We start from the raw sequence: 206,749 nt of genomic DNA on the forward strand, positions 1-206,749 counted from the left end.
GCGGCCAGGAGTGGCCTGAGGAGAGCAGGGGGGCGGCCCGACCGAAGCGGCGCCGAGAGTGCGGGACAGCGCCGAGGTTGGAGAGCGCGGGGGAGCGGCAGCAGCCGGCCGGGCAGCGGCACCGCACGGACGGGCCCGCGGTGCTGCCCCGTCAGCAGCGCGCTGCCAGCTGCCCCCGGGGCAGAGCCACCCGCCGGGGGCACCGCGCGGTGCCCAAGGAGCCGCCCTCGCCCCGGGCGCCGCCCCAGGTCCGCCCAAGTAACTCCGTGGCTGCCCCTCGGCCTCTTGTGCCGAGCCGGGGTCGGCGCTCAGGGCCCGGCCGGGCAATGGATCCCGCGCCCCGCATTCCCGGCGGCGCGCCCGGCTCCCCACGCGGCCCCGGGGGCGGAGCCGGCACCGAGCTCTCCCGGCGGGGCAACCGCGTCCCACGCTCGGTGCCTTCCCCGGCGTGACCCGGCAGCGGGGCCACCTGGGGAACAAAAGCGGCGGCGGCGCCGCGTTCCCTTCCCCCGGCACACGAGGCTCCTGTCGGGAAAGCCCGCACGGCGTGGGGGAGAGCTGCTGGCGGGGGGAAAGGGGGCGTCCAGCCCCGCCGTAGCTAAAATGGGCAACCGAAGTGTGTCCAGACCGCACGCTGTTATTTGCGACTCGAACTGTACATCAGGCTGAGGCAGCACAATGCACGGTCATGGAAAGCAGCTTGTAGGGTGTGTCTGCTATTTTCATTCAAATTAACTTCTGTAGCAAGTTTTTTTTTTTTTTTTTTATTGGCCCGAGCAATTAAAAGTGCCATTTGACTAGCAGCGGTTATCTCGTATCAGCCAAACTGTCCCCAGCCACTCCCCGTCTCCCTCTGCCATTTTAATCCAGGAGAATTTGCACAGGGGGAGGGGGAAAGAGCTGCCGGGGGAGAGCCATCGGCTACCAGCCCTGGCCTTACCCTTCCTTCTCTATCTTGTACCTAAGATTATCAAAATTATTTCACTTCCAGGGAGTAGTTTGGAACGGGTCTTTAATATTCACACACTATTTTTCTCCATTAAAATTAAGAAAAGAAATACCTTCTTGAGGTGTGTGGTAATTTGCTTCAGCACACTGTGGTCTTTACAGTATCTCCTTTCCCATCTTCACTCGGTATGTGTGTTGTGTACATACCGATATGCAGTCAGTTTCCTTTGTTTACACATGCATGTACCTGTGAGTATTTATTCACCCTCGTTATTTACCATTGAAAGAATAAGCTTATTTTCACTACATAAAAATAAGTACATATATAAAAAGAACTTTTTCTAGCTCACAAGACTAAAGTTTATGATGGTGGCTCTTGATCCCACATTCTTTGAAAATACCAGTTCTAAATTAGGGGAGTAATTAGTGATGCTCTTAAACCCCAACACTGACAGCCACAAGTATTTCCCGTTGCAAAATGCATTAGTTCTGTAGCAGAGAATACATTTTCATAATAGACAGGAATGCAAACATGGCTGAGTGTTCATTATCCTTCTCCTCTGTATTCGAGGATTTCTACTCCAGAAATGCAAGGGCAGGAAGGGAGTACCTGATCTTTCATTTTAAAATGAGCTTTGAAGGTCCCAGAACTGAAGAGAAAAAAAAAAAAAAAAAAAAAAGGCTCACCCAAGACTTAGGCTGAAACCAACCTGAACCTGAACTTGAACCTGAGACCACAGATGACATTTGGAAACGTGCGTACAGCTTAGGCTGAGACACACGCGTGTACACAGTTTTGCAAATCTGGGCCTAATTTTGGTCTTCCTTCACTTCCTCTTCCTCCCTCCCTCCTCTTCTCTTCATGGCCATCACCCACTTAGGCCCCAGGATTAAAATCTTAAGTCGATCATCTAAATTATTCATAGCACAATTTCCCTCACTTGAACTGCTGAGACATGTCACCACGGAGTGCCTGTCCCGAGCCCTGCCCCGCAGCCCCTGGCCGGCGCGGGGCTGAGCAGCTCCCTCCTGTCGGAGTGGGCTGGGGAAGCAGCACATTCCCTGCTCCCCGTTCCTGGCAGTGCCACGAGCGCTGCCGCCCTGCCTGAGCCATGCCCCGGCTGAGCCGGGCACGCTCTGCCCCTCCTGCCAGGCTGCTCTTGCCCCCAGCAGACGATGAGCAGGTGCCAGGAGCAGCGGCGGGTCCGTGCCTTCTCCCTTGGCTGCCAAGGGCTGCCTGTGTGTGCCCTGTGCGTGTGTGTGTGTGTCCTCAGAGCAGGAAGTCTCAGCGCTGTCACCGTCACAGCCCGTTTGCTCCTGTCACAGCTGTTGTCCCAAGTCAACAAGACCCTCTTCATCCACAGGCTGCTCTTCATTTTCCAGCCTTTCTGCAGAAATTCGTGAGCCCTGAATATAACATCTCCTATGCTGATGGAGCTTTTTGTTTCTAACCACTGAGAAAATTCTTCCTGTTTGTTTTTGCTTTCTGAACAGTGGTGTTGGGTTTTTTTATGCTTAAACTAAAAGCCTGAATTTTTAGGAGTGTCCCAAAACAGCACAACAGATTTTGGTGTTGTTCTTGAAGGAAACTTTGAAAAATTGTTTTCTGACCATAAAGAAAACTCTTTGCAGAGTGTAGGTGAGTATGTACACAGACACTGTACACAAAATAGAGAACTGTGTTTTATTTTTTAGCAGCAGCAGTGAATACACTTTATGCAGCCTCTAATGCCAAAAGAGCAACAAATTATCCTCTGGCTCACACCACTTGCTCTGGAGGAAACCGGTGATAACACTTCATTATTTTTAAGTTCTGCAAAGTGGGACAGATGGGGAGGAAACCCTTTGAGCACTAAGAGAGCCTCTGGTAGGTACAGGGTCTTATTTACCTGGATCAAAACTTCATTTAGACACATCAGGCCATGATCCCACACGTGACTGCACACACCTGTATGTCCTGCTCAAGCTCCTCAAGAGGAATTTCGTGTATGATCAGCAGCAGTGATGTAAACATAACTCCAAGTAAAGCAGGGATGGTATCTTCCTAGCACCTGAGCTTGTCTGCAACTTCTGGACAATACTGTAATGTAGTGGTTAACCTGCTCACCTGTTCAGATATTAGAGCAAAAAGAGTGGGAAAAAAGTCTCTTCCTTATGAAGACAGTGTCACTGTTGTGCATATACTGTGGCCTAACAGGTTGGACCAGCCAGGACTGTCATTTAAAAAAAATTATTGAAATTTGTTTCTCTTTATTAAGGGAAAAGCACCTCTCCTTGCCAGTTTTTAAATGAAAACTTTTCTTATTGTCATTAACCCTGTGAGTCCCACAAATAAAATACAGATTAAGTACAAATGCAGACAGGATGCCCAACAACTGAGCAACTTTTATTCCCTGGATGAAAAGAAAAGTGTCTTCTGCTTCTTATTTGGCCTCCCTCCTGCCCAGCTGAGTGTTTCAAGCCTTTTCCTAGGACAGCAATGCTTAGAGTGTGTCCTCGGGGCTGCTAGTTCTTGCAACAAAGGGTTACGAGAGTTAAAACCCTTCCCATTAGCTGGAGTTGTAGGAAGCAGCTCTCTCACCTCCTTCATAATGTATCTTCCTTGAAAACAGATGCACTAAAAATGCCTAGCCCAGTGAGAATGTTCCTGTGTGTTTACAACAAGTATATATGTATGTATGTATGTATGTATATAGATATAGCTGGTTACCAGTAGTAAAAGGACAATTAATCATGCTCTAGACTGATTGTTTTTAATACTGAAAGGGTATTAATCAGGCAAATGTTACCCTTTGAACAAGATGTTTATACAGTCAACACTATGGGTTGTTTTCTTTTCCCTGCTGCTAAGCTGCCTGTTAATGCAGAGAGGAAATTGGGTTTATTATCTCTTGCTTTGGAACTTTGTGCTCCAAGTTCGACAACAATTTTGGCTGGAATTTGGAAGGAATGCACATGAGACGATGCCAGGTTCTCTTGGGTTTCAAGGAGACTTGGGTGTTCAACCCCCAAATCTGTGGAAGCATTTATGTGCCTAAAAGACATAAACAGGCATGATGTGCAAGTTTCAAAAGCACCTCCTTTTGCTGAAAAAACAAAACCCAAGGGGAATCTAATTTCATTTTAATGTGACTAAAAGACTTTTAAAATCTGTCCCTAAATCTCTTGCGTGCCTTTGGAAATTTGTCCTTGGAGCCTTTCAACCTAAAAGTTGCTTTTAGAGAAAGAATTCTATAGCAAATTTTAATCCAAACTTTTATTTCCCACTGGAGAGAATGGCTCATATCCTGTAGTGAGTGGGAGGCCAGCGGAAAAAATCGAGGGGGGGAGCTGTGGTGGGAGTGAGAGGGTGCAGAGCTGGGGCTGGATCAGCAGTGGGTGGCAGGAAAAGGGCTGCTGGCAGCTGCAGGGTGAGCATGGCAGGGCCAGGGGAGCCACCGCAGCCAAGGAAACACTGTTTTGGCCTGGAGCAGGGCTCCGGGCTGACCCAGAGGGGAGGCACTAAGAGATGACCTAGGAGGAAGGATGGGATGAGACTGAAATCTTGCACAGGCAGAGGCTGGCGATGCCAGGGAGAGCAGTGGGACGAGAGCACATGACAGTCTTGTGGGCAGAGCTGCAGAGAACACCCTGTCTGTCCCCAGCAAAGCGTGGACACAGCCCCCAGTGGGTTTGTTTCAGCATTTGTGCTAGGAGATATTTCACAGCTTGTGAAGCTGATGGGAACAGGAGTCACCCATCTGTACATGCTACTGTGACCACCCCCTTTGCAGAGTTTTGGCTCCTTTTTGGCAGGGGTATACAGCTTTCCCTGCCACCCCATGTTGCCTTCACAGGACTCCACATCCTCCCTTTCCTCCTGGGAGCTCCTCTCAGAATTAAACTTGAAGCTGTTGAGGAGCCCTGTTGCCCCTCAGCTCCCCTGCTGCCCAGCCAGCAGTGCTCCAGGGCTGGGCACCCTTGGCAGGCAGTGCCCAGAGCGGGCAGCCCCCCTCTGTCCCCCACCCTGCACCTCTGATCAGTCCTGGGGAAGAGCTCAGGAGGAGAAAATAGGAAATGACAGCAGTGAGGGAGGTGAGACAGGCTTTGGTGGTATTAACCCCTCCATAGCTGGTGCCTTCTCCCAAAAAACAGACCTTGAGTGAGGTGGGACAGGCACCTTCCCTTCCCTGAGGATGAGGAAGAGGCATGCAGCAAAATCAGAGTAGAAAGCCTCAGATAGCTGATGGGTTTGCTTCACTCAGTTCTGTGTTGAAGTTAATCTCCATATCTGATGAGAAACACACTGTGTGAAGAGATTCATCACTCCTTAAAAAACATATGGGGGAAAAAAATTCCTTTTAGGGAGCCACTTAATCGTAGGGATGATTGCAGTGAACAGAGCACTTAACCTGGGAATATACCACTCTCTTTTTATAGACTTCCATTTCACTTGTCTCTGGGGCAGCCAGTGAGGAGTGCTAGTCTGTGAAGGGAGATGGAATTGCAGGGGACAGCTGCCATCATTTTTAAGGTGTCTGGGAGTCAAATAACATAATTCTTCTCACAGGAGATTTTGAACAAGAAATGCACACAATCCCGTTGGAGAGCTCTTTGTTACAAGACCTAGTGGGACAAGGATTGAGGTTTAACAGCAGATACCCATTGTAAGAGCTTGCAAAGAATACAATCCCTTGAATTTCAGTGTTTAAATCAACCTTTTTTTTTTTTTTTAATTGAGTGAGGGAAGAAGTTCTCCCGAGGAGCTCATGCAGTACTGTGGCACTGCCTTTGAAGGACTCTGCTATGTCAAGGATAACAAACTATGAGAAACATCGCCTGGAACCAGAAGGAAAACTCCTCTATGCCAGCCCCCCTCCATGGTGGCAGCTTTCCATGTCACTGCACTCCATGGTGGGAGCAGAAAAGACTGCCCAGGGAGAGGTGTCCCACCTTTGACACGTGTCAGGCAGCCCCTCCCTGCACCTCTCCAGGGAGGAGATACGCTGGTGCCTGGGGCTCTGGGCACAGCAAACTCCCTCGGCCAGGTGGTCTCCTGCCTCCCTGGGAGTCCTCCATGTGTCTTGCTGTCTTGCTGCTATCCTGGTAATCCCAGCAATGGGGAAGAGAAGTCCAGCTGAGAGGCAGCTGCTTGCTCCTGAAATCATACCAAAAAAATCCCCGCATTGACTTTCTGCCAACACAGCCCCCTTTACTCCACCACTCGGCCAATCTCTTCCCATGACATAGGGGATCTTAGGGAAATGCAGCCAGGGCTATCCTACAGGGCCTCTGAGCACTGGCATTCCCATGGGAATGGGAACTATTAAAATTATTCTGAAACTCCCATCAAAACTCATAGTCATAGGTCCAAGCAAACTGTTGTAACAGAGTAAAAATATACAGGTTGGTATGTCCATACATCCATGTGAGAGTGAAGAAAATCATCTTATTCACATCCTTCTGTATGTGGGGATCGCTCTGCTGAAATCTCTGGAAATTCCCTTTGTTGTAAAACCAGTAGAAGGCTCAGGTCCAGCCTCTGTGAACACATCCCTAAGGCAGCACAGCTCAACAGGACTCTCGTACCAGCTTTTGACTGTACACTTTCTCTTCATTCAGCCTAAATATAATCTGAAAATCTCAAATGCTAGTGACCTCAGAGGGAGGAGAGAGAAATACAGGTTAGTTCCTTACTGGTATTTGTCTAAAGAAAACCCTCAACACATGAAAACCCAGAAAAGAAAAAATCAATTGAACCACTGTTTGGTGTCAAGTGAGGCACTAATCATGAACCAAAAGAAACTATTTTCTAAAAATCCATGACCTAGTACCTCTTAAAATCACAATTAAAAAAAAAAAAAAAACCAAACAAATAAAAGTGGCATTCCTATCTGCCCCAAGCTTTCCCTTTATTAAACATGGAACACACCAAATACAGATTCATTTTCCCTGCCCAGCAGCACTGTGCACAGGAGATGGATGGTCTTTCATTGGTACCCTCTTACGGCCACTGCCCCTCTGGGATTCCTCTGATGACAACAGAAACCTTGCACCAAACTCAGGTATCAGACCAAATCTTTGTTCTGTGGTGTTCCTTTTCTCAGCTATATTGGTGTAAACCAAAGGTTGAAACTGATCCCAACCTGTTCAGTGGCTCTAAAAGAAGGCTCTGGATTAACATCAAGTAAAGGCATCTGTCTCCTGCTGTTTCTGTGCCTGTGATATCAATAGTGATTTTGAAAATTATTATTTCCATACAGTCTATAATGACTTAGAAGGAACAGTTACAGCCTGTTGTGCAAATGTGAATAATACTTGCTTTTTAAAAATGTGGATTTTTCATATGACAGGAACTAATGGCCCTTTCAGAGCAGTTATGGTCTATCTTGTCAATTTGGTTTCTATTCATGCATGCTAAGTGAATTTTTATAGCTAAACTAGGAGTCCTTAAAAAGGGGCCTTATACTGGAAATGCAGATGTGACTTACTGTGAGTTGTGCTAGGAGATCATCCCTGCCCCTGGGGAGCCAGAGCCAGTAATCAGAATTCCCTTTTCCAGTGCACATAACACGACTTGCAGGCACTCTTTCATCTGCGCTGAGGCAGGAAGGAGAGGCAGAATTAGCCCCTCATTACAATAATGTTTCTCACACTTTCTCCAGCTACTCTCTGCAGGCATTAGTAAAGGGGGCCTGGCTGCCAGAAATGCTGAAAACCTACATCTCCAGTTAAAAGAAACCAGAGAGCAGGGTGCTCAGTGACTCTGAAAAATCAGAGCCACAGAGCTTTAAACAAACACTTTTATGTTCTTAAAAATGTAAATATATAGACTTAACTTTACTCTGTACTGCAAGTGCTTTGTTGAAAGGAAATTGTGTATTTTCCAGACTGATTTCTCTTACAGCTTCACTATAAACTGTACTGCATCCATACATCAATATATTTACCTGCCTGCTTCACAGCTGGAAAGAAAATTAAGCCATCTCAATCACCTTCACATTCAGCAATAGAAACAACTGATTTTTTTCCCTCACTCAATGCCATTTAAAATGCAAAATGTGGATAATCTGATCTCCACTAAATATTCCAATCCCCTCCGTAGCACAGAGTGGATATACCTCCATCCTCAGTGGCAACCTGAACCTTTTCTAAGACTGGAAAAAGCAAAAGAACAGAGGCTGTACGGTCTTATTACTTATTTATTTAAAATGGTGTAGCCGTGCCTCCCTTCATCTCTTGGCTCCTTACCCAAAACCTGTGTAATGAGCAACATCACAGGGCCTGACTACCAGCAGACACGACACCTCCACTAAAACAAATGCATTTATACTGATTTATGGCAGCCAAGGAGCTGCCACAGCACATCCAGGGAATACCCACCTCTCCAGAAAAAGGTACACCTCTGACAATGTCTTCCCAAGGTATTTCTCACTGATCCCATGCCTTAGTGGAGTAGGAGCCATCCCCACCCCAGCTTCTAATCCCGCATCCATTGCTGCAGCCACTGCTGAACCACCTTGTCCTGATGATAGAGGCTCTCCCCTGGACAGGCACGGAGCCAAACCTGGCATGGACCGATCAGATATGTACAAAGGGAAATCTTGACAGCATCTGTGAACAGAGTTTAAGAGAAAGGAACAAAATAATACCACATATGTTAACAGATTGAAATGGTAGCTATGGTGACCACGGACAGACAAAGAACAAACCATTTTGACTGAATTCAGCCAATTCTTTCTAACAACAAACTGCAAGTATAAAACAAACTTTTAAAAATCCCTAATGAAATCATTATACCAAATCCATTCAGCTCTGTTTGGCTTGTTTGCTTTCTAAATTTCCATTGCAGCTATTATATTAAACCTATTAATCATTGATGTAGTCAAACAATTTCCACCGACTAAAAAGGGGGATTTTCTCACTGTAAAAAAATAAATAAATAAAAATAATTGATGGGATTTTCAAGGAAAAAATTAAAAGCAAGGAATAGTTATTGTAAAATGACAGACATTCATCATTCAGGGCATTTTCTTGTGCATGAGAGAGTGTCTGGGTTTTGTAGAATACGGGCTTGTTTATAAAAGTTGGGTTACTTTGCCTATCCTGATATGCACTGTAGCTATGACTGTCCTGTTTATTGTGTATCACGGTGTCAAACGTCTCAGCGTCTCTTTCCTCCAGCGTGCCACGGAGCTGGAGCTCTCCCACTGAGGGCTGGCCAGTTGTCCCTAAGGGAATTGCACTGAGGACAACGTGGGAGAGCAAGAGCTGAGCTATCAAGGAGCAGAAAGGCTGCCTGCAAGAGCCAGTGCCGCAAACAGGCAGGCAGGAGATGGGGGGATTACTCCCGTGCCAGCACGGCATGAGGCTGCTCCAAGCGCTGTGCAGCTGCTCGCTTGCTTGCAAACTCCCCCAGGAGGCTGGCAGGGACCAGAGGAGCCCCCTCAGTGAATGTCACGATGGAGACTCCAGCACATGGCCTGCTGTGGAGCATCCGGGCACACCTCCATGGAGACCCCAGCGCCCGCTCGGTTTTAGTCTGGAGACTGTTTGGGCACACCTGAAACGGGCAATGGCAACGATGCTGCCCCTGTCCCTGCACCCAGCTGCGCTCACTGGGGAAAACTTCAGAGCACAACACAAAATCTTATTTCTAACCTGTGGCAAAGCTGCTGTCATTTCCCTGGGTGAGGGCTTAATATTTAACTTGGTGTGCTTGGACCCTTTGCAGACTGTACAGTTCCTAACAATATGAGTTTGCACTGTAGCTGTGCTTTTGATGCTCCAGGAGCAGTAACTTCAGCTTTCTGCAGAGCACAGACACTCTCAACTCTACTCTCGCATTTCCATCTGCACGAGCTCGTCGTTCTCTAAAGAACAGAACAAACCTAAAACGCAAGCTCGCAAGAAGCGCCCACCACTCAAACGCTGCTCTCTTTTATCCGTGTGCTGACGGAGCTCTGGCTCAGCCTTCTGCCATTTAATAAGCTCCCAGCGATGCCATCGCTGCCTGACTGGGCACCGTCCCCGGCTGGCCGTGCCGCCAGCTCCCGCACGCCGCAGCGGCACCGAGTTTATGGCCTTTGCCTTCTGCCGAGCCCGGCCCTTCCCTGCGCTCTCCACCCACACTCTTGGCTTTCGCTCTTGCCAGCGCACAGGGCAGCTCCTTGGGGACTGTGCTGGCTCCGTGCGGGTCCCCGGAGAGCGGGGCTCAGCCAGGGCGAGCACATGAGCTCCTGTGCTTTGTACAGGGACAGCCGGGGAGCCAGCGTTCGGTCCTGCACAGCCTCACCCGCTCAAGACGTTTGCTTTTGCTGCACCTTATGCGTGGCAAGGAGAACGTGGAGGGGGGGAAAGAGGGGAAGAATAAGCACGTTTTCTTTTGGTATTGCCAGCAAACAGTAAAGAAGCAGTTACTTTAATTTTATGTGCAGTAAACCCTCACTAGATGGCTCCTTACAGCAAGTAAATCCATTCCCCACAGAAGGAACGCTGGTGTGGCAGCGTGTGAGAGAGCAGAGATAGCGTGTCGCTAACTGGGCTGTGTGGCTGCCTGAGTGCTTTGCTTGGAAAAGCAGGATATAACACGGGCGTGTGTGGGTGAGCGAGTGAGCGCTTACACGAATTACGAATGACACCACTGTGTGAGTCGTGAACTGTGAGTCACATGGGCACCCGTGTCTCAGGCACATCAAAAATGCAACTTGCCCTTTTCTGTAGGTATTTATGTTAATTTGTTTCACATTCAACTCTCTAATTCAGAATGCAGAAGTGGGCTGTGGTCAAGGGTACAGTGGAGATCCTGCAGCGGAAACAGCTGATCCCAGCAGCCAAGGTAACAGATGGTATTAAAGCTGAACCCCCTAATGTCATGTAATCACTCTTAAAAAAAAATAAGCAATGCTTGCTTCTGAAATGCCCCCCCATTACCATCATGAGAACATGTTATTTATAATGTGTGTATTGGCAGGATGTTCTGGGCAGAAGAGCAAAAAGAAATGAGCTGTCATCTGCAGTTAACCTCTCATTCATACATCACTGTGTGCATTCAGTGGTTCAAGGTTATGCAAGTTGATTGTGCCCTCATTAACGAGCAGTGTTAATTGGTGTCTATCCTGCTTTGAGATAAACATGTATATTATGTGGTAAAAGTACTGCATGCTGTGAAGGAGCTGTATGGTATACAAATGTATAGGGGCCCTGCACAGGGAGCTGCAGGGAGAGGTTGTGAAATGCTAGGACTGATTTAAATCCACCAGCGATTCCAGTCTGTGCAACCCACGTCCCTGCAAGACAGCCTGGTGCTGGCTCGAGGGCCAAGTGGCTTCTGCTGGCAGAACTCAGGCACTGTGTGTGCCCCCAGCTCCCCACTCTGGCTCTTGTTGCACCCCTGAGCACTCGGCCTACTTTTCACTTTTCAGGGTGAATCCGCAGTGATTTTAGTTTCCCTTAAGCCCGGAGGCTGTAACCTCTGGCCATCAGCAGCTCACAGATGGTTTAACCACCAGTGCAGCAGGGCAAACAGACACAGAGGAAGGTGCTGTCCATCTCCATATAAACTGCCCCTGCTCAGGAGTCAGATGCTGTGGAGCCAGGTCGGCTCCCGGTCTCTGTGTCAGCAGCCCTTAGGGCTTTATCCGGCCTCTTTTTCCTCACATTTCCCTCTGCTCATGTGCTGCCATGGTGCTAACTCAAAATGAGCTCAGGTACTCAGAGCCACGAGTCTCACCTGTCCTGGTGAGGGACAGAAAACAACGTTCAACGTTGTGTCAATCTTGGACATTTTATTTTTTCCCTGAGAGCTGCTGAAAATCGACTCAGATAAATACCCTGAACCAGGTCATAATCAACACACAACATTGATGCAAATATCACCTAAATTAGAGAATTGTGGCAATTACATTAAATAATCTCTATTATATTATAGAATGTTATAAATGCTCAAAAGAATTGAGTTACGTGTCTCATAAGCAAGCACAAGCCATTCCAGGCCAATACAAGAATTTACCAATAAAGTAATATTTGATCATCTAATTAATGGAGCTGTTATCTCCCCAGAACAAGCAGGGCTTAGAGCTTTTAGGCTGTTAAACACTTTGTCTCAATGCTTAAAAGCAAGTAGCACCCAACAGACCTTTCCTTTTCTCAGTAGCGTTGCCTTGAAATGCAGTTGTTTACTTCAGGCCTTGAAAGCTGGATTAAGAGCAGAGATTGTTTGCTTTAAATTATACACACAAATTTTATTGCCATTCCTTCTGCCACTAAGAAGCGATTTAATAAATGTCAAAGTGGCAGAGCTCACCGACTGCAAAAGTGAAAGGGTCAAACCTGTGAATCCAGAAATAATACTGAGATTTCCTCTCCTTTCATGAAATGTACTTGCAGCACACAGCGTTGAAGTGCTTCCAACTTTCATAGCAACAAGGAGAAGCAGCTCATGAGTCAGCCCAAAGAGGAAATATGTCATTAGCCAGGGAGTTTTCAACATATGCAAAACCATCGACATGTCTATGGCATCCAGGGAGGAATTTTTATAATATTCCTTGTAGTCAGCATTTATTGCCAGAGCTGTGGGTGTGGCCAGGTATCTCAGAGGCTGAGGCTGTGATTGCCCCCAAATTCACTGAGCATTTCACTCCATGGTTCTCATGCTCCTCCTTTTCAAGACAGGAAACAGACAAGACATATTTGTTTTTGATAACTGCTGGAAAGACCCAGCTAAGTCCTGGTGGTTGTACCTTGAGTTCCTCTTCATCCTTCATATCGTGCTCACGGCACCAAGGAAGGGGTAGGGCTCTTAATCTCAGCTTTCTGCAGTTCCAGCCCTTCTGTAACTGAATGAAAACAAACACAAAGAAAAAAAAAATCAGCTTCCTACATTTTCTTGGCTGTGTAAATTATGCATCACACTCATTATAGGAAAAAGGAAGACACAGATTTGGAAATCAGTTGTGAGTTTCTCCATATTTCTTAAAATTATGCAAGTGTTACAGCTGCATACACAGGGGACTTTCTTTTTTCATGCAGCTTTACACCAAAATAAAGGCCTTGGTTGTTCTAGTTGGTGATTAGGCTCAATATTATGCCTCTGGGAATGGGAAGCACAGGGACTCAGAGGAACAGAAAACTTAATGAATTCTTTATTTGAAGAAGAAAAAAATTTCTAAATGTTTTCCAGAGCTCACAGGAGAGATTCAGAGGCTCTTCCCTCTTCAGGAAAATGCAGCTCTTCCAGGTGAAAAAATTAACCCTTGCCTGCTCTCAGCTGCCCCTCACCAAAGGCTCCTTGCCCTCAGAGCCCAAGCTGAGCTGCGTTGCACAAATTCTCCCACTGGCTAAAATGAAGTCACTGGCCCCTTTACTAGATCTTTTCACTAATATGCCTAAAACTGGCACATCTCCCTGCAGGACTTGGGACTCACAGCAGGATGACTCAGAAACCAATCTTGAGTTGCACAACAAGCTCCAGGAAGACAAGGAATACAATCAGTGGATTTGCATGTACTCACTTTGGAGGGGGCTTGCAAGTGGTCCATGAGCCAGGCTTAGCAGGCCCCTAATTTGGACAGGCTCCTGCATCCAGGTCTGACCCAAGAACATCAGACCTCTAAATGGAAAGCACTGCACCACGGGACAAAGGGACAGCAACCCTGCCCAGCAGGAGCAAATGGGAAATATCCTGCTCTGGAAACACCTTTGGATATTGGGGGCTTTCCTAATATTGGTGTGGGTTGTTGGTTATTTTTTTGTTTGTTTGTTTTTTCCAAATTTGAAAATTTTATGTAATGGAATAAATAAAAACAAACCCCAATCTCAGGATTGCTTGCAGAGGAACTGGGCAGCTGGCAGAGCATCAGTGAGGCAGGGCAGCAAATTCCCACTGTCAGCCTGAGGCAGAGCCTCCTGGTGCTGCTGTGTCTGTGACACCTGCCTGGGGACAACACCAGAGAGGCCCCAAACCATGACAGAGACACCACGGGAGCCATGGGCCACCACTGGAGCCGTAGGCCAGCCTCAGCTCCCAGCAGTCCAGCTAAGAAATGCCCTGCATCAGGGACTGCCACCACTGCTGCTGGGACACAGCAGTGCAGCACTGAGGTGTCTTGTTTGACAGGGGCACCCACGGGCTCCTGCTGAAGGCATCCCTGCTTCCAGCCCTTTCTACACCAGGAGGTGAAGACACAATGGTAAAAGCTACCCACTGTCTTATTTTATCCCAGATCAGGTGACCCTAAATCAATGAGCTGTGCCTGATGCTTCTGAGTGCACTCAAGCCTGCACATAAAAGAGGACTGGCAAAATAATTATGTTGCAAAATGCTGAGAATAGTAGAAGTGGTCACCCAGTGTATCCAGGCTGCTAAGAAAGCTCTTTTGATTAAATCAACCACAGAGCACAAGAAAAATGCTCATATCATACATGATGGTGTCTCCTGGGATGCCTTACCCTGAGATGAAAAAGAAAAAATTACCCATGCAAAACCCACATCATCCATAATCTGCAATGCATTTGGACAGAGGGAGACCAGCCTTAATTCAAACCATGTGTGTTTGGCTTTAAGACCAGCATCAGCAGGACTCAGCCAGCCTGTGTGCCACCCTGCCTGCCCTGGATTCCCCGCTTCTCTCTCATATTCAGCACTTCTTTCCAGGTTCACAGCTGAATCACTCTTGCATCAGCAGCATCACCATGGGCAGTGTTCCTTCTCCAGGGCAGGCAAGTGGCAAGACCCCCAGTCCTGCTCTGCTCGAGCCCTCAGCAGCACAGGATCTCTTCTAGGATACTGTGTCAGACTCTGCAGGGCCCTGTGCAACATTTTTTTTTAATCCCAAATTAAAACTTAAGCTTCAAAGGCATAGATCTAGGGGGGTCCCTTCATGCAGACACTGTACTTCCTGGAGCAGATCCTTTAATTTTGTGGTGAGCTGGAGTTGAAGACATTTGCATTCAAATCCTTATTTAGGCTCTAATGCTCTTTAGTATTGGATATAGGGATTTTAGACTGGAAATGGCACTTTTGACTTTACTATCACCCCAAACAGACAATCACATTTTAAGCTGCTATTTCTTTTCCAGCCTTCTTACGCTGTTCTCCACACTCTCCCAGAAACTGTAATTATTCTGCCACATCTACTCGACTAATAAAATTTATTCTGTTCTATGTTCTTCCCTCATTTTCTTCACAAGTCTTACACCATCAAATAAAATCAAGATTTTCATTTGTAAAGTGGTTATCAGCAGCTCAGCTTTTACTTACAGTTCTTTGAACAGGCTACAGGGATGGTAGACGGGTAGAAATGTAATGCAGTAGCATATACTGTGGTGTAACCTCCAAGCATCATTTTGTAGGGGGTGTCCCACAATACCTTCTCCTTTCAGGGCGGGTTTAGCCCTAGAGATCATAACAGTATTGGTTCTAATGATTTTGCTGGATGTTAAAAATAGACATGATCTAGTTGATGTTCATGTCACTCATGCTGGCTCACCTCAGCGTTTGCAATCCTGCCTGAACACAACAGGATTTGTAATCTCCATGGGTCCTGCAGAACAGCCCTCAATCAGGGATCTTGCTTTGTATGCTGCCTAAAATCCACAGGGATGGACATCACTGGGCTAGTGCTGAAGCAAGGCAGGCACAAGACCACGTCCCTCTAAAATCACCTTGACTGAAACTCCCTCTGAAGGATTGAACACATTTAAAATCTCACCTCTGCCCAAAAAAACATGGTGACTATACACAAAAGATTTGTTTGAATCTCTTTTGTAGCTGTTCAGCAAAGGATTCATTCTCAAGTGTGCCTTGTATGCAGCTGTGCTTGTGGTGTCCATAGAGTGCCATGCACCTCCTCCACTCTCAAATGGGCAGGTTTTTTCCTCAAATGTTCACACCCAAGCTGGGATGCATGGGTAGAGCTTCCCACTCATTAACACAATTCCCAGGCCTGGGGCCTGGGAGAGTTTTGTCTCATAGGCTGGTATTGCTCCTGCTCTTAAAAAAAAAAGACAACATCCATTTATACAGTCCCACATTCCCTCATATAAAATCAATAACACCCCCAAATAAATAAAAGAGGCATACCCATTCAGTAGATCTGGGGAATACTGCAAAAAAGTAGTTAGGAATATTATTTCACATCCTCAGCATATGGATGCACATTGCTCTGGGAGCAGCTTTCCATGAGCACTCCAGCTAACAAGCTTGCTGCAGAGCAATCTGAGCAGCAAATTTTAAAAGAAGGCCCGGAAAATATTCCCCAGAAGACAACTTGGAATAACTAATCATAAAAAACTTCACACTGGACAGCTAATTTAGGAGCTCTGATCATCCTTTCAGTAGCTGGAAATACAACACTTGATGTGCTTGTCCAGTCAGAACAGATGTGTGTGACTCAGAGCTGCCCGCTCGGGAAGCTGTCGCTCACCCTGCACTCAGAGGCAGAACTGGCTCACAGAAAAGTCCTAAGTGAGAACAAGAGTGAGAGTGTGTGTGTGCTTGTGTGTGTGTGTGTGTCTGTGTGTGTCAGGGGCTTCCCTCCAGCACATTATTTACTGTGAATTACTTAGGCAGCCCTAGATTTTATTTGATAATTTTTCCCTTGATGTGCTCCATATAAAGGCAGTGTTAGCATTAACCAAAGCTAATCCACGGCGCAGTTGGGAAGGGGATTATTTTGCCAATGATTGGTTTCTTTAAACATGGACTTGTGATCAAAGCAATATGGTTCTGGTTTTTTCCTCTATTTTTTAGCTTTGTAGTATGGTTCTTCTAAATAGTAAGTTACCGCTATAAACACGCTGTGAATTTCCAATATAGCAAAGCTTTAATAATTTGCAGCCATAATTGTTCCTGCTTCAGTCTCCAATTCAATTTGGTGTGGAATTCCCATCTCCCAGCACAAAGCTTAACTCAACGGTATCTGTGTGAGACAGACTATGAAACTAGTCTGGTATAATGGACTTCATTAAGGGATAGGCAAATTATTTTCTTCTGTAATCTATTTTAAATGGAAAAAAGTGCTTTGAATAAATATTTTTCGTTCAAAAGTTATTAATTTCTGTGGGGGAAAAGAGGCATTGTTATTGTTGCTTATTTTTTCCTTTGTTTTCATAAAGGGTTTGAAAATTATTTTCTGGTTGAATTATTTATTTGGTTGAAATAACAAATATTTAAGCCAGGGATGGAAACAACATCTTTCTATTTTACTGAAGAGTCAAACTTACAAGGAGCTTTCACTTCTTTGCCTGCCCATCTGTAACCTCTTCTGATGCTAAAATCCCAGCTCATAGACTGACATAACAAGCATCACCCATCTCCAGACCTCAGTAGCCATTTCTCTGCCTGTGTGTAGATTTAGTAGCCTCAAATCATTTTTTAGTCCAGCCTGAAAGTAGAAAACTGTGACATTTTAGCACAGATATCTGTTTTTAAGAGGGAGCCTGTGTTGGCGCAAGACCATTAACCCTAACCTGAACATCACAGACTAATAACAGGTAAGTGGAAAGTCTTATTCAAGCCCTGCACATGGCAGTAAATTACTCCCCTGATGAATAAAAGCCATTACTTAGTATTTAGCATCATAGCAAGAAGCCTCTTCGGCCTCTTCCTAACAGAGATGTTACAGTTAATTTAGTGTAAAATTATCACCTGCTGTACAATAAAACAACAAACTGCAGTCAAATAATCTCTTAATAAATGAAAATGTGTAATAAACTGTGTCAGCACCACAGAGACTTGGCAAGGCTGAATACCCTAAAGGTACCAATCCAAACAAATTCACCATACAATATATGGCCTATGTCATTTCTGGTTCTTATCAGAGATGATTCATCTGGGAATCCCTGGCACTAAGTTTTACTTCTAAAGGCCAGGCAGTTATTACAATGATATAATTTCTGCCACATTAGTTAAATATAATGCCTGTTAGCCCCTTTATAGGGGTCTATAAATTCATTGTAAACATATGCTGTAGATGGGCATATGTAATCTACAAATGTAATAAACATTCAGTCAGCTTCCTCTCCTTGCAGAGCTGGGAGAGGTCAAATTATCACAGTGCCAGAAAAACCACGGATATCCAAAGGTAAACCTAATTTTGCTTCTGTCACACATTATGAATAAAAAAAAAATATATATATATGTTTACATACACATCTTCATATACAGAGACCTGTGTCTCTGCCAGAAAGGGAGGCAGCACGAGCACAGGGAGCATGAGTTGGTGGCAGCAGGCAAGAGGACACACAGCTGCTCTCACTGCCTGCCACATCCAGTGCTGGTGAACACCAACAAAGGCCCACCAAGTCACTGCAGTTAGCACAGTCCTTCTGCTGGCCTCTTCCAGCTGCAGGGGAACCATGGTTATGTTAAATTGCCTAAAGTCTGTATTTGCTGGAGATTCAAACACTCTCTTTACCCAGTAGGAAAAAGAAGTGAGAGTTGAGAACAAAGAGGAAAGCAAAGCCAAGGGAACAAAAGCTGGGTAACACTTTTTGCAGGCAGCCAGACCCAGACTTTGAGCAGCATCAGCAGACTTTCTGAGGCACCATGTAAGAAAACTGAGGGAGATCATCCCCATTCCTATGCTCCCCTGGGAAGAGGAAGGCAGGGTGCTCAGTGGGCTCTGCTTGCCTGGAAGTCCAAGTCCATCTATTTGAAAACTACAAAGAGACCTTAGAGGATTGGCCTTCCTCTGCCCCCCTCCACACTGGATGCTTTAGCAAGTGCCGGGGGCCTGGTGCCCCAACCACACAAGGTTTTTGCAGGTGTGTGGAGCAGGTTGTCCCTCCTGGAGCTGGCACAGGCCTCCAGAGCCTCTGACTCCTGGCTTCTGCTCTTGGAGGGAGCCCAAGGGTGGTCTGCAGCACAGGCCATTCACACTTTCATGCTGTACTTACTCTTGTTTTGTTTCACATAGCTCACAAGGCAAGAGCAAGGGACAGCTGGTGACAGTGAAAGCCATGCAGGGTCAGGGCAGGACACGACAGGATGCAGCTACCTGGAAGAAATTTTTAATAAGCATCACCATCAGAAGCCCATTTATCTTCCCAGAAATATTAGTCAAATTGTGAAAAACTGCAAAATTAGTTTTGTTTGTGTCTCCTACATAGGCATTTCTGATCGCATCCCACTAACACAGCAAACCCCACATCTTACAACACAACTAGAATAATGGCTTCACTTGGGACAACTTGGGAGCTGCCTGGCACCCCATGCCAGCCCTCTGAAGGGCTGCCCCTGGTGCAGGTCAGCTGCACTGGATAATCCTTTATGTTAAGCATCCATCTGCTACCCCTTTTATAATGCAATCTCCACTGGTACAAATAACCCTGGTCCATCAATACTTCCAACCACAGTTCTGTACCATGGGCAGCAGGAATGACCTCTCAAGTCTACTGGCTCACATCTATCTTCCAAGCTGTTGCTGGTGTCTTTACACAGGTAATTGTGCCCCAAAATTCCTTAGGTCCTCACTCCTCCAAGGTGACTTCTGCAGAAGAGCAGTGGAACGATTTCTCTCAGGCTTTCAGGATGGGGAAAGAAGCTGTGCTGATGCATAAATTTGGCTTGTCATCTGGAAGCAAAACAACATCATTCCAGCCTCTGCCTCCAGAAGATGACCAGCATGTCTTCTTCCATTCCAATTCCTGGCTCAAAGGTTGACATGACACTACTGGAGACCCATAAGAGGTTTGGGTGCTGCAACAGGGCTGGGTGCAACCTCTGCGTGGGGGTGAGAGGGGAAGAAGGTTCAGGAGCCCTTGGGGTAACCACACCACCTGTCCTATGGCTCAGGCAGGGCACACATCCGTGGGGCCGGAGGCATCAGTTTATTCTCTTCACACCACCACAAATGGCAAAGCTCTCACCCAACACACCTTCTTAAAAGGCAGGGACTGATCATTTAAAAACAGGAAATTAAAGTGACAGCTAGAGGAGACCTCCTCCACCCAGCTCCTTCCTTGGGAAGCTCCATTCCTCTATAAACATCTTCTGCCATTAACCTCTCTGGGCAGGTTCTCCTCAAGCTGTGAGAGCAGAAACTTTTCTTCAAACTGAACTTAGTTGAGCAGAAGATAAATACAGCATTTTCCCTCAATTACATCAAACAATAATGGATTCTCAGGACATGCCAGCACCCTCTGGTAGCAAGAAGGGGCAGTGCAAGAGTGGAGCTGGTGGTCTCTGACACTTGCCCTGTTAGGGGTCTCAGCTGTGCCAAAAATGGGCAGCCCAGGCACATTTCTGCTGCAGGGGCAGCTGGTATTTAAGTTGGCCTCAGGAACAAAGTGAAATGTAAATGATCTGTGCTTCAAGCCAATGCTAAGGTTTTGTTCACTTTTAAGAATGCTTTTGACCAAAATGGTGAAAGATTCACTGTGTTGAGCAGCGTAATATCTGCACCTCTTGGCACAGCCTCTGTCCTGTCATACTGCCACGTGTGCTTGCAAAGGTAACAATAAAAATAAAAATAAGCAGTACAGTGAAAATATTTTTTTGCTTTATAAGGCCAGGAACAGTTTATTTATCCATTTTTATTGATACAGTGCTTGAGAAAGTTCCAAAGACCATCAGGCAGGCAGGCTGCCAGGCACCATCTCTGACATCCACAGCACAGAACTGGCCCAAGTCACCTCCAGCAAGTTTCATACAGAGTGATGCTGTCTGAAGGAGTGAAGAAAGGGAACTGGATAGTCAAAGGCTGAACATAATCCCTCAGCCTTTAGTAATAAAACAATGGGGAAGCACTCTCCCTGCACCAAAATGGGACCAAAAAGATGACTTGGAAGTAGTGTGGTTTTATCTTCACAAATTCTTTTCATTCTAAAGATGGAGGGGAAGAGTGAAGCAAGTGTGGTTTTATTACAAGGATTCATGACCTGAATACTGGAGAGATCTTTGGAGAACAATGAGGGCCCTGACATCCACGGGTGGCTGTGCTCTTCACCTGGCTGTGCAGATTTGCATCTCTAGCTGCTTCTCCTCTGGCAGAGGAAAACCAACAAGTCTGTTGTCTGTGTCTGATGCAAAGGAGAAGTCACCAATAATGGGATGCCGTAGAAAACTTTGTCACTACCAAGAGGGGCCGAGCCTGGCTCGGTCTCCAGCCAAGGGCAGCTGATGTGACACCTGGATCTGGCCACCAAAGCACCATGCTAACCAAAAGGACATCACAGCAGTGAGACTATTGACCTGACTCACTTTGTGGTCCACAACAGATGCCTGATAAGAACTGCTGCCTGTGAACCTGTCCACCACAGCACAGGAAACAAAACCACCCAGGGTGAAGCCAATGGGCAGAGCCCAGGGCAAGGCAAGCACTGGTCCTGCTCCCTGCTCAGTCCCATGGGGAGAGGAGGTCAGGGCCTCACCTGCTCCCACGCTGCTCAGTCCATAAGGGCAGCAGGAATTTAAGTACATCCCCACATCCTCCCACCCCCCAGCATCTGCCTGCTAAAACAGTTAAACCACCCAAAACTGCTAGGGTTTCAGTTTATCACATATCACATACAGATCTCTCAGTGCTCACTGGCTCTCATGATGTTTGCTTCCCTCAAAATGTCATCCTATAAAAAATACCTAATTCAGCAGGGGGAGGAAGTTTGATATTTTCTTCTGAGGCTTTGGGTATGTTTTTCTTTTCACCAAGCAAAACCACTTTGGCCTTCTGTAACTGGAAGGAGGGAAGTGTGAGCCAGGGCCTTGAAGCGCTGTTAAAGGCTGAAAAGGAGGAGCTGTAGTTTCCTTATTCCATCCCAGAAGGGCCTCTCTCTCTGTAAGGCTTGTGACTGTACAGTTTGACTGTATGATCTTACTCATGTCAATGAAAGGGACAGACCACTGCCTGCACTTGTGTTCGTGCTGCTGTCACCAGGGCTGAGTCTCCCATTCCAAGCAGGATCTCCAGCCTCAGCATGTCCCTTTCTTTGTAGTATGAAAATGGCTGTTTACATGATTACTATTGCTCCTGGCACTTTAGTTTGATGCGAAATTAAATGCTTGATTTGGTACTGAAGCATGATTTTCAGGTTTTTAATTAAAATTTATAAAGATTGAGTAAAAACAGAAGAAAAGTTTGAAGATTGAAAGTCTAAAGTTTTTAGAAAAACAGGGAACTCTTCAGCTTTACTTTGCTTTACCTTTCACCTGTTTCAATCTCATTAAATTTTGCATTTTTTTGTGGAGGAAACCCAGCCACTCCAATTATGAGCTGTAAAACTAAGAAAAATAAACAAGAAGAGTTTCACTTAGCCTTTATCTGTTGCCAAATTTGTGCCATTTGCCTGAAGTGCAGCTCCATTATGGCAGAGATGCCCATTGAAGGAGGATTTCCTCACAACACCCATGGCCACTGCCATCCCTTGTGTCCGCAGACAGGATTCACTCCACTCACCTGGGATCACCTTGCTTTCAGTTTTGCCCAGTCCTGGATTTTCCCTTCCCCCATCAAAGGCAAAGCCATGATTGCACAGTGGTTCCCTTTGCGGCAAGGGCAAGCAGCATGGGCAGCAAAACAGCCCCCCTGTGCTGCAGGACAGCTGCAAAGGTGGGGGGATCCCCCAAAGAGGGGGAACATGGCACCACCCAGGAATGATTCCCCCTTGGCTGTGGAGTCCTGCCCTGGGGGCTGGTATGTGCAGGACCACACCATGCTCACACCCCTGACCTCACAGCACATACTGTGCCTTCCCCATGCAGGACACAAGCAGAAAGGTGATGCTTTGCCTTTTTGGGGTCACTCCTGACTTACACCACCACCACAGCCGGTTTAGAGATTCCTGCAGGAGTGGCACTTGCATTTGGTGCCACGTGATTACTTGGGTGGTGACAAGGAGCAAGATTTGGGCTTGTATTATAGTGTCATTATTTTGATAAAGATTTCTGCTTAACAGACATTTTCCCACTCTGCTGTGTGCAAACCTCACACAGAACCAAAATCTGTCCAGAAGTGCATTAAAATGCGAAACTATTTCTGCTTCCATTAGCCCCTCTGATAGACCACATGGGTAGTTCTCATTCTATTTTACAGACCCTCCCCATTACAGTAAGGGGAAGAGAGGCAGGGGGATGTGTTAAGTGGTGTGGAAGATGTTAAATGTTTTCACCAGGCCTGTCAGAAATTCACATCAAGAACACAAAGTTGCAAAAAAACCACACACACCAAAGAATTCCTACAATGGAGTTTCCAGGCCAACAAGTGCTGTCCTGCATGTGCCCAGCCATCAGGTATGAGCAGAGCCTGTACTGCCAAGGCAGTTTCTTGAATCAGACCCAGGTTCCTCTGCCTATAGTACAGCTGTACAAACTGGGGAAGAAGAGCTGCTGGGGAAGAGGGCTACTGAGCCCTCTAGACATGATTACACCCATGTTACTGGAATTATAGAGGGTCGATATTGCAGAAAGAAACAAACAAACGAGAGAAACCTGCCTGCTCCCTGGTCTTAGCTGTGCCCAGCAGCAGAGCTGGTCCCACCACAGCCATGTCTCCGTGGTCTGGGCTTCCCCTGCTGCGTGTTTCTTTCCTGGCTGTGCGGTCTGGGCATGGCAGATGCACACAGGGGCTCAGCATCCTGAGCAATGCACATCAGCACAGTTCAACAGCAGTGGCTCCAAAGGGAGAATGAGAAAGGTTATTGCTCAGTAATTAAAACTGAGTTCTCACCTGGCACGCAGCTGGGACATGGAGCAAGAGAGGCTGCAGCTAAGGTTTAGCTTCCTTGGGATGCCGCTGTGAAGGGAGAGCACCCCATCACAACGTGGCTTTCTGAACCCTGTGTTGGGGCTGCAGACCCAGGCACAGCCAGTGCCCATAGCCAGCCCTGCAGGAGAGGCCAGAAATGGGAAACAACTCCATGGGCAGCTCTACTCACATATGCACAGCATGGATGTAACCCAGCAGCAGCATAATCAACAGAGAAACAGCAAAACAGCCACCTCAGGGTTACTCAGACAGAGAAGGAGAGCTGAGCCCACTTTTACCCTGCTTCGTGGGGAAAAGAAAATCCAATTGCATTCTCTCTGCAACCAGCTACTCAAGGGCTTCCTTCTATTCCTTTGTTCTTTTTTTGTTCATTATGGACCTTGGTCTTTTTCTTGCTCTGACTATCTGGGTTTTCCTCTCACTGTAACCAAGCACACAGCTATCCTGAAACCATTTTCTCCTCTTCCTGGAGAAGAGAAATATTAAAGCACAGGTTTTCCTCCCTCAGTTCGACTCACCTCTCTACTTTCCACAGATGCCATTTCCCCTAACCTTAAATTTCTTCTGCTGAAAAAGTCCCTCAAAATAACTAACCCTCCTGCCTTCCTTCTCTGCCTCCCACCTCCTGTTTTCCCATCCCTGCTCCTCTCCTGTTTCTGGTTTCTTCCCTTTCATCTGGTTTCTCTCCACCAGCTGGTCTCTACATACACACAGCTCTCCCCTTCCTTCCCAGTCTCTCTTCACCCTATTAGCATTTTTTCACTTGTGCTAATTAGGCCCTCGGTAAACATCTTTTCTGCCTCCCTTCCCATGACTTCCTAGCCCCCCTGTCCTGGCATTTTCCCTTCTAGGGCTGCCTTTAATGCCCTCCTGGGATCAAGAGGCCGCTCAGTGCATCCAGAGGTCTGTGTGGGCTCTGGCAACCCCTATTAAAATACCCCTGCTCAGAAAGCTATCCAATCTGCATCCCCACACCACTGCCCTGCACAGCTCAGCACCAGCGAGGAGCCACTGTGATGATGATCACCCCAACCAAGGCTCACTCCCTTAATTAAGAGGAGGTCAGATCATTACCAGCAGGTCAGGCCAACGCCAGCTCTGAGCACAGCCAGGCTGGATGCCCTCCTCCCCCAGAGTCCCCGGCTCTGCATGAAAACTCCTCCACTGCAGTCCCAAACCACAACCAGCACGGTCCAGGAAGGGCTGTGCTTCTCTCCCTGTCAGGGGGAACAGCCACACAGGAGCATTTCATCTCAGAGCTGATGTTCATGAGACCTGCCCTCGAGGGCATATGTTGCAGCAGCAGCATGACTTATAAACAGAGCCTTGCTCTGCATCCTGGTGGCACATCCCCAAGTCTCCAAATAGCACAGGTCACTGACAAATTGTATGATTCAGATGCCAAACCCTTGGTATCTGGGATGGTTCTAGTTAGGAATTGGAGAAAGGAAGGCTTGTGGCTTCTGAGGAGTCCAGCCCATTGCTGGGAGAGGTCAGAGGGGTTTTGGTCTATGTGTGTGCTTTTGTCAGAGCTGGACTGGAAGAAAGTTTCTTCTCCCAAAATGACTTTGAACTGCTTTTCCCAGGGGTACTTTTCTCAGCACGGGATCCTCAGGCAAAGAGTTCTGCAGCTGTCAGAAAACAAAATTCCTGCAAAGAAAACCAGTCCAGCTCAGTGTATTTTGTTTCAACATCACTGTCATTCTTCCTCCTGATCATCACTATTTGCCAAAGCAACCAAAGCCCTACTACTGGACTAGACCCTGTGCTGAACATGGGAAGATGAACTCTCTGGTACAAGGGGAATCGTCGACAATTAGCTCCTGTTTGGAAATCATTTAGAACAAGAAAAGTAGATTTTTTTAAACATTTAAGACATTGAGCCATTACTTATCTGACAGTAGCAGTGTGGTTCATACACATAAATCCACCTGAGGACACAGGAAGGGAACACAAACACTGGGTTTTGGCCAGCAGTGCTTTTGACACCCAGACATTGCCTCTTTCCAGGCTGCCCTAAAGGCTGTAGGGAAGAGCAGGTATCACTCTTCCAGGAGGTCACTGAGGAACTGAGTGTTGAGACACGTAAACACACGGCCAACTCTACCCAAGCACCACCCAAAGCCCACAGAGAACAGCCCTGGCAGAAAGATTTGCCCCAGCTCATCACAGCCCCTCCTCAAACCACAAGGAGCCCACAGGGAGCCAGTGGGACCAAAACCCAGAGAAGGGCTCTGCTGAACACACAGGGGAGCTGGCACAGGAACACTATTGTCCCTCCCCAGCCCTGCAGGGCCTTTCCAAGGACAACGAGCCGCTGCAGCTGCATCTCTGCACTGCAGCTATTCCCGCTTGGAGGAACACCCGTTTGGGATGTGTTTGACCCCACATGAACCTTCTCCCTCCTTCCCCTGCCAACTGCAAATGCGTCACTGAGGGATATTGCCAGAGCCAGCCCCGGTGAGAAGTCGGGTGCTTTTTATTGCAAAAGGATGAAAATGAGGCAGTCTGCCCACAAAACGGTATCAAAAAGTATTTTGACAGGGAGAAAGTTATTCTCATTTTTTGCATCTAACAGATTTTATTTTCTATTAAACCAAAACTTTCAGTTTATTTTGAATTTTCTTTTTCTCTCTCCCCCCTTGGATTTAGAAGCTGTGTTAGCAAATGCCACAATGCAGCAGCAGTGCCATAAGCTCCCAAACACCCTCTTTGCTGACCTCACAGCACAGGCAGTGAATGAAGGACTCCTTTAAATTGCTCTGTTTTTTCCCTTTGCCTCCCACTCTCTACTCCCCAGGACACAGCTTCCCCTGGGACTGCTGAGCAAACACAATCCATCTCCTCTTCCACAAATACTGCACTTCTGATTCTGACAGGGATAGGTCCTCCAGGCTTGAGCTACACCCCTTCCGCTGCCTCTGGGTTCATGAAGGCTGAGAACCACACCAGCTCCTCCCCAGGTCAGGGTCAGTGATCTGTGCCTCAGCAAAGCTTTGCCTGGGCTGGGTTACCCAGCACATTGGCAGTCCCCTGGGATCTGCATCTCTGCCCACCTAAAATATTGCTCCTTTGCAATATTTGCCAGCTGCAGGGTGGAACAGGCCTTGCTCACTCCAGCCATGGCATCACCCTCTCCAGGTGTGGGCACCAGCAGGTCCCCCCAGTCCAAAACTGGTCCTGGTCACGTACAAGCACAGGGGTCTGGATTCCCCTGAGCACTGCAGCTGGCTGGGAGCTTCGTGCCAGGGCCATGCCAGCTGTGGGAAGATGGGTAAATTCCAATGAACCACGAGGCTGAAGCAGCCCTGACAAACTCTATCTGATCATGCATCAAGCCAGCCCATACAGTTTACTTGTCAGAATGTTTTAAGTCCCTGTGGATGGGCAGCAGGAGCTCCTGCTGTACCACTGCTCTGTAGCAAGGGGGTTGTGACAGCAATGATCCAGGCTCCAGGAGCAGCTATTCACTGCACTGAAAACCAAGCTCGTGGCTCTCCTCTCATCCAGCTCCTGGTGCTGGGGTCAGACAAATCTGCATCACGGCACAAGGCAAAAAGCAGCAGCATATTTTAACTGTGCTTGTTAATAAACAGTAGCAGCAACCCTGTCCAGCCAAAAAGGGAGAATTCTAAGGCAGTAACAGGCTCCAGACAGGATTAACAGCACATATTCTGGAGATGAGGTACGGGTGCAAGAGGATGCAGTAGAGACGAGACCAGCAGTGCTTTCCTGCTAACAGCAGTGATTCATCCAAGAGAGTTAACTAAGTAAAGTTTTCCCAGACAAATAGAGCAAGGTTTGTTCCTGTAAGTCATTCCAAAACAGTTGGCTTTTAGTTTTCCATTGAGCATCAAGCCATTTCCTTGTCCACTCTTTCCAGGAAAACCTTTAGAAAGGTTGAGGGGGAAGAAGGAGGGATGTCAAGAGAAGGCTGTTCAAGAATGCCTGCAAGTTAATAAAAAGACAGTGTGGAATGCTCTTCTGTGACAAAATGGGAACATCTGATTTTCTAAAGATCCCACACTACTTTCTTGCTTTATTGATTTTTTAAGAGGATTGGGTATATTCCCATTTGGCCATATTTCCAGACAGCTGTAGTGTGAGTTTTACACACCCTCTCCCCGAGCCAGGCCTAAACCTCCCCCTACCTCTGGCATGGAAATTGCTCTCAGGGAGATGCAGGCAAGGCACTGCTTCCCTTCCCATCCCTACTCCCATTGTTGGGTGAGGGGCTGGTAGCACTTTTAGAACTCCAAGGGCCAGAGCTGACCTGGGGCAGGTATCACCCAGAAGGGTTTAAAGGCTGGAAGCTCCAAAGCTCAGCTCAGCAATGCAAGATTCAGGCATCATGAGACAACTTATCCCAGTCCTGGTGAAAAAAGGACAAACCCTGGCCACCTCACCCACCAGTCCTACAGTGGAAGGGAACATTTAGAAGTGCTTGTTTGCAGCACCCTAAATATAAATATAAATATAAATATTTATATATAAATATATAAATATATAAATATATAAATATATAAATATATAAATATATAAATATATATTTCTATTTGCCCCCATCATAGGCTTTATTTTGTGAAGGGAGGGAAATGGGTTCTCAGGGGCTTTTTATACCTTTGTGAGCTTCCACTACAAAAACCAAAGGAGGATACAAGAGCCCTGTTCCCACCATCAGCAAAAAAAAAAAAGCTACACAGCTATGAAGGTGAAGCTGAGAAGCTGAGATTATAAAGTAAAACTAAGTTGAAATTTAGTATTTTTGCCTTAGGTCAAAAAGTTGCATTTTCAGTGAAACCTTAATTACTTCTTCCAGCTGTAGGTCTTAAATAAGCCTGTCTGTCAAAAACTCACAGATTGGGTTGAAGTGGAAATTTCTGTGTAACCAAATTTGGAGCAGATGAAATTAAAGAAAAATAAACCACAGAAGAAAAACAAAATGACATAATGTACTGAGCTGGAATTAATTTTGCTTTCTTGACAGCCTTCTGGAAGGGGTCACCAAGTCCCACATGCCCATGCCCAAGGTGTTGGGCAGGAGGAGAGGAGAGCCACAATAGTGTTAGCGCAGTGAAAACACCTACCAAAAGCTGAAGAAAGCCTAGGATAACTAAAGTCAAACTTCATTAGGTCACTCCTCAGTACAGCTGCATTTTATCATCTCCCAAGGTCAGTTTTCATGTGAGGGAGTGTCAAAGCCAGCAATTCACATTTTTTATTGATATGCCACCTTGCAGCAGGTTCCATGTTAAATTTAACGGGTGCAATTTCCAGCAGGGCAGGCGGCTGCTGTGGAGTTGCCTCCCCCACGGGGAGCCCATGGTGCTGGCTGTGGCTATTGCAGGCACCAGATTAGGGCAGAGCCAGGGCCACCCTAGGCTCAAGAGCTTTTTGGTCACCAAGAGCCAGGGTAGGGTCCCACAGCCTGTCCAGCATGGTTCACAGTGCTCCACAGCCTTCTCTGGGGACGACGACCAGGCCAGCATGGGCAGCCTAAAGCAGGGTGGACAGAGCAGCAAGAATGCCAAGAGTCACTGCTGGAGCAGCAGTCTGCTGCCAAAGCACATCCCCCTGAACCTTCTAAGGAGACTTGGCCTTAAACCCCAAATCCACATTTAGAGTAGCTCTAGACTCCCTCAGGTCATCTTCTTGATCTTGTTTTCCCTAAAGAAAAGCAGTGTGTTGTTCAGCCACTGTAACAGCTGGGACAGCACTTGGCCTGGAGCAGAATGACCCTCTGCAGAGGAAGGGCCAGGGGAGCAATCAGCTTGCAGCCCACAGTCCACGTCCAAAGGTGTGGGCACTTCATAGCTACACCACACAGCTGCTGGCCAGCTGCCGCAGCTGCTTGCCAGTCTCACTACTGGCAAAGCCTGGAGCTTTTCTTCAGTGAAGGAACCCAGTCACCCTCCCCACCCAGCTCTCTACCCCGCACTTAGTCTGGAGCTTTCCCCTGCCTCCATTTCAGTCTGGGCCCACTCCCGCTCGTTCTCTTGTGCCTGATCATGTGTAAGGAAGCACACAGAATCAGACAGCCACCACATTCCGTAAACAAAAACCATAAAAGAAACTCAGGACTCCCAGGAGAAGCCACGCTGCATCACACACAGTCTCAGAGTGATGTTATAACAAACCTTACCCAGACCAGGACAGGAAACTGATCCCCTATTATCTTCAATATATTGAGTAAAATACAATCTCCCAGACCCTATGAGAACAAAGGGCTCCCTGCAGCCACCTCCCCGCCACCCCAGGGAGAGCAGACAACTTGTGACAGAGAGCCTCACCTCCCACCACACTGGACTGTGCTCAGGGCACAGAACAATCATCCCTGACACGTCCTGAAGGAGATGTGTCCAGGGCAGGCTCCTCTGCTCGCAGCAGGAACGTGCTTGTACGTGTCATCCGTCCCCCACCCACGCCTTTGCTTTGCCATCTCAGCACTGCTCGGGAGTCCCTGGGGCTTTACCCCCCCCCCTTTTCGGTGGCGTTCACTGCCTGTCAGGTCCCGTCCCGTCTCTGCACTGGGTTGGCAGCGAGCAGGAGATGCTCAGGCCGCAGCACTGGGGTCCCATTCAGGGTCGAGCCGAGCCCCTGCTCGGCCCGGGCCGGGCCGGTGCCGCCGCCGTCCCCTCCCGGCGCGCAGCCGTGCCGCTCCCGCCGGCCGCTGCCGTCCGCACGCCAGATCACATTGCCCTCTAGTGGAGCTGGAGGCACGGAGAGCCTCCGGCAGCGCCCGCAACGCCCGGGGAAATTAACACCAACAAAACACCCCAAACCCAGCAGATCACTCCCAGCCAGGCTCCTCCCTGGCGTGCGGAGCCGCTCAGCGCCCGCGGGGGTCGAAGCCCCCGGCGCAGGGAGCCGCTGGCCGTGCAGCAAGAAATACCAGAGCCACGTGCTCGCTCCCCTGAAAAGCGACGGAGCCGTGGTGCAGCTCCCAGCCACCCCACAGGACAAGGCCAGGACGTGCCACAAAGCGTTTTGTTCCCCTCCACACTCAGGGCTGGAGCCTGGGTTATCAAAGGCTGCTGCATTTGGGATGAAACAGCAACAAGAGATGTCCCTCCGGCCGGGAGAGAGGGAGGATTTTAAGTTGGCATTTACCAAACTCCAAAATGCAGGTGCTTTTCGAGAGGGAAACACTCCAGCTATTTAGCCGGGGTGGTGGGTTCAAAGCGATGGGAACAAAGCAATGGCTCCAAGCTGCTCCAGCCTCCCAGCCAGCCCGCTGCACCGCTGAGGAGAGAGGGATCGATTATCCCCCTTAGAACAGGATTTCAGAGCATCTTGCAGGACCTGTGAACTATCAGGACAGCAGCTCATCCCTTCCAAAGGAGGGCAGCACACCTGGGAGGTGGTGGCCCTGGCAGTGGCAGAGAGGCCACGCTTCAGTCCTGGGACACGGGCATCCACAAAGCTTGGGGGAGGCTGGAGCAGCCCTTTTTCCCAGAGCGATTTCAGCGTGAATCCTTACCAGCTCCTACAGGACAGAGCCACAAAAGAAGCTTCCCAGGAAGACACAAAAAGGCAAGAGGCATCTCTAACTGCTATGAAAGCTGCCCAACTTCCCAAGGGGTTGGTATTCCTTGGCAACCTGACTCCAAATCCAGTAAGGGAGGATCAGTGCAAGACCTGGCCTGCTCCTTACATTAACTCCAAGGAACAAGCCAGACTCTTGACCGGGCTTGATAGAAAACCAACACAAATAAGAGGAGAATTGAACTTTCAAGCCACTCCTCCACCTAAAAAGAGTTAAATGTAAAAGAAACATGGCTATTTTTGGTTTACAGGTCAGCACAGACAGTCCTGTGCCTCTGCTCCATAGAAGCATTCACCCAGCCCAGGATGCCAGCAGTCACACCAGGAGCTTGAGGCCACTCTGGGTCAGGGTATTGTCCCAGTTATCCTTGGAAAGATGGCCCAACCAGACTACTTTGGGCTTCTTGCAGCCCCTCCTCAAGTGCTATCCAGCAACTTCTGTCTAAAGTTTCTGTTGCTCTGTGGTTTGCAGGGTTGGACAACTGCCATTGCATGACTGCACTGCCGAGTCATCCAGCTGGAGCATTTGCTGAGGAAGCTCATCCAGGCTGGGATGCTGCAGGGACTGTGTAACTTTTGGACACTCACAACCCCGCTCCCAATAAAGGCATCCTCCACACTCCTCCTGGGGTGATTCTGGGCGCTACCAGCCACTAGGCAAGGAAAGATTTGTGGGTGGGAGCATGTGGATCCTCATGTCTCCTGGGAGTGTCACCTTGTTGGGATACAGGTCAGATTGCTGCACCCTGGCAGGGCATGAAGGAAGGGACTCATATACAGAGCAAAAGTCTTCTCCCTCTCTTGATCCAGCTCAGCCAGGAAGGTTCATACCCTCCCATTAGCTGACAGCCCTCCATGAATGAGTTTCACCAACATTCAATGAGAGTCAGGCACATAGCTGCTTTTTGGGTTTGATTTCTCTGTCTGTATTCCTTGCACCAATGATCCAGGTATAAAAGCCATGAAGGTGAGGTCCTGGTGCATTTTCTATTTGAGACCAGGCAAGAAAGAAAAGGAAAAGGAGATCAGTGCACAAGAGGTGCTTTCCTCCAAGCCTGGGTCAGTGGGTGACAGCCAGTCCCTGCTGAGAGAAGAATCATGGAGGCAAAGAGCACTGAGGTTTCCCCTAAAAACTGGGAGCAAATGCTGTGCAAGACACTGGACTGAAGTGCACAATGCCCTTTAGCTGGACAGTGGGATGCAGCTGATCACTCACCTTTGGTGAGGATATACTCTTGGACTCTACAAGACATTTCACATGCCTCTCGCATACAGGCCCATTAGTCAGATCTATCTCTTCCCCACTCTTCCAGTTTTATTCCTATCCTTTGCTCACACATCCACCCAGATCCTCCCATCACCCAACAAACACCCACCTAAGCAATAGCTTGTTTCAATCACAAGATGGTCCCCACTGCTGGGCCAACATTGCTCTTGCTGAGTGAAGGGGGAAAGCAAAGAATCTTCTTCCCCCGCAGGCAAGTGCACCCAGGGGAGGAACAGCACCAACCTCTCTCCAGCTGTACCCTTCCTCCTCTGGTCCTTTCTTTCCAACTCCTTCACTCGGGTCAAATATGCTGTGCTCTGCATGTTCCTCCATTACCCAGGGCTAAGCACATTGAAAAAATGACTGTATTTTACAACATATGCAAATAATAAAGAATAAATAATCCCTGATCTCCACAGCCATTCTGCTAGAGCCAAATGGGGACAGAAACTTACCTTCAAAAATCCTGAGACACAGCATCTCAAGCGCAAGATTTTTAAGAAGCCTGAATAGACAGAGATGGAATTCAGCAGATTTATGGTTTTTGGGACATTGAATCTAAATTTGGAATCAGGCAGTTGCCTTCCTGTTAGCCCTTAGCTATCCACTTTCCCAGAAGTAGCTGCCTGTGTTTCCAAGACATTTGGCAACTTTTCTGCCTCTCACGTCATGACAACTTCCATTGGTTTCTGTAAAAGGGCTTTAAATGAAAGGAAAGGTAGAGCATCCCCTTTGATATGGGTTTCAGAGTACATAACCATTTACTCACCTCACAGACTGAGAAGAACAGTGGTTTTAGTTCTAAGTGCACTTTCAGTGAAAAAAATGCACATTCGATGAAAAAATTTCAATTTTTTTCATTATGACTGATGACAAATTCCATATACATTCAACTAGTGCCAAGTTAGATCTTCTAAACCTCTGACAGAGCCTTATTTCATCTGATCATTAGTTACAAAATTAATTCTTTGGGAATACCATCTCCTTGGAGAATCAGACAAGTTGAGAAAATTTCCCTCTGGGGAATCACTGGTTTAATGTTCAGATTCAATTCTCTTCTCAATTTCTGGTGTGCGTCTCTAATATGTTGAGTAGAGAGATGAAGACATTTAGTAGACTATATCATCAATTTGAAATTCATGTTTTGTCTGGGAATGTGAAGGCTGAGCTGCTAGAAGTAGAAGCATATTTGTCCCCAACTTGCTCTGAGCCAGTTCCCCCTTTCTGAAGCACTTTGCACACAGCACCGTTACGTGTAAAGCTAATTTGGCCAGGCACAGGTGCTTTGCAGCACTGCTCCCCATGTGAACACAGCTGCTCAGGTGCCAAGGTCTGTGCCCCCAAGTCCCACTTTAGAAGTGCCCTCAGATACATCCTGTTTCAAAGCCAGGATGAAGTAACTCTGTGATGGCCATCGAGCTTAAAAGGCAGAAACCCACATCAGAGGAGTCCCTGATGCAACCTGCACCAGGAGCGAAGAGTGGTAGGAACAGGAAAAAATGTCAAATGTCTATCTACACCTAAAAGCAGGCTGGATGTTGGGGTCTCAATGCTGGGCTGACCCCAGGATTGTAAAAGTCCTTGTTCCCTAGCCCATGCAGCCGAAGAAGAAATCTGGAATGCACAGGATCGAGTTCTCAAGGTTGTTTATTTTTCCTTATCTATAACATTCTTTCTCTGACCTGCTGAGGTCCATCTAGTAAAGAAGCCATGGCAGTCTGCCTGCCCTGCCGGGTGGTGTCTACATTTTATGTCAGAAATTACATGTGTTATATTTACAATAATGTGCCAATAACTATCACCTATGTCAGACGGTGTGACTCTACCTTAAACCAATAGAAAAGTGTCACCATCACACCAAGACACAAAGGACAAGGAGAAGGAGAAGAAGGCAAGGACATGCCCAAACCTCTCCATCTTGCACCCCTGAATCACATTCTAAAAATCCCAAAATTCTACTTATTCACCCTGTGTCAATTCACCTATTACACTACTCAAACCCTTTTGACTTGTAATTCCTCATATAGAGTTGGCAACCTCTCCTACAGGCTAAAATCGAAGCCACAAGTGTTTCTGACTTCTTGCCAAGGTCTCCGAGTCCCCTGCCAGGGTCTCGAGACAGCCAGGGCAGCCAGAGAGATGTCCTGGACTCCGACAGCTGGACATGACAGTGAAGTGTAGAGCACACAGTTTCTGGAGGAGGGAAAGCCTCACCCACTGGTGCCAGGGCACTCACTGGTGCCTCTGCAGGGGAAGGATTCCAGTCCCTGGGGCTCTTAATCAGGCATTTAACATAATTGATCTTATTACACTAAGCATATTACTGTTAAGCCTTCAGCTGTTAATGTTCAGTTGCTGTTGGAAGGGTCAGACCCAGCCACAAATCAGCCTAAAAGCGACACATCTGAAGCAGCAAGATGATACTTCGAGAGTAATAATTACTTTGTCCAGGGAGTCTCTGAATCAGCACGGCAACAACTCCTAAAAGCAGTGACTAGTCATTGTGAGAGACCTCAGGGACACGTCCCCCAAGGGCATCTGTCTGCAAATGTGCCTTCCTCACACTGCCAGCTGCCCACCCTGGGTTCTCCTGCTCCTTAAGCCCCAGCTCTGAATAACTTGGACAGGTCTGTTCTCCCATATCAGAGAGCATCCCACACTGAACTTGCTAGCATCAGGTTCACAGGGCTTTCCAACCCCTATGCATTGCACAGGCTCTGCAATTCTCCATCCTCCAAAACACACACAAGCCTCATTGGCCTCCAGCCCAGCTCTTGCATCCTCCAGGGAAGCCACAGCCCACCTTCATCTTCTAAGGCAGAGGAAGGTTCCCCACAGGCACTACTCGGCCCCCAGCAGAAAGCTTAACAAAACAAGCTTCCCTCCAGCCCAAAGCCCAGGACTGCTGCTGAACATACCAGCAAAGATTGATACCCAAAAGCAGCATCTCCAGTGCAAACCTCCCAGGTTGTAAGTGCCTTCTATCTCCAGCATGAGTAGCTAACAGCAACGACTTGAAAGGCAGTCCTTAGGAGCTGTAGGTTGTTGGGGGTTCTGATGTCTAAATGAAAGCTTTAACCACCCACCTGGTGAGGAGTTCATCAGCCAAGGGGGCTTTTGTGGGTATTTGGGCAGCCATGGTGAACACGGGATCAGGGGCAAGTGAGCTGCTCTGGGGCCTGAGTCTCTCTACCCAGCATCATGTGGAACCAGGCAGAAACCATGTTGGGTTGCATTCACACCATCTACTTCTCTTTGTGTCACAGGGGTTTTTTTCAAGAGGTTTTAATATTGGTCAGCTCTTTACATACTATTTGCTTAAAAGGGACCTTATTTTGAATACCCTTTTTTGACATTATCAGCTCTGATTCCACAAATTAGAGAGGCTCAGATTATCTAATGTAAAAATCACCAATTATCTCAAAAACTATGTATTTGAGAGTGTCTTCCAATTTCTTCATTTTCCTCAGCCTTTCTAGGGCAAAATTATAACCTTGAAGTTGAGAGGTGGAATAGAATTTAAGATAAAAAGGGTCAAACATTAGCTTTCAAATACCAGGAATGAGGACCCAGGGCTCTAAAAGGATTCTTGAATATTTGGAAACAGAAGAGTATTATGAGATCCATCTGTGCTAAAATTATTCATCTCATTGTTTTTACACATGAGGTGGAAATCTATATTTGAAAAGTATTGCATGTGATTTAAACACTCAAGAGAAACTGAAAGAGAAAAATTCATCCATGAAGATTTGGTCTATTGAAAGTAAACAACTGAAAACTGGGTGTTTGCTGATTCATTCAGTTTATGACCAACTCTGTCATTGTCACTTACTTGATTTCCTTCTCTGTCATACATCTCTGTTTCACAATGGACAGAGATGACTGCATAGAAGAGTCCTTGGAAGTAATCAGTTATCGGCATACTCACATCTGTGACTCAAGGTTGTGGAAAATTCAAAGACTTCAAGGAAGAGTTCAGTGTAAGACACAGCTGGCTTGAGCTGCTGGTAGGCAGGAAAAAAAACAGGTAAATCAAGATCTGTGTCACAGGGGAAAAAAAAAAAAAACAGATTGGATTTCACAACACTGCCCACAGGATGCCTCTGTCAGACCAATCCTAAGGAACATGCTGGGAAGTCCTCGTTGCTACCAAGCCTATCCCAAACCCTGCTGGCGGAAACCAGGGGCAAGGAATGGCAAAGCCCATAGCAAATGATTCCCAAAAAAGTCCTCCCAATGCTCTCATGCCTTTCTCCCACCATGGGAAGAAGGTGCTCCTGGACTGAGGCAGGCAGGGGAGGTTGTGGCCCCTGAGCCTGCTGCCCTCCCCCAGGAACTCCCTCCCACCCCGCTGCAGCGGCAGAGGAGGCTGTGCATGGACTGCCCGCCATGGGAGCTCTCCTGGCCAGCCTTTCCCAGGCCATCTGGGCCAGCAACATTAACAAAAGCAGTTTAAGGCCATGAAGTATGAGTCATGCACCCTGTGACAGCCGTTGCACAAGGGGACTAAACACTAGGATACACCATCTCCCAATGTTTCCATGTACCAGTAGCCTCCAAACCAGTGCCACTCAGTTCAGCACAGTGCACATTGTACCCTGCAACTTGCACTGGTTCTTTAATGGAGGTTCCTGTCCCTTAGAAGCAGAGCCCAGCCATGCAGTAATCTCACTGATAGCTTGTTTCATACAGCCTCGGTAGTGCTGGGGAAAACCGGCGCTGGAACGGGAAGCCTGATGTTGGATAGCCCAGGGGCTGGCAGCCTGGATTTGAGGCACAGCCTCTGGCTTCTGAGATGCTCTCTGAAACATTATCCACAGCTCATTAATATGACCTGTTCTGAGCAGCCTGCAGAGCACAAAGATATTCTATTGGAAAGTCCTTGGCTACTCAAAACAAAAAAGGAAATAAAATGGGATTAAATATAACAGCTCCAATAAAGGCAGCATTCCACTGTATTATCCCATTTGGAAAGGCTAAACTAAATCTAGTGGTGAGAAAAGTCTTGATTTCACTCCTGATTTAGCATTTTCAAGGCTAACATGGGATTACACTACACAAACAGGCTGCTACCAAATTAGTTGACTTCAGGCCCTCCCCAGCTTGATAAACAGTTGGAACACTATGGCCACATTTTGCACTGCATTTTTTGCTCTGCACTGCAGTAGATTTTTGAGTGGCTCCCTGTGAGCAGCAAGAAAGCAAAATATCACCCTCCTGTTTCTGCATTTTTAGGGCCAAAACTGCTGTTCTCTCCCCTTCTGTGCCCAGGCACGGAGATCTAGACAGGGACAGTTCATCACCATTGGTAAAGACCATCTCCACACAGGGAAGACATGACCTTCACTTTCCAGTTTTCTTATCTGCTTTCTTTTTTTCTTTTTTTTTTTTTCTTCTCACTATTCCTTTCTCCAGAAAGTCCCCCCAGCAACAAGACCAAATTAATACTTGTGAGGAGTGTCTCACCAGACTGCAAATGCCTCTGCTCTTTATCCTAAAATAATTCTCATGTGAGTGACTAGAATTGCAAATTGTTTTACCTTAGCCAAATGTGGGACTTAAAATTATTAGGACTTTTAAAAGAGGCCAGAGGGTGCCCAGAAATGCCATTTCCACCTGGAGTGAAGCATGACTGTGCAGGGCATAGCTGTGTCCTCTGTCACTCCTGAGGGTGGCTGTCCTGCCTGGAGCAGGGAGCACAGAGTCAAAGCTCTGGATGAGTCTTTATCAATGCAGGTGGCTTTCTTTGATCCTGGGAAGAGCTGCATTGGTATCAGATAACAGCTCAGTGTAATATTTGAAGCTGGCAGGTCCATTTAGGCAGCAGCTCACCCTGGGTGATTTTCATGTTGCCAGGGGATGGAGAGGCAGTGCTGGGCACAGGGACATAGTCCCACCAGCTGTGGATGGCTCAGGGTAGCTCTTGTCTCAGCAGACTGAATTCGTCATCACCTGGAAATATCTTCTTGATAGACATTTCACTGTACTTGGTCTTAAACACACCTGTGCACGTGTGTTCCTATCAGTGGGGTCACTGATGTCCCTCCTGTGATCCCACTAAGTTGAACACTTCAATTTAGTCACTCAACAGTGAAAAGATGCTACAAAGTGACCTTTTGGGAAGGTGGAAATGCTGATCTCCGATCTGGGGGGAGCCCTACCAACATACCCACATATCCCAAAACCAGCAGCTCAGCTAGTCCAGAGCCCAGAGAGACTTTTGGATTCAGAGAGGGAACCATGTGACAAAGCCCAGAACACAAATCACCCAAGAAACTGTCAGCAGCCAGTTCAAACCCAACATTTGCATTAAGCATCTCAGCAGCACAGTGTGACAAAATCTCCACTCCAAAATTACTGAATCTGGAGGAAGTTTAAATCCAGAAACAAAACACTTATACTTGAATCAGCCAGTATTCAGAGTGTGTGTTCATGGGTGGGAGTTTATGTGTTTGCATCCCATGCACACACATTTATATGCACTCATTAACTACTGCAATTTCTAAAAAAAGTTAAAATCTAAGATCACAAGAAGTAAGGATCGCTCATATTAGTTGCATTTTTTCATAGGCAAAGTCACAGCTGAGGCTGGCACCATGATTTGCTTTTGCTCAGCTCTTTTCCCACGGACCCCATTTTGGGTCAAAAACAAGTGAAGCTGCAGAGAGCCAGCCCATGCCAGGGGCAAATTCCAGGCCTGGCCTAAACGAGTGTAATTCACATTCAAATCAGCTGAAGTTATGCTACCCTGTTCCAGGACTGACCCAGCTCCTGCAGCTTTCCTCCTCAGATTGTTCCCAGCCTGTCACTGTGATGAGCGCACGCTCCCAGGATTTTGGCACAGGAGTGAGGCAAGGACAGCTCCGGACGTGCTGATCAATCACAGAGCCTTACATTGGACAGGTCTGAAATCAGTCTCCAATTTACCAACTTCCAGGCATGTGACAATCAGGAGCATTTGGGGATACATATTTATGTTTCCAGAAGTGAAAACACAGGGAGCTATTAATAGATGAATCTAAAAGCATCCCTGGGACCGTGTGAGGTGTCATCCTCTGGCAGCACTTCACTGTACCCACTGCTGGGAATGTAATCATGTGCGTTGTCATCGTGCACCCACCCGTAGCAGCAGCACAGGCTCAACCCCACTCTGGGGCCAGCTCAGTCTCCACCAAAGGGGCAGCAATGTTTTAACTCCCCTGCGAAGCACTTGGAGAGGGAGTTGGTGCTGGAGCCCAGGCACAGATAGGACAGGGATGCATTTTCTTCTTACCAACTCAGCTGTTTCCACCTTCCCGTAGGAGACAGGATCCCATTTGATCTCTTCCCAGGCAGATTAAGGAAAGCCTGGAGTCATCCTCTGGTTTCATGACAAAGGTGCACTTGGCAGCAGGAGGGCACCTGTGAAGGATGCTCTTCAGCTGGGGGCAATACTGAAGGAGGATGCAGAACTTAACCTTCTCTTATTTTCTTGGAATAGGACCTGGCTAGGGTTGGGAAATGGCTGGGCAAGCCTCAACTTGATGCCCAGACCTTGTCAGCATGTGACTGGGGAGCACTTCTCATCCTGTGCATCTAGGCCCAGGGGATCAGGTAGGATTTGGCTGCACAGGCCAGGTATTCAATGCACTGCACATCAACATCCAGCATGAGGAACAGAAACACAATGTGTGTGTCCATTTGTTTTCATGTCTACTCCTCTGTTTCTCCTGCCATGTGCTCCCCTTGGAACTGCAGGCACATTAGACTGTTTCCAGCTCTGAGGTAGCTCTTATGCAAATAGGCAAGGCAGTACAAGGAGACACTGTCCTTTCCCAGTAACCTCTCTCACGTCTGTGCTGTTGCCCTGTAGAGATGGAGGTGCTGGCAGAAAGCAGGCCAAGTACCCACTGCTAAAAAGTGACAGCAGGAGAGGAAGGTGGCCTGACCAGCTGATTCCTGGTTAAGTCCTCAGTTCCTGGGTATGGCAGGCTGCTGAGTTCCTAGGGGGAAAATATTCTTATTACTTAAAGCCAAAAACATGAAATAAATGAGCAATTTTATCTCTTTTTTAACCTGTAATTTTTCTGAGAAAATTTTTTCAAATATATTAAAACAGAGGTATTTCACACCTAATCTGTTCTTGTCCTTTAGTGCAGTCATCTGGCACCCCCTTCAATTTCCAGAAGGTCATTCTATATAAGGCTGTTTCAAATAGCTCAAAATCAGTTACAGATATATAAACAATTACATATTTATGTAAGATGAGGGATTTTCCTTAATATGCATTTAATGTTACACACAGAATATGAACTAGCTATGGTTTGGGATTTTGTTCATTTTTATGGTGTTTCTACCCATTTATTTTATGGGTTCTGGGGAGTGGAGGCTAAAATTGAGAGCTTGTAAGAGGTTATAAAAGAAAAGAACGGACATATTTTTCATGGCAGTTTGAATAGCCAGGTTGAAGAAAAGGAAAAAAAACAACAGCAATGCCTTTTACTCATATCTTAGGCAATTGCTTTTTCCCAGTGCTGGACTAAGATGTGGGGACCTGTAATTTTTCTCGTGGGGTTTTTTCCCCTGTACCTCACCAATGCAGCCCAGTGCTCACCAAGGTGAGAGCATCTCCTCTATCTGCAGCCCGAGGAGGGAGGGGCTGTCGTTGTCCCCTCCTTAGGGACTGGGCCAGGCAAAGGAGAGGCTGCAAACAGCCAGGGGCCCAAGCAGAAAGCCCCAAGAGCCCAGTCATGGGGATGCACGGCACTCTGCCTCTCTCTGTGTGTTTAAAGCATCACTCCTACCAACACCTGTCAAAGCTGCAGGCACCTGGCACTTCTGTAAATCAGATTTTCAGGTCTTCAGCAGGCATTCAGAGAAAAAGAAAACACATTTATGGGCCACCTGCAGTCAAACATCATGGAGGTTCAGACATAGATTTGTACAAACCAGTTCCTTGTGACGGATGGTCTGAGTACCCAGCAAGCCAAAAGCTCAAACTCCTTCTGTGTTGTTGATTGCATATCTCACATGCACCACGTCCAGCCCCTATTTTTACAGAAAGTGTCTTGAAAGGAGAGGAAACAGCTGGTGAATAATTCATTGTGTACCCTCCCAGTTGTATTGCAGCCTCTCCTCAACAGGCAGGGTTATCTGTACCACCATGAGCCATTCCCCCAACGCTTCTGGAAACAAAGGCTTCCTTTCTGCAGCTGTTTATCCAAAGGACACCGAGAGAACTGCAGGAGGAGTTGGGGAAACAGCAGGAGTATGAGATTCCACCCAGTGTAATCCCTTCTCAGGGAGCAGAGGTATCTCTGGACAAGGAGGGCTTGGAACTCACAGTCACATTCCAGGTTTATCTGCCAGCTCTGTTCCCCTCACCACTAAGTTTTTTCCCAACTTATAATGACCCATCCTTCTGGACCCAAGTCCTTCTGGACTTGGTAACAAACCAGAAGTTGTGAAGATTAAAGAAATATGAAAATTAAAGAAACAAGAAATAGAACAAGAGAAAACAGCTTCAGGTTGTGCCAGAAGGTTTAGATTGGATATGAAGAAAAAATTCTTCACTGAAATGGTGATCAAGCTGCCCAGAACAGGCAGCTGTTCAGGTCCTGCACAGAACAGGCTGCCCAAGGAAGTGGTGGAGTCACTGTCCCTGGAGGTATTTAAAAGATTTGCAGATGTGGCACCTGGGACGTGGTTTAGTGCTGGGTTAACAGACTCTGGAACTAGGTGGCACAGAGCAGCCCTGGGGAATGTGGCAAAAAGTGCACTGGCTCCAAGGAATGCTTTTTGGGGAAAGTGGTCATTCCCTAGGACAGGGCTGCCAACCAGGATAACCACGCTGCTCATCTTGTGCTGAGGACAAGTCATCATCTCACTTCCAGCTCATCCTGAACTGGTGGAAAGTTGCTATTTCACCTCCCAGCCCATAATTCACGCATGTATTAGTCACTGACAACCAATTATATTTTTTGCCATCACATGCAGTGCTATAGATGTTGCCAGAGTCCAGCTTGGGGAATATTTCTGCAATATGTTTTTAGATGTAATTAACAAAAAAGACTCTAATCAGCTAGCTGCCCCAATTGGCCTGCAGCATGGAGGGAGACCAGGGAGAGGTTTGCAAGTCGTTTTTTCAGAGTTGCAATAAACCCATCTCCAGGCCCCTGCCGCCAGCCAACGCTGCCCTCTGTGAACTGCACAGATGCAGTGGGAGAGAGAATGTTGGTTGAAATCCTGACAGGCTTTATGCTAATTCACCAAAGAGCATTTTAGACCATACACGGACACTTAATCGAGTGGGAAAGACAGCAGCGAACACGACATTTAATTATGGGAAAGAAAAACGAAGTCTTTTACCCCGCATTTGGCGTTCTCCCAACACACAGAGTTAATTGTTAGGAGGGTATATTAGAAGGCAATGAAGGAGAAGATTGAAAACCCTGATTATACCGAGGTCCTGAAAATGCTGAATTTATTGAATTTCACATGAGAAAACACAGTCTGTGCTACACTGAGGGCTGTGCCAGCAGACAGCTAAGAGCTCAGGGGGTCTGTATGTGCATGTAAGAGGGAAACAAAGCACCCCAACTGCTTTATGAGCCTCTGCCAACTGCTGGCCAAGCCCCACTGCATCCCTAAAATGGGGCAGGTCAATATATACTTATGTGGATACTCTTGGTGTAGGTGATGCGCAAGGCCAGCATGTTTTTCAGGAGTTCAGTTTTCCTTTAGAAAAGGATCTAACCAGGTAAAGTTGGAAAGTGCATTTCATCTGTTACCTCTGTGTAGTACATTTAGTTGCATTTGTCTAAATTTGGCTAGAGCCTGAAGCAACAGCAAGCCCAAATGCTTTGGCAAGCACTGGCACAGATGCCCATGAGATAACAAGAGTGGTGGGGCTGGATCATGTGAAGGTCCACCAGTCCCGGTGGACTGCACCCAGAAGAGGGGGCATTACCAGAACAGAGAATCAACCAAAATTCTCCCCCAAAAAACCCCACTGCCTCCAACAGTTTGATTCTTAGCCCTGTCCTTGGACTGTGGTGTTGCCTTAGTGTCCCTCAGCACATTTCACTGTGAATTTTTTTCAGTTGTCCCTTGAACCACATGAAGTTTTAGCCCATTTTTTCTTCATTTTTGATCATGGGTGAGGAGCAAAATTTTGACCCGTGGATGTAGTCATTATATCATGACCCACGGCCCAACATATCTCCTTGAGAAACTCCCCAGATTGGGTCCCACAAAGGAAAAGTTGTGCCAATAATTGCCAATTCCGTCATGACATTAAGAATTCCATCTGCTTTTGCTGAAGTCAGTAGAATTTTCTCTGGATTTTAGCAGCACAAGATGCTTTTTTTTTTTCCCTTTTTTTTTTTTTTTTTTTTTAAAACAGGAGAAGTCCCCATGGATAAATGAGCTCCAGCTGATGGGGCACCTGCAGTAGCTGTCACTGTGCTGCAGGGGGGAACCTTTGGCTGCTGATGCACTCGCGGCTGCTGCAGGTTGGAACGGGCACCGCGAGTCAACTTCGGCCGAAATGCCCGTAGGAAGAGCCCTGGTGATTTGTATCGTGGTCCCGATTTTATTACAGCTTCTGGGGCTTTTTCCTAGCTTTAAACAGTTTAGGAAAAAGCGTCCTAAAAAATAAAATAATTTTTAAAAAGACAGAAGGAATCTGATATTTGGGGTAAGATAGCCAAAACTGTTCCTTCAGATCACATGATTTTTGTGCCTGACCAACGTCAGTGGAAACACCCAAACGGAAAACTTGAATCCGCCTCATAGACACAGAGCCAGGCTGTCACTGCAGAGCGGGAAGTCCAGCAGAAAACATAAAATTCTGGCTCCTAATGGAGAGCAGCAAAGCAGAGGAAACCCAAAAGGCTTATGTAACGGCGGCACACCGCTCGCACGGCAGCCAGGTGTGTGTCCAGTCCAGGGAGCACTGGGCGCTCGCTGAGCTGTGGACTGAATCCCAGCAGCTCCGCTGGGAGTTAAGCTCAGTGCTGAGCCAGCCCCAGGCTGCTGCTCCGAGTGGCCGTGGGTGGCCACACGTCCCTCGGGGCCAGCCTGAGGACACACACAGCTCCCGGGATGAGGAGCTGAGGCAGGACAGCGCGACACCGAGCACCGATTTGTTGATGGAGATCTCAGGGGAAACTGCTGAGCCGAGAAAAACAAATTGACAGCAGCTCCATCCTCAGCAGCCAAACGCACTTCGGTTTGGCTTGGATTTCTCAGGTGCCTGGCCGAGCTTGCGCTAAGCTTGAGCACAAGCCAGCCGTGTTTAGCAGGCCGGTGGCAGGCAGGAAGGAGCACTGTGCCTGTGCCAGCCCAAAGCCTGTGGACAGAGCACGAACGGTGGCATCTGGAGCTCTGGCTCAGCCCTGCAGGCTGGCAGCATCCACCCCTTGCGGTACAGCTTTAGCTAAATAATTACGTTTGGATTTTTTCTTTTGTTTTAATGAGACAAGAATAACTGTCTCAACTAAAATGCCCACTATGCTGTTTAAAATTTGATTTAAACACTTCCCACTGCTTTTTGATTATTTATCCTTCTCTCTGAGATTTTTTTGAAAAACAATTTTCCACTTTAGACAAACATTTTCCTATGAGGACCTCTATGAGGAAGGGGCTGGCTGATCGTTTGCAAGAGTGTTGGTCCCTGGGGCCATTTCCAGCACTGCTGAGTAATGCTCTAGGAGACTTGGCAAAAATTCATCTCCAAGCTGTGCATGTCCTCAGTCACACTGGATTTTCAAGAACCACGTCAGTGTGGAACCGCACGCCAGGCGCACGGTGCCCTGCCCGGGTCAGCAGGAGGAAAGTGTGAGCACACACCTATGGGCAGGTCACAACTGGAAATGAAGGTTAGAAAAGTGCAGAAGCCAGGCACCAGTTAAACATGGGTGAGCAGATTCCTCTTTTCTTCAGGGATTGAGGGGAATTATTTGACTTTGGTTTGCAGCAACAACCATGCCTCAGATCTCCATTGCACTGCCAATGCAAGCGTCCTCAGAGGAACCCAGGAAGACCTCTGCATATAAGGAAGAAGGAGATGTCTCAAGACAGATTAAAACAAATCTCAGAACAAAGCCACCTCAAGTACAACACTTTAAATGGAAGTCAACTTGATGAGTAAAAGACTGGCCCGCTCCAGAAGCACATTTTCCTGTTCCCTGTATGTTTCGGTTCAGTGGTGGCTGAGCTGCTATGCAGTAAAACTCACTGGTGAATGAGCTACTTTTAAAGCAACAGAACTTTGTCCTCTTGGTGGCTCAGTTTCTCTGGTGTCTCCAAAATGTTTGTTTGTAAGTGTGAAATGACTAACTGGCCTGTGCAGAAATGAAGGCAGTTGAGGTTCCAGCTTTGGGAAGCTGGCCATGGTGTCAGGCAGATGGAGTTGGGGAAGCCCCATGAGAGCAGGGGCTGAAGGCAGCAGAGGGAATGCAGCTGCATTCTCACCACTGCAGGTGACTCAAAGAGTTCAGCTTCTGACATCTGCTTCAGTCCCCTGGAGCCCTGAGAGAAAACCTGAATGTCACATCCCACTGCTCTGACCTTGCCTCACCTCTCCTCCCACCACCATCCTCACGCTTCTGCTAAAAAAATCCTACCCTCAAACACACTTAAGTCTCTCAGAGCACAAACCAAGCATCAGAGAACCAGTGCCTTCTTCCCCAGACAACAAAATGCTGGAAGTGGCAGCACCAAGGAGGCTCCCCTTGCCTTTGCATCTCCACGTGCTGTCAACTCTGAAACCTAATGATTGTGCTAACACAGCAGCTACCTTTGGCTTGCTTCCAGGGGCCATTGCAGCAGGCTGCCAACTGCAGTGGGCTTGTGCCACCATCCCATACTCCTTCCACAATCCCCAACCTCTCAGAGGGAGTATCCAGCTTGCTGCAAGCCATGGCACAGCCACTGCTGCATGCCACAGACTGAAAGGTCACCTCTGTCACAGGACAAACTACAACCCACACGACACAACATTGTCTCACTCACAAAGAACAGCCCAGACGCTGGGAACAACAGATCAGCACCCTCTGGAAGACCATGGGTCCCAGCAGTAACTTAAGCAAAGCTACTTTTATTCTATACAAGCAAGCAAAGACCTTGAACTTTTATCAAACACTTATCACCAAGACAACCAAGAAAGGTGCTTGAACCCTGGCCAATATGTTTTTCTTTCTGCTTCACAGAATACATGAATTACAAGAGCAGGCTGTCTCCAGGAGCGTTTGTGCCTCAGAGACAGCAGCCAGGTTTCCAGGGTAAACTCAAATGAACTCTTCTTTTCTTGTGGGCTTAACCGAAACACAAGTCTAAGGGATCTCAAATGCTGACATCATTTATAAAACCCAACCCCACAGTATAACCTCTACCAAGCACAGACCATACCCCAAGGCTTACCTCCCTTTATCACACTGGTATATTATCCCAGACCCACTTTCTTCAGTGGTTTAAGCTGAAACACCTGGCTGTAAACCAGGACACAGGCACTTCTTATTCTGCCATCTCCAGTTTGGGGGCAGGAGAGTGGGGCTAGAGGCTGACAGCAACAAAGCAGAGATGTGAAGAGGTGACCCTGAATAATTCTGTCTGTATCCTACAAAGCTCCTCAGCATGACTGAAATTCCCACCTGGCACTGTTGGTGGCTTCAGCAGGTGATGCTGTACCCAGCTCTGAGCGAGCTGCTGAACAGCAGCACTCCCAAGAGCCCAGAACAGCCCCCACTGGTGACAGACTGTGTTGGCAAGCCTGGGGTACACAGATGGGAGGGGTGGGCAGGATGAGCTCTGTCCACAGCGCTGCGAAAAAGTCTGAAGGAGCCCAAGATCTTTGTCTAAGTGTGCTGCACACCCTTCTGCAGTGAAAAACCCTGCATGTGCTCCAAACTCTCTGTTCGCCTCAACAGTGGCTGCTCCACTGTGGGCAGCCCTGCGATGGTGAGCCCAGTCAGCCTGTCCTGGTCCCAGTATCCAAACAGGGCTATAGGAGAGGTCCAGGGAGCAGAGCCAAAGGGGAGGAGACCACTGGGACCCCTGCAGGTGGTGGCAGGGAGCAAGCTGACCTTAGTGTAGTGCTTAGCAGCTGAGTTCAGTTGTTTCTCAGCTTCACTATTTACATGTTTTTTGTCATGTATCTCATCTCCCAATTACTTTACATCATCTTTTTAGATTTTTTTTTTATTTCTGTTTTCTGCAGTGGAGCATCATCAAACTCTTGCAACACTTTGGAAACATCAGTCCTCTCACCTCCCTAAATTGCATGTGGAGGAGTAGAGGAAAATCCTGGCAAGGGAAGCTTGAACCATAATGCCCCAGCCAATTAATAAGCCATGAGCAGACATACTAATGGACAAATCCGATCAGGCAGTTACAACAATTTCTATGCAAAAGCAGTGCTTCCAAATGGAGAGCGCATGAAATTATACTCATGCTGAATCCGTCAGTTAAAAGGCATTGCTACCCTGATTTTAAGCACCTTTATATTCACAAAATTATCTATCACCTCTACATAGGGGATAGCTACTGACTTAGAAAAAGCAAATGGAAAGACCCTACTATGAACTCGCTATGTTTTAACCTCCTGATTGTACTTGGATTTGAAAATTTAATTAGAAAGTAATTACAGAGAAACTGGAAATATTGCAGAGGCCTCATCACCAGGCCCGGGAGGTTTTCTTGGCAGCAGAGCAGCTGCATGCAGCACTAGAAGATTTCTGACCACTTTTTTACAAAGCAAAAGACAGACTCTTTCTGAACACCACTCTGCAGCAAAAAGGCTTTTGACTGATAATCCAATCTTTTTTCAGAAAAACAGGACGAGTTTCCCGTTGGGTTGTTGGCGGCAGAGCTGCGGAGGCTGCACTCGCCGTTGGAGTTAACTGCTGCACCGCAGCCACTTCCCACTGAAGGAAGCTCACGACAGAGCTGCCCTCTTTCTTCATCCCTGTTTGTTATTTCAACAGACCCAGCAGCAGCCAAGAGCAGAGAGAATGAACAAATGGGAATAAAAATAAGTCCTCTAAGGCACGCAAAGCACTGGCCAGTTCTTTTTTTAATCTTTCTGCTTGGCCATGTATCTATTGTGTCTTAGAGCTGAAATAGCAGAGGGGTTTCTTACACCAAAGCCAGATCAAATACAACTTTTGGGTGAGCATTATACTGTGTGTACCAGCCTCTAAACAAAAGTGAGTGGGCTGCTTTGCTTTATCTTAGACAGGAGTTTGTCCTGCAATGAGCTACAAGGTCAGAACAGTTCCATGCTGAACAGCAGGGTCTGAACAGCCACACATGCCACCAAAATTAAATATACACTAATCAGAGGTGAACTCAAATAATTTAGGCCCAATGGTTGGATAGGTAATTTCTGAGTCGCAGAGCCCTACTCACATACCAGCTACAAATGTCTTGGGGGAAAAAAAATGGTTAGGGTAATGCTCCCCATGGCAACCCAAGCATCTACACAGTGAAGCTGCTGCAGAAAGAGGATATCTCTGCTTTGCTCCAAGGAGGCTCCATCCCCCCAAACCTCATCTAGAGAAGGGGATCTACACAGCCCTGACAAGTACAGCCTGCTCCAGAAACAGGAGCTTGTGAACATACTGCTAACACTGTGTACCTACACATCCCTCAGCTTTATGCAAAGCCATTTTGGCATTCCCAGCAGCATTGCTTGGAATTAGGGTGCTGCTGCATCAGCAGTCCTGGGCCCTACAGCCTGAACCACAGGTTTCATTCAGGCCAGTTATAGCACATTATAAACAGAGGATCCTGCTTGTTTTGGAACAGGCAACATAGCGAGCAAGAGGTTTTGCTTCCACAAATAGCCCGGGAGCTGGTGAGGACAGGCTCATATCCACCACCCTGAAAAGTGCAGGGGTTAAAATGACACCAGGAGGGAACAAGGAGGTGTCCCCAGCCTGGCCAGAAACTGGAGTGAATAAGTCTGGGTACCGATCCTCTATGGGGTCAGGCTCTGCTTTAGCAAAACCTTTATCCTATTTATCTACAGGAAAACTGAGCTTTCATCCTGAACCTTCCTTCAATGTTTTAAGTAGCAAAATTTAATAATCACAGGTATACTTTTATAGACCAACAGATGATTTTGTAAGGATTTTAAAGCATGTTCATGATATACAATACAAAAGGCAGGCAATTCATTGGTTCTTAGGGAGCCAGGGCAACAAATTCACATTGAATTCAATCAGGTGTCTGTTCAGAGCAATTCCCACTGGGGAAGCCATCCTAGTCTCTAGTCTCTAATTCTAAAACACTGCATCATTTTTCTAACTTTTGAATATTATTGATTTTTTTTTTTTAGGTGGGGAGAGAAATGCCAAGTGTGATGTCAGCAGGCAGCAGTACTTGACACAATTGCTCTTTCCCAAAGCAGAGCACTGAATGCCAACTGAAGCATGGCTGGATATTGCACAATACGAGACAAACTATGCTGTGCATATTTGGGGCAATGGACACAAGGGCATGACCCCTTGTGCCCTTGGGGGTTGCTCTGCCAAGGCCACGTTGCTATATCATTATGATAAGGGTAATCCTGTTAGGCAAACACATCAAACAAATAGTTACTCCTGATTGCAGACCTTGTCTAGGCAGATTTAAGCCTGGGTTAAAATGGTGCTGAGTGTGCAATCCTCTGGCACAGCACAACAGGGGCTGAGAGAGGGATACGTGGGGGCTTCTGTGCCTCAGGACCCCAGGCAGGCACTCTCTGAGGCTCAGGCTAATTCCTGGAAGTATCTAAAAATTGCAACAGAATAAGTTCCCTCTCTTTCCCCTTCACTTCTTGTGTAGAAGAGGACAGATGACTCTTATGTCAGCCTGTTTTGCTTCTATATTTATGTCCTGCCTCAGGCTCACAATGTTCAGCTCAGATGCAATCCAGTCTGGTTGTATTAATACATCTGGGAAAATATTTTTAACAACCAACATCAAGCTGAAGGCCAAAACCATCCACAGGCACCAGGAGCTCTCTGACCCCTCTTGACCACTTGCTTACAAAACAGAAATGCTCCCCAAAAGGTGCTCTGAAGATTTTTAAGGGCCAAGCATGCTTTTCAGCTTCCCTCTGTAATATGCTGGATGAAATTTAATCTCTGCTGTAGCTCTGGGAATTTCCCTAAATTTCCAGAAGGATGAATGTGGCTCTTTTATTACAGGTGCAAAAATCAAGGCTTAATGAGACATGGGCTGTGAACCCAGCCAAGGTGAAGAGGACACTGATGACAGCCTGTGAGCATCCCTGAGGGCTTGCAAAACACCTCCAGCAGAAGGAGCTCATCACCTTGCTGCCCACCTCACTCTGCCAGACCACTTTATCAAGGAAACAGAATAAAAAATAAGTGTCAAAGCCTTAAAAATTGGGTAATCCCACTCGTGGGCAACATCAACAGATCTGTGATACCAGCTGAGAGATTTATTGAGCCTATCATCAGCTGGGACTGATGTCTGACAGCAGTCAATCCTCACATTATATACTTCCTACAGAGCCACTGGAGAGATTTCCTTTCCAAAACAAAATGTATCAGAGCTTCATTTGGGCTCTCAAGAAGCAAAAATGGGTAAGGTTGGAAGGGACCACTGGAGGTCATCTAGTCCAACCCCCCTGCTCAAGCAGAGTCCCTGGGAGCACATTACTCTGGATTGTGTCCAGCAGCTTTTTAATATCTTCAGGGAAGGAGACTCCTCAAGGTCTCTGGGCAACCTACTCCACCAAGAACCATTTCGGATGCAGATTTTTGGAATTTGCTCAGCAACAGCCAGGAAACAAGAATTACAAGAGAAGTTTTGCTTACTTCGTTGTTTTCAAAGTAGATTTTTCTTTCATGCCATGGATCAGGATGGAGCTGACCCTATAACACATCAGAGAAAGCAGAGCAGCCAAGGTTATGGGTAGCTCTGGCTCAATGTGAAATGGTGATTCACACAAAGTCAAGCAAGCAGAGACTGACTGTAATACAAATGAAGACTGAGGAGGAAGAAGATGTGGATGCAGGGCAGTGCAATGGTGAGTCATGAGAACAGGGCATGGTTCAAGGCCATGACTCCTCACCTGGACAGGGCAATGTTGTCTGATGATTCCAGCAAGGGAGTCCAGAGGATTGCCCCAACCCAGATCACTGCTGACTGTCTAATCAGCTGTCTTGTTTATGAAATGAAAATATTTTTGCACTTTCCAGGAAAACTTCTGTATCTTTTCCAAACTGATTTGATATTCTGAAATGAAAGGACAGCTACTTGCGAAAATGCTCCCCTAAAAAATGGAGATGGGCAAAGAGACACACAAAAGGCATGTACAGACCCAGGCAGATATAGCAGGGAGGTGCTCTCATCTCTATATCTGATGTGCAACAGTCATACAGGGTGAACAGCCCTCACTCACCACCATGCAGGAAGATGTGCACTCCTCCTTATGAGGCAGCCCCAGGCAGCTTCCTTTACTGCCTTCCCATCCCTGGTGCTGCAGGCAGCCAAGGGCCCTGAGATGACAGAAACAAAGGACAAGCTCATCAGGGGAACAAGCAGCAGCAGAAGAAATGAAACTGAAAGGTTTTTGAGAAAATGTTTGTGTGAGGCTTCCACGAGGTGTCAGCAACAGCTATTATTCATCAGAGCTGAACAGAGTGCCTGGGGCTGCCATCCGCCTCCTCACATGGCATGTCCTCACCAAAGGAGAACAAATCCTGTCTAGTGACTGCCAGCAGCTCTGCCGCCGTGTCTCCACACAGGATGACCAGTCTCTGTCCCCTAACAGAGCAGAGCAGAGGGTTCCCCATGCCGAGCCCAGACCCCCAAGGACCAGAACAATATACTTGCATATTATCCCTGACCTAAAGAACTCACCAGCTGAAACAGGATGGTCGAAGCAGCGTTACTGCATCCTGTGTGCAGGTGGGATACTGGTGGCAGAGAGATTAAACTGAAGATCAGTGATGTACCTGTGGTGAGAGGGGAACATACAGTGTGTATATTCCAGCCCAGCGCCCCTACCACAAAACCCCTGACTCTCCTCATTCCTTACTTCACTCTGAAGATGTGCAGTTTTAGCTAAATAGGACATTAGGTATTTCTCTCTGACTTGTTGATGAAGATCCCAGAGGCTAAAAGTGAAGTGGCAGCTGTGCTGCTCCAGCCCACCAGGGATCTGGAGCTGTTGTCTAAACTCTGCTGACCTTTGGTCCTGAGCCTGCCTTTTTCCAGAGGAGACTGGTAAGTGTTCAGAGTTAAACCCATGCACGAATTCTTTGCAAGGGCTGGAGTAAACCCTGTATCCTTCAGCTGTATTCAAGAAAGAGGGGTGTACTCTTTGGCCATCTTCAATCTCATGCTCAAACCCAGCACTAGACTATGTTCAGTGTATTCCCTGATAGTGCCTATTTTTATTTTGCTTTTAATTACACACACAGTCAGGTCCATTATGTCAAAATTATCCTGCCCTCAATTTAATGAAAGCCTTAGGAAGCAAATGACGTCTGCCACAAGAAATGGCAGAGCTTTTCCCTTCGTCCGATTACGTAGTTGGGGTTTCCGTAGTATTAAGAAGGTTTTAGTTGGTCACTGGCTGGAGAAACCAAAGGATCAAGATCCCGAAGGAGGGTGAAGATGAAAATAGCTCTGAAAGGATACGTCACGTTACTTGGATGTGGCTGCACCGATAGAGTAATCTCTGTCATGTGCCAAGGAACCTGTGATAAGCCCTCTCATAGTTGGATTGGTAATAAGATCAGCTGCTTAATTCAAAGTGATTAAAACCAGGCTGGACTGCAAACAAACAAATCATGTTCATGGGTCTGTGCAAAAAAAATATACATATCAGAAATGTAAAACTTTTCTGGGCTGTCCTGTTACATCACTAGAGCTGAGTACCGCACCCTATAAACAATTTTGGGGCCAAATGTAATCCAGTGCAGCCCACAGACAGGCTGCCCTTCCTGCCACAGGCAGGCTCCCACTTCAAATGTATGTGACAAATACAATTTGCAAAGGGTTACCCACCAGCTGCGAGGCTGAAAGCACTTGGCATGCTCTGGCCTATTTTTAAGCCAGTGCTGGGGCCCAAAGCACACTATGGTTGTAACCATTCCCACTGCCTCCGTAGGAGAGCTTGGCCCATGGATAACAATCTCACTTCTACACCAAAGACATTAATTTCCTATGAAAAAGTCAGTTTGGCTTTGCAACTGTGCTAATGCCTTGCCTTTGGGCTCTGGCACCACTTGGCTTGCCCAGGCATATGTGCAGGATGAGTAGAAAGGTCTGAGCAACCTGACATTACCACACCGGACATCCAAATCAATGGCAACGTCCTAGCAACACCTAGAAAAGGATTTGGGATTCTCATCAGGGCATCCCAGGAGCAGGAGCCATACAGAGATGCAGTGGGTACCACTGCCATCAGCAATGGGCACCAAGGCATGGGCAGACACAAAGGAAGGGCTGTAGAAGCAGCTATTTTTAAACCATTTCTTTCGGTCCTGCACTTTGGTACCAATTATCCCATGGCTGCAGTGATAGGACGTGACTGACAGGTCAGTGCCCTGGTGGTAGCAGGGAGTGGTGAAGCGGCTGCCTTTAATGGGTTTTCACCTGGAATCGGAAACAAGCAGCGAAAGAGGATTTTCTGTGCCCTGGCTGACATCCAAGACACCAGGGATCTGCAGGGATCCTCGGATGACGAATTGTGCTGACAAACGCTGGACGTAATTCTCTCCGGCAAAGCAGATCAGTGGATGTTATCCTTCTTCTCTTCCCTCAGATGTGGTCAGCAAGAGTTTTTAAGTGTGACAGTGGTGCACAGTGTCCTGCCCAGCTCCCCCACCTGCCTGCACCCCCTCACACGGATCCCCAGGGTTTGCTGTGAGCGTTGCTTGGCAGGGAAGAAGTTACAAAGCAAAGCAAGCACAGTTTAGGCATTGTTTCCCTGGCTGAATGGTGGTTCAGAAGAGGCACAACAAAGGGGATGGCTGTTCCTCGCCAGCTTCTTACTCATCGCGGTCATCAGCACAGTTGGTAGCGCGATGTGGTCTCCCTTCCTGCCTCCCTGAGCAGCTTCACAGAGAGGGCTGCAGGGAAGCAGAGCATTTCAGCCCCTGCCTGGTGATCCCCCTCAGTGTACACAAGCGTCTCCCATTCCAGCAGCAAACAGCAGCAGAGGGACAACTCCAAGGACAGAGAAATCAGACCTGTGGCCTGTGAACCCATCAGCAACTGGCACTGCTACCTGCAGATGCCAGAGACTCTGATCTTCCTGACTGAGAGGACAATGGCTGCAAGAGGGGGAGACACTGGGGCCAAATACACAGAGGAAGAGGGAAATGGTCTCAGGGGGTCAAGGATGGAGCAGATCCCAGTATTTGCTATCAGTAAGGAGGCCTTAGGAGAGAGCAGATCCCAGCAACGCCAGCACTCGCCTTCCTAGTGTGTGACCGTACATGTGCATTTTAGGGCCAAGGGACTCCAGGTGCCCAAGGGGAGCCCCTGGTGCAGGGCTGCAGACAGTGCTGGGCTCACCCCACGTCATGACCATCTCCTTGCTCTTCTGTAGCCCAAACCTGACAGGTGCCTGTCAGAGGGAATGGCTGCAGGCAAATGTCACTCTCTGAAGACATCCCAGAGACACAAATTTAGCAACAAGCATGTGTGCACACACGTGTGCTGGCCGAAGGGCAGTGCCAGGCCCCAGCCCGAGCCACCCACGGGGGCCAAGAGCTGGCATCGGCCAGGCTGGGCCCTGCCAGGGCGGGCACGGGGGTGTGACACCGCCTGCCCCGGCACACGTGTCCCCGAGCACTGCACGTCTGCAGCCTCCCGCGCCCAGGAGGCCGGGTATCCCACAGCCCCTGGGCACAGCCCGCTGTGGCCCAGACGCCATGTGCCCTTGACCCGTGTGTCCAGGCTCTGGTGTGCCCCGGATCCTCCAGACTCAGGATCCCGTGGCCTCGGGATTCTGCACCCTCTGCTCTCTGCATCCCTTAGTCCCAGGGCCCCACACCCCCAGGACACCATGTACCTGGACTCCATACCTTTGGGACCCCAGACCCCCCACACTGCTGGGACCCCATATCCCTGGGACCTCACACCCCAGGGAACCCCGATCCCTACACCCCCGGGACCCCACACCCCCATGCTCCTGGAACCGCATGTCCCTGTGACCTCCTGCTCCCGGAAGCCCCGATCCCTACGCCCCCGGGCCCCCCATGCCCCCCGCCCCGCGGCATTCCCGCCCCGCCCCCGCGGGACTCCGAGCCCTCAGCCAAGTTTCTTGGAACTTCGCCTCCCGTGACGCACGCGCCGGCGCCGGGCCCCATCCTCCCGGCGCAGCCAATGGGCGGCCGGGGCGCCGGGGCGGCGGCCAATCGGCGCCGGCCGGACAGTTCCCCGGTCCTGACCGACCTTCACCGCCCGGGCGGGGCGGCGATAAAAGGGCCCCGCGGCGGCGCGCGGCGCTCCCGCCTCCCGCCCCTCCACTGCGGCGGACACGGCACGGGCGGCACCGCGGGACCGGCGGGGAGGTGAGCGCCGGCAGCGGGGGAGGGAGACAGGCCGTTCCCGTGCACCGGGCCCCGTGCACCAGGGATATGGGCGTCCTGAGCGCTGCCAGGAGGCCGTTCCCCTGTACCAGGTCTCCGTGCACGGGAATAAGGGTGTCCAGTGCATCGCGGGGAGGCCGTTTCCCCGTACCGGGTTCCCGTGCGCCAGGGACATGGGCGTCCTGTGCGCTGAGGGGAGGCCGTTTCACGGAGAGCCCCGGTGCCGGCTCTCCGTGTACTGGGGACACGGGGGTCCCGTGCAGCGGGAGCAGGGACGGACGGAGGGAGGGAGGGACAGCGATCCCGTGCTCCGGGGTGCGGGTGTCTCCTGCCCCGGGGTGTCGCGCCGGCTCGCTGTCCCCCGCGCCGGCGGGGGAGCGGGCGGGCCAAGCCGGCGAGCCCCGGAAGCAGCCCGGGGAGCCCCGGCCGCCCGGCACTGACCGCCCGTCCGCTCCCGCAGGTCCGGGCCGATGGTGGCAGGCAGCCCCCGGCGGAGCCCGGCCGCACGCCATGCCCTGGAGCGTCCGCTGGGTCGGCGGCTGCGGCGGCCAGTCCCAGAAGCAGTGCAAGAAATCCTCCTTCGCCTTCTACCAGGCGGTGAGGGACCTGCTGCCCGTCTGGTTCCTGGAGGACATGCGGACCATGGAGGCCTTCCACTGGGAGGACGGGGGCAAGGTGAGCGTGTACTCGCCCTCGGAGGCGCTGCTCTACGCGCTGGTGCACGACCACCAGCCCTACGCCCGGCACCTGCTCACTAAGTTCCCCCAGAGCGCCCTGGCTGTGCCCAGCCAGAGCTTCAGCTGCTGCCAGTCGGCCCCGCACCTGGCCATGGCCGTCCGCTACAACCGCGTCCGGGTGCTCTTCCGAATCCTCAAGGCCCTGCAAGCCTTGCCCCCGAGTGACAGAGCCGCCCACCTGGACCGCCAGGGCTGCAGCCGCGTGGAGGGCGGCAAGACAGCCTTGCACATGGCCTGCGAGCTGGTGCGGCCCGAGTGCCTGCTCCTGCTGCTGGGGCACGGCGCGGCGCCCTGCCTGCACGACAGCGCTGGGAACACCCCCCTCGACACCCTCCTGCAGCAGATCTCCCACGTGCCGGCAGCTAACATGCGTGCCAAGCTCCTCTGCCTCGACTGCCTCTTCTTCTTCGTGCCTCAGGACCTCAAGTTTGCAATGAAACAGCAGCTGTTGGACAACAGGCAGCAGTGGCAGGACCTCCTGGGAGAGAACAGGTTCCAGTGCCTGGTGGGCTTAGCTCCCCCATCGCTGTTTGTCGGAGCCATGCGTGTCTTGATCAGGACCATTTCACCTGAGCACTTCCCAGAGGCTCTGGATAATCTGCCTCTGCCTCATTTTCTAAAGCCTTTGGACTTGAAACTGGAGAGCTAGAGGGGTGGCATAAGAGCCTCCCGCTCACCTGACAGAAATAGACTTGTGCTAAAAATGTATCATTATACAAAGCTGCTAATGCAGTGGCCAAGTATCTGTTTTACTGAGAAGAGTATTTTTTAAAAGAACTGTATCCGGCACTTTACAGTATATTTTATTTAAAGATCCTTGTGAGGTGAGGGCCATGCTGCATTTTATAAAGATGTTCTATGGCATGTACGAATGAGGGTATGGGGAAGAACTTATTTGTAAATACATCCGAATAAATCAGTGGCAGATGTGATCAAAATACAAAACAAGCAACTGAAAACCCTGGAGTGGCATGTGCCTTGGAAAAGGGTGTGCAGGGTGGGGGAGTATCTTTTTGTTAGGATTTCCCTGTTACATAAGCCTCACCATCCTGGAACAGGATGACTCCTTTTTTACAGCTCTCCTAATACATCTTGGCAGAGATGCGGGGTTTTTTTAAAGGCACAGATGAAAACTTCCTCATCTTCTACACAAGACCAAAGTGCAGCCAGATACCGTTACAACTTCCCTAAACAAGGCTGCCAAGGATGTGCATCTGAACAAAATGTATTTTAAAATATGCATAAATAACAGTTGGCTTCCTTGTAAAGTTGTCTCTGTTCTCCTTGGAGGGCCAAGGTGTTTGTCAGGCAGAGAGAGATGGAGCACATTTGTTGCTGTGGCCAAAAATGTACCTGCCCTGGCCAGGCTGGACCCTGCAGCCCCTCTGTGTGACTGCTGCAGGGTGAGGATAGCACAGAGCAGGAGAGCCAGCCTGCTATTGCCAGGGGGATGTAAGGAGGTGTGACAATGGCCCAGGATCCTAGATCATGGCTTTTTCAATGGATTCTGGCCACTCCACTGCCACTCCCCATCAGTGCGTGATGGCTCAGGTTCAGCTGAGAGCACCGTGACAGTCTCGGTGTTTACTCTGGGTGCCAGAGGAGTAGCTTAGATATCCAGACTTTCCCCAGCTATCCCTCCTGAGATGCTCCAAGGTAGAAGCAACATCCTCACAGCTGCTCCAGATCAAAAAGCCCTTTTGGGGTAATGTCCTGCTTCTCTTTTGACCAAGCAAAGGGTACAGCTTCAGTTCCTTGCTCTGCAGTCTTAACTCTTCAGCATTTTGGGCAGTCCCTGTGTAACTGGCACTAGTGTGCTCTGCAGGGAGCTGTGCTGGCTCCACCAGCCCTGCAAATGATTGTGATCTCCTAGGACACAGCACTGGAGCCTTGGCTCTGTTCTTGGAAGTTGTCATTGAAACTGTAGGGTTTTGTTTCAGGGCTTAAATTTGTAGCCAGGGAGCATTTTGCCACTTGAACTATTTCAGGACTGCTGTTCACTCTAGGGTCATCAAGGAATTGATGTGTTTAGGAGAGAAGAGCCATGTTCAAGGCACAAATTTTTTTATTCATTAATTACTTTTGGTTGAGGAATGGAAAAAACACAGAATTAGGCACTATAAGCTGTCCATGTTTCAGCAGAAGAGAGTGGTATTTAATCTAAAATAATCTCCATACTGCATGCACAATAAAAGATAAGCCATGCTTCTGAAATTTGAGAAGAAACAGAAAAAAGATTGCTATTCTTAGCCTGATAGCACTGAAAATGTTTCCTAGAAGAGAAAATGTTCCTTTTTCCTAAGAAATGAAGCTCATACATGCTCAAACCTATTACCATGGGAAATTCAAATCCCTTGCTGGAAAACATGGAAAAATTCTAACTGTTCTCTTCAGCTGCCTTGTTGGTTATAAAAATACAGAAATCCAGAAAACTAATCCTAATCTTCCAAACATAGCCACTTAAAAAAAAAAATCTCTGTTGCTACCCTCTTTATTAGAGTAGCTGTTCTGCATTGCTTGTGGAAGAATGCTATGGAAACATCTTTCCAAACAGACTAGTAAAGGAGTCGGGTCTAACTTGCACATGGCAAAGTTTCCTAGGTGAGGTGGGGGAAGAGACAGCGAGGGGTTGGGTGGGACAGAATGTTTATCAGCTCTGCAAAGACATAATGAGGTTCAGCAGTAGGGGGCAGCTGGTTGAACTGCGTGCTGGAAAACGCTCCTGCTCCCAAGCTGTGAGAGCAATTACACACTGCAACAGCCCAACAGGCTGGGCAGGATATCCTACACCTTCAAATGAGCCCTTTAACAAAACACCAAGGCAAAGGCTGCCCTGTGACTCTCTGGAGCCCTCCCACCAGCTCTGGGGTAATTCATTTCAACAAACAGAACTGATCCCCTCAACATGTTGCGATGGCTGCGAAGCCAGCTGACTGCTGTGCCCTTCCTGTTATTCTGGGACAGGAGGCAGACTTGGTGCCAAGCCCACGCTGGGATGGCTCTGCCCAAGGTCACCAGCAGCCCTCGCTGTGTGTGGCTCGTTGATGTCTGCCATGCTTCATGTGGAGGAACTGTGGGCAAAATGCAGGGGTGAGCGTGCAGATCACTCACCCAGCTGGGTCCAGGCTTGTTTTTCAGACAAGAGTCACAGCTTGGAAAAAGGCTGGGGCTTTTTGCATTGGAAACAGAAGTCTTTTGTTTATAGACCAAGCAATAGCAGCATCATCTTTCCTCAGACTGACCTGCCAGCACATCTCTGTCTTCTACCACCCTTAGGGCACAGTGGAGTTCAGGCTCCACAGCCCATTCACTTTTCCATCTCTCGGAGAAGGCTACCAACAAAAGTACCAAGAAGTGCCAGCTGCATCACCACTGACAAGCTTGATAAAGCAAACAGGAACAGTGATTATATCACTGCAGAAGAGAACTGTGGTGCTAGAGCCAGGAAGCTGGCCACAAAGGTGTGGAAAAGAAGATTCCTAAATCCTAACACCACAGGAGCAGAGGGGTAAGGAGATAAAAGCTTCCGTCTTACCTGCACAGCTTAATGTTGTCACACATGCCAAATTACTCATCCATAGGAAATACTTTCCAAAAGCTTGCAAGACAGTAGATAGAACCAGCATTCCTGAAAAGCTTGGTTACAGTCAGTCCCCTAAAAACTACCTTCTGTCAGGAAACAGTGATGAAATCTAATAAATATGTCTCATGGGTTGTTCAAACACTTTCAAACCAAAATATTCATATACTACCCACCTTGTAGTACAAAGTGGCTTTATTTGCTGTGACAGGTAAAAAAGGCCTGAAACATTATCATTCAGAAAGCAAGGGGAGGGAGGAAGTACTGAGTTAGTTTTGACTCTGCAACTGAATCCTCACTGCAGTTCCCAAAGTTTAGCCTGCCTAGAGTCTGCTGAAGGACATGAAGTCTATTGCAATTTTGAGTAACTTGTTTAAAAGATGGGTTTGTGCTCTTTAACAGTCTTCCTTTACCCTGGCACGGAAAGAAGAGGCAAGGAAAGACAGAGCCTAGAAAGGGGCCAGGGTGCCAGGTTTGTGTCCTAATTTCCTATTTGTCCTATGTCTGGTGTTCAAACCATATGGGTTTTTGATTTGCAGGGCAAGAAATCTACTGACATCAGCAGATCCTTGTGCATTGCATCATCCCATCCCGGCAAACAAGGCACTTGTGCCATGTGCTTAATATTTAAAGAGCACGGTAAATCCTTGCAAACCAAGTTTATTAAGAACTAAGTTAATAAGAGTACTTGTATCCCTGCTTGGTGTCAGCACGTGTCTGAGGCTACATAACCATGAATTCCTAGGCTGGCTTCAGTGGTGTCTCCTCCTCCACCTGTAATATGTGAAAAGGAAGTTCTGCTTATGACTTGCTCAGGCCACATCCAATTGTCCTCTATTACCAAGAATCTCATCTATGGTGCTGCAAGGCTGCTGCTGGCACTGATTTACTCCTGCTCTTGCCACCACACAGGTACAGGTGCACGTGTAGTACAAGAGTGGAAGGAGCTGAGCTCCCCCACAAAACCTAACTCAGCAGCAAACACAAATACAGTTTGCAAAAGCATCAGAGATCCCTCCCTGCTGCTACAAGAAATGGAACCAAGTTCAGCTGGGGTACAAAGATTGCCCCCACTTGCCCTGATGACCCCTGAAATTACCAGTATCTGTTTGTCCAGTGGTTTAGTCAATAAATGAAAAAAAAAAATCACATAAATCAACAAAGCTAATTTCAGAAGCCTCAAAGAGAATCTCATCATGTTTGGGAATTACTCTAAAGCCAGGAGAGTCTGGTCATCTAATGACCCAGGCCAACAGTTCTTATGTTGAGCTTATCACATCTGATTGATTTACAGTATCTGTTTTAAATCCAACTTTACTTAATTGATTCTTTAACTGTGGTGCATCCAAGGCTCTCTGAGGAACCTGTAGCTGAGCCAAACAAAGTTCCCATCCAGCTAACCTTGATCTCTCATTTGTCCCTAAACCCCAAAACATACCCTGCCATCAACCCTGCCTCCTTATTCTGTAAGAAAAATATTCTTTTCCTAATACAAATGTGAGAGTTGACCAAAATGGATCTGAATCAGCAAGGAGAGAGGCAGAGGCAATTCAGAGAAGCAAGGAAGGCAGAGAGGGACTTTGATCTGTCCCACACTTCAGCTTTCTGAGCAAGGTTTTAGCAAATCTGAGCCAGTAATTCAAGATCCTGTGTGAGCTCCAGACCCTCCAGCCATTGCAAAGTTACATTCCCTGTACTGCAAATCTAATTGGGAGCAGAACAAATCAACACTTCTCCTTCAGGAAAGCAAATAAGGCCTGAAAAACTCAGTTCCCCAGTTCAGGAGCCATGGCAAGACACCTGCATGCCTGGGATATGAGGGGTGACCATGGACCTGTCTCCCATTCCCTGTGCTCCCCAGCTAAGGCAAACACAAGGGCAGTACATTGCATGGACCTCAACAGGGAGACGAACAATTAATGCTAGACAAGTCCTTCCCCAGGAAAGGGGAAAGCAGTGCAAAGAGGCCAAGGAGGAGAGAGACTTCCAGGCAGAAAGGACTTGGCTCAGCCAGGACTGGGAGCAGCTTCCAGCTCCAAGGAGGGCAGCACCCTCCCTGCATGGTTTGCTGCGAGTGCCACAGCTCCTCTCCCACAGTCTCATGGCTCTGAGGGCAAATGGACTGTCCTCCCAGCAGCGACCAGGCTGTGTACACAGACCTTGACTCTGTTTGGAAGACTGGGCAGACCCATCTTCTCTCTGAGCCAGCAAAGCAGCTTTGCCCAAAATTGTCCCTCTGCTCCTTTGTTCCAGTCCCAGTGGTAATTACTGTTTTGATGTAAGGGGTGTTTTCTGTCATCATGCTCTTAATATTCAGACTTGATTTTATAATCATTAGGGGTTTTTCTTTTTAGTTGTGCAAGTAAATTGCAATAAACAGGTACTACATCTCACTCGTATTTTTAATGTGATGTCATTTTCCTGACAATGTTTGAGGCAGCATTTTAAAGCAAAGCCTAAAAGGATAAGTAATTTCTAACTCACAGTAAGAGAGAGAATGAAATCCCTTGAGGAGCTTAGTTTCTGAGCATGCTTTCCTCTAAAACCATCTGCTAGGGCTCTCCTGCTCTCTCCCACTCCTGCAATAGGGAAAGCTATTGATGGTTAGTGACTCAAAGTGACAAGACAGAGACACTGATTTCAGTCCCTCACTAATGCCAAGCCCAGTCAGAGCTGTGGCCAAAGGCAGGCCGGATAAAATTCCCCAGCTGGTAAAGGAGGTGATCTGAACAATGGCTTGTCCACTTTTTCTGTGAGGAGAGGGGCACATCACTTCTGCTAACACATCTGCAGGCTCTCCCAGCAGGGGCAGGGCTGGGACCTTAAGGACCCCAGAGCTTAGGAAAACTGCTGAAAGCACTGTAGGGCCAGAGAACCATGGCAGAGCTCTCAGTGCTCTGGGAAAAACACTCTCATGCCAGTGGGAAGAATGTGGCACTCCCTTGGGTTTGCCTCCTCCTTCAGATGCCCAAGGTTTGACTCAGCTTTGCTGCTGCCTCATTTTCCCTGCCAGCAGCAACATCAGGGCTGTGGTTAGACCACGAACGCCCTGCCAGAAAAACACCTTTTGAGACAGCCCTGAGGTAAGAGCTGCCGGGAAAGCAGGGCAGGTGAGTCACTCACTGAGTCACTCAGCAGGTAGAATATTTTGAAGGATAAAACAAGGTAATTTCCTTCAAAGTGAAATGCCAGCTACGCATCACCCAGGCTGCCTTCACTGTGGAGAACATCAGGTGAGGTGTTGGAGCTCTGAACAACATCCTGGCCAGAGACAAGCAATTCACATCCAGCATCATCCTCCCAACCTTCATGACAGGTCAGCAAGCTACCGTCCCATCAGCCAGGGCTGTGGGATCAGGCTCTAGGTGAAAGACTCAAGGTGTGTTTCCTCATAATCCTTTGCTCCAGTCAGTCTGGTCTCTATGAGACCGTAATTCTTCCTGAGAGTCGCCACGCCAGACTGGGTGTGCACAGAGAGGCACTCCACCCTCCATTCTTTCTGTCAGGAATAAAGTCCTCCCTCCAGCACAGCCTGTCCCAAGACTCTTGTCTGCCACTGGCCCCTTGCAGCACTTACAGCCCTGCTCTCAGCATGCACGGGAAGCACACTACCAGCACGGCGATGGGCAAAGAGCATCCAAGCTGTCCTTCAGTGTTCAAGAGACTGGGTGAGCCCCAGCTCCTCAGTGACATCAGGCTCCTGTGGAAGCACAGAGTAGAGGCACCTGGGGCTTTGGGAAGACAGCATGGGCAGGCAGACGCTGGGCCAAGCATCACAACACTTGTATCATGAGAGCAGTGAGGACCTGAGTTCCTTTGGTACCACAGGGCACCAGCTGTGCTTGCACACAGGCTGAGACATGACTAGTAACGATACGCCTGTGCTACGGAGCCACTGCCCACGTGATGAACAGCCAACCCACAGCACATCTCCTTTTGCCAGTTTAGAGAGACACAGAGCAGCTTAATTCCAGCTTCTGAGGTCAAGCTTTTCCTGAGTAACATCAGCAAACATTCTTATCACTAATATCTGCAACTATTCTTATCACCAGAGGCCTCTGGCTCAGTATTGCCCTGCCGTAGCCATCACAGCAGCCTTTAACTCCTCAAGTCTCCCAGGCCCCACAACACAAGCCAGATAGCAGCAGACCTTGTCCTGCAGTAGTCCTTGCAGCTGTACCTGCAAACAGCATTTTTGCTGGTAGCAGCCCCGGAGTTGTCTGGCAGGTGTTTCTGCTGCACAGCTGAGCCCCATGGGGCTAAAGACAGAACCACAATGCTCTGCTCTAACAGCACGACTCTCGTGTGTTCCCATCCTCTTTCCACTTTAGCTGAATGATGGGGGAGGAAAAATGGGGAACAAATTACTTTGCTAGCCCTGACAGTGAGGGAGTAATTTTCCAAGCTAGAGCCAAACAGAAGAGGGAAGAACTGACACAGAGCTTGACTCTGCCCACCTCCAGCTCAGAAACAAAAGCTCTGCTGAGAAAATGCTGTGCCTTTCAGAGGGTGCTAAGCAGCACTGAGTACTCACTCTGGGAGGTAATAAGTCCCAGCTGGTAGTCTGGATCTGCATCTATTCACCTTTTCAGCATTTGCAGTTCATGCATGGGAAGTGGCACTGTGCTGTACCAAACCAAGGACATAGAGCTAAGAGGGTATTCGGAAGTCTTTTGTTCCAGAATCAAAAGAAGCCCTTCCTGCCTCCTACTTGGGATTTGATGCTTTAGAAGCTGGTTGCTCAGATACCAAACAAATCTTGTGTAGACTCCCTATTAAAACAAAAGCACAGAAATTTATGTAACCAAATCCCTGCTTTGGACTGTGACCTTACCAGGCCTTACTCATTAATTAGACTACACTGAAGCTTTACTCAGATCCAAGCCTGACACTGGTGCAGCTCACTCTATAGGACACGCCCTTGTTGATGGGACACATACCAAACATGCTGGTTTAATCCCACACTGACCACAGGTGACCTTGACATTAAATACAGTGTGGCAGAAAGACATGTCCTACTTCTCTCTGTTAGCTGCTGTCTGTGAAGAAAAAAGCAAGTTTGGCTACCCAAGCTCAGCTGGCAGAAGGACTGCACCCCCTGTGACAGTAAGTCTTGAGCTCTGACCCTAAAGAAAACCCATGCTCTTGTGGTATCAAAACATGAGACTAGCACAGTGCTCCTGGCATTTCTACCTGTGTTCCTAGCTCCCAAGCCTCTGCAACATAGCTCTTTATGGGTTAATGGGAAAGCAGAACTCTACTGGTTTGTGGCTCACTTTCCTGTTGCTGTAGGATGTATCTGCCCGTCATGCTACTCTCAAGCCCACACCCTCAGTGTAAGCTCAGTGCCTGACATCCTGCTGAACTGGGTACTGAGGGTAACCTCACTCAGCTGACCACTCTGGTTTGCTCCTTTCTCAGCAGCCTTTGGGAACTGCCTGACCACTCACTCTGTCAGCAGCAAACCTTCAATTCCTCTTTCCTGCTTGCCTGCTCTCCTTCTCAATCTGCCTTTAGGTAAAGATAAGTTTACTGCTGATTCACCACAATAAATACATGAGATGTCTGGGTTTGGGGAAAATGACCAGGTAATAAATAAAAGGGACAGCTTAGGCCTGCTGAAGTCAAAGACTGATACTACACATGAGCATCCACTTGTGGGGGGATCACCTCCGTGGAGAAAGACTATTGGAACTAGCACCTAGAGCTTAACAAAAATATATTTACTACACAAGTCTAACCATTTGTCTTTTACAAGTCCCCCATACTGCTGTAATGTCAAATCATCAGTGGTCAAAGGAATATTTCTTATTTACGTTTGTGACATACTGATTCTGAAAATAAAAAGACCAACCCAACCCCCAGATATGTTACATCTATTACAGGTGATGTCACATGTTATGAGCCTGCTGGTGGCATTGCTTTTTTGCCTCTTCTACAATAAAAAGCACTGTTTTCACACAGGCCATCAATAAGCCCTGAATGTTCTCATGGATAAGAGAAGTGCTGGAGGACCAATGTGCAAAACTGCTGTGTGTTCACAGCACCAAATGACTGCACAGGCCATTCATGCATGAGTTGGACTTGATGATCCTTGTGGGTCCCTTCCAACTCATAATGTTCTGTGATTCTGTGAAAATTACATCAAAGGAAGATACACTCGTTCTTCACCTTCAGAATTCCTGACTTTCTGCTAACATCATTCAGATCTACCAAGCAGAACACGAAGGGACATAAAAGTACTTTAGGAAGTGAAAATAAGGTGATACCACCTACATAAAAGAATCAAGCAAAGCAACAGAACATTAAATGGCTCTGACAGATAGATGTTCTTATTCTTTTATATAATTACAGAGTTTGGTTCCTTTGCCCAATGTTAAATGCTTAATGCAATGGAACTGTGACCATTTCCTGACAACAGCACAACCTAATAAGTCTTATAATAAGGAAATGCTTCCTGCCATTAAGCCTGTTTCTTCTTTCCTCATTCATCTTCCACAGGTCAGAATTACTCTCTTCAACAGTCCCTGAAATCATCATTTTACTTCTACTCACCCTAGCAACCACAGATTAAGGTAGGTATTCTTTCAAGGCTCTTTCCCTGCCATCCCTGTCCCCTTCCCAAGGGGGAGCATTATTTCTGCTCATACTGGTTTTCTCAGAATGTTCTTTCTGAAATTTGGGTGCTTCCAGCTGTTTGCAGTAACCTTGATGTGAACACATCAATATCAGAGGGAAACAAAGTTACATTAGCACTATGCAATGCAATGCAAAAGACTTCACCCCAAACCAGGAACAAAACTGCAAATATTACAAAAAAACTACTACAGGCCTCCTTTGACTTGACTATCTTTTGAAAAGATATGCTCCTGTTTCCCAACCAGTGGCAAAAAATGGCTTCCAAAGATACTCCTTACTTGTGTGGACTACAGCAGAGACACTGGGATAAAGAGGGGGGGGGGAAAAAAAGATGGTTCCCTCCCCAAGTGTCATCCATATTAAAATTTTACGAGTCACTGCCAAAGAAGAAAGTCTATCACATTATAGAAAGAAGATCCATTTATTTTGCAAAATCACTTGCTTGGGATGGCTTCCAAAAACATCTTACTTAGCTGAATATAAGGAGAGTTGCCTCCAGAGATGTTATATGGCAAAGTCTACTAATAATATTCCTGAAGCCTATTCAGGGTCTGTTGTAGTGAAAGCGTTGCCATGAATAGGACGAAATGTGAAAGACAAGCATTCCAGTATTCCCTACTTGCCTGGCTGTGTTTCCCCAAAATATTTTTTTCAAAATAGTAAAAAAAATGGTTTTGTTCTTCCCCTAGTCAACATGGTTATAACTGTGGCCAGTATTTCCTGAGCTTTACATGACAACTGAATCCAGACACTCCTAATCTGCTATTGGGAAAACAGCTGAATATAAGTCAAGAGATCAGCAATACCAGTGCTAATAAAAATATACTCAGATTTCTTTTATTTTTTTGGGGCAAAAGCAATGCTCATCTTCCCACTGCAGCAGTGTTTCTGGAGCAGTGATTCTCCAAGATGCTTCAGCAGGCACTGCCAAGTGGACCACATTTGTTTACAGAAGCATACAACTACTGTGGTGCTTTCTATTAAAAACTAGATGGAAAAAGTGCAGGAAAATCTACAAGGAAGTTTTAGGGGTGACCCAGGTCAACCCACTCAAGAATTTGGGAATAGCTATTTTAAATCTACTCACTCTGAACTAACTGTACTTGCAAAACTGAGTAACAAAAAGTGAGAATCTTGAAGCAAAATGCAATCAGGGTTATAATTTGCAAATCATCTGGGTGAGAGGCCTAATTGTTGGGTCCATTAGACACTGGATTTTAAAAGTACCCATCTCAAGGTCAGAGATGGGTACTTGTGGAAAATCACTGTCACTCAATGTCCTAAAATAATTGTAGGTGGTAGATACAATACGGGCTGTGCTGCTCCCCCCTCAACATTTAAAATTAAAAACTTAATGAAATGTGGTGAAATTCACCCTGAGAGAGCATGAACAAAGTTGCATTTGTAATAACAACTAATCAGGGATGCAATTTTGTGTCTCTTGTGCTGATGTGTTCCACCCTGTCTGACTTTGGGAACTCTAGCAGGGTACCCTAGACTTAAAGCAAGAATCCTTAGAGGCAGACATAAGAAACCACCCATTTTTCCAGATCTGCAAAAGACTCCTCTTATGCCCCACAGAGGCTGGCAGAACTCACCAGGCAGGGAATCCTATGAGCCTGTCCATGCTGCCCAGAACAAATGTGCTGAGGGGGACTCTGAAGTCTGGGCTCTTGGCAGTACAGTTCTGCAGAGACATTGTTATTCTTAAGGTCCCTGAAGCTGACAGCAAGATAGATGCCAACTTGCTTCTAAAAGTGGCCCTGAGAAATCACTGGCTGTACGATTGTGACACTCAGGGACTGAATGAAGCATGGCCTTTTAAGTGAAAGCTGAGCTCACCTTGCTTGGTATGCTTGGAAACTCATCTAGAAAAATATGGCATCTCTCACCCATTTAAGAAAAAAACCCAAACATCTGTTACCTTCCATCTCAAAAGTCTTCTATTAAAATCAAGTTTAAGAAGTCACTATATTGCAAGCAGCCAGCAATGGTGAAAAACATGCTGCAGAGGACTAAGGACAAGGCTAAATTTGACACAAAACCCTGCTGGTTTAAGCTCTTTCTTATGAAAACTGAAGTTAAAGTAGAAGGAGCTGCTTCACTACATCCCTGGACATCAACTTCCATCCTACAGCAATCAGAAGTGGCAAGATGGAAAGTGGCAAGGAAAGAAGGTGCCATACAAGACACTCAATTGCCTGTGTTTTCCTCAAAGGATTTGCTCTATATGGGCATCATGTAAACGCATGAAAAGACAACGAACAGTATGAAAAGCCATCAGCAGGCCTTAGAAGCAAGGAGATTCAGCTCCCCAATGCATCCATTCCAAGCAGAGACAATCACGTTTCAGATCTTTTTGTTGTTGTTTTAACCAGGCCCCATGTTGGCAGTATTTAAGTAATCAGCTAATGAGGCCTGAAGCCCAACAGATCTCCTACACAAGTACCTATGGCATGGATGTTAATATTTAACAAGGTCAGCATTATTATTACAGCAATTACAAAGAGAACCAACAGTGCTAAACATGTTATTTCAAAGTGTTACACTGATCGTTTACCACCTTCTCCTTAGCTTAAACGGTCTGACTTTCACCACAGCACCCTGGAACAAAGTGCAGGTCCGTGGCTTCACATGTTTTTATCCCCAATTTGGAGTGCTGGGTGCGGCTCGTAGAGGGAACAGACCTTCAACCATCTGTTGAGGCACAAAACGGATTTAGCAAGACAAGCGTGGGAGCTGAGCAAGTAAAATCTCAGTCATTCTAGCAATTACCCTACTTACTTTGCACTTCCCATGATCAGCTGGCTGGTCTGTTCCCCAGAACAACCAGGGATTGTGGGGTTTCTTGCTGGCAGTTGCAGTTTTTCTCCTGCAGCTCAAGCAAATTCATTCTCTCTGGTACATCCCCCTGCTCTGTAGCGAGGCACATGTGCCAGGAATTCTGCTGGGGGCCTCCCTGGAACTTTCCTCCCAGCCTTGTATTTTTTTTCTGGGAGAGATCTAGTTAGCTTGATCTTTCACCTGACCCAACAGAGCTGAGCTAAATTCATCCAGCCCACATTTAGGGAAAAATACAGCAGCGTGACAGCCTCAGCAAGAAGTCATCTGTTGAGTAGTCTCATTTTATGCTTCAAGAGATGTTAACACCTGTGTCACTTCTCCATTCCATACACAAGATACCTCTGCACACCCTTAACAGCAGAGAGTTCTTGGCAAAGGCTCTCCACACTGATTAGACAGCATGTCCACTGAATACAAATAAAGCACAGTCACTTGTGCAAAGCCAAGATGGTAAGTACAGGACGTTAATAAGATTCTGTACACATCCTTAGGTACATTTTCTCTGGATATGAGATTCAAAACACAAGTGTTGTAAATGGAAATCTCCTTCCTTTATCTGCTCTAAGTGTATCTCAGCTGAGGTTATGAGAAAAGTATATTAAAATGGAAAAACAAGTCACTGGTTTCTTCAGTATCAGAAAAAGTGAATAATGTTTGAGAGATTAATTCCTGCAGCTCCACTCAGTGATATTCAGTTGTGTACTATTCAATCCCTCTATCAGAATCACAAGCTATAAAAATCCCTGTATTTAGAAGTAATTTCTGAGGGCCAAAATGGAAAGGACTTTTTTCAGTTTGGAAGATTTAGTACATTTTTGGTATTTTATTATCACTGTTATCAGCTTTTACAGAACAGAAATCAAAGCTTTTATATATGTGCATATACATATATGAAAAGTTCACCATCCATAAGAACACAAAGATTCTCAAACAGATCTTTATTTTTCTATGCTTTTTTTCTTCCACTAGTATCAAGCAGGATTTTAACCTCATGGCTAATACAAAAATTTGATGGATATATTTAAAAAGATTTCAAGTTGGATAGACTCAAAGACCAAAGGAATCATCATGGTAATTTCACTCAGCTTCTAGTGTGATACCAGCCACAGAACATTCTAAAACATTTCCTGCACTGAACCCAAACCTCACTTCCCATCTCAATTTCAAGCAGTGAGAAATCCATAACTGATAAACCCAGATATTGCTATTCAGCAGACTAGGGAGATAATTTCATTCATCCAGACATTTTAATCTTTATTGGTAGAGCTCTGGTTGCAGTAATTCACAAAAGATAATGACTACAACTCAACTTTCGCTTTCCAGTAATTAAAATCTAGTCTTACATATTACAAGTTCTCTTCTGTCCTGCTGATGTGAGAATTGTTAATTATGATAATTCATTATCAAAAAATCAGAGTGTTCTACTTTGTTTGGCACAGGATCCATCAGTTTTTCCCAGCTACTTGCCACCATCATACTGTTTCCAACATGTAACTTTGGCTTTCAGGAAGGCTGCAAGAGGAATAAAGCTTGCATCTCACATTTTACAGCTGGAAATCCTCAATCCAGTCTTACCTCTCGACTCCTGACAGTAGGGATGGGATGTAGACAGGGCCAGTTAGTGTAAAATCTGGACACCTGAGAATTTACACTAAAGGAACTAGGAGAACTCCATACCTTCATAAACAATTTATACTTCACTAATTGCTAATTAACCAGGATAAGCCATAGGCATACAAGCACTTGAATTTCAAGCCTTTATACTCAGAACAGCATTTACTGAAAAGGTGTATCAAGGTTGTTCCTTGAAATCTATGCAGAACTGGCTGAAGCAACTACCAAAAACTCACTCATTAAAGGGAGTTCCAAGAGAAAAGCAAAAATATAAACCAGAATGTCACACAAGTCTGAAATAACCCACAAGTGCTTTTGAAATGCTTGGCAGAACTCATCTATTGAGAAGTAATGTAGGGGAGTTACGGGGTTCTGATGTTCACAAGTGTGTGGGAAGAAGGGGAGATCCTGGTCTATTCATCAAACACTCTTGGAACAGGTAATGGAGGCTGAAGACTTGTGAAACTTTGTACTGCACAAATAAAGCTATGTTTAGACAATGACCCAAGTTCATAATTAAGTGCATCTCATTGTAATTTTCCTAGTAGTAGCAGCACTGTTTCATATCAACAGCTCTACTATCTTACCTAAGGAATTAGTATATTTTCTTTGACACTCGTTAGTGAAAGACCTTCTCTGTACCATTTAACATGATCCTATTTATTTTTATTGCTGTGAGACAAAGAAAGCCAGGAGTTTCTCATCTATCTAAGATAGCTGGTTTCACAACACCACATCACAGACATCTTCCTTAAGCTGTCACATCAGGATTACTCCTGCATAATAGCAAGGAGCCAGTGCTGTAAGGAGAGTACTATTTCCCTGCAGGAGTCAGAGAAGCAGCTGAACCAGTTTGTCAAGATGAAAGCTATGATAATGAGCAAGAACCCTGCCATCTGAATCTGAACAGGATTCCTGGGGCTGGAAGTGTGTTTAAGAGTCAGAAGCCTCATTAATCACTGTTAGGTTCTCTTGTGTGAAGTTACCCAGGTCCCCACTCAGCCAGGAAACAGCTCTTTCTTTTGGGAAGCAAAGCCAAGGTGCTCTCTTTTAAACCCCAGCTGCACTTCCAGTAAAATGCCAGAAACACAGGAAGTCCTCAGATAATGAATAATTCAAGGAAGGGTGCAGCTACAGCACACGAGGTACAATCACCATTTTCTGCTGGACCATTTTCTAGCTGGAACCACAAATGCGTATTTTTCACTGAGAGCCAAAATATTCAACATGCAATTTTTGTTCAGCATGCGAGGAAAGAAATTTGTTTACTTCTATTACCAGCAAGACTATCTTAATATGGATGCAAAAAGCATAATATTCAAATGAGAGATGTGTTTAATTGTCTTTGCTTGAATGATGAACATTTTGCTGGCTTGACACACCTGTCACAATTAAAAAAATAGATAAAATAAACTTCACAGTATTCAGGTCCTTATATTGTCATTACCATGTTGTCTGGGGTAACATTAGGGCACAGTCTTTCACCACAAGACGACTGTCAGACATAGAGAATTCTCTTGTAAATCACACAAAAGATGAGTCTTACCACAGTAATTTATTTCTTAAAAATCTAATTTATTGCACTTTGTCTTAAAGCACAAACAAAACCAAAAACCTAAATACAGAAATAAAAGTAAAAAAAAAATTCTAATTTTGTTGAAACTACCCTAAAAAGTAGTAAGAGCTCTTGACACCAACTGAATATTAATGACCATAGCAAGGAACAGTATTATACAGTAAATAAACAACTACCAAGCTCAAACCATTACTAAGATGATTTTGAAAAATGTAATACGAAAGTATCACTATTAAATAATGCCATGGTACTTGAGCATCTGGTGCTTGGAGGGCACAGAAAAGTTGTTCTTTCTCATGTCCTTTCTCCAAAGTGATTGACTCGGGAGTTGCCATAAGATACTTTTAAGCTGAATTTCAGCTTCTTTGGGGTCCTCAAGACACCAAGCTATGCTTGCAAAAAACAGACTGGGTTACTTCACAAGCTGATTCCGTTACCATCCACTTCCAGACAGGCTAAAAGAATCCCTCTGGGGTAATCTCTGTATAGAGATGAGATAGCAAAGAAGCAAACAATCTGTAAAAGGGAAATAAATCTGTCCTTCCTTAGGACTGAGACTGAACTGAGAACTGACAGCCAATGGCACAAGTGCTACTAAAAAAAAAAAAAATGACAAAACTTCTCTCTCCACCAATTCACATTCTCACCTTGCACCATGCTTGTTCCAAGTTTAGTGCAGTACATGCATGAACTATTCGGAAAGAAAACAGAGGTTAAAAAGAAAACACATCCTTTTCCATTTGTGTTAAGTTCTGAAAACAGAAACATCCCCACTTTTCAACTCTTGGCCTTTCCTGAAGCTGGCTCTTTTACAGTATTGGTTAGCAGCTGCTTAAAACATTCTGATGATTTATAAGCTTAGAACAAACACAAAATAACTCCTCCGCCTACATACTGAACTCAGGTTCTCTCATCTATAATTCTATTGCTTAAAAAAGATGAGGTATCTTTCAAACAAGATTTAGTATAAAGAAAAATAATCTGCAATGATTAACTTAGGTTACTTCCCAGTTCATCACATACTCCTGTTGCAACATCTGTTAAGTATAAGACACTTCAAAAATTTAGCTAACATAGCTAAAAATCAGAATATTGTTAAGTATTTTCTCACAATATCACGATTTTTAATGGGATATATAGGTAATTCTATCAATTACCATTTTATTCTTAATAGATCTAAGTTTGGTACTCAAAACAATATGAGTCCAAATGTTAAAGCACTGGCTGGAGGCACAAATACAGCACAACAGGAATTATGAAAGCTGCCTTGTACATTCCTGCTTTGTACTACAAACTCAACAAGCGACCTCTTCTTATTCCAAACTGGGACTCCCCCCAAAAACTCTGTCAGCTTCCTGATGGCTACAGAAATAGGCAAAAGTCCCCCTGATATTAGCTGTAATCCAAACCTCTACCTTGTGAATGAAGCCAAATTATGAACAAAATTTCTGGAAATGGAAGGTTAGTATAGCCTTGCAATTATTTATATGGAAATGGATCAAACTAAGTTCATTCTAACAATACTGTGGAATCATGATGTTCTCAGATCTTACTAAGAAATACCTCACCATATTTTCTTCCATGCTGCAAGGAAAAAGAATTCTAATTATACGTACAAAAGTCAGGGAGTGATCCCATCAGTATGGTATGGAGTTCCAAATACAAGAAGAAATTGAGAAATGCTTAATGTTTCCACTGTAGAGAAATATTTAATTCAACAGAATTCCTTCTCAAAATCAGTACATTAGTTGCATGCTGTTGTGAAGTACTCACTTTCATTGCTAGTAAGGTTAACTTTAAAGTTATATTTCCAAAGGAGCTTTTACAGTAGTACAGTATAACAATTGCAGTATGCCACACCTAAAGAGTCTCCCAAAAGATTATGTAACAAATATTAGAACTCACAGCTTGGGGGCTATTTAACAGGTCAGTTTTCCAATACAAAAGTGCTAATATCACAGGTCCAATATGAGTGGCTTTTAGATCCAATATTCTGTACATACATTACAGAAATTCTGTCCTCCTGTTTTTTTCACTGCTTCACAAGCTTGACAGACTTCATATAACTTCCCATTCATCTTCCAAATCATCAGGGTGAAGCAGAACAGAGGTATCATTATTTTTCTGCAAATTATGGGAATGGCTAAAGGTCTTAGTGAGGCGCTGGAGCAGAGATCCTGAAGTACTGATCGCCCACAGCTCATCTAGAGGGGTCACTGCAAAGCATAAATTATCCATCTTTTAATTACAGTAGCAGGTTCCAATTCTAAACACTGAATAAATAATATTTGGATCTGTTTTCCCAATTATACCCAGAGAAGGTTTTTACCAATGTGATAAAAACACCCTTGGTGAAACACAGTGTGTGTGTGTCTCTCCCTGCATATGGTCAGCTTGAGCACCATCAGGTAGAGCTCAGAGCAGACATCACAATGTTTTGGACAGACTGTCATGCAAAACCAACTTGCCTGTTAAACGTGAGACATTCCCAGGAATCTTCTTCCAGTAGTCTCCTGCAGGATTCTTGTCAGTGATGCCGTATCGGCGAGCGACGTCTCCGTTGGGGCAGCGTGCCCACACAGTCCTGGCACTTAGAGCCAGCTGGCAGGCCTGCAAACCTGCAGGGAGTTGGACATGAGGAGGGAATAATCAGGCTGTCCTGGACACTAAATACACCTGCAGAAAATACTTTGAGAGCAGACATCAAGACTATAGTAGTTTTTATATATTCTTACATGAAGCACTGGTGAACAAAAAAAGGGTTTTAACTGCAGACTTGGTACTCCCTCCATCTATTAACCATAAGGGTTATCCCAACATGGATATAATTCGTTATGTGGCCATAGCCACAAGCAACATCTAATTCGAGGACCTTCAAAACATGCTTTTGGAGCCCCCACTGTGTGTGACTACCACATGGGTAATAAGCCAACAATTACAATCTTAATTTGTCTAAAAATGGTTAATATTAACATTGTGGACTCGTGCTCCCTACTCACAAGAGTACTCCGCAACTAAGTGCCATGAATTAATGCAATGGCAAGTCTTTAAAAGGCAGACAGCATCAATGCACAGTTATTTAGAAGGAAACAAATACAATTTAGTTTTATTTAAAGGAAGGCAAAAATGTAATTACCTAATCCACAACATATCCAGCACACAGGATTAGTAGAAAGATGTGAGAAATAGTGGTTTTTGTTACACACATCTAGGTAGAAACCTCATGTGATGTCACAATTAAATACAAAACCCCACAGCACAACAGTCTCCCTACTGCTTAGGAATTCTGCTTTAGTTTTAATTGAAAGGGAACTGTACCACTTACTAATTGAGTGGCAGCAGCCTGAAATCACACATCAGAAATTCATTTAAGAAATTGTACTTCTCCCAGTTAACTACTCAGTGTTTTTAAGTAACACCAAGGTCCTTTTTAAAAAATAACCCTTATCAGACACTTGATTTAAAAAATAATAATTTAAGCATTACTATCTAATTTAAAAAGCAACAAGAAAAAAAAACTAAACAAAATAAACCTACTGAGAAAATGGCAGGAACAACAAGGAACTGATGCATAAAGTTTTACCTGGTACATGTTCCCAGTCAGTGCCTACAGGCATTTCATCTGTAATTCCAACTCGTACGTGGACATTCCATTTGCTATCAATTGCCCACAACATCTGATCATTTGGACTTGAATGAATGCTGACCAAGTTGATTCCTACTGGCTATAAAAATTAAACATAGTATTTAAACTTTGTACTACTGTATCTTTGTACTATTGTAGCATTTGTTTTTCATAGAAGTACACAAGAGCAGTAAAATATTTACCAGATACTAAAGACAGGGAGAAATGTATCTGATATTTTATGTGCTATTGTACACAATTATCCATTTTCCAAGAACTTTAGCCCTTTGTAAGTGCAAAAGGAACATGAATGAATGTATCATTACTGATAGTGATATTCATACTTAATGTTCAGTATTCAAGTCTACTAATGTTAGTATTTGCTTAACCACTGCTTTTCCAATCAGATACAGTTTGAACAAGTTGGAAGAAGGAGCTCTTCCAATGAAATGCACAAAATGCAGTATTTTCCTCTTGCCTGACAGAAAGTTTTCCTAACATTATTAAACCTGCACTTTAATTCTAAGCATATTCTAAAGCAGTACATTGCTACAGTCTGAATGTCTCCTCTTTGCAAGGAAATGATGATCTGCCTTCTCGTCTGTACTCCACTCTACAGGAATACATCCATGGAACTCGCTGCAGAGCACTGCAGTACCGCAGCAGCCACACCTGCAGGACAGGATCCACAACACTGGCGAGCACAAGTGAAACACACTTCCCATTCTGCTCCCAGGCATGTCCTTACTCCACCTGCTTCTACAGAGATCTGCCTTAACTACTGTTCAAAATCGGTAGCACTGACATAACAAAATGACTTTGTAGCAAAACCTATCATCCAATCAGGCTGGATGATTGCAAATATTCTACAAAACATGTACTTTGAACAAAACATGGATATTAAATAAAAGTTTTTCTCCACAGCAACCTAGTAAAGGCACTGCAGAAGACAGTATGATGTCTGAAATACATAATCTCCTCACAAAGCAGCACTGCACTCCCTGCTTTAGCCTCATGGGCATCAGCTGAAATTCCAGAGTACTAAACAGAAGAGCAAGTAGCTGTCTTATGTATAAACCAAGGGATACAGAAGCATGTATGTATAAGCACACAGCCCAGTCCCAGATGGGCCTTCTGTGTACACCATAACAGCTACTTGCTTTGGTTTTGCTTTTAAAATTTTGGTGCTGACTTGGGTCTGACCAAGCTACAACCTAGTCTGACTTGCATCACCAAATCAATCCTGTCTACTCAAGCTTCAAGGCCCTTGACAGACCATCTTCTCATATTTTTCCTCTCATTAGTTATTTGCCCTTCATTGGAAGCTTGGGGCTGGTAGAGGCTTGATCAAGTATTTACCTGTGGTCACAGCAAATTCACAAGTGGCTGCACTTTGAACACTTAAATGTTAAGCCACTAATTGTCTTGAAAAGCACTGACTACATAGAATACCAACTGCTTAGCTACTTTCAGATTGGTATTAAACTACTGTCTTGAAAAAAATCTCAAACAAATAATAAAAAAAAACCCAGCCCCAAAGCAACAAACCACATCAGAAAGCCTCCAAACATATCCAAAACCAACCAAGCAACCCATCAAATGCCCAAAGCACACTAAAAACAAAACATCCCAAAAGCCCACACGATTTTCCCATTTGGATTTCTGCCCCTTTGCTGGAAGTGATCCTTACTCCTGGCCCAGTTTCCATTTCTCCCCTCCATTTTTTATTTGCTTCTTTCTACAGCCACCTTGGCTCTCACTCCCTCCTGACCCTGCTCACGTCCCCACAGCGCTGCCATGGGGCAGTGTCGCACTCCAGTGCAGCTTCCTGCTCCACCACACTCCTGCTCCTGCTCCTGCAGTCCCATGTTTTCACACAAGGCAGCTGGGCAGTTATTACCTTGTGCAGGCTGAAGTACTGCGTGAACAGGAGACCTTTGCCTTTCATCTTTTTTTATATTTCATTTTTTTTAAATCCACTTATCTCCTTCTTAACACATTCTTCTAAATAGCCACCTCTTTCCCAGATTTAGGACTTTCTGTCACCTTTCCCCCATGTCCTTCACAGCACAGACTGGCAGTGTGCCCGTCTATGCTCTGCAATACACTTCATGTTCCAACCAGGGTCCATCCCAAACTCTGCCTGACACCTTGGTGGGACTTTTGTTGCTGAACTGTTGAGAATGGTGCACCTTGCTCCCCACTCTCCAATGTCAGGATCCTATGCCTCTCTTCTACTGTCATTTGTCTAGAAGAAAATTCTCTGAGAAAGAGCTGCAGGAGTATTTCCATCAAAAAAGACTTACTGAGTGCTTCAACCTGCTACCTAAGCATGTGCATTATTACAGATTTACCCTTAGCGGAAGCTAAAAAAAGCAGAAGGAAGAGGAGGAAACACCCAAAAAGAGGAAACACCCAAAAGGAGAGCCACAAAAGGAGTTGCATGAATCTCAGCTAAATTGCTCCTGATACCACTGCAGGCTCAAGTGTAATCAAAGCAATTACTTCTACCCTATTCTGCACCACCAACACATCTAAGAAACAAATTCCAATAATCAAATTCAAAATAATGTGTTTAAAAGCTTGGCCATATATTCCTGTCATTCTTTGCTTTTCTAAGTGAGCTCACTTCATCTTTAAGTTTCCCTACCTCTCTGGGTATTTCACTTCCAGTTTCTCTTCCTTCTTCAGGCTACTCAGCCCTTTCTGATAATCTCACATCAATAAAACAATCCTCTTACTACTACTGCAAAGGATCCAGGCAATTCCTCTACCCTCCAGCTTTCTGCTGTGGAACAGCCAGTGAAGGACACAACTGACAGGACACACAGTGACATCATTATATACAGCAGCTTTTGGCACAAACCAGGGAATTTATTTGGAAACAAATACAGGCAATTCTTAGGGCCTGTTGCAAAGGTTTGACTTCTGGATTATTTTTTACCCAGAAAGCAGCCATCTACAACAAGAAGGTACTCTCATGGCTATGACAGTAAGGTGGATAAAATTAATTTTACATTTTCTTGACATAATGAGGTATTTTCTTAGAACAATCATGCTGATATTATCTCAGATATCTCCCAATTTCACTAAGTTTAATTACCATAAGCACGCTTTAAGTATTTTATAAGTTATATAACAAGAAAATCTCTACAGTTGCAGTTAAAGGTTAAATAGAGTTCTCCCATAACACTAAAGAGAGATATCTCTGCAAATTCATAAATCTGCTGATAACATTTAGAGACTGATAACCATGAAAATTGATAAATTATTTCAGCGTAGCCTTTACGCAGCTGGTTTAACTTCCAATAGCATTCATGGGATTTATATACCTTGACTGTGAAACATGTCCTATTTGTAATTTACTGGAGAATCTGGAATTTTAAAGAACCTTGTAGCAGTCTCTCAGCCTTCCTGCTCTGACGCACCAAACTCTGTTTATACATTTATCCACAATGTAATCACCAGTGTGAGAGATCAGCCTGTTAGGGATCATTCATGGATCCAGTGCTATTTGAAAAAAATTGCAGAACATTGTTTTTCTCTTATTTGGGGTGCCAAACTTTTCTAAACTCTAAAAATCTCACAAGTCTGACTGGTTTAGCCAGTCAGATCTGAATGCAGATTCCCAATCCCTCTGGTTTTGTGCCTTGGACACAAACACCCCAGTCACTCCCTGTCTTTTGATGTGAAGAATTTCCTACCAGGACCATGGACTGCAACACTATCAACTATATCCTTTTCAACATTAAAGTAATATACTAAGAACTGTGGATATATTTTTTGTCTGCTACAAATAAAAACAAAGAAAACCAGCTTGTCACATGTCTGTTGTGAAAACAATGCTGATGAAATGAAATAAACTTGAAGGAATCACATAACTGGCAAATTGTTAAATGATATCAGGAAACTATGCTAAACATATTTAAGTTACCAAGTTGTCCATCAGTTTTATAATTCTGTGCAAGTTACTGCCTCTCTTTCTGCAAACCACAGAGAATTAAGTTTCAGTGTAAGAATTTAACTTAAACAATAGTATCAAACAAAATCCAAAGTAAAAACCAACACATTTCTCCACCCAGTCTCCCCTACATACTACTCAAAAGTTTTGTCTTATTGGTCACAGCTGAACCCAAATGGTTAAAGTTCCCTGTCAAGGAAGAAAGGACAAACACACGCACACAAAAAAGGCACCAGAACATTTTCCACGTCACTTTTCAGGAGCGCAGAGTCCATGTACCAGCAAACCTCCACTATCTCTGTTCTGCAGCAAATATCCAGGATAAGGAAGACTAAACATAACATTATCAGTCTGGCCAAACCCAATCCTTTTTGTAACAGGTTGGTGGCTACATTCAGCACAAATGTTCTCATTGCCTTCAAAAGACAAAGCAGAAACACCTTCAGCTGGTCCAGGCCAAGATGTAAGAAGGTCACATCAGGGATACTTCTCACACTCTTGAGTATTATGAGTGTATCAGACTAATCTGACAATTTTCATGACTAACAACATCCAGACTCTCCTAATGAGGATAACAAAGAATGCAACTTAGAGAGACTCTCCCCCAATAAAAGCCTATTTACATATTATTTTCTGAGGTCCATTTAAGTGAAGGTTATAAAGCCTTTTCAGCATTAGCTGTCTAAATTAAGCCCTGCTTTTTTCTCTACAGAGAAGTTCAAGGCTTTATAAAGGAGCAGTAAAGATCAATCTGTTTGGTCTTCCTTGATGCCACGTGTTCTTCAGTAAAGCTGGCATTAAATTGTCAGAAAAACAAAACTATTTATTGTCTGTAAAACTGGAGCATTATTTTCCTCAAAAGCCTTGGAACAACAACAGGACCCTTTTGCCCACTTTCTGCCTTCAGTGAATAAAAGGGACAAGGTCTTAGTTGGGTATTTCCAACCACGGAGGTATCTACTGTGCTGTCTATGACTAGCACAGTCTGGAAGACAAAGCAAAGCCAAGGAGGAAATCCCTTGACCTCTCCCTTCTGTTAGCTCTAAATTTTTTATTCCAACATTTTTTCTTGAATGGGAAAGACAACAACAAAGAAACAAGAAACATGGGAAAGACAACAACATATGGTATCGAATTATAGAAAAGATCAAACCAAATATATGCAGCTACTAAAAAATACTTAGTACAATTGTTCCTTAGAAGCAATTTAAAAAATAAATAATTTTAATTACATGTAACCACTTTAGAGACCATATAAACTCCAGGCCTACTCAGGTTTGCCCAACTGTCTTCTGGTCACACTGTTTTATAACTAAGATTATAAACTGTAATGTAGGAGATAAGCCCTCTGTAATAACCACTATAGGTATTTTTAATAACATATTGAAAAATCGAACTGTTAGGAAAATAAGAATTTATTATTTACAGAAATGTGCGTTAAGTAAACACTAAGTGCAAATTCCCAGGAAACAGAACATAATTTAACACTAGGTAATAAAAACCTTGTATAAGCAAACCTGAGTAACTAAGGCTTTTTTTTTTTTATAAATACACTTTTAATGAGCATCAGCGAAACACCCTCTGATGCAGCCTATGCCTGTAAAGTGCCTCTCTTTAGTTTTTGAAACTTAAATACCTTACCAAGGAGAGAAAGCATTTTTGGGGGTTATAGGAAAGGGTCTTCAAGCTCCTAATTCAAGGTCAAAGGGTCTGATATGTGCAGCATATATCCCAGGGTGTCTCCTTACTCTGTGCTACCACAGCTCATACCTGCTAAATCATGATGATCATCCTTTACCCATGAATATTTATACCACAGTGCTTTTATTTTTGAATAGAATAACTCTGAAAAACTGTCAAAACGTAATGACGATTGTGGTTACTTTATTTGCCCAACTGAATGTTAAATATATTTCTTCATCTCTCTGAAGAATAATTAAATATCTAATTCTGTCTTAACTAACCAAAATATGGGAATATTGGAAGAGCTGCAGGTATGAGGAAGTTCCAAATAATGACCAAATTGAAGCATGAAAACTGAAGGTTCTCTTTCCCACAACTGTTGTTTTAAATGTAAGCCAGTCTTGTCAAAAAGCAAATACACCACCTTGAGCTCACGTTTTAGAAGGACACGGGAGGATTGCCTACTGAATTTTCTGGCTGCACTGCTCGTTGGGCACTTTCTGTGACCTGAGGTTTCTGGCGCTGATAACAATTGCTATCTCCCACGACAGGCCACACGCCCGCTCTTCTGAGCACGGCGATAGCCGTGCCTTAAAACAACTCGCAGAAGGCTAAAACTCCAAAGCAGCAAACTACAGTGAAATACAGTGACAGCAGTTTTCTTAACCAGCACCAAGGAGGAAGATAATAAGCACTATGCTCAGCAATGAATCAGCATGAGGCAACTTCAGAACAAATGCTGAAATTGCATTTTTTCAGCCTCTAAAAGCACCTTTTATGTAACTTACAATTACTTAAGATAGGCATGCCTGTGAAGAATAGCACAGACTTGAACTTAGACATTATGGCATTCTAAATCAGCTAAACAGAAGACACAGCTGTAGAAGCTTTGATCTGTACTTATTTGCAACCTACCTTGAGACAGCTGCTCTTACTACTGCCAAACAGCTTTTCTCTACATCATCTTGAAAAGTGCAGTCCTCCAGGAAAATCTTCTCCCTATTAAAGTCTTCAGAGGCCTCACATGATTGAAGATATATAGAACAACAGACTAGCTAGTCTGGTCTAGAGAGAACCAGGCCTAATGACTGTATTACTTCTCTAACCTAAGCAGACTTTGATTAATAAAATATATTTTCTCTGAATCTCGTCTTAGCACTCCAAAGCAGAACTCATGGTAACTCACAAGGTATCTGTGCAATGGCTGAGTAACGCAAGCTGGTCTGTGCTAGTGAAAACCATTGGACTTGGAAAGAACAGGCATGTGAATACTGCATTGGAAAGAACAGAGACCTCCATTACAAGGATGTTCAGAAGTAGATGATGATTCTGAAGTAAAAGTTATAAAGCATTTTCAACAGAAAAAATTCCTTCTCCTCTAAATATTAAATTCTTGAGGACCATTTCAAACAAACCTTTCCTGCATTTTAGCTTAACCTTGATCTTGAGGACTGCTCACCACTTCCTCCTCTAAGTACCACTTAATGCAGAACTGGCCTTAATAACAACAGAAATCTCACTGAGAAATGCAAAAGCAAGGCAGATGCAGAAGAAAGTCCCCAGATCCACAATAAGTGTTCTGTAAGTTAAACAGAATTTTATCGAAATAAAGGAAACCAAACAAAGACGATGATAACATTGTCTAACAAGTCTACACTCATCTGTAAGGCACAACCAACTCCTTACCCTTTCCTGACATATGTTCAGTGTGAGATACTGAAAAAAAGTTAAATCTATCCTGTAGTGATTTTTCAGAATTACAGATAAGTTGCCTAAATTTTAAATGGCATTTTTTAGATTACCATTTGCTTTGTAGTTTTAATAATTTTTGAATTACTGTGAAAGCATGAACATCCTTAATGTTATTTGGAAGTCTGTGTGCAAGAAAAAAAATAGCTCCTCCTACATCAATAAGAATTTCTACTACCTGTAAGAATTCCTCTTACCTATGATATCAAGCTTAAAGTACAGAGACACAATCACCAGGCTGTTTATGGGAAGAGCAGTAAATCAAAAGTTCCTCTAACTTGAAGCACACAGAATTCAGGTGACACTTTTACGGCAAACTAAGTCAAGCAGTGCTTGTCTGCTGAGACACTGGCAAGTACAAATAATCAACTAAAGCTTTATGCACTAGCCAAACGATTCCCTAAACAAACCCCTTGTACTTTGTAGTTCAGACAAGCTATGTGAATATTTAAATAAACTTCTGGATTTAATAGCATCACTTTTTCAATTCTATTCCCTATGAAATTTGGTTACAAATTAACAAAGAGCAGCAATTAAAGAAGTGACAATAAAATGTCTCAATCTATTTTTAGAGTAAGGCTGATTATTTACAATGAGTAGATGATTAGTCACTCATTACAAATATTTGTTCTGTTTCCTTTAATTTTGTCAGATAAAGTTGTTTATCTGATAGATGCCTTGATGTAAATCTGAGAAGGTGGCTTTTAAGGCCAGTTTTTAAACTGTGGGAGTTTCTCAAGATCAGATTTTGTCTCAGCATCTTTTTCAGAAGGTACCAGAAATCAAAGCTGAAATGTTCAAAGAATTATTTTCAAACAGTTCAACTTGGGGGGACCTTTGAAAGCAATTTAAAGACTTTTACTTTTTGATCAAGCTGTACCCTTTAATAATCTAAATTAGTCTTACTGTCTATACTAATTTTCTATTTTATTTTTTGTTATTTTTCCTTTAGGCCGGAAATCGGAAAAGCATTAAATCATAACAAAGATACAAACATATAAAAAGATACTCTATCTACATAAATAATATTTGTATTTTCTTTTTTTTTTAAATAAATTTTTTCTATATGTAAAAATATGTATGTATTTTGAGACGTGTTAAAACAGATGATAGTTTTATCCTTCATGTTAACAATAGAATGGAAAAAAACATTTTCTATTTCCTGGTCTAAAATAATTTCATCAAAGCATTTTGATTAGTTTTGTCAGTGTCCTTGAAGCAGCTTTGAAAAAGCTGCTTAACTACATAATTATTTTACTTCTAAAGACTGCAGAACCAAATTGATGAATCACAGAAACCAGCTATATATAAACTACTACTGCTCAAGATACTCTGATGATGTTATCAACCACTTCTGAAGTACTGGATAAAATAAAAAAGAAGGAGGGCAGAGAACAAATAATGTTTTCTTCGTCTCAAGAGATGCTTCAGTAAGGAGGTACAGAGAGAAGAGTTACAAATGAGAATGGGTTTAGTCTTGATTTAAGAAAAAAATACAGCATCACAAAGTCAAAGACTGAACTTAAATTATATTCACTCATTTTAGCATGAGCAAAATCATATCAAAACTGCAGTCTCTAAATACCTTTGTGAAGTTATGCAAAGATGATTGCTGTGCAACTGCAGCACTCCTTTAAGGAGAAGTGACACCATAAAAGCAGAGTCTGCAGCTGCTCACAAGCTGCTCCTGAGTCATGAGATCTGGGATAGGCAAGTCATATTGGCTCTGACATTTACTAGGGAACGAAATATCCATAGCTGGTTTTAAATTACATTATTTGAGAGTGCTCCTGTACTTGAAGCAAGTGAAAAACAATTTTCATTTCCTTCTTCAAACAGTAAAGTGTTCCTAATAAGCAAATATTGTTCTCTTAACAGTTCACTCTTCAGACATCATGCTGTATTTGGAAATACTTTTAAAGTTCACATATTTTCTCAAAAGCCTCTGCAAAAGTATGAATGGCTGCTCATTAATGACTTGTTTTAACATGCTGGAATTGTCTCAAAACAAGCATGTAACCCATGAGTTTTCATCCTCTCTGCAAGCAATGTTTGAATTCTTGCCCCTTCATATTGACCCATTAAATTTGCCATGTCAGGAGTTGGCAAGATAACAGAAAAGGGAATGACACTGCTCTGGGTATCAGTAAGTTATATTTTTTGGAAGGCAATATCATCCAGCTTTGTTGATAAGATAATGGGAAATAATTTGATTTTCAACTTTGTCCACTTTCTACTTAAGGAACTCACTGCCAAATCATGAGCCACAGCAAATCCCAATTCTTGTAAACACCTTTGTATTGAGTAGTTTAATCTACTTCAGTGGAGGAGTGGAGAACCACTTAGTAAAGAGAAAATAGTATTAGCATAGAGAAACAGCTTTTTGAGCTATTCACCTGAATAGACCTTTGGTAACAAGATAGTACATAAGTTTAATTCTCTGTCTCTTGGCAAACTCAGTTTAAATTGAATGTTTCTTCCTCTTTTCAGAATACTGCCTTTATGGGAGACATCATCAGTGACATCTTCAGTCTTGTCTTGCTGCTGCCCTTGCTAGCAGGGACAAGGTGTTAGATCACCAAGACCCACTTGCAGCACACCAAGAACAAGCACTGTAACCAACTCCTTTTTGCAACTGATACTGGCACCTATTTATCAGTCTGCCCTGTTATTCTGCAAAACAAGGTACCATTTCTCCCACATTACAAAATGTACAAAATTAGTCATCTAACCAGTGCTGTGCTAATTAATGGGATGCATACCTGCAGTTTTCATTTCCCTGTTCCCCTGCCCTTTGCTGTTACACCCTGAGATACACAAGAGCTGATGAGACAACATCTGGCTGATGAGAGATAAGCAGAACTAAAAGAAAATTATGTAAACACCAAATAAATGATTGCAACTCCACTGCCACAGATTTACTTCTATTTCTTAATGTGTACTTTTGAAAGTACCACACATTTCAAAATCTTTAAGAGAAATGCTGCAACATCATAGAATATTGCAGCATTCTATGTCAAGTATGCAAACACATCCAGTGCTACTGTGCTAGACCAGCAGACAGTTCAGTTCAGGTGATTTTGTGCCAAGGAGTAAAGAATTAAATCAGTAATCAGAGGTCAGCTCCATTAGAGCAACCCACAACAGAAATTACTCCCATTTCATAGATTAACTTGCAAAGTATTAGAGCAGCAATGAAAGCAAGCGCTGTGGTTAAAAGAGAGATTTAAAAAGAAAACAACCAAAAACCAAACAACAAACAGACACTGGAGAAACAGATCTTGTCAGTTTTCTGTATTGTCCAAATATGCTTCCAGGTTACTTTAGGAGGCTTCTTTCAGTTCTGACCCTCCCAGCTGGCAGGTAGAAAGGATATAAAGTTTGTCCATTCTGGTAACAAGAGAAAAGAGCTGCAGTTGTACTGCATGCTTACAAAGCACTGCATGACAAGGAAAGTCCCTGAATTTAGGCACAGCACCTAGCAAGTATCCCAGACTCACAAGGGTGAGGATAAAGGAAGAGGGAGGCAGGCACTTCAGCACCATGCCACGTAAGCAGAGCCTTCCTACACTCTCTGCTCTGCACTGTTTGCCCATGCAGCCCTTGCTTAGCACACACAGGGTACTCAGCATAGCTCAGTGCTACACTCTACTGTAAAACCTGGCTCTACTGTTTTCCGTGAATTCTAAAATTACTATTTTATTGTTTAGCATAGAGCTAAACCACTGGGTTACAAAGAATTGCAATCAACATTTTACCTGTATAGGTGGCTCGATCATTATCCATGCGGGAAGCATCAAACTTGGGTTAAGAGGTTGAGTTCCTACACGGAAATAAATGCCACCATTGGTGTCACAGGCCCAAACATGCTGATTTCCACAGGTCAAGCTGATCAGCTTTACACCACCTAATAACAAAGAGATCATTAGCAACCTGGCATTTTCATTTCAAATTCAGCTAAAAATCACAACTTGTATTTAGACTTCATTGAATTAAACAAGGTTTAGTCACATAAAAATGATTAGAAGCTAATACAACTTGTGGGAGAATAAAAAAAAATTGCTGGATACAATGAACAAAATCAACAGGTAGTACATATGTGAGAAATTTCTCTTCTAAACCTAAAAATAAATGTTTTAGTCATAGGAGAGTGCAATTTCTAAAGCACATTATAAATACTCTATTACAATAACCAAATTCAAGCAGGGAACCATTCCATGACAAATCTTATCAGTGCCTAGACAAACTTTCACATGACCTAACGTGAACTCTTCTCTGTGGCTGGCCACTCTTGGAGACTTTTAAAGGTGTCAATCTGATAATACAGTCAGCAAAGAACATTCCTAATGCCACCAGCGTTTCAAAAATATGAGAGCATATGGGTTATGCATTTTAGTGTTAACATACCAGTGTCACATCTGTAAATAAAGGAACTGATTTTTAAATGGATTAATATTCACCACTGTACATATTTATTACACCAATCTCAAATGTGCAGCAGTATTTTAACCCTGTCAGCACCATCAAAACAAAGCTGCCAAATAAGTGTGTGTTGGAATTTTGATGTGGTTTGTGTTTGGGTTTAGTCTAGATTCCTGCAAAGAGAGTAGAGATGCAAACCTGGTATTTTAGACTAAAAAGAACTGCTAGTTAACTGTCTACTGAAACTCTTACTCTTTCAAATTCATTTTAAAATAGCCACGTTACATAATGTATCTAACATTTGATTTCCTTTTTTCACCCCATGCTGGACAAAACAAAGCTAAGTAATGGAAAACAAGTTCCAAAGAAAGTGGGACCCAAGCAGTACAGATCCACTGCAGAAAGAATGCTCTGGTCAGACTCCAAACTAAAGACTCTAAAAATAGGCCTTGCTGGTTAACTGAACATGCCAGTGCTGCTTGGGATAGCCCATTCTTGGTAACAGTTCTGTTTTCAGGGATGTGAAATCTGGCAACAAATCCTTGTAAAGAGCATCAGACACAGCATGCCTTAAAGAGGGGCTTGGAATTTTATCCCACAGACTGCAAGTTCAAAGTATTCCTGCAGAATGCAACATTCCCAATTGTTAGGGCTTGCTGGGGAAAAAACAGGAAACAACAGGACAACATAGCTTAATCTTTTAATTATATGTAGTAAACAGATGTCATTAATCAAAATTATTGAATTTTCTGAATCGTAGGCATAGAAATCAACCTATCTCATCCCAAAATTTCCTTTAACCAGACAGCTTCATATAAAAACCAAAATGACAAACAAAAACTTCTACTGCTTGGGATGACAACATCTATAGCAACTTTCTTTTGTAGACAGAGGCTTGACTTTGAGCTGCAAAGCCAAAATCTTTCTTAAAACCTCGGTGTTCCTTCTAATAAAGTATATCTCAAAGTAATGGTTTTGTCACATGATACCTCAGCTGTCCAAGTGTTCTGATCCAGACAAGCATCAGGCACTCAAACATGGAATCACATATCACCTACTCGGCATAGCTGGTATTATTTACGACTACAGTACAATTTGATATTCAAAAACACAACACGTATGTAAATATTTTGCGGTTTCTCCCTCCTCCCAATTACCATTTGTATCTTAGGGCAAGGTCATGTTAACTACATTCACCAACTGTTTTAGAGCAAGTAGCATGAACCAGCAGCATTCTTTATTGTTAAAACCTAAAGGTCATTCTACGGTGTTTAGAAACCTTGATAGTGATAGTGAAATGCTAATCAAAATAATCTACTGGGTGCTACTCCCAGTACATAATGTAAAAGGCAAGATACTACCAACATAGTAAGAATATTTCAACCTTAATGCTGGTAAACCCCATCACTTCCATATGGAATTCTGAACTGCACTTTACAGAAAGTTGCTCCCACCCTGCCTGCCCTCCGCAGTCACAATCCTAATGTTCCTGGAGTAAACTTAAACATACACTTGACACAATACCTCTCCAATGTTTTCAGCCCCATTTGAACAAATAAAAGCTTTTTTATTATAGCCACGGATATGCACTTGTTAAACAGTGATGTACCACATGCAATTAAATGGAGGAAAAATGCCTAAAACATTTTCACATTTCAGTGCTAACCCACAGTGACAGGTACAGTGGAGTGCTTGAGTATTTCCTGACCCCAAATCTCCTCTCTGCCACCACCGTGTGCCAGAGCTGACAGGAACAGCTGAATGTAAAGGTTGAATTTCTGAACTGCTGAAGTTCACAGGCCAGGTATTACAGTCAGCTAACACCAATTACCCTGATTTCCTCTATGAATTCTTTTGAGATTTTCAGACAGTGTCCAGAAGTTACTTATTTTTTCAGTTAAGCAATTACTGTCTAAACTGCTAGAAAGCAGTAGTTTATGAGAAGAGTTTCAAACCACACTAAGGAACATGAGAAGAACAAAGTGGCCAAATCTATCCTGTACGTCAGTAAAAGGCATCAGTGTTTAAAACTATCGTATGATGAGTGATTTGGAACCAATTCATCAGATCTGAAAAATAACTGGTGTAAAATTGAAAAACAAGTTAATTTTCAAAGACACGTTTTAGAATTTTTCCATGAAATATTATAAACTATACACTAAAATTGTACATGAGGCTTAAACTCTGCCAGCTGTGTCTGCCCTTCCTTAAACCTTAAATTAAAATTGCTTGTCTGTTATCAGACCCGTCATGAACAGAACACTGCCATCAAAAATGCCAAGCAATTAAATTATTTTTAAAATGGTGAGAGAATGGTGCATAGTCTCAATTTTCTTTATCTTCACCTGAAACAGCAGTGCAGATTAGCACAAATGTAAGAATGTTCTAACACTCAGACTATTAAAGAAATAAATCTGATGAGAATATTACTCATGAAGTTGGCAAATAACCTGATTACCCCAGAGCCAAACTCCAAACTGTGACTACATTTCAATGATCAAATCATGGTCAAGCACCTAAGCAAATGAAAAGAGCAGTTAATCAGCATCACATTCTAAACATTATGCTGAATGATTACATCACTATAAATCTAAACATGAGTGTTATCAGCTGCATCACTCATGAATGATTCAACACTTGGAGCATAATTCTTCCTTGGTAGGAGCTAAAAATGTGTTTAACCATAAAATTCAGATGTTTGTGCCCTAGATCAGGTGATTATGGCTGCACTGAGGTACAAGAGTCAGCCTAGTTAAAACTGCTGGAGCCCCTGCACAGCATCGTGTCAGGCTGAGCCACTTCAGACTGACCAACTGCAAGATGCACTGAACACACACCAAGTACCTTGCAAACAGGAAACTTCTTGCCTCCAGGAAAAGGCTAAACAGAAAATTCTTTGAAAGCCACATCTGTTCCTGGTATTTTACAATCACCTGCCAATAGGTACTACTTAATCCAGTAGATGTGATATTCTACATCAGTAAACTGAAAGATACTTCTGGAAAACATGGTGTGCTAAGAGACAGTCTGCTCAATCAAAATGTTATACCTAGCTGGGAGAGATCCAGTTTTGTCCAATGCATCCCTGTTGGGCAGCTGGAGGAAAGTGTTCTGATGAATATCTGCCCGAGACTATCCAAGCCCCAAATGGCATCCTGGCAGGCAGAGTAGTGCACCATTTCAGCCTCCGGTGGCAGCTGCACCGTAGAAGGACGAAAATGAGGGTTCTGATCATTGACACAAAACAGATCCTTGTTGCTTTGGCACAGCCATAAAAAGCTTCCTGTGGAAAGGACATTTCTGTTATTAAAATAATTCCTAATCCACTCTGAGAAAGCTTACACATCTCCCTTTTCTGAAAAAAATTATCAGTACATTTGAAGGCAAAACTAAAGCTTCTTGGCTATGCTCATAGGGTAAGGCTTTGAAGTACAAATACCCATCCTAAGCCCTTATTTAGGCACTTAAATACTCCATTTCTCAAATAAGAGAAGTAGTAAGTGATCTCATGTGAAGAAATGTTTCATTTGAAGGAACTAATAGAGAGAAGACACATGTAACAGTGCACTATCACCTCTCTTTAGTATTTTGGTCTTTTATATCCTTGATAATAGCCTTTGAAAAGCAGCATTCCTTTTCAACTTTAAACCACATTTTTTTTCACTAAAGCCAGTGTACTCAGATAATGCAATTGCTAACTACTGTAACCAACAGTTCTATTCCCTGACAGGATCTCACTTTTACCAATAATGGGCAATTTTGCTGCAGTAACTGCACTCACAGGAGAAGCACTTGGTCACTACAGGCATTTCAGCAAAGCATGCTCTGAAACTTCCAATTACAAATCCTGGCAATTCATGCTTTGGCAGTTTAGGAAGTTGCTGCTCCTGAAGACCACCCATTTCTCTGCTGGATGCCACTCCACACCAAAGGTGAGAGTGAATAATATGTTACGTTAATCTCCAGTAGTTTTACAGATATACTTCCACCCTACTTCAACTACTTTAGATCCCTGCAAAAAGAAAAGACAACCAAAACCTGAAGTAATTCAGGATATTTAATTATTTACACCATCAATTCCACTCTGTTTAAAAATCACATATTATACACCTGCACTGTTGATTTACCAACCTTCATTAGATGAAGCTGGGGAAGCCAACACAAAAATCCATTTTGTGGCAGAAGCAGTACCACGAGGCACAATATTATTCCAATACGTGCCTTGAAAGAAAGTACAAGTGGCATTAATAGGAAACACCGTTTTCTGTTAAAATTTGTTATTTCAAATTTAGAAGAAATTCAATTGCAATCAATTATTAAATATATTTTAGACAAGTTTTTCTATTAAAATCTTTCAAAATACTGTTGGGGGGAGGGGGAAGCCTCCTCCCGACACCTGTGTAAAAACACAGAGAGGAAACTGGGAATGCAGAAGAAGATAAAGAAGAATATTAATGGTCTTCAACAGGGGACAAATTTGGTGATGAGGTTAAACAATATCCTAGATGTACACAAAGAATGTACCAAAAATGTATTCTATTTTGAGAACTGTAGCAAGAAAAAGAAGGCAATCCCTCTATTAGCACTATAAAACCATAACATTAGTGTCTTGCACAGTCACAATGATCATGAGCCAGACTCCACTGTACAAGATAAAATAGGTTCAGCAGCTTAAGATTGCCTTATCCCAGAGAGGAGACACATGTAGGTGTTAAAAGCAGTAACTTGTGCACAGTTCACTGGTTGACAATGACTTTTCCATGAAAAATATTTCCCTTTAAATGAGAAAGTATTTAAGACCAAATGCTAATGAATAATTTAATTTAATTTTTAAATAAGTTAAAGCTGCCCTGACTTGCCATGGGTAATTTCTGTGGTGACAGAGTTGTAGTTACTTATTTCCTTCTATTTACTATTCTTAACTTAAACAATAAATATACAAAAGCACACCAACCTATTAAGTTTCCCTTTGCTACATGGAATTCGTTTTTGCCTGAAGAGATCCAGACTCCACTGCCATTGACTCCAAGGAGGCTGGGCTGACACTGAAGCTGCTGTGACCAAAATGCCATTCGAAGCTTGTCAGCCACCTTCTCCACAGGTGCCTGAGCTGCTGTTGCCACTGTGTGAGTTGCCTGGATTATGGTCTGGAACAGGCTGCACTGGTCAAACACTACATAATCAGTGATGCTTACCTAGGGGAAAAAGAAAAAAGTGCTCTTGATAATTAGTTAAGCTGTGAGGTGAACTGCACAATCTTTCACCAGAAGCTTTTTTAGAATTCAAAGTGTAGGAAGGGAAAAATAAAAATGGTACGTTTGGAGTAATTATCTTACTAATAAGCCACAATCAGTATTAAACACCAACATACAACTCCTTTCTATCCAACAATCCATTTAGAAATCTGAATTTTAAGATAGCCCTTTTTTTTTAGGATGTCTCCCTCAAAAAACATGCCAAACTCTGCAAACTAAGAGGTGACTTTTCAATTCCCCAAAGGAAAACAGAAATCTGCACAATGTAGCAATTCAAACTACATGACAAACTGGAATGGAATACTCCTTTGCAACTACCTCATGGACATTTTAATTCACAGTGCAGAAGGAGGTCTAAATAAGTAATTGCCCAAGTTCTGTCATGGACAACTAGGTTGGCAACACACTGGGATACTCCTAGAAAGGAATGAAATTTCTACGAGCACAAAAAGAGCAGCAGTTTGCCAATATCCTCAAAGCCAAGCTACTCATGACGCCCACATGCAAAAAGGGATTATACATGCACACGGACCAAAATTCTTGTGACTAAGGTAGCATCTAGACAAATTTTCTGTAAGATTGTTTTTGTACTCCCTTCTTTCCCACCCCTATCTCTGGAGAAAACAAGAAAAGGTAGAGAAACCAGAGTCAGGAATCCCAAATCAATACCAGACAATAATTGCAGTAACTGAGCTGGTTTCACCCACATGAACTGTGCCTGAAGCAAGCAGCTCCACATGGCTCAAAGAAACCTCAACTGAATGGAAAAATGCGAAACAAATAATAAGTCACCATGCAAAAGAATGTATTTTCTCTAGCTAAGGAAAAGGATGGGCACTAAAAGACAAGAGGCTGCATTCAGCAGTCAGATTTGATGCTCTGCACCAACAGCATGTCCTATGACCTGGCAGAGCATTTCTTGTGTTCTTGAAAGCTTCTGCGATGCTGCTCTGAATGACCACGGGATGGTTGTCCTTCCCTCTTTACAGCAGACACAGAAAGGGGATTTCAGCCACAGCCATACAGAAATTTAAATATACTGAATAAAGTGTAATATTAATTGAATTTTTTCTTAGAATCTTGTGGGAAAACAACACAAATAATCAACCCAAGGTAAAAGACTAAACTGAAAGCAAAATAAAAAAATGCCTACTTGCCACCAATGGTTATCATCTCCTTGTGGTTTCTTTGAAACTATACCAGTCCTGAACCAGAGATTGCCATGGATATCCAAAGCCCATAATGTCTGCTGATCACCAAGGGTTATGCACACTGGTTCCAAAGCTTGCATTTCACTGGAAATGCAAACAAGTAAAAATATTATAAACCTTAATTCAAATTTATGTTAATGGTATTTTAAGGAAGCTATTACAATACTAATGGTTTAACACAGATGAAACTCAGTGGGGCCAAGCTAAAAACCACATTTGACATTAAATTTTCAGTTATTCTGTACTTTATATTTTATTTGTTTAAGTAAAAAACATTCAACAACAACTACAACAAAGACCACAAGTCCTTCAAAGATCACTCAAGATTTGAAACTTGGATACATAACAATAAAACTAAACAAGCCTTATTTTGTTTAGTAAGTAATTAAGACCTGTGTTCTTTAAGGTTTTGATAAAACAGCTTCATCAATCTTTCTCCTCAACTTCCTTGACCTATTCTGAGAACAATACCTGCAGTTCAGGGAACACAAAGAGAAAACTCAACTTAACTATGTGACAGAGATAAATGCTGAATTCAGGACTGTATGTTTCCTGCATAAGTAAACGACTTTCAAGCTCAGAAAACAGGGTCAGGTGATCATATCAGACACTGAAAAGGTAGCAAACAATGCTAGTTCTTTCAGATAACCTTTCTTGACAATTTAAGAACAAATAGTGACTGCCTTCTGCAATTTTAACACAAAGCCCAAGAACATGAAATGTACCTAAGGTGTAGGTCAGCAGGTATTTTCATTAAACAAACTCATGTGAGTACAAGCATATTTCACATTTGAACATAGACACAGTAGTTTCTCAGACTGTTCAAGAATACCAGGCTGGGAGGTAGCACAAGTTAAGGTTTCACAATAGGATATTCAGTAGATAAAATCTCCTGACAAGAAGAAGTTGAATTTCTTCCTAAACTTGCACCATGCTGATGTCACAAGAGACACCAAATTCTACGTTCTCAAAGCCAGCAGTAGAGATTCAGTGCTTTTAACTGTATCACAAAGGAACTACCATGAGCAGAGGATCAACTACAAAGCTAAATACCAACTACACAAAATATTTATAAAAATCTGTGGCTAGGGAGCGCAGAAGTGTTATCCAGCTGTGTGGATGACCAACAAAATGCATACATTTAATGTCACAGGAAAAAAAAAAGTCTCAAAATTGGAGAGCTCCTCGAAAACATTATGCCACAGATTAAAGAAGCAATATTTAATTAAAAAATGCGTTGACAGACATTATAAAGTTACTTAGAATTTTTTTTCTCACTCTTTAAACCTGCTTCTGTTTATGACAATTCCTTTCATTACATGGCAGTCACAGATGGCTGGCTGGCTGGCAGGAAGTATAGACAGACAGCTAAAATCTATATATATACACACACACAGTGGTATATAGACACACGAGCTCAGGTAATACTTTTTCAAACATCAAGGAGCTCCAGCACAATTATTTGTGTCATTCTGGTTATGCCCAGCATGTCCCACCAGAGTTATTACCTGACAATGTCACTCTTCCACTGCTCTCCTTCAGGACAAAAGCTGCGCACTCCCTCCCGGTACAGCAGCGCCCGCTGCTCGCTCAGAGCCCACACCACATTATTTCTGGATGTGACCTGTGACAGTGGATAAGGGCAGTCAACCTTTACTGCTCGGGCACAAGGACGATCCACACTCAGGCCTAGAAATCAGAAAATGAGGATTGCTTTACAAACCTTGGCTTTTTGCAACAAAAAAGGAAGAGATAAAGCAACTCAATAAAAGAAAATGCAGAAGGGAATCTCCTTGACATGCTAACATTTGTCCTTTGATCACAATTTCCTTGAGTGACTGTCCTTTCTATAAACTACTAATAATTTCCTCTAATATAGCTGACATTACATTTTAAAAAATAAGACACTGTACATCCTTCAACATCCTGCACAGTGCATGTCCAGTCCTGTCATTTCTGTTCCTTTTCTCCCTCTAGTGTCAGCACCAAGAATCTCCATTTATAAAACCTCTATTAGAGCTGACAGAGTGTCAAAGAAAAAGCCAGTAATGGAAGAACTTTTGCTCAAAACATGCCAGGGAGAGAAGCAACCTGATCTGAGTAATGACAGCAGCGCAATTACAAAAAAGCATGCCACGGTGTGTAGTACTGAAAAGAGCAGAGAGGTTCTGGTAGGTTTACAGGCAGTTTGCACACATTTCTACATCTAATCTACAGGAACATGTCTTCTTTATGATTACAGTGAAGCTTCATTTACACATATGAAACAGCATGTGAAACATCTCAGGAGATGCAGCTTTTGTTTCATCTCCTCATGCTGCCAAAGCCAGTGTGAACAGACTCACGTGTATGATATATTCTAGACCAACAAGAACACTCATTTCTAAACCTCTGAGCACACACTCTTGTTATAAATGTTACAAAAGACAGTGAAGGGAATGAAAAGATCCTGGAGAAACAATTTTCACTGACTGCCTCTCGTTAGGAAGACTGATATACTGAGAATTTATTTTTTGCATCAAAAGACAAAATTGGAAGCCTAAGAACAGCAGAATGTAAGCTGATGTAATCAAACCAATCTCTCAAAGGGAAGAAAAATATTGATTCAAAACTCCACAATGCCCTGTATGATAAGCATCCAAAATTTACTCTCCATCACCACTATCCATGCCTGTTGGCAGTATGCATGTGACCATGGGCAGGCTTCTTAACTAAAAAAACCCCCAACTTTAATAGAGTGTCTTTGAAACAGTGATGTGTACTTAAAACAGTTTTCTTAATCACAAAGAATTTTTGCATTGGGCTACAGTAACTAAATGTAAAAGAGAAATTACAAGAGTGCCAAAATTAAATGAAAGGTAAGTAAGAATTTTGATAGCCACTCAGACATGGTGTCCTGTTTCTGTACTTCTTAGACAGTTTGCCCTTAACCCAGTCCTCCTCTTCATTCACCAGTAATTCCTTCATCATGTTATTGGTAATTTTTCCTCAGTAACTCAGCTCTCTGTGCAAGCCTCACATGCCCAAGAGACCTTGATACTTTTCTCCCTTAACTCTAAAACTAGTACCACCATCCTTCATCCTAGCTGCTTGCATTTAGCCTGAATATTGTTTGCGTAACACCTTCTAAATGCATCCTCTTCTGAAGAACTTAAAACAGAGGAACTTAAAACTAAGGCCATGACTTCGAAGTTGCCACTACACTAGCCCTTCTTCCAGTTTGTGCCTCATTCACATCCAGGAAGAAGGCAGCAGATTCCTGCTCCACAGGCCATCCTATTCCCCCATGGCTTTGCTTTCCCTATCACATAAAACACATACCACTTGTCTATACTTCCAAAGCACTTCACCATCTTGTGTCTCAGAATACCTTCCTGTCATTATCAAGTGGTAACTCTTACCTTCTAGAGATATGTGCTTTTCAAAACACAAAGCTTCTACTTTTCCCTATTCTGCCCACTTAAGGCTGAGTTGTTTCAGTGCACCATACCACTTTCAAAGCAAGGATATTATTTTGGTATTTTCTATAATCCCTTTCCATTTATCTCCATCCATCTCATATCTTCCTCATGCCATAAACTCTGTACTGTATGTACTCCACTTGGCACACACAAAACAAGTGGCCATGAACTGGCTTTTCCACTCTCTTAATTACACAAAATATCACAACTGTTTCCAAGTGTTTCTCAAGAAAAAAAGGTTTCATTATGTCCTGGCTGTGGATTAACATTTATAGCAAATTGCCATCATCCTATAGACTTGAAATCTAATAATCTCAGCCCACAACAATTCAAGGAGTCTGCAATTAATTCAGGTACCTGTTTGCAGATACAGATCTCCATTTGTTCTGATAATCCAGGCAGTGTCATCACTTAGAGCTACAAATACAGCCTGGGGTAAAGCCTCATACCAGTGCCGTTTTCCTTTTATAGTTACTTTTCCACAGGCAAAAGCTTTGTTAGTCTTCTGTTCAATCTTCCAGAGAAGAGTCCCTGTAAGAGAAGCAAAGAAAGAACCTAACAGCACTCAGCAATTACTGCAACAGTCACAGGTGACATGTCCTAGCTACATCTAAACTAATAGGAGGGGAAAAGCAAATCAGTAACATTAAACACAAATGCAAGTTTAAAAAGCCCTTACAATTTTTTTAAAGCAAGACCAGAACAGTAATTGACTTCTAAGATATAATAATATCTTAAAAAAAGAAAACCAAATGGAACTCCAAACTTAACTGCTGGCTTGTACCAGAACAGTACATTGTCATATTAATTTCCTTTGAATGACTCCACAAAGTTGCATTTAATTCTATTTTGACATGTTGTGGTTAACATGCCCCCACATTAACACATCCATGGCAAACTGTGGATGCTAGAAACTTCCACAGATTCAGAGAAAAGCTGGTTGAATTCCTGGAACTGAAGGATGATAAATGCAGAGGAACAACCTTTTTGCCCAGGCAATTTGAGCCACCAACAACTGTAGCCTGAAACTCCCAAGGGCAAATATGACACACGCCCATGCCTTTCACTTTTTTGCAGGGACCCTGTTGGACCACTTTTAAGGGTAAGATACTGAGCTGGATGAACCCACACTTTCACCTACTCTAAGTACTCTCAAATTGTTTTGGCTGTAGCAAAGCTCAGCGACAGATCAAACAGAATTTCCTTCTTAAAACAGATAGCAAGTCTTCCCCAACAGACAAAAGGGAAGACTGACATGTGCTTTTAGAGATGACAAGGAAGAAAAGCAGTCGCAAGGCAGGAGACAAAGAAATTAAAATGGCTGAGAAACATTGTATTTTCCCTCCAGTCCTGGAACAATCTGGTAGGCCAAAAGTGATGCACATTTATAACTAAAACCTGCTTAATTTTAATCCAACATAATCCTCATTCACAACCATCCAGAACAAATGCATATGCAAATGTACTAAAACTTCAAAGTTTTTTTTCTCCAGTATTAAAAAGAAATCAAATCAACCAATCCATGCATACACAAAGCCAATTCTACACTTACAAGAAAAAGAACTTTAAAATTGTGAATCACAGAATGATTTGGGTGGGAAGGGATCTTAAAGATCATCTAGTTCCAACCCCCCTGCCAGGGCAGGGACACCTCTCGCTTGACCAGATTGCTGAAGGCCTCAACCATCCTGGCCTTGAACACTTCCAGGGATGGGACATCCACAGTTTCTCTGGGCAACCTCTTCCTGTGCCTCACCACCCGCACAGCCAAGAACTTCTATAGCTCTGTAACAAAAATCATGGCTTGTATAGACAAGGAGCTCTTCTCTGCCTACCACTAAACTGTTACTTCTGAAGGTCACTTTAACCTGGCAAATAAATGCATGTTGAAAACCTCCCAAAATACAATGTGAACCTGCTAGTGACAGCAACTTAAACTAGAACATGGGATGCAGAGGTAGTGAAGATGCAGTCATACAACTGCGACTATAAAAAAAAAACAAATGAAAAGGAATCCAAACCAACACACTACTTTTACATGACACAAGCCCTAAACAACCAAGTTTTATATTTACAAGGCAACAGTGCAGCAGAAGCCAACGTACCTGAGGGGGAAACTGCCACTTGCTGGACTCCATCCTCAAACTTCTGCCAGCGCAGCCCGGCCGCAGGAAGGGGACTGCAGTACAGGCTGCCTCGGTAGTCCAGGCACCAAATGTATTTTTCTGAGACAACCAAGCTCAGGATGCCATACCCAGGGCCAGAGTATCCCATCCAGCTCTCTGCAAACTAAAAACTGTAGAGTCAGAACAGCATCAGGTGTCTTCAAACTGCATAAGAAAATGGGTATGTAAGAACAGCAGCTCCTGCATTTTGATTTTAAAAAAGCTAAACTTAAGTACTTTAATCAATGCATAAATTTGCCCTGTGTGAAATAAAACTACATCTGTCACTATTCTCTAAGGCTGTATGTGCACAATGAGACTGCTCAAACAACAGATTTAGCAAAAAACCTAAACCCCTCCACCCCATCATCCAGCTCCAAAGAAGGAATATATAAAAATGTACAGTCTGCCTGTAGTCCAGGAAATTCTTCATTGTCTAGGAAGTGATGAGCAAAGGCAACAAGCTGAAGGGCAGAGAGAGCTGAATATCCAACTCTGGTACTCTCTGTATGGTAGAGGAACCGTGTCTTGCAGTAATCTGGTTTACAGCCTGCTCTCTTAAATTTTGATTGCTTGCATGAGGTGAACTCAAGCACTGCATACATTACCAGGGGAGGTTTCTGAACATGATAGAGTGTAAGAATACCATAATCTGAAACAAAAATCTTCTGCACTTTGGGCTGCAGTTGTCAGTAGGTAGGATACCATCAACTTAAAACTCAACCTTTATGAATGAATATTTGGTTGATCTCAATACAAGATTGTTACAGATCTAAAAGAAACAATATCCCCCACCCTACAAGAACTGCACTTCCTTCTTAAGACTTCTGCTAAAAGTCCCAGTGATTCTGGCAATTTTGCAGATTTTACAACTTTAGTACTTCTTTTCTATAGTATCTATGAGGATTACCCACAAAATAACTATGAAAGAAAGAAGGATAACAGAAGAAGGAAACTGTCAACATTTTTAACAGTACTAACTACTGCTGGCTAGAGGGCAAAGACTAATCCTTATTCTGAGTACTTAGAGGTAAAATAATCCTTAAGCAGAAACCAGCCATGTGAGATAATTAGCATTAATTCTTCATGAAGTCAGCTGAATTTGGGAACAGCATCATACAGAATTAGGACTACTGGAGATCCAAACCAGCAGCAGCCTTTGAGCGTGACTGGGTTTTACTCTTCACTCTTTAGTGGGTGGGTTTCTAACAGCATTTTTGTTGAGCTGGGAATAATACAGCCAGAACAGCTTCTTTGCACTGCAAGCACACATCACCCATTTTGAAGCCAGATACATCACATTTTTTAAGATCTACAACACGTACTGTTGTTTGGCTTTATACTTTACTTGTGTACTAAATCGAGTTTAAAAAAAAATGCTCTCCTAAAGATGTAAAGGACAGTAATTGCAGGAATGTTTCTTTTCAAAAGCTGTTTCTTTTTAAGGTTAAAGATACTTTAATTAAACTGAAAAGAAATACCTGATCAGATTTTAACAGCACCATTTCATCTAGGCTTATCTTGGCTACATCCTGTGCACCAGGCACAGCACCAACTTCAGGCATGCTGGTCTCCGAGGATGAATATGGTAATCCATGTCCATAAATATCCTCTTCATCACTTGAGGCAGATTTTTCAGTCTTACTTTCATGAGTGTCTGCTACCCTTTCAGCAGTGCTAGTACTACATTTAGCTTTGATTGCACTTTCAAAATTCCACCCAGAAATGGAACAGTTATCTGAATGAACATCGTCAGAGATGTCACACGGGAGTGCAGAAGGGTCTGACAGAGCACTGTGGATTAGAGAGAGCTGCTGTTGGTCTTCCTCACCAGTTTCATCACTTTCCTTTGGTGTCAGGGATGTCTGGACACCAAGTATACTGTCACATTCCAAAAACATCTGGTCTGTAGGGTCTGGATCTTCAGAAGATTTTTCAGTATGCTGCAGCTGCATTTTATCCAAGTCTTCATCTATTTTACACAATGTAGGAAAATCCTGCTCCTCCTCCTCCTGGCTCAGCTTTTCAGGACAGCAGTCATTGCTTGCAGAAACCACACCACCATTACATTCACCACCAACACTGCTTGTCAAGTCTTCTGTGAGCATCAGAGGAGATGCAGATGTCAAAATATCTGTAACAGCTGAAGTACCCATGCCACTGTCACTGTTTGGAAGTTTCTGTAAATCAGCCACATCTCCATTTTCTTCATTAATTAGTATATTTGCTGAATCAGGAGACTGCAGGACACTGAAAGTTTCTGAACCATTATCTTCCTGCAAGATTGTATGGGACTCCATACTGAACATACTTTCGTGATCTGGAGACCCAGTACTCAAGTGATCAATGCTGCCACTCATTATGCTGGAAGTCATGGAAAAGGAGTCTGCATTCAAGGAATGTGGACTGTCACCAGAAAGCTGACGCTCATAAATTGGTGTGCCCTCCAGAGAGCTGTGGTTTCTCCTTGTCCCACTTTCTGTTACCACACACACATGAAAAAAAGGGAGAAAAGCAGTATTAATAAAATCTATTAAATCCCAGTGCCAAGTAAGAAATTAAAATGTTTTTAGAACTGGAGGAAGAACAAAGCTAAATCTAAATTTTAACCATACTGAATTTTTTTCAACTTTAACATTAAATGATACATATAAAGCCAAAAAAGTCTTAATACAGTAAACAGTTAAAATAACTGAGTACTCACACTACTTCATCAAACTAAAGAGGATGGCTATGAAAGACACTGCCAAATATTCTGAAGAGGATGAATAGATATTACACAATTCCAACATAAAACTGGACACAGAGTCCACTGTATGGTCCCATTAACGAATACATTAGAACTCAAAGCATGTTTACATAAAGCAAAACAAAAGAAATAAACTCTCCTATCACATCTAAAAAGCCTTGATCACTTTATCACTTTTAAAGATTTTCATCTTAAACAGAAATGGTCATCACAACCCCTCAGCCATTTCAGAAGCACAACACCACAGTATACAGGAAGCCTGCCAAACACAGACTCATGTAACGTGCTCTAACAACATACAGTGCCAGGGAAAGCTCTGCTCCACCTACCCTGTTTCTTCTTTTTTTTCTTTTTCACCTTAATTGGCTTTACAATAAGTTCTTGATCAAAATCTTCAGAGCTGATGGTGCTGAACCGTTGTGAAGAAAGTTGACCATCTCTCTGAGCTTCTGGAAGTTGGTCTGCACACATCATAAAGCTCGAGCCACTGTCCACAGAGTTCACAGAGCTGCTCCTGCTCCGTGACTCACTTACTACAGAGCAGCCCCTTTTCCTGGCTTCATTGCTCAAGTCTCCCGATCTATCAAAACTTTTCTCTGATAGTGTTGGAGTTTCCAGATCATCTTTCACTGAAGAAGTGCCAATTTTATCACCAGTAACTGAAGGGGAAGTAACCATTTTTTTTTCTGTTTCCACTGAAGGGCTGGATGATACAGATGAAACTACTGATGATGGGGTCAGCAATTTAGGACTTGTATCTGTTAAAGGATTTGACAATTTTGAATTCACATCTGAAATTGTCCAAAAGAAAAATAAAATTATAAATACTAGTTCAAGTATTAATACTAGCATCAAGTGAGTAGGGGCATAATTTCAGAGTATTGAATGAAAAAAATATTTATGAAAAAAAAATTCTAAGCTAACAACATTTAAAAATAAATACCTATGCGCACGCACACAGACTATAAACTTCCGGCAAATTAATCTATAAGAAAGCACTTCCCCCAAACCCTGTATCAAACTTCTATTAGCAAAATTCTGAATTTATGTTTATGTAAAAAGAACAGTACAGGTCTGCAGCTTGGAAGATCCAATTCTATCACATACTAAAGTGCCATCCTATATCTTTAACTTCTTCATTCAAACATTCAGTAGCTTGAAAAAAATCAAGGAAAATTATCAGATAAATCACTGTAGTGACTAGCAGAAAATACACTTCTAAAGGTTCCTTTCAAACTATACTTGAAAGCTGAGATTAAAACAATAGACAGTCTCTGGAGGTTTGTGAGTAAAAACCTGCCTATATGACTAAAGCTATTGCCAACATGCAATGACAAGAAAGTTAAGTTCTCCAGCACTGAATGAGACTTCATAGCATATTTATTAGCATTTTGCTAAAACAAAGCTAAGATGGAGTATTTAAATGTATTAGTAGCCCCTTTAGAAGAGTTCTAGTAACATAAATGTTTAACTCAGATGGCAACAAGTATCAAACAGTCAAATTATTTTTGGAATTTTAGTGAGCATTCTTTGGATTTATTTGCCAATTCTTTCTTTTTCATTGCTAGGAAAGCTGACATTTCCCCTGGAACGTGTCTGGTGACAGGTGGCAAAGAATCAAAGTATTCATCTGTTGAGACTTATTCTAAAGGGATAACCAATATCAGGAATCCAGACTGCTTCAGCATCATGGTTCAGAATGAGCTCTTAAATGCACAGATTAGAGATGCCTCGTTAGGTTAATGCTGATCCACTCTCAAAAAAGGCAAGCATATTTAATTTCTTGATGCCTCCATTCTCACTGCAGCCAAAAGAGAAGCTCAGATAAGCAGATAAACCAGATCTCTAAATATAACCTATCAGAACAGATGAGTAACTCTACAGGACCTGGCAGGTTTTTGCAATAATGTGAAGAGATTTGTCTGAGGTCTGATGTGTTTCAGTTTTGTTGGCTTTGGTTTTTTGTTATTAAAAAAGTACAATAGGCACCATGTTCCATGAGGTACACACTAATTTATATGTACTAAACTTACTAATTTCTACATAGTAAGCTTACTAATCCATACAAACCTATTGATGACAGTCCTTCAGGTCTATTTGAAATTCTTATTATGTCTCTATCTCCCTTCAAGAGAAAAATCTCATTGTTGGTACAGGACACAGACACAATATCACCATATCCTTCCAAGCCACCAATCAAAGCCTGTAAAGAGTCAGCAGAGAAAGAAATAATTGGCATTAGATTAACACAGTGTTTGCACAACATGGTACTCTTAACAAAAGCATTCGCTGGATTTTAATCAACATAAACAGTACAGGCTAAAGATTTTATCTTAGCAAAAAACAAAAACAGAAAAAAGAAACAGAAAAGAACTCTTTAATCATGATGCAGCTCCATTTTTATAGTAATTTAAATTCCACAGATCGATTCTTTGTTCAGCTAAAGGCAACTAAATAAACAACTTAAGCAATATACAATTTGGTGGCAGAAGAGTGCCACAGTATGAATATTTAATATCATTTAGACAAAAATATACTGGCTTGTATCTGCATTCATATGCATTTTTAAGACAACAAAATAGCTAACACTTCACTGTATACCAAATAAAAGGTAGTAAGTCTTTTAAAGATACCAACAGTGGTAGAAGAGAAAGAATAAATAGTTTCAGACACATTTTATAGGCCTAAAATATCTTTCTGCACTAATTCCTAGACTGTAGGTTTCTATATGTTTCACTAAGCATCAGAATTAATTATGATGTTAAAACCTTAACTGAAAGCTTTAAATATATGTAATTTTCATAAACAACATACTGAGCTAGTTGGTGAGTATATCATTGCAATGACAATGTGAGACAATAAATATTCTTTTTTTTTTTTGCTCTAAATAGGGATTTAAATCACAGCCATAGAATGTATAACCAAAACAGACTCTCATAGCATAGCATGAACAAAATAGAAGAAACAAAATATGCAGCCACAAGATTTATCTACCTGGTTCACAGTGTCTAGTAAATAGATGCTGTATTCATTCCAGGTCAGCACCCATCCTTCTTGGAAAAAGCATGAGACAAGCCCAAGGTGTTTCTCTGGAGAGCTGTAACATCCTCTGTCAGGTGGTTCTAAACGAGGATACAGTTCAAAAGTTTTTATTCCTCCAGCAAATACATCTTTCAATATGAATGTGGCCTGAACAGTCCCATGAACATCAGACTTCCACAGACGAAGCCCAGGTCTGGCAGCAAATAGTGTCAAGTCACTCTGTTTACACAGGCCAGGTATAAAACATGCTCCAAATTTGCCAGTGCTAAAATGCAAAAGAATTTATTTTAAAAGCTATATACTCAGCTTAGAAACAATATAAAAACTAATGGCACAAATTCACAACCACAAATTATCAAAAGTCTTTAATTAAGTATTCAGTCAAACGTCTGAAGTACAAATTTAATTACAGTAAGACATGAGCAGTAATTCCAAATAACAAGTTTTCCCTCAGCTTTGGATGCCAGACACTACATCAACTAAGCAAGTTAAATGACTCCTCCTAATAAGCTTCATAGCCTTAATGCCACTCTGTCCATCTCAAAAAGATCCTACTATGCACTCATCCTTCTCCCAGAATTAATAAAAAACAAGCAAAATACTACAAACTGATGCTAAGAAACTGGCAGCCTTTACTTGCAAGAAGCACAGAACAGACCTCAGCTGTTAAACCCTTCATTTCACAGAAACACCATTACTATCACCCAAGAAAACCCTTCACATAGAAGATGGGCCTTGATATTCCTCTTAGTATTCATATCCCTGAAAGATACATCATAAACCCTCTTTCAAGTGTAAATTTCCTCTCCTTAGAGAAATAGTCAGTCATGCTGTTCTATGACGGGGTTCCCTTTTCCTTACCCAAGAGAAATTACATAGAGAAGATGTCAAAGCCACACAAGAGGTTCCTAGTCTTCAACTCAAATTTAAGTGCTTACTATACATTCTCCCTATTAACTCACTTCAGTGTATAAGAAAAACAGGGATAATTACTTGCTTTTTACATCAAATATCACATCACTCATTAGACAGACTTGATTACAATGCTTGCTCACTGCAAGTCACAATAAACGAAGAGGGACTGCAGAGGAACTTTGAGAGTGTTTTCAGTTTAAAAAAATGAGAAAACACCTTAAATATTTTTGCCTAACAGTGCCTTGAAAATATGATCGTGACAGACTTGCAACCACATACTTTCTAAATAGGTGTAATTGTCATTTCATGTTCGATCACACACAGCTATTGTAACTAGCTTTTTATGAGCAGACTGCTGTGTTGTATTAATTTTAGTGCCTAGATCACGCTGTCTGTAATTCACTTTGAAATGCAAGAATTAAAAGATGAGCCAGCATCAGGATTTTATGAGGGTTACTTTTTTCTGGGCTGTGTTCCAACTTGGTTGACAGATTTCTCTTCCGTGTAAAAAAGCAGAGTCCGCTGCAAAGTAGAGACAAGCAGCACCTTCTGGTTGTAATCCAACTGGACAATCGAAGATGGCTCTTCCAATACAAGGCTGGAGTTGCAAATACCCTTTCAAAGACACACACAATTCACAAGAGTCAAACCCTCCTAAAAATACCAGGTGGTAACTAACACTTCAAAGAAATTTATAAGCCCAAGAGAAAAAAAAGAAAACAAAAAGCTTTTGAACTCCTGTTGCATGAAATTCACTTAATGAATATGGACTTAATTTACATAGGCAAGAGGAGAGTTAGACTGTGTGTGAGAACACTATGAAATGTAGTTTCTCTTGGAATATTAGCTATTTCTCTTGAAATCAACAGAAACTTTAGAAATTTTAGGACACATTTTCTTCCTTCTTCCCCACTGCCATGTCATACACTGCTGAGACAATCGTTAATTTTGGTGATTTCTGTCAAAGCAAATTGAGGGACAGTCACGGATAAATCAGGACAGATGTTTAAACTTTTCTCCCATTTAAAAATTCAAGTTAGCATTATATTTGTTGACATCTCATCTATATTAACTAACAAGATGTGAGAAAAATTCCATTTACTGGTATGCTAGTACCATGCTAGTCAGCCAGCAGGACCCATATGTTACTTTCATTCTATACTCTAGACTGAGATGCTGAACAATTCTGAGAGAAGTACTTCACCAATAGAGCCACATCAGTCAAAAATACTCCTTCCAAACAAAAGAGAAAGTACTGGCTGAAAGTTGAAGAAAGATTTGATAGTTATTTCATGAAAAATGAAAAGGATCACTACTTCTTTTAAAATGCATTACTTTTTAAAACAGATAAGGCAATTCTGAAGGATATCCAATGGCTGCCTTGCTGGGTGTGCACACACTGGGCCAAGTGTACACATACCAATAAAGCCATCCAACTAAACACGTAACACTGAGCAATTAAGTAACTGTTAAATATTTAAACACATTAGCACCCTTTCAGGAAGTGCAAATGTGAATTAAGGTTCCTATAACAAATTCTCACCTGGTCTAGGTCTAGTGCAGAGTAGACAATTTTTCCTTTGTCATCTCCAGAGAATAATTTCATTCCATTGGGACTCCAAGCTAAAGCTGTAATGCTGCTTTTGTGGATGCCAGCAACATCAAATCTGCGAAGCTGTGAAACAATAACAAAGCAATAGAAGAATGACCTGAAGAGAAAATGCATGCACAAAGCCTATTCAGTGACTCCTAACTTGTTTAACTGGAGATCAAGTACAAAAGTGCAGGTTCTTCTGAAGTTTATTTAGCACAGAAACCCCATAATAATCCAAAACCCCACTCCACCAAAGAGATCAGCCAATAATTACACACAAGAAATCTCTCAGAAACATATCTGATTAAATATATCTTTTGTAATGCAAAGCATGCTTTAATATTATTGTTTCTAAGCTTAACATACAAAACCTAAAACATATTCACAGCTGTTTCATCAGGCAAGACTGGCTGGATTTCACTCTTACAAAGGATCATGGTAACACTCTACTAGAACTGGCCATACTAGACCTCACAGAGATTTAGGCAAATGAAAATATTTACCTGCTTATTCCTTCCAGGTAAGGAAGACACAAGCTGGAAAACTGCAACCCGACCAGAGGCTGTACCAACAGCAACCAGATCATCAAAACAACTCAACAGCTTTACAAAAGTTATAGATTCACACCTCCCCTGTTGAAACAAACCATACAAAAAACTCACAAGTTAATGAGACACCAACAGAGAGCTCAATTCTGAGCATCTCAGCTTCATCAGAAGAGACAACAGTAAAAGTTAGTATTTACCTCAAAATTATATTTTTTCATCTGGTTTACATGTCTGCAGTAGAGATAAAGCATTCCAATGCTGCTCCCCACAGCAATGTAGTCTCCATTGGTATCAAGAGCTGTGAGGTAAACCACAATAGAGCGAAAGCCTTTCTGGATCTTTGTAGGAATGGCATTGAGGAGATAATACAAGGGACAAAATTCCTTAAATGTAACTGGTGAAGCCACAGATGCCATAGCAAGGATTTGCATCAGCAGTTTTAAGGCAGAAATAAACACATCTTCATGACCACAAAAGGAAATCTGAAAGACAAAAGCTAAAGAGATGTCATTAACTTGTGTGGAGACAGTAAAAGGTTAACAGATAGCCACAATCTAGCAAAAAAGAAGGAAAAATTCTCAGATTTTGCTTTGCATAAAGAAAAAGCAAGTAAACTCTCGTAGTGAATATAACCTATTCTTAGAAGAAACTTTTTCTTAACAAAAAGTGTATTCCTTAAGTTGGGCTAACATAATAAAGATGTATGGTAACCACTAAATACGGGATAATCACTTTTTCTTGCATCTGTAAATTTGTCAAAATTGAGTTGAAATGCAGTGTTTCTTTTCATCTGCCTAGTGAAAAAGCCATAAGGACTCTGACACTGAACAATCCATGTGATGTATTTCTTCACCTTTCTGCAGGCTCTATCCTCAATCCAACCAGTGCCCAAGAGCACGGGATATTCCCTGTGCCGGACAGCACTGTAAGATCAAAGCAACAGACTAGCACTTGTGCTCCACTCCTTAATGTCCCAAGCCCAAGAAAAAACACTGAGAAGCAGTTCAGCTAGAGCTACATCTGCTATACATTCAAATAGCAACCAAACAATTAGAATAGTGTGGGAAGAAAGGGGTGAGTAAAAACTTAAAAACTCCTATTTTGACAGACACAGGAAAATATCCATGTAGCAACTGAATTTAGAAAGATAAGGAGTAAACAGGAAAAACATACCATATGTCTAGGCTTCCTTTTATGGATAAGAAAATAATTTCATGCTTGTGAGCAATACTGTAAATGTACTTAGGGGAGAATATCTATGAATAACAGAAACAAAGAGTCTGTTTGCCTTCTCCCAGAAAAACAACGTAGTCAGAGCTCATCACAGTAATAACATACGGGCACCTTCAGAAAAAGCTGACCATGAGGAATGTAAAAATATTCAAAAATTTTAATTAAACCCAGTAATTTTTCTCATCACTACAGCCTGGACAAGAACATTTTGCAGCAGAAGCTGCTGCTTCTCCTCATGGGTGACTTTGAAACATGGAAAAGAAAAGAACCCTTCACTTCTTGAGTTTTATTTTGCTATGAGCAAGGCCAGGTAACAGAATGGTATAGTCTTGCAGTTTTCCAAGACAAGAATTTTGGATATCTGTAGACAGGAAAGTTTTTTATGGCTGTTTAGGATCTTAACACGGAAGATTTTCTTTATCTTCAGCAGAGTTAGAACTTCCTTAGAGAAATAAAATAAAAAAAGAAATCTGCCAATTGAAGTTAGAAATGCTTCTCACAATTATTCTGTGAAGTACTCCTACTGCAATTTGTGCTATGTTCTATTGTGCCTAGTTTTTAAATCTCTAAGGATGGAAATATTTTTTGTTTGGCAGCTTCATACACTGCTTGCAGTGTGTATCAATTAAACAAGGAAAAAAAAAAAAAAAAAAGCTGTTCTAGTTTAATATCTCCATTACTGTGAAAAGCTCTGGTGCCTCAGTTTTCCAACTACTTCAGTTATTGTGCAAAAGCATTCAGCACGCACATTTTGGGCCCTGCAACACTTGCTGTCAATATAAAACTGCACTAAGGCCAAAGGGACTGTTTGCATGACATTGCCCATGCATGTCATAGACAAGACCACAAGAACAAAGACTGGTTATTTGGCTTATATTTTATCTGCTACAAAAACTGCCAGTAACTACACTAGAACTACTACAATTGTTAGAAGTTCCTAATTGCGGTAAATTTTACTGCTTGCTAGAGTTTAGAAATTAATTCCACTCGCCTCCAATGTTTACAACCTGTCATGATATATTTAATGAAGTATCATAAAGACCAGCTGACATAACTGTCCAAACTATTTCTGAATGAAGTTAACAGATAACCATAGCACATCATGACACTTCCACAATATTTTCACAAACCATTGATTTTCTATCTTATATTTTAAGTCTCCTACCCCTTCCTCCAGCATTTACTGCTTTCTATCTACAGTCAACTAAATATAAAAAGAATACACTGTTAAAGTGTCATTTGATGTTCCAAATGTGCTGGTTTGCCACTTCAGTAATTTTACTAGTCAACAGTCTTTTTTTCTTTTCTCTAATAAAATAAAATCCAGTCTTTGTCCTGAGTCTCACATTTTATAATCTTCTTCTGTCTAATCTCAGCTTCTATCACTACCCAGCTACTGCCTCATGAATTCCACATATTTTGGTTTTTAAGTCTCCTTTGTGACTCTTGCAATTTACATCTGTCAGCATTCAAAGCTGCTCTTGTAGCTGGAACCATGGCACACTCCTCAGTTACTAGAGGACCATCCAAGCCCTCAGAATTCATCCTCTTTATTAGTCTCCACCACTTATTCTTCCAGCTCAACTAAACCATTAAAAACAGGGTAACTGATTACCAGCTATGGAAATATGCAAATTTTTATTATCCAGAAAAAGACTTTTCCTCGTTCCTCTACAATAACCCTATCTGCTACCTGATGCATATTTTGGAAGTTTTCATTTAATTTTTAAAAACAGAAAAAAGGAAAGTTTGATAGAGTTTTTTCTTGCCATCCACAAAAAAATATGGGAGGAATTATTTCTTGTCACACACTAATTTAAATTTTAAAACTCTGCTGTTAGGTAAGGGCTCTCACTCTTCGTAAAATTTATATACAATCTCTGATAGCAAAGTAGTCAAAAAAACAAATTAAGATTTTGTTCTCTATAACCTATTCACCTGTACAATCAAAAAAAGGGAAAAATTTATCCATGAACTATAATTTCTTGACTTTGCACACAAATTAGTTTCATCTTGAGCTGTTTACAGACTAACAAAACACTTCTACTTATTGTGTAAAAACATATAAGTGATAACTCAAAATCACACTTTTATTAAAAATACTACTAATATTAGGTAATTTTATCTACACTAACCAAATGTATAAGGGACTAGAACATCTCCCATATGGCCTATACATTCAAAACATCTGCACAAATGCCACAATTCTCTGCTTTTGAGCCTAAAGTCTTTGATATCCCTCTAACGACAGCTGTGTATCACATGTAGTCTGTAACAGCTTTAGGATTAATTGTTATCTGTTTTCCCTACCTCATTAATCAAAGGCAAACAGCAGATATAATCTATTTTCCCAGGCAGATTTTGGAACTGGATGCATGTGTTCAGTCTGTGTCAGCCACAGTTATTCTGCAGTACGTAACAGTAGTATAGGGCAAATCAGCCTGTGCTAAGCAGCTGTCCTGCAGAGATAAAGTGGACAAAAATACCACATCAAAAACAATCACCAGAGTCCTTCCTTCTCAACTCTCAGACTTCGCAAGTTCTTAAATACTGCATTCAAGGCCATGCTTTGAAAAGTAGCTTTTTAAATTTATTTTGTTTTCCTGGTCTTAGAAACTGTAATAAGGTTCAATGCTGCCTAACAGAGGCAACTAAAGTGAGAGCTAATCCTGTGGTTCAGCAGACAGGCAGCACTCAAAGGTTCAGTGCCAGGATATGCCACAGACAGACTGCAGGAAACTAAAGCTGTCACTGCATCTCTCTGAGCCCAAGGGTCCTGTTTGTGCTAGAGGGACAGCAGCTCCATTTTTTTTTTTACATCTTTGACATTAAAACTTACATTTAAGTTCTTCAGAGCACAGACAAACTCCCATATGACTACAGGTAATACAAGAGTCTCTGTTCTCAGGTAGATCCTGCCAACTAAAGAGGAAAGCAGTTTTCTTCTCTAATACTTCTCACACATTCAGCCCCAGAGTAGGCTACCCCACTGTCACAACTCCAGAGCTTTTCACAGCAGAATGCCGCAGAGCGAAGAACACAAACGCAACCCTGCCAAAGGAGCTCTGCTTCATGTGTCCTGCACACAGGTCATGGTTACCTGATTAACACACACTTGGCTTTACACAATTCATGAAATGTTGCGGTTTTGGCTTGTGAGAAACAGAGCTCACTCTGTGAAATTTTAGAAGTTTAATAAGGGATAAAAGGGACAATATCCAGCACTGGAGTGTTTAGCAATATGCCAAAACCACACCTGTTAGCTTAAACAATGTTCTTATATACTGTTACATTACAGGGGATACATACATATTCATAAGAATTTGCACATGTTCAAACATTCCTGTGAGTTTACACGTTCTAGGAACTCTTTTGCTTGGTTTTAACCTTTAACTTGTCTGCATGCCATCTTGTAGATTAAATCAACATATTTTATTTTTTCTTGAGGATCCGTTCTGTTGTTTTGACACTTCCTAATAACCAGAGAGTCAGCAGTAAATTTTTTTCTCTTGGCATCCTGGTTCTTGTCACTGTTATCTTATCATTCAGATAAGATGGTCCACAAATGTGAGAAACAACATAGCTATTTCACACCATTATCTGAGCTAGTTGCACAAATAAAAGCATTTTAACATTATATAGTTTTTATTTTAATATTATGCTAAGGCCTAAGATACATATATATTTATCATACTGTTATTTATATAAGCTATGCAGTACATATAAAAATTGACAGGTTACATTATACCAAAAAAGCAGTTAAAAGGAATTACAAATTGTACTATATCAGAATCTTTGTGATCAATAATAACTTCCAAAAGCTAATACATAAATGCAAAAGCCAATAACTACATTTGTCATTTATAACATGGCTCAAATTATGTTTTCTTCTATGTGACATAATAAAAAATAAATAACAAAACAAACCAAAAAATCTAGATGAAGAACGTGGAAAGGGTAGAAAAGGGGAACCTACAGTCACTGCACATCTTTATAGAGATGGGAAAATTCAGCTGATGGTCTTGTGACACCCTAGGAAAACCTCACAGAATCCTAGAATGGTTTGGGTTAGAAGAGACTCTAAAGACCATCCAGTTCCAACCCTCCTGCCATGGGCAGAGACACCTTCCACCAGACCAGGTTACTCTGAGCTCCATCCAAGCTCACCACGAACACTTCCAAGGATGGAGTATCCACAGCTTCCCTGGGCATCGTGTTTCAGCACCTTGCTACTGTCACAGCGAAGAATTTATTCCTATTATCTAACATAAACCTGCCCTCACTGTGAAGCTACTCCCCCTTGTCTTAAGCCCCCCTGCTCGAATGCATTTCTTAAACATATTCTATTGAAACATACTCAGATGTTTCAAACCGCTCCTTCCCAACAGGTGCCTTCTCGCACCTGTGTGGCTGCAGCCCCGGCCAGAGAAGGGCAGAGCCAGTGGCTCCCGGCCGGACACCCACGGGGCTGCCTCGCCTTCCCGCCGGCTTTACCTCGGCTTATGCCGGATTTACCGCCCAGACACAGAGCTCCGGCAAGGGCAGGGCGACGCCGCCCCTCCAGGTAGCAGCCGCCGAGCCCCGTCACCGAGCGCTGCCCGCGCCCCGGGAGCCGGCCGGGAGCGCCGCCCGCAACAGGCGCCCGCGGCAGGCCCCGCTGGCGGCGCCCGGGGAGGGGAGCGGGACCGGGCCGGCCCTGACGGTCCCCCCCGGCTCCGCGGCTGCACTCACCGCTCCGGGGCGCGGGCTGCGGCTCAGGGAGGGCGGCGGGGAGCGGCGTCGCCGAGCCCCGAGGCGGCGGAGCGGCGGCGGCGGCCCCGGTGCCTGCGCCGCTCGGGGGCCGGGCTGGGCGGGGCCGGACGTGAGCGAACTTCCGCGAGGCGGCGGGGTTGCCATGGCGGGTGAGTGCGGGGGGAGCCGGAGGGAGCGAACGCGGGAGTAGCAGGGAGCAGCCAGAGGCGGGGTCCCGGCGTTTTCTCAGCGAGCTAAGGAGGTTTAAAGTGCCCGTGGTGCTCTGCCAGCCCGCCGGGCTGGTACCGTCACATCCCGGTGTGCAGCGCCTCGCTCATGCCCCGGTGGAACGGGGGGCCCCCATGTGTTTTACCACGTCTCTGCGTAAATATCCAAAGGGTGGGTGTCAAGAGAATTGAGCCAGGCTCTTCTCGGTGGTGCAAACCAACAGGACAATAGGCAGTGGGCAGAAACTGATGCACAGGAAGTTCCACCTGGCCATGAGGAAGAACTTGGTTACTGGGCAGCGACCGAGCCCTGAAACAGATGAGCCAGAGAGGTTGTGGAGTCTCCTTCTCTGGAGATACCCGATATCCCTGGAGAACCGCGTGGACGCAGTCCTGTGCCTTGTGCTCTGGGACGGCCCTGCCTGAGCAGGGAGGTTGGACCAGCTCACCCACTGGGGCCCCTCCCTACCTGACCCAGTCTATGATTTTGTGTGGACTTTATATCTTTTGATGTGATGAACTCCTTCCAGGCATCTCTGTGGATAAAATCTGAAGCTAGCTAACATTCAGGCAGGGTATTTGGCTTGGCTCTGAGCCCTGCTTTGGCTGCCAGGGCAGGGCTTGAGGTGCAAAGGTGGGGCTGCTTTGTGTGATCGGAGGAAGTGCAGCGGGTTCCTACAGCTGTCTGCCCTCCAAGGAGACACCGTGAGACGAGGGCTTTGTGCTCAGCAGTAAAGCACCCGCCACCTTCAGCAGGACCCAGCCTTTCCCCAAACTCTTGCTGCTCACGTGTTGCTGTGAATTAATTCTGACATTCATGGCACGAGCACTGCATGCATGCACAGTAATTGCTGCCGTGATTTCTCTCTGCTGTACGCTGCATTAGCATCTCTCTGTCATTTGATGTCAGAAGGCTGCTAGGTCTGCCAGCAGCACTACAAAGCACTGCTGTCCGTGCTGCAACTGCACATCTTAGAATGTGCTTGCACTTGTTTAATAACATGGTTTTCTTGCAAATAGCAATAGATGAGGAATTAGATTTCATGATCGAAGACAGTTAATGTAAATTCCATTTTACTTTAATCAATATTTACAGTAAAGCAAGGCAATCCTTCATACAAATAGCTGGTGGACACTGATTTGTTTCTGTATGCTTTAAATGGCTTCAATATCTTTATTTTCTCATACAGAAAAAAGTCCTCCTGATAGTACTCCAAGAAGGCCTGTTTTATCTGTCAGTGCAAGAAAAATTAAAGATAATGCGGCAGACTGGCATAATTTAATGATGAAATGGGAGAGACTGAATGATAATGGATTTACTACAGCAAACAAAATAGTCAACATGAGGATCAGTGAGCAGTAAGTATGCTAATACACACGAATAAAGATAGCATAAAGATTGCTTTTATTGAGAGATTAATCTGCTTTCTTCACTTAAAATTTCTTTGGGGAGATGGGAAAAGAACATGTCACAGTGGATAAGCTAGCTCTTATATCAAACTCAGCAGCTGCAATTTTTTGGTTACATAAACTATTTACATTCAAATAATGTCTCATACATAATGATATTTGCAAGAAATGGGAAATGTTTATTTTACATAGTCAAATATAACATATTTTAAATACTTACGTAATGTACCAAGTTAAAATCTAATTCTATAAATCTCAGCCCATGTGAGTTCCCTTATTCTTTTGCATGTTTTACAGTGAGGCATAAAAAACTCAAGTCAAAAGTTCAGAAGATTTTAAGAAAGAATCAGTGATTGATGCAGACAAAAAAGTTTTAACAGTGATCATTTAAAACAAAACCAACAAAGAATCAACAAAAATACCAAACCACAACCACCAAAAAAAAAAAAAACCACAGAAAAACTGAAAAAATACCTCGACTTTGGTAGAGCTTTTATTTTCATGCTATAGTGAAAAAACCTTAACTAACAGGGCTGTGAGCAGCTTCTCCAGATTCCTGACAGCTGAAGAGGGTTTGTCTGACAGGGTTCTGACAGGTACAAGCTGAGGAGTATTTTGCTGTAATGGTGCCAGATGTTGCTTTTGCGTTTTAGCAGCTCTCTCCAGTCTCAGTTCAGAGCTGGTGTGGGAAAGTCTGCCAAGCAGGGCAGGTGTCTGCACGCTGGCTGCTCTGGGGTCACAGATAAATGTCTTGGCTTAAATTTGCACAAAGTGAGTTTGTAGTGAGGCACCAGATTGTCCTGTGGAGCAGCTGAAGCCTGGGCATACCTTGTTCATGATGAGAGAACAGCCTCCAGCACAGGGGCAAAGTAAAGAGAGGAAAAGTTTTAAGATCTTAACACCTGCAAATGTTTTTTCAAGCACATGTTCTAAGGTAGAGTAGTTCTTTTTTTCTCTGAAGATTGTGGTACTAGCCCCATTTGTCCACATGGCCAGCCATGCTTTGTGCTATTTTTATGTCGGAATTCTCATGAACAGCCTGTGAGTAAGAGGTTTTGTAGAATCAGACCACAAGGATTTTAAATCTGCACTGCTCAAGTAAACCTCTATGTAGTTGTTTACTCTGCCTCATGTTTCTATTTTAGATTTCAAGACAACAAACTGGAGATAGCATGTGATAACAGTGCCACAGAACCTGAAAAGCCAACCCCAAAATACAATGAAGAGCTGGACAATTGCTGTGCAGAATTACTTGAGACGTTAAAGCATATGGTAATACTAATTTTTCAGGCTTAGTCTATATGAATCAATTCCAAGTGTGCTCAAGTAACAAGGAAATGTCCTCAAGTATTTATTGTAGGCAGAAAATTGGGATTTTCCATTCATAGTTCTTTGGCTTCAAACCTAAATAACTATAAATCCAGAGTGCAGCATTTATTTGATTGATTGGTAAATTTCAAAGTTGGTTTTACATCTTCTGTCGGTTTATAGTTCCACTCCCCCCTTAATAAAGTGATGTGGAAACAAATCGTACAAAGAATGCATTCCAAAGGTGCACCTGTTTTCTGTTTCTCATCCTGGATATTCCCTCTGTTTAGAACAAAAGAAACAGCAAAGCATAAAGCAGTGATTTATCCTGCCATCATATCCTTGCAGCTGTCTTTGATCATAATGCAGTCATATTTTTAGCCTGCCTACCTTGCCTACCTGTATTTGCTGTGCAGATCTCCTTCTCTGGAGAGTGGAGTAAGATAATTATGTAACCCAACGTTTTTTCTGGATACCTTGCTAGGAATTCATGTCACCTGTCAGTTTGACAGGAAGCAAACAATTTTTTACTGCCAGATACTGTAATTTAAAGTTGTTATTAAAAATAACTTTTAGAGCCTTTTGCCAAAGTGGAGGTCCATTAAAAGGATGGTAGATCTATTTTTATTATAGACAGGATACAGACCTCCAGTATTTAGAAAAAGCAGGAAACTGGCTAGATTTCCCTCAGATTTTTTTCTGTGGGGAAAATGTTTGGGGATTTTTTTTTCCTTGATGGACTCTTGTATTCGGAATACAAATGCATTGATGGAAGTTTTTACTCTTCCTGAGGAACGGGAGTCTAAGCAGTCAGTGTTAGATTGGATACTAAACATAGCTACTATGACCTAATTTATTTTTCATTCCTTAGGAGTTTATACGAACTTACAGGTTCAGAGATGTATCTGTGGTTTAGCTGCTTGATGTAAAGATACTGCCTGCAAGCTCATTTTGGTGTAAATATTCATACCCAAATGCACAGAGTCAGATGAACATGAAGGAAGTGGATGGAATGACCTATTTTTTGAAGCAAGCTGTTAGATCACCCTAGATATATTGCCAGTAGTAGCTTGAGCTGCTTTCCTCACCTGCTGCTGATCTTTTGAAATAAAAGTCATCTTGATATGGTAATGTACGAAAATATTTTGATAGGGCTTGTGCTATATCGGTGTCATGTTTTTCCCCAGTGCTAAATTGCTATAGGAAAAGCTAGGGAAGTGAAAAAATGAGAAGGCTTTAGTATATTTCTACATGTGGGAAACAAAAGAATGTCCAAAACAGAGTCATATCTGCAGTGTTCAAAATTTCCAGGAATCTCATATTAAGTCTTTATATAGATTCCAGTTTGATTCCTGTCTGGAGTTAAAAAAATGTGAGTTAGAAACGTCAGTATTAAATAGCCTTCATAAATAGTGTGTTTTCAAAAAATGCTTAAGATTATAGTAGCCTAATGTTCCTGAGATACTTGTTAACGTTCCATGTTCATCATTTTCAGACAAAAATACAACTGAAAATGGAAAAGCTTACTTCAACTACTAAAGCAATCTGTGACTTGGAAACATTCCACCACAGAGCTGGGAATTGCAAGGCTCCCTTCTTTCATACATGGCCCACACCATACTTCTGTAAGTAAAATATTGATTATCTTAGCTAATTACATTGTGTCATCAGTGTCATCTAATTTATGACTGAAAAATAAGCCCTTTTATCTGGATGTCTTGCCAGAGAGGGAGAGAGTGCTGTCTCCTTTACAATTGACTAATCAATAAACACATGAATGCATCACTTGGTTTAGGGTTACTGCTGATGACTGCCAAGCATCGTCTGACACGCAACAATTACAGCATAGAACTAAATTTGTCAGCAGCTTACAGTATCCAAGCTGCAACAGCCACATCCTCTGCAGGCAGAGATGAATTTGCAACTTGCTGATGGTAAGCTGCAGGCTTAACTACTTGACTTGTTACTTGACATCAGAATTAAATCCTTGAATACGAGGAGCAAGCTATACATCAGTTAATTCTCAAGCAGCCAAAGAAAAATACCTCTGATCTCAGTGTCAATCAAGACAAGTAAAGAAATGTTACACGCTACTGTTAATATTAATTCTTTTAGTGTTCACTTGATGGCAAAAGGTACTGCCTTCCAACTGGTATTACCCCAGTTTTAAAACTGTCTGAATTCAAGAGAAGCCTGATTGCATGCAAACCAAATGTCTTCTTTGTGAAAATCATACCTCTGCCTCTTAATTCACTACTACAGTTTAGCAGAAATCTTAATGTATTAGTTTCTGCCAGCTTAAAAGAATTAAGAATGACAAAGACAACTGCTGTCAAAACACCCATTGTGACTGAATCATTTAGTGATGCTGTCTACTCCATGAAAGACTAAAATCCTTCTTAAGGCAGTGATAGTTCAGGCTAAGTTAGAAGCACAAAATACTTTGTGTGGTGATTTTTTAGGAATTCAAACAGTGAAAGATTACAGATGCATTTTAACCCCCCTACCAGTTTTACTAACATAACTAGTAACAGTTTTAACAATAAATGCTTTGGTTTTGGTCTGTTGGGGTTTTTTTTACTGTTGTTTTTCACTGTTGGTATTACTTATTGGTGATCATGCATTGCTGAAGTGCTTCACAGCATGTGAGGGCATCCTTAAGATTAGCTAAAATCAAGAGCAACTCTAAAATGTGAAGCTTGTATTGCAGGATAGCATTACCAAATTTTAAAATCAAGTTTCAGTTATTTGAGGACTAGCTGTAACTGATAATTTTACAGTGGGTCCTGAGTACCCACTATACCATTACTTATTCTATAATTAAATGCAGACTCATGTCAAAATCAGCAGCGTGTAAAATACATCCCAAAGCTGAGGAAATAGTTTAGCATTTTATATTCTAATGTAAAAATATTAGAATATAATGGCTAAGTTTGAGGAATAGCTTATGTAAGGTAGGGGTTTTATATGATCCATGTATTACAAGTATAATTTCGCTTTTCAAGAATTGCTGAAATGTTCTCGTCAATGTGCTTGGTTTTTCCATCCATTTCAGATGAGGTTTCTCTGAAGCTGTCTGAAATGTACAAGAAGGAGCTACAACTCAAGCAGACAATTGTACAAGACATTGCTCATTGTGCTGACCAGGATCTGATGATGGTGTATTTATCATCGTGGCTGTACCAGCCTTACATTGAGAACAGCAGCATGCTGCTGCTCGAAGCCATGCTGCTGGAAACAGGACACAGGCAGTGCTAGAGTTCCAAAGGTTATGTGGCTGGCTTCTAGTGATGCTTAGATCAAACTGAACTGGCATATTGCAAGGCTTACCAAGTAAGTTGATTTTTTGTAAAACTTATTAAAAGTATTTTTCTCATATTCATATTCCTTACTTTGTCTCAGTTGATGCTCCTTTTTCTGTGTGGGACAATCTAGTTTGGGTTGTTTACATCTATTTTAAGGGCAACACAGAGGCTACACGTAGGAGGCTAAGTCCTCTATAGTCAAAATGAGGTAAGCATTGCTTAGTAGTCTGGGGGATTCAAGGCAAATAGAATCTACAGCAAAAAAATGTTACTTCCTCCCAAGTCTGGACAACCTAAAATACCTACACAGTCCCTTTTGCCACAGAAATTCAGCACTTCTTGATCTTCTATGTTTTTGGGGTTTTTTTTAATGAGTTAACAGGGCAAATGTTTTTGTATTTGATTTATAAGTGGAGGAAAGGAAAGCAGAAAAAGAAGAATCCAAAAGGATCCACATAGTTTGGTATGTGATTTTGAAATGCTGTTGCAGACGATAGTGTAAATTCTGGTTTGGTTTTGATTCTGGTGTTCTTGGGTACATCACCCTCAAAGAGTGATCCAAGCCTGAACCAGCACCCAAGGAAGGTTTAGTACAACTCAGCATCCTAGAGTCATTATATAATAAGGTCTTGTCCCTTTTAATTAATTTTAACTTTTTTTTTTTTGGGGGGTAAGAGATGTTCCATGAAAGCATCTGCGAATAAAACAAAACCTGCTTTAGTAAAGGCTGTACCCCATCTTGTTTGTTCCCTGTCATAAGGCTCAGTGAGTTTTTCCTTGGGTTACTGGTACTGATGTCAGTGTGGTTTTGGTTTGAAGGTGTGTCTGTTCTCTGTACTGATAGGAATAGCAGGGTCACTAACCTAATTAGCCCCAAGCTGAAACCTTTTAAGTTTAGTAAAGGAAATACATCAGTTTCCTGCAGTAGCAAGACAGACAGACATGAATTAAAAAGTTTTCTTGAAAAGTTGTTCTGTTGAACAATGAGGTTGTTTCTGGCACCTAATAAGAGTTCTATTCTTAGCCCACAATTCCAGCATCTAAAAAGAAATTCTGCTGTAGCTCAAGGAGGATAAAGCTAGGAACAGCTTTGTTGGATTTTGTTATTTTTTCAGTGGAAGTGTTCCACTTAATTTAACAGCCACCTTAATTCCTCTGAGTTGGGCCAGACCTATGTCACTATGGAAACATCTCAGTACTTCAAAACTATTTTCCGAGGAGAAAAGATTGATTCACATATAGAACTGTTCTTTTAAGATGAGAGTAGGTGTATTGTATTTCCCAGCATGTGCAAATTGATAGGGAAGGCAAAATTGAAGCAAGTTTTCATTTTCACCACAGGTGGAAATTGTGATTTGTTCTCATTTCTTAAGAGGAAAAAAGCTCTTCAGGAAGGGGTCTTCATATTCACAGACCCTCTTGCTTATTGACTGTTGTTGGGCATTGGAAGATTACTGCAAAATCACTGCAGAGATGTTTTGTCATTCTAGCTCTAAGCAGTTGATTGTTATATTTGTAGCCTTCAAATATAATTATTAGACAGTACAAAATACCATAAAGAATTGCTCACTGCAATGAAAGACTTTGAAAGACCAGCAGAACTTTGCTTTGTATGCTACCTTCACTTACAAGGTAGGTCTGTATCCTCTGGCAATTACCACCTCCTAAAAAAAGAGGGGAAAAAAACCCCAAAACAAATAGTAAGTCATTAATAACTCATTAATGTACAGTACCTTTCACAATTACTCATGAAAGACAACATTTTGGATAATCAAATTTATCTTCTACTTATGCAACAAAGAAAAAAAACACCAAACAAAAAAGCCTAGCCCAACTATGTTTAAAGGTTTTGGTTTAGTAGAGCAGTTTATTTAATCTGTAAATTGTCTTCTGTTTAGATTCAATTTTAGTGTTTTTCTTAGTGGTAATAATAGCTTGGAAAAAAAAAAAAATCAGTGTTCATACTCAATTTAAGAACAATTCTCCTGTCCTTGGTAGATTTGTCTGATTGTCCCAGTAGTTGCATCTGTTCAGCAATGAGGTGACACACACATTTTAAGGATATGTTACCACTTTTCAGTAATGTCTGCTCATTTAATGCTGTTCTTTTTCACCTGCTAAACTTATTGAAAGAAAAGACAGTGCCCTGGACAAGATGCTGGTAGGAGGTTTCCACAAAAATTTAATCTGATCCAAGGATCATATTGAAAGTATGACAAAAATTCAAGTAATTTGCCAAGTTTTCTCCCTGCCTAGAGTCCCTTTGTATTATGATTAAACAGTACAAGGCAGCATGGAGTTTCTGGAAAGGTTGAAGTGTAGAACTCATAAAGGATGCACCATCTGAAAGGGGGGAAAAAAAAAAAGTAAAAATAGGCCATGACAGACTAAAGCAAAAAATGAATTTGATACCTCATTAAGGAAAATTAGATCACTACTTATGCACCTTCCCATTTATGTCTACGTAACAGCAATTTTTAAAGGTGTGGCTGAACATTAGACAAGCCACTTAAATACATTTCCAACTGTTCAGTACAAATCAGATCTTGTTTGAAGCTATTTTTGTCTCAACTCAGTGAATGCTTATTTCAGTAAGGATCAGCTAGGCTGTCACATTGTTCCCAGAATGCACAAGTTTGTGGATTATACTTAAACCTGCTCATTTTTCCAGGCAGATTTATGTGCATCAAGTCTAGATGCTAATGAATATTCAGGACAGCTTTTAAAAAGCACAATAACAGTGTTTTGTCATCTCAGTGGCACAGAAAATGCACATTTTTAATATAGCTTTTATTTTACCCATATACAGCTTGCCAGTACACAGCACATCGCTGCTGAACAGCAGTACAACTTACTGCATTTTTAGATGGCTAGAGAGAAAAGGAATTATGTAACAAAAGGAAACAGTGCAAGTTTTAGGGTTGACAAAATTTCCACTTTCCACCCATCCCCAACATATAAAGCAAATAGAACAATGTTAATTCTAGAATTTTTGGTTGCAATGCTGCTAATTTATATAAACATAAGTTATAAAAAGTACAGGGCATAGAAACAGTTTACAAATAAGTTAAATTTCAATAATCTCAGTATTCACATTAGAAAAATATACATTTTATAATCAGTCTTTTCCAGAAGAAAGCTTATAGGGTTTTCTAATTTATGGCTCCAATTCACTTTGTGAGAGAAAAATATCTTCACTTTGGCCACCTGCTTCCATTGCCAGTAGTGCTTCCACTGTTTCCAGAGGTATCCCTTCGGGTGTGCGAATGTGCATTGTCGTACCGTTGGAATCAGTCACAATAACGATGCCTTCCGCCTGAGACAAAACAGCAGTGTCTGGATGAGACAAGATAAGCCCATCTGAAGTCTGAATAAAAATCTGTTCCTGTCCCTGAGACAAAAAATCATGGCTCTCATCAGAAATCTCAAAAGCTACAGTTTCATCTACAGTAACTGTACTTGCCAGCTCGTGTGCTTCCTCTGTCACACAAGAATATTCACTCTCGTTTTTGAAAGCATTTTCCTGGTTCCCATGAGTGGACAGGGAGGCTCCCTGGACAGCGTTCTGGTGCGACTCAGCCTGAGCACTGTGGGGGTAGTTGATTGGCACAACGTTTGTTGAAAAAGCTTTTTCAAGTTCCTGTATCTCATCAGTCATATCAGCATTATGGAGTTGCTCAGAATGTTCTTTAATTGCAAAATTTGGGTTTTCTTCTTGCAGTTGATGATATTTTGGACTGTGACTGTTTTCTTCTCTCGTTGGTAGGCCAGTGCTCTGCCTGGCCACTGGCTGCTCCATCAGGGATCTGTGGAGTTCAGGAGCTGCTGGTCCCCGCGCCGCGTTCCCGCTCACAAAGCACGCCTGAAGCGGCCCAGCCGAGCCGCCTGCTCCCACAGGCAGCACCACTTCAGTGTGCAGCAGAGATGCTTCACCTGCCACGCCTGCTCCCTGTATCCCTGCAGGCTGGGGATACTCTATGCTCATTCCCACAGTTGGGGAGAAGGTACCTGAATTTTCAGCATCGATTCGAACTCCTGAATCAGCAAGTGAATTATGTTCCTCTGCTGTCTGTAATGTACTTCCAGTTGTACAGCAAGTGATATGCCTGTCTTCTGAAAGCAGGATTTCTCCATTTAATGGATTAAAACCTGAAAAGGGGAAAGAAGTATTATTTGTTAGGCAATCTGATATTGCATGCCAAAAAAACCTATATTTCAGCAATAATTTTCGAGGAAAAGCTAGACTACTTCCCTACTTTGCTTCCCCCAAATTAGCAAACCTGAAGAACCTTACAGGAGTTTCATAGAACTTTTCAAGGAGAAAGTCACTATAAAAATATTTAAGGAATTGTTAAACAGTGATAGTTTATCAAGTATTTCTGTATTAAGAGATCTTACACTTAGAGGCAGCATTTTTCTGTTTATCCTGAAAACAACCTTTTAGCGAGATCGGGGGTCTCCAGGACGGTTTGGATGGATGAGAGATCTCTGAAGTCAGGTCTTAGAAAATGTGGTTTATTAAAAGGGGGGAAAGGCCCTGCTTGGAGTTGCCAGGCGCAACTTGTGGCAGGCCCAGGGAGAGAGGGAGAAGGAGAGAGAGAGGGAGGGTTCCAGGTGAGGGTCCCAGGGGAAGGTCCAAGAGAGTGTCAGGTCCCTCGGGCACGCCTTATCAGGGGGCTTCAAGGTGGGCTGGAACAGGACTTGGGCCAATGGGGTCCCAGATACCTGATGCTTCAGGGGAGGGTCACAGGTGTGGGATGAACCATACATTGGGGGTGAGACAGAGCATTCCATTTAACCTTTGGACCTATCTGCAGGTAAAGGGCATTGTTTAATCAGAAGGTGGGATTGCTTTCAGCCTGGCTATACTATTGTTTTCTAGTTATTCAGTAGTCAAGGTTTGCTATTTCAAATCTAGTTCTCATCTCAATGTCTGTATTTTCCAAATCTTTTGCCAGGCAATCATATTTATAAGGTTTTCCTATTTCATCTTCCCCAATAAACCTGGGCTGAAAGGCAAACTCAATTTTCTTCCATCTGTCATGCAGCCAGTAACATTAAAAGATAAAGACTAGCAGGCACAAACTTGTCAGCTGCTCATCCTCATCACTCTAAGCTGATGGAAGCATTTAAACTTCTGTTTAAATTTCTATTCCTAATCAAGCTCATCCTGGACTCTGTCATGTCATCAGGTTACTACATATTAATTAGCTGTTCTAAGAGTCCCAGCAGCACTTTTGTCCTGTGCCAGAAAATGTAAAAACCTCAAGAAATGCAGTGTTCTAGCAGTTACTTGACCTGGACCTGACCAGGGTCCCAAAACCTGAAAGTAGTTGGACAATAACTACTAAGCTGCAGTAGTATGAGCTGTCAGTCTTTATTATTAAAGGTCAAAAGGAACAAGTAAGTTGGTTTGGTTTTGGATTTTTTTTTGTTATGAAAGATACCACTGCACAAAAAAGGAGACTTAACACTGCAGAGAGGACTATTTTTAACATTTTGCACTGTTGACTAGCAAACACCCTACTAGCAGGTGCAAGCAAAATGTAATTTTAAGAACTTATAGCCTAGAAGAAAATGATAGTGCAGCAAGAAGTAAGCATGGTCATGCAGAGAGCCTTTCAGAGAAAGAAAATCTAATGGAGGGAAACAAAAATAGCCATTGACTAAAAGACATACAAAGGGCAAAAGCAAAGGCACTTACAGCTACACCAAAACAAGGTATTTACAAAGTGGGTGGTACTGATAGATGTATCTTACTAGAGATTTACTTTTCTTTCACTGCTACCCTGCTAATCTGAAGGGCAGCAGGATGAAACATGAAGAATGAATAACAAGAAAGGCAACCACCTGAAGACTGTGGTGCAAAATGGGGCCTCAATTCCAATATAAGATGTATTCCAGTGATTTGTACAGAACAGCCTATACCAGTTCTCCCTTTCCCCAAGTTCCACAAAGCTCTGGTAATTCTGCTGTTGTAGCTGGCTGGGGCCAAGAGGAAGGATGTGCACTCTGCTTCCTCCTCCTCTGCTCTCCCCCAGCTGACACAATGGTCATGCACTCAGAGGGACAGGAAGCACGCTGCAGAGGACAGTACTACGCTCATAAGTAGTATCAATCACTGACTGTCATGCATCCAGGATTGAGCTACTGCTAATCATCTGTCTGCATCATCTGTAACTTATCCCTCCTCATGAGGCCTTTCCAGTTAAACAGCTGCTTTTGAAGGACCTGAAAGCAAGTTAAGAGATGAAACTCTAAGACAAAAACCACAGTAGCTTGAAGAACAAAGATTTGTTCAGCTTCTCCATAAACAGGACAGAACTGGAAAATCTGAAGAGGTTACCATCTTTTTCAAAGAGTGTACACAAATTCCCACTCCTTTCTTTCACTTCATCTTGACTGGCATAAGCATTGTTCACATTTTCTGTTACGTCTTCTAACTTGGTCCTTTTGGCTGGTGGCAACAGTTCTTCCCCTGAGCTCTGTCAATGCAAGAGATGATTAACTGCAGCTCTGTAACACTTGACAGTATTGGAAAAGATAACTGTGGGAACATCATGCGGTGAACTGATGATCCTTGAAAACAGGATTTACACTAAAGGTCTTCCTAAGAGGTAGGGATTTAAACACAGTCTTCACACTTCGCCAAAACTCCAAGGGGACAAATCACAGCTCTCTGCTACAGCTATAAACAGACTGAAGCTCATCAACTGACTTGTCAAAAAGAAAGAAATTGTTTTCATGCCCCTCTATCCAATTAGCACAGCAATCACTTCTCCAGTGTCTGAACCTGCTGTAGGCTAGGCCATTTCCTCTAACACAGGCTGGAATCTGTGGAGCCCCCAGTTACCAGCACCTCAATTAAGTTCTTTTGTCCCGGTATCAAAGGCCTCTAAGTCTTTGATACTCTGTCCTGAATGCTACCAAGTGTCTTCTTCCCAAAGCACATACTTAGTGTGCTAGTTCATATGCCCTGCTATGATACCACAGCAGAGAGTACTTTCAGTATTTCTGAACACCACAAAAGCCTTATTTTAACATGACTCAGATAATACCAGCATGATTTTGTAAGGAATAATTATGTATTTTTAAAAGTTTTCATTTGTCTTAGTTCCATTGTTAATTTTCACAAAGGTGTTCCATACCTCAGCTAACCGTTTTTGTCCCAGTAGGTCCACAGGCACTTGCTCACTAACCATGTTAATTACACATTGTGAATAAGACTCTGCACCTTGCATCTTCTGTTCTCCACGGAGCATTTCTGTGATTCCTAGAGATTCAGCAACCTTCAGAAACAGACAGAAGGAAAAAAGTAAATGTTAGCCTTTCAGATCTGAATACATATATGCTGAAATACAGATTTCTTTTCTTAAAACTGTACTAGAACTACATCATGTCTAGCCTGGCAATCCCCTCAGCTCAGAGCAAGTATTTAGACTCCCATGTTTTCTACTAGCCTTCACACTGACACATGACCTCCATCTGAAGGTGACTGCTGACAGGCAAACTTGAAAGAATTATGGTTATATATAGAATCCAGGGACAGTTACTGAGAGCAGTGTTTAATAATGATTATTGAGGTTCTCCATCATATAAAAACATTTAAGTCTTCTGTTTAGAGTATCTCTCGTAGTAAAGGCTTCTCCCCACTCCCCACATTCCGTTCCTGTGCTTCATCCTTACATAGGTGTGCTACCATCCAGCTTCTCAAGGCTAGGTTGTTTGTGGGGTTTGGTTTGGTCTTGTTCTTCTTTAAAAAACATCTTTCTATATTAAGAATGCACATGAACACAGAAGAGAAGCAAGAAAGAGGTTTCATCTGTCTTTCCAGATACAGCTCCATAAACAGTGAATTTAGAGTCACTGAAATAATATTTGCAGTTTTATTAATGTACTCACTACCTTTCACGTTTGTTAATGTGACTGAACTGCATAGATGCATTCAGTTTGCCCTCATTTTGCAATGAAATTACTTACCTCTTTAAATCAAGGTCACTCATTTTAAATATAGACCCCCCCCTTCCTGATCAAACATCAGGATGTACTTTGATTAGTGGTTAATGCTAAATAAACCTTGTAGTAACATGCAGCTTCATACTACCCTAGATATGTAAGGCAGGTATCAGCACTGCTAGAATTGTTTCTTATCTCTCTAGTTGTATCCACTGACATAAACGAGAATTGTAGTTTTATTATGGATAAATACATTTTTCTGGATAATAATAAAGTATTATGGATAAATAGATTTTTCTTCTTGGTAAGTTCTTGGAATTTTCACAATCGTGTCTATTTTTGCTAATTAAAAGTCTTCTTGTTTTCAAATAAATTTACCTGTACGAGAAAGCTTATCAGAGAAAATTAAAAATGCAAGGCATCTAAAATAAAGCAAGCAAACCAACCAACCAATCATAGTTCCAAACAGAGTGTTTTATTACCTTAGCATCTTTTATTTCAACAGGCTGTTGGCAATTCACAGAATCAGAATTACTGAGGTGATCATAAGCCATTTTCTTTACCATGTTATGCAAATCTTCAAACTCCCTGTACACATCTGGAAAGTAAGCTTTGGCTGGGTGTCCTTTTTCCACCTAGGAATAAGAGGAGAATAAAAAAGGGCTTGTTTCTCCCTCCCTATACTTTAAAAAAGGATGTAATTAAGATCTGTCAATTTTGTTCTGTTCAACATTTTAAAATAGAAACATTCAAGTCAAAAGACTCTGGAATATTCAAAATGCCACTGAACCAGGCAGCAAAAAGCAAGGCTTTGAGTTGAGACCTACCAGAGTTTTGCCTGTGTAAGACTGAAGTGACGTGTGGAACATCAACATGCTGCACGATATTAATTTAGGAAATTCAATTATGTCTCTAAAGCAATCTTTTTATGTCTACCAATGGAAGTATCCCTAAAATAATTTGATATTTTTACATAAAAACTCACCTTCATCAACAGGAATTCATACACCGTAACGAGCTTTGTAAGACGTGGGAGAGCCAGCTCCATTAAGTCTTCATTATCACATTGTTGTATTAGCTGTCAAAAGCCAAAATGAGATTATTAGGAAAAAGCAGCCCACATGTTTTGCACCCCATGTTCAGAACATAAAATATCACTACTTTTTTTTGAGAGATATGCTGTATGTTTAGGCAGCTTTAAGAATAGATGCAAAATGGGGTAACTTAGAAAACCTCAGAATAATTACTACTCGTGTACAGACAAAACTCAGTCCCACAAATGTTGCCAATTCATAGAAAGAACAGCAACCTCGGTAGCTTTAGTAGCCATAAAAGATCTATAACCTACAGAAAACAAAGAACAAGTTGTGTTACTTGGATTTTAATCCCCATTCTATCGTCCCCCAAGACCTTCTTTGTGGGTTTGTTTTGGGTTTTTTTGGTTATTTTCATTATTATTTCTTTTACTGTGTTGGAGGAGATACATAGTAGTAGCTAGTAATTTTCCTTCTCCAGAAAAAGGGTAGCAGGAATATATCTACATGTCAGAAGTCCCTTTCCAAACCCAGTTCCCATTTTCCTTTTTTCCAGTATTCTGTTGGAAGTATTTTTTTCTTAAAAGACAACTTAATGTTTTCATCTTAGAAGCCATCTAAGGCATTCACCTTGTCCATTCACGAAGATGTAAAAAAAAAACCATCTTTTTTGAAAATGATTCATTGAAAACAAGTGACTAAAAAAAAGGTGGGGGTGAAGTTGGGGCTGGGTAAAAACACTTGTGAAGTAATTGCAGAAGAGAACCATACCTCTTTTAACCTAGCTTTTCTTCTGAATACATTGTGTTCTGCTGACACACTACTAAGTGACTTTGAAGGGGACTGACCAGGTCTGCTAAGCCTTCCAGAACACCTGGATCTTCCACCCATCCTGGGTCGACCACGTCTCTTTGGTCGTTTGGGTCTTCCAGGTGCTTTTGGTGTTACAGGTCCCCGGTGTCCTGAACTGGTTTCATTTGGTTGTTCTGCCAGCAAGTGTCTGCTTTCCTCAGACGCTGATGCCTTAATTAAAAGAAAAAGTGTTTATTCACCATTTTAAACAGTTTTGAGGAAGACAATTTCAGAATTAAGTTTGTCATCTATGCAAAAAATAAATAGCAAATTGAAAAAAACTGCAAAGCTGGATACAAGCATAACTTGCAAAGAAAGTTGTGGAATTAAGACTGCTACTTCTGCATCACATATATGCCATTATTTGCAAAGTTAGCATTTTTGAACCACAAGATGTCATACAAAATAAAAAGATTAAATAAACATAATGAAAGAGATGGTTGAAGTGGGTTAAATATATTTAATATTTTTGAAGTAAAATATATCCTCTTTAGATAAAGAGGTTGTAGAAATAAACTTAATTAGCAGTAAAACATACTCCATACTCAGAATAATTTGGGTTTCATTGTAACCACCTCAAAGCATGAAGACTTTAGAAAAAAAGTAAAAACTCTGACACCATGAATAGTGACAAGCCCAGTAATTAAATACCAAAATGTACTGCCCAGTTACCACATTTCAAAATCCTGTCTTCCCTAGGAACACAGCTAGGAAGCAGCTTCTGTTATAAGATCACACAGAAAGTCTAAGTACTTTTTTTATGTTTAAGTTATAATGATAATTTCAGAGTAAAACTTTTTAACTGTTCAAAGCAGTGGTTTCTTATTTAAGCATCTTCCCTTCCACGCTAGAATTTCTAAAAATGTTCCAGTATCTTTCAAGAAATTAGTTTATAATAGTACTGAGTTACATCAGGCTTCTTTGCATAATCTGTACATTTGCATCCCAACATTCAGTAACTCCCTACTATTCTACTGATTAGGAAAGCTCTATAAATGGCAAATTTATGTCAGTTCTATCCAGGGATTAAATTACTAAATTAGTTCTAAATTTGACACAGGATTAGGGGTTGAGCATGGGGATCTTGATTGGCTTCCTGTCTGTATCAAACAACTACAATAATTCAGAGAGCAGACTTCAGTATTCTGCAATTCTCTTTTCCCAGAGATGATAACTGAGTGTAGAGAATGAGGGAGGTTTGTTTGCTGTAAATTTTCACTTTCCTGAGAACAACTTCACAATTACAAAGACAAGTAACAAATGGGACACCCCTGCATCTAAAAGAGTACTTTTTCCTAACCAGCAGCTGCATCAGCTCTTGCTGCAAAATGTTAAGAGTCATTTCAATATTAAAAGAGAAACTTTTCTTTGAAGTGACCAGCTTAGAACATCACAGGAAAAAAATTTCAGCTGAGGCAGCTTCCACTCTGGAGACTCAAATTTCACCACTGTTTGGTGTGCAGGGTTTCAAAGCCTGACTTTGAAAACCTGCTCTAGGAAAAGTTGCAGTTCACTGTTGTGTTCCAAATAAGAGATTCTTCTGTGATGACATTATTTCAGCAACAGAAAATGAGAGAGCAGATGATGTGTTGCTGTCATGCTAAAGGCTGTAACTGAACCGCAGTGTTCTTATCCAAATGCAGAGAAGAATGTCATTTATGCAGACAAGGTGAAAGCTGTATGTCAGAAACACAGTAAGAAATGAACACTCAGCGAACATTTAGTTGCATGTGTCTGTGCAAGAGTACTCTTGCTGCAGCACTGCAAGAGACAATTTGATTTTTAAAGGATTTCAATGGGAAATTTGCCTAATGTAGTCTATCAGTGGATACTTCTGAGCAGTACAAGACTGTGCAGCTATAGAACTGCCATTCTGCTTTCCACACAACTGACAGGTTTTCTAAGTAACACTTTACCTGTTCTCCAGCCTTTGAATCAACAGTTTCTTCCAGACTGGTAGCTAGTGCTTTTTCATGACTTAAAGTGACAGCAGTTGAATCCAAATGTTCTGGACTCATAATTTCCTCTTCCACAAATATACTTCCATTAGGCTTATTTAGAGCTATTTTCTGAGGTGAAGGCTCCAGCTGTCCATGGTCTGGGTTGAGTTTATAATGTCTTGCTAATCCTCCTTTTCCTATGTAAGATTTTTCACAAGTCTGACATTTAAACGTCTTGGGTTTCAGATTATAATTTGAAGAACTGAATAATGCATCCTTTCCCTTCACCTTCCCTTCTTCATCATCTTCTATACTCAGCTCAGAGTAGTCATCAGAATCAGACTGATGACCATCAGCCAAATCCTCCATTTTAATAAATTTATAATCTTTAGCTTTGTATTTGGGGGGGCGTGAAATCCGTCCAGAACGAGTTTTCACCTTCAAGGATTTCTTTAACTTGTCATCCTTTTGCTTTTTTTCAAGGCATGGTGTACTTGCTGAACTGGCTGCAGCCATGGTAGGATTTGGAGACCTTGAAGCCAGTGCTGTGGCACAAGTAGCCCTCTGTCCATTCACCATCTTAGATGGGGGAATCTTGTCCACAGACACTGATTCGTGAGCTGGTAAAGGCTCCTGCATAAGCAACTGAAGCGGAGACTCAGAAGAACTGTGCAGGAGTAGCTGCTGCTGCTCAGTTCCTGAAACAGGCTGTATCCTAATTATCTGGGGATTAATAATGCCAACTCCTGGTATGCTAGATTTCCTACCAACTGGCTGACTCAGCGTTATAGTTTTGGACTGGATTGGTGCCAATGATGTCATTGACCCTTCAGTTTCCTTCATCTGTCCTGGCTGAACTTGGACACAAATGGCTTCCAGCTGCTTTTGTGGAAAAAAAGAAGAGTTGCAATTACACAAATACAGTATTAATAAATAAATACAATAGTTATCGAGATAATACATACATTCCCTTAAACCAAAGCATGAAGAAACCGCTGCACATCATCAGCTTTCCATCTTAATGCATCAAAGCAGATTCCCTTCCTTCAAGCTACGGTTTTCCTGCATATTTTCTGCTGTGACCGCGGTTCAAGTAAAGCATGTAAAGTTTGCTCTGAGGCCATGTTACAGCTTTGTTTCCTGCTAGCAGGCCTGGCTGGAATAGCAGAGTCAATGCCTTCACCAAGGCACATTCATAACCTTCAGCAAACCCCACACACAGGAAAACTACAGTCTGCTACATGACACAGCCCAAATACCCACTCCAGGACACGTTACAATGTGTGTTCAGTTCACAAAAACTTTGTGGTGATGATTCACAGAATCAGATGTTACTGTTCATCTCCCTCACAGTTTCTCTGCCTCATCCAAATTTCTGCTTCAGTTCAAATCAATCACTTCACAACCTACACCCCAAAGGTGGGCTGAAAGCCCAGGGACTATCACCTGCAAGAGGCATGCAGTGACTTCCTGTGTATCACACTTGACCACTACGAAACAGCTCTTCTAAGCTGTTCTTGGCTACACGTGTTGTCAGACCGAAATACTGACCTCAGCAGCTATTAGCTACATTCAAACACGCATTTTCCTAAACCACATTGAAAGCTGTGCCTTTGAGCTATGGGAGTGGAGTCTACACCCGAGAGCAGGTGTGACTGAGAAGAACGGGAAAAAAAATTATTAGAAAGGATTAAACTCGCCGGAGCCGTGGTTTTTTCATCACCAACCTCTCCGCAGCCTCCCTCCCCCCCGCAACGCCCGGGGTTACCTTCTGCGGGAGGAGGCGGGCGGCCGCCGCGGCCCTGCCCTGCTGCAGGGCGACCTGCTGGGCCACGCTCTGAAGCTGCCGGGCGGCGTTCTGCATGATGCCGCCCGCGGGGCAGGGCTGCGGCGGGGGCGCGGCGGCCGCCGCCGGCTTCAGCTGCTCCTGGGCCTTGCTCACTTGCTCGATGACCCGCCGGAGCTCCGCGGGGGCCAGCGGCGCGGCGGCGGGACGGGGCGGCGGGGGCAGCCTTGGACTCTCCAGCAGCCGCTCCAGTAGCCGCCGCTGCTCGCCGGCGCTCAGCCCCGCGCCCTCCGCCGCGCTCCCGTCCGCCCGCAGGTACAGCACGGCGCCGCTCGCCGCCCCCCCGCCGGCTTCCAGGGCGGCCAAGCTCTGCACCAGCTCCTCCGTCACCGCCAGCAGCTCCGCGCCGCTGCCGCCGCCCTCCTGTCGCCCCGCCGCCGCGCCGGGGGGTGCCCCGTGGGTCCCGGGGGGCTCGTCCTCAGCGGGTGGAGGGGGCGGCAGCGCCCCGGCGCCCCCCGCCCCGGGAGCCGCCATCTTGGCAGGCGCGGGCGGGCGGGCGCCGCACCGGCGGCTGCCCCCGGCGGTGCCGGCAGCGCGGGCGATGCGCGGGCACCGGCGGCGGGGCCAATGGCGCCCCCGGCAGCGCCCGCCGCGCCCCCCGGGGCGGGGCCGCCCGGCGCCGACGGCGGCTCGCGCGGGCTAAAACCGGCGGAGGTGCGCCCGGAGCTCCTGGCCCCGGGTGCGGCTGGGCGCGGGACCTGCGGGCGGAGTTACCCTGAGTCGGGTTTCCCCGCTGTTTGAGCTGAGTCCGTACCGAGAGTCACTACACGAGGGACATGGAGCTCCTAGAGCGGGTACAGTGGTGGGCAGTGGGGGATAGTTGAGGAACCGGAGCGTCTGCCTTACGAGGAAAGGACGAGGGAGTCGCGCTTTCCAGCCTCCAGAAGAGACGACTCAGAGGGAACCTCATGTCTGTGTACAAATAAAGGGGCTTGTGCCAAGAGAATGGATCCACGCTCTTCTTGGAGGTGCCAGCCTCTGGGATACGAGACAACTGATGCACGGAAAGTTCCACCTGAACATGCGGAAGAACTTAACAGAGGAGGTTACTCAGCACTGGAACAGGTTGCTCAGAGAGATTGTGGAGTCTCCCTCAACGGGAGATATCCCAGAACGAGCTGGACGCAATCCTGTGCCGTGTGCTGTAGGACAACTGTGCAAATTTAGCAGGGAGGTTGGACGAATTGTGGTCTCCTCCAAAGTCCCCTGTTCTGTGAATGTATGCTCTCACCGGGCGGGGGAGCGGGTGTAGTGCGGGAAGGGCAACCCACACGGTAGAAAAGAGCCCGAAGGCGTCACCCGAGCACGCTGTAGCTGACCCGGCGCTCGGCCGGGCTCCATTAGCCGCAGGAGCGCGACGAAGCTCGGCCCGCCCTGCAGCCGCCCGGGACGCTCGAGCCCCGCGCAGACAGACAGACAGACACACCCAGAGCCACCCCCGCCCCGCGGCCCTGCCCGTGTGCAGAGGTCGCGCCGCGTCTCAGTAGAACTGCGTGAGGTGGGTGGGACTCGCTGGGACAAATCGGAGAGACGAAAAATAAAGACGGAGAGGGAATAAAATATAATTTAATGTGGCCCGTACGGGGATCGAACCCGCGACCTTGGCGTTATTAGCACCACGCTCTAACCAACTGAGCTAACCGGCCACCTGGTTGGCAGCCTTCCTCTGGGATAAATAAAGACAACTCCCTGCCAGTATTCCACCTTTCGGCCGGAGCAGCGAAGGCGATGGACTGGGTAAGGAACCTCCTCGTCCCCGGGAGCGCCGGGGCCGGGCCCGCGCATATGGAAACACACGCTTAACTCCTCGGCAAAACCAAAAGCAAATCTGAAAACTCTTCCCTTCCTATAGAGAGATGCAGCGCCTGGTAGGGAACAACCGTAACGCGGGATTGTGGATAACTTCGCCTCTAAGTCAATAGACTAATACTTCTTCAAATTTACTATGATATGATTCCAGCTTCTTTTAATTAAATTATTTGAACATTCTTAAAAAGCATCTACTATTCTGTTTAACCCACTACTAGGATCTTGGTTTGCACGGACAGAAAATTCACCTTTTCCTGGTGTTTTGATTTTTACTACATATGCTGTATAGAAAAGAACTTTTCTGCTCTCCTTTGAAGCCTACGTTAAAGCACACGATGTCTGTTTAGCAAGAGGCAAACACCGGGGGCGGGGACAGGGAGGGGATGAGACAGGTCTCCAAAATGCAGGTTTTTGGAGACAGCTGGGTGAGAACACAGGAACACAGCCCCGGGTCTCTCTCTCCCCGGGCTCTTCTCTCTGCCGGGCTGGCGGTACGGCTGCTCTCCCCATCCCGCAGTGGCGTGCAGGATCCGCCAGGGATCAGGCCATCACCGGGGATGAATCTGAGCCCGCCGGGGCGCTGCTCCGGCCGCGGGAGGCTTGGTAGCAGAGCCGCTGGATTTATGGAGCACATCTTCTGTCCCAGGGGCTCCCCTCCTTAAGCCCGCCACCCCCGGGGAGTCGGGACGCCCATTGACACCTCGAGGCGAGCTATTTCGGGTTCTATTTTATCTTGCACAAAGCAGGGAGCTGGGTGGTATCCCACAAAAGTCCAGCCCAGTGATCATCAAAACTTTACACTTGCCAAAAGGTATACCTATTAACAAACAAAGGCATCAGCATTCCTCGGTTACGAACTACGTAAGTTTTCTATTAATTAGCATTCAGACTACTATTTGGTAGTAGCATCTCGCTACTTTATGCTGATTAGTCCGCAGGCGCAGTTCTTTTTTTCCCGTTGAGTCTGGGCTCCCATCTGGGTAAGAGGCCAAAGGGTTGAGATCTCGCACTGCCGAAACTTCCCCCAGCTACTGCTCCATCCTCCTGACTTCAGTCCTGGTGGCTCTCGTCCAGACAACCCATTCCCCTTGGGACTGTCTTTCCTTTCCCTTAAAAAAAAGAAAAAAAAAAAAAAAAAAAAAGATTATCCGAGGGTGCGACATCCGCGATCCTCCCGCACCTGGGCGCGCACCTGGCGGGCAGGGGCGGGGCGCTGGCACGCCGTGCGCTCTGCGCATGCGCCCCGCCCGCGCCGTGTGCCGCGGGGCCGGCGCGTGCGCGGTTGCCGGGGCGACTGGAACACAACATGGCGGCCTGAGCGGAGCGCCGGGAGCGGGGCCGGGTCGGGCCCGGCCGCTCGTCCGCCACCTCCAGTACCTGCGGGACGGCGCGGGAGGCGCAGTGAGAGGGTACGGGGGAAGGCCTCGGGCCCTTTCTGAGGGGTGGTGCGGGCCCGGAGCCTCCAGGGAGGCTGTCGGTCACCGGGGGCGCCGGGGTCTTAGGGAGTGCCCGCGCCGAGGGGGCTGCAGGTGCTTCCGTAGCCGCTGGAAACGCCGTCCCTGCAGCCCGTGGGCAGCTCCTGGGTCCCGCATGCCGACGCTGGTCTGCGTCCCACTCCTCCGCAGCAGGGAGCGAATAGGTCTTCTCTCGGCTCCTGCGGGGCATCACCCGCTGCTGGTCCCTCGAGTGCTTTCTCAGGACCTGCTCAGTCCTCCTGCCTCGGCGCGCCGTGCCTCCCATTGCTCAGCGTGCTTCACATCGTGTCGTGTCACACCCTGCACATCTGGCGCGTCTCTGAGTGCAGTAGTTACGTACCATGGCCTTGAAGCTCAACTTCTTGCTGCTTCCTTCATTTCTTTGGTTATTTCTCGCTTCCCACTTGGATCAATGTCATACTTAAACATCATAGCTTTTCTTCCTCAGTATCTTGGCATCTTTGTAACAAAGTGTCTGCTTTAGATTTTTATAATACCCTCTTTTGACTACTGTAGTGCTGTCTTTTGTGTAATTCTGTATTGGATTCTTTAATTCTAAATGATTATTAATTTTCCATGCTCTCTAGTTACAGTGAGGGTGTTGTCTTTGAGTTCCATCACGTGCCCATAATTTATATTTGGATTGTTCTTTATTTCCTGTGTTCTCAAGCCTGTTGCACATTAAACTCTTGTTCTGTTGAACAATTCATGGCCACTTTTTTGGGGTGTTGGATGAGTTCATATTGCTCCAACTTGTTCTTCCCAACTTTTATTTCCCTTTCCACTGACGAGTCTAAGCTTGAACGTCTGTATGTGTTGAAACAGGGGAGGGAGGGGAGAAGTTAGTTCACATCTATTGCTACAGATGCATGAGAGAACTCTACCCAGTGATCAGGTCTCTTTTATTCAGTGTTCTATGCAAATGTAACTGGAACACTTCCTTTAATTTCTCCTTGAAGCTTTCAGTCTTACAATGCTCATAAATTTTTTAACCTTTTCTTTCAGTCTTCCTCTTTGACTACAACAAATTCAGGTAATCTAACTCATCCAAGCTTTGTTTTGTAGCTGTACAAATTTTCATAGCTTAAAGTTGCTCTGACCTGGCTTTTTTTGTTCAGTGTGTGTTTGAAGTCTTTTGTTTTGGAGGGTTCTTTTTGTTGCCTTGTCACTCTCAGGATGTGATCACATCATGATCAGGATGGTTCTGAAGTGGATTTTTAAGAATCTCCAGAAATCTTGGCTTGTGAATGCAAAATTAAAATTTGTTGGTACACCTGAAGTCTAAATTTTATTTCTTCTTCTTCTATATAAACTTCTATGCTGTTGTTCTTACAATATCTGATTTTTTTTCAGTTGCTGATTAAACAATAACTTGTCATATGAGCATTATCATTTTGTCCCTAGGAGAAAACCCCTCTTATTTTAGTGACCTGTTTTGTTCAGAGTTTACACATTGACTTTATTCATCAAAGAGACATTTCAAATAATGCAATTTTCATTCCTGATTGCACCTTTTATTCAGTCAGTTGAAATTGTTCAGGCCTTTGCTTCATTCTTTCCACTGAGCGGATCTCGTAAGTGCCAGGTTAAAGCCTCAGTTGTTGGTTATGTGTGGGGTATTTATTATGTCTACAGAGCTCTCGGTTGGGAAAGAATTACAGTAACAAGTTTTACAGACTTACCTGGAAAAGATCTTCAGTGCTCTAAGAATGTTCTAAAATGTGTAAAGGATTAAGTCTTTGTACAGTATTAGAATTCTGCAATTTAAAATCTAAACAACTCAAGTTGTTTTGAGCTCTCCACTGTCATCTGGACTTCTCTTGTATGTGTAAAATACATTTATAGAAGAAAATATATAAACATATACTATCTGAATTCTTTAAATACCTGAAGATATTTTCAATAAATTTGTACAATAATGCTTTCCCTGCATTACTCTGCCCAAGTACTTTGGTTCATTAACACTGTGGCTGGTATGCCATAGATATTAAGATGTCATTTTCAGATCATATGACTTAGAAATATTTTTTTTAATGCCAGAGAATCAATTACTTGCATTTTAAAAAAAATTACAGGATGGCCATTTATTAGAATAAAAGAGTAAATCAACAAACAGCTAACTTTTTTTGTGTCTGTCTTGTGTATATTTTGGCCCCAGGCCTCGCTCTGACATTATAAGAACATAACACAGTCAGTGTGTTTGTGACTGGTTGGAGAGTATCAGTTGCTACCAAAAAAATCCATTTACACTGAATTTTGTAAGAGTAGTATTTAAGTAGTCTGAATTTACAATCTCTATCTTATGTTTAGCAATTTAGATAGGAAATTAAAACTTAAGTCGGGGATAGAGAACGTTATTTCCTCAGTTTGTGAAGGCTAAGGGTCAGCTCACCTGAAGCACAAACTGCCCCCTTACCAAATTACAGCCAAAGCAATGAAACTGCCCTGTGGTCTCCTCCCCATGTTGGAGTGTGTTAGAGATTGCCTCCTTTACCCACAATGATTTTCAAATTCAGCTTGTGCTTGTAAAATAGCTCTATATGTAAATTGTCTATATTGAGTGTATGTGATGGTGTGGTTTATTTTAAATTACTCTGTTATTTCCAATTTTTCAAATTTAGATGGCCCAATTAGTTAGTTTATGATGCAGCATGATTGATAATGATCAGGAAACAGAAACAGATGATAAAAATAAGAAGAGCACCTGACAATTCTCATATAAGTGCTGCTACTGTATTGAAGAAAGAGAGGTTGCAAGGGGAAGGTTTCTACTAATTAAAATACAAGTATTTGGCTCACAAGGAAAGAAAACACTTTTTTGTTGTTTGGTTGTTTTTTTTTTTTTTTTTTAACACAAGCAAGTATGAAAGCTGGGGAGATGAAAAGAGAATAAGACAACACAAATTGATTGTTATTTGGAAGACAGCATTAGAATGTCCCTGCCTAAGTAACTTTTCCCTCTGCAAAATTTCTTGGCAGGCCTTCTCCACTGTAAGGCTGTGTTTATACTTGCAAATTAAACATATCTGGAAATCTTCTTGGACACAAAGAGCAACTGGCATGAAATAGCCCTCATCTCTGCTAGTAAATTCTCTTATCTTCCAAAACAAGGCAGTAGGACAGAAACTGCTTGAGAACTGACCTTAGAAGGAGTCCTCACACCAGGCAGGGAAGGTGCCTCACAAAGTGCTGATTGTCACAGCCCAGTCCCTGCCAGGTACTGTTGTCACAGTAACTAATAACAGGCAGCTACACTGAATTTACTGCCATCACAAAGCTTGAGACTCCCAGTTATTCTGACTCCCATAAAGGGCTGAAAATGATAAAAGAGGTTTTCTTCCCTCAAAATGACTGGGTTTGCATCTTTCTTGAATAATAAGAACCATGTCAAAAGCAATAGCAGCAAAAAGCTCACCAGAATTGGATTTTGCTCAGGTGAAATTACTGAAAAAAATATCAAGAATAGAATCTGTAGGTGCTAAAAATAAAAGGAAATAGGAGGATGAGGTGGGTGAAGGGAACTAGGCACTGGGATTGGTAAGGAACAGTTAATCACAAAGCTGAAGGAGAATAAAGGAAGAAAGAAAAAAGTAAATTCTGATGGAAATTAGAAGACCTGAAAATTAATATAAATAAAACTTTTTTTGATAGCCTATATCTGCTTAATCCCTTAAAGTTCTGCAGAATTAGAATTGACTGATTTTTCACATCCTTGTATTTGAAGCATTTAATTATCAAAGCCAAACATTACTTTTGGCCCAGTGCAAATCTCATATCCAAATTTAATATGGGAATAAAGCTTTAAAATCAGAAACTGCTTCGCTTAAAATAAAATATGCTAAAAAAAACCCAAACCAAACAATAAGTCCACAAAAAACCCCAACAAATAACCCCCATGTTGGAACAATGACTCCATGATACACTTGCTTTCCAAGATAATTTTTTTTCAGTACACTGTAAATAAAGGGAGGGTTTTTTTTTTTTGTTTTGTTTTGGATTTTTTGTGAAAGAAGCAAAGAATAAATTCAAATATGAGTTGCTAACATGCTGCAGCATAAAAAAAGGTAGAAAGAGCTGTGTGGAGAGGCATCATGTCTCTGAGCAAGTAAGTGATAGTTTATGGTCTAAGAATTACTGTCTTCTACTTTCTGGAATATATATTTCTGTAATCTGGGCAGCAAAACTTCATTTGCTGTTTTTCATTTTATTTTCTCTCAACTTACATGTTAATAAAATATCTCTTTTATTTGAAAGTTTTCCATTAGTCAGCATTTAACAAGTAAAGTAAGGATTGATGCACAGTCTTCATAATAATTTCAAACATACTGAAACAGTGTATTTTTGTTTTTAATATACCAGTTGCTAAGATAAGGAGAGGGAATATTTTCTGATGTTCTGGAGAATGTGAGTTAGAGAAGGAAAGTACTGTGCAAGTAAACACATGAAGTAACATTTTGAAAGGTATGCATAATTAATCATGGAAATTCTACAGAAAACCCAGTTTAAATTCAGTGAGGGAACACAAAATTAAGACTAAGTGAAGCTTTTTAAGTACACATGAGTTTAAAAAGTTTGCATGCGGTACAGAAAGGGAACTCAGCCTTCCTGTCTGGCACTGGGGGGTTATTTCCCTGAGTACTTTAATTGATGTCACCCACTGTATTAAATGGGGCCTGGCCACTGGGTCGAGGGTGAAACGATGAATGAGGAATAAATAGTTGATTTCTGCCTTGCCAAATGCACTGAATATACTTGTGCTGCTTTTCTTTTATCTGTAAATAATAATTGGAGGAAATGGGTCAGTCCTCTTCTTGGGTAATACTTTTTTCAGCCTCTTTAAGTACTGTTGTAATGCAGGTTAAAACCAGTGCATTTATCCTTAGTCAATGTATAGCATTAGTTCTCCTTCATATTTGCATTTATATTTACATCCATCATCCAGATGTTATATGGTCACAAAATAGGTGCTTTTTATCAGTTAGCAAAATAGAGGAGAGGGCTGTGTGTAAGTTGACATAGACTTGACATTGTCCTCCAAGTATATAAGTGCCAACCAGTGCCTCTTGGGGTACTGATTTTATATTCTCAGTTAAATATATCGAGTTCCTAATGAAATCACTGGGAATGACTCATTTGTACATACAAAGTGAAATGGGACATTTTGCTCTTAGGTGAGGTTTCAAAATGTAACTCAGAGCTTAAAGAATATCAATTAAAAAAATACCTTCAAGTAATATGGCTTCTGATTCTCTGTTATATTGTTAGAAGTCTCTTGGTCCATTTATACACTACCTACAACTGACAGAATTGTCCACTTTATGATTAAAACAGTATTTAAACTATCTGCTTAACTGTATCGAGGAGAGATGTATACAACTCAGTGGTAAGGCACTGCAGACCCTCTGTCATCTTTTCATCTAGAACATCTTTTAGGCCTTTAACCCTTTGATAAATTGACTGACAAATTCTTTTGATGGAGTGAACTCTTTTAACAGCAGATAATAGCATTATTTTAAACAGAACCTGCCCATTCAAGGTATTTCTCCTCATTTCAAAGTGGAAAATATTGTTTTGATGTTTAGCTGTACATCTGACTGGGGAAAGACGTATGTCCTGCCCTGATCCATTCAATAGTGTGCAAAGCTCTTTGTTTCCTGCTTCCTCCCCAGAGTTTCTGTAGCATGGGTTTTTTGTTTATTAAAGCCTAGGAGGGCAATGAAGTAATATACACAATAATAGAATAGTGCTGTTTTTCATGTAAGAGGTTTCCATCAAAACTTAATTTTAAACGTTAAATTTGGCAATGCATCCCACTGAGCAATGCTTGGAATGTATGCTACAGCAGCACAGAGTAAACAGTATCACCCATACTCTTATGCAACACAAAATTCCTTCTGGGAGCTCCTTGCCGTGGTAGCTGGTGTCTGGGGCACAACACATTACTACTTTTTTTCTTGGGGTAAGCCCAGCTGCTCCAAGCTGTAAGAAGGAATAAAGCCATTTACTAATTACTGATCTGCTCAATAAAGAAACAGGAAGCAAACAATTTATCGGGCCCTGCATTTGAAAGTTCAGTGACAGACTAAAGTTCTGACAGCCTCATGGCAGGGGAAAAAGTCAACTATAATCTAGTCCCTGGCTGCAAGCCAGTCTTCCTCTTTTCTGTTTTATTCAACTTTATAGAACAAGTGAATAATCTGAGGTAAATACAAGCACTAAGGAGGCTGACTACACATCCTGCTATCTTTATGTTTACATAAAGTTGTTTTGTATGCATGGTGCATTGATTCCTTTCTACTTCTTTCTTCTTCATTCCTGTGTTTGAACAATGTCCAGTAACTTTTGGGTCTAGAGACAACCTGTAGATTCTTAACCAGCTTTCTGAGTTTGAAACATGTTTCTCAAAATCTGAAGTCTACATGTCTGCTTTTGTTAAGAAAGTCTGATGTTGCTCTTGCTTTTTGTGGCTCTTTTCCAACAGACCAAAATATTTTAACATCAGTATTAAAATTAAAAACTAAATATATGTTAAGCATAGTTGAATTTAATTTCATCATATGTAAGATTTGCTGGCGATTTCAACCCACGTCCCATATCCAGTTAGTGCTTTAACTGTACACCATGGCTCAGTACTCTGATTAGGCACACTCAGAGCTGATCTGCTGAAATAGCCTCTGGTACTTAAGGATCTTGGCTTGACTTATCAGTTTGAACAAGGGATCAAAGCAAACTATTTGGCAGTATCATTTCACAGGCAACTTTACAGACACCCCTGTGCAAGTAGTTGAAGTTTAGATCTCAGAATGAGGCAGCAGCTGAGCCATGCTTTTGGAAAGAGGTGTCAGTGATAAAGTTGGGTTCCTTGCCTCATTAAGCACTTGAGTGTCTTCTGGGGACATGCTCTGTCTCCCAGAGTGATCACGTTTTATGACAGCATTTACTCCATTACTGCATGGTACATTTCATCACTGTGCAACAGCAGACATATCCTTCATTATTCAAATACTTGACACAAAACTTGTTGACTGCTCTGAAATATTTTTTCTTGCCCTTCAGGCTGTCTTATTTCTCTGTTCAAGGCTGTACAAGTACTACACTGTTATTGCCATCCCCGTTTTCTACAAATACACAGGAAGGCACTAATCGTGTCAGCAGCTTGGCTTTCTGGATCTCTCAGCCTCAGCTGCTGTGCTGTTAACTAAGTGTAATCCAGCTGGCCAGCCAGCTTGCTGAGCTCCTGCAAGCTGAACTGCAGATTGTACCCTCAACCTTTTACTGGCTGTCTTAATACAACATTGCAGGGGAGATGGATTGTAATGCAATTATCTTACAAGAAAAAGTGAAGACCTAAAGATGTCTGCCTCTGCAGGGCAGTGAAATGGAAAATAAAGTGTCAGATGTATTACATCATGATTGTATTTTAAATTGCTGTTGTCAGCAAAATAGTGATTCCAGCCAGATACTCATTGCCATGCAACAGAACACCACTGGATTTCTAAGTAGAAAGAATTTTCACATATAGTGTAATGGCTTCCCTCTCTTTTATTCTAAGCTTGTATCAGTTAATTTACTGGAAATTTCTTGAACTGAACAGAATGATATGCCCAGAAAGCATGCCTTCAAAAAGCTTCATGGAATAAATGAGTTGACTTCTGCAGTGGGTGCTTTGAATAGCATAAACTAAAACTATGATACCTCAGATGTAGGTTTAAAAACTTCCATGAGACAGTATCAATTAAAAATGAACATGTCCATTTTAATACTGATTAAACTATGTACTTTTTTTCTACGATGTGTACAAATCAGTGTGCAAGTTTTATTTCTAGCTTAAACTCTCCTTATTTGTTTCTGCAGTGATGAAAACCCTGGCTCCCTTTCACTGGTATGTGAATTTGTGGCCATGACTATGAGCTGATTAAAGGTATGTAGTATATGCTTAAGAAACATAAACTCTCCTTGTGTAGATCACAAAGTGGAATTAATTATTTTTCACTTGGTTGTTCACTGTGACAGATTACAGAGCTCATAGGGAGTCTTGTGCTGTACTGCTTTACCCTTTATTTTTTGCCAGTGTAATATACCCAATTGTTTATGGCTACTGTACATGCAGTCCATAGCCATCTATTCTACAGTCAAACAACCTTGACTGCAAAACACAAAATAATTGCTTTATGTTACAAAAAATAAAATTTAAACAAATTCTTTGTTACGTCAAGGCTACTGTGAGGTATTAAGAAAATTATTCCCATTTGTTTCAAAACTATTGAATCAGTTAATAAGGATTTTCAGTTTTTATACGTAGTAAAAAAGCCTTTCAGTAAGTTTTCTCTATAAAACAACATTGTTCCCTCATACCTCCTATATTTAAAAATTCTGGAGCTGTTTGTCAAAGCAGGTCAGAGACCATAAAGCTTAAGGAAGAGTTCCTCCAAAAAAAATTAGAACAAATGCTGATTTAAAACCAGTTCTTATATAAACAATAAAGGAATTGGATACAGCAAATGAAGGGGCTTACAATTCATGAGTAAAAGGATTTTTTAAAATGAATAATTAAGAATTTGTAATGTCTTAACAATTGGGAGTTTAATTTAAATAACTGAACATGCAAGTGTCATTCAGTGTAATACAATAAAGACTTGCTCCTGAACATGACATTGGTGACACTGACTATTCAGATCTCTAACAAAAGGAGTAACTCTGTTTCTGACCTAGATAAGAATGTGAGATTAAAATTGAGTTATTTGCTGATTGCTGAAGTAGATATTAGTGTGTATTAGTTTTAATAAGACATTTTGTGTTTGCTATATTTAGCATGGCATTCAGATGGAAATGAGAGTCATCATTTCAGTATGTTCTGATTTTTTTTTTTACTATTTAAAAATACAAGTTCTTTCAAAGTTTTCCATAAGATGATGATTGTTTTCACACCACTTAGTTGTGTAGTAATCTCCTTTTCTATAGCATGGTGAATCCGTTCAAAATGAAATCTGTGTTCAATAGTAATCTGAAATGCTGCAGTTAGGGATTATCTGAACATTCATCTGGGTTTACCTGAACTTCTATAAATTGCTGATTCTTCTTTATGGTCTGAATTTTGAGTCTGGACTGTGTTTATCATGATACAGTGCCTTATTTTTAATGTTGTATAAGGTGGTGGCACATGGGGTGGAGCTTGTCAAATCATAGAATATAATAGAAAAGTGAACTGAAGTGGACTGAAAATGAATTTTTAATTTGACAAGGAGTATGGAGACACTTCTCTAATTAGGAGGACAGTTCAATGTAATGCTACTGGTGTGGAAAGCTGATACTTTTGTGTTTTTTCCTTAAAAGAACAAGAGATCCATGTTACTTCAATCAAGCTTGTCTTTACACAAAGTCATAATTGTCTTACTGTTAATTTATAGCAGAAGCATTTAATAACTGAAAAACAGTCTTGCCCTTTATTTAATCAACAGCAGTTTGGTAATTTAAAGCAATGAAAAAAGTGGCTGAGAGAGAGGTGTGGAGGATGTCTCAAGAGAAACGATAGAAGCCTCAAGTGCCACTGCCTTAGGATTCACTGCACCATTACTGCCAAATAAGGCTTCTCCAGTGATAAATCTGGAAGCAGAAGAGCATCTGCTCCAGATTTTTCTAGTGACATGTAATGAAAAAGCAATTGAGCATGACTACTTTTTACGAAGGCCCAATTCCTTAAATACAAATAATAATCTAAATTGATTTGAATAGCTGCATTTTATAATATCTTTTCCACTATAAATGACAAAAGTCCTGATGTTGAAAGCACCGTTTATCTCTATGGGGGCACTACTACTACAGCTCCTGATGTAAATGGTACTCTGTTCCAAGTGCTTTGTGATCTAATCCTGCTCAGGGGATTAGGTGGCTGCCTGGAGGAGCACTGTAATCAGTTGGGAACACAAGTCCTGCTGGCTCTGGGCTCTGGCCTCAATGAGTTACTGTCCTGACAGTCTCCCTCCTCCTCCCCAGCCAATTACTCATACTGCTGTCATCACGCAGATCAGTACCTGCTTTGTTTTTCAAAAATGTGATCATTTCTGCCTCGTTGATGGCATTGCAGCATTACATAAAGGCATTACAGCAAGATTAAAAGGCCTTTGGAGCCTATAAAAGAAAAAAGCTGAGCAGTTACTGAATGGCTCTGAAAAATAGATAAATTTTATGACTGTAATTATTGCCTAACAGCAACAGCAAGCTAAACAACATAGGTTAGCCTTGAATTTGCAATTCAGATGTGAATCATAGTCTTTTAACCATTGTGGTAACTTGAGGTGATTGATACAAATCTTCAACCTGATTACTTTGAGTAGAGAGGAAATGAGACATTTAGAAGTGAAATACTGCAGTTCTGCTAGAACTTGGGGAAATAGATACTGCAAGCAATACATGCAGTAAAAACTAAGACATTTTACAGAGTATTAAATTAACACTTGTTAGTTGAGCTATTCTGGTGCAAACTGAAATATAAATTATGTCAGAAGTTGAGTGGAAAATGAATTACAAAGCTAGCTGTAAATGACAGAAGTATTATAATTGAAAAAGGTGACATCAGTGCACCTCTGGAAGCTGAAAACTATGATATTTGTATTCTATTTGTTCTTCACTAAAAAGGACTCACACAACTTGAAATTTTATTCTAGGAAGGAGAAAGCCATTGCCTGAAAAAAAAAATCAGGAACAACATGTACCAGATATGCAAATCTCTAGATTGTGTACATAGGTAAGAGACCTGGTTCAGCAACAGCCTTACAGCAAATGTAGCATACATTTATTTCAGGGTCTTCTCTAGGCAGAAACAGAATTGTCTGGAGCAGCTGCCAACTGCTGCAGGGAGAGAAAAGGCCATGGCCCAGATAAATCTTTGCTTGCAGCAGAGCCCTGGGAGGCAGCAGGCAGCCAGAGCTGCTGCCAGCACCCCAAAGGAGCTCTAGTACCTGCTGCAGGAAGCCCTCCTGGGAGGGGATGGCCCTTGCAATCCTCTGGTAGCCCTGGTGAGAGCAGAAGCAGAAAGCCTGGCCTCTCCTTCCTGAACTGCCCATTCCCCATTCCCATATGTGTAGCTGTTGTCTCACCATGATGGCAAAATTAAATTTTTTACTTTTATGTTGATAAGTTTGAAAAAAGTGCTGGTTTCTTTAAGTTTTTTTTTTTTTTTTTAAACAAATAACTGGAAGCACTGATAATGTTTATCTTTTTACTGAATTCTTCTCTCTGCTGTGTTTGTATTAGTACAGAAATGGGATATTTCAGAGCGACGGGCAACAAGAAAACATAATAATAAAGGTAATTAACTTTATGTGAGGATATTTAACTAGAAGTAAAGTATATAAATATTTTTCTCTTTACCCTGAGAAGGTAATATTTATTCCTTAATAAAAGGACAGTTTTTTAAGAAATATGTAGACAGTTACTCTATTCCTAGTCCAGGGGAATGAACAAACAATTTTGTTACTGGCTAAAAACTGAAATCACTGAGATGCATTACATCCTGTATGTGTTCCCTCCAACCTAAAAACTTGTTCTTGATCCTCTATTAATATGTATTTCCGTTTCTGTGTTAATCTAGACACAGGAAATGGGGTCCAGTTTTGCAGCTCTTTCTTTCTACATTCAATTCCTACATTTAGTGGAAGTTACACAAACAAAAGAGAGCAGAATATAGGGGCTTTCAGAAGATTTAATTGTAATCATCTCTCTTGACACTTTCATAAATTTATTTTGCTAATGTTTGAAAAGTAAGGATTTCTAAATTCAGTTTAGGAAATTTTATTTTCTGAAGATAAATTTTTGAGTCATAGAAGTGTACAGGAGAAGCCAAAGCCACCTGTTGTATCACTGCTAAAGAGAACAACTCTAATAACTTAAGCTAGATGTCCTATTTATCAGCCTTTCCTTCTGTGATAGTCCCTATGCTCTTAGACCTTTCTTTTCATGACGTACAGAACAGTAGTTGCATTACATACTATGGACACAGGTATCTTCAAGCCTGGACACACTTATTTTAATGCAGCTTTACTGCTGTGATACTACCCCTGGATTTCAGAAAATTTCTTCTTAAAGTAATCTGTGATTTCTTCTACAATTACTATTTTACAGTCTTTGCTTGAATATTTTACTGTTTGTAATTTGTGGAAATACTTTATTTTTGCAGCAGAACATCCTGAATTAAGAGATTTTGGATCTTGTAGGAGCATCTATTCTCAGCAGGCACACAGTACCTCCCCACGCTGGTAACTGAGCACCTGAATGTTTGCTGACAAATGGGCTCTATAGTTACAAAATTGGCATGTGGAGTCCTGGCTGTGTTTTCTATGAAATCACAAGCTACTGTGTTCAGTGGAGGGTTTTGCTTATCATTAATCAAGATAATCAAAGGTAAATAACTCAAATTAGGAGCATGTGGTTTGGGTACTATGATCTTCGTTTCCATGGATTTGTAGAAGCTTCTGTGCTTAGTCTGCAGGGTTCATGAGGCAGTAATCCCATCTGGTCTGGCACTCTCTTCACCCTGTGGCAGGTTAGTAATAAAGCACTTCAGGAGAACACGGTACAAACAAAAGTGATTTACAAAGAAACATTTTGGAACATTTTTCCCCAATGGCTTTGTATTTAGTAAAAATGTATTTTCTCTGTTTTATCTCTGTGTAGAGTATGGCTCATTTCCACTCATGAGCATCACAGACTATCCTCAGTCTTGTTAATACACTTAATGGTAAAGTGTTTCCCACTTTTTTTTGACTTACTAATACTTTCTGCAAAAACAGAGGAGATTAGAGAATACACTCCCTCTGATTTATGAATTTGATTTACAGTGTAGTGTATCTAAGAACCCTGTACTCTTAAGATCTTGTGTGCTGATATATTTTGAAATCAGGTTCTGATGAAGGAAGAGTTCAGGAAAAAACAAATTAAAGTCTTTTAAGATTTTTGGTGATGATGAAACTATAACTCAAAAAAATTGTCACTGGTCTTCAAGAAAAAAGGAAAAATACCCACCATGAGTATTTCTCCAATATCTTTGTGCCCTAGCAACAGCAGCAGTTCTTTATTCTCCTCCCACACTGCTGTCTCTGATATGCAACCAGGACTGATAACATTTGCTTTGCTTCTTTCCTCCTCCACATGGCAAGTGCAGCTGCTGCCATCACCATCACATTAAATGACAACCATTATGCTTTGCCTGCTAACTTGTAGAAACATTTCTACTTCTCCAGCCAGAAAACTGTTAAAAGAAAAATCCCAAATGTGGCAGTACTCTTGCAAAGTAAATTGGGACCAAAAGCTTCAAGAATGCCTCGTTTTTTCATTTCAGCTTGAATCAGCTGGGCTTTGTAGCTTTGTAAGGAAATTACATGCTGCAAACTTAAGTTTTCTTAGGGGAAAACTCCCAACCCTTCAAGATATTTCCTTGTAGTTTCAGCTTAATGTAAAAAATTTCACTCTTTGCAACCACTGAACATTTTCAGAGACGTTACAGGTGTGTTCAGAGATAAAGGAGGGATGTTTATTGGAAATTTATTAATTAAAAGAGATACAGTCTTGCCAAACTAAAGGCAATTATGGACAGATTTGTTTCTTTTCCAGTGCCTCCTGCAGTTGTTGCTGTTGAATGGTTGCATAAGCCTTTATGCTTTACAGCACATTGTGTAAGAACTTTTAGTCTTTTATTGAGCCATGCTGATCTTTCAAATCTTGTTTCCTTTTCTGTTCCCTATAAATCATGATTCCTGGATCACACTTTTCAGTGGCTTGCACAGTTGTTCTTGAATTTGTTACAGTTTTACATTTGACAACTGCGCATTTTTTAGTTCACACAGAAGCTAGTCCCAGCTGCATGTCTTGATGCAGCTGCACAATGTGAATCAGATCTTTTTTCTCCTTCCTCTAAGCTTTACGAAGACACCCAGAGCAGTGTGCAGCCAGCTGTTTGACTGAATTTGCAAACAGTTAAAAAGAAGTTTCTCATGTCTACAAAGGAGCTGAGTGTTTTTTTTCAAGACTCGTGGTGCTACTCAAGTGTTACTTAAATTATAAGCCCAAGGAAAAAAGCAACAAGTGCAGGAAATAAATGTTACTGGACCCAACTAAAGCTGATTGCTCTAATATAATAACAATGTTTTCAAGGACTCTGTGCAAGTTTTATATTAACTGAAGATCAAGCTCAAGAATGCAGTTCAAATTACCATCTTTCCAGTGTTGCTGCTTGCAGAGAACCTGAGTGTTAGGAACGGAGTGTTGTAAATACATTTCTATGTGTATACACAGCAAGAGGGACTGCTTGATTCTTCTGTCTTAAAATGAGGAGAATACAGATCTTCTAGGATCTGCCACTTTTCTAGAAGCAAACACATTCCCAGATCCATTGCCCTTCACCACAAGGGATGATCTCTTTACATATTTTTCCCCAAACCAGCAGGAGAGGGCAGCTACAGATTTCTGTTTAATAACCCAAGCTACTCCTTCAATGCAAACCAACAGCTGTGTTGCTCTGCTGCTCACGTTATCCTCCAGTTGTTGATAGGTATTAAACTGTCCACAAATTAATAATTCTAGCATGTTATCTTCCTCACAAAAACAAGTGACACCTCAATTGTGTCTTCTCTCATGCTAATACCATCACTCACCTTGCAGTTTCCAGCCTCTTTTTCTTGGATATAATGAGCTCGACCACATCTCAAAAATCCATGAAGTGATAGGCACTCCTGGTAACTAAACTCCAAAATGTCAAGTAGTAAGTATGCACTCCCATAGTTACTAATCTCACTGTTGCAATATCCACAATAGAGCTGTACAGCTGTGTGCAATTTCTGCTCAGGGAACTACCACAAAAACCTAAATCTGTGCTGACACAAGAGCAGTGTCTTCTATCCCTACCCAGAGACAGTCACTCATTCATGAACTTGACAGGCAGAGCAGAGGAAATCTGAGCCTATCTTGATCTTATTTGGCCTTTTATTTCCATAGTATCTTTAAGGCCAGTGACAAATTTTTAGGAAAGAAAAGTTTTTTTTTTTTCCAAGTACTACTTTTCCCTAATGAATAATTACCTAAATCGGGTGAATTCTTTCTTTTCAGTAAATTGTAGCCCTCTCTGAATATGCATGATCAAATGTTTTTCTTAGCTTGCTTAACACAGGTCAAGAATTTTGAGTTTTGAATCCTCCCTTTAAAGAAAGGAAAAGAAAGTATTCTCTTGTGAACAAATTGCCTTTTAAAGGTTTCTATTTCCTGTGTGCAATGATAAAATATGACCCCAATGAGAGAACTGCTGCCCATCAAACCTTACAGCACTTTTATTTTCAAGAACTCTGGCAAGTGACTTCAAATCACTTCAATTTTGAAGACTAAAGTCAAAAGGTGAGGGGAGCATTGTGTCCATGTTTCAAGTGGCGTGAAATTAGTTTCCAGTGCTAGTCCTTGTCTTGTCAACCATGAACATAATTCAGTCAATGTAGTTCTTTGCATTGAGTCCAAACCTTACCTAAAACACTACTGATGCTTGTCTCTATTCTTTTTGCCCCCACCTTTTTAAGACAGCCAATACATGAGCTTTAACCATGCACAAAAAATTAAGAGTAGTAGGAAATACGCTGGGGCAAATACCTCAGTATTTGTGGCAAATTTCAAAGGCAAGTCCAAGACAAGTAGTATTTAAGTGGAAGAACTGTCAGCCCATTTAGAGAAAGTAATTTGTAGCACTGAGCTTGTTAGCTAGAAACAAATGTTTTACTTAAGCTGATTACTTGGGTTTATTCTGTCTGCCTAAACACAGATCTTTATTTGGTCTGATGCAGTTCCCCCTCCCCCCAAATCCCTGACATACACCAGAATTTAGAAGCTCTGATACCTCATAATCCCCTTGGTAGACTCTTGTTAGAGTTGCTGTTACTTAAAGGGTCAGCTCCACCTTTATTTTCAAATATCATCATCCTGGTTTTGATGTCTGCCTTGAGTTAAAAAGTTTTCCAGATGAAGTGGGGCAGAGACAGGAATTATGCTTTTGCCTTTTCAGGGCTTCAGTGTACATTTTGAGCAAATAAAAATATTTTAAAAAAACTTAATTATCATGTATATAGATGAAATAGGGAAAATTCTAAATGTGTATTTGACATGAAATAATAATTAAAATCTGATTAAAAATCTGGTGAACTAAAACTTTGTTTATATATCAGCTATGTGAAAAATACTCTATGTATTCACTTGCTGTATCAACAAGGTGAGGTGGAAATTAGTACCACATGGAAAACTTTCAAATACAGGTTTTTCTCAGAAAAACCCTCAAAAACCTCCACAAACTAGCAAAAAACAATTATAAATTATTTTCTGCTGTACATTCAGCTTTGAAAGCATGAACTCTCCTTCTACAGGAGAAGCCACTTTTTCAATGAATTTAGTTCTGGGATTCATCAGTGTAGGTTTTCTAATTTCCTTTAGGCAAGATTTCAAGAAACATCAAGTAAGGCAAGTAATTTTTAAAAAGGAATGAGGTGAAGTTGTAATTGGATGAGGGTTTTTTAATTTCTGATTATTTGGGGTTTCTCGTCTAACTGTATTCCTTAAGATGTTCTCAGAAAAAAAAATTTGATCTTTTTTATTTATTTTAAAAGCATTCTCTTGGGAAAGTCTAGGAAAAAAAACCAAATCAACAATATGGGCCTCTACTGGGAGAATTACCAAAATTACATTTTTCTGGAGTAGCCAAACTGATTTTCTTTCCTACTCCTACATTGCATTCAGTTTTCTGGAAACCTAAGGAAGGTGGTGGAACCCCTGTGTTCCAGTCTGTCAGACTTACTGGATCAAATATTGAGGTGTAGACTCTCACTTGCCCACTGAAGCACATTTGAGACTTCTGTTGTTTCTTCAACAGTCTGAGAAACAGAAGGCACTTCAGTCTTCCCTGAAACATTTCCATTTGCCTGCTATAGAAGGAATAGAAGTGAGGAAAAGCCTGGCTATGCAGTGAGAGAGGCCCAGTCATGCTTCTGTTGTTGGATCTAACAAGAACAGTAGTGCCTGATTTTGTCTTGCTCTGACAATTTGCAGGAAAACCCCACAAGGTTTGAGGGCTGGTTTCCTACCATTTTGATATTATGTTCCTGAAGGGGGTCAATATTTCATTAAAGCATTGTTCTGGCAGAGCACAGAGAGTGTTCTGCATTGAACTTCCTAAGTACTTGTTCCTTTTAGAACCTGGTGGAGGAGGAGGTTGGTTAAAAATAACATGAAAGGATTCTTTGAGCTCGAGTATTAGGAATGGAATGTTATCTACAGAATTTAAGTTTTCAAACTGTATTACAAATGACAGCTAACTGCTGTATTTTTTTTATTTAAGGGTTTGGGGTTTTTTTCAGTTAGCTCTGGAAATTATTCGCCTCCTGTATTCAGTAACTTCCACCTCAGGTTTTACTGAGAATGTGCAAATTGTTCAATCATATGAGATACTTGATTTTGATGCAGTTTCCCTAACTGCTGAATATTTTTATGTAACTATAATCTAATTCAGAGCTAAACCAGCTTTTTAGCTGATTGAAAAGTAAGTAAAACTTAGTCATAGTTTGCTTCAAGCTATTGATCTTAACATTAATCAAAAGTCTTAACAGGGCCTGATATTGCAGCCAGTTGCTTAAAAGAGCAGTAAAAGCACATAGCTGGTCATGCTTCAGAAATCTGGCACACAGATCACCAGCAACAATTTAACAGAACATTTCCTATTATTAAATAAAGTAAGAGTTAAAAGGCAACATCCTTATCTTACTAGGAAAGAATATTCCAAACTGATCCCATTGATTTTAAAATTCCTGAGATCTAAAAACTTGCATTAAATAATTTGCAATACTTGAATTTGGTGATGTGTTAGAGAACATTTTATTATTTTGAAAACAAAAGTCTGTGCAAGTCATACTTGGCTGGGGGTTAAAAATCTTCTGCCTACCAAGTGTGTATGCAAGACAGGTTTGGCAAATAACTTTTTTGGAGGTTTTAATAGTTACAGAAGTTAATCTGCTTATACACTTCATGGGAAGTGATCATTTTTTTCCATAACCAAACACTGGGCTCTGGTGCTGCTGTTCAAAAGCCCAGCCATGAGCGGGAGGCAAAGGGCATTTTGTGTGAGTGGTACTGCTGCAGGGATACACCATGGAAAATGGGGCACTGGGGAGGAGCACATCACATCCAAGTCACTTAGCCAACCCTTAGGCATCAAATTGAGATTTCTGCTCTAGATCCAGACTAACTATTGATTCTAACCAGTTAAGATACACAATGTGGTAAAATACAGGTTAACATAAAGATCTTGTAAGAGTAAAAATTAAGCCTGTTATGTTCACAGCTCTCCTTCTGAGACTCCACAGGGCTGTGCATTTGTGAAAATAATTATTCTTCTCACTCATTTGAGCTCTTCCAGTAAGCAGGCTTTTTGCTGTGGTTTGTTGATTGGTTGATTGTTTTTGTAAGAAGAGGCATCTCAACACTTGTAGGGTTCTGTTGTGACTGGACTAGATCCTAATCCTGGTTCAGGTCAACTTTGGACAACTCTGAGCATGCCCAAATTCCACACTGTAGCTTTTCTGTGTGGAGAAGCTCATGAGACTCAAGTTCTTTATGAATCTTTTTGACATCTACTGCTTAAAAGCACTTAAAAGCACCAACTTATGTTTGTCTTCATGTTTAGAAGATGGTATTATTGTCACATACTATACTGAGGATCAATGTGACATTTGTAAGGAGATTCTTGAAAATGTGAAAATAGTCACAGGGTAAATGTGGTGCAGACTGTGGGAGTATTTGATATTGATTCAAATTTGACTATCCAAGTTAAATATCACGCACCTGCATCATGTACCATTGCTCAATTTATGTCATTTCTTCATAGCAAACTTTCAGAATCTCAATAGCAAGAATGGAAACACATCCCAGCCTTGGCAAGAATTTGTATAGAATAAGACTAAAGCACTTGAACAAGGCTCTGCAGGGAAACCTCTACTGCTGCTACTTGCACTCGGTGTGCCAAAGGAAAAGCAGATTTCTCTTACTAGGACTGAACAAATACATGAGCCGAGTTTTAGTGGAGGAAGTGCTTTGCTTTGCACTAGTAGAGTGAGAACACTGTAACAAAGGGAAACAGCAGAACACAATGGTACAGCTAACTGCTCCTTGTCATTTTACTGAAACTCCTACTGCATGGATGCTGCTTTCCTCCAGCTCCAAGCAAAAACTGTTCTCCTGAACACAGTATCTCAAAGAGCAGTGGAGGTATGTAAAACCACAGTGACTGGCTGAGGTTTCCTGCTCTGTTACGTTTCAGGGAATCATCTCCCCACATCTGTATGCTTTCATGTTAGCAGCTCATGCTGATAGAACAGAGAACTTCAACAACAAGGCAATACAGTATTTGTCTGAATACTTACCATGGGGATTCTTTACAGACAGACGGACAGATATGTGAAAGGTATGATACTACACTTAGAAAATGAAATTAAGGACGGCAGGTCTAAAGGCAGGCAACACAGTGCAACAGTAACCTCCAAGTTCTTACCTTTGGAGCACTGAGCAAAAGCTGCCATGAGCTTATCCAGTGTTTTTTCCAGAGAGGAAGATGGTGAGTTGCTCAGTCTGATATATTTGGAGTTGAGCATAATGAGTAGCAGTAAAATTGATGGTGTAAAAATAGATAACTAACTGGATCCAAGGCAGCTTACTCTCCACTGTTGTTAATTTCTCACAAAAAAAGAGGACAAATCCTACTACCCACATTTGATGGATTGTTCTGACTCAGATCTCCCTTACCTAGCACTATACAGGAGGTCAAAGCTCAGTTTATCAAACCATATTCCTGATGGAGATATATTTATTCTGTTTGTTGCTTCTCATAATCAGTTATTGGAAGCCTTAAATCACAGATGCTGAAGTTTAAGTATTTTGACTAAAAAATATAAAATTCCATCAAACTGTTTTTGCACAAGGTACCTTTCTGATTTCAAAAGTGTTATTGGCACTGTTTGCTTCCCTAATTAATGTATCAGGTAGGTGATTATTCATACACCAGGAAAAAGATGAAGTTCGAATTTTTGTAAGTTTTAACCTAGAAAGAAAGGGCTACCAGAATAACATCTTAACATCTTGTGTATTACCACATTCTGTGTATCTCAAGCTGTCAGACTGTTATAATGAGAACAGCAATTTCACGTTTTATTTTTGTAATAAAATTACAAATCTGAAGTGAAGAACCACATTGCAATTTTTCTTCATTTTTTCTACACTTTCAGGTGGATCTTACTCAGTTTGGCACATACAGTACTTCAAGGATATTGATTTCCTAAGAAGTTCTTTGCTGTTAAACCTCTGGAGACAACTTGCACTTCTCTGGCTGTTGGATCAATAGGCAAACTTGAGTTTTCCCACCTGCTTTATAGTTAAAATACACCCAAACTTTAAACTACAAACTGGCAAGTATAGTTCCTACCCTCATTCTTCCAGCTAAAATTCCATACTGAGATTATCTGTGTTCCGCTCACTTTTAATTATTTTTTTAATGTAGTAGGAAAAGTATTTTTATTAAAAGCTGTATCTTCAGTAGAGGTCTTACGTTCCTTCCAGGTAAGTTATTAGTATCCCGTTTCTTACTAAAATAATTTTTTTCCATATGGAATAGAGTGTGGTATGGGCAATTCAAGCTTCTAGATGATTGCCCTAATAGTAAAGAAGAAGCTGAAAAAAGAAAACCCACACACATTCCTTGTGTGCTGCTGGACTATGATTTGTGGCAGGGACATACCCTGCCAACACGGATGTGAGTAGCTGCTGTTGTTCCTCTGATGTTGGATATTGCAATTCTTTCCCTACTGGTTTTGTATTCTTCCAGCTGAAGAAAAAAAGTATTTTAAAGTTACTGCATATTTTTTCACCTATTTCATTTTGATTCAGACCATATGAAGCACTTATATAGAAGAAGTCTATGGGGAGATAACTACACTAGTTTTCAGTGATGAGGTTTATCTGTATTTTAACAGTTAAACCCACTATGTTAATAAAACAAAACTTCTGAAAAATAATCCTGCTCAGTTTCAGTATTTTCCCCATTCCTCCCCCATTCCATATTTTAGAAGAAGACAGATAAGAATTGTAAAGCACAGCTACATCTTGAATAAAGTAGGGAACTAATTCCCGGCTTATGAACAGATCTGGCAGCTCTCTACACACTGGCTGCATTGCAAGGATAAGACTTAGTTACAAGCTACTGCAGTTGCTTCTCCCCAGATGTTCATTCATTTCCTGAAAACAAATCACTTGTCATGCCAGAAAATGTCTTAAGTTCACTTGTAATTAAAAAAATTCTACCCAGCTTTATTGTTGGAGAGCAGGAAGGGCATTAACTTGTGCCCACAGATACAGTATGTGCCCTCAGGCAAGTTCATGGTTCTGGGCAAGCAGCCTGTGTTCTACTCTGCCTGCAGGATTCTACAAATCCCAGTCATGACTGTTGCTGCATAAGAAAAAGGGAAGCATATGGTGGATACCTGTATTTTCGGTCATTCTGGGGCTGGACATAGAGGGATAGTCTTTGCAAGAACTACTGAAAACAAGTTAAGCTGTGTGTTGACTGATTAAAAATGACAGGTGTTTAGACAAGCAACATTAACCTCTGCAAATCCATGGATATCCCCATCACACTTATCAGTTTAATACCATTGAATTATAAATGAGATGCCTGATGTAAGACAAATGAGTCTCAGAAGTGCTACTCCAATATGTTAACCCAGTTTCTGATTGACAAGTCAGAAAGCGTGTACAGCTACTGCTGTGGGATCTTCCACTTCCCAACTCCAAATGCACGGGACTGCACAATAACAAAATCCTTACCCCATGAAGTTGCCTGTCTGTGAAATTGCTGCTATATCATGTATTTAAACTGCAGGACGTGTCTGGAGATAAGCCATTTAGAACAAGAACAGAACAACTGTATTTCACTTTCCTAATTGAAATTCAATTATATTAAATATGAAGTGATGTTCTAAGTAAGATATTTTTGAAAGGAATTTGTTCTACAAAGTTTAGGTAATATTTCTGTACCAAACATTTAATTCAGCAAAGAATTGGTTACATCAAAAATGATTGGATTTGAACAGAAAGTAAACAAAAATGCATATTCAAGATAGTTTAATATGTATTTTCTGAATTAGAAATATCACTTTTTTAAATGAATGAGAATTTCTAGTGTAATGATCCATTACTCCCATCCCCCATCACTGAATTACATTATTTATACATATAATACAGAGCTGATTGCAGTTGGAAACAACAATATTAAAATAAATGTTTAATAGATACAAAGGATCTTTTCTCCACAACATAGTTTTTCTGGTGTCTGGACACCAATTTTAAAGTAATTCTCTATAAGCATTAAACTATTTAAGTGCAAAACAATTTTGTTTTAAAAAAATCTATGATTGCAGCATCCATCTTCCTGAAAAACATTTTGAAGCCAGAAAGTAATGACTTTCATTTTCCATGAGTGCATTCCAGGCTGTCTTCTAGCCATCTCTGGTTAAAAAAATCAGTGCAAAATAAACAATGGTGAAGTACTAGTTTAACCATTGAACTTACTTGAATTTAAGAAACATATCTTATTTTACACTATATATATATATATATATTTATATCTTTTATTTATATATTTATAGAGAGATTAAATTACACTGGACTTGAAAAGTATAAAGAAAACAAAAATGTTACTACTTTTTCCTGCAGTACTAAAGGAAGCTTTTTGCTTTTTCTCCAATGCAATCTCTTCCTTGGGTGAGCAGCCTAGCAGGATCAGCTGTAGTGAGAACTCCTTACATTTGTCCTTTGCAAGTCACATGTTATAATTCCATGTTTACACTCTGCCACATTATAATTTGTGATGCTCTTTGCCTGAAGAACAGCTCCTGGTTCCACTGTCATTACTTCTTGTCCTGCGTTCAGAGATTTGCTAGCAGTAGTGTGATGGCTATACTACAGTTCCACTTGGAGAATTGGCCTGGTTTTGGGATGACAATAAACCCTGCAAACAAAGCAGTTTACATTAATCCAGCAAGAGAACCTGACATGAATTTTAAAAAGTTCTTAACCTGAACCTACAATGAGTACAGTTGATTTTTACCAACACTTGCTTATTACTTCAGACATCAGCACCTTCTCTCCTACAAAGGCTCTAAGCCACCACGATCTCAGCCAAGCAGTGCACAAAGAGCTCTCAGACGGGAAGAAATGTGTGCGTTTATGACACGGAATGGATCTGATCCCAGCATTTGGTTTAATCTACCTTGGACTTGGAGTCATAGTGAATTGTGAAACTTTAAAAATCACACACCAGAAAAGTGATCGGCATTTTACTGGGGTGGTGTCAAAAAAACCTATTTCAGTATCAGGATGTTTGACACCTGACCTGATACAGGGAAACGCTCCATCTCTTATATGTGATTATTACAAGGTTTGAATAGAAAAATAGATCGTCTAACCAAATAATTGTTTTGAAAATTTTAAAACAGAATGAAACACTGACAAGAGTTCAGTAGAGATTTCCTTACAATTTAAGTTCACACTCAGGAAAACTTGGTACCAGTTCTTCTAACCACCCTGCCATTCAAATCAAGAGACTTATTTCACACACAGCCACACGACTGCGTGGTGCCCCTCACTACACAGAGGCTGCTGCTCTGGATTAAAGCAACTACACCTTACGGATGAAACCTACGGGTACCAACGGACAGACTCCATTTCAGATTTATGCATAGTAGCCCCTTTTTAATAATTCACATAAAAATAACTTTATCAGGCTTATTTAGGAAAAGCTTATTGTCAAAATATAATTTAGCCTTCTTATAAGGTCATTAGTTAGTTCTACTGAGTGCCAGCAGGCCAAGGAGCATGCTGGCAGCTGGAAGCACACCAGCAAGTATCCCCATGCAACTCCTCACCTTGTAGGTATGATAAATGCACTTTCAGCAACTCCTCTAAGCAGCTCCCAACTTATGTTCTTACCTCCAAATTAAGATCCTGGGACTCAGATCCATCAAACTAGACAAGATCAGGCAGCAATTAGCTTACAGACAGAAGACAGAATTATGTCACTTCTTCAGAATCTACAGGAGCTCTTTCAAACTTGGATCCAAGAACTGAGAGGTCATGATGATGGAAATAAACCCTGACCTCAGAAGAGGTGGAAAGAGGGGAAAGAGGGCCAGGCTGACTGGATTCAAGTCATCAAATTTCTGTTAAAACCAAAGCCCTTCTTCTTAAAAAACCATCTGATCATTTTGGACATGTCATGAACCTGGATATTTTGCAGGATTTATGGCAGACTGTATTTGCATATGGTCCATATGACATTTATCTATAACAAAGCACATGGTACTTAACTTGGCACCTTCCATAGACCTCACCTGAAGAAACCTGAACACCTTTATTTGTATTTGTTTATGCAAGGAATAGCTGATTCAAGCACTGTTGAGGTAGACTGAATTGGATTGTTCTTTACACCTGACATTCAGGAAGTGCAAAGATCCTGCGTATTTCACGAGAACAAAAAGTTTCCTAGTTATTACTTATGGACTAGATGGTGAAAGAAGGCAGAACTTTAGAGCAAACAAGCCACTGAAGCACTTCTGAAATTTTTACCAGGGAAGTTTTGTTGGAAAGTGACAAGGTTGAATCAGAATTCACTAGTTCATTACTGAAGCATTCTTCACAAGTCTATTAAATCCAGCAGCAACTGGAAGGTCTTTCTTGTCAGAAGATTACATCCACTAAGCAACTCTGAAGTACCCTGAAAAAAGATGTCCAAAGGTATTATTTTCAGTCTTAATTAAATCAGCAATCCAACCTGTTCATATGCAAATATGTGCTTTATAAGCACATAGGAAGCACTAGGGATGGAATAATGTCAAGTCTTTTTCAACAGGCTCATAACCACTCTATACAGGAGAAATAAACCCTATTCTAGCATTGGATTTACATTGTAACACAACCAATTCTTGGGAAACAAAATTAATTTATTTTCCTAGGATTCCTATAGAAACTGGCAGCACATACTGAAATTCAGTGTGGTGCCTTATTCCCTGTGAACTACCAACCACTCTAGAATGCAAGTTCCAAGACTAGGAACAAGGAGTCAGTCCTGGTTCCATCTCATAGGCAGTGAATGCTCCCTGCTTTGAAGAGCAGCAGCTCAGTGCAGATGGCTTTCAGTGAGTACTAGGAATTCCTTGTATTTTAGTCCTTGCTCTGAATTAATTCTGCAACTCTGAGCAGGCAAGCCAGAGGAACACCGAAGTGGAAATAACCTCAAGGCCAATATCCTTGTGCTTCTGCAGATGGAACAAACATATGCAAGTACTGCCTTAAAACTTGGACTAGGCTATGATGCTGTTCAGAAATTCACTCATAGGGGAGAGACCAGAAAGTTTGTGAGTTCTTCCAAGTACTTGATTTCAGAAGATATCTTAACTGTTCATACAAGAAAAGCAAGAGTATGAATTTGGTTTTCAGGCACATAAGTTTCACCAAAGGTGGTGAGTTCTCAGTGGGTCTTGATTAAAACAAAAATTCTACAGCATTTTGCCATTGTATCAGAACCTTCCAAGCAAGGCTATTCGCGAGGTTGTGGTCAGTGCAAGTCAGGAGATAAGAGGAAAACAACCTAAGAAAAGCAAGTGAGGGCTCAAATAAAGTTACTGCTTTGATACAAAAGTTCACAGTAAGTCTCATCTGTGATACAAAGGGTGTGGGATTGGAATAGCTGTAGTTACATTTTCTGGAAGAATACTATGGGTAAGGTAATGAAAAAAATAGAAAAAGCTCCCACCTGTAAAGAAAGAAGAAAGCCATTAGAGTGTCTTGCTTTCTGTGATGGAACCACCCAGTCTATCAGGTGGGAAAAGATGGAACAAAAGCTGCAGCAATTTATTAGCGCAGCAGCCAAGTCAGCCCGTTTAACAGCTGTGACAGGAAACATGGAAGAGCAGAGCCACAACAGATGCAGCTCTGCCGCATGGTGCAGCAGCTTCAGGCTTAAGGACAAACAGATCCCACTGAGCAAGCAGCAGGAACAAATTAAGACACTGCTCAAAGTTTTGTAAATAAATGTAGTGTTTTATTAGCAGAAGTATTTTGTCAGCATGTAAGTCTAGCAGGCGTGGGATATGGAAGAGTTATGAGATCCAAGACAGGAATTTAGCAAAACAATATTCATCCCAACCTCAGAGAGGTAGCTGTTGTCGTCTTAATGGGACACTCCACGGCTGAGCAATGCAGCTTTCAGAGGGTGGGCTCATTTTTCCTAAGTCAGTTAGTGCTGTGAGTACTGAACACAGGCTGCTTCAGCTCTAGCTGCTAGGGCTATCCTGTTTATCCATGCATTCTCTGACTTCCTGAAACACACAGGACTTTGCACATCTGGTAAAAATACGCTGGCATGGGTAGGAATGAAAAGCCGTAACAAATACAGTCAGGAAGGCCATTTGCCCCCGAGGTTCGTGGCACTCATTTGCTGGGGTCTGTTCACTGCAGCAGCACAAACGCAAACCCTCCTCCCCATTTATGGGATTGTGAGGAGAGGGGTGGGTATATTTTTAAAAATTCTACATACAATCCAGACAAAAGTCTGGGGCTTTTTTCCAAAGACATGAAACATAAGGTTTCACAACAGAAGCTATGAACGATCAGCATATAATTGCTGTTGTAAAAAAAACCAAAAAAAAAAAAACCCGAAAAAAACCCCAAAAAAACAGGAAGATAATTGCAATATTAAATAGGAAAAAAGTCAACAGTAGCCACTGAGTTAATATTTTCTTAATTTAAATTAGAAGAGGTTTAATTGGAGCCAAAGGTGCAGTCATACAGTTTCAGTAATCTAGATAATAAACAGCAAGTTTGGATATGCAAGCAGGATACAGAAAGTGCATGTCTCCTTCAGGGAAACAGCTCTGCTGGCACTCAGGACATACTGGACATCAAACTCTGCTCATCTTTCTAATTTCTGGTTTGAAATTGAAAGGTAGAAAAAATAAAGGAAAGGGTCCAACATAACAAACAATCCAATGCAAAAAAAGAAGTCTCATAGTAAACTTCACTAATGCAATTAAACCAATTAAAATATGGAATTAACAAATACCCATACAATAATGGTACTGGTTTGTTAAACCATTTCTACTATTGCTGGTATGTTAAATAATGGGAAGTTATTATTTGAAAAATATTCCAGTAGTTTATTCTTGTCCAGAACTGTGATATTCCTGAAGTAATTAGGGTTACTATGTAACTAGAGTTACAAAGTAATCTGGACCGAAGCTTTGCATCTTCAAGTTCTTTATCCAAAGGATAAGTGTTTACCAGCAAAAGTTTTGAACTGCATATACTCACCAAATCACATATTAATCTCTAATGGACTAATAAAATTAATTTAATGAAAATGCTGAGGAAAGCACATACTGTTCATTCACATAACATGCTACAGAGAAATATTTTGTATGGGATTTAGGGGGATAGAGCCAAGCTGATGCCTGTCTTTACACAGTTTGTGTGTTCACTAAATGGGCTTTTAAAAGTTTGTATTCCATTTGCCTTTTTTCCCCTCTGTTCTGATAACATTACACAAAAGTGTAAATGCATAAACCATTTGACACCAGACCTTATGAAAGACTGTAGCACCTTTAGGGTTTCACTTGCAACTTCTCTTCTGTGTATATAAATGAGTTTTTCTCTTAACAGAAGTCACCATCAACAGAAAAAAAAAAAAAAAAACAAAAAAAAAAAAACAACAAATTCAAGGCTGGTAGAAAACCATCAGTAACTAAACATCTGTCCAGTGGCACTAGGTGAATGAAAGATATGCAGGTCCAAGAGGGAGAAAAAATTAAGATGCAACTGCTTGGGTGCTTGAAAATGCAAAAAGGCTTTTGCCAGCAGAAACCTGACTTGGCTCAAAAAATAGGACCTTAAGCTTCATTCAAGTAGTAAGGGCTCACAGGCTTCTAAACTGCTGTTTCTCTACTTTCCTCAAACTACAAAAGTCAGTAAGGTGTAAAATTTTCAGTTTAGAAAATAATGAAATTGAGATAAAGCAGGGAAAACCTCAGGGAAAAGGATGTGACTTAAGGCAACTCCGTATGAGTTAGCTGTAAAGTGACTGTGGTCTTAGCAGAAGAAAGGAGCCAAATGAGTTTGATAAGGTTGAGCAGCACCTACCTAAAATCCAGCTTCAAAACCCAGTAAATAACATGATCTTAAAAGTTATTTCCTTGAAAAGTTTGTGCAACATTATTAAAGGCAAGTAAAATGACACTTTCATGTTTCAAGACATATTTTGCCAAATACTTCCTCTGACCACAAAACCTGTGGAACCTGGGTTTTGTTTCAGGCTCACACTGACTATGGAGAAACTGGTTTGACCAACCAGTTCTTACATCATTGGATATAACTGGATGTTCCAGAAGCATTCAAGCAGACTTCATTTTTTCTTTCACTAGCCCCTATTCTTAAATATGCATCTATGTTGTATGTATAGATCATCAAAATGGTTAATGAATACTTTTGAAGTACCACAAAGTTCTCAAGTTTACATAAGATGATTGCCTCAGCTTTAGTCTACAGAGTATTTTTGCATAAGAGACAAACAAGAGTCCTCCCTGTCAGACTGGACCCAAAGTAACTCACTTTCACACTGAAATTCCTCAAAAGTGCCTCTGAAACACTTCTGTAAATAGCATTTGTTTGGCTTTTAATTGTTAACAAAGACTCACTGCTGCAAAAGTGAGACAATGCCTAACCCCTCAAAAGGAAGGACAATATCTGAAGTCTTCACCTAAATTTGCCCCAAGAAATTTTGCAGCCAAAGTTTTAGACTAGTTTATTTTAGTTCAGGTGAGTTTGATTCTAGAGTATTTTTTTCTAGACAGAAAATGCTTGAATCATCTGTATGAGCCATATCCTCGGGGCTGTAAATTCAGCAATCATTAGGTAAACACCAAGATCTAAAGCTGGAATAAAGAACATACCCTGCACCAGAGTCCACAGAGGAAAGAGCTCCTGTAGAGTCCTAGAAGGAATGACGACACTCTGCCCCAGCTCCTACCGGACAGGTGTGCAGAGAGAATCTAGATACAGCCATGTCTGTGTTCTGCTGAATCTGAGTTCAAACAAGTTTGAAAAGTGGTTTGGTGAGTATTCTGTTTAATGTTACTCTAGTCCTAAAAAAAATAGCTACCTTGAGTCATGACCTTATCAGCAAGCTTTAAACATCAAAACATCTGCATAGTCTTGAGACAAATTGAAACATTTTCTCAGAACAGGTTACAGATGTGATCAACTTCTTACTTTAAAGCATGGCAAGTTAACAGTTTCATTGTGGCCATTTGTTCAGCACAGTGTGAGAGCGTAAGACCACCTAAGCACTGCAAGATAAATTAAAACTCAAATGTGGAAAGGACTATTGAAAGTTATCTACATTTACAGTTCAATCACACATTTTTATTTAACATCAGTATACAGAGGACAACCCCAGCAAGTTATTTTGTAATGTCAAGTATTTAGTAAAGTTCTTCAGCTGTAACAGTGACAATAGAACAGCTAAAAATAAGCAGTATGAAACAAACATGATCTTCTTAAAATTATAAATATACCAACAATACTTCTTAAAGCTTAATTATTGCAACAGTTAAATTAACAATAGTTCATGTTAGAAAGGCTCTATGAAATTTATTCAAGTTGTCAAGAAATTAGATGGAAGTGTAAAAAGGAAATACATATGAATTTTACTTTTGATTTTCACTAAAGGTAGTCAATACAATTTTGTACAGTATCACCTAACATGTCAATCTTTAACAAACTCCAGTATACAGAATCATAAAATGCAGAAAAAATAGTTTAATCTTTACATGTAAATTGACAGTAAATTAACTGACACAAATTTTATTATTGTAACATAAGCAGGCCAGCATTTTAAATATTAATTTAGTAGTTTTATATTGTTAAAGGGGCAGACATATACAGTCATTCCAAGTACATACTCAAATTTTAAGAGGTGATAATTCAGAACATGGGTTTTCTAGAAAGTGTTTAGTAAAAGTCATGTTATTTCCTAATCCAGACATCCTCATCATAAAGCCTTCACAGGGTTATGATCTCTCCTGGCTTTACTGGAGCCACTTGTCACACCTCCTCACACACGCACACACACATACCTTGCTATAAATATCACACCAGTGTACTCTAGGTTTAATTCACCCTGATAATGTGGGTATGCCATGTGCAACTTTGCTATTGTGCACATTACAGAAAGCTTCAAATTTCAGCATGGTAACCTGAAGTCGTATAGCTGTGTTTCAGTTTAACTATAATCATCCCTGAAGTTTATACAGATACCGTATCACGTTGAAAGAAATCTATTTGATAGTACTTAAATACCAGCAATTGAACTTCAATTGTAATGATGAAATGCTCCTTTCCACTGAGGAAGAATTAGTATGTATAGCTGCTCATCTCACTCAAATATAGTACATGAATGTTTAAGTACTTTCACTAAAACAGAAGTCATACTAAAACATGATACTGTACTACAATTGTAGTTAACTAGAAAATTCAAGGATGTTATAATTTAAGTCTACGTTTTCCTGTACAATAAGTCAAATAAATAAATTCCACGTGCATTTGTTTTACAAAGTGGTAGGATGTTTCTCTTGCTAGGTTATACACTGCCATTTCACCTGGGGGTGCTTCTGGCCAATCTTACCTTGAGCTTTCTGACACAGGGAACTCACTGGCAACTTTCATTCACTTAAAATGCATTCGCTGTACAGACAGTGAATAGTCAGTTCTGAAGTCCAACACAGAAATCACATAAGTAGTTACTCTGACCACTGGGTTCAGAAAAAACTTATTTTGCACATCCAAGGACCACTTGGGGGTTTTGTGGGTTGCTTTTGTTGGGTTTTTTAAACTGCTTCTGCAGATCCTGTAATTCAGTTTGACGTAGCTATAAAGATAGCACAATAAAGTTTACTTTTGTTCCTTCCAAATTCTGTTTCTATATTTTCAGATTAATCCAACAGTTCCGTAATCCCGTTAAGGTTTCCCATCAGGGCCTGGGAAAGACGGGTGAGAGACAACAGCTAATTGTCACCATGTTGAGAAGAAAAGCTCATACTCTTGTTAAGGCAACCTATTTTTCTGACCGCCCTGAACCTTCTTTCACAGAAACCAGCTCACAAAAAAGAGAGAGAGAGAGAGAATAAAAAATTGAAACTAATGAACCCTGAGCCTATTCCAACTTGTTCCTAATTGAATTTTACCATTCACTTCACTTCACTGACTGGGAGTTGGCAAAGCAGTTCTGAAGTGCAATGCAAGAACAGTACATCCCGTGAGGAAGCTCAAGGTATGATTTTGTACACACCGAAGCAGTAATTTAGAAAGTTTACAAACAAACTGTCAAGACAACGTCAGCACTGTACAGACTATCAACTATCAGAGGGATCATGGCTGAAGAGACACTTCTGGATTTATTTTCCAATCAGGGCAGCACAAGCCCAACCAGAAAAATAATCAGAATTTGTCATATACTGTCAAATTATCCAGCACATGTTTTGATGGCTGTTGGAAATGAGAGGGAGAGGTAGCACTGGCTCAATGGAAATTACATTAGACACTGCAAGCCTCCTTTGCTTCTCCATCCAATTCTTTCTTTAGGCTAGCAGTGGCATCAAATTAATGAAGGCCTTCTGAGGCAATGATGGAAGCAGCAGCAAGATTCAGAGGCTTTTACTCTATAGAGCTGGCAAACAAAAAAGTGACAAAGCTTTAAGATCATCTGGGGAGCCATAAGTCAAAGGAAGACTAGAAATAGCAACTTTAAACCCCAGAGTAATGGGACATCCTAGGATAAAACAGCTGGTGAAACAGAAATGATGGTATATAACCCAGTAAGAAAGACATCACCATGAGTGTTTTATACTTTGACAATTCTCATTAAATAAAATTAAGTGCTTTCCTATAAACAAAAAAGATGCTCATAACGTCCTTCTGGCACAAGTATTTTCCTAATAAAGCCCTGTAAACATGCCACCAAAATTTAGTTTTTACCAGCAGAGTGAGCTCACTAGAAATGCAAGTGAAATCAGAAAACAAATTAATTTGTAAATTTCTAAGTAAATATATCCTAAAGAATATGGCATTTACATCAGTGTGCAATATATTAATTTTGAAAGTGATAACTTCAGCATGAAAATTACTTACCTGTAGTTAAAGTTTTCCATATTGGCCAATACATAAATCCTGATTTTTGGTACTGCATACTTTATCTCTGAAATATTTGAAATGTCATATTCCAAATCAAAGTCAATACACAAAAATGTTTAAGTTATACTCAGTCTAACAAAACCCACCTCAGCCACTGAAAAATAAATGTGACAGTGTAGTGTTTAATAGTATTCAAAGGAGTTTTAGAACAAAAAGAAATGTAGCTCACAGTAGCAATCTGAGGCACTGCTGTAATTAATAAGATGTGAAGTGCACTGAGTCACAAAAGCCTAATTGCTTTAATACCTTCATTTTGAGCAAGCATTTTAAATAATTTAGTGTTTTAAGGGAGTGATTTTTTTTTTTTTAATTAATGCTGGATTTGTAGTTCTCAGGCAAAAAAATACTTTTAGGTAACACCCTCCTCCCTTCTCCCATAAAGGGGTTTTCAATTTTACGTTTTAGATTCAACCTTTAAATATGCATTAAGATGCAGAACAGACACAGATTTTAACGCATACGTATGTTGTGACAAATATGATAAGATCTCAAAAAAGCCTACATTATACAAACAATTTCAAGAAAAAAAATGAGTTTTACTTACAAGTTTATAGTAATGAAGATGTGGTATCTAAATATATACAGTACCTCTACTTCAAAAGTCAGATTTATGAACCAAATGGTTAAAATCTAACAAACAACAGATTTTCATTTAGGTTGCTCAACATAGCATTATTCAGGTATTACCAGATCATTTCTCTTACTTCAGGTGATAATCTACATTCAGAAATTTTCACAAAAATAATGGTCTTTTTTCTCAGATCAACTCTGGAAATGTTTTCATAGCTGTATTCCTTTGAACTGTTGCTGGCAAGCAGAGCTATTGTAGCACAAAGTACTTTTTAATGTAAGAATCACCACATTTAGCTTCAGTCAAAATTTAGCTATCTATACATTGGACAGAAGAAAAAAAATATTATGTTCAAGTGCATCAACAACAAGAGTGAAAACTAGTAATAGATTAATGTAGGTTCAGCTGATGGAACAGGTGCCATCAAAAACACGAGCTTGTAGTGGTTGAACTGCCTTAACAAACCTGACAGGAACAGAACACTGAAACTACTGAGAGAAAGCTTGCAGGATTTTTCCTAACTTAAATACATAAATCAAAACCTGACTATAATTAGAGTTCTTTGATAATACTGATTCACAATTTAAGAGCATAAACTACAGTCAGTACAGGGCTCACAAATCTGTGCATAAAATGGCTGATGTTTTAATAAGAAGTGGTTTCACATTAATGGCAGGCCACCACAGAAAAGTATGGAGGAATAAAACACTTTGGTTTTCACTTTTTCAGAGGCTCACGTTTCTCATTAGACTTAGAAGCAGCAGCTTTTCATAAGCTACTCTCATTGGGAGTGCTTATCTTTTAGAAAACATTAGAAAGGATTATGATTATTTTAGTGTTTGACAGGTTTTACTTCAATTTTACATAAATAGCTTTCACCATATTGTGGTTTAAGTATAAGAACACTGATCAATAGTTTAGATGCACAGTATTTATTTCTTCTGCTGGAAGGCAACTATATTTAATAATTGTATCCAAGACACTTCAAATCATTCAGAAATATGGCATGCAGTATCCAAAAGTATGGCTCTGAGGATATTTTTTTACATTAAGCATAAAGAAATTTTATATTCAACATTCATTATATTTCAAGAAAACTATCTATTCAGAGTTCTAGCTCTTTGATGCAGCATTAAGGATTAAAACTTACCACTTTACCAGGCCTTGCCCATGTGCAAATAAATCCCTCCTGACAAGCAGTGACTATACAGTCTTCAAGAAAAATTAACACAGTCAGTCTTTCATGTGCTATCTTTTTACAGATAAGAGGCTCTAACAAGGGAACATCTTCCATTCGGGGACAGAGAGGTGTTCCCAAAGTTTTAGCTGGGTCCGTTTTGGTTTTAGTAACTAGGTTCAGTTTGTCACTGCTCTTGCTAGATATATGTCCCATGCTATGGTTTCTCTTGTGATCTTTCTCATGGTGTCTTTCCTTCCGATCGTGTAGCGATAAGGTTGCAAATTTACTAACGCCAGAAGCAATGGCACCATCCATGACACTGCTTTTACTGCCAGCATTTGAGACTGCAGAGTGTGGAAGGCTGTTTGACCGTGGAAGAGGAGGGGGTACAGAGTTTCCAGGTGTGGTGATACTGTTTCCATTACTTCCTGGGTTAGTTCCACCACTTCCTGCAGGTGGACTTGTGGCATTCATGACATTTGTATGTGTCCTTGCTCTTGAGAGAGGTTGGTGGGGGAAGAGGATATCTTCTGTAAGATCCCACAAACAGAGCTGTGTGTCCTGGCCTACTGAACCAAATCTATATGTAACACTTACTGGACGACTGTCTGTAGAGTTCCTTTTGGATAGTCTAGATTGCGTGCTATTTGCTCGATCTCTGCCAAAATGAAGGTCTTGGAAATCCTCATCACTTCCGCTAAATTCCATCGGGTCACTCTCTTCTACACTAGTGGTATACGGATCAAACGCAACGACACTGACCCACGATTTATGTCCGTGGCCTCTCGCTATAACTCGACAGTCCACGAAGGACCAAACTGTCACCAAGTCATCCTCTCCGCCTGTCACTATGTATTTCCCATCAGGGCTCCAACACACACACAGCAGTCCTCCAAAGTAGCTTTTCATTGTACCATGCAATTCCACCGAATCAAAGTTAAACACGCGAAGAAAACCATCCTGGCTCACACACGCCAAGAACTTCCCGTCGGGGGAAAAGGCAAATTCATTCAGGGCACCCTCACCTACTGTCCATTTAAGCAGAGGGTTTCTTGTGGATTTACTCTTGCAAGTATGCACTGCAAAACTCTCTCCTTGTTTAAGTAGCTGGTAGTGCGGGGCTGTGGTACCACAAGTGTGCTCCACGTTATACAAGTACATATTGCCACTGGAATGAGCTACTAGGAAAAGGCTTTCCGAACCTGGTACCCATTTTACACAGGTTACTCGGGACTTGTCTATTAGTCTCTGTGAAAAACAAAGAAGATACACATCAGAAACTCTGAAAATTAAAGTTTTCATGATTAACTGTAAATCTGAGCTTTCTGGGGGATGAGGAGCAATACTTAAATAAAGTGAACTTAACTTTCTAGACCGGAACTATGTCAGTTACTGTATTTGCAAAAACCTATCAGGCAATAAAGAGGGAATTATTTTCAGACAAAGTGCTTTCAAAGGTTATTATTATGATCCAGTCACATTCCAAAAAGACCATACTTCAGTCGAGCCAATCTGTTATGAATCTAAAGGCAGTGCTCTTTGGTTTAGTTTTTCCTGTGTAGGTTGAAGAGCATGAGAAGGAAACGAGAAAACATTGAAGACACTAAAGGGAAAAAAGGCAGTTACTCATTTGTATTATACAGCAAACAGCTTACAAATCAACAACAGTAAATTTAGGTAGGCTCTGATTTTATCTGAAATCACAAAAAAAATCCAACCTCTGAAAAAAAAAAAACTAGCAGCTTTTACTGATTCAGGGAGCAAAGGCTGCATACACAGTGACCCTACTATCATGTGGCTGGAAAGTCAGTAGATAAATGCACATGGCTGAGTCAATTCACAGAGTACCACAAACTTTTCACCTTGGAATCCCCCTTGGAACCTCCAATTATTTTTCTTTCAATAGCCAAGGACCTGTCAATACCCTGTTACCATTTGATTAAGCACATTCCTTTAAAACAAAATGTTTTAATAGAGTTCATCATTGCAAAAGAATGCACACGTATTAAACAAACATTCCTGGTCATGTCTTCAATGCTCTAAGAACTGAGAGGTAAAGTTTGACTCCTTTGACTACTGTAGTTCTGGTGGACTTTGCAACTTACCATGTTTTCCATGGCACCACTCAGCTGCAACTTGCAGACAAGTAATTCTTTACAAGCACATTCAAGACTTGGATTTAGTATATCGATTGTAAGCAGAAAGAAGAGCTGAGCTACACAAAAGGCAACAGTGCAATACAAAGAGCCTAAGGAATACCAGAACAAATTGCAAAAGCCCGAAAAACAAAGAAGAAAGAAGAATCTCCCCCCAAACCTTGCTATGCTGTTTATCACACACAAAAACATCCAACTAATGGATAACACATCAACTGTTATCTGTTGTGGAACTGTCACTAGAAAGCAGCACCTGGCCTTTAGATTACACTTCCGCTGCTGTCAGCCTCAGTATAAAGCCAGAAAGTCCCTCTCCTGTAATTTCTCACTGGTTAAAATAGCCATGGTATATTTGAGACCTGAGAGATATAACTAAATATGGCAAAATTCCTTCATATGGAATAGCTTGAAAATAATACAGTCTATGATTCTATTGTGATAGTTTAACTAATATGTTGTATATTCACTGATATATATCATGCAGATCTCAATAATGATGGTATCAGAAACGTTGGAGAGAAAGTTACCTGGCACACACTAGGAGAACATGGGCAGGGAACGCCAGCCCAGCTGGTTTCCTGTGGGCACCAGTCTTCTCATTCCAATATGGTGACAAAAGCAAAATTTCTTGCTCTCTACTAAAGCAGCTCAATCTGACATACAACCTCTACTTGTAAGAGCACCCGCTCAACTTTTCTACCAGAAATGGCACTTTATGTCCATAACCATGTTGGCCTACATGATCCTAAATACTGCAGAGAAACTCTGCAAACCCGATCTTTACTTCAAGGAGGCTGTGAAAAACAGAAGATTACAATTTGCAATGAGAACAGAACAGATCAGCTCAGGGAGACAAGATGCAGAGAGACTCTGACATGTACAAGTGACTACAATGCATCCCCTTCTCAAGATAAAAACTCTGAAGTTATGACTTGCAGGAGTTTTAAAAGCTTTCAGCTAGGTTCACAAAGTTCTGCAGCACAACAAAGCCCGACCTGCAGTCAGTAGGAGCAGCAGATTCATTACAAGAATGGTCTGAATGCAGTATCAGCACATCACTGAGGGATGTGAGATAAAGAGCTTATGTTCAGTTTGATGGAAGAATAGTAAGTGAAGAAGTTTCACTCACCAGGCAGAAACACTTGCCAAGATTATCTTGGTCATGTTTTGAAGAACTTGAAGGGACAAAACTACAGGCACAGGCTACACACAAATGACTGAAAAATCTGAGGCAGTCAAAGAATATGTGTTAAGGTCTTACACAGCTTTGGCAAAGATACAGGACAAGTTTATAGGAAAAAAATGCAGCTCAAGGCTTGCGTTTAAATTAAAAAATGATTAAAAAGTAAGATGAAAAAGCACTGGCTAATTTGATAATAACCAATTACCACCTGGAAACAACTGAATCTGTGAGGTATATTTGACTGGTTTGGGCAGTAAGAAAATATCACTGGCTTAATTTTGACTGGAAGGAGCTGGAAGGAGTACCACTGTGGGTACAGATAGATTTATGTAGGCAGCCACAAGCTGCACAGTATCTATCACTCACCTCAGCCTTTCAAGTCCCTATCATCCTCTACATCAACAGAATTTAAGAAAAAAAGAGTAACAAGTGAAGACCCTGCTAGGGCTATTGCATTTTATGCTCAACATAACCGACCATAACAGGTTGATTTATTTCATGTATCATATATATTCTGATTGCTCTCCCACAGCTGATAGTCAAACCAGAGCTTTGGGCTACGTGAAGCACCAAATTACTCACAGGACAGGTGGTGAATTCTATTACCTCCAGCATGAGTACTGATCTGTAGAACATTTAACATTCATTCAGAGCACCTTATGCCTACGGTTATTCCTAAAGACTATCTAAACTCAAAATATATTCAAAATCCAATAGGTACCTTCATTTTGAAGCAAATTAACTGGTTCAAACATCAGTGCTCACTAATGTTTCTCTGAAAGGGGCTTTAAATACAAGCCAGAACTTACAAACACATCTAGGGCAAACTTCAATACTGTAATTGACAGAATAAAAATATATTTCAGTTTTAGCATTGGTTGTAACTGCAGATAAGGTCAGCATAGGAAACAAGAATTTGTCATTTAACTGTAGCCTACCGTGTGCAGTTTTGGTAGGACTGAGCAAATCCTTACATCAGCTTGGTAGAAGAGAGATCACCTCATTTAAATTTCCACCAAACTGTCAAAGGGCATATTTCCATCACACTGAAGTAATCTGACAATAGCACAGACAAAAAGCAATACTGGCTGATGGAAGTGGCTTCAGTGCTTCCAGCATTTGGGGAATACCACAGGAAATATTCAGCCTGCAACACAGCTCTGCACTGCAGTCACCAGATAGTAAACGCCTGGAAACGTGCACTGGGCCTGGATATAAGTATTCCACCAGAAGTTTTTCTCAAAGGAACTATAGCTCAGCTACAGGAGTGGGAACTACTCTGTGATATGAAACCAGCTGTTTAGAGTACGTCTGCTAGCCTTCTTAACACTTACAATATTATCGTACAAGAATAAATACGACAATTTTTGTGGGGGGTGGGAGCGGGTGGTAAGACAGTGCTAAAATTAGCATTTCAACTACTTATACAGAGGTTTTTACCAACAGACAAAAGATTCATTAAAAGATTCTCCAGCACTATTTCCCACTCAACACAAGCAGAGAATGAGCAGTTGGGACAAGGCCAGGTAGGAAAAAAATCGCCCCTCTTCCGATCTACGTGTAGCTACTTTTAGAAAGCTGAGGAGGAATTAGATCTAATTATCCAACATCCCCAGTGAGAACAATACTTCAGTCTTCTTTGTACAAGGAAGGAGGAAGGCAAAACATCTCTCTGAAATGAAAGGTATACTTGGAAAGCTGAGCAAGGTTTAATTTCATCTGTAAAGTTCTAATCCAGATGTGAAATTTCCAAAAAGAAAAGAAGAACAAACAAACTAAACCAACCAAGGGACCTGCAAACCTCTCTACAGAACTGAATTTAAACAAAAAAGGAGCAGAAGAACAATCCCAAGAAGAAAATCACCTCCCCCAAACCACCCAAATTCCCAGAGCTTATCCTCTGCAGAAAATGCTCTCACAAGTTATCCCAATTACTGGATTTCTTTCCTTATTAGCATCTGGACACTTACTGCTCTAAGAATGTCAATGCTACCAGCTACTCAGAGCCAGTGCTCCTGTAACTTGGCATTAGTGCTCCCCATAGTACTCCTTCTATCTTCCCTTATTGCATGGCAGCAGAAAAAGCAGATGGAGAGTTTCCTTCTGAACATCCCATGGCCAAGACATCATAAAACCTCAGCATTTCTGTGCACTCAGCTTTATATCCTGCTCTTATCCAAGGAAGCCTTTAGGAATACTTGATACAGGCAGTTTCTGCTGTAATGTCCCAACCATAAAAATGTGTATTTTTAACTTACTTAATATTTTGACTATAAAATATGAGTTAAATAGCAGCTTAACATTTTCTTCTTCATTGGCAATCAGAAGCCTCAGAAACAACTGAATTCAGAGCACACACAGCAGCATTTAGACTTGTAGACCTTATTTCCATCTGTAAACTGTCCTCAACTCCAGTTACAGTATTACCCAAACTAGAAAATCCTAATTTTTAATCTTAAACCTCACAAGATGCCTTTATCTTTCCACAATGAATAACATTTTTATGTAAGTACTCCAAGCCAATGGAACAGCTGAAAAACAAAGACAGTGACTGAACAATAAGCTACACAGGCAAATGGAGCCACATCTACTGAACTTTGAAAATCTAGGAACTTCAATATCACAGATACATTGCATGCAACAATATTAAGATTTTTACTTACTTCCTCATTAAATAATTTGCTAGTTTCTTTTTTAATAGGGTCTATAAGTTGGACCTGGCCTGCAGAGAAGCCCACTAGAAGAGACACACTTTCTGCTGTGGCTGTTAAGTGATTGAAGTCATGGCATGTAGGCTGTGTTCCTTTGTATATCCTTTTGTCTATTGGTTTACTCAAGTCCGCAGCCTGCAAAGAGAGCAAACAGAATTCAGACAGTTTATCACAGTATGTGCACATAACCACATCTGTTTGAAAACAATATTCATACCACACAATTTATGCAGTCACAAAACCCTGCTTTAAAAAGCAGCTCTGCATTTATGAGACATCTGAGATCTTATCAAAATGTTTCTCTTTATATTAAGCAAGTATACAAACTACACCTGCCCTTGCCTTTGCACTTACAGCACGTGACAAACCAGTGACAACCATTCCGTAGCACAAAGGCTCCTGTGAGTCCTCAAGATACCAGAAGGCTTCTCCTGCCACAAGAGCCATCACAGAGACAAGGTATCATCTACTTTTCTAGTAGCGCTTTCCCAGTATTGAGTACAACCAATTTTGCATTAAAAATACCATATTCTCAATCACATAATTCTTCAACTGTAAGGCTATCCTTCAACAACAGGCAAACAAATTATATTGTTCTCCATAATCACAAAAAATTATCAACCAGCTCCAACGAGAGCATTTTCTAGGAACAGTGATTCAAGATACTGATACTGTGATTGTAAAATACATTTTACACCAGTGAGCTACAAAATCATTTGCTTCTCAAAACAAAACTCAAATATAGCTCAGACAAAATAAGTGATAACAAAACTGAGGAATTTCAATATAAACAAATTAAGATCTAGCACTAAGTGTCAGAAGAATCAAAAGGAACAGAAAAGTAATTTAAAATGCTCCCTCACTTGTGTCAACCGTGCTTATCCCCATATCACTTCTGAACAGACAACTAAATCTTTCATCATCCAGAGATTAAACCCCACACAATTAATATGTAAGATCATACATCAGGTTCAACCTTGTTTTTTAACCTCCCTATTTACTAGGTTCAGAGTCTGTAATTAGAAAGCTGCAGGTACTCAACAATATTACAGGCCTCAGATGTAGCTGTGATTTGGGGCTCAGATTCTAATTTTGATATATACTTTTTCAGTATATTTAGTCAGAAGAAATCAGGCCAGCAATAAAAGAGAAAGTAAACAAGGCTTCACATAAAATAGAATTGCTCCAGAGTATTACACATGGGAGGACAAGGACTGAAGAACAGCAGATCTTTGGTATTCATAAAGCTACACATAGAGAAACTAGACTTGTCAGTAGGGAAAAATCCTAACCAGCTACACAGGTAAGCCATTTCCAAGGCAAATTTAACTACAGGATATGCATGACAAGCATTTATACACAACAATATTAAAGTTGCACTTATGTTTTGCAGCATATATTATAAACCAGTTTATTCAGGTGCACGGTCTCCTAGTTAAAAACTCCAAAATGAGATGATGTATTACAATTTCTAAAGTCAGCAGACTAAAAAGTCCTTCCCCAGAGTCCAGAGATCCATTTTAAGCTGAAAGAGAATATTACGAATACCTCTTCAAGGAGAAATTAAATAGAATACTAGTTCTACTGGGAGATGGCAGGATAATGTGCATGCCTGCCACAGAGCATTCACTAGCTCACAGGCTGATGTAAATCTGTGATTTGAAGTTGAAAGATCAAATCCTAAAGGTCTTGCAGTTACATCTTAGACTGTGTAACATTCCTTTGTCCTGCATCACTATAAACAAGTGCTGGCAAGAGACAACTCTCAGAATTGGGGTAGCATTTCTACCTGGAAGAGCAAGCTACACAACCACATAGCCATGCCACAAATAAAGCAGAATTAAAGCAAACCTATGAGACTCAAAGTTGTCTCCTCTGGGCAGAATTTGCAGCAGGACTCAATGCCTAAGAACAAAGATCCAGTCTAAAGTAAATACGACTTGGCCTGAATCATACTGAATGACCAGAGAACCACAAACTGTCCCAGCCAGCAGAGGATACAGGCATTACCACCTTCTTCTGAATCCTCATTGTCCCTTTAAGCAGCAAAGAATCAATAGGTGGTTATGTTCAAACTATACTTGCTCTTTTGTCTGGGTGAGATTTTACATCACTAGCTTTTGGTTTTGTTGCCCAACAACTTTGGTTGTGAGAAGTTCCCCATTTCATGAAACTGTGTGGTAACAGACCTAGCAACACATGAAATTCTGATAAATTAAATCTAAGTACAGACTTCACTGTGCTTATTCTAGCTGTTCTCTGGGAACCAGATGGCAGTGAGAATCTGTCTGAACTTAAATGAAGTATAAATAAACTAATTCAACCCAGAATTAACCAGGCTTCTACTGACAGGGATGCCTCGCCTTTTATTTACATGCAGCTACTGCTTTCAGTTACAGCACAGTTGTCTCATAGAGATAAGTCAAATCTGCAAGCACTAAAGTACTGCTTTGGTTTAGATCTCTCTTAACTGAAAGAGAGAAGAATCAATGGGCACAGGAACTAGGAGACATTTTCTTTATTTCTGCATGAAGGTTGCTATTGGATTTTGCTAAGAACAAGAAAAGTGCTTACTCATAAAATTCAATCACACATGGGGACTCAGTGTTTCATCAGCTCACCACTTAGTCCATTTGCTATTTTGTGAAAAATGTGATTCTCAGAGAAATGCTTTTACACGAGATCTTGTCCATAAAAACTGTCAAATCCTAGGATCTGCCACTCTTTACTGAACGGGGTGGTATGAACTGCCCCCCACTTAGAAGTGGTGATGTACTTTGAAAAAACCCAGAAAAACCTTGAGATTAAGTGTTGCCAGGCATGGAGATTAAAAGCACAGGAGCAGACACCTTCACCACAGCAGCTGGCAGCAAGCTATTTGCACACTTCCTGTCCCAATGCCTTTAAAATTTTCTTCTGAAAAACACTCAGCACTATTCCAGCCTGTTCACCCCGCGAAACCTCCTCAATTGTGGATGATTCATGATGAGAGCAACACTTTCAGTAATCACAACTGAAAGCAGAACGGGGCAGCTGATGCAAGGCAAGGAATATCAAGAGCATCCTTACCTGTACAAGCCTTGAAGTACATCTCAGGTAATCAAGGCTCTGAGACTGGCACCTTGGCCAACTGATATCTGTGCTAAAAATCTGTTCCTTCCAACATACAGAGGTACTGTACCCCCTGGGCAAAGAGCCAAGGAATAACAGTTTTTGGGCAACAACAGGAACCTCACACACCTGTATAAAGCCAGTGACAGAGCTGAACAGAATTGCTGTAACTTGAGCATCAACAGCTTCCAAGTCCTGTCTCTGAAGAGGTTAAAACTCTACCTTAAGAGAACCTCACACTTGCTCACAGAAGAAATACTGAATGTTTAGGTTTGTGTGATGAAATCATACTCTAGAAATAAAACATGAACCATATAACTGTTTGGAGGACTTCCTATTCTTATTTAGTTAACTCTCACAGCACACTGTTTTAACAAAACTACTCCCACTCTGCTGGGGAGGGAGGAAAAAAAAATCTAGCAGTCTAACAGTAGCCCATTCACCCTGAACTCATGACTTCCAGTAGAAGGGCAGTCAAATGGAACATATTAATCACAGCTTTAACTACATAAACATTAAGAAAAAAATGGCAGGAAAAACCCAACAAAAACAGTTTCCTTAGTCTGAAGCAAATTTTAAGTATTCAGATTCTGATGTCTGAAATATCTGATTAGGATGGGCATCAGTAACCTTGGTTCTGTAGCTATGTGTAATTCTAAGGTCAAAGCCAAAGATTAATATCTATCCAAGATTTATTTTATTGATCCAAGACTTAGAGGTTTCATAATAAGATTGCCTAAACAGTGAATCACATTAGTTTAAGTCAGCATTTAATCACACTCTTTGACAGATGTTATTTCTTCCTGTATCTTTTCCTAACTTACATTTGCAGCTTTCTGCAAATTTTACTTGAATGAAATGTGTCATACATGTTAGAATTCTTTCCAAGCTGAAAAGATTGCCAGGATATTAAATTAATTACTTTATTAATTTATTCCAGGTAATTTCAATTCTATTCATGAAAAGGCTTCCATTACATACTTAACAGTATTTAATATTACATTTGCCAAGAGACTGGCTTTCAATGGGTCACAGCTGTAAGTGAGATTGAGACAGAATAGTGAAGCATTTAATAAAAATTTTACTGCCAAACACTCCTCTTAAGAAAATCTCTCTTGTCCAGAGAATTAATTGATCTTGAACAGATTACAGATTGGCTATGTAGGTACAGCTCTAGTGCACAATGAAAGAGAAGACACACAGAACCAAGACAATGTACTTTTGAAAACAATTTCCTCAGTGTTTCTGGAGCTTGGAATTTGTAACCGACTACCTGTAACTTGCTAGCTCTTCCACACCTTGCTCTCTAGGGATTTAATGGTCCCTGGTCTAGAAACACAATGATTTGAGAAAGCTGTGCTTAATGTGCTTAATGTTTGTGTTATAATGCTGCACAGGTAACAGAAGAAATCAACTCTTAGAATTATTACTAAGTGAATTTCTTTGAACTTAACAGATGCTCTTTAAAACTTGGCTGAAAAAGAGGCAAGGCAACCCTTGCTGGAGCCCTCTGCTTTACACAATCTCCTGTGAATAGCACAGAACCCTCCCTGACTTGCTCACTGCATTAGCAAGGACAGGGAAAACTAAACTTGTTTATTCCTCCTCCATGTCTGTGCTGGTCTCCTCCTTCCTGCAGAGCTAGCCAAGGGACAGGGACCGCTGAGGAACACAAGAAAGCAGAGCTACCCCAGGCACTTCTGTAGAATTTTCTGGCCAACTCCATTCCTTGTTTCTGTACACAAGTTTCTGACAGAAATAATCAATACGTCACATTCTACTTTATTACCACAGGAGTGGACTTCCAGATTTCTTGTTTTATAGCCCAAATACAGATCACTTAATACTAGCAACAGAATAATTTGAAGTTACATCACTGTTGTTTCAAGCTGATCTGATCTCACAGCTGACCCTGCTTGGGCAGGTTAGACTGGAGACTCTCAGAGGTTCCTTCCCACCTGAACAGCCCTGGAATCCTAAGCTTAGGATCAATCAAAACAGCAGCAACAGGGCCACTCCCAGCTTACTTAACAGGTCTGGTTTGCATCTTAAAGGAAATTCAGGAAGCAAAAAAACTCCAGGAATAAGTTGGTTGTCTTTCCCTATAAAGACCACTGATGTAGGGCAAAAGTTCTGCTTAGTTTATATAAAATACACAACAGTAAGTCCAGGCAACACTTCCTGCAAGTACAAAGCCCTAACAAAACACTCTTCAGTGCAGCTGACAGTGCCACAGCCTGTCAGTAGCAAACTGCCTGCTACAAATATAACTACACGTAAGCTGACAGACTGCTGATTTGGCTTTCTCGGCAGAAAGTTTAAAGTCTGCCAAGAACTCACAAAATAAATCCCTTCACATATACAAAGCTTTCAGGTAGTGTACAAGTCAACATATGTTCACTTCAGAAGGCCCCCCCCAAAAACTTAAAATAGTTTAAAAGCTCCTCAGTTTTCATTTAGAAACCAAAAAGAAAGAAAGAAAGAAAGAAAAAAAGGTAAAAATTCTCATTAGGATTCAATAAAAAGCCAGTACACAATCACCATTTGTAAAGTTGCCCTATTTATAGCCACAATATGTTTCTTAAATGTAAAGATAGTTTCTTAAATAAATGAGAGCCGCTTTTTCCATACCTGAGTGATGTGCTTAGTTTCAAGGGTTGTATAATAGGTGCTGTGTGTGTACACAGAGTAGTTTTAAATGCCTCCTGAGCCTTGCAAAGCCATTAATGCCAAGGAAATTTTAAGTCTTTATATTGCATTTAACGTACCTCCTTTATATTGAAATCACATTTCTAAACTTCAATAAAAATATTATTTTTAGTTTTCAATTTCAAATTTGGCTGATCTTCCAACTCCATGAACTGAAGCATCAATAGCTTGCCACTCTACTGTTCTTCATAAATGGGTTCCTGTATCTTTGCAGAAGGTTTTTTATAAGTTACAAAGCACTTGATTAAATGCTGAACAGGAACACTTAAGGCATGTGACAGTTTCTAGGATACTCTGTAAGAACAGCTCTGCTAGTAAAACAGGGACACCAAGTAATTTTATTTAACCTAATTTTTTTTCAAGTGTTCCACACAATTCATCCATAACAAAGTCTTAAAGATCAATTTTGTACAAAGCCACTTGCAAATTTGGGAAGCTACTTGATATTCTTCTCCCTTCTAGATTTAATTCCCACTTGGGGCCATACAAGACATACATGACTTTTGAAAGGAGAAAAACATTACTAAATAAGATTTAAGCATTTATTCATACAGCAGACAAGTGTGACCACCTACATTTAGAGAAAAGCTCTAGACCAGATGACTGGACATAAATCCATATTTAGGCAGAGATCAGTGCAGTTTTCTGAAGGATCCAATAAAATAATCATATTCTGTTTCCAGAAGAATTACTCTAAGCACTCAAATGGAGCAAAGAGCACGCACTGGTTTGAAATAAATCTATGTCATATTAACGGAACCGATGCTTATATAATTGACAAGATCAAGAAAGCAGATGAGAACACCATAAAGAACGCACATAAAGGACTGTTTGATTTACAACTTATCATAACAACGTTAACTCCATTTTAGTAAGGCCATAAACCAAAACATTTCTGTGGTTACAGTATAGATCACAACATTCTGTTGGAAGTTGTCTAAGCTGAAAGCATGAGCCTAGCAATAACCCTAGAAAAAGTAGATATTTTTACTTCTAAGAAGTGTTCGAAACCTCAGAACAGCAGACTCAAAAAAAAATTGTTTGCATGACCCCATTCACTTCACAGGTGTATACAGCATCAACTTACTCTTTCTTTATAAGACTGAGCAAATGCCACTAAAACAGTACAGGAATATTAACACACTTGAACTACTGCAGGCCAAGGAGGCTAAGGGAAGTTGAAACAAGGTTTTGAACCCCTCCACACAAAAATCCCTCTGTCTTCTGAGCACAGAATGCTGCTGGCTGCCTCCACCTGTCATAACCCAAGAGAGGTCTGAAATCCCTGAAACTGTTCCTTTAGAAACTTAAAGCATCTTCAATTCAAGGTGTTACTCACTTGGTTCAACTTCCATCCATGCTGAAAACTTGCTTGTGACAGTGCTGTCCAAAGAGCCAGGTAAGACCCAAATTGCTCTAATGAACCGACCATGACACAGCTCTCCAGAGCACGTCCTGGTCAGTCCTGACAAGGTCTGAGAGCTTAGCAGCTCCAGAAGAAACCCAACAGCCTGCCCACTCCAGAGTTGACCAGAAGCACTTCAAGCAACTCCAGCATCTTCAGCTGCACTATAATCACACCACTAAAGCTTCAGGCAAGCGACAAGACACAGTAACTTTTCAAAAGGTGTTCGTTTCTCCATATTTAACCAAGTCAATTTTTTATTACACCTACAGAAGAAAACCTGCTCCCTTTGCTCACTAAAAGCATTTGAATTGCACACTTTGCACAACACTGCTTTACTACGACAAAGAATATATGAGCTTTAACTTCTCTCACCCCTCTAAACAATCCTCAGAAACCCATGCTAAAGAAGAGCTAACAAAAGGTATTCCACGGTTCCTTTTGCAAAGTTACCCTCATTGTGGATACCAGTTAATGACATGATCAACTCAGATAAAAATTGAGACTATGATTCCAGCGTTATGCATTTGGTCACACTAAATCTGTAAACAGGCTAATTAAACAACTCTGAATAAAGTCACTGTATCACACATTCCCAACAGACATGAACTGAATTAGATGTTCTATTTTGGTTTAAGCAATTACTTGCCTTTTTTTTTTTTATTAGGAAGAAGGGAGAAGAAGCTCTGATATCAGCATTATTGTCTCTTCCCAGTGCCTGGTCTGCAGAACATTGGCTCTACTGTAACTTAGCTTGCTGGATAAAAACCTCTCCAGCAGAACCCAGATTCAGAATCACGTATGTTGTGCATGTGATGCAGACACCTTCCTCCTCTTCTCCCCCTACTCAGCTCTTTTTAAGAATATATGTAAGAAAGAGATCTCACTGTGCAGTTTTAAGTTCAAAATAATGATCTCTCGGGGTATTTATAAACCATGGGTGACAGGTCACATTTTTACACTGGTCTCCCCCTCATTGGCTTAACAATTAAGACACTGATTTAACAAGTCATAGCACAGACATACTTCATAATCATGGACTCCAAAGTGGACTTTTTTTGCCAGGACTTTTTACTCCAGTACCATTTCTTCAACAGTGGGCAGATATACGTTCCAGAAGTTAACTCATGAAGTCAGCTGTATTAATGGATTATTGTCCATCCTAGATTTCTTTCATGAAGCCACTTATATTGCAAATATTGAAGTTTAATAACACTTACAGGACTTTTTTTTTTTTTTTTTTTTTTTTGCATTAACTACTGTATGGAATTGAAAAAATTGGCAGATTTTAACTTCCACTTCCTATTCATTATTCACTTATATTACAGAAGCAAGGTACCCTGATGAGTTAATATGTGGAAAAGTGTAATTTCTGAATTTTGTTCCCCTCTGATTTTACTGAACACCATCTTGGTCCCAAGCAGAGTCAATGATATCTAATATTCCTCATATACACAGCACTTATATTGATTACTAGAGTAAGAAGTCCTGTCCTCAGTATTTACACAAAAGTTTTCAGATATCACAATTTTCACCACTTCTCTGAATATCACTGTAATTATACATTTTTATAGACCTATAAGAAGATATAGACCTACTGATTTATACAATGCTGTATAATTTATTCAATGCTTGTTTCTAATATTCTTCTCCATTCCATTTCTTAAAGAAATAAATATTTATTAGAACTCAAGTATTAATCAGTTAAGGTAATCACCAATACCAATCCACTCTTTTTGTGTAGTAGCTCCAAACTAACTCGAGTATTTTCCTCCACTGTGTGCCCCCCAGAGATTAGTGGGAACAACATACTGGTGCTCACTCAAGTACCCTAACTGCATCTCCCAAATTTCTTACAGCTGCCTCCTGACAGTTACTCAGTCAAATCAGTCCATGTTCAACTTCTGCTGCTCTTCCCCTTTTACTTTTTTTCCTGAAGTTACAGATATACCAGATAACTATAAATTACCATATGTTAAACTTAGTGGGATGAAACATTTTATTTACTGTGGCTAATCAGTGGCGCAATTCTTCTCTTCCTGTGGCCTCCAAACTCTTACTTTCTTTTAAGTAAAGCCCTAGTATAATCTTCTAGATGCCTTCACGTTCCACTTTTGTTTTAATTAAAAAGTGCTCAGTAAGTCCTTTTTAAAGAGGTCAGCAAAAAGCAGACTAACCTGTAATTCAGTGTAACAGTTACTGTTCACAACAAGAACTCCTGAACACCATTTCATAAACTGTTTGTTCCGTCACCTCCAACATTTCATGTTCCAGTAACACTACTTCCCAGTTATACCGACAGCGAGCCTCCCTTCCCAAGAGACCATGTGTTTTAAAGACAGAGGCAAATTCACCACAGTTTCTCAGTAATAACCTAAACTGCTTTCCCTGAGCCTCCAACTGCCTACCATAATCTCCAATCCAGGTTATGCAATGCATAAAGTGATGAGGTAGAGTCACATGTTAGGGTAGGTGCTCATGAGCACAGTGCCCAATGCCAGCTCTAACCTCGATCTTCAGGAAGTCTTTAAAAGTAGCTTCTTCCTCAAGCCCCAGATTGGCTTTCTGTGCAACAGCTTCCTTTTGGGGGATAAGACTTTGGAGAAGATACTTGGAAATATACATACTAATTTACATTCAGAAAGAGAAAAATAACTGCATTATTTGCATGTGACCATACCTATGGGAAACTGTACAGCAAGTCACATGCAAAAGGATCAGATTTTGCCACAACATCTCGACAGGACTACAATATCAAATACTGTGTTCACAGTAAGCTGATTACACAGGGAACTTATCAAACTGAAAATCACCCCATTAAAATACTCACATAAAGACCATGGTTACAGGTAGCAAGCCTTAAGACAAACAACTGTGGGAAAGTGAATTAAATATGGCAAGATCTTTAATATACATAATTAATTAAAGGATATATATGCAATGAGGAACATAGACAAACCATTAAATACACAGAGATATCATACATATGTGATCTAATGTACATATAATCACTAACACAGACAAATTTTAGAGACAAAACCTGAGTCATCTGTGAAACAAGGCACTGCACACTGAAAATATGTCAACCTTGATCACAGTACTTAAGTAATTCAATTCCTCTGTCTCCAAGAGGCTACTCTATTCACTCAATGCCCTTACAGTTAGAGGGCAAGCCAACAAAGAATCTCACTCTTCCCTGCTTGTGAATGTTGCCTCCTTTGTGCAAAATTCTGGACTGGCAATTAAGATCTGCTTAATAAAATAGGATTTTAAAACTGTATTCCTTGGGAAACAGACTCTAGTAAGTTATAAACAAGTATATTTGCTCTCCAAAGTGATTCTTTCAGTTTACAAGTTTTCTTTTGTGTATCTTAGTTTCCAAACTTTGGCATGTATTTCCTACTGTGTTTGCCATGGTAACCAAGCAGCCTGAGCCTCTACTTGAAATTCCGTTTAACTGTTTAGCATTGCATATTGATCAAGATACATTAACATCCTTAAGCACTCCAAAGAGTGAAGAAGCCATTCTCACACAGGAGAACCACCTTGTATCACAAACCTCAAAGGATTTTTGCTGTTGTTTAAAATGGCAGGGTAGTAGGGAAACTTCTTTGCCAAAGATGTACGTAAAAAGCTACCAGATGAAGAGGGTGCACTCAGATGTGAGGAAAGGAGTATACTCAATTTATAAGGAGCTACATTAGAACAGCAGTCTCTATCTGACACTATCTTCTCCCCTCCGAAAGAAGAGTGTGCATTCATGTCAGAAAGGAGAAATTGCTCCAGGAGTACATTGGAATTAGACTGTTTCCTGCATTAAAGCTTGTTCCCCTGCTGGAAAACTGTTCTGTTCCAGGGCAGGAGGGGCCAGGTAACTGGCTAACTGGAAGTTCAAGGATTAACACTTAGAGGGCAAAGCCAAAGCACAGCTGCTTGCTTCTTTTAGTTTCCATTTTGGAGAAAGATCTTTCTTCAAACATTTCTCTCAAACACAGGATGATGAGAAAACATCTGTTTTAAGCACATGGAATCTTTTCCAATTCCTACAAAACCTGACAAATACCTCAGCATAGTAGAATTTTATATAAAAGTAAGTAAACAGTTTAGGGAAACCTGAGAAAACAGGCTTACTGCCCATATTTTTCAGTCTCACTACACCATATGATACAAAAGAAAAAAAAATGCTGGCTGGTCACCAGTTAAAATCTCATCCTTTACTCTGCTCATGGTTTAAGACAGGATGAAATAGTTCTGACCTTTCGTGCATGTTGCATAAATGGAGACTCAGAATATAGAAAACCACCTCCAAAAATACACAAAATACAAAATCCCCTCCTACAGCTTCCCCACAAAACTACTGAGATACTCTAGCATCCATTTAGTTACCACTGAAAATCTCCTGCTCTTCCCATGATTATCTGCCAAGTGAGCTGTGCATCCATTTTTTTCATTGAACATTACTGCCTCCAGCTCCTCAGTGTCTTACAGTTCTGTCCTCTCCTGATCTGAAAGCCAGTAAGGTGGCCTCACTGGGTACCACACAAAGAGTTGGATTTGTATCACTAAAAATAAATTGCCTTCACTCTATTCATCAGGCTCAGCCCTAAGAAGCTTCTGTGGAAAACATTCTGCTCTTGTTAAAACCTACTCTGTACTTTCCTTAGAGTCACAGTATTTTCATTCTGCAGTTCAACTATTAGTAATTGCTTACAGCAGGGCTGGTCAAAAAGCAGGATACTTCTAAATTAATAGTAAATTTTGCATGACTGGGATTTGTGGAAGAGCTAGTAATGTCTCATACATCCAGGAAAGGTTTTGTATTATTTATCTTCTCCCTTCTTTTCTCTCTTCTTCTAGTGTGAGAAAAATGATATTGAGTGACATTATTTTACTCAGAAAATTAAAATCACACACCTCTTTCTCCAGTTTTACATTAGACACCATCCTCTTTAGTAGTAGGAGTTAAAAATCACCTTCAACACAAGCAACCAGAATTTCATACAATATTAAAGCCATCTTCTCAAGGCCTAGTACAATGTGACTAAAGACATTCTTTATTTCGATTGTAAACCTCATTTGATACATCTTTGAATTGCATTTATGTCCTCCAGCCTTCAACAGCTGTATCACAAGCTGGCTCAGCTTGTAATCAACACTACACTTCATGTATCATCGTTTCAAAGTTTTATTGCTGAAGCAAAAATTCCCTATGGACTTCTTCAATGAATGTTCACTTCATCTATGGTTGTGATATCAGTTTGTTTCTCCTTATTAAGTAACCCTGATTATGAACAGTGATAAGTCCCAAAGTTATTATGAGCACCATGTACGTGCTCTTGCTTCTCTGTATCAATGTCACCAATTAAATTATTTCCAAAACCACTCCTAGAAGACCTCAACTTGAAGGTCTCTTCCCAATGGTTGTCTCAGATATAAAGAACTTAGCTTTTAATACTCTCAACATCTTGTAACAAAATTTCCAAGTTCTAAAATTCCCTCATTTTTAGTATCTAATATATGGATCTGAATTTCCACTTCATTCAAGAACATGAACTTTGTAAGTTACAACTCTCCTTACTACCAAAGTGTTACACTACAAAGGCTGAGGACCTGAACTTCAAATAAAGCTGGTTATATATACACATTATACATTAATGTTTTCCCACCACAGGGAGACATTTTACTTTCAGCAAAACAAAAAAGAATCCCTAACACAGAAGTCTGCAATGTAAGAATTTCAAAAGCTGAAAATGAAAGGGGATTTATTGTTGTTGTTGTGGTGGGGTATGTGTTGAATAGCACTCCTGCATGTTTTTCTCTATCTGAATACAATCCAGGATAAGCCTCACAAAAATACCTGCCTGTCACTCAGCCAAAGGCAGTCAGAAGGTTTTTAACAGAAATTTTCACGGTTAGGAATAGAGTGAATTAAAAAGCAACTGATTTCAGAATAGCACAGAGCATTCCAAATATTCACAGGCACTAAATAAAGTTCATGCTGGAATACCACTTATGAACGGTCACAAGCTATGAAAAGAATACATCACCTTCTGTAAAGGCTGGAAGGCATTGAAGCACACATTTAAAAAAAAAACATTCACTTTTGAGGAACTGAGAAAATGAAGTGTACTATAACAATTATCTCTTTGCTTAACTATGCGTCATAATGAAGCTCTGCAAGTCTCAATATTTATGCTTAGTTAACTATAATTCATTTCTCAATAGTTACAATTTAGTACCTTGTAACAGATTCAGAGCTCTAAAGTAAAAAAGTAATAGTTACCTTTCTGATCTCCTTCTTGCTCCTTATTCTCCAGTGGATCCCTTCATTTCCTCCTACAGTCTAGTCACACTGTTGCCTACACTTATAATCAGTCTTTCTCACCTGTTTTTAACACTGAGTGAGGCATAATTCAGATGAGCTTAACAGAGATAAGAATACATGTACTAGATGTACAAAATACATTAAAATAAGGAAAATAGGTATGTAAATATCAAATGGATTCCAAGTAAAGCCACACATTCTGGCACAATTCAGCAGCTGTTCTCATTCAGTTCACACACTCAGTTGCAATATTTATTAAACACTTAGTAAGTTACTTTCACTGGGAAATTGTTTAAATTGGCCCAGCACTGCAAGCAAAACTGGTTAAAAAATCATACCTGTTAAAGGCAACACTTATTAGAGCTAGCAGACTGCTTTTAGATGGCACCCAAAACATGGAACAAACTGGAAACCTTGCATGACTTAATGGCATCACCATCCAAGTTGATCACCTCCTCCCCATGCACACACACAAAAGTTACCTGACCTGTTGGACCAGTGTTCCAGTCAGTCACATTCAAAGCCATTACTTTCACTTTACCTTTGAATCCTGTTTTTTTCTTTTCTAAAACAATGGTACGGTTTTGTTACAAGACTGGAAAAATGCACTGGTACAATACCAATCAACAGCAAACATTGAGGCTGACTGACAAAAGCAAAAACTGCTTTTGTTTTTTCTTTCACGAAATCAGATACCTGAGGCGTATTTAAAATACTTAACACAAAACTAAGTGTCCTGTTAAAAAAACAAGACTGCCGTAGCTTCATCACTTGAGTTGTTAAAATTTCATCTCCTCTAACTTTAAAAAGATCAAAATATAGTAACACTTAAAAGTTGGCTTTAGGACTATGTTCTATGTCAAAAAACCCCAAACACCCTGCAGTGCCTTGACAAAACCCTAATGTTTTCTGATTTTAGGAGTGAAGATTAAAGTAGAATATTTCTCTCTTTAAAGGTATTCAGAAGTATTGAAACCAAAAAACAAATATAGAGACTTTAAACACAAAAAGAACAAATAAAAAAAAAAGCCATCTGGCTGATTCAGGGAATCAGCATTACAACTTATCTAAATTGATTTACTTGAAATTTGCAAGCTATTATATGATCACCATTATTATTAAATTAGACAAGGTTTAGTTTCATGTAGATTTGTCAACAGGCAGAAGTGAAATAGAAATTCATATTGCATAACAATATATTTGATATAACTCCATTCATTATACTAATAACATACAGGCAAATAGTAGCAGGTTGAGTTTCCACCAGTCTACCACACTGCTATCTATCTCAAAAAGTTTCTTCCATTTCTTTTTCAGCTCATAAGAGGAAAAGTTATTTCTTTATGGAGGAAAAAAAATTAAAAGGCAGGAGCAGCAAAAGCTGAGGATTATCCGGTGCTATAATAAACAATGTTTTAGTCCAACAGTGTAAACTCAGTGCTTGGAAGAAAAAATTATCTGGTAAGGAAAGCAGTCTGAATAATTGTACCCTGCACTGCCCTGTTGCTATAGAAACTTACTTCACTGTAGCAGCTAATTGCTAATCAATTTATAATTTTTCATTACAAAGCTCAATAGAAGTCAAATGGAACACTGTCATGTCTGTCCAGCAACTCCAAATTATGTCTCTTCTGGCTGCTGTTGGGTTTTGCAAGCCCTACAGGAATGCTGGACATTTTTGATACAGAGTTTTATCAATAATTCCATCACATTGCAGCATGTTAAGAAATTATTACTAGAACAAAGCCCTAATTACTTTAGTTCTAAAACTAAGATGGAGCTCTTATCCTAAGAGCACCAGAAGAGTCCCGCAGAAGTTATGTGACTAAAATACTGCACAAATCTATAACCTGTGCTCCAAAACCAGGATGAGGCCCACTGGTTTATGCTTTTTGTGGTCATGTACAGTAACAGACAGATGAAATAACATATTTGCTCTAATTATGGTCCTGCAGTTGTTAATTCGCAATGCATCTTCCTTCTGGGGCTGAAGACATTTCATTACAAGCCAGCCCAACAAGATGAAAAGTGTTGCAAACCAAACACAGCTACTAGCAACCAAGTATTAAGGACCAAATCCCTAAAACAAATACAGTGAACTCTGATTTCTCACAACCCCATGTGTACAAGTTCTAGGATATCATCCAGTCTGAAAAGCAGAATCCTCCTTCAGAATTTTTAGAACAGAAGGCAATATGTTCCAAATTCAGGCACTAGCTTTCTCAATAAAAATATTTCTTTTAAAGTAAGCAAAGTATTAAGATATTTTAAGTAATAAGTGTTGGCAGTTTCACTGGTATAGATATTGTGTGGAAAAAACCCACAACCTTTTGCCTGCTGTTAATAATTTTCTTTAAAAACTACCATCAAAGGGCTAAAAGTATTCCACATACCAAATGGTCACACAGCACTGTCTCTTTCCTCGGGCTGATTTTTGTCTCAAGCGTAGGAGGGAGTGATCAGACTGTCTATTGTCACTGAGAGACCTCACAGACACAGTACTGCCCAGTGAGTGCCCACATGTCAGGCGTTCTGCTCAATGTCCTCCCAGGAGACTGTGAGGACACCCAACACAGCCCAGCTTTTAAATCATCCCACCCACTGATATGGGCATACTAATACCAGGCACACTAGGGATCTCTGCTGTCAAAAATAATCATACCTTTAACCACCCTGATGTTCACACACTGTCCAAATCCAAACTCTCCTTTATATCAACTTGCACTGCAAGTGCCACAGCTGCAAGATGCCTATGAACCAGAGGAGATAGAAATGAAGAAAGGGTTCCCAGATGAGTGAAGAGAAAGCACAGCAAAAGCTGTTTCTAGGCTCCTAAGACTGGGCTTCTCCAGGCCCTGATCCTACCAGCATTCCCTTTTGACTCTCTCTTATGTACACACAATGCTTCCATCAGTTTAGGACTAATAAAACACAATGCACAGATTAACCAGATCAATGCCAGTCCAACATGTTTTTGCAGAAGGTGTGTGGTGAGTTGACCCTGGCTGGATGCCAACACCCACCAAAGATGCCCAATCACTCCCAACTGGACAGAGGAGAAAACAATAGAACTAGAGGTTCACGAGCTAAGGACTGGAAAAGATCATCCACCTATTACTGGCAAAACAGACTTGACTTGGGGAAATTAACTGAATTTATTACTAAGAAAATCAGAGCAGGATAATGAGAAGTAAAAACAAACCTTAAAACTACCTTCTCTCCACTCCTCCCTTCTTCCTAGCTCTACCTCCTCCCCAGCAGCACAGGGAGAAAGGGAATGGGGGTTGTGGTCAGTTTATCACACGCTGTTCCTGCCACTGCTCTGAGAGAGGAGTCCTTCCCCTTCTCCAGCATGGAGTCCCTCCTACAGGACAGAGTTCTCCATGAACCTTTCCTGAGTCCTTCAGGCACAGCCTACTCCAGCACAAGTCCCACCTGACCTGCTCTACATGGGCTCCTCCCTCCATGGGTCCACAGGTCCCTGCCAGGAACTTGCAGCAGCCTGGGCCTCCTCTCAGGTATCCACCTGCTCTGATGTGGGTCTGCTCCAAGGGTTGCAGGTGGATCCCTGCATCCCTGTGGGCTTCCATGGGCTGCAGGTGCATAGCCTGTCTCACCATGGCTTTCACCACGGGCCATAGGGGAATCTCAGCTCTGACACCTGGAGCACCTCCTGCCCCTCCTTCTGCAGTGACCTTGGTGTCTGCAGAGCTGATCCTCTCACATGTTCTCACCCTGCTCTTCTCTGGCTGCAAATACATCTACACAATAACTTTTCTCTCCTGAAATATATTACCACAGAGGTGTTACTACCATTCCTGGATGGGCTCAGCCTTGGCCAGCAGCAGGTCCATCCTGGGCTTCTCACAGCAGCTTCCAACAGAAGCCCCCAGAGCCTGGCCACGCCAAGCCAGTACAAGGTGTACCCATTGCTCACAGGGAACAGAGACGTCAGAGTGCACGTAGAGCACTGAGCAAGCTGCCACTGGACTGCTGCAGTAGCTCATTGGTAACCAGTACTTTGCCACTCTAAAAATGAGAAGGATGGATCACCTTGTGCATCACTAAAGGCATCTTAACCTGGGCATTTGTTTGAGTTCTTTAGAACAGTTGTTTGCCCCATCCTTCTGATTTAGAAGTGCTAACATGTGCCCACGCTTAACTATCCCAGTTCCAACTAGAGAATTTACAGAGGCAGCATTTTGGCTAAAACACAGAACTACATTTGAACAGTCACTTCACTGGCACAGAAGCTATTCTGCCAACGCTGTTAGGTCAGAAACATCACCTGGAACAGCATCTTAAAACTCTGAAGGTGTTAGCAAACAGATCATGACACACAGACAGAAGTTATTCTGTTCAAGGGACCACAGTTCCACTGCTGAAGGCAGGAGAGGCCATCCCCTGTGTTAAACTGATGTGAATGTAACTGGACACTTGCCTTTAGAAGGAAGGGAGCATAAGTTCACACTGAAGTAACAGCAAGACATTTCTTGAAGTCACCTGTTGAGGTATACAGCTCATGCTATTAAATAGAATAATTCTCTAGTCAATACAAGCATCTCACTTTTACAAGCTGCACCCTGTATTTCTGAAATTCTCCTTTGGGAATAAACCTCCTGGATCATTATATCACACTGAACAGGCACATTTAAAAAAATATTATTTAGTTATTTATGGACAGTAAAGTAATAATTCAAACTGACACAAAATGACAATGCAAAATGGGCTGCAAAACAGGTAAGAAATACAGCATTTGGCAGTAGATGGTATCAAATTTCAAAAGTGGTATTGCCTAATCATGCACCTATTCCTGCCCTCATAAATTATTATTTTAAAGACAGACCCTCTTGACACCTTAAGTGCAAAAAGGTTTGCTATTGAAGGTCTCTAGCCCACTCTCTTACTAAAAAGGCTAAAGAAAGGTAACCTTTAGAAATACTTTCATTTAAAAATGAAGTCTGAAAATGAAATCAAACTGTTTGCTAATCTGTAGGAAAGGCAAAAATCTGAAGAAAAATGCACACTAAGCCTTCACCTATGGCTTCACAATACAGTATTGAGTTGATGTTAAGAGACAGTATTTCCCATTCAAACCACTAAAATATGCAAATCAAACATCTAGACTATTATTTAAATCTTAGTAACGTGACATAAAAAATGTGACTTAAAATTATTTTTCTATAGTACTGACAGTTACCAATAGAAAACCAGAAAAATCAAGACAACAAAAGTTATCCTTTACAACTTGTGCCAAAATTTCATTCCAATGATAGCTTCAAACATGTATTACAATCATGCTCCAATATCCACCTCAAATGTCAAGAAAACCTGCACAAAACCTTTCTAGAAGTCTTAAGAGAACCATACCAAAAAAATCCTTAGAAATAAACTCCCACAGTTAAAACAGGATGAGATTACAACTTGTAGGATTCTGTATTTGTTATGGTTACCTTTGTAAGTTAGGAAAAGGAGACATTTATGTTACTCAGATTCACAGTTATCCCTGTGACTGTAGCCCTGGGCAGGCTAAAGAGTCCTTCAGGCACTGTTCAGATAGTTTCTTTCACTAGACTTGTGGTTTTTTAACACACATTTCAATGTATATTGGTATCCATTCTCTCTCCTGTTGTCATTGCTCCCCCTTTCTTTAGCTGAAAGGGAGAACTAAAACCATAAACTTGAGTCCTCTCCAACTTGTACATGATATCACTTCCCTGAAAAAAATAAATCTAAAACTCCTGCTAAATAATATTTTTTTTTATTACTAGGAAACTGGGGATAATGAAGTTTGTTCATAGCATGCAATGTTTTCTCCCTACACCAGCATACTACTAAGGTAAATTTCTTGTTTAGACTAGTATTTTGTCTGACATAGTGCTTCACAATCTCTAGTTGTAGAAAAATTATACACTATTAAACCAACAACTTCTTGATATAGTCACCTTCCAATCCCACATGGAGTTAAAAAGTAGTAGTAAGAAATTATATTTTTTTACCATTACAGCCACATGTAAACATTATGATTAACTCATGAAATTAAAGAACGAATCTATCTGGTAAACCAAAACTGAAATCAATTTGCAGAAAGTCTCTATTAGAGATCTATCATTCCATTATGAACAGCTGGACTGAATAATGCACGAGAAATCCCAATGCCAGTTACAACACTGCCACTGGAAAGGTTTCAATTGCAGCAGCTGGTGGTCCTGCCCACAAAGAGCAGGGGGCTGCATCCACTGCACCAACAGCTGCTCAGCAGGAGCCAAACAAGCAACAGCAGCTGCTTTCAGCTACAAGGGGCAAGAAATGGGTGGGAAGTAGATGCTAAAAACTGGGCTGTCTATTCACTTGGGCCCAAAAGTGGAGTAAGGTAAAGAAGGAAAAATACTCTATTTCCCAGAAGGACTCAAGCAAATATTATTACTTAAAGTATAGCACATTTAATATTACTGTTTATTTTCTTTAAGCCTTTTAAGAGGACAGATAATGGAAATATTAGGCACTATTTTGCACTAAATGGCACCACTTTCAAATAATAATTTGTCCAAGTGTGTCAACTCATAGTCATGACAACTGGATAGCAAGTGGCCTTTCGGTACACATCCTTCACAAAAAAGTAATTCAGATGGGTCCCTTTAGCCAGAAAACTGCAATAATACTTCAAACTAGGGCATTAAATTTGATTCTAGAATGTCAAACGACAATTATGGCTGGCAATCCTCTCAGAGGTGGGTCTAGGCAGCATTTAATTAGAGTTTGAGGCACCTTCAATGTACATTTTAACTATTAACAGTTAACTATTTAACTGTTTTGCAGACTCATAGATATCAATGTATAATGCAAACTCCTTGTCATTTAAGCACATAGCACAACACTTTTATAAATATTCTGACAAAGCTGCCCCATAGAACTTTCCACAGGCACAGAAGTGTTTGTTACAAATGACCCCTCTTTGCATCTGTGAAGCATTATGACTAAAATTTTGTCAATTTGCAAAGAAAAAGTGCCACAATTATTGGCTTTATACTAAATTAATCACCCCAACTGAATTCAAGTAAGTGCAATATTACCACAAATGCACTTCAATACAAAACAAAAACCTCCAAAATTATAACTGCTGTGGCAAAAAAAACCTCAACCAAAGACACACACAAACTCACTGCCTATAAAATACTGCAACCCAACGTGGGGGCTTGGCCAGCAGAGCCCAGCATTCACAGTCAAACACGGCAGCCAAACAAGCAGTCACAGGCAAATGAACTCTTACCTCAGAGAGCAATCCTTCAGCCAGCACAGTGCAAGAGCTCACTCAAGTCAAACAGCTGTGATATGGGCTTCAAGCACAGACTAGAACAAGAAAAAGTACTACAGACTAATACCACTTCCCACATAAAAATCATCTTGCAAGCTCTGTCAACCATAGATATTTCATCTTCCACCAAAGCAAGAAACATTTAACAACGTAACTGTCATTTTAAAGCAGCTTTTTAGCCTTTTTATCTTACTCTAGCCAGTCCTAGTTGCTCTGTATAAGCCTCATATACAAAATTAAACACTGAAAGCTACCTACACATCTGTAATCTACATTAACTCCTCACTGTTTCCTTCAGTAGTTTTGTTGGGAAAAAAAAGGCATTACTAAAAATTCTACCCTTCAGGAAAGACTACAGGAGTATTTTGTAACACATCTGTCAATCCCTAGTACAGCCCAGCTGGAATTAGGAAAGGTAGTACCTATCTACATCACAAAACTCAAAGTGGTAAATATATCCACCCATTAAACGCCTGAAACAATTTACCAAGAGGCTCTCAAATACCGTCACAACCACAGATCAAGAGGTAAAGTTTTACTGATCTAGCCACAATACCTCCAGGAGACTGGCTAGTCCAGTGCCAATATAACAACTATTATCCAACACAGAGAGAAGAAAAAAAAAACTCAGCAAGAAATTAAGGGATTTCTTGAAAAAAGAAATCTACAACACCCTTTTAAAGAGGGACAGAATAGAGTCACATCCAACACACCTGAGAAATGTGAAACACCAGCAGCAAATCCAGCAAATGGATTTTAAGTTCTATGAGATTTTCATTAATAGATGAGAGTACAAATCAAATTTGTGAGTAACATCAAGACTGGAAGGATTTGTTGCATTATGCAGCACAGAACTGGAAATAAAACCACTCTAATAATCTTAACATAACAAAATTCAATGAAAATGCTACATGGCATTTATAAACATCCACAAAAATCAAGGCACGGATAAAAATGGAGAAAAGCAGCAATATGATAAGAAACAATCCAAGTGAGTCATCACTATAAGCAGGATTCAAAAATGTCAACACTATTCAATATGTCAGCAAGAATATTAGAAGACAGACCCAGCAAGCAACAATTCTCCCTTGCTCTGTACTGAAGTCACAGTGCAAGCACTGGGTCTAGGTTTAGTTTAAGTACCAGTAATAAAAGACAACAGAAGCCAACAGAGGAGAACAATGAAACATTTGGAACTCATGATCTGAGAAGAATGGTTTAAAGAGCTGGATTTATTTACCTTAGGAAAACTAAGTGGACAAATTCACAAGTTTTTAAATATGCAAAAGCCAAAGGCAATAGTCAACTGTCCTTTCTATCCACACAAAATAACTGCATTCAGCCTGGTTTGCTTTCTCTTTTTTCCCTGTAGTCAGATATGGGAAGAAGAAGAAAAAGAACACCAAAAAACATTACGGGTGGAATTCCCATTACTGCAAGTGTAAGAACCAGTCACTAAGGTGTAGGTATACCTCCCTCCTTTAGACCTACTGTATCTTCCAAGATCCTTACTAACCTCAGCATTTTTATAGCTCATATATGCTTTTAAAATGTACATCATTTTCAGAGGCCTGACACAGCTTAGTGATCAGTAAAAGTATACAGTAATATAAATTCACATTCCCACCACATCTTGAGAAAATGTGATGGTTTTCTCCACACATCCCAGCTTCCAAACTAGAACTGCCTCACACTGCTCTTCTCAATATATTAAGCAATATATTAAGCTTGTGACAAATGTCACCCATTACCATTCTGTCATTGCAACAAGTTCCCAGGTGAACAGTCTATAGAATGAAAGCCACCACCAAGGATAACACTCCTCAACTGCACAACAAATGAAGCCAGACAGAAAAAAAGTAATTTTGAGAACTACAAAGGAAGGAATCCTATACATCAGTCTTTTTACTGATATGCAGGGACTACCAGTATGCCAACCCTCAATAAAAGAACTTGAGATATGAGATTATTTTCATCCTAGTATAAATATAATTTCCAAGACAGTTGCTCAATGAAAGCCTAAAAAGACAGTTAACAAATTCTGCCCTCCATGGCTCCAGTAACCTGTGCTTATCACCTATGTATGTTTCTATTCCAACACTACTGCACCATTACTGTAATATTCCAAAGTTATTAACAGACTGCTGCTTTAGGTAACTGCAAGAAAAAAAAAAAGGCAAAGCCTCTTTTGCAACAAGGTGATTTCAAAAAATGAAATGTTAAGAAAGTCTGCCAAACATTACCAAAGAGTTAGAATTTAACTACAATACAAAAGGTTTTCTGTCCTGTAATACATTAAACTATACATTCAAATTTCGTAACTTGCCGATATATTACTTAAAAATTAAGACTGTGCACCATGCAACACTATTGCTAATATGTACTTGTATTGCAATGACAGCTGCAGATTAATCTGCCCAGAAACTTTTACAACATATAGAGAGTAACGCATCATCACACACATAACCTCTGTAAGGAAAATGCACAAGCTTTCTAGTAGGAAGTGAAAAGGACTTCCAGCAGCAGTCTGGAAAGCCTTGTCTTGTCAGTCATTCCTAAGGCAAGGAAGATGATATAGCACTCTTCTTTTCCAGCCCAATGAATCAACGAATAAATCATTTTGCAAACCTAGCCATAAACCACATTTAAGTCCTTCAAGACTGTCTTATAAACAAAAATCAAGTAACAGCCCTCACTCTTGATTAGGGGCTGTACAAAAAAGCAACTCACCAAGAGCATCAGAGCATCATAATTTGAACAATTTTTAGTTATGACATCATAGTCTCACTCCATGAAGAGGGAAATGCCTAAAATAACAGGAAAAGCTTCCTTTAACACCTATAACTCTCTTAATCAAAATCAAGTCAACAATCCCTCAGGAACAGATCATTCCAAAACTGACCTAAAGCTAAGCAGAGGCTTTATTCAGGAGAGACCTCCAAGGCACTGGATCCAAGCAGACAGTCCAGGCCACTGAAGGAGGGAGTGCCCCTCCAACCCCTCCCTTGCTGTCACTGTACTCCAAGTGCAGTGTACTAATCAACCCCAAGATGACACCATTCAACTCCCCAAATCAAGAGGAAATCTGCCCAGAAAAACTGCAAGTACTTTTTGCTGCTGGTTTAGCAAGCTGAACTAGCTCAACCAGAGGCTGAGCACTGCCAAAGACAAGGGGATAGGAGCACACTGCCAAGAGGATCCTATAGTGCCAGTCCATCATTTACAGCTGTCACTAGATCAGCTGAGTTCATGAAAATTCAGCCCTTCTGGTTAATAAGAGATCACCACACACATCTAACTTTAAAGCCAAAGTAAAGAAGGACTGAAAGGGAAAGTCCTTTCAGCATGCAGTTAAGAACAATTATATACTTATCTAAGTAAACCAACCACATCTCGTTCCGTCACAGTTTAACTTCTTACTAAACTACAGGTCCCTGTCTTTTATTTTTTAGTGGATCCAAATCAGAAAACAGGAGTTTTTTCTAAGTCTGCATTGCTTTATAAACACAAAGAGAGCTGCAATGTTTCATGATTTTAAAAAATCAGGTTTTTTACAATGTTTTTTGGTTTTTTTACAAAATAGTAAAAACTCAGTTTCCTTCTTAAAGAGCTGAAGAACGAAGTCAGGAGAAAGTACCTTTTTGCTTTGAAAAGTCTCTGGAGACAGCTTCAAATGCTGTCCAAAACTCTTGTCTCACTACCAAACCATTAGGATTGGAGTACAAACAGACAATCTCCACACCACCGTCCTGGATGCCAGATCTAACTTCTCCACCAAGTGCCTTGGAAGGATCAAGGTTACCTGGAAACATTTTTCTTTATGTAAGTTAAATCTCCCAAGACAACACACACATCAGCAGTACATGTAAAAAGGTGACTTACAAACCAGATATAGCAGACACAAAGCATTTAGAATTTAAGGGAAACTAAAAGAAGGAAGATTAGCATTATTGATGTCAAGAAATATCCTTCCAAGGGGTATCTTGGACTCAATATTAGGTTATTTATTTTTAAGTGTCATTCATGGCTTAAGTGTTACTCTTCCTTAATGTGTACTGATCTGCAACGGATTACTGATGCAAGAATTATCTCAGTACCCAACAGACATGGCTACTTAAAATACAGTCCTCATGGTTCTTTCACTCACTTTAGGAAAAATATGGCATTTTCCTATCAAGAAAAGAAGTATTAAAATAATCTTTAAAAAAAAGGGAAAACCAAGAAAAAAATAAAAAGACAAAATCACAGTTGATATATTCACACAGCACAGCACCATTAAATTCAACTCAATACTCCAATATGACTTAGCCAGAATGAAAATCATGATCTTAAAAGTAATCAGGGAAAAATTTTAAGGGATACATAAATAATTATGAACTAACAGGTAAAATCGAAGTTATCAGCACCTGTATTATGCCAAAGAGCACAAATAAGTTGGTCTTAAACAGATCGAATCCCTCTCCCCATCCTGATCCCAGGAACAGGAAGGAACACAGAATGTGATAGTCTGCCCAGTTTAAGGCAGAATTACATCCTGTCCATTAAAGTAACAATAGCTCGCTCCCTTTTATGACAGCCACAAGATAGAATTTTTGATTCTGAAAAGTTCACATGATCAGTTGACAGGCTGTCAGCCTGTTCCTGATTCACTCTCATACACAGACAGAACAGTTACTTCCAACTGAAGTTCCAAAATAAATTCCAAAGCAGCAAGTATTGCAGATTTAAGCCAGACCATCTTCCCATTCTGATTTAAAGCATTTTCCTTAGAGTGAGTCAATCTATTTCAGCTCTTCCTTTAGGTTCACTTTACTCAAGTACTATACATGTAGAATATACAGTATTGTTTTACATAGTTAATACTGTAAAAGGTCATTGAGATTAATTCTGTCCTAACAATGTGTATGTTTTACTCTATTCAGAGAAAAAAAGTATTTCACACTGTCACAGGTATAAATGCCTCAGAGCTCACAAGTTCACAAACTCAAATTTCTCAGTTACTGTATATCATACCAGTACCTTTTAGCATCTAAAAAATCCAAATACCAAATAGCCAAATACCCAGCTCAAGACAACTTTTGTAATTTGATATAATTATTCCATTCCTTATTGTCAACAAAGTTCCAGCCTTTAGATTTTTATTTGTCAGAAGTGTGGCAAGAGATGACTAAGAGAACTTGCAAGAATCACACGTACCATTACTAAACTACATAAAGGCCTGCTCTGTGAGCTGAGAGAACTCTGCAGCTACTTTGCATGGAAAAAACAAACATAGCAGGACCCAAACACGGCAACAATTTAGGATGTAGATTTTCAGAGATACTGCTCCACAGGATACCCTGTAAAGATAGCAACTGGTTGTAAGTAGGGAATACTGTTTGATACTAAATACTCCTTGTACGCTTAAAGAAACCATTGTCCAAGCATTATTCGAAACATACCTAGATTATTAAAATTCATTAAAAGGTGAAACTAGATACACAGACACACTTTCACATATAATTATACAAGACATATCAGATCTGTTAGGTCACAGTCAACAAACAACCACGTAGACTTTAAACTCCTGCTGCTGCCGACATTTTATAGAAAGGAGGAGTGCTGGGGGCACTCCCCTGGGACACAGCAGATTCAGGTATAATCCTTTGCTCATCCACAAGCTTCCTGCACAGCCTCGTGTGAGTCTCTAGCTCTCTGTGCCCTTATCCCATGCTGAATGGTGAGCTAAAAGCAGGAAGATTTCAAGGTGATCACATGATGGCAGCTGAGACACAAGCATGTAAAATAACAAACACCCACTATTTGAAACAAAACAGAAAGCTGACATTCATTACATCTGTGTTTATATCTATTAGGAGTGACGTGTGTTCACCTAGCACAGCAAATTCTGAACTGTTCTCTCAATCCTGTAAAGTCAAGGGTTTGTTCATAAATATGGTGACCTGAGAGATCAAATGCATGCACTGTCCTGCATCCAATAATGACAAGCAAGGAGTCTCTCTCTCAAGTACATCAATCTTTCTATCCTGCAAAAAAAACTTTCTCTCTTCAATTATCTGATATTTAAGACTCATCTCACTGCACCACTCCCATTTAGAAACAATTCTAAAACCAACCCACACTTCTAAGTCATAACAAAGGCCTAAAACCGCACCAAATGCTTTAGCCATGCAGCCAAAGCTAGGAAGATCCTGGAAGCAGGGATTTGACACCACCATAATCACAACAAGCATTAGCGTGTCCAGCAAATTCTGACCTGAAGCAGCAGGTGAAGGAGGCCCGGGGAGGGAAAGCCACCCCTCATTCCCGCACAAGGAGCGCCCAAGCGATCGCATCCCCGCACAGGGCCCACACACGCAGCTCCCGTCGGTGACCCCGTATCTGGAGCAGCCCCGAGCACCGACCCGGCGCCGATGCCCTCACACCGCCCTCGCCCCAGGCCTGCTCTCCCCCTCCCCAGCCGCTACCCGGTTAACCGGGAGATCGGCTGGAGCCGAGGAGCCGCCGGCCCCACGGCCGCGGGGAGCGGGGACAGCGAGGGAGGGGCAGCCCGGCCTCGGTCCCCCGCCCCCGGCGCGGCCCCGCGGCCCCGGGGCTCCCGCAGCCCGACGGGCGGGCGGCGCGGAGCCCCCGCCACTCCCCGCCCCATCCCGGCGGGGGAGCCCCGGTACCTTGCGGACCCCCTTGTAGATGTAGAAGTAGAGCTCCCGGCCCACATTGAAGCAGAGCCGGTCCCCGTTGCCGCTCTGGTCGTTGACGTTGACGAAGGAGACGCGGACGGGGTTGGAGCCCTGCGAGTTGAAGGGCACGCGGTTAGGCCGGCTGTACTCCGAGTGGCTCAGCAGCTTGTACAGCCCCTCCCGGGTGGTGAACTGGGTCTTAATCTCGTTCATCTCCTTCCCACCTCCCTCCGCCGCCATCTTGGAAAGGAGCGCTCATCCTGCCCCAGTGCCCGGATGTGCCGACACTGCGCAGCCGCCGGCGCGCGCGCGGCCCCTGCGCGCGGGGGCGACGCGAGGAGGCGGGGCCGGCGGGGCCTGTTTACCGCGCGACTGCGCGCGCGCCGCGCCCGCGCCCCCGGGGGGCGTGGAAAGGGGCGGGGCTTGCGGGAGGGGCGGGGCCTGGGGCGGGAGGCGCGGCGTGGCCGAGGGGGTCAGGCCGGGGACAGCGCGCCCGGCCGCGTCAGCCCGCAGAGCGGGCCTGCGTCCGCAGCGCTCCTGGAGGTCTCCGGTGAGCGGGAC

At 42.0% G+C, this 206,749-nt stretch overlaps 6 protein-coding genes, 8 long non-coding RNA genes and 1 other non-coding gene across 36 annotated transcripts; 8 read left to right on the plus strand and 7 right to left on the minus strand.

The window, feature by feature from the left end:
- Window positions 1-6,468: 6,468 nt before the first annotated feature.
- Window positions 6,469-19,701, minus strand: LOC137475253 (uncharacterized). Of its 2 annotated transcripts, XR_010999773.1 has the most exons (5): window positions 18,826-19,701; window positions 12,669-12,764; window positions 8,331-8,541; window positions 7,419-7,913; window positions 6,469-6,577 (listed from the first exon to the last, which is right to left on the minus strand). It is a non-coding gene; the product is annotated as an uncharacterized lncRNA (long non-coding RNA). The 2 variants fall into 2 exon arrangements; XR_010999772.1 differs by lacking the exon at window positions 6,469-6,577 and having other exon boundaries at window positions 7,153-7,913.
- A 7,067-nt stretch (window positions 19,702-26,768) lies between these two features.
- On the plus strand, window positions 26,769-32,547 carry LOC137475255 (uncharacterized). Of its 2 annotated transcripts, XR_010999775.1 has the most exons (4): window positions 26,769-27,732; window positions 28,618-28,802; window positions 31,427-31,525; window positions 31,648-32,547. It is a non-coding gene; the product is annotated as an uncharacterized lncRNA (long non-coding RNA). The 2 variants fall into 2 exon arrangements; XR_010999774.1 differs by having other exon boundaries at window positions 31,427-32,547.
- LOC137475256 (uncharacterized) lies at window positions 30,781-33,940 on the minus strand. The gene is made up of 2 exons (XR_010999776.1): window positions 32,898-33,940; window positions 30,781-32,162 (listed from the first exon to the last, which is right to left on the minus strand). It is a non-coding gene; the product is annotated as an uncharacterized lncRNA (long non-coding RNA).
- A 1,463-nt stretch (window positions 33,941-35,403) lies between these two features.
- Window positions 35,404-36,656, plus strand: LOC137476620 (uncharacterized). Its single transcript, XR_011000465.1, has 2 exons — window positions 35,404-35,582; window positions 35,913-36,656. It is a non-coding gene; the product is annotated as an uncharacterized lncRNA (long non-coding RNA).
- A 10,238-nt stretch (window positions 36,657-46,894) lies between these two features.
- On the plus strand, window positions 46,895-50,556 carry LOC137475257 (uncharacterized). Its single transcript, XR_010999777.1, has 2 exons — window positions 46,895-47,014; window positions 49,763-50,556. It is a non-coding gene; the product is annotated as an uncharacterized lncRNA (long non-coding RNA).
- A 5,249-nt stretch (window positions 50,557-55,805) lies between these two features.
- Window positions 55,806-57,681, plus strand: ANKRD9 (ankyrin repeat domain 9). Its single transcript, XM_068192393.1, has 2 exons — window positions 55,806-55,967; window positions 56,446-57,681. The coding sequence occupies exon 2, from the start codon at window positions 56,496-56,498 to the stop codon at window positions 57,369-57,371; it is 876 nt and encodes a 291-aa protein (XP_068048494.1). The 5' UTR covers window positions 55,806-55,967; window positions 56,446-56,495; the 3' UTR covers window positions 57,372-57,681.
- Window positions 57,682-72,953: 15,272 nt separating this feature from the next.
- Window positions 72,954-115,440, minus strand: TECPR2 (tectonin beta-propeller repeat containing 2). 4 transcript variants are annotated; one of them, XM_068192380.1, is made up of 21 exons: window positions 115,320-115,440; window positions 112,899-113,047; window positions 109,553-109,837; window positions 109,311-109,439; window positions 108,757-108,888; window positions 107,671-107,828; window positions 106,251-106,563; window positions 105,327-105,459; window positions 103,586-104,014; window positions 101,989-102,986; window positions 100,448-100,631; window positions 98,700-98,873; window positions 96,390-96,570; window positions 94,824-94,965; window positions 93,370-93,610; window positions 92,547-92,636; window positions 91,465-91,698; window positions 87,752-87,900; window positions 76,559-76,700; window positions 75,444-75,593; window positions 72,954-75,191 (listed from the first exon to the last, which is right to left on the minus strand). In XM_068192380.1, the coding sequence occupies exons 3-21, from the start codon at window positions 109,784-109,786 to the stop codon at window positions 75,034-75,036; spliced, it is 4,371 nt and encodes a 1,456-aa protein (XP_068048481.1). In that variant the 5' UTR covers window positions 109,787-109,837; window positions 112,899-113,047; window positions 115,320-115,440; the 3' UTR covers window positions 72,954-75,033. The 4 variants fall into 4 exon arrangements, 3 of the variants coding, with proteins under 3 accessions (XP_068048481.1, XP_068048480.1, XP_068048482.1); XM_068192379.1 differs by having other exon boundaries at window positions 103,586-104,047; XM_068192381.1 differs by lacking the exon at window positions 112,899-113,047 and having other exon boundaries at window positions 103,586-104,047; window positions 115,320-115,411.
- CINP (cyclin dependent kinase 2 interacting protein) lies at window positions 115,365-134,309 on the plus strand. 4 transcript variants are annotated; one of them, XM_068192396.1, is made up of 7 exons: window positions 115,365-115,489; window positions 116,737-116,905; window positions 118,102-118,228; window positions 119,760-119,889; window positions 121,320-121,597; window positions 122,911-123,201; window positions 133,835-134,309. In XM_068192396.1, exons 1-5 carry the CDS (start codon window positions 115,483-115,485, stop codon window positions 121,520-121,522), a joined length of 636 nt encoding a protein of 211 aa, XP_068048497.1. In that variant the 5' UTR covers window positions 115,365-115,482; the 3' UTR covers window positions 121,523-121,597; window positions 122,911-123,201; window positions 133,835-134,309. The 4 variants fall into 4 exon arrangements, with proteins under 4 accessions (XP_068048497.1, XP_068048495.1, XP_068048496.1 ...); XM_068192394.1 differs by lacking the exon at window positions 115,365-115,489 and adding an exon at window positions 115,505-115,718; XM_068192397.1 differs by lacking the exon at window positions 115,365-115,489 and adding an exon at window positions 116,369-116,390.
- Window positions 124,341-135,758, minus strand: ZNF839 (zinc finger protein 839). Of its 2 annotated transcripts, none has more exons than XM_068192382.1 (8): window positions 135,120-135,758; window positions 133,328-134,230; window positions 131,331-131,582; window positions 130,511-130,603; window positions 130,008-130,160; window positions 128,718-128,858; window positions 127,916-128,054; window positions 124,341-125,718 (listed from the first exon to the last, which is right to left on the minus strand). In XM_068192382.1, the coding sequence occupies exons 1-8, from the start codon at window positions 135,669-135,671 to the stop codon at window positions 124,727-124,729; spliced, it is 3,225 nt and encodes a 1,074-aa protein (XP_068048483.1). In that variant the 5' UTR covers window positions 135,672-135,758; the 3' UTR covers window positions 124,341-124,726. The 2 variants fall into 2 exon arrangements, with proteins under 2 accessions (XP_068048483.1, XP_068048484.1); XM_068192383.1 differs by having other exon boundaries at window positions 133,328-134,233; window positions 135,120-135,753.
- Window positions 135,759-136,769: 1,011 nt separating this feature from the next.
- On the minus strand, window positions 136,770-136,843 carry TRNAI-AAU (transfer RNA isoleucine (anticodon AAU)). Its single transcript has one exon. It is a non-coding gene; the product is annotated as a tRNA-Ile (tRNA).
- A 2,786-nt stretch (window positions 136,844-139,629) lies between these two features.
- On the minus strand, window positions 139,630-141,687 carry LOC137475274 (uncharacterized). The gene is made up of 2 exons (XR_010999793.1): window positions 141,624-141,687; window positions 139,630-139,721 (listed from the first exon to the last, which is right to left on the minus strand). It is a non-coding gene; the product is annotated as an uncharacterized lncRNA (long non-coding RNA).
- Window positions 139,712-142,804, plus strand: LOC137475271 (uncharacterized). The gene is made up of 2 exons (XR_010999789.1): window positions 139,712-141,472; window positions 141,593-142,804. It is a non-coding gene; the product is annotated as an uncharacterized lncRNA (long non-coding RNA).
- Window positions 142,805-142,858: 54 nt separating this feature from the next.
- Window positions 142,859-159,561, plus strand: MOK (MOK protein kinase; the record flags this gene model as incomplete). Its single annotated transcript, XM_068194865.1, is given in 18 exon segments — window positions 142,859-142,890; window positions 142,892-142,942; window positions 144,162-144,166; window positions 144,665-144,726; window positions 144,728-144,750; window positions 146,336-146,382; window positions 146,385-146,402; window positions 149,146-149,168; window positions 149,170-149,225; window positions 149,740-149,802; window positions 150,676-150,736; window positions 150,738-150,836; window positions 153,144-153,210; window positions 153,657-153,851; window positions 154,055-154,149; window positions 155,134-155,341; window positions 155,344-157,762; window positions 158,776-159,561. Coding segments are annotated over 17 exon segments (1,233 nt in total), but the record flags the coding sequence as incomplete, so codon positions are not given.
- WDR20 (WD repeat domain 20) lies at window positions 157,938-206,509 on the minus strand. Of its 13 annotated transcripts, XR_010999780.1 has the most exons (6): window positions 206,180-206,499; window positions 178,596-178,778; window positions 172,564-173,841; window positions 167,545-167,675; window positions 163,169-163,316; window positions 157,938-161,552 (listed from the first exon to the last, which is right to left on the minus strand). XR_010999780.1 is itself a non-coding variant. In XM_068192386.1 (5 exons), exons 1-4 carry the CDS (start codon window positions 206,426-206,428, stop codon window positions 167,586-167,588), a joined length of 1,800 nt encoding a protein of 599 aa, XP_068048487.1. In that variant the 5' UTR covers window positions 206,429-206,499; the 3' UTR covers window positions 157,938-161,552; window positions 167,545-167,585. The 13 variants fall into 13 exon arrangements, 6 of the variants coding, with proteins under 6 accessions (XP_068048487.1, XP_068048488.1, XP_068048493.1 ...); XR_010999786.1 differs by lacking the exons at window positions 163,169-163,316; window positions 167,545-167,675 and adding an exon at window positions 170,780-170,846; XM_068192386.1 differs by lacking the exon at window positions 163,169-163,316.
- LOC137475269 (uncharacterized) lies at window positions 163,311-182,539 on the plus strand. The gene is made up of 4 exons (XR_010999787.1): window positions 163,311-165,108; window positions 167,442-167,706; window positions 169,297-177,458; window positions 179,755-182,539. It is a non-coding gene; the product is annotated as an uncharacterized lncRNA (long non-coding RNA).
- Window positions 206,510-206,749: the final 240 nt, after the last annotated feature.

Source organism: Anomalospiza imberbis, chromosome 6 (assembly GCF_031753505.1).
Source record: "Anomalospiza imberbis isolate Cuckoo-Finch-1a 21T00152 chromosome 6, ASM3175350v1, whole genome shotgun sequence".
Classification (NCBI taxonomy): domain Eukaryota; kingdom Metazoa; phylum Chordata; class Aves; order Passeriformes; family Viduidae; genus Anomalospiza; species Anomalospiza imberbis.

Coding starts and splice junctions, on each gene's coding strand:
- TECPR2 (XM_068192379.1), bottom strand. CDS start 109,786: ATGCAAATCCTTGCTATGGCATCTGTGGCTTCACCAGTTACATTTAAG. Junction 102,987..103,585: donor GAAAAAAAAGAAGAAACAGG/GTAGGTGGAGCA, acceptor GTGTGGTAACAG/AAAGTGGGACAAGGAGAAAC. Junction 96,571..98,699: donor AGATCTGTATCTGCAAACAG/GTACCTGAATTA, acceptor TCTGATTTCTAG/GCCTGAGTGTGGATCGTCCT.
- WDR20 (XM_068192386.1), bottom strand. CDS start 206,428: ATGGCGGCGGAGGGAGGTGGGAAGGAGATGAACGAGATTAAGACCCAG. Junction 178,779..206,179: donor TCTACAAGGGGGTCCGCAAG/GTACCGGGGCTC, acceptor CTCTCTTTGCAG/GCTGCGGACTTGAGTAAACC. Junction 173,842..178,595: donor GCAAATTATTTAATGAGGAA/GTAAGTAAAAAT, acceptor TGTTTTTCACAG/AGACTAATAGACAAGTCCCG.
- ANKRD9 (XM_068192393.1), top strand. CDS start 56,496: ATGCCCTGGAGCGTCCGCTGGGTCGGCGGCTGCGGCGGCCAGTCCCAG.
- CINP (XM_068192394.1), top strand. CDS start 115,682: ATGTGTTTTACCACGTCTCTGCGTAAATATCCAAAGG. Junction 115,719..116,736: donor TCTGCGTAAATATCCAAAGG/GTGGGTGTCAAG, acceptor TTTCTCATACAG/AAAAAAGTCCTCCTGATAGT. Junction 119,890..121,319: donor ATGGCCCACACCATACTTCT/GTAAGTAAAATA, acceptor CATCCATTTCAG/ATGAGGTTTCTCTGAAGCTG.
- ZNF839 (XM_068192383.1), bottom strand. CDS start 135,671: ATGGCGGCTCCCGGGGCGGGGGGCGCCGGGGCGCTGCCGCCCCCTCCA. Junction 130,604..131,330: donor GAAAAGCTAGGTTAAAAGAG/GTATGGTTCTCT, acceptor GGCTTTTGACAG/CTAATACAACAATGTGATAA. Junction 128,859..130,007: donor TTGAAATAAAAGATGCTAAG/GTAATAAAACAC, acceptor CTGTTTCTGAAG/GTTGCTGAATCTCTAGGAAT.